Source organism: Perna viridis, chromosome 7 (genome assembly GCF_037379345.1).
Source record: "Perna viridis isolate PV_CMFRI_1.1 ecotype Kerala chromosome 7, ASM3737934v1, whole genome shotgun sequence".
NCBI lineage: Eukaryota > Metazoa > Mollusca > Bivalvia > Mytilida > Mytilidae > Perna > Perna viridis.
In genome coordinates this window covers 48,014,469-48,252,397 of record NC_142451.1, presented here as the reverse complement: position 1 = coordinate 48,252,397, position 237,929 = coordinate 48,014,469, and the positions used below count along the sequence as shown (strand labels likewise).

Below are 237,929 nucleotides of genomic sequence, written 5' to 3'. Positions count from 1 at the left end.
TGTTTCTAGAAAAGCCAGAGGACGCTTCTCCTACCGGTGCACCTGGTCCATGCTCCCAGTTTTTTAGTGGAGTCCGAGTTGCTTATTTACTTTAGTTACTTTGTATGTATGATTTTAGTTACTTTATGTTCTTTGTCGTGTATGTCTGTTTTCCATGTCTGGTCTTTGTCCCTGGATTACATTCGTTTGATTACCGCTATAACCTTGGTTACCTTGATTACTCTTTCACAATGTATTCATGTTTATAATCAGATTCTGAGTCGACGTTTGCTTACAAATGATGGATTTCCGAATCAAAATTTCAAATCCGAATCCGAATTTTCTTTTGTAATCAAACACGCTCTAAATGTCACCATGTATATGTAACACATGAGAGGGCGTATATCCGCTTAACGTGTAGTCAAATGTATTCATTATTTATGAATAAAATAATTATGTGTTTAAACATGATTCCGCGTGAAAAATCTTTATCATTTATTACATGTAAAGGGTTTAAACAGGGGTGTTATTGATAAAATGAATTTATTTTTTTTCATCTTTCCAATATAAAGTAGATCTTACAATAAAGTTCACTAGTGTCAATGTTTTTTTTTTAAATTGGGGCTCGTAGTCAAAATATATTTTTTTCATTAACTTTGTAATGTTCAGTCAATTAGAAAGACACCCGCCTAAGTGGTAGTGGACAGGGGAACGAGAACTTGGGAATTAGGGAGCGTGAACCGGGAGTGATGGGGAACTCACATCATTAAAGAATATTTATTTGATCTTTCAGATATGCTAGAGAGTTCATTGCATCCCGAGAAAAAATACGTCGTTGGTTTAGGATGTGTAATGAACCTCTAACTATATAATTACATTAAATAAAAACAATTGCACCACCATATCATCTGGTACATAGAAAGTGTTCTAACCCACTGTTTTGGGTTTAAGATGTAAGATCAAGCATAAATGATCTTGGTAAACATCTATGTACAAGAAAAACTTTAGTTTAAAAAAAGAAATTAAAACTAGCTAATTACAATCTACTGAAGACAATCAACTATTACATATAAATGATGAGCATCAAAATAAAATAATTTCTTTTGTTTTGTCAGAAATGATACATGAAATTTTATAAATCTAACAGTGGCAGGGATAAGGGAACGCTACTCATTCAGAGGTCAAATGCCAATGGAAATGTTAAAAGTAGATTTGAGGTAGGAATACTCTATGTGTGCATTAACTTGTTATGATGAACTAATAAATTAATAAACTAAGAATTGGAGATGCATGTAATGACCACAGTAATAATATGTATCATTCTACCATTGTCCTCCTTACACATTTCAATGTCAGGACAATTACCTGAAAATAAATGTATGTTTCCATGAAAAAGAAAGACTGGGATCGACATTGGGGGTTGTGACTTAAATCATTTGGAATAACTGGCCCCAAAAATTGCCCCACTGTTCAGAGTTCAACCTCGTATTCAGTGACAGATCCAGGACCCCCCCCCCCCTTTTAGAAAAAAATTGTGCGTGTTAAATCATGAAAAACGCTTACTTTGTGATCCTCATCAGCGATCCTCTCAAGAATTTTCTTTGGGCCCCATCTTTCCCTAAAAACTCAGGATTCACCGTTGACCTTGTGAAGCATTTAATTAATATGATTAGATACCTGTCTCAGATACACTCAATGAACAAAAAAAGAACAAATTTTTATGAAAACTGTGTGATTTGCTATTAAAAATATGTTGTTGTTATATCCGTTTAAGCACATTCGGAGTATCCAAAACTTCAATGTTCTTTTTGTATCTTTTAAGGCACACGAATATTATGTGCTAACAGTAGGCTGTGCTGACCGGCTTGCATATGTTCCAGAAAATTTTGGTATTGAAGAATTGAGTGATTAACCTAAGCACGGCAAGCTTGGAAAGAATATCAAGGTGATGCATCAAGATAAAAAAAAAGAAATTATTTCATGAAATTATGGATTGAGATAGTTGACCCACTCGTACAGACATATTCACATGTGGTAGGTTTTATGCATTTGTCCAAATGATAATGATAGTAATAATTTTGACTTGATATGATTGAGACCTGTGCAGGTCCGGGTGTCAATAGAATAGGCCTGCAGCAGCGCTAATCTTGTCGTAAAAGGCGACTAAATAGTGCTCAGAAACCTAGCCGGGGGCTCGGCGCTCTGCCCACAGAGCAACTGGGATGTGTGCCCCAGGTGGTGGAATGGGGTACCCCTGGCGTGTTACATGCTGGGGTTGTCAGTCTATAATATGAAAAACCTGACCGCAAACCATAGTGGTGCACCGTGTTGGGAAAGATGCCACGTTCCTCGCACGTTAAAGAACCATGCTGTGGTATTCCATAGGAGTAGGAACCTTTGAGTTCCGCCACAGGAGGCTAAATTGCCCGACTGTACCCATCCCTTCCTTTTATCTTGTGGCAATCAAAATTTGTCGACCCTATTATTCTTGTGTCCCATCCCTTTTTTCATTTCATCATCATCATTTTCATGTTCATTTCTTCATACCTTTCATGTTCATCGCCTGAATATAACTGAAATATTTCTGCTTGGGCGTTAAACCCCAACAATCAATCAATCAATGATATCATTGAGATATTGATGCATGTGAATTATTCTACACCAGACTACGAACTATCAAATGAAAGTCAACTGTTGACAAAAACCGTCTGTCAAGGTTCTTGGCATTAAACAGGCACAAATTAATGTAGCTTTACCAATTGTGACATGATGAACCTTTTAATTCATATATGCCTATTTTAATGTTTTATCGTTTGATTATTACACACATGAAATATCTCTACACATTTTTCTTTTTATTTTAATACCAGCTGTCAGGGATAAAATGAGATCTGTTTCAGTGTTTGAACAGTCAACATATGCCAGGTCTTAGGGGAGTCCAAGTAGCTGATTTTTTTTTGTTGTTGTTGGTTTCTATGTGTGTGTAATTTTGGTTATTTTATGTTCTCTGATGGAAGTGTCTGTTGTCTATGTCTCTAGTCCATATCGCTGGTTTTTGTCTCTTTATGGCTCCCTTGATTTCCATACATAAAATTGATGGCATATAACATGTCACTTAATGCTTTTAACTTATTTTTAGGATGCACCTGTAACACTTTGTGTTCAAGTTTAGAATAACAGGTTTATGATCAAATGTAAACTGCAAGATAATATTCATGCCTTTAGCATTCAAATAGGAATTGAAATGTTCATAATTATTGTTAAACCTGAAGAAGCAAAACATGGTGCTAAGATATCTATTAAAACTATGTCTGGTACAATACTAATTACTAAAATTACTCAAATGAAAGAACCAGAGGATGATTTGAACAACTATATAATGCGAGTCATGCAGTGGTACTTTTTAGTTCTCAGCTTTAAAGATACAGTGAGAGAAGGTGATATTTATAGAAATAATGTGAACCTGAAATTTTGTATCTCAATGTTCTTTAGTCATTCCTCACTGTCTAAATAATTTATGGAGAGTGTATTGACTATATTTTGAAAACAGAGGTTTTGTTTTCTGAAAAAAATGGCATTGATGGTGAGATGCTCTTCTTTTGTCAATCCTAAAGGCAAACAAGAAAAAATAAAGCAGCAGACTTACAGAAGGAGAACCAGGTCCTTGTATTGAAGGAGCTTATTAGAGGATTAGGTTCTAATAAAATAGAACGTGCTATTATAAATTTGTCACAAGCTGTTCCTGTTATTGCGAATATTGTCAACAACTTTGACAATATAGTAAATGTTAAAAACAAACATTCATGCCATAAAAAATCTTTTGAAGAAGATGTTATAATTATATTGGGAGAACTGATCAAATTAAACCTATCTACTGTAATTGATGGTAGACAATTTACCAACTTCAAAGGCATCAGCAAAAGCCCGTTTACATTTGCTAAAGCAAACTTTGAAAGTGCAGTTATGACAAATGTTGAAAGGCTGAAAAGAGGCATACCTGCCAGGGAACATGAATCTGAATCTGATGAAGACAGTGATTAATCTGATGTTATGGAATTAATAGCATCAAACAGTCAAACTGAATCAATATTATTTTAGAATATTTCCTATATTTGTTTTAGTTGAATTAAACCTGTTAGTAACTTAGTGTACGATTAAGTACATGTGTATAAACAAATTCTTGTCAAAACAGTATAAAAACAGGATATTCAACTTCCAAGTTAAGCAAGGCATAGTTTAATTATTGGCAAAATATACAATTTCATACACATATACACGTAGCAACACATAAGAGTATGGCGGTACAAAATCAGTGTCTGTGATGATCCATCAGAGTTTTAGTGGTCACAATGGTTCAGTCTTTAATAGTACAAGTACTTCAAATTAAATAGTGGTTGAAAAAGGAAGTGATATAAATCAAAAAAGACAATGATTAATTTCTTCTATATTTACATATTAAAAAACATTATCATGTCAACTGAGGCTTAATTTTTTCTTCTCTAAATTGGAATTCAAGTTTTGTTTCATAGCTTGTTTGGATATCACTGAAGCTAACTAGTTAGTATTACATGTACTTTTACAAAATGGGCAACATTTGGCCTTAACTCCACAGTACAGCATCTCATTAAAACAACAGTAATTTAACAGTTCTTTTCGGTAACATTTGTTTTCCAGCAAGCAGAAATCCCTCATAGCACTTGACAACCCTTTTTGACTTTTAGAAATATCACTCAAGTTGTAATACATTATGGCCTCTGCTTCTTGACCATTTCGCCCGGCCTTTCCTATTTCCTGCATATACTTTTCTACAATAGTGGGTGGTCTACAATGAATTATTATCTTTATGCATGGAGCATTTAGGCCCATTCCTAGAGCTACGGTGGCTACAACCAATCTTATGTTGGGGTCCTCTTTGACAAGCCTAGACATGATTAATTGTTTCATAGTGTTAGGGTAATCTTTATGATACTGGGCAAATATTCTGTTCTGTGGATGGGATCACCAACAAACTGCACATCTTTCAATTCATGAGCTAAATATTGATGAAAGTATCCAAGGCATACCAAACTTTCAACATTCATAATTATTAGTGGAAAACTAGATAGCTTCTCTTTCCTCTCGCTACTAACAGACGTTATTAGATCATCATATTTCTCAAATTTTCTAATATTAAGGAGTCTTTTTTCTCACTTTGTATATAAATATTTGCTCTGTCTTGGTAAGCCCAAATTTGTATATAAATATTTGGTCTGTCTTGGTAAGCCCAATTAACACCAGGGTTATTATAATTTGATACTTTTCTTATCCCCTTATTAAGTCCACAGTGGCAGTTGCTGTCAGGGCCAAATGGGCCACACTCTCGAAAACGCAAGACAGCTCACCAACTTTCTTAAAATCAGGCCTAAAATCATCACCCCTACAAAAAGAGTATTTCAATTGAATGTTAATAAAGTATTCTGAAAGGCCATTCAAATTTAAACCTTGGGTCTATTAGGCCATCTTTTTTATTGAACTTTAGATCTGGAATAGTTGTACTTTTAACCTTTTCCATTTCAGACAGAAAAAAAAATTGGCTAGGGATTTTTTTTTCAAACTATGAAGGTGTCATCAATGTGTTTAAGCGTAAAGAAAAGAATTTGAAATACAGATGGGTTTGTTTATTTAATACATGTACATGCAGGGACTGAATTTATATTTTTTTTCCACTAGTTAAATTTAGCAAATAATGAAAATTTACAATCACTAAATATACGTTTCTTGTGTTAATTCTGAACTGGACTTACACATATAATACATATAGAATTTCCGAAGCTAATTTAAGCAAAAAGAAATATTTTTTACAAGCAAAATTGAGTTTAGCAAGTATTTCCACTTAAATTCTATCACTGCCATGCGTAATGAAATAAAATCAGTTTTTCAAGCATCATGGTTTCCTCAGTGAGGATTTGAACCCCAGTCTTCTGCTGTCAAAGCAGACGTATTAACCACTATACTACTGAGGATTTTCAGATATATTCACAAACTAAATCAACCTGCTCAGTTTCTTCATCTTCAGTGTCCTCAAACGTTACTTCCTTACAATTACAAAAGTGTGCTAATGAAAGAGTATGGAGGCAATGTTTAGATTGCAAGGATGGACATGTAACATAGAATAGACAATTTCATCATAGACCAGCTTGATTTTGCATGGACTTGGTCTTTCACTATAATACGACGTAAGACTCATAGTACTAATAAAGCATACGTTTTATTCTAAATAGGGGCCGTGTACACAACACGTTTTAAATCACAGGCTTACCACTTATACTCAAATAACAAGCTTTGATCCCTTGTCGCCTTAATGCCATTACTTGGTCTTGCATCAAGGAACTCAAGGGAGAGACAAGTACAACAATCATCGGAGTAGGGTGGTCGTATCGAATAAATGTAGCGCGTAGACACATATCAAATCCCGTATCACATCCGAGGGATTGAGGTAGAGTGCCCATCAGTTTTTAAGGGTTTTATTGTTTTTTATTTATTGTGTATGTAGATCGTTTAATATGTTCACGTTTAGGCCATTTTTATTTTTGGATTGTGACATATTTGATTCATCCCACTGCTTACTCTTTTGTATTTTTGCTGATATTATCTATATGAAATAATCAATATATAGTGACAGGTATACCGATGTTAATGCTGACCACCTTGTATTACAGGTGTATTCATCATTTAATTGAAAGAAAAAAAGACGTGCAACAAATGCTTATTTTACAAGATTCTAATTTGTTTCATCTAAAATCTCTTTGCGTATGTAAATTTATTTCTTAAAATGTCTGATTCAAACCTACATCGCTGGCTGGGATGTAGCAATCGTTCCGTTTGACTGCCCCCAAAAACGTTCCTGATCTAACTGAATTAAAGCAAAAACGCTAACACTAACCATTGATCACTTTAAGCTATCGACGTACAAGCAGAGTAGTTCGAGTATCAACACAGTTAATTTCATTTTTAGCAAAAGAAATATCCAGTCCAATCACATTTTGTGTATGGTTATACTTTGAAGTAGGAATTATTACTTATTTTTTACGTGTTAAAAAAGCATGGCTTTAAAAGATACATGAAATATCTAAATACACAGTGATTGACACTCTACAGTAGTGGTAAAGCTTAACTTGACCCATATCAGAAAAAAATGTGTTTGTGTGTGGTGAAGTTTTGTCTGATGCATTTAGATTAATTAAACTGTGTTAACAATTTATTCGGACCGACAAGAATTTGCAGTCGTCAAAGTAAGTTTTAATCGGAACTAAATCCTAGAGAGTGTTCCTTGTTAGCTGTTTTATTTATGTACGAACGATTTAATCTCATGGACATAATCACAGTGTATTCGCGTTCTATCACTTTCAGGTTTTTTTGTTTTATTTGGAATAATTAAACTGTTTGCTTTTTAGACCGGTTTTGTCATCAGATAAAGTTTCTTCCTCGATCCTAATTGAGGAAATAAGCGTAATACTTTGGTTTTGTTCTCTGAAATCTTTGACAAATTACAATTTATATACAATGAAATAAAGCTATGGCGAGCTTCACAGACAATTATGTTTAATTATGTAGTTTCTCGATCGGCATTCCAGTGGAAACAAATTGTGGGCCTCTACTTGCTGACCTTTACTCTTATAAGGCTGACTTTATTCCTTATCGGATTCCAAGGAAGGAACATCTTTTGACTAGACCCCTTTGATCTCGTTTTTGCTATATAGATGACATATCATTAAACATCTTTTTGGGGATTTTATACATCGCGTCTTCCTGAAAGAATTTGCAATAAAGGATACTACAGATACTTCGAAGCCAGCATCATATCTTGTCATACACTTAGAGATTGATGGTAAGGAAAAACTATCGACAAAACTATAAAACAAGCACGATGACTTTTCATTCCGTATTGTCAACTTCGCTTTTGATTGTGGCTTCAGAACCTACATTAGTATTGTGGATTGCTTATATTAGATGGTCTCCCCTTCATGCTTAAATCTCTTTCCTTATTTAAGAATTTTTTTTTGCAAAAAAACACTAAAGACCAATGCTTCAAAGGGATATAATGTAAAGGTATTTACAGATAGGATAGCATTACACAATAAACGGGATATAAAAGATTATTCCATCATGTATTTGATCGATCTTACTATATTATTTAAATCCTTTTGAATAAAAACTTAAGGAAACACATTGAATAACACTTTGGCAACGATCATGTGTCAACCAACCTTATATATTTGAATTTTATAATACATTGTATTTAAGGAAAAAATACAGAGTAGCAGGAAGATGAATCAATGAATAAGTAAAAGGCATTACCACCCAATTAACTACAAAACGTTTGAATGGTAACTACCACAAACATAGAAAAAATTCTGCTGGAAATCAAAACAAAACTTGAATATTATTTTTTTCACAAATGTTTTAACTTTCATGTTAAAACTATCAAATGAATTTTCTATATTTATTCAGGATCAAACTACCATGACAAGTGTTCATACGAAGAGCCATTCCTATATACTGAATAAGAAGATAATAGTGACACTGCAGATACATAATAGCATGTCATTTATCTTGCCCTTTATCTCGATATTTACGAAAGAGGAAAGCATTTAGTTACTCTCTATGAGAAACGTGACGTCTTTTAATCCCTATGTTCCTTTGGTACATTCTAACTATTCCTATTTAGTGTATCGACACTTAATCTTTTCATTCAAAATATGTGCTAAATATTGTGACAATTACACGTGAATATTCCAGATAGAATTTTCATTGTGCTGTTGACTTGGTTGACCAGTTTCTTTCAGTGTTCTCTGGCTTTGTCCGTGGATATGCCCCCCCCCCCTCGTTTTTATTTTTGATATTTGTTTCTTTAACTTTTTTATTATCGAATATTTTCTTAACAAGCTTCCTGCAGAAATAGAGTGTAATGGAAATATGGTCTTTTTATATTCTTTACAATAAAGTTTCAAACTCCAAGAATTATTTAAAACTCGAATTTATTTCAATTAAAGTGGCATATCTACCAACAAATATTTACAAGGATTCATCCGCTAGAATCTTAGTGCCCTTGATTACTCCTTTACACATTGAATTAGAACATTTTAAACTAAACCAATTCCTTTCTGAGAAAAAATATGTTTTATAAAAATAAATTTAAAAAAACGTAAATTCAAATAAAATCAATTGAGAATCACCAAGGACAAGCATTTGACCTAATATTTTAGGGAAATATTTATTCTCAATCGGAAAGATCAACTCGAAATAATGACGTCATTAATATTTTATTCACCTATTCGACCATTACCCTCACGATAAAAGTCATACCAGTATGTGGATGGGTTTTGTCGTTAAAACAAGGAAAATAATTAATCATGGCAATTAATTTCACTGCAAATCCCGTAAATAAGAGGTGTGAAAACAGGTAGGATGACAATAATATTATTACAAATTCATTTGATATATTTTAATAAACTTTGCATTTATATCCAATTGTTTGTTTTGTACACTCTTGTTTGTTGGTATTTATAGTTGAATAAAAGACACACATTATCAATTATAGTAATGGATTGAAATCATGCTGCAGTGACTGGGAAGTGCAGGGATCATCACTGTGTTATCGTAAGCTAATTAATATGGAGTTGTTTTAGTGATACTAAGATTAAACATAAATTCTGGAAATCAAAAACTAAATCCACGACAAACTTCGCAAATAAGAAATTTGATTACACAATGTTGATAACACAATAAAACAAGCTTTTTTATGTTTAAACTGGTCTAGAGCTGACATGCCAGTTAAATGCTAGTAACCCTGTTTTGTGCATTTGTGTAACGTATAATCAGTTCTTTTTATTTCTGTTTTAACACGGGACTAAGACCGTTTTGAACTGCGTTTACTTGTGTAATATTTTTCCTCACTGGCCAGACATAAAAAGCGGGAGAGTTGTGATCAAGCCAAAGTACTTTAGCCCGACATATTTTTTGCGTAACTCCAAAGTCAGGATTAATAGCTTCCTATCGTCTTGTTTAGTTCTTTTATGTTGCTGGAGTTTATAAGGACAAGTATTTCGCTGTATTTGTGGATAATAGTGCTTCGGGGTCGGGTGCAGCCTCTCCTGAGGTTTTCCGCGTCGTTCACTGAAAACCCATGGTGGCTCTTTGAACTGACATTGTTTGGAATGGTTGAATAAATAATACAAGACATTGTTGTAAACTTGACTTGCTAGTGTATATATCTGACGTACTACTATTTAATCTAGTTCGGGTCCGAGTTGCTCATTTGCTTTTGTTGCTTTGTGTATTTGATTTTAGTTACTTTACGTTCTTTGTTGTGTATGTCTGTTTTCCATGACTGGTCTTTGTCCCTGGATTGCATTCTTTTGATTACCGCTATAACTTTCTTTCCTTTGATTCTGTTAAAGAGTAATCAAGGGAACCAAGGTTATAGCGGTAATCAAAAGAATGTAATCCAGGGACAAAGACCAGACAAGGAAAACAGACATACACAACAAAGAACATAAAGTAACTAAAATCATACATACAGAGTAAAAAAAGTAAACGAGCAACTCGGACTCCACTAAAAAGTGGGAGCATGGACCATGTGCACCGGTAGGGTAAGCGTCCTCTGCTTTTCTAGAAACATCCGCCGAGTTGCTCATAAAAATCAAGTCCGGTATAGACAAACGAGGAAATGTAAACTATGACCCGTTGAATAAATCAGTTTCCATGGTGCTGATGGATACATCATAAGGATCCACGAGTTCATGATGACGACCATAAAACTTCTGTAGTGATGACGTCAATCTTGTAGCAACATAATCCTGTTCCAGAAGCCTATTTGTTAGAGTTCTAGCGCGATACAAAAAGTCTGTGTAGTTTCGGCAAGCTCTGGCATAACGTATGAGTTGTGATATGAACACTCCATACGCAGGAGCCGAAGGGATGTTGCAACAGATGAAAGGAAAGTTGACACGTCATCACGTTTGTCGATGACAAGCAATTTTATTTATTAGTGTACAAATTTAAATTTATAAATTGTTTAATGGATCAATACATGACACGGATGATAGTTTTCGCACTCATATATATGAACAACGACTGATGATAAAAACTGTACATTTTTCTGATAAAAAACTACTATATTTACAACTAGAATAAAATAAATGTTCAAATCAAGTAGTTTAGGTTACTTAATTGTACAATTGTAATACATGTTCAAACAAACAGCATTCAATCATTTCAAAGGCATAATGTTAGTTGATTAAAAAATCCTCGTAATGATACAAAAATGTACATTGTGACGTGTTTGAAACATAACTTTTTTTCACATTCGAGATTGAAATTATTTTAAAATTTAATCAGCGTTAGCATTTACATTTGCTTTCAATATTTATATTAAAATGAATAGTAGTACAATCTATAAAATGTTCAAACAAACTGAGTCTGGCTGGGTGGCGTTCAGTCCTTGAGCAGTCTTATTCGTTTATTCACTTATTTATCTTTGCTTTTTTTTCTTATTCAATAAAATGTTTTTAAGCTTGTTCGACTGGATATACATCTAATACAGGAGGAATGTGTAAACCATGTAATGAACAAATGTATGGTGAAAAGTGTCGATTTCAGTGCAAATGCAAAGATGGAGAAACGTAAGAACTTTTCCTTACTGTTGTTGCTTTTTACACAACATACACATATCATGAATGTGCTGAAGTTAGTATATTTAATTTGATCGATCTTTTTACATGTATGTACAGCTTTTAATTTTATTCAAATCGAAAAAGAACTTTCTGCAATACCAGCGACGATAATCAAGTTTTAGAACAAAAACGAGAAACAATTTTTATTTCAATATGTCGATATAAATAAGTGTTTAGTTTCCTTACATTCGTCATGTTCCCATATATCCTATGATACGTTTCTCATATTCGATCGTACAAAGAATATCTCTCCTGACTCAAGGCAGAATATTTTTTTTTCAAACTATCGTCTAACATTTTCTCATGCTGATATATGAAACCAATCTCAGCTGAACTATTTTTATCCTAAGTGAACTACTTTGGTTTGACTTTACAAAGCTATCAACATCGGATGACAATCAAAGTAACTGTTTAAATATTTAAAACATGTATCATAGAAAGCACAATGCTTACTTGTAGATGTCATCACATTGATGGATGTAGAGGACAGGTGACTTCGTTTATTTCGATTATCTCCAAAAATCATGACAAAAGCACCAAACAAGGTATAAATTTACTAGTATGCTGTTAATAAAGCTTTTTTGTATTACCGATTAAACAGAAATATGAAGGACTAGAAGAACATTCTGACACAACAAGGATATTGGTGGTGTAGTAAAATACATATGTATCGATCGTTTGTTAATACAAAATTCTATCAATCATATAAATACGCTACCTCTCACTACAATAAATTTGACACATTTTAGTATACATGTATGTATAGTGAGTGAAAAAAACACGACCGACGATTCTGAGGAGAGGAAAGCTGGGCCCAAAAAAATCTGGTACCACACAATGTACAAAAGTATCACAAGTCAAAGGAATTTATAGTAGGAAAAGTAGATTCCCCAAAGAAGGTCATGAAAGGAAAAGATCATGCAAGTCATAAATATCGAAGTTAATCACTTAAATGTTCGTGAAAATTACATAGAAACATAATAGTTTCCTTTGCGTAACTAATCAATCGCGATTTATAATTAGGGAATTTGAATTTACCGCGACTATGAGCGCCATCATGACAGGTATAACTGTGACGTCACGAAATCGGTTTCTAAAGTGAAAGTAAATAGGTAATTGATTATGAAGTCCGAAGAAATCGGAAATTTTGGGATTTTTTCCCGATAATTTCAACCCAAAATAAACAGGAGAAGAGAGAGAGCCACAATATGTAAGCAAATGTCAGACAACATTGACGAACAACGGAATTTACATCCAGAAGACCAGTATGTTTAATATCTACTTCTGAAGAATGTTAAAGAGTAGGCGGTCAACAAACTTTTAGAATATTTTTCTTTTATCATTCGTGCAATCGTAAGCTTGACAAGACAACATGTTCTGGTGGTTTGATAAACAGGGCCGTAGAAATATTTACGGAATATTCTTTGTATACATATTATTTGCAGTACTTGTATCAGTACCAAACCGACATAGTGACGTCATGAACCAATCGGAAGCTATCGGTAAAAATCAATAAAGTCTGCTTATGATCTTCCTTCAGATAGGAGAGTTCTGCAAGATGGCTATCCACATATATTTCAATTTCGAACTTTGCACAGCCTTGAGCATTTTATAAAAGCGCCTTTTGCATTAAAAGTTATTTACTTTTGTTTACGTGGGTATGATTTATCATAAAAGCCTAACTTAATGCAAAGGTGGTCTTTACCTTTTAAAGATGTATGTGTTTCTTCTAAGGCACTTGGGTACTTCTGGTGTAAAACATTAGAGCATTTACGAACAAGAACATATGTTAGTTATAATGATCTATAGTGTATAATGCTACTGTTCGTTCAGCAAACATTAAAATGCTTTTTGGGAGTTGTAATAAAAGATGTAAGCATATTTCATAACGCACATGTACGATTCAGTAATCAAATCGTTCTTTGTATAGTTCATAACAGAATTTAAGAGTTCACAATCATCGTATTTCATGGATACACGTAGCAGAGATAACATCAATTAATGAATGTGAAACATATTTTTATATACATAGACCACTGGTCCATGGCGCTGGACTTTGTGCAGGCGGTGTTGCCAAAGATGTCAGAGCGGTACGACTTCGAGTCCCGCGGAGGGAACGACCAAAAATTTGCACCGCAAATTTGACATATTTTTATATATTTATATATATAAAGTCTAAAGGAATCTGCCAACCGGTAAACTTAATAGGTATCGTTTGTTTGTTTGTTGGGCTTTAAGAGCAGCAATATTTCAGCTATATTCAGACGGTGAAAATGAAATTGATGACAAAATGAACATGAAACGATGAAATGAAAAAGGGATGGGACCCAAGGACAATGGGGTCGACAAACTTTGATTGCCACTGGAAATAGGGAGAGATGGGTAGGGTCGTTAATATGTTAATATACTATAATAAAGCATATAATGAGCAACATTTTCGTCAACTAATAACCTTATTTAGTGCCGTAAACGAACTATTACAGGTTATATGAACCTGCCATTATCAACAGTGCAAACATCAAATGAATTTGGTAACCTTCTTTCATCAACGAACAAGAGTAAGGTCAGACTAACAGGTAAAACTCTTAACACAAGACCATTCATATAATAAACGGTGATAAAATAGTCAAATTACATTGATTGGTCTATATAAACATTTCTAAAAAAAATCATTCATGAATCTATTAAAATGAAATGACAAACCAAAATTTAAGAAAAACACAATGGACAGAATGGATCTCTATTGATAGAAAGAAAAAGTCGTGATATTTTAGGAACGTGACCAAAAAAAATATTCGTTCAATTCTACGTTTTTATTTTACGACGCTCAACGTTAAAACTTCTTCTATATGGTTTTTTTAGTATCACGATTAATTATTAAAGTAATAAGTGCCGTCTACTGTATTATTTAATAAAAAAAAAATATTGTTTTTTTTTGGTTAAATACAACGACTGAACATTTGATAGTAGATAATCAGTTAAGCACGTCTTCGTAAATTTGAATTGAATTTCTAACGTACAATATTTATTTTTGAATCAATATTCTACTATAATTGATAAGGTGCGCGGAAGGCATTGCAATGTGAAATGCGAAAGTAATGAAAATAGCATTACTTTTAAACATATCAGCTGTCTTTTAAATGAATCGATATAGTCATCTTTGTATATTACTAACATCTGGAGACGTTCTCTGTCTTAATTTAAAGCACTAAATTGTTCGTTTCATAAATATCAAATGGAAGTATATTTTTCACAAAGTTTATCAATAAGTTTAAAAATCTAAATCAACAATGCAATACTATATTACAGACAATGAAATGGAAGAATTGTTCCCAGGAGGTACAGTAAACATTTACACGCTGTCTGTTACCTCATTGCTTTTGTTAGTATTCTTGGCTGCTGGTATACATAAATGCAGAAAGTCTAGAAAGGAAAGAGTTCAGGAGGCACGTGAGGTGGACGTTTCAAATGACAGTGGAAGACATCTTGAGGTTTTGAGTGTTCGCACTGATCGCTTCAACGATGAGATGGATCATGGTTATGCTGACATCATTGAAACTAACACAATCGGTGCCGGGATTCAGATGCAAAACTGTTATATAGTTGATAATATTAAAAGACAAGGAAATAGACACGAACCTCAAAGCTGCCGTTCTGTTGATTCGGGTGCAATGGTAGCGACAAGAAGACACAGTACCACAGCACATATTCAATTTCAAAATTGATGTGATTTCTTATGTTGTATTATGTAAACCTGTCCGTATTTGTTGCATAATGCTTCACTTACATCTTATTACTGACGTTGTTTTTCCATTAATTGACTACTAAAGTCTTCGCTTTTATTGTTTAAAATTGTACATTTTTGTGACAATAAATAAATTCTCATATGAAATTTGAATAAGTGGAATAATATTGTTTTTTTCTGAATTTGTATTCTCAATCGACAAAAATATGTGAAATATAATTTTACCTTATGTGCTGTTAAGGCTTTCTAACAGTCGTTGATTCGGGTACCTAATTCGATATGTGTGCAGAATGTTTTTTTTTTTTTTTTTTTTTTAAATTTTTTTTTTTTTTTTTTTTTTTTTTTTTTACTTAACAGTTTGTTATTGGTGAGGAGGCATAATGGATATAACAACAATGCCCTAATGTAAATAGTGTTTGAAAATGATGGTTATTTGTATGTCTTCGTGTCGTTATTTGACGTTTTTAAGTAGTGGTCTCGTTACCGTGGTTTTATCACTATCGTTGTCTGGACCTTGGAGACCATAGGTCAAGGCGTGTTTTAACTCATTTAAAACCTTTTGTGATGTCTAAGTATTTACCATTTTATATAGGTTATATGATGGTGCTTTGTTGCGTTTATAGGTATATGTTCTCTTTTCTAACAATGCCTCAACATAGATTCGGCCTCTACTCTTCCCAACTTCATCGAAATTTGTAAGAATTCTATATTTACAAATTGATTAAACTTATTATCAATTATTGAAAAAGCTACGTCAAATTATTGGAATTCCCATGGGGATTAATCGTTAACCACCTATTGCAGATTTCTTCCTGTACTGTTACAAATCACAAGTTATGGCTTGTTTGCAAAGCAAATTTTGGTTGTTCCCTTGTGACATCTGTGGCAACATCGTGTGCACAAAGTCCACACCATAGACCACTCGGCAAGCTAGGCCATATAATGATATAGCTTTCGCTGGCCTGGTCATTCTTCCTAGTAGGATTATTCTAGGGCTGAAAATTAGTACATGATGTATGGTAATACGGGACAGTTCATACAGGTGTTGTTATGTAGGATAGAGGATCAAATTAATAAATACACGTGACCACAAATCAATATTATACAACTCTATTTGCTACACTGCTCCATCGGATCAAATTGATACAGGAGAGATAATGTAACTATAGAAGAGTTTGAAAAATTCCCAACGATGTCAGAACTGTCAAATTTGCTAAGCAAAGTTTCGGACGTTACCTCCGCGGGACTCTAACTTCGAAGACCAGGTGCTCCGGTAGAGTAAGCGTCCTATGCGTTTCTAGAAACACTCGCCGAGTTGTTCATAGAAAGTAAAGTCCCGCATAAACGAAAAAGGAAAGGAAACTTATAAGAAGTTGAACAAATAGACTATCATGGTGCAAATGAATACGCCGTAACGACTACGAGTTAATGATGACGAAAAATCTTATGTAGAACTTTTCCTACTATCAATTTCTTTGTCCTGTGATACTTTTGTACATTGCGTTTTACCAGATTATTTTGGGCCCAGATTTCCTCTCCTCAGAATCGTCGGTCGTGTTTTCTGTTCACTCACTATACATACATGTATACTAAAATGTGTCAAATTTATTGTAGTTAGAGGTAGCGTATTTATAGATAGATAGAACTTTGTATTAACAAACGATCGATAGATATGTATTTTACTACACCACTAAAGTCCTGGTTGTGTCAGAATGTTCTTCTGGTCAATCATATTTCTATTTAATCAATAATACAAATAAAGATTTATTTACAGCGTGCAGGTAAAGAAGTAGCATATACCTTGTTTGGTGCTTTGATACCCTGAGTTCATCGAAGTAAACGAAGTTATCTTTTCTCTACATCAATCAATATGATGACATCTACAAGTAAGCATTGTGCTTGTTTATGAAAAGTTTCTATGATACATGTTTTTTGAATATTTAAAGACTTACGTTGGTGTCATCCGATCTTAGTAGCTTTGTAAAGTCAAACCAAAGTAATTCACGTAGGAAAATATTATTGTTTTCAGTTCAGCTTTTATTACGATTGTCTTAATATACCGGCAAGTTCGCAAAAAACATGTTATGCATCGATCAAGCAAAGATATTCAATATACAATCAAAAAAGAGAAATGGATCACAGAATATATGGGAAAATGACGAATGTAAGGAAACTAAACAAATGTTCATATCGGTATATTGAAAACTTAATAAGCCTCGCTTTTGTATTAAAACAATATTTTCGTCGCTGTTATTTCAGAAAGTGCTTTCCTGATTTGAAATGAAAAGCTGTACATGTTGTACATATATGTGGAAAATTCGATCAAAATAAATAAATTAATTTAGGCACATTCATGATATGTGTTTTTTTTTGTGTGTATAAGCAGCAACAGTAAAGAAAAGTTATAGCTTTACACAGTCCTCCTGTTTGAGATGTATCTCCAGTTGAACAAACTTAAATGAAATTTTATTCAATAACGAAAACAAACGCAAAAATAAATAAATGAATAAACCAATAACGATTACTCAAGAACTGATTTGAACCTCACCCAAGCAAATGAGACTCAGCTTGTTTAAACATTCTATAGATTACCATATTATTACTTTTGACCACTTCAGTGCCAAGATAAAATTTCAAAACATATCGGTTCAGTGTTAAACGATATATTTTGGATGTGAGCAAATGAAGATTGTGAGTGTTACAATAGTTGAGACGCCTCAAAGCGGCCACTGGGACCGGCGACGTCGGGAAAATGGCGGAATGAGCTAATCAACATTGCTTTCATATTTAATATATTGTACTAAGGCCATATATATAGTACATATTAAGCATGACAATAATAATTTTTATTCTTTATTTTCACAATGTATTCATGTTTATAATCAGATTCTGAGTCGACGTTTGCTTACAAAAGATGGATTTCCGAATCCAAATTCCAAATCCGAATCGGAATTATCTTTTATAATCAAACAAGCTCTAAATGTCACCATGTATATGTAACACATGAGAGGGCGCCTAACGTGTAGTCAAAACTATTCATTTTGTATGAATGAAATAATTATGTGTTTAAACATGATTCCGCGTGAAAAATCTGAATCATTTATTACATGTAAAGGGTTTAAACAGGGGTGTTATTGATAAAAAGAATGTTTTTTTTTTGTTGTTGTTCATCTTCCCAATATAAAATAGATCTAACAATAAAGCTCATTGGTTTCAATGTTTTTTTCTAAAATTGGGGCTCGTAGTCGAACTATTTTTTATGAACTTTGTAATGTTCTGTCAATTAGAAAGACACCCGCCTAAGTGGGGTGGACAGGGGGACGAGAACTTGGGAATTAGAGGGCGTGAACCGGGAGTGATGGGGAACTCACATCGTTAAAGAATATTTATTTGATCTTTCAGATATGTTAGAGAGTTCATTGCATCCCGAGAAAGAATACGTCGTTGGTTCAGGATTCATGACTTGTGTAAAATTTGGTTTAACCAGAGTCTCTGAAATGAAAGCTTTTATTGCAGTGATACTAAATGTGGGCATTATTCGAAAACCAACTATTAACGAATATTGGAACATAACAACGAAATTCCTGTCCGAAACCACTCTGATTAATCTACGACATCAAAGTTCCAGTTTTCGGTAGACATCCTAAATGCACGTTCCCAACGATTTTATACTCCGGCACAAGAAATAAATATTGACGAAAGCTTTATTGGAACGAGAGGCCGACCTCACATGTTGCAATACATACCTACAAAAGCGGCTAAATTCGGAATTAAATTATGGATGTTAGTGGAATCAGTTACTTGTTACATGTTTCACACGATTGTTTACCGGGGTCGACGTTATGATCCTACCCTTGCAGGAACTACCCAAGGCTTTCATGTCGTAAAAAACTTTGCTTCAATCCTCAAACTTAATTGGAAAATTTTATCACGTAGTATGTGACAATATGTTTACGTCCGTGAGTTAAGGTCGTGAACTCCTTAACAATCGTTTATTTTTTACGTGCACTTTAAGGGCTAACAGAGCAATGTCAAACTTGATCAAAAGCGCTGCTTTAAATGAAAATGGGGTCGTCTATGCACGACAAGGATCAACTCTCCTTTGTGCATATAGGCAAGCTGGTAGGCGAAAAACATTGACAACCAAAGAACTTGCAATAAATGACAACAACGGAAAACCGAATGTTATATCCTTTTGAAATAAGAATATTGGTGGAGTAGACCTTGTCAATGCGATGGTCACATATTATTATGATAATAGAAAAACTCTTGAAGTGTGGAAAAAGGTTGTATTTAACCTTATCCAAAAGTTTGTTATTACTGGATACATTCTGTACACAAAAAATCCTCCGACAGGCCGTTTAAAACAAGACTGCAATTTTTGATTAAAGATGTATCGTCGGAATATACGGAAGTAAGAATAGCTAACGATGAAAATAACGACCAACCGCGTAGAAGAAACCGAAGTAGGAGAGTAATGATCCGTAAACTGTGGGACATGTGAGTAATACAATATTGTGTCTGTGAGATTAGAAAAGGTCTGCCGGACATGTGACAGAGGCCTACACAAGAACTGTATTCCGAACCATCTGTTCAATGACTAATAAATGAACTAAAATAATCTTGAGTATATCCAGTCTTGGCTTGATTTATTTGTAATTTGTTTGACAAAAAACTACGTTTTCTGTAAATTAAACTTTCTGTCCAAAAACGTATTGACAAAAATCTAAATACATACATGCACTTAACTCGATGTTTACTTTTGTGATTTTCTTTCCATTTTTTCTCGATATATAATTTACAAAGGTTGATTACGAAATAAAGTCCTCCATTCACGTTCACCTATCCATCTGCGCCAAAGACCCCTTTTACCACACACATTTTAAAGTGAATTTTGTGCGTTACACAATAAACGTTCAGTCAGATGTTCCTGTAAAGGGGTTTGACAAGAGGGGCGTGACCCGGAAATTAGGGACGGATACAACTGGGGAGTACTGTGGGCGGAAACCGGTTATGTAATGAACCTCTAACTATATAAATACATTAGATAAAAAAATTGCACCACCGTATCATCTGGTACATAGAAGTGTTCTGACCTACTGTTTGGGATTAAGATGTAAGATCAAGCATAAATAATCTTTAATGATAAACATCTATGTACAAGAAAAACTAAATTTAAGAAAAAAATTAAAACTAGCTAATTACGATCTACTGAAGACAATCGATTATAACATATAAATCATAAGCATCAAAATAAAATGATTTCTTTTGTTTTGTCAGAAATTATACAAGAAATTTTATAAACCTAACAGTGGCAGGGATAAGGGAAAGCTACAGCACTTGAGGTCAAATGCCAATGGAAATTTAAAAGTAGATTTGACGTAGGAATACTCTATGTGTGCATTAACTTGTGATGATGAACTAATAAATTAATAAACTAAGAATTGGAGATGAATGTAATGACCACTGTAATAATATGTGTCATTCTACCATTGTCCTCTTTACTGATTTCAATGTCAGGGCAATGACTTGAAGATAAATGTATGTTTCTATGAAACAAAAACACTAGGATTGACATTGGAGGTGGTGACTCAAATCATTTGGGATAAGAGGCCCAAAAATTGTTCGGTGGAAGATCCAGCCCCCCCCCCCCCCCCCCACCTTTAGAAAAAAATTGTGTGGGTTTAATCATGAAAAACACTTACTTTGTGATCCTCACCAGCGATCCTCTCAAGTATTTTCTTTGGGCCCCATCTTTCCCTAAAAACTCAGGATTCACTACTGACCTTGTGAAGTATTTAATTAATATGATTAGGTGTCTGTCTCAGATACACTCAATGAACAAAAAAAAATTTCTTATAAAAACTGTGTGATTTGCTATTAAAGAATTGTTGTTGTTTTATCCGTTTAAGCACATTCGGAGTGCTTCAATTTTCTTTTTGTATCTTTTAAGGCACACGAATATTTTGTGTTAACAGTAGGCTGTGCTTATTGGCTTGCATATGTTCCAGAACATATTGGTATGGAAGAATTGAGTGATGAACCTAAGCACGGCAAGCTTGGAAAGAATATCAAAATGATGCATCCAGATAAAAAAAAGAAATTATTTCATGAAATTATGGATTGAGATAGTTGACCCACTCGTACAGATATATTCTCATGTGGTAGGTTTTATTTATTTGTCCAAATGATAATGATGGTAATAATTATAACTTGATTTGATTGAGACCTGTGCAGGTCCTGGTGTCAATAGAATACGCCTGCAGCAGCGCTAAGCTTGTCGTAAAAGGCGACTAAATAGTGCTCAGAAACCTAGCCGGGGGTTCGGCGCTCTGCCCACAGAGCAACTGGGATGTGTACCTCAGGTGGTGGAATTGGGTACCCCTGGCGTATTACACGCCAGGATTGTCAGTCTATAATACGGAAAACCTGACCGCAAACCATAGTGGTGCACCGTATTGGGAAAGATGCCAGGTTCCTCGCATGTTAAAGAACCATGCTGTGGTATTCCATTGGAGTAGAAACCTTTGCGCTCCGCCACAGGAGGCTAAATTGCCCGACTGTACCCATCCCTTCCTTTTATCTTATGGCAATCAAAATTTGTCGACCCTATTATCCTTGTGTCCCATCCCTTTTTCCATTTCATCATCGTCATTTTCATGTCCATTTTTTCATACCTTTCATGTTCATCGTCTGAATATAGCTGAAATATTGCTGCTCGGGCGTTAAACCCCAGCAATCAATCAATCAATCAATGATATCATTGAGATATTGACGAATGTGAATTATTCTACACCAGACTACCATCTATCAAATGAAAGTCAACTGTTGACAAAAAACCATCAGGCAAAGTTCTTGGCATTTAACAGGCACAAATAAATGTAGCTCTACAAATTGTGACATGATGATCCTTTTAATTCATAACATATGCCTATTTTAATGTTTTATCTTTTGATTATTACAAACATGATATATCTCTACACATTTTTTTTATTTTAATACCTGTTGTCAGGGATAAAATGAGTTCTGTTTCAGTGTTTGAACAGTCAACTTGTAGTTACATGTAGGTCTTAGGGGAGTCCAAGTAGCTTTGTTGGTTTCTATGTGTGTGTAATTTTGGTTATTTTATGTTCTCTGATGGAAGTGTCTCTTGTCTATGTCTCTAGTCCATATCGCTGTTTTTTGTCCTTTTATGGTTCACTTGATTTCCATACATAAAATTGATGGCATATAACATGTCACTTAATGCTTTTAACTATTTTTTAGGATGCACCTGTCAAATGTAAACTGCACGATAATATTTATGCCTTTAGCATTCAAATAGGAATTGAAATGTTCATAATTATTGTTAAACCTGAAGAAGCAAAAAATGGTGCTAAGATATCTATAAAAAACTATGTTTGGTACAATACTAATTACTGAAATTACTCAAATGAAAGAACCGGAGGATGATTTGAACAACTATATAATGCAATTCATGCAGTGGTACTTTTAGTTCTCACCTATATTTGTTTTAGTTGAATTAAACCTGTTAGTAACTTAGTGTACGATTAAGTACATGTGTATAAATAAATTCTTGTCAAAACAGTATAAAAACAGGATATTCAACTTCCAAGTTAAGCAAGGCATAGTTTAATTAGCAAAATATACAATTTCATACACATATACACGTAGCAACACATAAGAGTATGGCGGTACAAAATCAGTGTCTGTGATGATCCATCAGAGTTTTAGTGGTCACAATGGTTCAGTCTTTAATAGTACAAGTACTTCAAATTAAATAGTTGGTTGAAAAAGGAAGTGATATAAATCAAAAAAGACAATGATTAATTTCTTCTATATTTACATATTAAAAAACATTATCATGTCAACTGAGGCTTAATTTTTTCTTCTCTAAATTGGAATTCAAGTTTTGTTTCATAGCTTGTTTGGATATCACTGAAGCCAACTAGTTAGTATTACATGTACTTTTACAAAATGGGCAACATTTGGCCTTAATTCCACAATACAACATCTCATTAAAACCAAAGTAATTTAACAGTTCTTTTCGGTAACATTTGTTTTCCAGCAGAAATCCCTCATACCACTTGACAACCCTTTTTGACTTTTAGAAATATCACTCAAGTTGTAATACATTATGGCCTCTGCTTCTTGACCATTTCGCCCGGCCTTTCCTATTTCCTGAATATACTTTTCTACAGTAGTGGGTGATCTACAATGAATTATTATCTTTATGCATGGAGCATTTAGGCCCATTCCTAGAGCTACGGTGGCTGGAACCAATCTTAGTTTGGGGTCCTCTTTGACAAGATCAGACACCATTAATTGTTTCATGTTTCACACTCTCGAAAATGCAAGTCAGCTCAACAACTTTCTTAAAATCAGGCCTAAAATCATCACCCTTAAAAAGAGTATTTCAATTGAATGTTAATTATGTATACTGAAAGGCCATTCAATTTTAAACCTTGGGTCTATTCTTTTTATTGAACTTTAGATCTGGAATAGTTGTACTTTTAACCTTTTCCATTTCAGACAGAAAAAAAAATTGGCAAGGGATTTTTTTTTCAAACTATGAAGGTGTCATCAATGTGTTTAAGCGTAAAGAAAAGCATTTGAAATAGAGATGAATTTGCTTTTGTTTATTTAATACATGTACGTGCAGGGACTGAAATTATATATTTTTTTCCACTAGTTAAATTTAGCAAATAATGAAAATTTACAATCACTAAATATACGTTTCTTGTGTTAATTCTGAACTGGACTTACACATATAATACATATAGAATTTCCGAAGCTAATTTTAGCAAGAAGAAATAGTTTTTACAAGCAAATATTTCCACTTAAATTCTATCACTGTGTAATGAAATAAAATCAGTTTTTCAAGCATCATGGTTTCCTCACTGAGGATTTGAACCCCAGTCTTCGGCTGTCGAAGCAGACGTAATAACCACTATACTACTGAGGATTTTCAGATGTATTCCATGCTAATTTATAACTAAGTGTTGTATTTAGTTACTACACGTGTGATTTGAGACAATTCATACCATATATTTACAAAATTCAGGTCCTCTACATGTTACGATGTATAAAAGTTTGTAACTGTTGTAATTATGTCAATGTTCTTTTCTTCCATTATTACATTGTATAAGCCATTTTTGCTGTTACAAAATATGTCTTAAAAACCCTTTTGTATTTTTTTTTTAATTTTAGGTATGCCAAGGGACTATGTCAAAACAAGCATACATATATCTAAGTTGCAATACAAACCATCCTGAAGCCATGTGCACTTCATCTACTACAACAGCACAGACATTATCTTGATAAGTCTTGCTGCGTAGTAAATGACCAAACTTCTTCCTTGAAAATGTTTCAGGATGTGCATAGATGATATTAAACTCTCCATTCTCAAGTTGATGGAATGGAACATCACACACTAAATCAACCTGCTCAGTCTCTTCATCTTCAGTGTCCTCAAACGTTACTCCATGACTTCCTTACAATTACAAAAGTGTGCTAATGAAAGAGTTTGGAGGCAATGTTTAGATTGCAAGGAATGGACATGTAACATGAGAATAGTGATGTACTGATACCACTGGCAATGCAACTGCAAAATGAGTGGTTCATGGTAAAATGCATGTGTATGCTTTGGCAGAAAAAAAAAACGATACCCGAGATTCTAATATGATGTTGTTACAAACTAGAATTGTTAGGTACATGTACATGTATGCAAAACTTTATACATGTATACCATTATATATTATAGTAAGTTTTGACTGGTTTGATTTGGTTTTTGACACATTCAAACTTCAATAGTGCTACAATAACCCAAAAAACTAAAACATAAAAAATATGGCAGGTAGGGTTAATAGAAACATTAATAATTAAAAAATAACAAGATAGTTTTTTTAGCCATTAGCATGAACTTTAAAGCCAATGCAGGGGCACAGAAAATAAAACTAGTATAGAATAGTGGTGCACTAATGATAGTGCAGCTGCATGTTTAATAATGGTTTGGCATATAATTTAAAGACTGGACCATTTTCTAGTGCAAACAGAATTTTAATTAGCCATTCTTTGACATTTGTAAAAAAAAAGGCTTTCATATGAATGGGAGATTTACTGCTGGAATGTTTTCAAACTTAATCATGCATTACATGTATGTACTATGTATACAGTTCGTCTGCAGCTTAGTAGTTTGTTTGTTTGTTTTGTTTGTTGGGGTTTAACGCCCGAGCAGCAATATTTCAGCTATATTCAGACGATGAAAATGAAATTGATGACACAATAAACATGAAATGATGATGAAACAGGGATGGGACACAAGGACAATGGGGTCGACAAATTTTGATTGCCACTGGAAATAGGGAGAGGTGGGTAGGGTCGGGCAATTTAGCCTCCTGTGGCGGAGCCCTATGGTTCCTACTCCGGAGAATACCACAGTAGGGTTCTTTAACGTGCGAGGAACATGGCATCTTTCCCAAAACGGTGCACCACTATGGTTTGCGGTCAGGTTTTCCGTATTATAGCCTGACAACCCAAGCATGTAACACGCCAGAGGTACCCCATTCAACCACCTGGGGCACACATCCCAGTTGCTCTGTGGGCAGAGCGCCCTAGCTCCCGGCTAGGTTTCTGAGCACTATTTAGTCGTCTTTTACGACAAGCTTAGCGCTGCTGCAGCCCTATTCCTTTAACACCCGGACCTGCACGAGGCTCAGCTTAGTAAACAGTCATCAATGAATGTGAAGTTAGAAACTGTCATGGATAGATTAGATATATAATGTACATGTACAGGTGAAAGGTTTCTTTTTTTTTAAAGTGTGTAAATTTGAAGAACACTATTCAACATCTTATTGAAATTACGTGAACATAGATAAGTAGTTATGTCAAATGTTGAAGAGAACCACTATGAAAACATGCACTTAAGTTTAACACAAGAAGTGGTGATTTAAAGTTTCTAACAAAGTAGTATACATTGTATGTGTACAAATGTAGGAGATGGACATTTTTGTCATCATAGACTCATTATAATACATTATGCCAGAGCTTGCCAAAACTACACAGACTTTTTGTATTGAGACAATTTCATCATAGACCAGCTTGATTTTGCATGGAATTGGTCTTTCACTATAATAAGACTTAAGACTCATGGTACAAATAAAACATACGTTTTATTCTAAATAGGGGCTATGTAAACAACACGTTTTAAATCACAGGCTTACTACTTATACTCAAACAACAAACTTTGATCCCATGTCGCCTTAATGGCATTACTTGGTCTTGCATCAGGAACTCAAGGGAGAGACAAGTACAACAATCATCGGAGTAGGGCTGTTTTATCGAATAAATGTAGCGCGTAGACACATATCAAATCCCGTATCACATCCGAGGGATTGAGGTAGAGTAGCGGAGTCACCCGAGGTTTGCCGATTTTATAAACCTTTGGAACCGATGACGGCTAATTTATCATGCCATGTTCATCAATGACGTCTTATAGATACACATTTGTGTTAGATGAAGGTGATGTTATAACATTGGTATTAAGTTGGTGTTCACGTCGAGTCTTTTTTTTAATTCTTGGTGACCTTTCTTCTTAGATAACTAAATACAAAACCGATGCAACCCAAAAAGAGGACTACTGATAACACAAACATAATTTATATACCACTGAACAGCTTGTCGCCTACAATTACAAAGACAAGAACCAGACAATGGCGCATTAGATAAGTAATTTTTCGGTTGGTCTGTATTAAAGAATAACTATCATTTCTTCTGAGAAAAAAAATGAATATACTATTTATTATACCATATTGCTCCTTTTGTTTTTTATTCAAATTGTGTTTGTTTCAGCAAACCAATACATCGCCACGTCAGTAAAATTTTACATAAAAAAATTAGTTTGTTAAAATAAAATTGGATTGTCCTTCCGTTAATGCAAACAGAACATAAAATAAACAATGCAGGAACAGAAATGTATACTATAATTTAGATATTTATATAGCAAGCTACTGACTGATAAGAATCTTCTTAATAAGCATACACTTTTTTATTACTAAAATACAATAAAAGGAAATGAATTCTAGAAAACAATCCTAAAATACCTGTAATAGTAAGTACTCATCAGCTTCGTAAGAATAAGTCGTGGATATATCATTAACATTACTTTAACAATTATTACGAAAAGAAAACTATAAATGCACTTAATCCTTGCTAGATTATACTCATTTGTAATATTGGGGTGCCGCTGGCGAAGTATGACATACTTACCACTCGGAAGCCCACGTTGTCATCCCCTTTTTTGTGTGAGTTTATATTGCTAGTGTTTTATGTTTTGTGTGGCCATCAGGTTTTAAGGTTTTTATTTCTTTATTTATTGTGTATGTAGATCGTATAATACGTTCACGTTTAGGCCATTTTTTTTTTCGAATTGTGACATATTTGATTCATCCCACTCTAATTCTTGTATTTTTGCTGATATTATCTATATGAAATAATCAATATATAGTGACAGGTATACCGATGTTAATGATGACCACCTTGTATTACAGGTGTATTCATCATTTAATTGAAAGAAAAAGATCGTGCAACAAATGCTTATTTTACAAGATTCTTATTTGTTTCATCTAAAACCTCTTTGCGTATGTAGATTTATTTCTTAAAGTGTTTGATTCAAACATACATTGCTGGCTGTGATGTAGCAATTGTTCCGTTTGACTGCCCCCAAGACGTTCCTGATCTAACTGAATTAAAGCAAAAACGCTAACACTAACCATTGATCACTTTAAGCTGTCGACGTACAAGCAGAGTAGTTCGAGCATCAGTACAGTTAATTTCATTTTTAGTAAACGAAATATCTAGTCCAATCACATTTGTTGTATGGTACTTTGAAGTAGATATTATTACTTTTTTACGTGTTAAAAAAGCATGGCTTTAAAAGATACATGAGATATCTAAATACACAGTGATTGACACTCTACAGTAGTGGTAAAGCTTAACCTGCCCCATATCAGAAAAAATGTGTTTGCGTGTGGTGAAGTTTTGTCTGATGCATTTAGATTAGTAAAACTATGTTAACAATTTATTCGGACCGATAAGAACTTGCAGTCGTCAAATGCAAGTTTTAATCGGAACTAAATCCTAGAGAGTGTTCCTTGTTAGCTGTTTTATTTATGTACGAACGATTAAATCTGATGGACATATTCACAGTGTATTCACATTCTATCACTTTCAGGTTTTTTGTTTTATTTGGAATAATTAAACTGTGTGCTTTTTAGACCGGTTTTGTTATCAGATAAAGCTTCCTCGATGCTAATTGAGGAAATAAGTGTAATACTTTTGTTTTGGTCTCTGAAATCTTTGACAAATTACAATTTATATACCATGAAATAAAGCTATGGCGAGCCTCACAGACAATTATGTTTAATTATGTAGTTTCTCGATCGGCATTCCAGTGGAAACAGATTGTGGGCCTCTATTTGCTGACCTTTAATCTTATGAGGCTGACTTTATTCCTTACCTGATTCAAAGGAAGGAACATCATCATTAGACTAGATCCCTTTGATCTCGTTTTTGCTATATAGATGACATATCGTTAAACATCTTCTTTTTGGTGATTTTATACATCGCGTCTTCCTGAAAGAATTTGCAATAAAGTATACTACAGACACTTTGAAGCCATCATCATATCTTGTCATACACTTAGAGATTGATGGTAAGGAAAAACTATCGACAAAACTATAAAACAAGCACGATGACTTTTCATTCCGTATTGTCGACTTCACTTTTATCTGTGACTTCAGCACCTGCATTAACATTGTGAATTGCTTATATTATATGGTCTCCCCTTCATGCTTAAATCTGCTTCCTTATTTAAGACATTTGCACAAAAAAAACACTAAAGACCAATGCTTCAAAGAGGTATAATTTAAAGGTATTTACAGATAGGATAGCACTACACAATAAACAGGATATAAAAGATTATTTCATCATGTACTTGATCAATCTTACTATATTATTTAAATCCTTTTGAATAAAAACTTAAAGAAACACATTAAATAACACTCTGGCAACGATCACGTGACAACCAACCTTGGAATTTTATAATACATTGTACTTAAGGTAGCAGGAAGATGAATCAATGAATAAGTTAAAGGCATTACCACACAATTAACTACAAAACGTTTGAATGGTAACTACCACAAACATAGAAAAAATCTGCTGAAAATCGAAACAAAACTTGAATATTATTTTCTTCACAAATGTTTCGTGTTAAAAATATGAAAATGAATTTTCTATATTTATTCAGGATCAAACTACCATGACAAGTGTTCATACCAAGAGCCATTCATATATACTGAATAAGAACATAATAGTGACACTGCAGATACATGATAGCATGCCATTTATCTTGCCCTTTATCTCGATATTTACGAAAGAGGAAAGCATTTAGTTACTCTCAATGAGAAACGTGACGTCTTTTAATCCCTATGTTCCTTTGGTACATTCTAACTATTTTTATTTAGTATATCGACACTTATTCTTTTCATTCAAAATCTGTGCTAAATATTGTGACAATTACACGTGAATATTCCAGATAGAATTTTGATTGTGCTGTTGAATTGGTTGACTTGTTTCTGTCAGTGTTCTCTGGTTTTGTCCGTGGATATGCCCCTCGTTTTTATTTTTGATATTTATTTATTAACTTTTTTATTATCGAATATTTTCTTAACAAGCTTCTTGTACAAATAAAGTGAAATGGAAATGTGGTCTTTTTATATTCTTTACAATAAAGTTTCAAACTGGCATATCTACCTACAAGTATTTACAAGGATTCATCCGCTAGAATCTTAGTGCCCTTGATTACTCTTTTACAAATCGAATTAGAACATTTTAAACTAAACAATTCCGTTCTAAGAAAAAAATATGCTTTATAAAAATAAATTTAATAAAACGTAAATTCAAATAAAATCAATTGAGAATTACCAAGGACAAGCATTTGACCTAATATTTTAGGGAAATATTTATTCTCAATCGGAAAGATCAACTCGAAATAATGACGTCATTAATATTTTATTCACCTATTCGACCATTACCCTCACGATAAAAGTCCTACCAGTATGTGGATGGGTTTTGTCGTTAAAACAAGGAAAATAATTAATCATGGCAATTAATTTCACTGCTAAACCCGTAAATAAGAGGTGTAAAAACAGGTAGGATGACAATAATATTATTACAAAATCATTTGATATATTTTAATAAACTTTGCATTTATATCCAATTGTTTGTTTTGTACACTCTTGTTTGTTGGTATTTATAGTTGAATAAAAGACACACATTATCAATTATAGTAATGGATTGAAATCATGCTGCAGTGACTGGGAAGTGCAGGGATCATCACTGTGTTATCGTAAGCTAATTAATATGGAGTTGTTTTAGTGATACTAAGATTAAACATAAATTCTGAGACATCAAAAACTAAATCCACGACAAACTTCGCAAATAAGAAAATTGATTACACAATGTTGATAACACAATAAAACAAACTTTTTTATGTTTAAACTGGTCTAGAGCTGACATGCCAGTTAAATGCTAGTAACCCTGTTTTGTGCATTTGTGTAACGTATAATCAGTTCTTTTTATTTCTGTTTTAACACGGAACTAAGACCGTTTTGAACTGCGTTTACTTGTGTAATATTTTTCCTCACTAGCCAGACATACAAAGAAGGAGAGTTGTGTTCAAGCCAAAGTACTTTAACGCGCCATATTTTTTGCGTAACTCCAAAGTCAGGATTAATAGCTTCCTATCGTCTTGTTTAGTTCTTTTATGTTGCTGGAATTTATAAGGACAAGTAAGCATTTCGCTGTATTTGTGTATAATGTTGTTTCGGGGTCCGGTGCACCCTCTCCTGAGGTTTTCCTCGTCGTTCACTGAAAACCCATGGTGGCTTTGAACTGACATTGTTTGGAATGGTTGAATAAATAATACAAGACATTGTTGTAAACTTGACTTGCTATTGTATATATCTGACGTACTACTGTTTAATCTAGTTCGGGTCCGAGTTGCTCATTTGCTCTTGTTGCTTTGTGTATATGATTTTAGTTACTTTACGTTCTTTGTTGTGTATGTCTGTTTTCCATGACTGGTCTTTGTCCCTGGATTGCATTCTTTTGATTACTGCTATAACTTTCTTTCCTTTGATTCTGTTAAAGAATAATCAAGGGAACCAAGGTTATAGCGGTAATCAAAAGAATGTAATCCAGGGACAAAGACCAGACAAGGAAAACAGATATACACGACAAAGAACATAAAGTAAATATAATCATACATACAAAGTAACAAAAGTAAACGAGCAACTCGGACTCCACTAAAAAGTGGAAGCATGGACCATGTGCACCGGTAGGGTAAGCGTCCTCTGCTTTTCCAGAAACACCCGCCGAGTTGCTCATAAAAATCAAGTCCGGGGTAGACAAACGAGGAAGGGTAAACCCGTTGAATAAATCAGTTTTCATGGTGCTGATGGATACATCATAACGATCCACGAGTTCATGATGACGACCATAAAACTTTGTAGTGATGACGTCAATCTTATAGCAACATAACCCTGTTCCAGAAGCCTATTTGTTAGAGTTCTAGCGCGATACAAAAACGTCTGTGTAGTTTCGGCAAGCTCTGGTATATCGTACGAATTGTGATATGAACACTCCATACGCAGGAGCCGAAGGGATGTTGCCACAGATGAAAGGAAAGTTGACAATTCTGAATGAAAAGTCATCACGTTTGTCGATGACAAGCAATTTTATTTATTAGTGTACAAATTTAAATTTATAAATTGTTTAATGGACCAATACATGACACGGATGATAGTTTTCGCAATTATATATCAACAAAGACTGATGATAAAAACTGTACATTTTTCTGATAAAAAACTACTATATTTCGAACTAGAATAAAATAAATGTTCAAATCAAGTATTTTAGGTTACTTAATTGTACAATTGTAATAGATGTTCAAACAAACAGCATTCAATCATTTCAAAGGCATAATGTTAGTTGATTAAAAACATCCTCGTAATGATACAAAAATGTACATTATGACGTGTTTGAAACATAACTTTTTTTCACATTCAAGATTGAAATTATTTTAAAGTTTTATCAGCGTTAGCATTTACATTTGCTTTCAATATTTATATTAAAATGAATAGTAATATAATCTATAAAATGTTTAAACAACCTGAGTCTGGCTGGGTGGCGTTCAGTCCTTGAGCAGTCTTATTCGTTTATTCATTTATTTATCTTTGCTTTTCTTATTCAATAAAATGTTTTCAAGCTTGTTCGACTGGATATACATCTGAAGCAGGAGGAATTTGTCAACCATGTATCGATCAAATGTATGGTGAAAAATGTCACTTTCAGTGCAAATGCAAAGATGGAGAAACGTAAGAACGTTTCCTTACTGTTGCTGCTTTTTACACAACATACACATATCATGAATGTGCTGAAGTTAGTATATTTAATTTGATCGATCTTTTTACATGTATGTACATCTTTTAATTTTATTCAAATCGAAAAAGAACTTTCTGAAATACCAACGACGATAATCAAGTTTTAGAACAAAAACGAGGAACAATTTTTATTTCAATATGCCGAGATGAATAAGTGTTTAGTTTCCTTATATTCGTCATGTTCCCATATATCCTATGATACGTTTCTCATATTCGATCGCACAAATAATATCTTTCCTGGCCCAATGCAGAATTTTTTCAAACTATCGTCTAACATTTTCTCATGCTGATATATGAAATCAATCTAAGCTGAACTATTTTTCCTAAGTGGACTACTTTGGTTTGACTTTACAAAGCTATCAACATCGGATGACAATCGAAGTAACTGTTTAAATATTAAGGTATAGATTTACCAGTATGATGTAAATAAAGCTTTTTTTGTATTACTGATTAAATAGAAATATGAAGGACTAGAAGAACATTAGAAGTCATAAATAGCAAAGCTTATCACTTAAATGTTCGTGAAAATTACATAGAAACAAAATAGTTTCCTTTGAACTAATTAATCGCGATTTATAATTAGGGAATCGAATTTACCGCGACTATGGGCGCCACCATGACAGGTTTAGCTGTGACGTCACGAAGTCGGTTTGTAAAGTGAAAGTAGATAGGTAATTGATTATGATGTCCGAAGAAATCGAAAATTTTGTGATTTTTTCCCTATAATTTCAACCCAAAATAAACAGGAGAAGAGAGAGAGGCACAACATGTAAGCAAATGTCAGACAACATTGACGAACAACGGAATTTACATCCAGAAGACCAGTATGTTTAATATCTACTTCTGAAGAATGTTAAAGAGTAGGGGGTCAACACACTTTTAGAATATTTCTCTTTTATCATTCGTGCAATCGTAAGCTTGACAAGACAACATGTTCTGGTGGTTTGATAAACAGGACCGTAGAAATATTTACGGAATATTCTTTGTATACATATTATTTGCAGTACTTGTATCAGTACCAAACCGCCATAGTGATGTCACGAGCCAATCGGAAGCTATCGGTAAAAATCAATAAAGTCTGCTTATGATCTTCCTTCAGATAGGAGAGTTCTGCAAGATGGCTATCCACATATATTTCAAAGATTTCGAACTTTGCACAGCCGTGAGCATTTTAAAAGCGCATTTTGAATTAAAAATTATTTATTTTTGTTTACGTGCCTAGGATTTATCATAAAAGAATAACTTCATGCAAAGTGGTCTTTCCCTTTAAAGATGTGTATGTTTCTTCTAAGGCACTTTGGTACTTCTGGTGTAAAACATTTATGGACAAGAATATATGTTAGTTATAATGATCTATAGTGTATAATGCTACTGTTTGTTCAGCAAACTTTAAAATGCTTTTTCCGAGTTGTAATAAAAGATGTAAGCAGATTTCATAACGCACATGTATGATTCAGAAATCAAATCGTTCTTCGTATGGTTGAAAACGAAATGTAAGTTCACAATCATCGTATTTCACGGATACACGTAGCAAGAATAACATCAATTAATGAATCCGAAACATATATATATATATATATGGTCTAGGGTGCTGGACTTAGTGCAGGCGGTGTTGCCATAGATGTCACAGCGGTACGAGTTCGAGTCCCGCGGAGGGAACGACAAAAATTTGCTTCGCAAATTTGACAGTTCTAACATCGTTGGGAATTTGTCAGACCCTTCTATAAGTTTACGTTATCTTCCCTGTATCAATTTGATCCGATGGAGCAGTGTAGAGAATAGAGTCGTCACATTCTGAGACGTTGTATATATATATATATTTTTTAAATCGCCTAAATAATAGTCAACAATCACTCTTACTGGGTGATGGATCGTTCAGAACGATGCGAAACATAACAATAAATTAAATAAACGTCCACATATTTTTAACATCACAAGAAGATTGTAAACTTTAAATTGAATATTTCGGATAACTGATATCTTTCTTCAGCATTAAAATCCATACAACTATATGAGCATAAAACTCACAAAGTTTAAGATCAAAACAGATTCAGAAGCTGAATCGCGTACGCTGTGGGTATGCCCGCTTTTAGTAAACATTATTTCAGTATTAGCACTTATTTTTAATTCAGTTATATCAGAATTAACGTTTGGTCAGGCAAATGGAACAATGACAACAATCCAGGCAGCGAAGCCCGAATCAGGTTTGAATTTAACACTTTAAGATGTATAACTAGATAAGGTAAGATGTTTTAGATTGACCAGATCGGTGTCTTGTATATGAAGCTATTTTAATGCGTTCTATTTCTTTCAATAATAGTACCAATATTCTTGTAATAGATAGTGGACAGTATAAATGATCGATCGTCTCTCACAATATCTTTTATAGTTGGCTTATATATATGGCTAGGATTTGGTGCCATTTCACGTTTTCTGATCATAACAATCCTTGACCTTATATCAATACACATCATATATCCACGTCTAACTCTTTTAAAAGTAGCCAAGTAAAATATCAAATATACTTTTTCACATTTCATTTCGTTTTCGTCTGTTTATCAAACAAAAATAAGTTTTTTGCTATTTGAGAAGCCCTTACCAGTCAGTAGCTTGGTATAGAAATTTGAAAACAAAATACATTGTACATGTCCTTTTAAAACCGAGGTGCTCATTTGCTTTTGTTACTTTGTATGTATGATTTTAGTTATTCTATGTTCTTTGTTGTGTGTGCCTGTTTTCCATGTCTGGTCTTCGTCTCTGGATTACATTCTTTTGATTACCGCTATAACCTTGGTTCCCTTAATTACTCTTGCAGATTTTGTTTTTGTTTTTTTGTTTTTGTTTTTGTTTTTGTTTGTTTGTTTGTTTGTTTGTTTGAAATAATGATGACAAATCTGCATCACTTAATCGCTTAAACTATATAATTATTCTTAAAATGCAAATTTTCATAATTTTATAATCTGATCGAAATTCTACCGAAACTGTCTGTTTTTTTTATTGTAGATCTGATACCCGGAGGCGTTATCACGATTTATATCTTACCAGTATTCTTCCTTCTTCTGTTAGTGTTTCTTGTCACCGCTGCTTACAAATATTACCGTTGTACAAAGTCGACAAAGAAACACACAGAGAACAAAACCGACCCATTCCCAAGTAATCACCGCCTAAATACTACAGAAAGAAGCAATAACCACTATAACCACACGTGGGATGAATGGGGACGACTAAACACAGCAATGTGATTCGACAGATAGGGATCGCCAAGGAAGACATGATCTTGGAAATTATCCCGACTCCGCTTTTGATGTCATTCAGTGACGCTATTGTAGACTAATTAACTCTGTATTGTATGAGTAAAGAGCATTGAATAAATGAGTGAATTACAGGTTTTCTACATTGACCATGTGTTTTTGTAAGATATTTGTTATTTTTATCTTTTTTAATATTAAAATGGTTTTGCGTCCCACAATTTTTCGATTACTCTCTAAGCATTACATATACAACTAATGCTCTGATTTAGTGAAAGCATTAGACAAAACAATAAAAAAAATGTCGATAATATAAGTATCAACGAAAGAAGAGGTGATTAAGGGAACCACGATTCTAGCGAAAATCAAAAGAATATATTCCAGGGACAAAGACCAGACAGTGAAAACAGAAAAACGCAACAAAGAACATAAAGTAATAAAATAATGCATACAAATTAACAAAAGAAAATAAGCCACTCGGACTCCACTGAAAACTGGGAGCATAGACCAGCAGCACCGGTAGGGTTAGCGTCCTCTGCTTTTTTAGAAACACCCATCGAGTTGCTCATAAAAAGTAAATTCCGGGGTAGACGACAGAGAAAAGGAAAACTATGACTACGATTTTAGTTACTTTATGTTCTTTGTTGTGTATCTTTGTTCTCTATGTCTGGTCTTTGTCCCTGTATTACATACTTTTGAATACCGCTATAACCTTGGTTCCCTTGATTACTCTTTCCTAAATAAATCATACATGAAAGTAAAATTGTAAGTCTACATATGTTGTCCATGAATTATTCAAATATCATAAATCAATAAATAGTGTCTATGTAGCGTCCTCGCTCATGTGTGGGATGGCGTTGGACCGATCCCATACCAAGTGATACGACTAAAATTGGTAGTCAATGCTTCTTATGCTTAGTAAGCCATATGGCAGAGAAGGAATAAAGGCCTCAGTCAATATTGCGAGTCTGAGTGTGTAGGGGTAACATGTTTGGATACAGGATGTTTGTATGTGAGCTAGCATAATATTAATCATTGCTTAATGAGTTGGACCAGTACAAAGCATGGTATCTTCTATTAAGACTTTCTCACTCTAAATTAAAATGCATGAAATATCTAATACCAAACTCATTCAATAGTAATGTTCTTCAGCTAACTTTTTATTGAATGAACTCGATGAAGTTACCTTGTTAGTTTATCAGTTAAGATGATTAGAAAGAATACAGGGAAAAGTATAGTTTAAAAATCATCAGTAATCAAATCGATCTTTGTATAGTTCATAACAGAATGTAAGAGTTCACAATCATCGTATTTCATGGATACACATAGCCGAGAAAACATCAATTAATGAATGTGAAACATATTTTTATATTCATAGACCACTGGTCTAGGGTGCTGGACTTTGTGCAGGCGGTGTTGCCAAATATGCCACAGCGGTACGAGTTCGAATCCCGCGAATTTGACAGTTCTAACATCGTTGGGAATTTTTCAGACCTTAATATAATATAATATATATTTTGCATGCAAATTTGACTGTTCTAACATCGTTGGGAATTTTTCAGACCTTAATATACATATAAATAACTGTCAAAGTTGTCACATTCTGAGACGTTTGTATAATATTGATGTGTTGTGCCATGCATCATTAATTTCTATCCTACATAATAACATCTAAATGAACTGTCTCGTACTACCATACATTGTGTACTAAGTTACAGCCCTAGATTAATCCTACGAGGATGAATGACCCGGTCAGCGAAAGCTATATTTTTATATAGCCTAGCTGGCCGAGTGGTCTAGGGCGCTGGCATTTGTGCAGGCGGTGTTGCCATAGATGTCACAGCGGTACGAGTTCGAGTCTCGCGGAGGGAACGACCAAAATTTGCATCGCAAATTTGATATATATTTATATATATAAAGTCTAAAGGAATCTGCCAAACGGTAAACTTAATAGGTATCGTTTGTTCGTTTGTTGGGCTTTAAGAGCAGCAATATTTCAGCTATATTCAGACGATGAAAATGAAACTGATGACAAAATGAACATGAACATTATCAACAGTGCAAACATCAAATGAATTAGGTAACCTTCTTTCATCAACGAACAAGAGTAAGGTCAGACTAACAGGTAAAACTCTTAACACAAGACCATTCATATATTAAACGGGGATAAAATAGTCAAATTACATTGATTGGTCTATATGAAAATTTCTAAAAAAATCATTCATGAATCTATTAAAATGAAATGACAAACTAAAATTTAAGAAAAACGCAATGGACTGAATGGATCTCTATTGATTTAAAGAAAAAGTCGTGATATTTTAGTAACGTGACCAAAAAAAATATTCGTTCACTTCTACGTATTTATTTTACGACGCTTAACGTTAAAACTTCTTCTATATGGTGTTTTTAGTATTAATTATAAAAGTAATAAGTGCCGTCTACTGTATTATTTGATGAAAAAAATTGTTGGTTCTTTTTGGTTAAATACGACGACTGAACATTTGATAGTAGATAATCAGTTAAGCACGTCTTCGTAAATTTAATTTGAATTTCTAACGTACAACATTTATTTTTGAATCAATATTCTACTATAATTGATAAGGTGCGCGGAAGGCATTGCAGTGTGAAATGCGAAAGTAATGAAAATAGCATTACTTTTAAACATATCAGCTGTCTTTTAAATGAATCGATATAGTCATCTTTGTATATCACTAACATCTGAAGACGTTCTCTGTCTTAATTTAAAGCACTAAATTGTTCGTTTCATAAATATCAAATGGAAGGATATTTTTCACAAAGTTTATCAATAGGTTTAAAAATCTAAATCAACAATTCAACACTATATTACAGACAATGAAATGGAAGAATCGTTCCCAGGAGGTACAGTAAACATTTACACGCTGTCGGTTGCCTCATTGCTTTTGTTAGTATTCTTGGCTGCTGGTATACATAAATGCAGAAAGTCTAGAAAGGTAAGAGTTCAGGAGGCAAGTGAGGTGGACGTTTCAAATGACAGTGGAAGACATCTTGAGGTTTTGAGTGTTCGCTTCAACGATGAGATGGATCATGGTTATGCTGACATCATTGAAACTAACACAATTGGTGCCGGGATTCAGATGCAAAACTGTTATATAGTTGATAATATTAAAAGACAAGGAAATAGACACGAACCTCAAAGCTGCCGTTCTGTTGATTCGGGTGCAATGGTAGCGACAAGAAGACACAGTACCACAGCACATATTCAATTTCAAAATTGATGTGATTTCTTATGTTGTATTATGTAAACCTGTCCGTATTTGTTGCATAATGCTTCACTTGCATCTTATTACTGACGTTGTTTTTCCATTAATTGACTACTTAAGTCTTCGCTTCTATTGTCTAAAATTGTACATTTTTGTGACAATAAATTAAATTTTCATATAAAATTTGAATAAGTGGAATAATATTGTTTTTTTTCTAAATTCATATTTTCAATCGACAAAAATATGTAAAATATAATTTTACCTTATGTGCTGTTTAGGCTTTCTAACAGTCGTTGATTCGGATACCCAATTCGATATGTGTGCAGTGATGAAGGCGTGTTTTAACACTCAGTTAAAACCTTTGGTGGTGTCTAAGTATTTACCATTTTTATATGGGTTTTATGATGGTGCTTTATTGCGTTTAAAGGTATATGTTCCCTTTTCTGACAATGCCTCAACACAGATTTTGCCTCTACTCTTCCCAACTTCATCGAAATTTGTAAGTATTCTATATTTACAAATTGATTAAACTTATTATCAATTATTGAAAAAGCTACATGAAATTATTGGAATTCCCATGGGGACGAATTGTTAACCACCTATTGCAGTTTTCTATCTGTACTGTTACAAATCACAAGTTATGGCTAGTTTGCAAAGTAAATTTTTGGTTGTTCCCTTCTAGGGACTTGAACTCGTACCACTGTGACATCTGCGGCAACATAGCGTGCACAAAGTCCACACCATAGACCACTCGGCCAGCTAGGCCATATAATAATATAACTTTCGCTGGACTGGTCATTCTTCTTAGTAGGATTAATCTAGGGCTGTAACTTAGTACATGATGTATGGTAAAACGGGAAAGTTCATACAGGTGTTGTTATGTAGGATATAGGATCAAATTAGTGATACACGTTACAACAAATCAATATTATACAACGTCACAGAATGTGACGACTCTATTCGCTACACTGCTCCATCGGATCAAATTGATACAGGGGAGATAATGTCAGAATAGAAGGGTTTGAAAAATTCCCAATGATGTCAGAACTGTCAAATTTGCAAAGCAGAGTTTCGGACGTTACCTCCGCGGGACTCTAACTTCAAAGACCAGGTGCTCCGGTAGAGTAAGCGTCCTATGCGTCCCTAGAAACACTCGCCGAGTTGTTCATAGAAAGTAAAGTCCCGCGTAAACGAAAAAGGAAAGGAAACTTATAAGAAGTTGAACAAATAGATTATCATGGTGCAAATGAATACGCCGTAACGACCACGAATTGATGATGACCAAAAACCTTATGTAGAAATTACTACTATAAATTCCTTTGACCTGTGATACTTTTGTACATTGTGTGGTACCAGATTATTTTGGGCCAAGATTTCCTCTCCTCAAAATAGTCGGTCGTTTTTTTCACTCACTATATATATACTAAAATATGTCAAATTTATTGTAGTGAGAGGTAGCGTATTTATATGATTGATGGAGACATTTTGTAGATGTTTTGTATTAAATATTTAAAGCGCTTTAAAATAACTACAAATAAAATCGAGACGTAAAACCACTTAAAATGGTTCTATAAATAGTTGTTAGATCAATTTCTGCAAAGGTTCTGCAAAGATTAGATCTCTAAAGATATAAACAGAAATGCATATTTCTGGCTGATAAACATCAATTATCAAATTTCGTCATATCGCCAACACGAAATTCCAAGATTTTTATGTGAAATCGCTTCAAAATTCCTAAATTAATCAGATTGTACAACTCTTCGTTATTTGCCCCCTGTTGCAAACTATGCGCAATAATAATGGACATTTATATGTTTAATATTCATACTTACATGTTTTTAATTATTGAGTATAATTGCATATTAATGACCTTTTATTGTATGATTTGTTTACAAACTTCAATGAATGATATAGAATATTGCTAGGCGTCCTTTGTTTATCATTAGAAATAATTGGCAGTTTCTGGAAATTACCAGTAACTAAAACAAGAACACTGGTCATTGTTTTTAGTTATTTATATGATTGATTGAATGATTGTTGGGGTTTAACGCCCGAGCAGCAATATTTCAGCTATATTCAGGTGATGAACATGACAAGGATGATAAAAGTATCATCACATGATGATGAAATGTGCGAGGAACGTGTATCTTTCCCAACACGGTACACCACTATGGTTTGCGGTCAGGTTTTCCGTATTATAGCCTGACAATCCCAGCATGTAACACGCCAGGGGTATCCCATTCCACCATCTGGGGCACACAACCCAGTTGCTCTGTGGGCAGAGCGCCCTAGCCCCCGCTGCTGCAGGCCTACTCTTTTGACACTCGGACCTGCACGGGGTTATTGAAAGAAAGTAGTTGAACCAGAATGATTGAGATATGGTAAATTTATCTAGACTTAGAACTTTCTATTTATTTGGAATACAAGGAAGTGTTTTTAGCTAAACTTGGTTCAGTTAATAAGATTGATATGTCTTATGTGTGTTATCTGTTTATTCTAATGTGGTATTGAAGTAGCTGTTTGTACATATTGTAAATAAGTTTACAGTGCAAGTAACTTTGGAAACAGATTTCCGTGTTAGTCTGAATTCGACACACCCCTTTTGCGGACATATCAGTGCATGGACTTTGGTTTCCTACATATTTTCATTTTCAATAAAATATAGCGTCTTATACAGAAACAAATTAATGATTAGAGTAGATTTCTCCAATCAAAATAATTACGTATAATTGAGGAGAATTTCAGTACGAGTTCCGGTGAGTGCTTGGAAAACCATAATTTAACTATTCAGATTGGAAAAATCTAATAATCCACAATCCATAATTCAAGCAAACAACCAAATATAACGAGAATAGGTTTAGAGAATATGTCAAAGAGACTACAACGAGGAAACCCTCATACCACAGGGCAGGCTAGCCCCAAAACATGATTAAACACTGGTACAGCAAAAGAGTTGCCCTTGTATACTCTATAAAAACAAAAACGTAACAAAGCAACCAGAGACCATAAATTTTTGACTAGGGACAGGCGCAAAATGTGGCGAGGTTAAAGCATTCTTGGGTGATCACAGCACTCCATTAAAATCTGGCCACTGTAAAAAAAATTACAAAAATGAAATCAATTTACTTTGCACACTAATTTTAGGACTGGCTATTCCAACATGAAAAGATCAAAAGATGCTTTTTATAATAAAAAAAAAGGCGTTGTTACAATAATTACTCAATTTAAGATTTACAGATAAAGGTTCAAAATATTTAACGTTTATTGATATGATGTTTTGCATCACTGTACGGAGCACCGAAATAGCATGTTGAGACAAAACATACATATTTTTCATTATTCACAAGATAGGACACTCACCTATTGACATACGTACCTTAAGACCCTGTATTATATTTTATTTGTATTTTCATTCTCATTTCATTGAGTTATTACACCTAATACATATAATAAAAAACGCTCCTTGTAGTTACTTGCGTCGTTCAGTTGAAGATAAATTGATTCAAAGTCGACGATGACGATGATCAAATTTCTTAACAGGGGAACATATCACTTATCCCTTACTCCGTGCAGGCCCGGGTGTTAAAAGAATAGGCCTGCAGCAGCGCTAAGCTTGTCGTATAAGGCGACTAAATAGTGCTCAGAAACCTAGCCAGGGGCTAGGCGCTCTGCCCAAAGAGCAACTGGGATGTGTGCCCCAGGTGGTGGAATGGGGTACCCCTGGCGTGTTACATGCTGGGGTTGTCAGGCTATAATACGGAAAACCTGACCGCAAACCATAGTGGTGCACCGTGTTGGGAAAGATGCCACGTTCCTCGCACGTTAAAGAACCCTGCTGTGGTATTCGATAGGAGTAGGAACATTTGCGCTCCGCCACAGGAGGCTAAATTGCCCGACCTTACCCATCCCCTCTTTTTCCAGTGGCAATCAAAATTTGTGGACCTTATTATCCTTGTGACCCATCCTTTTTTTTCATTTCATGTTCATTTAATCATCCATTTCATGTTCATTGTCTGAATATAGCTGAAATATTGCTGCTCGGACGTTAAACCCCAACAAACAAACAAACACACATGTTCATTTTATCATCAATTTCATGTTCATCGTCTGAATATAGCTGAAATATTGCTGCTCGGACGTTAAACCCCAACAAACAAACAAACAAACTAATGTCAATGTTGATTTTTAATGTGCCTTTGTATCGTGATTTGACTCTGGTTTATTTTGAAAGAGTATTATCGTTCTGTTACCATTAACTATACGACAAACGCAATTATTTTCCATGCCGAATTGTCAACTTTCCTTCATCTGTTGCAACATTCATTCCCCACCTGCGTGTGAAGTTTTCATATCACAACTCGTGGGTCATGCAAGAGCTTGCCGTAACTACGCTTTCAATAAGTTGTACAGAATCTAAATACTCCATTAAATAGGAAGAAATAATCGACCTTGTACAATGTAACCAACTTGCACATATACTTCTTATATTATTAATTAAGTTTTGTATTTCGTTGTTATCGAATTGTCAATGATTAAAAGAGCACATAGTTTTGTAAAATGATTGCAAATTGTTCATTACCTACCTACAAATGCCCAGTGTGCCCTATGGCAAGGCTCGAACCGATTCCACCCAATATTATTCTGTCCAAAGCAATTTTTAAAATTTCTTCTCAGGTTTTGCCAGTGTTCTTTATTTCCATATTCATAGTTCTTTTTCTGGTTTACATGGGTCCACCTTTACATATAATGTGAAAGCCAGATGTATGTTGCTGTCTTTAATTCCAGTTGTCATGCAAGTAAGAACAAGACTGATTAGACATTGCTTTTAATAATCTAGTTTTTGCTTTTTCGCTGCTGATGTTGCTTGATTTTGGTAAGCTAATGAAATGAAGTTCAGGCCATTTGTAGTCTTTTTGTTTCTGTTGTTTTTTTTTTCTGATGTGGCTGTCTAGAAATGCAAAGCCATCAGTTCCCTCTAAACATTCGATATCTAGCCTTATGATTAGAGATATGGTACTACTGTCAAGGAATAGAAGTTCCACCATAATATTTATTCCAACGACAATTCATTATAGAACAAAAATTCCAATTGAAAAACATTTGATGTAATATACTGCATAGTCTTAGTTTTCTCTTGTTGATGTTAAGGCCAATCTTCTTTGCAATATACGGAATGAAAATTCATTGCTTTTGTCGTATGGTGTGGTCAGTTGCTTTTCTTTCCCATCAATATTTAAGTGTAGGTCAAGATATGATTGATTGATTGATTGATTGTTGGGGTTTAACGTCCGAGCAGCAATATTTCAGCTATATTCAGACGATGAACATGAAAAAGATGACAAAATGAACATGAAATGATGATGGAATGAAAAAAAGGATGGGACACAAGGATAATAGGGTCGAAAAATTTTGATTGCCAGTAGAAAAAGGGGGATGCGTAAGGTCGAGCAATCTAGCCTCCTGTGGCGGAGCGCAAAGGTTTCTTCTCTTATCGAACACCACAGCATGGTTCTTTAACGGACGAGGAACGTGGCATCTTTCCCAACACGGTGCATCACTATGGTTTGCGGTCAGGTTTTCCGTATAATAACCTGACAACCCCAGCATGTAGCACGCCAGGGGTACCCCATTCCACCACCTGGGGCACACAAACCAGTTGCTCTGTGGGCAGAGCACCTAGGCCCTGGCTAGATTTCTTAGCACTATTTAGTCGCCTTTTGCGACAAGCTGAGGCCCCGCGCAGGTCGCAATGTTTAGCAAAGCTTGTGAATGAAAAAAACATTGTAAATACACTTTAGGAGCTATAATGTTCTAGATAACGCTAACAACAAAATAACCGAACACAAATCCAACGTATACCCAAGATAAGTCCAAAACAAAGATGGAAAAGTAGATATTACACCATAGAAGCAGCTTGGATCGCAATGGTCCTGTTTTGGTACAGGCATTTCGAATTTGTACAGCGCGCTAAACCTCCTGCTGCCATTGCGGCGTGAATATTATAGTGGTGATTAAATAGCATTTGCATGCTATTGCATTATAACCGGTAAACCAGCGGTTATATAAGCACAAGAACAAGAAAACTCATAACTCATTATTTTAGAAGAACCCAAGTATTTTTCAACCAGGGACTGATATCTAAAATTGAATTTGGTAACAAATATTTTAAACGCAATTTCCTCATACTCCTATTCAGGAGTCTGTTTTGCAGATATATATGGCACTCAAGTAAATCAGAATGATTAGTACGTACTCTAGCGAATCAAATCAATTGTGCAATATCAACACCATATGCATACGATAAAGGTTCATTTTTGCACAGGCAATGAAATTGTATGAAATTAAAACTTACGTAGTCTTTTTCATCATAAATCTGATTGCGGAGAAGACCTCTGTTGTCAAATTTAAGATGCCCCGTGCAGGTCCGGGTGTTAAAAGAATAGGCCTGCAGCAGCGCTACGCTTGTCGTATAAGGCGAACAAATATTGCTCAGAAACCTAGCCAGGGCTAGGCGCTCTGCCCACAGAGCAACTGGGATGTGTGCTCCAGGTGGTGGAATGGGGTATCCCTGGCATATTACATGCTAGGGTTGTCAGGCTATAACATGGAAAACCTGATCGCAAACCATAGTGGTGCACTGTGTTGGGAAAGATGTCACGTTCCTCGCACGTTAAAGAACCCTGCTGTGGTATTCGATAGGAGTAGGAACCTTTGCGCTCCGCCACAGAAGGCTAAATTGCAGGACCCTGCCCATCCCTCCCTTTTCCTAGTGACGATCAAAATTTTTCGACCCTATTATCCTTGTGTCCCATCCTTTTTTTCATTTCATGTTCATTTTATCATCCATTTCATGTTCATCGGCTGAAATATTACTGCGCGGACGTTAAACCCCAACAATCAATCAATCAAATTCAAGATAAAGGTCCAAAGATGCTGAACAAGCAGTTTCTGTAGTTTCCTTCATCTGGAGCTCAGATGGATATGTTGAAAAAGAAATTAAGAGAACCGACATTCTAGATAAGATCAGAATGCAGTCCAGGGATAAAAAAGGCAGGGAAACATTCAGTTGTAAAGGAACATACATTAACTAAAGTAGCACATTCAAAGCAAATGTTTTAATTGAGGAAGCAGATCTTAGCATGAAGGGGAGACCATCTAATACAAGCAATCCACAATAATTAATGTGTGTTTTTCAAAGGCATTACCACCACACAGAATTATTTTTCTCACTCAAGTTATTCCAACTTCTCATCATGCGTTGTAAGTAACAAAACACTCAATAAAATAGGTGCAGATATCAGAAGACTTCAAGTTTCGATAAAAGATGATAAATATCACTACAAAAACACACAATAATAGGGAATCAATTTCTACCACGTGGCCCTCAATCTTGAGTCTGATAGGAATAGTACTTAAAACTGAAAAAAAACATGCTACTGAGAGATATATTGCCGACAAAATCATAGGCGATTGAAGACGTAAAAGTAAGAAGCACCGATCTACTTTCAAAATGAATAAAACAACTACGCATATAGGGAAAATTGTGATCATGAATTTAACCCGAAAATGAAGATTCGTTTCGTAGGAAGTGGTGAAATAGTTACTACGATAATTTAAAACAAGCTTAATAGATTGATATAAGTTTTTTTTATTTGATTTTGCCATCAGATACCATACCAATCAAGAAATTTTAAAAGGGACAATATTTATCAATTATGTTTACACCATTAATGAATAATTTGCATGTTGTCTTTTGATACAAAAAGCGTGTTCAATTTTGTTGATTCCTTATCTTTCTGGTGTATTTGACTTTTCTCGGAGTTTCACCCTCCATTATGAGAACAGATGATTGTTTATCGGCAACTACTTTTTTCCATTGTTCATACCGCCTGATATTGACTATCTCGTTTTATTGCCATGCAAACAAACATCAAAACATCCGCAATGTCCACATGTACGTCAAATCGAATGCTCTGAACATTTAATCAGAAGGGTTGTCAGTTAAGCTCACAAGAGAGCTGTTGATATGAAATCTGTCCTCCTCTTGAAATTCTGTTGCTGTTGGCACAGAAGCATACCGAAAACATCGGTATTTCAATAACATATATGATAGTAAATTTTGAAAATTGATAATATTTCGGCAAACTTTGTGTGTGTATATGTGGTAAAAAGGGGTATCTTAATCCATTCAAGTCTGCTCGGACCGACAATCTATTGTAATTAACATTAATACGGTTTCACACACGTGCGGCACATAAGGACATGCTTACCATCACGCAGCATCATATGCTGCTGCCATGATGACGTGGTTCATATTTTATTTTTTGTTGTTATGTGTACTCTCTTGTTTTCCTAATATTCATTTTCAAATGTAAATATTCGTTACTCTGTTGTCTACTTTTTGTTATTTGTATGTCTTCATCTCATGTGAAATTGTTGGTTATGTCCTTGGATTCTCATGTGACTGAATTGCGCTTCTGTTTTTATGTTTCGTAAGTTTTTGCAAGTCTTCTTTTTCATGTAAATTAAATAATTGATCTGAAGGTAAATGTGTAAAAGTTAATTGTAAAACAATTAACCCTGATCATTGAAGTTTGAAAATTAAAACCAATTGCTTTCTGGACAAATTATGTTGTCATCCAAAAGAATTATTTAGAAAAATAAAATTATAGACAAGGCATTCAGACTGACAATTACATGTTCAATATGACGAAGAATATTATTCAATCTTTGGTTTGTCTTTTTTTTTACTATGGGTCTTGCTGGTTTTTCCTTTGTCATTTATTTTCCGTTTAACTAGCTTTCTTGCGGCCTATAAAAAGGTGTACTGTTTCTTGAAAATCGTTAGTACATCTGTTAACTGTTAAGAACCAAAACAGATCGAATGATAGATCTTATTTATAATAGTATAATAGTATAAAGAAGGTTCAACAGCCTGGAAGATTAATAAAAATGATCTGAACAAAACAACATAGAATGTTGATAAAAACAGAATCCAGGGGCACTTTTATATCTCAACAATTAGATGTAACTGTGCGATGTAAGAGCTGATGCTTGGTAAACGGTGTTTATATTTTTTAAATGCTTCGATTTGGTTATTATCAGGGTACGTATGATACATAGTAAAAGTATAAAGTTAATCCATCTTAGATTATTCAAAGAAAACTTCTTACGGACAGAGAATCAACATCCACCTTCGTCAAATTATCGTATAGCTGCATAACATACATGACGCCACGTAACAGTCCACCGAAAAATAGTTCCGAAATGAAACTGGGCAGTGCTAATAACACATACATATTTAGGTTAGGAACACTGAAAATAAAACAAATACTAATACCTTACACTTCAGCAAACTAGCGATAAACAGATTGTTTGAGAAACTCCCTCTCGTTGAAAACATATGAAACAACCTGATAGTACATTAGTTGCTTATGTTGGTGTTCCTAATTTTTGGAGTTCATATTGCTAATGCTTTAGTTGTTTTTGTGTTGTCATGCCTTGACATTTTTCATGCATCCTGTTGGGGTTTATGTCTCATTTCAAAGACATTTCAAAGATAAGTAATTTGGGTAATCTAAAATTATCTGATGTTGTTAACATGTTGATGGATTTAACCGTTTCTGTTGAATCGTCAGCTGCAACAGATGATATTTTGCCTATGGATTTGGTCATACAAGATGACAAGAAGAGTAAAAGAATTAATCAAATCAAAGTGAAATTTTAATTCAGAAGATCAGAAGGAGGAACCGTGAGTTGTATCTGAATTAAAGCTGATTGAAAGAAAAGTAACGGCACAGAATATCTACATAGAGAGAAATTTTATTTGTTCAATAGATAACCAGTTTCATCCCTCGAATGCACCGTCAGAAAATACAAAAGAAGAAAGTACAGAAGCCACTGGAGAAAGTATTATCAACGACATTCAACATCAAATAATAGATTTTAGTTTTGACTCGTTATAGATTTTTAATTTAATAGTAACATGATAGAAAATTTACTCATTATGCAACAAAGAAAACATTTGTACATAACATCTTTCTCTTTTTATGAAAGAGTTATCAAGGGAATCCAGATAATGGCAGTAATCAAAAGAATGTAATCCAGGGGCAAAGACCAGACATAGAAAACAGACATACACAACAAAGAACATAAAGTAACTAAAATCATACATACAAAGTAACAAAAGCAAATGAGCAACTCGGATTCCACTAAAAACTGGGAGCATGGGTCAGGTGCACCGGTAGGGTAAGCGTCATCTGCTTATCTAGAAACTTCCGCCGAGTTGCTCATAAAAAGTCAAGTCCGGTGTAGACAAACGAGGAAAGAAAAACTATGACCCGTTGAATAAATCAGTTTTCATGGTGCAGATGGATACACCATAACCATCCACGAGTTCATGATGACGACCATGAAAAAATGCAACATGTTCTGTAAGGGCGAATCAAACATGTAACATTTCTGTCTGATAACTGATAATTATAGGAGTTATACACATTTATAAGGTTAATCTTATTTTTAATTTTAAAAATGCCTAGTTCAATCCGTTATTATGCAAATAGTGAAAAGGGTATATAAATGTACCCTTGTCTGTTAGTATGTTAGTCTGTCTGTACATACATCTCATTTTAGTTTCACCTGGTAAAGTATTGCAACTTTACATATGGATTGGTCTTTGGTATTTCAACGGAGCTCACTATTTACTTGGTTTTATTGACCTACATTTTGTTTGAGCTAAGCGACTCGGTTAAGATTTTGTGTAAGAGTCTCTAACTTAGGTTGAGTTTGTTGTATTAAAGTTAAGTAGGTCTTCGATAGGACAAGGGGGTTTACTATTGCTTATGTCACATCGATTTGCATTCTTCACGGGAGTAACATTTTGTATTAAGGTCATCAACATTTGTTAAATCCTTATGTTATTGATCAGGGCAATTGTGTCTTATAAACAGATTTACTGGTTAATAATTATAGCACAATAAGCAATACATTAAAATCTGAAGAAGTGAGTAGACCAATAATCTTTAGTGGTATCGAAGGGGTAGAGCCAAGAATGGTCTCATTTGGTCCTATTTTTCAACTTCCGTAGAAACAAACCGAACAACAGTATGACGATTTTAAATTTAATACTTTTTAGGAAGAATCTTTCTTGGCGATTTTCATGGAAAAATGTTAAATTCGAGCTTTTTTTCATTTTTTTGTTTATAATGACATTAGCCACATGCTGCCATCTACAAAAGACTGTTTACAAATTTTCGAATTGGTAAGTTAAATAGTATAACACCAAATTATTTTGGGTTTTAGGGATGTGATCAAAGTTATTTCAAACAAAGAACTGTTAAGAATAAATGGAATATGTGTTCGAATGCTTGAATTGACAAATGGTTTCTTTTTAGATGTCTTGTTGACATTAGATATATAATATTTGCAAAAGATCATGTTATTTATTTCAAGTTGTGACTACACAAGAGTTTTACATAAAAAACACATGGTACATAGAACTGGTCTAGGGATTTTTGATCCATGAAAAAACATGACTGTTATTCCTAAAAATTGCTGAAAAGATCCTTATTATAAGTACTACCAAGTCTGCAGGTAATCAAAAGTATTGGAAGACTCTTGGTAGAGATATTGCCCTTCAAAGGTGAAAATGATTTTTTTACAATTTTCAGCCAATATTTTGAAAGAAACTTTCAATTGCTGAAATAATCATTACTCGAGATCAAAGTTGTCGGACAACTCCTTGTTTGAGTTATTAACCTTGAAAGACAAACGTTTAACGAGGTGAGCAATTTAGGCTCCTGGGAGCCTCTTGTCTTTTTCTTGTGGTAAATTAAAAATGTTTTGTCAATATAAAGAAATACTTTGTACATTTGTTTTATATAGAAGAAAAAAAAACATCAAATGTTTAATTTTGTTCACAGTTGTATTGTAAATGGAGTTACAAGCTCGAAAATAGGTCTGATCCTATCTGTGAAGAAAAGTGATGAAAAAATAGCCCAGGTGTTTTGGTGGCACTTTGTGTCTAAACAAATAAATAATTGTGCGATGTAAGTAACAGTTTATTTATAAAAATCATGATACATATGATACATATTAAGATAATGTTAAGTTAAGCCTTTTAAGATGATTTAAAATGAAATACGGGCAGTGCAAAGATAATACACATTTTTTGGTTGAAATATTTTGCAGCTATAATTTAACATTTTTTCACAGTACTATTTAGCAAATCTCTGTAGGAATGTTTAAAATGCCATTCGGATAATAACTTTCTTTAGTATTTTATATAATTTCTCTTGGTAATAGGTACCCAGACGTATCAGTGTCAATATTTCTATTACTTTTACTGTCGGAAGATGAAGACAATTGTCTTCTTTGGTCATTTGATATGAGTTCCCCAATGATCTTAGTGTTTATTGCCATATCTCTTACGAGATACCCGTTTTCGTCTAATTCAATGATTTCACTGCTATCTGGGCTATTCAGCTTATCTCTGTTTTGAAGATTTACTTCATGTGGATCCTCTAGCCTCTCCAAGATTACCATGCGTTGTTCGTCAATGACGTCATAAGTATTAACATCTGTGTAAGATGATGTAAGTGTCTCACAATTGTGATTAATTCGGTGTTGACGGCGAGTTATTTGTTTATTTTTTGTGATCTTTCTTCTCAGATGACATAATATAAAACTTGCGCAACTCAAAAAGAGGACTACTGATAGCACATAATTCATTACCATACTTCTGAATATCTTATTGTCTACAATTACAATACACAAGTATGTTTACATGGACGCATTATACAAGAAATATGTTGCATGTCCCGTGTTTTGTATTATTTCTTCTGAGAAAAATATTATTCTATTACATAAAATATCCTTTTGCTATTCTTGTTTTCTTCTCTTTTTTATTTTTCTTCCAGTCAATTTATTGTTCTTGTAAAATATAATGATAACAATTGGCATGTCAAGCGTAAGATTGCAATATACCATTTATGCTAATCACTCACAATTACATAATAAGGGATTGCCATATAGGTATCGTCATTGCAAAAAAGACGGAAATGCACAGTACACAAAGGATATTCCGATTGATAAAGAGCTACACGATTGGCTATAATGTTTGTTTTGCCAATTAGAATGCAAATTGTGTCATCATATCTATAAATTTATCTTGATGACTATTACTATGACACGAAAGCTTGACGCCAAATCATAGCCACTTAAGATATTGAGACAGTATACTGACCACTTGTTGACCCGCAAATTCAGAATTTAATTGAAAGAACAAGAACGCATTACAAATGCTTAATATTCTAGACATCATCTCGAATATCCTAGAGTATAATTATGATTCTCTAAAATGTTTAAATCGAACCTAATTCGGGCCTAGCTAATTGGGATGTAGTTATTATACAATCTGTCTGACCAAAGGCTGCTTCTGCAATAAAACGTTGTTCATTTTAACTGCACTATTTGTTGTGTTATTTGTTAAACAAAACTTGTATGTAGGTATTTTAGTCATCTTTTGTTTTTTTAACTTATACCACATGATCTGTAAGGTGACATAAAGACTCGTAGCCGTGCGTGATATCACACAGTATGTTAAACATTACCTGCCTCCGTACCCGTGGGAACGTTTGTGTCTGTTTGTGGTAAAATTTTGCTCTACCCTCTATATTTTTCTTATGTCATTTGATTTTTTTTTGTACATATACATTTTATAAGGACTGGTTAAAATTAAACGTTGCGTACAAGTCATACTCCATGTTAAAAGCGGCAGCGTTCAGTTATGGCTGTTTTATTTATATTCGACTGACTATACTCGGCGTCACATAAATAACATACTTTTAAAATTTGAATAAAAATATTTTCTACGACTTTATTAACACCTACCGTCGTTTGAATTGTCTTAAATGACTTGCTCATTCGTTTAGCCAAATGGCTTCTCCCTAAACGAGTCGCTTATTAGCTTGTGCGTAACAAATCCTTACGGGAAAATCCCATACTAATATCCGCCATGTTGATTTCTACGGGACGATTTGTTTACAAACGAAATTCGTAAGTTCCCGTCGAACTCCGGTGACAATCGTCTGCTTGATCAACTTCTCGGTATTGTACGTTGTTGGCGTAAAATAAATCCGAGATATCCGAAATAACGCCGAAATGCATTCTGGGTTCTTCGGTTTTTGGACAAACCATTTAAACGTAAACAACATCTCCTAGCAACCCGATCACTGTAAACATGGCCGACTTTTTACAATGTAAATATTGGCACCACGAATTAAAATCTAACCGGAATTTAACGATTCAATGTTTAGGGAGAAGCTAAACGAATGAGCAAGTCATTTAAGGTTACAGACCACCAATTCAACCAATGAGCATTTGGAACGTACGCAAAAATAGTCCTACGCAGAAATTACCCCTGTTCCTCATAGTGCTGTGAAAAAAGTTCTCATCTTATTTTAAAAAATTAAACAGTTTCTGAAAGGAAAAACATTTCTGTACATTTTATAGGTGCATTTTGCTTCTTGTGATGTGAAGCCTAATCTCCATAATGATTTTTAAATATACCCCTGTCTTGTGAAAACACTGGGATTTCCTATACTATTTATTTACCCTTCACTTCCGGTGACCAGTACTGCACTGCAAGTCTGCTAACCCCACGTGCCATTCTGAGGATTGTGAGCTGACATATGTAGAATCATGCTGATATATAGTCCTCTGCAGGTTAAAGATAAGGTAAAGTCCAGAGAAGCCATTGAATATTGTGAAATTAGCATAGAAGCCTATGGAAAGTGGAATTAGTGGTTTTTAGCCTTGAGACAATTTAAACGACGGTAGGTGTCAATAAAGTCGTAGAAAATATTTTATTCAAATTTTAACAGTATGTTATTTATGTGACGCCGAGTATAGATTTTGAACACATATTACTGGTATCTCGGCTTTTTTGTTTCTTCATTATTGTACATGTTTTATTTAAAATAATTTAATTAGGTCTTCTTTTTTGGGGGCAGTTTTGCATTTTGATATAGACTTACTCGAAGTCAATAGGACTATTCGTTGTTTGCTTAATAGTAATACATAGATAAAAGGAAGTGACAAACCATTCTGTCGGCTGATATACGACTTTGTAGATGTTGACTTTGTGTTGTTTATGCAGCCCATTATATGATGACACCTAAACGTAAATACAACATGTTTTTTCGTAGACATTTATCACAATTGCATGTCATGAAACAGGTTACCATGAAGTCTTCCAGCAAGTTCAACTATTTTCAAATTAATTGTGTCTATAACTGGTATTAACAATAAAATATATTAGTATTTTGACATAATAGTTGCTGACAATTATATATGATAATATTTTTAAAGCTTATCACTTAATTTGGTTTTTCCATTCATGAAAATATATTCTTTGATTTTAACAAAACCAAGATAGGTCTTACCTTTGATGAGCTTTGCATAAACAATAATGTCTACATTTGTCACCGTATCTGTTTGTATCACACGATGTACAATTACTCTTTACTCTAGAGGTGTATCCTATTGCACAAGCTGTAAAAACTAGAAATAACGTAAGCAAGTTCACAAAGAAAATACCTCCGCTTTATTTTGATTTTTGAATAGTAAATGAAAAAAAAAAACAGTTATATAAAATAAGTTATACTCCCCCCTTTAGAATCCCCTGACAATTATTATATTGTTCTTTCCTGTTTACAGATAGAAATAAAATAAAACAAGATTTGGTCAAAGTCCCCTTAGCTATTCTAAAGATGTTGCACTCACGAGGTTTGAACATCAAAACATTTATATTTGATTGTCTCTCTTTAAAGTAGTCCAAAAATATATATACAGTCCTCAGTTAATGTATATCTTTATCAGATGCCCAATCTTCTAACAAAATATCATTAAAATCCCTTGAGCGGGAAAATGGTGCTTACAAGAATAAAAGAAATTCAGAAAGTCGATCGAACGGGCGGTTTTTACTATATGCCTCATACCATACCTATGTTACCAGGGATTTCCATTATACATTTAAAACGCTTATTAACGAAATAAATTAAGCAATATAAAGTTTTATTTCATTGAGTACAGTCTTGGGTTTTAAAACGTATTTATTAAAGCATCAAGTTTGTTACGGATATCGGTTATCAATTAGATTTTGTTGTTTAAAGAGCGAAAATCTAGGCAGCACACAACAGGAAATAACCAAAATAAAACATACAAATAAATAAAAGTAACTGACAAACCCTGACTCCACTAAACCCAGGTAATCGGTTTTGTACGCGTCCTATGCTTTTCTATAACAATTGCCGAGTTAAATTTCATGTTCGGGTTGGATGGAAAAAAACTATAACATAGTGAACAAAGCATGGTGTATATAGATACGCTATTACGATCCACAAGTTCATGATGACGACATTTTAGCAGTGATGACGTGATGACTTGAAAACAGGTAAAAGGGATTAATACTAGAACATGTACAAAGTATCTCAAGATAAGAAAAAATAGGACATCACATACAAAACAAATAACTAGCAATGTAAGCAAAAACAAATCGTGATTTCGGATGTTCCGGAAGGGTAAACCACAGTCTAGCAGCAGTTATTTTGCACCTCAATTCTCCCATGACAGGGTATGGTAAAAATCTCCCCCAATAGAGCAACTCCATGTGCGATTTATGCCGAGGCGATATTTTGTTTTAATTCTGCAAATGTGTATGGTATTAACGATATGTCAATGCCAGAAAATCATATACAATGACAAATTAAACTGGGAAGACAGAAATAACACTTAAGAACTTCTAAACTGTCTTGTGCTGAAAGGTTGATCTTGAATTTTATATTCGTATATTAATGAACATATGAAAATAAACATTCGCCGAATTGTTCTATTAAACTCGAAAGAGCAAACAACGAAAAAGTAAACCATTCTGTTTACATATTTGAGATTGTCTTACTTTGAAAATCATCGTTCATGCTGTCGAGAGTTAAAGAGTAATCAAGGGAACCAAGGTTAAACTTTTGGAGTTATTATTATTCAAAGGTTATCATATTCCTATAAAGCGGAAACGGATAAAAGGATGTAGCTAAACGATGTTCTTTTTTCGGATCAGATCAGTTATAAAGGCACCTATAATATATAGTCTCATAAATGTAAAGGAATAGACCAGCAAGTAGAGGAGAACAACTTGGAATACCGGCCGTTTGTTGAAAGACGCGTTCAGAACCCTGGACAGGAATGTTGTCGATAAAAAATTCTCAGCATTTTGAAAACATCATCTTCTGTATATTTGGAATATTATTTGGAATTATGTTTTACAAAGTTGGACGAATCTCTACCAAGAACTATATATTTGTGTCTTGGTGTACTGTCTTGTTTGGAGTAATAACGATGTATATTGTTTTTTTTTTTAGTCTGGATTTAAATGCGTATGGGAATAAGAAATATAAAGAGTTCTAAAATCATACGTTTTAATGCTATTATCTTCTGATGAAAATCTTGAATTGAGGATTTCCAGAAGATTTTTCAAATTTTTCGGGGTCCACATTGAATTAATAACACTATTGGAGTAACAATCGTTGTGTAGGACCATCTTTGGCAGCATAGAATATCGAAGTTAAAAGTTTTGAAAGAGGTTTAGTGGTACATTTTGCAGATCCAGTTATGTAGCATTTTGTGTGTGGATTATTGTGAAGTTTAGGAATCCTGTATATAGAGTACATAGACGGTAAATAACAATATCGTATTTGGTAGAGAGACAAAAAGAAGATAGAACAGATTTAATGTTTTCCACTATCTCTTTTTTTAGAGTGTAGTGGCAGTATAAGTCATACTACTGCTCTTCATTTCTACATCTACTTCTGATAGTAAACATTAGATGTTATACGTTTTGCAGACAAAACAATGTTACAACATAACTTTAAAGATATAATTCCAATTGATGGGGCGTGGGTCACAGTACTTCATTGTGTTTGATTATGCATAAATTTATCGTAACGACGTGACCGGAAGGACTATATTTGAATGGAGATTTTTTGCAAGAACAATCAGGTGGTTTAGCCTTGAAGTCCTCAATCTCGAGGTTCTGCAATAGCCCTTTATAATCGAAAATTTTAGATACAATAGGTGGAGGAAAGGAATATGAAATAATTATAAATCCATATATTAAAATGACCCATTTTCAAGTATGATATTAAAAGAAAATTATTGTTTTATTGCCTTCTACAATTCATAATAGCGGTATCCAATGTGGTATTGATATTCATTTTCCAACGGCATTAAACACTGGCGAAATTAAATTATACATGATGAATGATTAATCTTAAAACATAAATCTAGAATATACACAATTTCAGCATGAAATATGTCCCGTTTGTCAATTCCGTCCATATCCACATTATATTTTTGAACATTATTTTTCCTCAATGGTGACGTCTGGTTTTTAATATATATTTCTATCATTTCCCCGATATAAAAAACAGAATTGCATTGGAACAATATTGTCTTTTTCCATATCACCTAGATTTGGTGCCCCGTGCAGGTCCGGGTGTCAAAAGAATAGGCCTGCAGCAGCGCTAAGCTTGTCGTGAAAGGCGACTAAATAGTGCTCAGAAACCTAGCCGGGGGCTAGGCGCTCTGCCCACAGAGCAACTGGGATGTGTGCCCAAGGTGGTGGAATGGGGTACCCCTGGCGTGTTACATGCTGGGGTTGTCAGGCTATAATACGGAAAACCTGACCGCAAACCATAGTAGTGCACCGTGTTGGGAAAAATGCCACGTTCCTCGCACGTTAAAGAACCCTGCTGTGGCATTCGATAGGAGTAGGAACCTTTGCGCTCCGCCACAGGAGGCTAAATTGCCCGACCTTACCCATCCCTCCCTTTTGCTAGTGGCAATCAAAATGTGTCGACCCTACTGTCCTTGTGTCACATCCCTTTTTTCATTTCATCATCATTTCATGTTCATTTTATCATCCGTTTCATGTTCATCGTCTGAATATAGCTGAAATATTGCTGCTCGGACGTTAAACCCCAACAATCAATCAATCAACCTAGATTTGGATATTACCATATCGCATCTTCTCAAACGACACTTGCCATGCTGTGCTTTCAACCAAACCTATCCTATTATTTTTAGTAGCATTCCAGAAGCTCCGGAGTATTCTATCTGTCTCTCTATTGGTAAGCATTCCTACAAGTTGTAGATACTGAGGAATATTTCGATTTTTCTAGATAAAAACTCTGAAATTACTGACACATCAACTTATATAAATGGGATATGGCTATGTATTAATTTCATTATTTTAAAGTTATACGACAATTATCATATCATTACTGACAGACAGTTATTTTCATTATAAAAAATAATCAGGACCACCATCACTAAAAAATTTGTGACAAAAGATTTTTTGTTTCTGATGTCGTTAACACGTTTATCAAAAATTCTCCTATTCTATCAGTTTAACTCTTTCGACTTTTTACGTTATCCGTTTTCGGTGTCTATCAAATGACAGTAGTATCTTTAAGTAAATTCAGTGAAACCTTTTTTTAACCGATACCCTTTTGTACATTTTCAACATTTTTTTTTGGTCTAGACATGTGTTCGGTTTAACAAGATTCAAAATACATTTATTTTGATAAGAACGCTTAAGAAAATGACTACGTTTTGTGATTTTCAAGTTAAAAATATTTCACCGCAGATTGTAGCAGCAAACTTTGTATTCACTTCGACTACTGCATTATTGTATTTATTTATCTTACAAATGTATGAACGATGACATAAACACACAAATGTATGAAAGACAACATAACATAATAAGTATGCAACAAGTGTTGTAACATTTAATTTCATTTGGTTGCATTATGAAATTTGGGTTGTCTTTTTCACGATTGACTGCACCGATTCCTTACTGGTGCGCAGAGATGTAATTTTTATTATGTCTATTCTCGGCATAGTCACACCAAAGACTTTAAGATAAGTAGTCAAGTTTTTCCGTTCTAACCGAGTCGGTGGTCTAAGGGTAGCGTGTTTGCTTCGAGTGCAAAAGGTCAAGGGGCGTTCTCGGCAGAGTCACATCAAAGACTGATATATTAGTAGTTACTCATTTTTGTAAAGTACGCGGAATATAAAGGGATAGAATAACGACTGTTTGGCTCAAAATCAGAATAATGTGTCCAAGTGGGGTGACATGTCGACATGTTAACATGAGACGTTAAATCAGAGGCAATCAATTAATCCATCTATCATTGTTCTTGTCGTTTAAATTATGTTTTAAAAACCTATTTTTATATCAAAACGCATTTAAGAGTAATCAAGGGAATCAAAGATATAGCGGTAATCAAAAAAATGTAATCCAGGGACAAAGACTAGACATGAAAAACATACATACACATCAAAGAACATAAAGTAACTAAAATCATACATACAAAGTAATAAAAGCAAATGAACAACTCGGACTCCACTAAAAATTGGGAGCATGGTCCAGCGTCCTCTGCTTTTCTAGAAACACCTGCCGAGCTGCTCATAAAAAGTCAAGTTCGGGGTAGACAAACGAGGAAGGGAAAACTATGACCCGTTGAATAAATCAGTTTTCACGATGCAGATGGATACACCATAACGATCCACGAGTTCATGATGACGACCATAAAACTTCTGTAGTGACGACTTCAATCTTGTAGCAACATAACTCTGTTCCAGAAGCCTATTTGTTAGAGTATTTGTGAGAGATTTGGCGCGATACGAAAGGTCTGCGTAGTTTCGGCAAGCTCTGGCATAACGTATGAGTTGTGATATGAACACTCCATACGCGGGTTCCGAAAGGATGTTGCCACAGATGAAAGGAAAGTTGACAATTTTGAATGAAAAGTCATCACGTTTGTCGTAAAGTTTGGTCAATAGTTTTCCTTTACCATCGATTTCTAAGCGTAGGTCAAGATATGAGTCTGACTTCACAGAGTATGTAGTATCCTTTATCTCAAGTTCTTTTGGGTAGATTCGATGCACCAAATCCCCGAAATTAGGATTGTTTAAAGATAATACGTCACCTATATAGCTGAAACTATGATTGAAGGATTCAGCCAAACGATATTCTTTCTTTCTGATCAGATCAGATATAAAGTCAGCCTCATAAGAGTGAATGAATAGGTCAGCAAATATAGGAGCACAATTTGTTCCCATTGGAATGCCGACCGTTTGTTTAAAAACACCTCCACCACACTGGACAAATGTGTTGTCGATTAAACAATTCCAACATTTTGTAAACATATTTCTCTGTATATTTGGAATATGATTTGGAATTACTTGTTACAAAGTATGAGGAATCTCTACCAAGAATTATATATTTGCATCTAGGTGAAAAATCATAGGTTTTAATGCTATAATATTCAGATAATAGTCTTGAACTGATTATCTCCGAAAGATCTTTCGAATTTTTCAGGATCCACATTGAATTAATACCACTACTGGAGTAACAAGTGTTGTGGTAGGACTGCAGACCCTCTTTGACTGGTGTGAGTATAGAAGTTAGACGTAATAAGCTAGAATAAAAAGCCATATTATTCGTTGTGTTTGTTAAAACTATACATCTTATTTGTGGTTTGTTTGTGTTTGTATAAGTCTTATCTGGATAAAAATATTGTATTATTCATTAGCAATACAAAGTTATAAAAGAGTAACCAGTATCAGAAATTGATTAGAAATTAGGATAAAGTAATATTAGCTTAGAGACAGTCTCAGTAAATAACTTGCCTATAATGCATTTTTAGGAAAATGTTATTTTGAGAGATACTTGATTTTGAGTTTGAATTCAATGTCGTTTCACATTGTATTTCAAGTTACCTAGAGTTTATGTAAGACTCCCTGAAACGAATCTAGAAATCATTAACTATATTATCTCGTTTCAGAGAATAATTAAAATCATGGAATATTTCTGTGTTGCCACTAAATCAAAGTCATCACTACAAAAATACTATTGTCCTCATCAAACATTCGTTTCTCGTTTCGTGGATCCATTTGCACCGCGCAATAGTTTTCGTGTCTTTCTACGTCTACATTGGGCGTTACACTATATGTGCAACTCATGTGTTAAGAAATCTAAGGATGCTTACGCATCCATGCATCTAGTCCATGCTTCCACTTTTTAGTGGAGACAGGTTTCTTATTTACTGTCGTTTCTTTGTAAGTGTTATTTTGGTTACACCATATTCTTAGTTGTGTTTGTCTAATTTCCTTGTGTAGTCCCTGAACTTGGATTATGTTCTTTTCGAATGCCGGTTATTTCCTTACACAATATTCATCTTTAATACTGTAAAAATTGAAGTAATGTGGACATATGAAATTCATTAGACAGATATTTCATATGTGGTTAATGTCGTGCATAAAGTGTAGCATGGCGAAAGAATAGAACATGTCTAAGGTAATTGTGACTCTGGATATAAGTATTACACACATATATATCGTATGGTGAAGAGGGTGTCGACGGTATTAGTGATTTAGACATTTCAAAAGTTCAAAACCACCAAAAAATATAGGAAATTTAAAGATGTTCATGTCATTACATTCATAGTTTAAAATAGACCATTTCAAAGCAGTCTTCGGCATGACATGGATGGTGTCCTTACTATATACGTATGACTTTTTGTATATTGTAAATTCTACATTGAATATTGCTCTTAAACTTTTAAATCTTTTTGTGTGTAGATATTTTCTTTAAGACCGATACAACTTTAAAGCATCGTTTGAAACCCTTAATTCCCATCACCAAGAATAAAATCGAATTGAAAATATTGATTCCAAACCCTTTATATTGGGTTCTTTATCTAGATCCACTTATCAGGACAATTGTATTTTCCCGCGTTTCGAAAAGTATAGCGTGAAAATAATGTATTGTCGGTATGCATATATTAGTATTCGGTGTTTCCGATATTTTCTATTGACAATCAGGTTTGGTACGTTTACGTTATGGTAGGGTGTGTTTGATAAGTATTTCACTTTCTAGCCGTCGCTCAAACCAGCAGGATGGACACCAACATTCAAAGAGCAATTCAACACGAAGTTCAGAATGCTGTGCTTTCTACTCAAGATAGCTTGTTAGACAACATGACAATACTCATGGATACAAGCTTAGAGGGATTCAGAAGAAATATTCACGAAAATAAGAAGACGCTCTCGGAAACACAGATAGCGAAAATCGATGAGACCATGAATGAGACGTATAAATTTCGAAAAACGTGGCAATGAAGAACAGTAAAAGCACAACCAGAAGGTGTTCGTTCAAATGAGGGATGCGCATTCAGAACTAGCCAGAGCTGATGAATTTACACCAGAAAAGATAGACAGTGCAAAGAGAAAGATTTACGAAGGTATGGAAATTGTAAAAGAGTAATCAAGGGAACCAAGGTTATAGCGGTAATCAAAAGAATGTAATCCAGGGACAAAGACCAGACATGGACAACAGACATACACAACAAAGTAACTAAAATCATACATACAAAGTAACAAAAGTTAATGAGCAACACGGACTCCACCACAAACTGGGAGCATGGACCAGGTGCACCGGTTGGGTAAGCGTCCTCTGCTTTTCTAGAAACACCTGCCGAGTTGTTCATAAAAAGTCAAGTCCGGGGTAGACAAACGAGGAGGAGAAAACTATGACCCGTTGAATAAATCAGTTTTCATGATGCAGATGGATACACCATAACGATCCACGAGTTCATGATGACGACCGACGACCATAAAACTTCTGTAGTGATGACTTCAACCTTGTAGCAACATAACTCTGTTCCATAAGCCTATTTGTTAGAGTTCTAGCGCGATACAAAAAGTTTGCGTAGTTTCGGCAAGCTCTGGCATTATAACGTCTGAATTGTGATATGAACACTCTTATACGCAGGAGCCGAAGGGATGTTGCCACAGATGAAAGGAAAGTTGACAATTCTGAATGAAAAGTTATCATGTTTGTCGTGAAGTGTGGTCAGTAGTTTTCCTTTACCATCGATTTCTAAGCGTAGGTCAAGATATGGGGCTGACTTCACAGAGTCTGCTGTATCCTTTATCTCAAGTTCTTTTGGGTAGATGCGATGTATCAAATCCCCGAAATTAGGATTGTTTAAAGATAATACGTCACCTATATAGCTGAAACTGAGATTGAAGGATCTAGCCAAACGATATTCTTTCTTTCTGATCAGATCAGATATAAAGTCAGCCTCATAAGAGTGAATGAATAGGTCAGCAAGTAAAGGAGCACAATTTGTTCCCATTGGAATGCCGACCGTTTGTTTAAAAACACGTCCACCACACTGGACAAATATGTTGTCGATTAAAAATTCCAGCATTTTGTAAACATCTTTCTCTGTATATTTGGAAGATGATTTGGAATTATTTCTTACAAAGTATGAGGAATCTCTACCAAGAACTATATATTTGTGTCTAGGTGTATCGTCCTTTTTTGGAAAAACAATGATGTATAATGTTTTTAAGTCTGGATTTTAACTGAGTATGGGAAATAGAAGTATACAGTGTTTAATGCTATTATATTTAGATAATAGTCTTGAACTGATTGTCTCCGAAAGATCTTTCGAATTTTTCAGGATCCACATTGAATTAATGCCATTACGGCAGTAACAAGTGTTGTGGTAGGACTGCAGACCCTCTTTGACAGTTGTGAGTATAGGAGTTAAAAGTTTTGAAAGAGGTTTGATGATGCATTTTATTTTGCAGATCCAGCTATGAAACGTTGTTTGTATGGATTCTTGTGAAGTTTAGGAATCCAGTACATAGACGGTAAATCACAATCATCGTCCTTGGGAGAGAGACCAAAACAGGATAGCACAGATTTATGGTTTTCCACATTCTCTTCTTTGGAGAGAGTGGTAGCAGTGTAGGTCTTATCACTGCTATTATTTTCTACGGCTACCTCTGATAATAAACATTGGATATAAAACGTTTTGAAGACAAAAACAATGTTGTTTTGGGCTTTGTCTGCTGGTACGACAACATAAAACTGATGTAGCCTTGGCACTCATTGACCTACTTAAAACTTTCATTCGTTTCAAAATTAAAGACCTCACGAGGAATATAGATAATACCTATATTTTTAAATGTGTCCTTTCAAATCACCATTACTGATTGACATAAAACAAACAAGATATCTTAATTGAGTTCATTCAATCAAAAGTTAAGTAAAGAATATTACCATTGAATGAGTTTGATATTAGATATTTCGTGCATTTTAATTTAGAGCGAGAAAGTTTTAATTGAAGATGACATGCTTTATACTGGTCCAAATCATTTATAGTAAGCTATCTCACAGAAACCCGTATCCAAACATGTTACCCCGTCCCAACTCGGAATCACCATACTGATTGAGGCCACGTGTCGCTCCTCTGCCATATGGCTTATGCTTAGCACAGGACGAATTTACTACCACTTGTAGTCTTATGTATGACTTGGTCTGGGACCGACATTAAATATCACTGAAGAGATACCACTGCAAAGACGTCGGAATTAGAACTAAGATAGGGCTAAGATTTATCTTTATTCCATAAAAGACACAAAAATCTTGAAACGTTAGTTGGAACGATAATCTATGGGAGGTACATTTCCAAAATGATACAAGTGTCTATAGAGGAAATGCTGACACATTTTGTTGCGATAAGCTGTTAAATATATCCCCTTCCTAACGTCAGTTTGATTTAAATCAATATATATGTAAGATGTAGAAACCATTCATACTGAAAAAGTCCCAAATGCGGAACGCACTTTAAGTGGAGTATATATTTCACTTCACTCATCTGATCTTTTGCTACTACAAACGTTGCATATTTTCCATAATGCATGTGATGTGGTGTCGTGATATGCATGAATTCTGGAAATATCCTGATTACTAATACACATATCTATCCACGTCCGCTTAATGGATTCCTTTGTTAATGTACATGGGTTAAAGTTTGTTTAATTTGTTTGTTTCTGATTTGACAAATAACCTCCATCTCCATATATATATATATATATTTACTAGAGTCTACACTTTACGAGCAGCACGGTTCGTGTTGTTTACTTTTATGTACGTATGTATTATCGCTACTTCTGTGATTGTAGTGTCAAATACTTTTTAAAATATCAGAACATTAGCTGTTATGTAATGCTAAGAGAGTAATCGAAAAATTCTTCTTTTTTATTTAAGATAACTGAATTAGACGTAAAGAAATAGATTTACACCTGATTTTGTCTTGCGATTAAAGTTCCTCGAAGTTAATGGTATTTTTGTCTTGATTAATTCTACATTATTACATTAACAAAACGTGAAGTGACCAACCATTCTGTGTGCTGATATAAGATTGAGTAGAAGTTGACATCGTGCTGTTTATGCAGCCCATTATCTGATGCCACTTTAATACATGTTTTTATGAATAAGAAAATGTGATTTTGTTCGAAGAAATATTTGATAAATGAATGTCATGAAGAAATTAAATCTAACGTTTTCAAGACAATTTCAATCAAATAAATTGTTTTCTTTCTCTTATTGGCATTAACAATCAGATGCTTTATACACTGACATAGTTCAAATTAATATATAATGATATCATCATAACAAAAGAAAGCAGGTAACCACCTTCATGGCATATTATGGCCTTTTGCAGATAACTTACACTTTATGAGTAGTTTCATTTTGTAAATTTCTTTACACTTCTCACTTTTTACACACACACACAAATTATTTTGCTTCCCTTATACTTCAAATATTCTTGTCAATGTTGTTATGTGTATGTATCAAGATAACTTGAATTGTAAGCTATGAGTAATGTTTTATAGCAGAATTATATTCCACATCCCATTACATCTGTGCATACATATATGCATTCAATATGCATATGCTTAAAATTCAGTATTGAACAAAATCAAGAGTAACTGGTGTTACAGGATAGGTACCTAATTCAAGTCAAAGGCAAAGTGTCTTCGGATTTAATATTAAAATCAAAGCGCTAATATGAACCAAAATTAAGTCGGATTACCATCTAGCTGTTATGGAGAAGTTGCATTAATGATGATTACTTAAAATATTTATATTGGATTATCCCCCTTTAGAGTACTCCAAAAATATCTAGATCCCTTAATTAATATACATCTATATATGATGTCAAACATTCCTACAAAATGTCATCAGAATCCCTTGAGCGATTTGGGACCGTTATTCTTACAAAAAAATATTCTTTAAGACGAGTAAGACGAACGAACAGATGGACATACAGTTTTATTTCGTTATACCCTTATTTTTTCCTGTGATATCAAAAATACATTTACACACAAATAGTAACATTCAATCTCCTCCAGCATGTTATTGTCTGTAAAAAATAAATTTGCTTTTTCCAAATATTGCTGAACAAACGCTGATTTTCTATACAAAAAAAACATAAACAACTGACAGTTAAACTGCCAGGACAGGAATAAAATGTTCATGCTTTAAAATTCGTCATTCCATTTTTTTCCACCGTCATTATAACATGTCTGGCAACTACGTATTGTCAGTATCCAAATAAATCAAGACCGGCAATTGTCATAAAAAAGTCAAGTGTATATTAATTAGAAACAATCAAATTAGCTTAACATTGAATTATTATCTTTAACTGTATACTTTGAAGCTTAAAATCAGTTATGAAGACAAGTTACCATCTTGTCCACCAACTAGTAGCACGCGGTTGTCTTGTAAAAAGCAGTAGGAACATGTGTGATTGATGTTCACTTCTTTTTATATCCCGATTGAAAATTTGGAGGTATATAATGATCACGCTGTCTGCCCATTTTGAAATGAATAAGCGAGATTTACATATAGCTCTTTTAAATTTCTAGTTTCAAAGGAGGTTCGCTTGTTTTAGTTCTTGTTTGTTTGTTTTTTGTTTTGTATTTGGTTTTTTTGTTTTTTTTTTATATTTAATTTTTGATCTTTTACATTTTTTGTGTTTACATTGTAAGTGTTGTTTGTTAAGTGTATTAGGGGTTTTGGTGTCCCCGGTCTTTTCTAAGCTTCGTCAATTCTCTTCTTTATATATCTAAATCCTTCGCCTCAGTCAATAACTCCATATGTAAATAAAGTGTCCACAACAACAAAAATCGCATATTATACGAAATTCAGGAACTATAAAACAAAATTACCGAACTTATAATCACAAATTGGAGGGACACATCAAATAATTCATGAACTGGCAAAGTCAAGAATAAACCAGAAATATGAAAATAACCTCTATTTTCTCGAGTTTGCACAGTCATTTCAAAATGCAATAGTGGGTTGAACCAGGATTTATGACTAGCAAATTCTCCCCGCTTTCATAGTGGCCATATTAGTTCTAGTGTAGTTTTATGACTCTTCAGTTTCTTTATTATATTAATTTCCAATTTTTAAGAGTAAATCTAATTGAAAAACTTAATTCTGAACTCATCTAAAATGTTTTTTTATCACCTAAAGTTCTCCGTAACCATTTAAGAAACGTCATTTTCAATGAGAAAACCACTAAGAAAAAATCGTATATTTATATAAAAAAATATCGCACTTTTATTATACTCGTTTCGATGTTTCATGGAAACATATTTCTGTGATCAGGTGGTCAGTCTATTGTTATTAATACAAGCTAAATGGCATTAAATCCAAACTCTGGATAATGTTCAAAATTTCGTCTCCCGTGACGATCCAAGTTATCGGATGGTGGGTCTTGACTTGTTTCGTTGGGATTTTCGTAGCTTCTATTATTGAAAGTGTAAGGATAACCATTTCCACGTTTCTTTGTCGAAATATTACAGCAATAACATCTGAAAATAGCCGCTACGATAAACACCAAAACAATAAGTGAAGGAACTGCTAACATATATATTATGATGGCACCTCCATGCTGAACTACAAAGAAGAGAAAAATATGATAATGTTATGTATACATTTCCTGAACTATTCAACCAATAAGAAACTAATTCTGATTACATGATCTGTTGCAGGGATGGATTCGGGACTTGAATTTAGAGAAGTCGATTGTTCCACAACAGAGTGCTGCGAAACATTTGAGAGCAATTCTTGACTGTTTTCTCAATAATGAAAACCCATTCACTAGTACAAAAATGCCAGTCATGAATATGGCAAATTTCGGTATGCTGTACACGTGTTACAAGTATTAACTTATCACCATCAGCATCGTGACCAAACGCTTGGGTACTTCAAGATCCAAAAATGAATACATTGGACATAAAAAGAACATAAAGCCAAATATATTAACATAAATTCAGCACCGATAATACAAAAGAAAATACTGTTGTTCATATAGACTTTGCTAGCTTACTGTGCTACTTGAATCGGTATGTGGAGTTGAATGTTCTTATCCGAACGTTTATGCTACTTATTTAAAGGTGAAGCAAACTGTGTCATAAAACAAAATAAATATAACAATAAATGTGTACACTGTACATATAAGTTAATTGAAAAACGTGCTTCTGAATAAAGGGTATGAACCTTAGGAAACGATATAAGAGTATATAAGGAAATCAAGATTCTAACAAAAATCAAATGAATGCTATCCAGTGAGAACGAAAATTGACACAAACAATAAAGAATATGAAATGACCAAAATAATACGTACAAAAAAAAACAAAAGTAAATGAGTAAAATCGGACTTCACTTAAAACTGGAAACATGGAAAAGGTGCACCGGTAGGGGAAGCATCCTTATATTTCAAAGAATCAACAACAGGGATTCACGAATTATGACATGAGAACTATGACAAAGTGAACAAATCAGTTATCATGGTGCAGATTGATACACCGAGTATATGATGACGAAAAATTCTGTAGTGAGATTTTCAATCTTGTAGCAACACAACCCGGTACAAAAGTCTAATTCTTTTCTTTTGGATTAGATCAATTGTAAAGTCAGCCTCATAAGGGTGATGGAATAGGTCAGCGAGAAAGGAAACACAATTTATTCCAGTTAGAATACCTCCACCACACTTGACAAATACTTTGTCGATAAAACAATTCAGCATTTTGAAAACATCTTCTTGCGTATATTTGGATGATGATTTAGAATCGGTTTTTTACGAAGTATGAGGAATTTGTAGCAAGATATATGTACCTGTAATTAGATGTACCGTCGTTGGTTTCTAGAATATTACAATGTATAATGTTTTTCTTTCAGTATAATACTTACAACTTAATAAAAACGCACACTAACTTAATTGAAACTGCAATAGAATAGATGCGTTAGGTAAGACGGTCACTCTCGACTTAGGATAAAGACAATTTGTTGAAAGAGGTTGGGTGGTGCAATTTGCAGATCCAGCTATGAAGCGTTATTTGTATAAATTTCTGTTGACTTTTTGGACTTCACAATCACTGTCTTTAGTAGAGAGGTGGATAGCACGGATTAATGTGTTTCCACTGTCTCTATTTTGGAGAGTGTGGTTGCAGTATACTAGTAGATCATATTACTGCTATCTCCGATAATAAGCATTGGAGCTAATTCGTTTTGCAGGCAAGACAAAGCCAATGTTGTTTTTAGGATTTGTCTGCTGGTACAGCAACGTATTTGTCATGTATAGTAGACACTGTTTTTGCTACATCGCGGTCTTTGAAAACTCATGTAGCATTGATACTCATTGATCTACTAAAAATTCTAATAAGTTTCAAAAATGAAGACCTCACAGCTTCTACCCACTCTGACAGTGAATAAATGTCTTCCTGTTCTCGTTTGATCCATTTTCTTTCATGATACTCCACAGCATACATAAGAATTTTAAGTTTTAATTCCAATTTATGGAGCGTGCTTTACGGTACTTTAAACCTATCGAAAGGACCTTTCGGAGAAATTTGTTTTCCAAGGGCTGGGAGGGTCCTCCGTGCAACCACCCCCCCCCCGACCCCACTTATCAACTTCATGGTGATTTTTAGTGCCTTCATACCTCCCATAATCGAATCAATTTGTCGCCATATTTGAGACGTTTTATTAAAAAATAACTTCTTGAGTCGAAATTGACTTTTCACGGAAAATTCGAAAATCCCATTTTTTTGGCATTTTTCGATAAATTCTGACAACGAAAACTGCCAAAATTAATCATAAGAAGCCCAGAAGTCTAAATTGTGATAATGCTAAATAGAAAATACCAAATAAGCCATTTTTTACTGAAGCATAAATACTCTAGGGGTTTTGATATTGAAAAATATGTCAATTTAAGCAATTTTTCGGCGGGTAGGGTTATATTTTTTTCATTGTTTATCCCTAAACCCTAAATGCACATGTAACCGCAACTTTCTTGGTACCATTGTAAAGCCAAGACATACTATAAGGAATCTGAGTAGAATTTGTAATTCATTTTTGGAATCTACTGTGTATACCGCCAACAAATCTACCAGAACAACAGTTTTGGCTTTGTTTGGATTACAAAGACTACAGACCTTTTATTTGTAATCAAAAAGTAATTGAACGAATTAAAATTCGTTTTATATTTATCAAAGTGTGTTCTTTGTTGAAAGAAAAATCATGATCAAAGGAATTAGATTAAGAAGTTAATCAAACTAACAAAGTCTAATGATAATGACAAGATACAGAAAATAGATACAAACAGCGAAGAACATGAAATAGCTATAAAGTAAACAAAATAGAATTGCTCAGAATACCATTGTTCGGTTTCACTGGAAATGGTGTAGAAAACGTCTCATTCCACTCGGTTTGATTTGGTGTGACTGTAAAAAAATCATTTGAAATGAGGCAAATAAGTTAAGTACGCGAAGTAACATGTTAAGCCCACCATATTCATTAGAAAGTGCTGTAGCTTCCAACTACCTGGTTTTTGCAATGATATTGCTTTTTGTTGTGTTGGCCATTCCTTTTGACTATTGTATAGAGATAATCAGTTCATTAATTTTGTAATTACCCTTTATCTAGAACTGTCCTCAATAGGTTAAGCTCCAGTGTAATGATTTGATGACATCGTGGTTGGACTTATCGCATTATTTTAAAGGAATTTGTGTGTAGGCTTGGTGTCATTGCAATTTGCGATATACACTCAAATAACACCAATGTTCTGACTGGTAGAATCACAAACCTTGATGGATTGATGTTGATATGTTCTCGTTAATGCAACCAATGACATGGTGACATCTGTAACGAAATATATATCTTTCCGTCAATCTTTAATATTTCTTGATGACCCATTTGCCAGTTTGTGGTCATTAGTCTTCGTTTTGTGGTTTTTGGCTGAACCCCACAAAAGAAAGTACTGTATAACAGGACAAACTGGTACTCCTGATTTCATTTTGCATAACAGAAGTTATTCAAGTATTAGTGCCAATTTTCGTGGTTTTCATGGGTAGGACAAACCGCCTCATTTGGTTTCAAACGGAAAGATTTTTTTCATTGATTTGTAGGTTGCATATGTTTAAACCATGTACCCATCTACACCATGAAAACTATTTTGTTCAACATGTCATCGTTTTCCCTACCTCCTTTGTCTACATTGGACTTGACTCTTTATGAGCAACTCGGTGGGTGTTTCTAGAAAAGCAGAGGACGCTAACCCTACCTGTTCGCCTGATCCATGATCACAGTTTTTAGTGGAATCTGAGTTGCTCATTTACTATTGTTACTTTGTATGTATTATTGTGGTTATTTTATGTTCTTTGTTGTCTTTGTCTGTTTTCCATTTCTAGTCGTTGTCCCTGGATTACATTCTTTTTATTTCTGCTAAAATCTTTGTTCCCTTGGTTACCAACAAAAAACCAACAAATAAGTGAGTTATTCCAAATCCACGAAAATTGTTATCCACGAATTAAAGTATCTTCTCAGTACTCGAAAACCTTCGTATTGAGACCGTTTTAAGAATGTTTTTTTCAGTTTTTGAGAGAATAGTTTAATAAGTTTAATAAAGTTAGGCATATTAGTGTAGGAGAAAACTATACTTATCTATGATACTTATTTTTTAAATGATAAATTTACGTTAAACATTGAAGAACTTTGTGTTATACAATAATCACAATCATCCGAATGGTTTTAAGAGATACAGACAAAAAAAAATCGAACATTGATAAAATGCTCTGGAATGTCTAAAAATGTTTGTATAGAGTTACTTCCCTTTGAGTGGTTTAACTAAAACCCATAAATTAAGACTAATATCCCCAAACTGGCAAATCAGATATTAAGATATCAAACAAAGCTATGTCATTCATCTTATGTTTCTATATTTCACCATGTTTTCGTGTTTTTAATTCTGCTTTTGTTGCAAATTTTGGGAGTTCATATTGCTGATGCTTTAGTTGTGTGTGTGATCTCATGCCTTGGGTTGACATTTTTCATTCTGTTGGTGTTGTTGTCTCTCCGCCATATCCATTTTTTTTACATTTCTTCTTCAGTTTTCATATGACATTATATTCCATTATGTCCGCTACATTATGTATTTAGATCGTGTCTGTTTCCTGTGTTAAAGTTTGGTCATGTGCTTGGATTCTGATGTCTATCAATTGTCATTTTTTAACACTTTTGTTTTGTAACCGATATTTTTTACCTGTTTCATTGGTCTTGATTTGAAATAATTATGAATACTCCTTGGTTTTACTTTAGCTAATGAGAAGACCATCAGTATGACCCGATGTTTTCTCAAACTTCTCTTTTTATTGGTGCCATTTAAAAAACTTCAACGACAAGGAATTCACATTACATATGTCACGACCTTTTACGATCAAACTCCTCTTCCTTCTGTGTTATATTTATTCACGAGGGAGTTTTGTTATCTTTTCTCTGTGTGTCCTTTATTATTATTTGTTTGTATTTTGTTGCTCGTTCGTTGAGTGAAGTCATTTTGGATACATTTTTTGATCAAAGCATATACTTCCATCTATCGTTCCAACCTTTTTGATTAAATGTGTACGTTATGTTGTAAAAACTTTACCTTTGGTATATCATGCAGTTACATTGAGAACGACATCTGTCACCAAACATACTCATAGAACACGGTCTGCACTTTGAGCCACTTTCAGAAGTGTATCCACGTGAACATGCTACAGAGAAAGAAACACAATTCGTAAACAATAAGCAGAAAAGAAAACGGAAAATATCATATCAATATAACAAACCTTGGCAGTGGAACCCCTATTCATGTTGTACAGCATAATTTATCTATTAATCCAGATATGATTCTTATGTAAATACAATTAAAGTCAAAGAAAATAATAAACTTCATTAACATTTTTTATTGTTATTGATTTACGGCCTTCAGTAAAAAAATGCTCCGAACTAGAAAAGGAGTTTTATCGAAATGAAAGAAATTTAAATTATTTAATATATAATGTAAATCGTGCCTTATAAAAATGACATTTTTAATAATATTTTCTTTTCAAAAGTTACGAAAAGAAAACGTGTTCCTAATGGTTCTTGTGTAAATGCTTTGGCATTTAAAATTTAACTGCACCTTTATAACTTACGGAAACAAACAGAACTAACACGCTGAAAATCCGAACAACAGGTCGGTGTTCCATCGCTACTGTATAAATATAAACAGAAATAAACAAATAGAACTAACACGCTGAAAGTCCGAGCAAAGGGCCGCTGTTCCATAGTCACTGTATAAATATAAACATAAATAAACAACCAAACAGATCTAACATGTTGAACGTCCGAACAAAAGGCTCAATCGCCATTGTATAAATGTAAAAAAAAAACCAAGAAGTTTCTCCACGGCAAAAATTCTGGGTTCAACTTAAAGTTTCCTTCCTTTTGAAACTGTTAATAGTATATTTCAATAAATGTATTAAAGTATTAAAGTTCCTTAAACCAGAACTGCTTAGAAAAATGTTTTAAATATATTTTGAAGTATAAAACTGAAATCATCATAAGTGCATGGACACATACAACAGAACGCTACCAAACGTTAGCGTACAATTTAATTTCAGTGTAACTAGTTCAAATGTAATATTACCGCCAAGACTTCAGGGACAACGACAAAGACGAAAAAGCTTTGATATACAATTAGGGGGTTACTGAATGACAAACCTGTAATTAAACCCTTTTTAGCGTATATATTACACGAGCAAACACGTGGAACATACACTTCTACTTATGACGATATTCCCAAAATAAATATTAATGAATGAAAACCATAACACAGATGCTTTATATGCCGTTTTCTTATGCTTTGATCAATACTCTTACCTTTTACAATTCAATCCCTGGTTCAACGTGCGATTTATAAACATAATTGAACAAAAAGTAAAATTATATATGGAAAAGATATAATTTCTATAATTTCTCATGCATATGGTATAGATGTAAAGTACATAAATGATGCAGTGTTTCCTTTGAATGAATATGCCATTGGTCGAACTAATAATCGTCCGTGTAGAATACGCAATAAAGCAAGAGTGTGGCGGTTCCGTCCTTATAGACATCGGAATGAAAATACTTGGTTTGTCAATTGATTACATCCGGGGGAATATAACACCATGCTATTATTTCCTTGAATTAAATAATTAGAAAATAAATGCATAAAGAATAGTGAATGATGAATGTGAATCTTTTTCAGCCAGTAAACAAGACCTGCTTTACAAAGACTGGGTGAGTTTACGCAGTGTACATAAATTAGATTTATGCATCTCAATTTATTCGACATAGCCCCAATCTTATTACCTTTTAACCCTATATATTGTGTTCATAGGTTTGTTCTTTGTTTCCTTTACGTATTTACCAGACTGTTTTAACCGCTTACCGTATAAATTTCTCTTGTCTGGAGAATGATTATCAATATTTTGTTAAATTTGTTTTCATGGTAGTAGTAGTCTGAAAAATAAAACAAAAATGCACATAAAAGGCATATCAGAAGTTATCGAACAACAAGTACAACGTTAACTACCAGGCTTTTATATTTAGTGGATACATTAAATTACAGAGCTTATGCTTGTTGTGCTGACTTCGAAGAGAGAAATGGACAATGTTATCGTAAGTATTTTAACAAATTACAACATTTGTGAGAAAATAAGCAAAATGTATGTTCAACGTGATATTCAGTCAGAGATATTATGGTTACTTTGCTTGTCTTGATAATTGTTATGGATATCAAACATTTACTGGTAGTGCACAAAGACTTACATCATCATGTTTCTTGTATACTACTATTATTTTGATCTTCCTTTGTATTTGATTTTAATGATGCTGATAAGAGGTTATTCCTTGAAACACGTATACAGCACATCGAAATTTACAATATCTAAAACTGGTATGTTTTGTATTGTAACAGTAATCAACGAAACCAAGATTCTAGCGGAAATCAAAAGAATGTAATCCAGGGACAAAGACCAGCCGTGCAGAACAGACAAAAACGACAAAGAACATAAAGTATCTTAAATAATACATAAAAGTAAAAATAATAAATGTGCAACTCGGACTTAGAAGTCTAGCGCGATAAAAAAAAATTTCTGCGTAGTTATGGCAAGCTCTGGTATAACGTATGAGTTGTGATATGAAAACTACATACGCGTGTGCTGACGGAATGTTGCCACAAATGAAAGGACAATTCTGAATGAAAAGTTTTCAAGTTTGTCGTTAAGTTTGGTTAATAGTTATCCTTTGTCATCGATCTCTAAGTGCAGATCAAAATATGAGGCTGACTTCGATGTCTAATCCTGGTGAAAAAGTTGAATCTATTGATATATCAGTCAGATCAATCGGATATTCGTTGCCACTACAATCAGTGCTAACCAATATTCAACTTATGTTTTTAAAACATAAATATAACAGATTCCTAGATAAATAAAACTAATGCTTAATTAATTCCCCTTGTTTTGTTGACGACTCCCACTATGACTAAATTGTTTATACTTTTAATAAATTATTGATGTTTTCATCTTTAGTCTTCAGTTTTAATTTTGGTTTCACTTTTCATAATGACTGTCATCTGGGAACTAAGCATTTCCATCAGAAATACCTGTTCAAAGTCAAGACCATTGCGATTGTTTCCAACTTTTGACTATATATTGCCATTTATTTCATGGACTATATAATTTTAAGTTTTGAGTGTATCAATTTCGTCATTTTGTGATTACCCCTTTTTTTACATCAGTTGTTAGGAGTAATTGAGGTTAAAACTCTGTAAATTTTTACTTTGTATAACATTATTGTCTATGTCAGTTATGCGTTTACTGGACTACATACGACATTTATTATATCTTGGGTACATATATTCTCTCTAGGCTGTGCCTCTGGGTTTACTACAGATTTTGGAAAGATATGTGCACCTTGTAAAAAGAACACGTTTGGAGATAAATGTCGCGGTGATTGTAAATGTTCGGAAAATCAACTGTAAGTTACTAAGATAGGTGCACCAACCAGTAGACTCTCTTTTTCATTTAAAGAGATTAGAGCGATAAAGGGAATATCAATGTCATTTACCTTATCCGCTTAAAGAACTATAGAAATATTAAGAACAATATTTTATTTCATTGATAGGACTAGGATTTATCTTGTTGTTGGTAAAATCAGGGTTTTTCTTTTCTGTTATCAACGTGCCTTTGTAATTCAGTTTTTGTTAAATTGTTGTTGTTCTTTCGACGTTGAATTTTGTTTAAACGATTGTTCCTCTGAATTGTACTTGTAACTGACAGATGTCACCATATACATGGCTGTATTGACGTTACTACCTACCGAATCCAAACGTTGTCTTCAAGCTACTATACAAGTTACGCACAGTCAACTGAATCATTCAAACTCACTACAGAAAATACCTTCATTAGGCACTCATCGGAAAGAGGTAACATATTTCAAGAAATTTAAGTAACCAGTTTTTTTTTTTAAGTGGGCAATATCATGCCATGATCACAATATTTCCATTAATTCTAGAGTCAAATCTTAAATAAAACGTACTCGAAGAGCTGTTAAAAACAAGTCGTATGAAACAGTAATCATGTTGATAATGGAAAAATGAAACACCTTAACAAAAATACAAAAACAAATTCATAGTTCAGATCTTTAATAAAACAAGTATAAAAATCAATATATATATCTGTTCCGTTTAAGAACCAGTTGACAAATAAAAAAAACGCAAAAGTCTTAACTTCTTGTCATTGACATATATTTACAATAATTGAACTTGTGCTGGACTTTGTTTTATTTTTCACTCTATAGTAAGTTGTTTTATATTACATTTATTATAATAAAACATCATACATTGTAGTGTCTACAATAGCAACGACTTCGAGTCAAGAAAATCTACAAACTTCTATAAATACTGTGTTGACCAAATCTAATGGTAAATATTACTTATTCAAGAGAACACTGTACATATAAATACATAGTAATGCGAACTATTTAGGAACCTTTCGTCTTTAACAGGACTAAAATGCGGGTTATTTTTTTCCTATAAAGTGTGTCCTCTGTCAAAAACCTCGAAAGATCGTAATGATGTCTAAAAATATTGTGAACCAAGCTCAAACAAAACCCTTATATTAAATTTTTAGGCGGACAATAACTATATTCTCTTTTGCATGTTTACATTTAAAATGAGTTTTCCATCAATCAAAAAATCCCCGAGCGGCTTTCCACCTAAAAGAAACATGGAAAGACAAACGGACAGACAAACAGAAAATCACACATAGAGATATACAGGGGATTCTTATATAACCTCTTTTACTGTTTTGATAGTCTATGATAAAATAAAACAACACCTTAGTAATACAAGCTCAAGCTTCCAATGAATAAAAAAAAAAAGAATAGTGATAGACGATACTTTCTTTTTTCATCTTATACATCATTACAGAACACTAATTCTATCCATAATTAAGTCAAGTCAAGTCTAAGATAAATCTATCAAAACAGATACTACATCACCGGAACACACTGTACCACAATGGTCCTGACTTGGTACAGGCATTTCAAATGAAATGGTTGATTCAATCTAGATTTCACAGCGCGCTAAACCTCCGTCTTCCATTGCAGCGTGAATAAACCTGTGGTGATTAAATAGCATTTGCATGCTATTACGTTATAATCAGTAAATCAGCTGTCACATCGGCCCAAAGAACTATTTACCAAAATCAATAATTACTCACAAACAAACTTTATCACTTCAAATTTTGAAACTTATTTCATTAATTTAACCTTAAAACACCGTTATGTATTTGTCTTCAGTTGGGAAAAGTCATAAAGTAAATGAGGGCACATACTAATTTGACTTTGTTTGCTATAGGATCACAGAAATTTACAAAACTAATGTCATGTACCAGTTTAACTGTCTTGAGATCTGAAATTATGTCATTGATATTTACAACACTGGACCATTTTCGAAGAAATAAGAAAAGAATAACGACAATATATTATGTTTACAGATAACCTCAACCAAGTGAATATGGTGGCTTATTACGCTTTTTCGGGAATAGTACTTGTCCTTCTGGTATGTTTGGGAATCGTGTTTTACAAATACAAAATGTCAGTAAAGAAAAGAGTTACAATCATCCAGGGACAAAATGTAGGTCTTAATATGACACAAGAAAATGTTGTCAACTCAGACACCAGTGATCGAGATTATGAAGTCGTGGATGAAAGAACCATGGTGAATCTTCAACTTCAAGATGTACCAAACAATGATTATTTAGAGGTTATAAGCAGTTCTCCAAGCTCGAGGAGTGACCAAAGCAACAAAACAAATAAGACTAGTTATCTCCAATCCGGTACGTGTGCTTACAATTCAAAATCCTATCAAGTCGATGTTCATATTGGCAATGATGAGTCAACCGAAAATACCGAAAAGTTCTACAACTCGTATCAGAAACTCATTAAGACAAACTATTCAAGTAATCCGTATAATGTTTTAAACACAATTAACCTTAATGTTCTTGGACATTCACATCTTGGTCATGCTAAGTTAAGCATAAAGGATAGCTCTTACTTGTCCAGATCTTGTGGACATGATGACTCTCTAAAGTATGTAGGAAAAGTTCAAGGTGGGAAAAGGTCCAAATCACTTGACTTTAGTCGTATTGATAATAGTAATTAGTAGACTGTTAATTTATTTGTTATGCTAAAAATAAATGGTACAATGTATTAATTGATTAAATTTTCCGAATTTCAATCTTCCATTCTTCAAATTCGTGATCCATACCTTGCATTGCCCGGGATGCATAGTTATCTTTTATAAGCAATTTTTGCTGGGTCCGGAATGACAAGAAAACACTTCTTTAAACCTTTCTCTAAATGGTTTTGGTACAACTGAAAGCATGGCATTTTTTATTTTTTTTATCATCTTAATGAGAAAAACAAACCAACGAAATATTTAGTGAAGATTTTTTGTTTACCCGTTGATCTGCAGCATAAACCTTTTTACTTGGGAAATCCGGAACTGCATTGAAATTTTGTCTGAAAAGTTGTTGGCCTAAAAAAAATCATATTCTAGCTTAATTTCTCATTTTAGAAAATTTAAGCAATGTGTGCTCTAGAAGTCGACTTTTACGTTAAATCCCCCCCCAAAAAAAGGAGAAGAAATTAATAAATTTTTTTTTCAAAATTAGAAAGATCGTCTGATAGTAACCAACCGACTTAGTGACGTCATGAGCTAATCGTAAGCTATCGGTACTTTCGATTCTATGTTTAAAAATTTCGAATTAGGCAAAGCCTTTTACATTTTACAAAACGTCATTGAACTACATAATATTTATTTTTGTTTGCGTGAGTGCATTTCTTTTAATAAGAACCCAACGTAATGCAAAGCGGTCTTTTGATTCCTTTAAGAACTATATAATAATCAATAACAAAGCGTATTTACAAATACTACTACAAGGGCATAACAAATGCTTGTAACGGATATCATTTCATTTTTTGTAGTGCAGGATTTGTTTTCTAATATGAATGGATGCTTATGTTGTAGGTCCTTGTTTGGTCATTAAATTTAACAAATCATTTATATGTATTTGAGTATTAAAGAATTTTAGAATATACACAACTTAAGATGGTTCATGAAACCCAGTAAATTCATTGCAGGACAATAGATTTGGCTGTCACAATTTAAGCTAGTGTCTAATTATACTCTCCTGAAGGGAACGTAAATGGTTATATTATCAACAGTATACTTATGGCTAGAGAAATCATCAATATGATGATTTGTGCATGTAAAATCGGGAGCTTAAAAACAGCATCGTGTCAGTTTCATTTTTGTACACTTCGTAAATGCAAATGAGAATCAAACCTAATTTCCACGTTGTAGGAAGAATTTTGAAAATATTTCAATCATATTTCTTACTGACAATATTATCTTAATTAGAAGTCGCTGGTATGTTTCAATTGGCTCAAATACGTCCGGTGTTTTCATCACTAGTAGTTACCCAATGTGCTGAATTTCGTCGCTACATGCTTCCATCTATCAATAAAAGGTGAACAATAGTTACGCAGCTCAAGTTCTCTCCTTTTTCTTTTCAACAATCATTCATTTCCTTATTTTTATATAGGTCGCACACGTTGGGTATAATCGCAATCGACTCGGGAGGGGTCAGATATCTCATTTCAACATTTATTTCCTTATTCGCCATTTTAGATCACACGAGTTTGAAATGGTCGCAATCGACTCGGGAAGGATCAGAGATCTCATTTAAACATTCATTTCCTTATTCACCATTTTAGGTCGCACAGAGTTGGGAATAGTCGCAATTGAATCAAGCGGAGTCAGAAATCTCATTTCAACATTCAATTTCTTATTCGCCATTTTTAGTCGCACAGAGTGAGGAACGGTCGTACACTGTAATCGACTCGGGAGAGGTCAGAGATCTCATTTCAACATTCATCTCCTTATTCGTCATTTAAGGTCGCACAGAGTTGGGAATGGTCATAATCGACTCGGGAGGGGTCAGAAATGTCATTTCAACATTCATACCCCTATTCATCAATAAGGTCGCACAGTTGGGAATGGTCGTAATCGACTCGGGAGGGGTCAGGGATCACATTTCAAAATCCATTTCCTTATTCGCCATATAAGGTAGCACAGAGTTTGTAATAATTGCAATTGACACGGGGAGGGTGAGAATCAGAGATCTTATTTCAACATTCATTTCCGTATTTGTCATTTACGGTAACACAGATTTGGGAATAACTGCATTCAACTCGGAAGGGATCAGATTTCCATTTCAACATTCATTTCTATGATTCGCCAGTTAAGGTCGCAAGTAATTGTGAATGGTCGTAATCGCCTCGGGAGGGGTCAGAATTCTCATTTCAACATTCATTTTCTTATACATCATTTAAGGTCGCACAGAATTGGGAATTGTCGTAATCGACTCGGGAGAGGTCACACATCTCATTCCAACATTCATACCCTTATTCGTCATTAATGGTCACACAGAGGTTGGAATTGTGCAATTAATACGGGGAGGGTGAGTATCTGAGATCTCATTTCAACATTCATATCCTTAATTCGCAATTTAAAGTAGCACAGAGTTTGGAATGGTTGCAATTGACACGGCGGGGGTGGGGGTGGGATAGAGATATCATTTAAACATTTATTTCCTTATTCGCCATTTAAGATAGCACGAAGTTATGAATGGTTGCAATTGACACGGCGAGGGAGGAGGGGTCAGGGATCACATTTCAAAATTCATTTCCTCATTCGCCATCTTAGGTCGTAAGTATTGGCAATGGTGGCCAATTTCGACAAACTTTTTCGACCCATTTTATCTTTGTGTCCCATCCAGTTTTACATTTCATCAATATTTCATGTTCATTGTGTCGTCCATTTAATGTTCATTGTCAGAATATAGCTGAAAAATTGCTGCTCGGGCGTTAAACCCCAACAGTAAATCAATGAATCTGACCCATCTCCCCCCCCCACCCCACCCCCGAATCGAATGCGACCATTTCTAACTCCGTGCGATTTATTATAAAAGAAAACAACATCATAATAAATTATTTACCGCAATATCAAACATAAGACGTACCTATACTCGGCGTCACATAAATAACATACGGTTAAAATTTGAATAAAAATATTTTCTACGACTTTATTGACACCTACCGTCGTTTAAATTGTCTTAAATGACTTGCTCATTCGTTTAGCCAAACGGCTTCTCCCTAAACAAGTCGCTTATTAGCTTAATCATGCGTAACAAATCCTTACGGGGAAATCCTATACTAATATCCGCCATGTTGGTTTCTACGGGACGAATTGTTTACAACGGAAGTTCGTAAGTTCCCGTAGATCTCCGGTGACAATCGTATTAATTCCCGCCATTTTGTATGTAAACAAAAGCTGATATGCTGGACACTTTTACACAATGCTGTTCTGGTTTTAAGTAGTTAGACATGTCAGTTTACATTGTTTCTGTGCATCATTTACGATTTAAGGCAATTTTAAACTGGATTTAAAGTAAGACAGCCAGGACTCCTGGGTTCAGACATTTTTCTTTTGTTACCAACTCACATGCAACGTATTTTTGTCGGATTTAAAACATTGTGATCGAGTTATTACTCGATCATTAAGCACGAGAGCCGGAGAGTTTACAGTTTACAGTGCGGAATTTGTATATGACACATGGCATTCCTTGCAAAAGCTTCCACGATAGAAAAAAAATATATAAAAACATGTTTACATGTGACAGGGACAATAAATGTATATACAATGTGCATGTACATACATGTACAATACTGATAGCAATATAGAGTCCCTGAATACTTCATAACAATCCTTATCAGGGCACTTTGAATTTGTAGGGACACAGGCACTTTGAGGGATTTTAATCTTAAGGAGACGTTGAGTAATCTCTCGCATTATTGTCATTATCACTGTATTGTATTGTGTAATGAATTCACAACTGAAAAGGTCATGGAAATGTAAATTTATTACACAGTAATCTTCCTTGGATTGGACTATATAGAAGTACAAAATGTACACCATCTCGGTACACAGGTGTATTCCCAACAGCAACTCTATTCAAGTTAGTTAATATGTGTTTGATTCAATATAGAACTGTCGAGATATACCAAAACTCACTGCAACAGTCTGTCCATATTTTCTTTTCACCTGTGTACTTTTTAACCAAGTTTCTAACTATATTGTGATAAATCAGAATGCTTTTAAGTACTTTGATAATTCGGTAAATAGAACTTTTTGTGTTGTAAGAAACCAGATCTTGGACTTGTATGTAATTACTTCTGTCAGTATGAATTCTAAATTCACTACTATGTGCTGTAGAGAATTGATGTGTATTAAATGGTACATTGTTAATGCATACATGTATAATTTTGCAACTCCATTAAACACAATATTGACAAATATTTGACTCCACATTTTCTACAAGTACATATAATAGTAAAATATGGCCACATTATTCTGTCAGCTTAAGTCTACAAATTAACATTTCTGAATGTTTGATTTAATTATACCAGTCCTTGACAAAGTAATACTTGTTATTCTTGTGCGGTTGTGACTGTCCTTGACTCATTTTGTTGTTGTTATTTAGATAGGAAATATGTATTACACATTTCACAATTTCAAGTTTTCAAATATATGTGTTCAACAGACAAAAACAATTGCAGAAAGATCAGTTTTGTTTTTCTTTGGAGAGGAGGGTAGAGACATTTTGTTGGGTACAAACAAGTAGGTTGAGAAAAAGGGTTTACATGCAATTTTAGTATGAGGCTTACTAAAATTCACCTGAGTTTTGTACACATCTAATTCATTATTTTATTCGCGGACACCTTGCAAATTTTCAATCAAAGAGTCAAGACATGGAGAGAAAAAAATAGTATATTATAAGTTTCACAACATGTAACAACTATAATATAATTTAACAATTCCAATATCAGCATGATAAGGTTCATGTACAAGTTCATTCCAATAACAATATTAAGTAATTGTGCATTGTAAACAAATCAAATTCAATGCTATCATACAAATGTATATATTAATCCTCTAGTAAATATAAAATCTATATCAACTGTAGTACCTTAAACTATCAAGGAATCAAACAACATTGTAAACATTAGGGTTATCAATATATTCAATGAAACATGATAGTATATATAATAAATTTAAATTATAACAAATAACACGATTTCAATTATTAACAGGAAAAGTTATCACAGATGTTGAAATTGTATCACAGATTTTGCTTTTATCACAATTCAATCTTATGTGCAAGATGGGCTAATGTATTCATCAAACCAACTGTCCAAAAATCTTCCCTTTTCAAGCAGTAGCCGAAGATTAGACAAATGTGTGCTGAGGAAAATCATGTTGAGTTGTACACAAATCAAAAGTTGCAAGCATGTCCACTCTACAAGAGCCTTTGAGGTTTAATAACACATGTCATACATACATGTACATGTAAAAAAAGTTTTAATTCATGATTATCTTAGTGCCAAATTATTACTGTTATTTTCAAGCAATAAATAGAATAAAAAATTGCTATTTTTAGATTGCTTAAGATATGAAAATAAGTATTTTGATCAATTGATAAATTAAATCTAAATAATCTTGTACATTTACAAAACATGGTTATTGAATTTAAGAAAGATATTATTGTTCCATATCTTCTGGTGGCAAAATCAGTGGTTGACTGAGGTCCCGGTGGTTAAGAATGGAGAAGCACCGAAGACATACATTCCTTGCAAGGGCAGGTTTTGTGCTACATCTGTTATGCACCCACCGATCACACATATCACAATGAAACCAGTCAATGTGTTTGTCCTTCCGAATGGACTTAGGTGGCTCGGCATTGCCACAGGTGTTGCACAAAACCTCACCAGCTGGATCAATGAAATCAGAGATATCGTCTAGGTCATCGTCATTTTCTAAGTCATCGCCCTCCCCCTCTGAAACACAGTAAGGAATAGTCCTCTGGCTGTCATCAGTGTCAGAATCGTCCGTAACAGTAAAAGCCACGCGTGGCACGTCCTCATCTCTGAGTCCATCCATCTGCCAGAGCTTTTCCTCATACTCCCTTATCACGTGACTCTCATATCTGTCCCAGGTCTGACCATCAAAATGGGACTTGGCCTCCTTGAAAAGCTTTATACAATCTGATTTTTTGCAGGTAGTATTTCTACTAGCTACAAAGCCTTTCAAGTTAGACCAAACCATTTCGATTGGATTGAGCTCACAATGATAAGGAGGTAATCTTAAAACCTCATGGCCATGAGCTGATGCAATGCCGTCAATCACATACTTTGGACGAGGCTTGTTTTGACTTACAAGATCACTTAACTCAGCCTTGTTCATTTTCTTATCGTAACGGACATTGTTCTTTTCCAGCCATGCCGAGATGTCTGACTTTTTGGCACTTTTTGTTGGCACCCTAAATTCAGGATCCAAGTGGCTGTGATACGGAGCATTGTCCATTACGACCACAGACTGAGGGGGCAATCTTGGGAGGAGGGTGTCTTTGAACCACTCTGTAAAGTGCTCCTTATTCATCTCGTCATGATAATCCTGACTATTGGTTTTAGATTCAAAGTTCAGACCACACCCAGGGATGAGGCCTTGACCTTTGTAACCAGCATCAAGTATTATCAATCTGGTACCTTTCCCCGTAGGTATTTTACGAGAACTGCCTTTACAGTGTGGCTCAAAAACTGACATAGAGGTACTGGGAACATCCAGCCAATCTCCCTTGATCACATGATTTGTATTCAGCCAAGACTCATCCAAGTATACGATATTGCGGCCTTGTTGCCTAAACTTACGTATCTTGCGAAGGTATGTATGACGCCACTGCACAATGTCAGGACGCTCTGTAATGAATCTCCGTTCAGATGCATTCTTGTAGAACCTGACAAAGAAAATAAAATTTTGATAAGTACATGTATAACTTGCCATGATTAAACATTGAAAAATTTTTACATCTGTGCAAAACCTTGCCCAAAAAAGAATGAGAAAATAAAAGCCTTGAACCCCCCCTTTTTATTTTTAAAAAAGATCAAGAACTACAAATCTTGCAAAGTACTATTTCATATACAGATTTTATCTTTGGATCATGCATTATGATCAACTAAATGACAAACTTGGTTATATGATTTTTATAAACCTATCAGAATTAAAATCAAATATCTGGTTTGTATTTATAGATGCACTACATGTACTTTTTTACAGCTAATGTGTCAGTATGTTACTGTCTTATTGTAAACATAAGTAGTGTATAAAATTACCGGAAACCCAGTTGTTTCACTGTTCTTGCCACAGTAGATACTGAAACAACAATATCTTTCTCTTTCAAGGCTTGCTGTAGTGCGGGCATGGTCGTTGCAGTCAGGGTGATTTCTTTTATACCCCATAACTTTATTTGCAGGGGGTATAATAACTTAAATATTCCTTGCTAGATCGAGGCAATATTGTACTATATAAACATTAATTTCCAACTATGTATGAATCACATAAACTTTCTAAATTTGAAATTGACCTGTGTCGTTATTACCTGTTGCTCTAGAAATACGACTAACAGGGCTTTTAATACACCATGCTCTTTTTAATCTTTGTTCCATTTGAAAAAACTTCAACATATTTTTCACAATATCCAAAACCTGAAAAATATAATTTACGTTAGTTTAAATAACGATTTGCTCCATAAAATACCTGAGTACAGTATTGCACTTCAAAAAAAACTTCTTTCTATATTAAAAAAAATATAAATACATTGTACATGTACATGTACTTCATTTTTGTAGGGATTGAAATGCTTTGCAGGGCACAGCTTGACACAACCACAAAGTTCAAACATTGAATAATTAAGTCAAGTATGAATTCTATATATTCAGGCTTAATATAATTCATAAAAATTGGGTAACCCATCTCAAAATCTAGCAGGTATAGGCGACTGTGCAATTGCAATTTTTTATCCCTTAAGGTACATATTTGACCAGATTCAAAATGACACCTTTCAACCCCATATTCTAAAACTGTTTCATGAGACAGAATACATGAAATCAATCCTTAAGAGAAATACCAATTTATATTTGATTTAACATGTTTTTTCATGTCCATTTGTAAAAAAAAATGTTATTAATGTTTTTATTTCATACATGTATATGTTGTAACTGGGTCATAACCATATTTCTTTTGTGACTGTTGCCAATAAAGTATTTGTATTTAATGGGGGTGGGGCTAGGAACAGATTTCAAAGAAAAAGTCAGGATTGAAGTAGCAAGAAAAACAACAGGCTCCCAGGAGCATCAATTGCTCACCTGACCAAATTTTTGCCTGTCCAACCCTTCTGTTCTTTTTTTAGTAATTATGTGAATGTTTTTTAACAATCAAAAATTCAAATAGTAATTTTGTTTAGGATACCCTAAAAAACAAAAATACAAACTTTTTTTGAATTCTGTATTGTATCTTTTAAGGAAAAGATTTTTCAAAAAAAAATATAAAACAACAGCAAAAATGTCTAAAAAAAGTCAATAACTCCAATACGGGTCAACATATTTTCACCAAGATTTTATAACAGATAGTTACCAAAAAAAGTAGAAAAAGTTTTCAAAGTCCACTCCTCCCATAAATTTCAAATTGTTGTTCCCTTAGTGGTGTAGCATCTTCTCTGGCCTTTTATTCCCAATATAGGTCAATTCACCACCCCTATAGGACATGATATAGTAATTAAAGAATAATAATTATAAATCCTGGCCTTCCCTTGGCTTTTCAAAAAGGTATGAATAAGAAGTACATTTTATACATCTTAGTTTATAAAAGAGGGCAGTAAGGATAAAATTTGAAATGAAAAAGCAGAATTTAAGTTTGCAAGAAATAAGGAGGTAGTATCTATCATTGTCTTACTATATCTTGTATATATGTTTGTATTCATATTTTTTAGAGCAAGACATATAGTTTTCTACAAAAAAAAAAAAGACAAGATAGAAAATTCGATCTTGGCCAAATTTGAATTGAATTGTTACTACATGTATGTGGATAAATCAAACTGCACTATGTGAAACCTCTCTTCAAGGATTTATATGGGTTTCTTTGATTAAAATATGAAATGATTGTTTCTATATTCACCACATAGAGTAAAGATTGAAATGTTCATTATAGACCCACAGTTTGAGGTTTTTATTATGTATGTTACACATGTATAATGAAGATATTTGGTGGTGAAATTTGACTGTTAGTGAGAAATTCAAACATGTTTATGACGTTGCAAGAAATTTATATTTAGACTTTTGTATTTCTGTGGATTGTTGCTTTACAAATTAACCATGGTTGATCAAGAAAAATGGTGTATGTTGGCTGACCTGGGGTGGGAGTTGAGTGATTTTCACCATTTTTAGTTAACATGACTTTTCTAGTATAAGGGGTCTGACATTTAAGAATTAGAATTAAAATTGAAACTAGGTACAGTTTATATTAATATCCATTGGAAATTTTATTATGCAAAGAAGAAACATAAAATGAGTGGCTACACTCTATCATTACGGGAGTATGTAAAGTTATAATAACTAATATAAGAACTCATATTCCAAACAAAAAGAAAGTGCCTGGCTCAATATTTGACATGAGCAGCATTTATGATATAGGGCATGCTTATCAGATTCTCTTTTAAACCTATGCTTGCTCTTAATTTATTATCTATCTGATGATTGGACAAAACATAAAGGTTAGTTATTAGAATGATATTTGCAAGCTAAGATTCAATCACTGCATAGCATTATGAGTTACAGGTATGTATCAATACTTACTTAATGGGTTATGGGGTGATCATTTGCTTCTGAGGGCGCTTGCGAATTTTGTGGACACAGAATATTTATTCTTGAAATTTTGCAGGTCATTTTCTGCCATATTGTGCAATGAATTATTTAATACCTTTTCTGTATATGAACTAACTTGACTGAGGTCATAAAATATATTTATTTTCAGCATAGGAGGTTTTAGGCCAGAATATTTATTTCCATCTAAGGGCCATAATTTTCATTTCCAAAAACTGCACCCCCCCCCAACTCAGAATAAAATAAAAAACTGCACCCCCCCCCCCAACTCAGAATAAAATAGTTTTCTCCTTACTGTACTAGAAGTTGTACTTTATAGATTTAGTGACATGATACATACATGATAATGAAATATCATTTTCAGGCTATACAATGTGTTGTAACTTGTTTGAAAAGATTTCATACAGGTCTGTCTTTTAAAATATGACAAGTTCTGCAATGTGTGTACTTGTATTGTCAATATTTAACAGTCTTATTTAAAAAGGGGGGAATTTGCATATTGATTTGATATTAATGCCTGTGATTCTTAAGACCAAGTTGTCTGATAAGGCTCTCTGTTTTGATTCATTGACATTGTTTTGATTTGTGCTTGATTTGGAAACGCTGTATTGCCAGTCACTCTGTTACCGGAATATCATCAATATTGTATTAATTTGGAGATTCTCTACCTCAAAATTTCTCCTCCTATTAACCATTTTCTCACACTATGATATTCTTCTCAGTTTGGATAATAAAAACTGGAGTTCGTCTGCTTGATCAACTTCTCGGCATTGTACGTTGTTTGCGTAGACTAAATCCGAAATTTCCGAACTAACGCCGAAATGTATTCTGGGTTCTTCGGTTTTTGGACAAACCATTTAAACGTAAACAACATCTCCTAGCAATCCGATCACTGTAAACATGGCCGACTTTTTACAATGTAAATATTGGCACCGAAAATTAAAATCGGACATGAATTTAACGATTCAATGTTTAGGGAGAAGCCGTTTGGCTAAACGAATGAGCAAGTCATTTGAGACAATTTAAACGACGGTAGGTGTCAATAAAGTCGTTGAAAATATTTTTATTCAAATTTTAACCGTATGTTATTTATGTGACGCCGAGTATAATTTTCAGACGAAACCAAACCAGTTCGGCTTCCGAAAACGTTACTCGACTTTAGATTGTCATTTGTTCGAGATTTGACATTATGTCAAGGAATGCTCTACTTCATGTCTTAATCCAATAGAAATGGTAATATTTACAATATTGGTTGTAATATGTATCTTAATATAAAGTCATGTATATCATTCGAGGGAGAATTAATCACGTGTCAATCTGACGCTTAGACAAAGTGAAAATCATGTCCTTTCGTTATTTCTGAAAGATTTAGAAGATTAATCTAAATAGATTGACCAATACAAGCGCAGAAATCGAATATAAACTCGATTATCCAATTACAAATTCTTCATTATCTTCTATGCAGATGATACCGTGATGTTGGCAGAAAACTCGACAAACCTGTAATGACTTCACTTAAAACAAACAAATAAAAACAAAAACAATCAAACAAATAGACACAAAAAAATAACAACAAAAACGCAAAACAATACCAAAAAACAAAGAATGTCATTTCTCAAAAGGGCGACAACTGTTAAATCAGAGATTCTGTTATATTAATAAAAAAGGCAAAGGATATCACTGCTGAGAGTCTAGAGCTCTACAACTGTAAGCTTTGAAGCTAGGCAAAAGCACATTATAAAAAAAAAGTAAAATGAGAGAGCCAAAATAATAATCTCCAAATGTGAAGTCTTGGGCTTCCTAAACCAAAACACTAAATTATAAATAAAATGTTTAGTAAACTTTAGAAAAAATTGCAAATTCACTATACCTGTAAATATATTGCTTCGGCACTATAGCGTCAGCTAGGTTAGGCTATCTGGCAGTTAATGAAATATAGAATGCCCAATCGAGCTATGCCTGGGTGCGCATAATTCACTAAAATAATTTCGCGCCAAGCGTGCAATGTTAGTAAGTGATATGCATACGACAATATAAAAAGTCGGTAATACGTCATGATGGGTATGATGTATGATATGATAATACGTAATGAAAATTAAACATAAGGTGACATTTGCCCCTCAAAAATAAAAATTAAGTCCCCTGAATTCACGATTACATCAAGGAAACAAAATAAAAATTTCTAAGCATTTACACATATCGTGGTTTTTAAATGACCTGACCGAGCAGCAGCAAAATCGGAAATTGGATGTACTCCATCAATCAAACGTGAATATACATAACGTGTTTTCTGCCCATTTTTTCTTATGAACATACGAGTGTAAGAATGGAGATACGAAACTGTATTTCCAATTCTTATAAATGATATAAGAATTTACTTCATGGAGTATGGAATTAAACTTCTCTAGCATCAGAGAATGTTCTTCCTCATGCTTTAGATAAGCAGTTTCTCGAATATTTTTCCTATGGTTATTCCACTTTAGAAAACTTGTACCGAAAACAACTTTACATCCTATATCTCTCATCCGTGTCTCAACTTCAGAAACACTATACTTAATATGTAACACATGATCTTTCTCTAAGTCAAGATTCGATTCCTCATATTGCTTCGCACGATCACGATTTAAAGTACATACATCTGGAATCCCAGCAAGAAAATAAACTATTCTAGGATGAACTCTATATTTAAATCGCTGAAGTCGCAAAGCTTATTTTAAGTTCCACCAGGGACAACCTTGAACTGCGTACACTTTACCTGCTTCATGTCACGACCACGACTTGATGTGAAAATGTAAGAATTAGCATACATACCTGTAATTAAAAAGAAATAGTTTCCATATTGACTGTACAAACGAGTTTAACACTAAACCATTCTGATTGACGACATCATATACTCAGGTAAGCATACATTTGTTATGAAACAAAAATGTTCATATATATATATATATATATATATATATAATAAACGTCTCAGAATAGTGCTCAGAAACATAGCCGGCGGCTAGGCGCTCTGCCCACAGAGCAACTGGGATGTGTGCCCCAGGTGGTGGAATGGGGTACCCCTGGCGTGTTACATGCTGGGCTTGTCAGGCTATAACACGGCAAACCTGACCGCAAACCATAGTGGTGCACCGTGTTGGGAAAGATGCCATATCCCTTGCACGTTAAAGAACCCTGCTGTGGTATTCGATAGGAGTAGGAACCTTTGCGCTCCGCCACAGGAGGTATCCATCCCTCCCTTCTTCTAGTGGCTATCTAAATTTGTCGACCCTATTATCCCTATGTTCCATCCGTTTTTTTCATTTCATCATCATGCATGTTCATTTTATCATCCATTTCATGTTCATTGTCTGAATATAGCTGAAATATTGCTGCTCGGATGGTAAACCCCAACAATCAATCAATCACTCAGAATGTGACGACTCTATTCGCTACACTGCTCCATCGGATCAAATTGATACAGGGAAGATATGTAAACGTATAGAAAGGTCTGAAAAATTCCCAACGATGTTAGAACTGTCAAATTTGCGATGCAAATTTTTAGTCGTTCCCTCCGCTGGACTCGAACTCGTACCGCTGACATCTATGGCAACACCGCCTGCACAATGTCCAGCGCCCTAGACCACTCGGCCAGCTAGGCTATATAAAAATATAGCTTTCGCTATTACTTTAAAAGCAATTTAATTTAAGTTTAAGTTTATTCAAATTTAATTTTGCGTTTTGAACTAGGATATAATCTGGGAAATTAATTGTCAAAATAAATTTGGTTTAAATGAAAAGTAAATTAGAAATTTTCCACTGCATTTTAATGTACTTAAAATGTTCACTTCATTTCAAATTAAATGCACCATTTCATGCAGTGATATTAACCAGGGGATATCATAGGGAAAGGGGAAGGAAACAGAGAAACATGCTGCAAGAAAATGGCGATTATTTCCTCTCGGAAAAGCTTTGGGTTCTTTAAAAATGCCCGATAAATATATAAAGTAACGCTGTGTTCTCGCTAACGAGATGTTCATTTCATTGGCTGTAAACTTAGCCGAAACATAACGAATATTGTAATTAGCCACGTGCATAACAGCTTTTTTTAAGGTTAAACCTCTAGATTCGGAATCCTTTATATAATGATTTACAAATAATATTCAAACCGTAGACATTTATTTGAAAATTTAAACATACCAAGTACATACATCCAGGGGGTCATTTTTTTCTGTAAGTGGAAAAGGGGGTTCAGTTGTTTTACAACTTCAAAGAGGGGGGTCATTTTTTTGCACATGGATTTCAAGGGGGATCAAAATTTTAAGTTAAGCAGAGCATTACACCAGTCAAATTAAAACATATTTTACCACCATTAACATTTTATTTCATTGTCACATGCATGATCTCTGGTAAAATCAAGTTCACATATCAACATAACCATCAGGACCTAAAACATTTACAGTTATTAAATCAAATTGGTCCGACTTATCTGCTGACGATTCAATTTCCTTACCAATATCTTGAATCTCAAGAGTTGTGTCTGATTCTGCTTGATTTTGATAAGACTTTTCCAAAGTATCAAGTTTTGGAATTGAAGACTTGAATTTTTTATTGTAAGAATTCTTTAACATCTCAACTGCTTTTGCTTCAAAGAGTAATGAAGGGAACTACGGTTATAACGGTAATAAGAAGAATGTTATCCAGGGACAAAGGCCAGACATGGAAAACAGACGTACAAAGAACATGAAATTTTGTTAAAATAAAATATACAAATTAACAAAAGCAAATGAGCAACTACGACTCCACTATAAACTTGGAGCATGGACCAGGTGCGCCAGTAGGGTAAGCGTCCTCTGCTTTTCTAGATACACCCCGTTGTTCATAAAAAGACAAGTCCGGGGTAGACGAAAGAGGAAAGGAAAACCATAAAACGTTGAACAATTCAGTTCTCATGGCGCAGATGGATACACCATAGCGATCCACGATTTCAGGATGACGACCATAACATAAAACTTCTTTAGGGATGACTTCAATCTTGTAGCAACACAGCCTTGTTCCAGAAGTTTATTTGTTAGAATTCTAGCGCGATACAAAAACTCTGCGTAGTTTCGACAAGCTCTGGCATAATGTAGTAGTTGTTACATGTATACGAAAACTCCATACGCATGTTTAATAGAGGGGGTATCACATTTAAAAAAAATGTTTTTACGGGGGATAAGAGAATATCATGGGGGGTCAAGAAAATTTTATATGATTTCAAAATGACCAGTCCCCCCTCCCAGGTAAATAATGATACATTCCTATATCCATTTGAATCGTAAGGGGAAAAAGGGGGCTATATAGTCAAATTTTGTGTCCCGGATCTTTTTATGTAATATTCAAACCAGAACCTTTTTTTCGCCTATTGCATCTTTGTATTTATATAAAATCATATATCATTGTCCTGCCTTTCTATTTCAAATGTGATCCTAGCCCCGACCCCACTAATAAAAATCAACATGGTTACTCGGAGGCGTATTCTGGTGGGGGAGTGCGCCCCCTAAAATTTGCAAAGCATGGGTTGTCATGGGTAGATTTAGGCGGTTTCAAGTTGAAACTTAAAATTTCTCGCTAATTTTACCACAAAAGATATCAACATTGAACCCACTCTATAATGTTTCAAAAATTTAACCTCAAAATTTGTGTCACCTTGCTCCGCTCGGCAGAATTTTTACTGTGCGCCCCTATCTAAAATCCTGGATCCGTCCCTGTTACTCCTACAACGTAAGAGGTTGGAATTCCGTTCCTCTATACCCTAGGATGGCACCAAGTCAGAAAATAGCTTGCCAGACAACCTTTAGCATTGCTGGAGTATAATATGGTTTGCTACCTAAGCATTGTATTGTTTTTTTATTTATTTCTATATTGCTTTAATGGAGAATATTAAAATAGTTTCAAAACAGGCAACTTGTTTCATGCTAGACGGTTAAAGCAAAATATGATGAAAGCTATTTACAGATTAGTGAACAGGGACGGCTCCAGACACTTTGAAAAGGAGGGGTGCAAGCCAAAGTGATGGTGATGCTAACACATTATTTTCCATGTTTTGTCAATTTTACACATGAAAATGACTAATTTTCTGGTAAAAAAGAGATGTGCCAACCCCCTCTGATCAATGAACAGGTATTACATGCACAGTTGACTAATAATTATCATTCGACAAGATGTCCTATTAAACAGGTGCATCATGAGCTTATGGTATGATTATCTCTCTTAACTTGTGAACAAAAAAAAATCACAATTTACCAGTCTTGTAGAGTTTATACAAGGAAACCATGAATTCAGATCAATTCAATGTAAATTATAGGTACAAGTACATGGCATGATTATGATTAGCTCAAAATTCAACAATAAATCTCTTCTTTTTCAAAATGTTTAATGTCTGTGAATGTTTATATTTTATTCTATTTACCCATGGAACTTGTTTTTTTTTCATTGATTGGTTGTGGTTTCAATGCATACTGCAATAATTTCTTGCATTTCAGGACAAGAATGTTTTACTGTATGAAATGATCCTGCTTTATACTACTCTACTATTATGACATTTTGAGGCGGTTTCATAGTGCTACCTCACAGAATCAAGTTGCTTAGCCAAATAGTTGTTACACAAAATTACTTGTTCGAGAAGTAGTGAAAGATTTAGCACTCACTGGTCATAAGTAGAAAAACTTAAATACATGTACCATTTATGTTTGCCAATGAGATAGTCATTCAAAAAACAAAGCAAGTAACGATTAAGCTTCTACAAGTGAAATCACCACATGGATATCAATAATGGGCAAACCACATACCATTAAGCAATCTATAAAAAGGCCCAAAAATAAATAAAGTAAAACTATTTACAAAAGACCATAACCAACCTAATCTACAGAAAACAATGAAGTAATTTTTTAGCTCAGTTGATAGAGTTACAGCTTGCAGTGCAAGGGATTCTAGGTTGTATTCCAGGATGGTACTGTCAAGAAGTATACATGGCTGTTATTGTATACATGTATGAAAGTGACTTTTACTTTTGAAGCACAACACATTTAAACCTTGTACATATGAATAAGAAATATGATTTTAAAAATATTTATTTTCAAACTTCAGCTTCATATCAGCTTTCATTACAGTGCAAGCAGAGATTTGAACAGCATTGAAGATCATCTAAATTATACATGTATGAATTCTTTTCAGTCATATATATGCCAAGGATGACCTGGAAGTATAAAAATCAGTAATAAATATACATAATACTCATATTCAAAGTTATTGTGATTCATGAATCCTGTATTGAAGTAGACCTCTATTTAAGTAAACCCTACATTATATGGATCATTGGATGTTTTTTTTTCTTCAAACAAACCATCCCATTATGCTAAAATATTATGTCTATGTTACAACCTTCATTTAAGTGTCATGGGAACTGTAGTGCTACATTTTAAGTGATAAACACATATGGGATCTATCTACATTACACATGTTGAAATAATACAAATACATTTCTAAAATAAATTGACTAATGAGAGTTTCTACTGAACAATCAAAAGACTTTGAAAGTGGGGATCCAAGCTAATAATTTCCTCATTTTTGCAAAAATTTTCCACATTACTTCCAACATTTCCCAACAAAAGAGGTGGGTCCTACCTTTGGAACACCCCAAATCAATATTAATTTTTTTTTTTTTTTTAAAAGGCATAAAAATATTGTATACTGAACCTCAAATACCTACACAATCTATTATCATACTTCATTTGAAGAGAGCTTCCTGTTATGTATGATTTGTCTGGTAACTTGTATCATTGGTAGGTGAACATGACCGCTGCATCCAAAATTTTCTGGAAAATATCAAAAAATATTTCCTTTTAATATGGAAAGAGATACTGAAAATCAACTACATGGATAGACTTTTATCATACTGTGATGACTATGGTATAATTGTACATGTTCATGACAACATACTGTGCAAAAGAAATCTGATGACTGATAAAACTAGTTCATTATCCTTAGTTACTGATATACAATGTAAGTCAACAGCTTGTATTTATGGATCTATTAAAAAAGTAAAAAAAAATAGCACGATAAACTTCTTAAAAAATTGAAAATTGTGTCATATACAAGGTCATACAAATGTATATGTTAACGTTTAGATTAATTTCCAAATCATATAATTCATGTGGTTTTCTTCAAGTTATGTATGAAATGTTCTCATATGACTTACATGTACAATACCAAGGAACATTAAATATTGTTTTTGATTGCTATTGGTCAACTATTCAGCAGTACTTGTTTCACTGGAGTTTCCTTGACCTTGTACGTGAATTTATTTTTGTTCTCAAAAATGAAATATGGGGTACTGTATACACAAATAACAGATTCTTGTAAGGTTTCGTTTGTGTTACCCTCATCATGTTCAACAAGTTTGTATCATAGACTGTCTCATTTAAATGAAAATCAACAGTCATTGACTCAACGACAACTCTTCATGTCTTTATAAAAATGTTTGTATGGACTATGGAACATGTATACAGTAGTCAGTACACATGTAAGGCTTAAGAAAGTTTCTTGTGTACCATATCTCCTGTAATTTATACTGCACACATTTACTTAGACTACAGCACATGATTTAGACAAATTATAATTAACAAATACATGGTATATGATAAACACTAACGTTATTTATCATAGTTCTTCATTATTGTAACTGTGTTCGAGCAAAATAAAATATTTGTATTTTCATCATGGCGGCACTGTAAACATTAATGAATGCATATCATTAATGTTCGTTCGTTTTGCTAATCAATTTTTTGATATATAAAAATATAAAAACAAGAAAATATAACAAACAATTGAAATAAAAACAAACTGTCATGTTCGAAATGAAAAAATATACTCAAATAAAACATTAATTTAGCGACAAATACGCCGAAGTTCATAAGCAAGCTGCTGATAAAAAAACACAATGGAGAAAATTTTAAATAGTTCGGTGTTTTTTGTAGAAGGTTTGGAATTATCTCAAACTACGATTTTCAGGTTCATTTGTATTCACCTTAATGTGTCACTTACTTTTTGGTGGAATATATGTCCATATGTGAGTACACGAAACTCAAATTCAGACGACCCCCCCAATGTGACAGCATGGTTTTCACAAAATACTGTTCGGAAGTCTGATTTTAGTTCAAAAGTCACGTAAAAGTCCGAGAATTCCGAACTCCTGTTTCCACCGGCTGTAATAAACGAAAAAACAGCCATGTCCCGGAAGTAACAAAAAATGACTGTCCTTACGGAGAAAATTCATCATTTCCTTCAATCAAATAAATAAAAAAATATAGGTTAAGATTACGTTTCAGTAAAAATAAATTAATAATTTCTGATTGTTTTCAGGTCTTTACCTTTTTTTATCTTATTTAAAGAAGTGAATGTGATGTTGCAAAAAACTTCCGGAAACATGGATGTACCTACATGTACCTCTATGGCAAGCCAAAATGGACAAAAATGCCTATTTATAAATATCTATAAATATTTGTAATTCAATTATAATTCATATATTAATATTTATAATTCATTTATAAATATTTATAATGATGATATTTAATGAAGTTATTTATAAATATTTATAATTCATTTATAGATATTTATTATTCCTTCTTTATATTTATAAATCTTTTATAAATATTTATAATTGAATTATAAATATTTATACATCCAAGACAATTATAAATATTTATAATTGAATTATAAATATTTATAAATCCAAGAAAATTATAAATATTTATAATTCATTTATAAATATTTATAAAAAGGCATTTTTGTCAACTTTGGATTGAATTATAAATATTTATAATTGATTTATTAATCTCTATAATGCATTTATTAATATTTATAATTCATTTATTAATATTTATAATTCATTTATAAATATTTATAATTGCCATATTTATTAATATTTACAATTCAATGATAAATATTAATAAATGATTTATAAATATTTATAATTGAATTATAAATATGCATTTTTGTCCATTTTGGCTTGCCATATATCTCCGCTATTCCACTGTAACGGTTGCTGTTGTCAACAACCTAACCCGCCTTGGAAAAAATATAACTACCATTGTATTATTCAAATCGAAGCATAGCTTTTCTAAGATAGGAAAGGCAATTATTTTCTTGTTTGTATCTGTCAGTTGCGTCTGCATTTTGTTTACGTCACATGATATGTGTGTAAAATATTCCCACCATTCGTGGAGAATTATTATATTTCCGGTATCTGTACAAATAGATCTTACCGACTAAAACTGAAAAGGATGTTGCTAGAGACGCTTTTGATAAAAATTGTAAAGTATGGCGCAGTGTTACATAGCTATCGACTATTTAAAAGGCGAAGGATCGAAAAGAGGAATGGTGTTGGAATTTTTGGGGAAAAATATTTCATAGTAACTCGTTTCAAGCAGTTAAAAATTAGCTCCTTGTTCACTCATCGAAAAAAAATCCCCATTATTTAACAAAACAGATTTTCAAATAAAATATTGATTTCGCTTGCCTTTGAAATTTAAATAGAAATATTGCACTTGCGAAAAAAAAAAATTTCGTCCGACCCCCCACCTTTTTTCATTTTTGTAATGTTTTTATTATTTTGACGAATCTCACACAGACAGTACACGTGTGGTAAAGCTCTCGGTGCTCGCTGATTTAGGCAATGCCTACTCCATATTATGACTTTATTAACTACTATAGAAATGCTCTTATTTGATTTTTACTATATGCTCCCTACCATTTAAAAAATAAAGACCATCCATGTAACTGACAGACAACACACTGTTAATCTAAAACAAACATAGAGTCCAGAATTTTATCAAGCTAACCTATATAAAGTGAAATGGCCAATCCTTAACATGACATAGCAAGTTTAACACATCCATGCAAGTACACCTTCAAGGAAGAAGCATTGTAATATGTATATGACTTGTCTTACGGCAATCCATTGTGGAATTTGTCCCCCATTTAGATTTTAGTAACACATGTTAATGGATATTTATCAACATGTGCATAATTCAATTTTTCTAGACGATGCAAACACGTTCAAGACAAAACGTATGTATGTTCAAATTTGCTCTTCGGGCAACACCAGTCTGCCTCCATACTTGCCCCTCGGGCAATACCAGTCTGTGTCCACACTCATTATATTTAAAATAAACGGACAGAAATGAAATTTTCAAGAAATAAAAAGGCAGGTTTTTTATTGTCCTAATATTTTCTGTTACTATCGTTTCTTTTCTATATTAAATAAGTAGCAAAAAATAAAAAGCATGATAGAAAATTTTATCCTAACCCCCTAAAAATTAAACGATTACTACCTTAGTGTATATAAACCAGTAACCCGCTGTGTAACAATAATTTTGTTTGTAATAATTGTTACCTCGCTTTTTACTCCATAATGCCATCTAACAATATTAAGCGCAAATAAAGCTTGTAACTCTCTCCTGATCCTTATTTTGAATGTCGGAAAATCAAAAGTCATTTTGTTTGTCTGTCTGGTAAAGAAATCATGGCCCTGTGTATTTGTCTAATGAAATGAAATGAAATGATAAGAACAGTCCAATATATCTAACAATGTTTATTCAAGACTGCCTTCTCTATCATGAAAGAAATATATACATAAATGTCCCTACGTTTATTCGATTTTGCAAAGTTTATATGCAAAATATATGTTACGCATTTTCGTGCGTATAAAATCCTGTTGCTCGAGTTTCTTGTATATATTTTGAAATTTCCAACATCTCGTTCGTATTCAGTTTCACATTTCTGAACATAGCCCAAATAAAATTGTAAACAATGACCCGTAGTTACCAAAAGAATTACTTTGCCAGTATAAACGGTTCATGAATTGCATGAATGTACAAGTAAATTTTCAACGGTTATGTGTCATAGCTGTGCTCAATAGCTTACTTGTAGTTTAAGTATTTGTCATGACAGTTCTAATTTAACATTGGTACCAAGCGGTCCTGCCGTGCATGAAATGGACTGAGTCTAAACAAAATTTAGACACTTTTATCACTCATGCCAACAACGCTCATCCATCAATCAAATTCGCCCATGAAATTTATTACTCTAAAATCACATTTTTCGATACTACACGTGTGTACGAGACGGTGAAATGTCAATGGATCTTCACAGCAAACCAACTGATAGTCACTAATACTTGTCTCCCAATAGCTGTCATCCAAAACATTATACTAAAAGCATACCATACAGCCAGGCACATCGAATTCGGCGCATTTGCTCATCTGACGATACCATCAACAAACGTCTAGATGAACTCCGTGGTCAGTTGTTATCGCGTAGGTACAAATCAGAAGACGTAGATCGGAAATTTGAACGTGCTAACAACATCAGCCGTAATGATCCCCTCGAATAAAAACCCAAGAAAAAGAACAAAAGGGTTCCTTTTGTGCTTATTTAGCATCCAGCCTTTGGGAAACTCTCGCAGCTACTTCATACGAATTGAGAAGCCATTCAAAAACATCCTAAGCTCTCCAAACTCTTTCCTGGGGCACCGGTTCTGGCATTCCGTAGACCTAGGAATCTACGAGATGCCCTTGTAAGAGCATAGATTTCATCTCAGCCGAAACGGGTTAGTATCAACCATGTGTAGATAAAAGATGTACGTACATGCAAGACCTGTACCCAGATACTGCACGCACAAACGTTTAAAAACTACTGCACTGGAAAGAAATTTGTCATTTTTTGCAACCTGACTTGCAAACCGAAAACACCATATACCTTTTCCAGTGCCCATGTGGTATGCAGTACGTTGAGGAAACAGAATAACATTTCAACAGGCGCATGAAGGGTCATCGCAGTGACTACAAATGTAAATATTCAATGTAAATTTTACCATCATTTGGTGATGTTCAACATATTTAGACATTTAATTTTTTGTTATGTTCCGCGTCATTTTTATAACGATCATCACCCCGTAAAAGTGATTGTTGACTTTTATGTAGACGATTATATATATATATTCGAAATATTCAATTTAAATTTTACCATCTTCTGGTGATGTTAAACATATTTAGACGTTTATTTTACCATCTTCTGGTGATGTTAAACATATTTAGACGTTTATTTATAAACGTCTGAATATGTTTAACATCACCAGAAGATGGTAAAATTTAAATTGAATAGTCTATATAAACGTCTAAATATGTTTAACATCACCAGAAGATGGTAAAATTTAAATTGAATATTTCGGATAACAGATATCCTTCCTCAGCATAAAACCCATATAACTATACGAGCATAAAACTCACAAAACTTAACAAGCAGAAAACTCACAAAGTTCAAGATCAAAACAGATCCAGAAGCTGAATAGCGTGCGCTGTAGGTGATTGTACCTTTATCAAAGGCTCACATAAGCAACTGATTAGGAGCCTGAATGAAAATAACAAAGAGGGTCTTTTATTAAAGTTACAATTAACTGTGGAAGACAATTTAAAAAAATAAAAAGTTCAAATATAGTAGTACGGCGTATTGATGTATAGCAAGTAGTGCTGTACCAGCCTTAGATCCAAGACCTGAAAAAATGAATTATTTTTTCTCGTTAATTCCATCTGGAGAGGTTGTTTGCAATTTTTTCACCCAAAAGCTTTCCCGAGATACTCGTTTACATTTTGACCAGTTTTTATTATGTTCTATGATCGTCACAACAATGTTGATGAGATCCTCCTGGGTGTGTCCGGCAGATCTAAGATGGCGACTCAGAGGGAGGTCTGGTTTGCATTTGTAGTCACTGCGATGACCATTCATACGCCTGTTGAAAGGTTGTTCTGTTTCGCCAATGTACTGCATACCACATCGGCACTGGAGAAGGTATATGGTATTTTCGGTTTTGCAAGTTACGTCGCAAAAAATGGCAAATTCCTTTCCCGTGCAGTAGCTTTTAAAAGTTTTGGTGTGCAGCATCTGGGTACAGGTCTTACATCTCTTATCTCCACATGGTCGACACTGACCCGTTGTATTTTGTTTAGACTGAGATGAAATCTCTGCCCTTACTATGGCATCTTTTAGGCTCCTCGGTCTACGGAATGCCAGGACCGGGGCCCCCGGAAAGAGCTTGGAGAGCTTGGGATGTTTTTGAATGTCTTTCCAATTCGAATGCAGTAACTGCGAGAGTTTCCCAAAGGCTGGATGGTACGTAAGTACAAAAGGGACCCTTTTGTTCTTTTTCTTAGGTTTGTACTCGAGGAGATCTTTACGGCTGACTTTGTTAGCACGTTCAAATCCCCGATCTATATCTGTTGATTTATAGCCACGCGATAACAAATGACCACGGAGTTCATCTAGACGTTTGTTGGTGGTATCGTCAGAAGAACAAATACGCCAAATTCGAAGTGCCTGACTGTATGGGATGCTTTTAGTACAATGTTTTGGATGACAACTATTGGGAGATAAGTATTGGTTTGCTGTGAAGATCCATGGACATTTCCCCGTCTTTTACAAACGTAGTAGTATCGAAAAATGTTATTTTAGTGTCAGAAATTTCATGGATGAATTTGATTGATGGATGAACATTATTGGCATGTGTGATAAAATTGTCTAAATTGTGTTTAGACTCAGTCCATTTCATGTCAACATCATCGATGAATCGAAACCAAGAGAAGGGTTTCGATAAAGATGTTGAGATTATTTGATTTTCTAATTTACCCATGTAGATGTTAGCATACGAATAGCATATATATATAAAGAACAAAGGACTTCACATTTGAGACTCTGTCTGTCGAACCATTATAAATTACTATTATACATTTAGAGAATAATTTATTTGTATACATCAATATATTTATTCTGTATGTGCGATAATAGTCTGTATTCTTTCAATCATTTACACTTTCTTATTGTAACCGTTTTATTTTCATGTTCTTTCTGCACAATGCTGTTTAAGGGACTGCAAATCCTACATCAGTCTATGAATGGTTCTGAAAAAAATTCGGCTAAGGTCCGTCTCATGATGCTGAACGATATTATCCTCTGCCAGAATTTCGCTACAGGCCACAGTTTTTGAGTTATTTGCAAAAATCTGCCTTCTGACCCCTATGTTCTATTTTCACTAACGGCGGCCATGTTTTTTTCACGAATCAAAAATCCTAAGAGTCATTTTGTGTGGGATACCTTAAGGAACAAATCATGGAATTATGTGCAATGGTTTTTGAGAAAATTTTCAAATTTCTTCATGGAAAAAATGCCCCAAAAAACTGTTTTAGGGGCAGTAACTTCTACATCAGTTGACGAACCGTTTTGAAAATTTCGGCTTAGATCCGTATCATGATCTCATGATGCTGAACAGTATTATCCTCTGCCAGAAATTTGCTTAAGGCAACGGTTTTGGGTTATTTGCAAAAAACTGCCTTCTTTCCTCTTATATTTTTAGTAACGGCGGCCATGTTTTTTTATATGAATTTAAAAGGCAACTATATGTAGCAGGTTATTTTCAAATGTGCACCACGGGCATTGGGTTTTTTTTTCTCAAATAGACCGAAAAACTATAACAGCCATTCCTTATAATTTAAATGTATTAATCAAACTTCAAGTGGTAAATCATTAAAAATGGTTGACGTCACAGGCACTTCAATACTTCCCTTTGATATGAGGTGCCACTTGGATTCTGAAACCCCACCCTAGTAATAATTTATCTATATGTGTTTGGGCCTGAACCAACTATTGTTATTGTGTTGGAGCCAATAAAAAATATTTGTATTTGCATATATGTGATTAGGTATCTTATTCTGACAACATATATTAAAATATTTTCAAAAGAAAAATATATGAATAGGGTGGGGTTACAGAATCCGAGCGGCACCTCTTATCAAAGAAGTATAAGAGTGTACCCACCGCCCCCTCCCGATCCGAGTGTTTTCCCAGTGGGCATGCTATCACTTTGAACGATTGAAACATTTAAAATTTGTAATTCAATTAATTATTTCAATTACCAGTTGAGAACATATGTAATTATAGTTGCCTATGTCATACTAACACACAATAAGCGTAGTTGGTAAACACAAGTATAAATATTTATATGTAAAAAAAAAATAATATATAAATGGTCTCAAGATTGGCTAGTGAAATTCAATCCACAAAAAACTGAAACAATGATTGTGTCTCGTAAAGTAAATAAACCTATTCACTCTTCACTAGAAATGAACGGTCTAAAACTCTATGACGAAACTTAAGAGACACAAATTACTATATTTTCATAAAATGGTCAACAATACAGTCCCACAATATCTTGTTAATTTAGTGCCCAACTGTGTCGGTAGTAGACACGAGCATAATACTCGACAGACGGACCATATATTAAATATAAACACTAGAACCAGTCTTTATGCGGGCTATTTCCTACCATCATCTACCAAACTCTGGAATTCGCTTCAACCTGAGATAAGGACATGTAATTCAATTTCATCATTTAACTTTAAATATCTTTTATTATTTACACTTCACTACTTATTGTTTAATCATAATGATTATAAATTATGACATTTAATACTATATATTTGTCCTACGAAACAATCAGAGCATGCTGTCATACTTGTGTTTACTTTTTGTATGTTTATCTTTATGGGAATCAGATTTATAAAAGCTTTGAGCTTGTTTCTGAATCCTAATTGTTAATTTATGTAAATATATTATATATTTTGTATATTTTCATGAATAAATATTGTTTACATTAAAAGATTAAATATAGATTTTTATATGGAGTAAGCAATTCACTTCCTTTATCCGCCATTGTTGGAAAGTTAATTACTGAAATGGTATTGTCAACAAAAGGTGGGTGAAAAAAACTTACAATAGCGATTGGATACTCGGGCGGGGTTTCAAATAATACAGAAACTCGGGGGGTGGGGAGCACGATCTATTTTTAAGGTGATAAGACATGCCCCTGGAATAGGTATCATTTTCCACCTTGCAAATATGTGAATAGGTGGGGGACACAAACATAATTGTATGTTACGTCAATAAAGTTTACATTACGAATTATATGGATAGTAAAAACAACCTTGTCTTATCACCTGCTGTAATTATTTTCGTATTTGTAGAATAAATGCATGCTGTAAATAATGATAATAATGATCAAACATTAATTCAGATGTGATCACAATGTTTTACCAATCTAGTAATCAGAATGTATTGAAGAGTAAAACTTCGACCAAAAGAAAATGAAATATAAATAAAACAGGTACAGAATTCAACCATTTCTAGATTTTTATCATTTACTTTGTTAAACCCCCCTTTTGAAAATTCTATTTATATATTCTTCAAGAAATATTTGTTTAAAAAAATAGGAAAGCATACCACACAATTTTCCTTATTCAAGGAAAAAAATACTACATTCAATATGTTTTTATATATATTAATTTCTCAAACCATCTAATGAGGAATCCAAAAATAACTTTCCTATTTTTAGAAACACTTCTCTAGAATTAACTATTTTTTCATTCGATAAATTCGAAACGTTCCGAACGTAACTAAGTTACGACGTCTGTGGGTAAGTCGCTGAGGTGATGGTAGGTAAGAAAAGCCTGACACAATTACATCATATATATTTGTATGTCTTGGCATGATATTTAAGTAGCACTCCAGCTAAGGATCATGCAAAATGTGATTCATAGGTAAAAAGCCTACATATTTTTATTTTTGATATTTTGTTTGAAATGTCATAGTAAACAGAAATTAGCATGTGGATTTTCATATAACCTGTGCTCTTAGGAGATAAAAATTATATAGAACGCACTGTAGATTTCAAAATTTAGGGAAGATAACTCTGTAAATGACGCTGAAATACAATAGAATCTACTGGATTTCCAATGTCGATTATCTCCTAAGAGCAGGCAGATTTGAATGAATAATTACACATTTCATAGTATAGATCCATAAAACAACTTAATTACAAAAATAAATATATATTATGATAGCCTTTTTTGGGGTGTATCACATTTTTCAGATTTTGCATGACTCTTACAAAGACAGCTTCTTAATATTTTATATGAATTTGTCATCACCTGACTGAATCACATAAATGCCCATCACTCGAGTTGTGAACGACAAATTTCATGATTTAATCGACGCGTAACACCTCCCAACTCTCTACATGACGTTGGATTTCTTCAAAATAATATAAGAAATACGTTTCCGTCCGTAATGTATAAAGAGTAAGTAAAAATATGAATTGTCCAGGAAGCTACAGATATCATTGATTATTTTTTTGAAAAACGATAATTACATTACATTTGTATTTGCAGATTTTACAGGTCTATTGATCAGGTTTTTATGTAGTACATGTAGTTTATACCCTAATACAGAAGTCTTAAAGCTATCCACAACCATTCTATAGCTAAGCTAGTCAAGAAATATTTTAACATTAACCCTTTGAGTGCTAAAGCTTTTCATTTAATTTGCCAATGAAAAATTTGGAGATTCAAATTCAACTGTCCTGCTTATGACGTCATCAATAACCTTACGTCACAAGGAAGGGCACAACGGCGGGGTGATCGAACGCAGAAAGAAATAGACATTAAATATTCATCACTTCGGTGTTTTCGAATATATTTTATACTGTCAAGTTATCAACATAGTACATATACGCATTGACGTACTTACGTACATAAAAATGTACCCAAAAATAGGAAAGTGAAAAAAAAACAAAACAAAAAACAAAAACAAAAACAAAAAAAAACGTAAAAATTATATAATTAGACATTTCACTTGTCGATTTTCTAAACATATCTTATTTACCACATTTTCAATACTTAAAGCCATAGTTAGCACGCAGAAAGATTTAACAAGCCGCTGTATTTATAATGATATTTATTTGAAATAGATATAATAAGCTATTAAAATGTCTAAGAAGAAGTTGAATTTCATATCCATTCTCCTTAAATAAGTAGTTAAAAAAAAACCAAACAGAAGTAAAAACGTTCGTACGTTAAAGATAAACAACCTAATTATTTGAATTCGACCTACTTTTATTTTTATGACAAATGCTATGAGAGAATTTACTCATTACTTTCATTTATCCAAACTAATGGGACTATGCATAAAATGACACCTTCTGCATTCCAAAGCTCGAAAAATAGAAGCAGTTTCTTTTTCTTTCTATATGATGTAGCTTGCTATTTTGTGTTTGGTTAAATTGTCTGTTTGTGTTAGCAATTATAAATTAAAGTTAATAATCTACATTGACAAAGTCACTTGTATTGATTTTATATTTTATTTCGTATTAGCGGGAGGGGATGAATCTTGCATAGTACAATTCTCTCAGAATCTCGTTTTTGATCTTGAACTTTATGAATTAAGCTTATTATGAAAGGAATCCTCAAAAAAATTCGTAAAACCTCAATAAATAAATAAATTACATTCGTGTCAATAACCTATTTTTCCTAATTTGTGAATACTGGGCGCTAGTACATGTGAGAAGATTAATTTTCATAATCTCATAATCATATGTTCAGCTGACAAAATGTTCCGTGCAATTGATGTCAACTCTGAGTAAAATCGTTGTGCAATATTTGCAATTTTATCAATAATAAATACATTTACATAACTTATCGTTAAAATTATCTGTTTGTATAAAGTATAAAAAATGTAGTTAAAAATTTATCATTTATATGTTTTTTTTTTCTGTTTTGCTTTTTTTTTGTTATTTCTTTTACAAGTTTTTCGATTTTTTCCCTGTACGAAATATATGAAGAGCAGGTTGATATAAGGAGATTGCAGAAAAGGTAAAAACAAAGAGAAGTAAATAATATGTGAATATTTGATCAATAAATAACGACGGATACAAATAAGAACAAATCTTGCGAGGAATTATTTTGGTTCTGTTTTAATATATACAGTTTACCCTGTGAAACACCCCGCACATCATCACGTTCAGACCTGTGACGTCAATGACATTATTGCTGAACGATCGACTTATTGAATGTGTAGACAACAGTTGCTAAGCATATATATAGGCTCTTGGCAAAATACGGGGGTATGAAAAGCCTATTTATAGGCTCATTGGGATAGTAAGGGTTAAAGAGTTCTCGTCCTTCTAAGAGACTGCCAGTTTTATTCAATTTTCAACTGGGTGTAGGAAAAAATGGAAAAAAATTATTAAATTTGTTTTTATAATCGATAGTTGGAAGCACGAACGAATTGAAAGCAGTTTTTTTCTGATTGCATGTAGACTAACATCATATCGGTAGAATTTCAAGATAATCGTATATTTGTGGTATCAACGGAAAAAATCTACATGATAGTCAAAACATTTCAGCGAAGTACTAAACAAAACCGCACCTCCTCGTAGTGGCCAACGCATTTATGCGTTGCTATTGGCAGAAAATAATCATGTCTAACCATCGCAGATCAGCGTGATCATAACTGCACTTCGGCGTACTACCATCGTACCTCCGCGTCCCATCGCGGTTCCGAGTCTTACATATATACATGAATATGTATTATGTGTTTTGTACTTGTCCTGTATTGTAACTTGTTGTAATCCTATTATCTGGATTTTATACCAATAAATAATTTAAATTTGTACATAAGATAAGGTCTCTTTATTCTGACATCATATATAAAATAGTCAATATTTCAAAAGCAAAATATATTAATAGAGTGGGGTTACAGAATACCACCGGCAGCCCCTTTCAATGAAGTATTCGAGTGCCCCCTTCAGTACGAGTATAGAAGCTTTAGATGCCTCGTTATTGCATTGGCTTTAAGATATTTTAACACCCTTTTCCTTATCAATTTAGATGATGTAGTTGGCATGTAAAGCGATTAAAATGTGCTTTACAATTATTTTGTACATAAAGAGTTCTGATCAGTTGTTACGAATTATGGTGAACTGTACGGCGCTTTAACTTGTATGTATACAATAAGCGTGTAATATCAGTGTGTGCATGAGCAAGGGCGTAGCGCCTAGAACGGCAGGTACTGCTACGGCAGTTCCAATACTTTTCGTTTGTACGGCATGCAGTCCAGAGCATTTCTAATATGGAGTAGACAATGCGTATATTAGCGAGCATCGTGAGCTGTACCATACATGGACCGTCTGCGCAAGACTCGTAATACTAAAAGCAGTAAGCGATATCAAATTTATTTGAAAATCTGCTTTGTTATATAATGGGGGAAGTGTTTTAATTTTCGATGAATGAGTAAAAAATTGTTTCCTTTTCTAAAATTTGGAACATTTTTTTAAAGACCCCAGCCACCAGCTCCCAAACAGTTTATTAACATTTTAATCAACAAGATCATTCAATCCTCTCTATGAAAGTTCGTATTTTAGAAATAATTTACCATCCTACGAACAGTCCCGTTCTAAGTAAAAACTATCGTAGGGAAGGAGGAGTACTGGATACGCAGACTAGGTACTGCAAAACCTTATACGGATGCACTAACAACATCAAAAGTATAGGAAACCTTTCAAGCCAATATAACAATAGCATAAATGTGAATTTATATGACAAAACTCCAAGACGGGAAAGGAGTCATGGCCATCGCCACTATACGTCACCTAAGTTACATGATGTCTCAACAGATGGTCTCCTTCCTTTCATACAAAAACCTCTTGGACTTCATTACATTAGAACCAAACTCTATTCTATGCCTCTCACTCTACTACACTCCCTTTACAAAACAAGTCTAGACACTCCTGTTTCTGACCCTACCTCATCATTATAGAGACTTGTTGTCATCATTCTAGATATTGGTTTCCACAGACTCTTTAAACCAGTTTGTATGAAAAGTCAAGATGAAAAAAAACCGATCATTTCTTCCACTACCGTTTGTCAACAAAGGTATAGATGCAATTAATTTGGCTAACATTCCACATCACAAAAATGTTACCAACAAAATTCCCCCATATTTCAAAGACAAATCCATACCAATTATATCCTATTAATTCCTATACTTCACCCATTGCATCCAAAATTTTCAATAGAAAAGGCTATTGCAGAACCTCGAGATTGAGGACTTATAAGCTGAACCACCTGACTGTTCTTGCAAAAGCTCTCCATTCAAATATGGTCCTTCCGGTCACGTCGTTACGGGAGATTTGTCCATCATCGAAAACGAATCTCTGCGTAATATCCTTTCTAAAGGTCCCAAGTACCGTGAACCGCGCCCCATAAATTGGAATTGCAACTTTAAAGTTCTTATGTATGCCGTGGAGGACTACGCAAGAAAATGGACAAAACGAGAACAAGACATTGATTCTCTGTCAGAGTGATTAAAGGCCGCGAGGTCTTTAATTTTGATACGAATGAAAGTTTTAGGTAGGCCAATGAGTGCCAATGCTACATCAGTTTTCAAAGACCCCAATATAGCAAAAATATTGCCTATTATACATGAAAAATATTTTGTCGTACCAGCAGACAAAGCCCAAAACAACATTGTTTTTGTTTTCAAAACGTTTTACATCCAATGTTTATTATCAGAGGTAGACGTAGAAAATAATAGCAGCAATAAGACTCGTACTGCTACCAGACTGTCCAAAGAAGAAATTGTGGAAGAGTAATCAAGGGAACCAAGGTTATAGCGGTAATCAAAAGAATGCAATCCAGTGACAAAGACCAGACATGGAAAACAGACACACAAAACAAAGAACATAAAGCAACCAAAATCATACATACAAAGCAACAAACGTAAATGAGCAACTCGGACTCCACTAAAAACTGGGAGCAGGACGTGTTTTTCAACAAATGGTCGGCATTCCAATGGGAACGCATTATGCTCCTCCACTTGATTATGCTCCTCCACTTGCTGACCTATTCCTTCACTCTTATGAGGCTGGCATTATAGCTGATCTGATCCAAAAGAAATAATATCGTTTAGCTAGATCCTTTAATCTCAGTTTTCACTATATAGATGACGTATTATCTTTAAACAAGACTAATGTGAGGATTTGATACATCGTATTTACTCCAAAGAACTTGAGATAAAGGATACTACCGACACTGTAAAGTCAGCCTGATATCTTGACCTACACTTAGAAATCGATGGTAAAGGAAAACTATTGACAAAACTTTACGACAAACGTTATGACTTTTCATTCAAAATTGTCAACTTTCCTTTCATCTGTGGCAACATCGCTTCAGCACCTGCGATTGAGTGTTCATATCACAACTCATACCTTATGCCAGAGCTTGCCGAAACTACGCAATCTTTTTGTATCGCGCTAGAACTCTGACAAATAGGCTTCTGGAACAGGGTTATGTTGCTACAAGATTGAAGTCATTACTACAAAAGTTTTGTGGTCGTCATCATGAACTCGTGGATCGTTACGGTGTATCCATCTGCGCCAAGAAAACTGATTTGTTCAACGTGTCATTGTTTTCCTTTTCTCTTTTGTATACCCAGGACTTGACTTTTTATGATCAACTCGGCGAGTGTTTCTAGAAAAGCAGAGAACGCTTACTCTACCGGTGCACCTGGTCCATGCTCCAAGCTTTTAGAGTCCGAGTTGCTCATTTGCCTTTGTTACTTTGTATGTATTGTTGTGTTTATTTTATGTCCTTTGTTGTGTTTGTCTGTTTCCCATGTCTGGCCTTTGTCCTGGGATTACATTCTTTTGATTTCCGCTAGCATCTTTGTTCCCTTGATTACTCGTTTATTTTGCATGTAAATAATAAACATTTACTACACTGGGAACATTACTCACTGCTATCCGTATATAATGCTGCATCTGTAATATGCACATCTACTACACTACATGTGTTAAGATCTTTTAATTTATCTGCAATTTTGCAAACTGTACATTTGGTGCAGTACACAAGCGTTCTATCCTCTACATAAGAGGTGTCTAGAAATCCTCGATTGTAGACTCTTCCATTGTTTTGTCCGGTAGTTTTTCCCTGATTGGTACAGTGCTAGTGAAACATAAACACTTGAAATAGTCATATTTTAACTATGGCATATACCATGGAATAGAAGTGTCTCTGTGGTCTTGTGATTGGAATGCAAGTAGCTTCTGTCGGTATTGGCACAAGTCAATGGACTTATCAGTTTGATCTCCACTGTTCATTTACCTCCACCATTAGAATTAGGAACACGTTTATTATATTTTATGCAAGATTTACAGCTATGACGTTCTGCTTCATTTTATATTTAAGGACAACATAATAGCTGAGCAGTATGGAGCAGATTTGCTGTATAATGTTTGTCTACCTATCGTTTATTATGGTATGTTATGATGCTTATGAAAGAACGAATTCAATAGCTATCGTCCACTGCGGTTTAACTAACGGTATTAACAGAAGTTGCTGTCAACTGAAAATGGCTGCGGAAAATAACTATTAAACGATGTGCATATAGATAAAGGCAGGTCCGGTAGATGACATGACATAGTAAATTGTATCCAGTAATTAAGGTTCCAACTCATTTCGATGTTAGGGAGATGTACCAAAGGAAATTAGGATCTTTATTTAACCTTTATGATTTGTTTAGAAATATTTTGTGTGAGAAATTCCATTGCATGCTCACAGGATGTGACACATCAATTTATTTTATTTCTTGTGATAAATATAAGGATGATAGAAATATATATTTTATTCGACCGCAAAAAATTGCGATCGTGTATTGGTATGCATGTACTAGTTTGTATTGTCATCATCGGAAGACTCGATCTTGGTTTTCATGCAATAACTTGAATATTAGTTTGCTGATCTTTATGAAACTTTATAGCGAGAAAAGGGAGATCAGTATTGATTTTTGGTTTATGCCATCAACCTTTGTGGAATTAGATCCTAAACAAGAGACACCAAAAACAAATATTTCACTGAATTTAACTGTAAAACTCCATAAGAATTAAGTTATTACTTGATGCATATAAATGCCTATGATATGGCACCATTTTATTCCATACCACAAAGGACAGACTGGACTTGCCTTTGGGGGAGGCTTTGATCCGTTTAGGAATTGGGTCCCGGAGAGACCAGAAGGAAGCATTTTCTTATCTTCCGACAAAAAGCTTGATGTATGTAAATGAATCTCTTGTCATCACAACCCCTGTCAAATACCGATTTGATCTTCACAAAACTTTGTATGTGGTAAGGACACAAAATATAGTTGCGCATTTTACCAGGTAAGTGTGATCGCTTAGATATTGTAGGATATATACGCCCTTGCACTTAGTGTCCTAAAATACTCTACTGTAATATCCTTTTCAGTGAAACGCCTGACATCATTAAGTCAAAAGTGGCCCAAATGTTTTACTTCAGTTGATGAGAATCTCAATTGCAAACCGGCCTCCGCGTGCGCGTTCTTTCATTTTACATAACAGTAGTAGTCAGGTCCTGCTTGCCACTGGTAAATTTTGCATTATTGTTATTTTTTACATTAAAAAATGATTTACTCTTATGTAAAAATGACGTTTATGTTGTATGACCCTCTTACTTTAACTATCAATCTCTTTTCCGGTATGTATGCAACCCTCATGATTCCCCTTACGGCCATTGCGTTTATTAGTATCGAGATGTTGACCCTTTAGAGTAATCAAAGTAACCAAGATTCTAGCGGAAATCAAGTAACAAAGACCAGACATGGAAAACATACACACACAACAAAAAACATAAATTAACCAAAACAATACATACAAAGTAAGAAAAGTAAGCACACTGGACTCCACTAAAAATTGGGAGCATGTATCAGATGCACCGGACGGATATGTGTTCTCTGCCTTTCTAGAAACACCCGTCGAGTTGCTCATAAAAAGAAACTCCCTTATTACCTTCATTGTGTGTTGTTTGATTTAGTATATGTCTCATTAACTTTAAAAAATAACATACCATCTGTATCTATTGGTGTTTGCAATCCAATTAAAGTCTAAAAACTTCTTAATAATTGGAAGTTTTTTTAAATGCATATATAGATTACTATATAATATAAGGGTCTGAAAACTTCTAACGATGTTAGAGCTGCCAGATTTTCAAAACAATATTTTTTTGGTGTTCCCTCTGCGGGACTCCAACATGTAGCGCTATGACATCTACGGCACCACCGCAAGCCGTAAATCGAACACCATTGGCCATCCGGCCAGCCAGGTTATACAAAATATAGCATTCGCAATATAGTTGATTCCTCCTTGTATATTCAATCTAGGTTTGTTACTGTAATTTAGCTCACAATGTATGGTAGTACCGGATATCCCATCTACGTGCTGTTATGTAGGGTGCGGGATAAAGTTAACAACATAAACGATACATGTCACATCTAATAAATATCATATATACATTACTTGCTCGAAATCAGATAGCTCTACTATGCTTCTTCATTAAATGTTTTCTCCTTTTTAGAGCCTCTGGAGAGCAACGATAACATATGACTTGAAATGCCCCGAAAACAAAGAATGGGAATTGAGAGCAACAAGTAAATGTAAAGGCACTGACGCATACTTTTGTCTTTATAACAATGTACGATATCACTATAAGGAGGGCTGTGAAGGACCAAAAGCAGAAGGCAAAGGTAGATACTTAATGTATAATATATTTTTCAATATTTATGTTATCACATGCCGGAGTTTCAGGGTCTTTTTTTTAAATTTTCTCGGAATATTTGCATATTAAGATAAAGTTGAAAACTGTTTTGAGTACATGTGCACATAATTGAGCAAACTTATGTCATTTCATGAATATGCATGAACAATTGATATAAAACTGATAATAAAGGAATCAGTTAACTGTATACTGGATAGATGAACACAATGTGAGCTATTGCTGTTGGATGCGTACGTTTTGCATTTTAATGTGCCAATAAATGACAAGCGAAACTTGTCACATACTTCACTCGATGATAACGAAATTTTGTTGTATAAAAAAGCAGAGGTAATTGTAGTTATATTATATAAATTTAATCTATTGACCAAACTAAAATTGCCAACTGGACAAAATTAAATTTACTTAGTACTTTTCTTAGTAAATTTTGTTACCACTACATGTGTATATTTAATTAATGATTTTAGGTAATAAAAAGGTCTTTGTTAAGGACTTTTCCAGGGCACGCTGTGACGAAGAGCGTTTTCAACCTTTTAAATTTTCAACAACAGAGGCCAGTAAATGTGTATATGAGAAGTCATTTTGCAATGATTTTGGACAGATAGTTTCTTCTAATGGATCTTGGTTGGATGATCGAACCTGCACCTGTGATACTTATAATGGATTTGATTATGTGGCAAACAAATCAGGGGATCAAATTTGCCTTCCTGTAAAAGAGGACTGTTCTTGTTTTTATCCAGGAAAATTCGTTGATATTATAGGTATGAGCTTTAAAACTAGCTTGATTTCATTTTCATTAGAGTTCTTTTCTTAATCTTCTTTTCAGTGAACAAGCAGTAGTCTTACAGGCTTAAAACTATTTTACATAATTATTTATGCATATACTTTTATTTTTGTTCTACAAAATTCTTTTCTTTGGACAAAAACAGTTCTATTCTAATCTAATTTACAGAAAAGACAGCTATGAACAAGTCACAGATGGAGAAGTATGTATAATTCATAGAAATATTGATAACAGTCATTCTAATGAGAAATATTAACAAGTTTAAAAACTAAAATAATGCATACAAAGTAATAAAGTAATGAAAGTTAATGCTGAGCAAGTCGGACTTAACTAAAAACTGGGAACATGGACCAGGTGCACCGGTAGGGTAAGCGTCCTCAGCTTTTCTAGGAACACACGAGTTGTTCATAAGCAGTCAAGTCCGGGGTAGACAATAGAGGAAAGGAAAGCTACATATGTATGACACGTTGAACAAATTAGTTTTCACGGTGCAAATGGATACACCTTCAACGACCGACGAGCCCATGATGACGAAAATGAATGTTTCTGGCACTTAATTTCTAAAGTTCAAGTCTTTACCCCAAAAGTAATACAAGTCTAACCATTGTGGTATTGAATATTGTAGAATAAAAAAAATAAACACTATAAAGGTTTTACTGGCGTTGTATGGATGAATTTTATGAAATGCTTAATGCCGCTTTTAGGCCCTTTATTCTAAAACGATTGAATCTATAACCCCAAAACAATACCTACCTTTCTTTCTTGGGCCGAAACCTCTAAAAATCGACCACCTAATACTCAAGTTATGGCACAAAAACCAAGTTGCTCATTTACTTTAATTACTTTAATTACTCTTATATTTTGTATGTATTATTTTAGTTATTTTATGTTATTTGTTGTGTTTGTCTGTTTTCCATGACTGGTCTTCGTCCCTGGATTACATTCTTTTGATTTACGCTAGTTTTCGTCAATTTTGAATCAACTTATATTCATTTGAACGACGTAAGTGACTACAAGGCGCGTTTAGATTTTATATATTAGGTGTAATAAATCAAATAAACCAAAAATAAAAAAAAAATAAAAAAATTTGTATCACGTCTCTTTTAAACCTGAAGTGAAATTGTTACCGCTTCCCAATCTTGAATCTAATTGGATTATGTTAAAGAAATCATTTTTCCACACTGACAAAAAGTTAATGTAGTTGTTTTCATGATCCTGTTTTGACTCCAAGGGCGATGTACAATTAAATGGCACAGGAGGGAAAGAAAGACTGAATAGGAAGAAAGACTAAATATATGTGACGGTGATAGCTCATTTACAGAACAATCCTTTTAGTACAAAAAGTCAGGACTTTCATTCCTTTAATCTTGATGTAAATGATAAAACTAAATCTACCATGCAGCTGTTAAACTTGAATAAAAAATACACATGATTAACGTTACAAAAAAAATTGGCAAACATCATAATATGAGTAAATAGATGTTTAAACCTTTAGTGTTGTGTCCCTATTTATCCCAATTATTTAGGGTTCAACTTCTGTGGGCGTGTGAAGCTCCGCTCTGCGAAGTATTGCATTTTGTGAATGAATCTAAAAATTGGTTTCCGGTACCTAATTTCCATTTTGTAGCTCATCTGGTAAAGGTCAGTCTCAGTGGATAGAAAATACCAGTTACAAAGAACCTAAAACAGGGCAACTGTCCTTTTTCTGGAAAGGGAATATAGGTAAGAGACCCTCATTAGTAAGGTATGAATTTCAACCTTTAGAAATTCAATTAATAACGCACAATGTTTGAAATATGATTATAGCACTTACCATAGTCTATACTTAACTAATATTAAGAATGGTATTATCGGAAAGGTTACTTCACTTTCAAAAATTACGAATATGGAGGGATAAGATTTCACTGAAACGAGCTAGACTCAAATCTATACGTGTGTAATGTTTGTGTATTGTCGAGTACTCAGTTGACGAGTTATACTTCTCTGAAATGTCTTTCACCCATATTTAAACGCTTGGTACCAGTTTGTGGCTCTGTTATTTAGTATAAATTCTATTTGTTTCATCAAAAGGATTTTTTTGCAAGAGTAATCAAGGGAACCAAGGTTATAGCGGTAATCAAAAGAATGTTTGCAAACTTCAATGTTAACGTTTCCAAAAGATATCTCAAACAATATAAAATCTCAATAATTAGTTTATAGTCGTTTTTACAATTCTTAAATATAAGCCACATGCTTCAACCATGTAAATATTTCACCAAACGTAGTTTGAAACAATTTGCTTTTTTATGAAAGATATTTACATGTATGCTGTCCTGTGTGTTGTGCAGTTTAATAGCCTTTCGCATTTTATAGCATTTGAATGACCCAGCTTTCTTTAAATCGGTGTAAGAGTTTTAAATTTCTTTAATGATTATAGCATAGTCCTTATGATTGTATAACTTCTTTTCACAGTTATATCGAATAAACGGAATTGTATGATATTTGTTGGAGTTGTGACTGTACTTGTCATTCGTAAGTTATAACTCATTGTTTCGGATATTTCGCTGATAATCTTGACTTTTTTAAACTGTTTTATTAATTGTGTTTCAAAACATTCAACATATTTAACAGTACTGTTATATGTGTAAAGTTAAAACAAGGGAACCAGGTTTCGAACGGTAGTCAAACTAATATAGTCCAGGAATAACGACTAGACAGTAGAAAGAGACTCACGAAAAGAAGAAATGAAATAACTAAAAATACACGTGCAAAGAACCAAAAGTAAATGAGAGAGTAATCAATGGAACCAAGGTTATAGCGGTAATCAAAAGAATGTAGTCCAGGGACAAAGACCAGACATGGAAAACAGACATACACAACAAAGAACATAAAGTAACTAAAAGCATACATACAAAGTAACAAAAGCAAATGAGCAACTCGGACTCCACTACAAACTGGGAGCATGGACCAGGTGCACCAGTAGGGTAAGTGTCCTCTGCTTTATCCCGACTCCACTAAAACTGGAGCATAGACCAGGTGCACCAATAGGATAAGCATGCGTTTTGTATGTTCACAATGTATAATAGTTGTAGTTCTTATACATATACATTTTATACTTTTTAAACATTTTCCATGACAAACATATTTGATTTAAAAAAAAACAAAAAAAAACAGTGGTGAGGTTCTGTCATAGAATGACACGGGTATCACAATGAGATTAGCGTATCTCAGTTGTATACAACAGTATAAGTAGCAAATTATTCACCAGAGTAAATACAGTTATTCAAGTAATTTATGGTATCTTAATTTTAGTGGTAGCAATCGTATTTCTGGTACCCACCCAAATACCAATTTGTCCAGCTGTTAGGGATTTTGTCTATCAAAATGAAGGTAAGAAATAAGAATTGCTATCAGAAGTCAAAATTTAAAGTATTCGTTTTACCATAATGTATGAGTATATGTATTCTTATAGTAACATGTGTTGAATGTTGTAAATATTCTAGTAAGGTTCATTGATGTAAAGTGTACGTGAAACAACGTTCTTCAAGCTTTAAAATCTTTCAGTAAAAAAGGGAAATGGCGAATTCATGGGTACAGCATTAAACTTAAGTTTTGTGTGAGTAGGGTCGAGTTTTTAAAGGGATTGACTAGTATGTGCTTGATTTTGATAAACATTGGTTTTGAATGTTTTCCTTTTAAGTAGATGTCGATTTAAATTCCTTCTCAATTTGTGACTATTTTTTATCGTTTGTTCACTGATTTATGGAAATGAATCAATATAAAATTTTATCTGTTCATGTATTTTAGCCTTTGCAAGATACTGGGGGTGTTCTTTTTCCCTTATAATTAAGGGGTATATTTCAGTTTTATTTGGGTGTTTGTTTGGTGTTTAAAATCTAACAGTGTCTTAAGATACCCTTCTTGTGCCTTTAAAACGTTTTTTTAAGCAATTTCGCAGCAAGTATGCCTTATATACAGCATTTACTTTACAAAAAGTCACATTATAAACAATGTTCTAATATAATTTAGAAATGTGCTTGAGTGTGAGTGAATAACAAAATGATATCACATTAACTCAAAATCAATTTATACGACTTCGAAAAAAATATCAGAAAGTTCAATTCCACAAAAATCATACTGTGTTTGTTTATGAACATAATCAAAAGAATTAAGGAGAGATAGGGATAAAAAAAACCCCAAAGTATTCTGGTTTCTGTGTAACTTAATCTCTGGGCAATTTTGTACCACCTTGCAGACATGGGATGATCTTAATGGTTTTTAATTGATTACATTTGTAAGTAATCGAATGTACTTTATTTTCGATTTCTTATAATCAAAAGTACAAACCGATTACAGGATGGGTGAAGTGATTTCTTTACAATTACTTTTACAGTGTGTAAATAAAGACCAGTTAGGTTTGTCCTGATATTCAGTAGCATGAAAAAGTCCAAATCTTAATTTTTTTATTACCCATCTGTGTTTTTTCTATAGATATTTAAATCATTGCTTTAAACCATTATTTTCTATCTAATGAAAATACTACGTTTGAAAATGTGGGAATTTAAATTTTATTCGGCTAATCTGTAATCTTGTTATTAAACATATATGTACATGTGTAAGTCCTCAAGCCGAAGGAAGAAAATCCACACAAAAGTGTAAACATATCAATATTAAACTGCGGGAATTGTTCATTAAGGTTTTGGATATGAAACTTTAAGCATGTCTAAATCTTGAAAAAGCCATTTTAAAAACCAGCAGATTTTGTGAATAGTGGAAGGTTAAGGTAAAATGTGAAGACTACAAAACATTTATAACAGGAAAGTCCAGACTACGCGTCTATTGTTAATGTTAATTTACATAAGACGAAATTCAATACTGCTTACATACCACGTAGTCTATGACTAGACAAAGTGAATCATAAAAACCGTGTACGTTTTGATTTTGTGTTTTGTCGGGAAGTTACATCATTGTTTCTAGACCATTACCGGATCCTTCTCGCTAGCAATATGATAGATGCCGCAGAACATGCTTACTCTTCCAGAGCACCTGAGTTAAATGCTAGTACTTGAGTGTTTTGTGTGACGTCTTGTTTTCCTTATCTTCAGTTTTCATTATAATATTTTTTGTTCGCTCTTAATCCTCTTTGTTTCCTGTTTTCATGTTCAGTTCATGTTTAGAGATTTTGACGTATTTGAATTTCGCTTCGGTATTTTTACACTTACACTTGCAAACTGGGGGTATATAGCGATAATTTTTGTCGGTATTTGATATTACACTTTATTCAGGGAATTTTTTTTTCAATATATACCCTGGTGGAAAAATAAACAACCATTTACAAGCAGCAGACAAATACCTATCGAAAAAAATAAGGCTGGTTATTTTCTTTATTTCAGGTATCTTTTCAAAAGAAGAACTGAACTATCTGATCTTAGTTTATATAATATATCGAGTTGCATGCCCTGTTGTTAGGATAGTATTTAACTCCAAACTGAATGAACAAACACTAGCAGAGCAGCTTAATCGTAATAAGAAACGGATGAAAAACAGATTATCGATTACATTTTGTCCAGAACAAAACAATTTATTGTGGCCTTCCATTCAAGGTAAGCCGAGAGAGGGTATTTCAAAAAAATATCAAGACATTAATGATATGAAATGACCAACTTTTCCTGTATAATTGAAATGCTTTTAAGATTTTATTTAAAAAATGAAATGCTTACATACATTTATTTATTGTACATGTAACTAAGGAACATAAACAACTAGCATATGCTTGAGGGCACATGCTACGATTTGAAACATTATTTACGGGGCAAATATGCGATAACTTATCCCGTTTGTGACCTATTACACAGAATTATTCCAAGGAATATACCGATCACAGAGCCGTACTTGGTCTTTCTAGTTAACTAATGTTGACAAAACAATATTAATTTGTTAAATCGAAACTTTGAAGACTAAATTTGGTATTTTTTCATTATATAGGAGAATTACATTCATCAGTATCATCAAGCAAATTTGACATAAGACTTATGATATGTCTTCTGAACTCGCTTACATCTTTGAATATACCTGATCGTCAGCCTTTTGAAACAGACAGAAGTATTAGTGAAATGCTAGCTAGAATAAAATTCACAAGGAATGTTGTAACAATGTCTGTTGATGGTACAGTGTCCGACAAAGAGTTTGAACAAAGCTGTATACATACTTTTCAGGTATAAAGACAGTCATTATCGGCAAAAATAAGTTCATATCAATAACGCCAAAATTCTTTTACGGTCACCTTGTTACGTTGTGAGAAAAGATACGTGTCATGTCTTAGATAAAGAAGTAAGCTGCTCTTCACTACAATCAGTATTCAAAGTTTAATATTTGTTGACAAGAATCTATAAATATTTTTATACCCCCGCGACAAACGGTCGGGGCATATTAATTTACCCCTGCCCGTCGTGCCGTCTGTTTATCCATTTGTCCGTCCGTACGGATTACAGTTGTTGAACAACATCTAAAATATTTTACAGGATATTTCTAATGAAGGTATGCAGGGTCAAAGGAGTTATTTTGATTTTCATGAAATATTACGGAAATTAGTGATAATTAGACTTTGTCTTTTTTATCAGTAATTGGGCTATGTGGCTTGTCCGGCTTTCTCACCCTGGAGTTTTTGAACTACATCTTTGATATTTTTTGCAGGATGTTTCTACACATAATGATGGTGTGTAAGGTCATAGGATTTTAATTTTCACGGAATGTTATGAAAATTGGTGATAGTTACAATAAGTCATTTTACTCATAAATATATGGATCATCGCTTGTACAGCTGTCCCCTCGTACAGTTTTTGAACTACATCTAAAATATTTTCAGGATATTTTTACACATGATGAAGTTGTGTGTAGGGCCAAAAGATTTTAATTTTCGTGAAATAGTACGGAAATTGGTGATAGTTACATTAAGTCAGAAATTTATGAATCATGACTTGTCCGGCTATCTTCAAGTACATTTGTTTAACTATATCTAAAATATCGTCCATCAGCCCTCTTTTTCTCATCGCAACTAGTCAGACACTACCGAACAGATATTAATGACACTACATTGCCAGAATACAATATGTAGATATGCATATATTTAGGAAATTCTGATCCTCAAATTGATCCCCAAAGTTTTTGAGTTACAGTACTGGTACAGTTTGTCATTTCAAGTCTTGGAAGGATTGAGCTGAACCAAAAGATCATGACTATTACAAGTATTGGAAGGATTTCCGAATCCGCAAACCATGTCTTCATACAAAAATGTACATGTTATTGATTTGGCAAATCTAGCGATCGGGGGCATCAATAGTGTCTTACAGGCACATTTGATTTACAAAACAAGTCACTTTAAAGAAATGACGCGTGGGCTTCTGTGACAAACAGGTCTTCTGGTTTTATTTTGTAATTATATTGTTCATATTCCTTCTATTCGTAATTATGAAGATTCTTATCGTGTATGCAAAAAGCAATTTGCCTGGACATTGAAAGCAATTGAGCAGAGTGTAAGGGGAGCATTGAATTTTAAAACAAAGCAGTTATTTCTACTATCAAAGTCAATCGAATGATCATTTCGTTTGACCTTAATTTTAGATTGATTCATGTAAACCGTAAAAAAATACAAATACAAAACTAAAATTACATTGACTAATGATATGCTGATTCAAATACATTTTTAATTAAATGTTATGTACATATTCTAAACATCCCGCTTCCGTCTACATGAACAAAAAAGCTGTGTCAGCAAAGTAGAATAATCCCTTTAAAAAAGACAAATTTTAGAACCTGAATATATTAGATGGAAAACAGATGATTTATCAATAGTTTTTTTTACAACAGGCAATATATGAACTGATACCCCCTCATTTTGAACACATTGATGAGAATAGTGAGAATTATTCACAAGTAATAGGTAAGTGAAGAATTAGAAATGGCTCTATGTGCATTAAATAGGTATCTTGATACTTTTTTTTTATAGTTTGATACTGCAAACTATTTTAGAAATATTGTATTTAATACAATTTTTTGGAAGTTAATCAAAGGTATAATTGTACGACCGCAAATTGTTTGCGGTCGTATATTGGTATGACGCTGTGTTAGTCCTTACCACCGTTGTCATCGTCCGCAGACACTTGGTTTTCTTGCCATAACTTAAGTATAATTGGTTGATGTTTATAGAATTTTATAACACAGTTGCGAACTACAAAAAAAGATTGGTTTTGATTTTGGGGGTAATAGCTCCAACCGTTTTAGAACTAAGGGTAAAAAAGGAACTGAAACAAGCATTTCATAGACTTCTATATAACTTCTGTGAATGCTAAGGACTGTCGATAATGATATTGTTTTACAATATTCTATACCTTAATGGTCAGACTGATGTCCAAGAAATAACTTAAGTATTATCTATAAAGGTCATTCCCGCACAGTAGGAAGACCTTACTGTATTTTTTGTATCGTTATTATTTTTCTACCGTAATTTCTTAAAATGGATTTGGCAAGGAGAGTATGCGACACATTGTTACGACACTTTGTGTTACATATTTATATCACTAGAACTATGCGTTACAGACTTGCGGGGGATATGACGTTTTAACGCACCCTGGGTTATCTCCCCTAACGCAGATTTAACGTTCTTGCATCTTTAGTAAAAAAAACTTGTGTAGATAGAGAAGGGCAAAATGTTTGTCTTGTACTTGGCCAACAAAAATGTCCCTTCGGTCAAAGCGATCAAACTTAACTTTTTTAAAGGTGAGTTATTTATATTTAACCGAAATCAGTGTCCGTTATTTTTTTATTTTGAAAACGTACAAACCGTAGAAACATAAGACTTTCACCATTCACCTTAGGTAACGTATGATGTTTCCCAAAGTGTATCACTCGATGACCTACGGTGACCTTGACAAGTTACATTGAGCATTGTTATTCAAATTCTTCGAAAACTGTAATTGATGGAACTAAGGTTAAAGTTATTTGATAATAAACGGTTTTTGGCAATTTCCGCAAATGTGGTAATTGATAGATAACTAGAAAGTATACTCTATCTGCTTCCAGTCAATATTTAGACTTTTCTGGATCGTTTGATATGTCATTATGTATGCTCATCTTGAAAATGGCGATTTTGGGGACTTTGTGGAAAAAACACCAATTTATTTCGTAAAAAGTTCAAATAACGGTATCGAAAATTTGAAATTGCGTGCCTTTTGTTATTTCCTTGAACAAAGTAGAAACTTAGAATTAAAATTTTACTTCGTCGGCTATCTTTTTTTAGAAAGTACAATGTACTTATCATCATTATTATTCTCCTGTAAATTCTTAAAATTGATTTGGCGAGGAAAATATGCGACACATTGTAACGGTGTTCAAACTATAGATCTACATCATTAAGACTATCCGATACGGACTTGCGGATTATTCACTCTTTAACGGGCTTTCAGTTATCTCCCCATACATTTGCGTTTAATATTTTAAGCAATAATTTTGTACCATTATTGAATTTTAAATTGTTCGCACCCTTATAGTCTGCAACAATATGTCATTTTTGAGAAATTAGACTTAAATTGAAATATATGCAATACAACCATCAACATAATACTGAAATTGACACTTTTTACATTCTTTTACAATAATTTTAGACTAATAGGTACATTAAAAGTGTTCAAGCACATACACTTTGCAAAAATATATCATTTTGAAGATTTTCAACTGAAATATGAGTTGCAACCACCAACCGGATAGAAATATTGCCATTTTTAATATTTCCAATAATAATTTTGGGCCATTATTGAAATTGAAATTGTTCGCATCCTTACAATTTGCAGAAATATGACATTTTTTTTAGAAATTGGACTGAAATTAATATGTCACAGCCACACACATGATGCTTATTTTGACAATTTTAACTTTTTAAACAATAATATAAGGCTATTATTAAGGTCTTTCCCCACATGGGGAGGACCTTACTGTAACTCTTTTGATTATTATTATCTATTATTATCTTTTTCCGTAACTTCTTAAAACGGATTTGGCAAGAAGAGTATGCGTCACATTGTTAAGACACTTCAGACTGTAAATCTAAATCACTAGGACTATGCGTTACGGACTTGTGGGGAAATAACATGTAAACACACCTTGAGTTATCTCCCCTAACACTGATTTGTCATTCTTGTATCTACATGTATAGGAAAAACCTATATAGATGGAGACAATCTGAAAAGTGCATCATGTTTGTATGGTACTTGGCCAACAAAAATGTCCCGTCGGTCAAAGCGGTCAAACTATTCCTTGTCTGTGTTATTAAAGTTTGCCTAGTAGAGTGTTACAAATGATTAAAGGTATTTAATTGGCCATTAACTTTAAGTGGTTCCTATTGGCAATGTGATGAGAAGGTATAACTCGTGACCGAATTACCACTTTTGTCTTAAATCCAAGAAAATACCATTTGCGTGAGATTATACCATGAAATTCACATGTTTTTCCTTATTTATACTACAGTTAGATGAGTGAAGCTTTCTAAATATTTCAAAATTCTTGAAAATTTTATTTAAATTAAGTAGTATGATCGAGTCTGCTTCTTGGTGGGTGGTGCGTGTATCACTTTTGGTTGGTTATAAACACCTCTTTTTGATATCTTTCCTGTTTAAAAAAGGACTGCTTTACCATAATTAATGCAGTTTTATAAAATTGATGATAAGAGATTTTTTATGTGCATCATTATAGTTTCGTGGTCAAAGCGTCGTAACTCCAAATGTTATTACAACGTTTTTTTTTATTTGTGATTATTGATTACCTCCTTTTGAAATTTTCTCTCTTCTATGACAAAATCTTTATCAACCGTAGTAAATACATTGTTCTTAACAGAATCAAAGCAAAATGTATCTGATTATGAAAATAACACTTAAAGATTAATTTAAATTTATTTAAAAGTATTTCAATCCTTTTACACCTTAACACTAAAAATGAATGTTTTTTTTTTACTAGTGGTAAGTTTATTTAATCTGTTCGGATGGACGATGCCATTGTTCCTCTCAATCAAATAATTAGTTTCAAGTTTTCAAGTTTTATCAATAGTTTTTTCTTTTACATTTGAAATTGAATTTGTTTCCATTTTTAAGAATTATTGTAGAAATTAAATTAATTCACAATTTATATATGTTTTTATAGTTTTAGGAATATTTTGTATGATTATTTCTCATGTAAACAAAGCAAATATCGCATGATTTCGGTAATTCTCGGATTCGGCGGCGAGATTCTAAAATCAATATTGATTGCACAAATTTTTTGCATCCTACAGTCGGGAAACCAGTGACACAGGAGAGTTCTTTCTAAAGTCCCAAGTCACGTGATTTCAAGTCCGAAATCGACGTCATTTTCATCGTTTCAATGGTATGATTAAAAACCGTAATTTCACCTACTTCTCGTGTTTCAAAAAATAATCAATGGTATCTGTATCTTCCTGGATAATTAATATTTTACTTACTCTTTTTACATTACAAACGGAACTTATTTCTGATATTATTTTGAAGAAATCCAACGTCATGTAGAGAGTTGGGAGGTGTTTCAATTAAATCACGAAACGTGTCGTTCACAAATAGAATGAGGGGCATTTATGTGGTTAATGTGATGAAAAATTCATATAAAATATTAAATAACCACATGAGAAGAGATACAAATCTATAGGATGCAATTGTGTCAGGCTTTTCTGATCTACCTTCACGTCATTGACTTGTCCGTAGACGTCATAACTTAGGAACGTTTCGGACTTATCGAATGAAATAATAGTTAATTATAGAGAAGTGTTTCTAAAAATAGGAAAGCTTTTTTTGGATTCCACGTTAGATGGTCTGAGAAATTAATAATTTTTTTTGTAATTATCAAGGTCAAAATAGTCAAGATCATTTATTAATGAATGGAGAGTAGGGAATTTTCAACAATAAAATAGAATGTTAAAGAGTTGTAGGTCTAGAAAATGTTTTCTTAATTTACACCTCTTCTAGTTAATTAACCAGAGAAGAAATACAATAAGCAGTGCATTTTCAAACAGCAACAAACACTTTATTTATCCACAGACACCGAGGGAAATTTCCATCACATTATAGCCAAAAATTCAAACTGTAATAGGTCTTAGTAGTATTCAATCATTTATACTGATACTAATTAGAAACTTAACCCCCCTTTCTCTCATTTATAATATGCATAGGCTTTGATTGCTGTATGAATACAGGATTGGAAAAATGAAAGCACCAGTGGTATATAGCAAGAACTTTCTGTATATGTAAAAATGTATTAAGTAATTAATTCAGCAGTGTGATTTATAAATCTTGCTCCATAAATCAAATTGTCACACGGAAGCCTGTGGTCTGTATTTACTATAATATTTACACATACTTGTAAATCACACAAGATCATTACTGAACAGCATGGAAGTGACAGATGTGTATTATTTCTGCCAGATACTTAAAACATATTGAATGTAGTATTTTCTTTGGATGAGGAAAATGGTGTGGTTTGCTTTCCGAAATTTTTAAACAAATGTTTCTTTAAGAATATAATATAATTTTCAAAGTGGAGGTTTAACAAAGTAAATGATAAAAATTTAGAAATGGTTGAATCCTGTACCTGTTATATTTATATTTATTTTCTTTTGGTGGGTGTTTTTGTCTACAATACATTCTGATTACTAGATTGGTAAAAAATTCTAATCTCTTCATCTGCATCTATGATTCTGCTTTTAGATGTTGTGATATTTTAGTAGAGGAATGAAATTGATTGATATTTGTGTGTGTGCGTGTGTGTGTGTGTGTGTGTGTGTGTGTGTGAGAGAGAGAGGGGGAGAGTATATGTGTGTGAAAATCATATTTTTGCTTCCACCTGCTTTGCTGTTTTTATTTATTATTTTGATTTTATCCAGGGACTAGTTTGTATACATTAGTATACTCTTTATTTACTTTACACATTTTTCAAATAAAAAAAACATATCATGCTTTGTGTGGGGCTAGTCAAAATATACATAGCTGGTGGACTCAAACTTCTAAAGTATTGCGACACCTTAGACCTTATGCAGAGGTTTCAATCCAGAATTAAATCCCCAGCATAGTGAGGGAAGGAATTTTCCGAGGGTAGAATTTGAGAAAAAGCTATATTTTATGCAAAATAAAACAAGTCCCCCACTTTATAATCTACGGAGGGGAGTATACGCCCTGCACGCCTTTCCTTGGATCCCCCGTCCCAAATCTATACAGGTAAATGCTAACATACAATGAACATTTACTATTAAATGACTTCATCATGCATTGCCATCATCTGCGTTTCAGCGCAAATTTACTTAGCTCTGATTGAAAACCTGTGTGACAAGTAAGGCAGTGAATCCGGCAAAATTTCAGAATTTTGTTTACGGCAGATTCGAAATAAATAATATATTAGAAACAAATAAAGAAAATGCATAATAATTTACTTTATAAATGAAAAATACATTCAATTAAACTACACCAGTATCTCCTCTGCCTCATCATCAGCCGGTAATGGCGTCCTGGACTAGGGTTAAGGTCTCAGTCTTGTATTGTTTGCCCCATAGGCTTCTTATAGTATACCTTAAATTTTAAAAAATAGACAAGGAGTTTCAATCTTACTTTTAACCATGTTTTGCAATTGAGGAAATGTCAAAAAACAATTTTAGGTCCATTTTAGAAAAAAAAAGGCACGAACTTTGGTACACCAGGACAGGTCAAACTAAAAATAGACTTTTTCTACTTTCACTTCTATTTTGAGAACATAAAATAGACCCCTTTTCTGAAGCATTATTTTTCATGAAAATACTGTCTTTCTTCAAAAACAAGTTTTTTGTGTCATAGCTTGATATTTACCCTGTACTTTTGGTGAAAAATGATATTCATTTGCCAAGAAACAAAAACAGGAAAAGGCAAAAAGGAAGGGCACTATATTTTTTAGCCTCCATGTTTTGACGTACACCCGCTCAGGAATATGTAATACAAGACTGATATCTCAAAACAAATGTCTATTTTTGTAACATGGGAATCGAGTGACGGTTTTATTTAGGTATCATTCGAAAGGGAAATGTCTTAATACATCATTGGTCAATTATTTCACAAATAACCAATGGGATTTGATTGTGTCAGGTATTTATAGGCCCTGGAAATTCCCGCCATATTTTGGTACCGAAAGTGAAAGCAATGCAACACTCTGAATTCAACATTAGTATTTTATGAACGACCAAAATCTAAAGGTTCAAATTTTGTTTTCACATGAAAAAAATCATTCCCTTTCACTTTTTCTTCTTTAAACTCTCGGATCAACTAAATTTATTCAAATTAGTACGATTTTCTCGAAGTACCCGATGTAAAAAACCGTACATAATGCTTAACGATTTTCACACCCTCTGATGGAATTTTCATTGTCTTTCCTTGGACGAAAAACATTTAGAGTAACGGGCGGAGGTATATAATTGGTCGCTGGCTTTCCGGCTACTAATGCATTCTGTGTGTTTGATAAAACATCTACTTTACTTTTTTCTATTCGGAATGGTGAATAGATATTGGACAATAGGAACTAAGTCGATGCAATTGGGGATAGAGCAATGGGGGAATGAGGGATGGGCTATGGGGAATGTGGCAATGGGTTATAGGGCAAGTGGGAAGTTTATTCTTTACAGGGACTGTACTTAATGTTGATGTATGTTTTTAGCTCACTTGGCCAAAGGCCATGTGAGCTTTTGCCATCACTTGGCGTCCGTCGTCCGTCCGTCCGTCGTCCGTCGTCCGTCCGTAAACTTTTACATTTCAATCTTCTTCTCTGAAACCACAGGGCCAAATAAAACCAAACTTGACACAAATGTTCACTGGTATGAGGGGATGAAAGTTTGTGATTTTGGTGCCGATCGGAAATTCAAGATGGCCGCCACCGAGGATCTTAGTTTAACATTGGACCCTATGGGAGAAACATGTAAAAATCTTCTTCTCGGAAACCACTTGACCAAATTAAACAAAACTTGACACAAATGTTCACTGATATGAGCGAATGAAAGTTTGTGATTTTGGTGCCAATCGGAAATTCAAAATGGCCGCCACCGAGGATCTTAGTTTAACATTGGACCCTATGGGATAAACATGTAAACATCTTCTTCTCGGAAACCACTTGACCAAATTAAACAAAACTTGACACTATTAAATGTTCACTGATATGAGGGGATGAAAGTTTGTGATTTTGGTGGCGATCAGAAATTCAAGATGGCCGCCACCGAGGATCTTAGTTTAACATTGGACCCTATGGGAAAAACATGTAAAAATCTTCTTCTCGGAAACCGCTTGACCAAATTAAACAAAACTTGACACAAATGTTCACTTTTATGAAGGGATGTAAGTTTGTGATTTTGGTGCCGATCGGAAATTCAAAATGGCCGCCACCGAGGATCTTACTTTAACATTGGACCCTATGAGAAAAACATGTAAAAATCTTTTTCTCGGAAACCGCTTGACCAAATGAAACAAAACTGGAAACAAATGATCGTTGGCATGAGCAGATGAAAGCTTGTGATTCTTTTGCCATTTCAAAATGGCTGCCACTGTGGATCTTAACTTAACCAAAGTTTCCGCTCGAGAAAATATACATCTAGAGGTCGCCACATGATCTTCAACAAGTGGGAAATTTCCTCCATGTAGCAAGCTCTAAATTGCCCCAATAAAAACAAAGTGGATAAATCAGTGAACACAATACTGAGGGGGGGGGGGCTGGAGGGGGTCTGATCCCGGAATCCCGACTTTATTTTTTCTAAATCCCGAAATCCCGAACAACAAAGGAACTTAAAAACTGCTAAAATCCCGATTCCCGGTGGATTTATTTCCCGAAATCCCGGGCTTAATTCTCAGAAATCCCGAAATCCTGAGCTTAAAAACCTCTGATCCCAGCATCCCGAAAAAGGTCCGGCCCTTCCTCAATACTATATCAGTTTATCATTTATGGTAAGAAACTAAAATGTTTTAAAAAAAGACAACTACATGCCAGTGACTATATTTCCTGCCTTGGGACAGGCGCAAACAATATGCAGCGGGGTTAAACTAGTTTTGTTGGATCCAAACCCTCCCCCTCTATACGGTCAAAGGCTAAAATAAATACAAAGTTAGACACACAGTAAAAATCAACCTGAAATACATCCAATTCATTAGAAAAGTACCTCAACAATTATTAACAATAACATAGAAGACAAACAAATGAGGTATAAACAATGAATGCTCGCAGTTACTGAAAGCAAGCTCAGGACACAAATAAGGATGACAAATCTTCAAGCCTCCCAACACAAAAAATATCAGTTACAAAACTTCCAAAGGATTTAGAACTGCAACATCATAGACTATGTTGGTCTAGCAAGAAGTTGTGCAATGACTAAAATGCTAAAATATGAATGATTAAGTTATAATGTAATGATCTAATAAGAGTATCAATATTTTTTCCTACAAAGACAAGATTTAATGATCTGACAACAATGTCGAATTTATATCCTTTATGAATCAGTCTATTTAAATAATTCTTAAGATTTGATGGACATTGTTTGCATTTATGTGCCTTGTAAACTATATTTCCTTACAAAACTGGATGTGAAATGCCTAGTTTAATAAGATTAGTTTTTTAGCAAAGTAATCATATTGGAGGCTAAGAAACGCTGTGTTTTGCAGAAATTTCATGGATTCCGCAAAACAATGGCAATTTCTGCATTTTTAAAGGCCTGGTTCCGGAGTTTAGTATGTTGGGGTTGCAAACTATGCATTATGTCCCCTTTCCAACCTGTCCCGTGCAATAATTCCTGTTTACCAATGCTTTAAATTGCAAGAAAATCTTCATCTAAGGAAAATTCCTTGTAAATTTACGCAAAATTATATGAAATATTTAGCAAGTAATTAAACCAGGTGAGCGATACAGGCTCACGTGAGCCTCTGGTTACTTGTTTCTCTTGATTTCACTTATATTTAGCTCTCTTGGCCAAAGGTCATGCGAGCTGTTGCCATCATTTGGCGTCCGTCGTCGTTGTCGTTAACAATTTAAAAAATCTTCCTGAAAACTACTGAGCGATATTATATGAAACTCTGCACTGAGGTTTCTTAGGGTATCTTGCACAAAAGCTTTGTTTAGATTTATGATCCATCTGAAAATATAGCGTTATTAAAAATAGAATATAGTGGTCAGACAATGTTTTTTCTCCAAAACCGTTAGTTTAAGACAAATTCTTACTTAGGATAAAAGTGTTTAGCATGATGAGATCTATGTGTTGTCAAATTTACGTTTCAATCAATGCAGGTCTCACTAACCACTTCTGATGTTTCAATTACTTAACATGTTAAACATCTTTTAGTTGCATACCATTGCGAAGCTTGGACAATAAGACTTCCAAAATCTTAATTCTAACGGTACGATGACCGTACAAATTCTTCACAAAATTTACTTGAATGAATAATACAGAAACTCCACATTTTTACCTTTTCTGCTAACTAACAACATGGAGGCAAATTACTCACACATGTAAACAGTATTCATACACTTTTGTAGTAAATTACAAATATGATACTAAATACTCACAAATAATGCACTTACAATACAAAGATCGATGTTCAATGTGTTGTTGGTACCACATAGGGCCATTTGACCCAGAAGTGGTTAGTGAGACTTAGATTATTGCCTTTTTTGACATTTTGTTGCTCTTTTTAAAATTATTTCTTTCGAAAATCTTCTCCTCTGACACTACTTGACCCATTGAAACCAAACCTCCCATACATGTTTCTTCGGGTATGGTATCCTGCATAGAACGAATTTTTGATCCGTCGATAAACATGACCGTCATTACTAAAAATAGAAATAGGACCAGACAGTAGGTTTTCGCATAACTCCACAATCGTTAAGTTTAGCCAAATTTTTACTAGATAAAAGTATTCAACATGATGAGATCTTTCAAAAATCTCCTCTGACACTTCTTGTATGAATGGTCCTTTGGATATCCTGCATAGAACTGATGTGGGGGTTTTTAATCCGGCAAAAACATGGCCGCTATTACAAAAAAAAATAGAACATAGAGTCTTTACTACAAGGTTACAACAAAAAAAGTTAGTGGTTGTTATTCATATTGAGGGGCGTTACAAAATGCTGCAAAGGTCAGACTAGGACTGATTTTTGTGGTTTTGTCTTGAACTGTTTAGGAGTTGGAGTCTTGAAAGGACCAAACCATGTATTGTACTTGTTTTTTTTTAGTTAAACAATCGCAGGATTTAAAAGTGTATTGATTGCTGACTTTATAGCTGGTCTGATCATTAAGAAAAAATATCGTTTGGCTAGATCCTTAAATCTCAGTTTCCGCTATATAGATGACGTATTATCTTTAAACAATCCTAATTTTGAGGATTTGATACGTCGCATCTACTCCAAAGAACTTGAGATAAAGGATACTACAGACACTGTAAAATCAGCCTCATATCTTGACCTACACTTAGAAATCGATAGTAAAGGAAAACTATTTACCAAACTTTACGACAAACGTGATGACTTTTCATTAAGAATTGTCAACATTCCTTTCATCTGTGGCAACATCTATTCCACATCTCTTCAGCACCTGCGTATGGAGTGTTCATATCACAACTCGTACGTTATGCCAGAGCTTGTCGAGACTACGCAGACTTTTTGTATCGCGCTAGAATTCTAACAAATAGGCTTCTGAAACAGGGTTATGTTGCTACAAGATTGAAGTCATTACTACAAAAGTTTTATGGTCGTCATCATGAACTCGTGGATCGTTACGGAGTATCCATCTGCGCCATGAAAATGACATCTACCAATAGCCAAACAACGAACATTCAAACAACTTATGTCATCACACGGTCTTTAGTGATGAGGAAAACCTATACAAAAAAGTATTGTCATGGTTTAATTTCTTTAAGGGGTGATTATCATATCCATAAATGATTTTTGGACCAAATCAGCAGGAAGTTAATATTTCGTTGATTCTGAGCAATAAATGAAGTAAAAATGTATGAAATTGTACTATTTGTGTTCCCATACCACACAATGTTGGGTTGTTTTAGGTACAGATAAGATTGTGGCTTATGAAGGGTTTAAAAGTAATCGGAAACAAGTATTGCGTTAACTTTGCTAAATTGCATATTTCTTTTGTTTTACTGCAAATTATTTAGCTTTGACCATTTTTATTCTAGTCAGAATCTTCAAAACCTTTAATCGCGATGGGAGTAATAACAATATCAAGTTTGAATACTCTGTTCCTACTTTACATTGTAGACATTTTCTTTGCAATTCAAATGAAGCGTTAAAATGGCTTCTTGTTTATTCAGTGTATAAGTAACCTCACATAAAAAAAATAATAGTAAGACGTAAAATGGAAAGAAATGATACCCAAAACTAACAGGAATTGTAGACTATCTTTGGGTTGAAGCCTCCCATAAATACTTAAATGTTAGTTTTGTCTGGTATTTGTAGGTTGCTTATCAAATTATTTGAGAATGGACAAGAAAACTGTGAAAAGTTTCAATCGACTAGTAATGGTAAACACTGTGGAGTCTTTAAAAAAAGTAATAACCGAATTTTGTGTATCTAATGGCAAATCAATAACTGAAATTTTGGAAACTGAAAGGCACAATCTTTGCCATAAAAGGAAGAAACAACTTTCTTGTTGTGAATGCAATTTAAGTACTTATAAGAAACATATTTCGGAAACGCATTGGAAGCGACTTTTTACAGACAACAACCAGTGTACTTGCCAAGTTCCAAATGAATGTTCAAAGCGTTTCATAGCAAATTCATGTCTAAGCATTGATAGTTGTGATATTTCACTATTAAAGTGCTTAGTATTCAATGTACCCCGTCTATCAAAATATGCATTATCAAGAATGTGCAGAAATGATTTTAAAAGTTTTTTGAAATTATACAAGCACCAACTTTACCATGCCTTTGTGGATGAAAAATGCTGTAAATGTCAAGACAATTATCTAAGAAGTTCAAAGAGTTTTCATTCATTGAAAGACTGGAACTTTCTTTTTGAAAAAGTAAGAAACCTGAATATTTTTTCTTCCTGCAATGGCAACTGTTGCTGTTTATTTAAACCGAAGGCAAACATCGATATAGACTCGCTTGAAGATGAAGATGACTTGTTATATAAACTAATGAGGATAGCCGAACCTGTTAGCATATGGAAAGATACTGAAACAGTGACGGTCGAAGACTATTTAGGATTCAGAAATACAATCGATAAAGCAACTAAAAATATAATGGAAGTTGTTGAAAACACACAGTTAATGGATGAAAGGGAAAAAGAAAAGTTGACGGACTCTTTACGTTGGGCTAATAGCCATACTTTAAACAGCGTAAGTTTTTCATGCTTACTACTGTTCTTGCCATTCATCATTTCTTCATATTATAAAGACAATTTCACACACACACACACACCCATATACATGGTTTTCTAAGGTTAATGAAGTTGGTTCCTTCTTAATTACTCTTTATTAATCTGTTTGCTACTTATTCGCTTCTTCTTTGTACCTGTAAAAATTTTGATTTGACAATCTCTTTTCAATTTCCCAAAGTTTATAACCATATTAAAGAGGTATTTCAATCTTTAGATCAAATTATGCAATATTAACAACTTTGATATAGTTTTAGGTAGGGTAAGGGCAGGTCGGTTTGGTTTAAGTCTGCGAATAAACATACGTGAACCTGCCAACCTACACTTAATCTCTGTCGAGTTTACGCTTTATTAACTGCAGTTTTTTTTTTCTATATAAGAAAAAATATCTAGTTTATTTTAACATAAGATCATACTTGGCAGACAATAACAGCGCCACTTATAAATAAATGCCAATTGTATACTGGATCATACTAGCAATTTTAAATACCTTCTGAAAGAAATTCATTAAAATGACTATTTTATCAACGAAAGCTTTTTTAAGATAATTTTATCAATCATACTGTGACTAACCTATACTTTTGTAATGATGAAGAGCTGCAATAAAGTGGTTACGCATTAGATTCAAGTTCTACATGTATGTCCATTTTTGAACATCCATGCAGTAATAGTAAAAACAAGAAATGTAAAGTATGTCGTCATGTTCTTTGTGGAAGTAAGAAATAAAAACAAATAATAGTTTCTGGTGATCGTTCTTACAATTTGTGGTGAAGGTTTGTTTTTAATTAATTTAGAACCTTGAAAAGAAACTTACACTTACACAAAAAAGATGTAAAAAATAATTTTAAACTCTGTATCTGTTCTGCAGGGAAAAAAGGAGAAAGGTCTTGTTGAGGTGTTTAATATGTTATACAATTCAAGTACCGATAAACCAAGTGACCACAGTAAGTATATGTATACATCATTGTGGAATATTGTTAAAAATCTGTTGCTTGTTTATTCAAAATGTCAGTTACCTCCCTTCCATTTTCAATTATCTTGAAAATTTCCTATATCTTCAAAAGTACAGGACATTTTTCAAAAGTTATAATTACATTAGTTATAGGAAATGATATTCCGCTTAATTTAATATGATTTTAAAATTTATTTGGAGTAATATTGAACATTTATTGCTTTTCATGAAACATTTTACTTCATAAGATGTCATAAATATAGAAACACATGCCCTTAATCACCTCTAAAGGGTCATAGAATGCTGCGGTTCTGCTAGAGTAATGAAATATTTCGACTATAAAGATAAAAAAGCGATGTAAAATTTCGTTTACACATCATTCTTGTATTATAGAAATTGTGTACTAAAGAAAATGAGGGAAATTTTCAACTTAAGCTATTCATTTGAGGCTTAATCACTTCTATTAAAAAAAATTCATGTATATGTTTCCACAAAGCATTTGGTCAACTGAGATAGGTCTTTTAATACAATATGGGTGTCATGCATATAAACTGCAGTAAAACTTTATTTTCAAAAGTTGGAAGGTATGCCATAAGAATACAAACATGCAAGAAAAGCAAAAAATATTTCTGACTTAATGGAAACTTAATTCTTAAAAAAAATCCAATATTCCACTTTGGTTGAAAAAAAAAAACAAGTTAAAGTGCGCCACTCTATTTTCAAATCCTAGCTAGGTCACTGTTGTTTCTGACCATAACGTTAGTTTTACAGTCACGACATTCTTTGTCAAAATAGTGGTTTCCTTTCGTTGACTTGATCCTTATCAAAAATAAAGAGAAAGTGTTAATGTTGATCAAGACATCTTTTAGTTTCTGAACAACATTAATGACATTTTGTCCCCAAACGCGACACATGGATTTAGAAATATAATTGTTCTTGCGTCCGTGTATCCATGCATGGGACCGTCATACCTTATAAACGCCCTTGCCCATAAATACCTCTTATTTATTATGACAGAGTTTATGCCAAATATTTCTACTGTGTATCTGCGACCGTATCAAGCCTTGCTATTGGAAAACATTTATAACTAAATTCAAAATTTACATTTCGAGTAATGGACCTTTATTCATAAAAAGTGAGATAATACCACAATTCCATATCATATATTTGAATCGATGCATACTGTCTGGACGTGATCCAATAGGGCAGTGCGCTTAATCACCTTTTATCGGTAACAAATATTCATTTGAAATATAAACTCAAACTTATCGAGTATCAATGGCCCAGGTATTTACTCACTTTAAATAAATGAGATGAACTGCACTGTCTTTATTTAAGAAAACATCCTACCTGTCACTTCATCTGAAGTTGAAATTTCAAATTTAAATTTTCATTCGATAGCCTGCCAAATGGTACAGATTTTGTGTTGTATAAAAATATATTGATATATATGTTTGGCTTATTAACGTAACCTCAAATGACTTCCATTAATATTCAATGAGCTCAGATTTGTTTGTCATTGTTTCTGTCTTCTGTGTACTAGACACTAAAGAGGGATAACTTGCTGGATTCTTCTAAAAATATAAACATGAAATCACTTGGTGCACTTCGACAATGGTTCCAAAGATTTGACATACATAGCAACTCGGCGGGTGTTTCTAGAAAAGAAGAGAACGCTTACCCTACCGTTGCACCTGGTCCATTCTCACAGTTTTTAGTGGAGTCCGACTTGCTCATCTGCTTTTGTTACTTTGTATGTATGATTTTAGTTAAATTATGTTATCTGTTGTGTATGTCTGTTTTCCATGTCTGGTTTTTGTCCCTGGATTACATTCTTTTGATTACCGCTATAACCTTGGTTCCCTTGATTACTCTTATAATGCTATTGTTTTGTGTTTGTCTTTTTATACTTATTATTTATGGTATGAATAGCTGGGATCGGATCGGTAAAAAAAAATAACAGTTTAGAGTATAAACAAGTATAAGATCTGCCCTCTCAATCTGTACTAATTCAAAATCTCTTTTCATGAAACGCTCTGCCAAATGATCTTGGTGATGATGCGTAATTTTCTTTTATTGTTCCATGAAAAAAGAAGAACAACGAGTAATAGACAGATGTCTGCTTTTCAGCCTTACATCCGGATTTGGGTAAGTATCCCCCCCCCCCCAAATTAAAAAAAAATATGAACCTTATGTACGCAAATTTTTTATTGCACGTAGATCATCATATTCAAATATCGGATTTAGAATTGTGTAAAGCCGCAGCTGTAAATGAAATTACTTTTTCTAGCTATTCATTTATAGAAAAACTTATTCAAATATTAGATTTATATATTCACATTTGATGTGATTGTTTGAAATCATATAATGTAATCTATCTAACTTAAATGCATTGTGCAACTTATTAAAAAATGTTTAGCCTGGCAGGTCACTAATCATTGATTCAAGAGTAATCAAAGGAACCAAGGTTATAGCGGTAATCAAAAGAACGTAATCCAGGGACAAAGACCAGACATTGAAAACAGACATACACAACAAAGAACGTAAAGTAACTAAAATCATACATACAAAGTAACAAAATTAAATGAGCAACTCGGACTCCACTAAAAACTGGGAGCATGGACCAGGTGCACCGATAGGGTAAGCGCCCTCTGCTGACATCACAGTGTCTGTAGTATCCTTTTTCTCAAGTTCTTTTGGGTAGATGCGATGTATTAAATACCTGAAGTTAGGATTGTTTAAAGATAATACGTCATCTATATAGCGGAAACTGAGATTAAAGGATCTAGCTAAACTATATTCTTTCTTTCAGATCAGATCAAAATTTTAATCCATATTAATGATGGTCAGTTCTAACATTACAAAATAAACCTAAGTCATAAACTCAATTTGAAAGCGATATGAATGAATATAATATTGATTAAGCAGCATATTGTGTTTTACTAAACAGTTGGTTATGTTTCATACGCATTGTTCTTTATTTGCTTAACCTAATAATTTTGCATTCGAAAAATAATCGACAGTCATAAAATAGTATTATGGTGTCGTCGTTGAGTCTTCGTTGTTGTCATCGCTGTAGACATTAGGTTTATGGACATTGACTTGAGTATAAGTATAAATGATCTCTTTTAAATTGGACCATTATTTTGTTTACCATAAAGATAGGTAACGACTGTTTTTCTTTTTTTCCTCTTTGGGGGGGTGGAACTTGTAGCGTTAACAATTTAGATGTCAGAAAGCCTGTTCCATATTTCCGGCAATGACGTGTGTCTTTAAAGATTTTTGATCTCGATTAAATGTTACGGGAAGATTGGGCGGCATCGTGTTTCGATGTGAATGAAGAAAGATGTCTATGGCTGGATGCTTGTAAATGAAAAAATATATCTTTCCTAAATATTTTAAATGATGCACGCTAGAATTTTCACTCAGTAAAATGACCTACAGGTATACTTTTTACCAAAAATTCTAGGTATTCTTTGATGATCATAATAATTGTTGACAGGTCCATATTGTCTTACAAAATTAAATATGTAGGTTTTTTTGACATATGAAATTATTCACTGATTTCATCATGTCAAATGAAAGTATTGTCGAAGTCGGAATTATAAAGTTTTTGAACACTTTTTGATTGGATTGGTATAAGCTTCAATGTAGTGTCCACCTTGCCCCAGTCATTCTGGGTTGGACACTGCATTTATATCTGTCTGCGCCCTGCTAAGCTGTTTTGGTTTTGCTTAAAGATTTGGTGATTGAGAAGTAATACGCTCCTAAGATCTTAAATATTTTATCATCAACTGGGTTCAAAATATTTATGGCCAGGGTGGTCTAGGACGTTAAAAAACCTCAGTTGGTCATGAATATCCGGTGTGTGCTTGTAAAATAGGGAGCTTAAAAATAGCATCATGGCATCTTCATTCTTGTATACTCGGTAAATGCAATTTAGAACCACTTCAATCTAAATATACAAATCTAAAATACAAATCGAATCTTAGCTTTTTCCAAGATAGGGATGGTCAAAACGTTGCAGCCAAATGTTTACGAAAATGACGTAATCAGCTTATCAATATCGGACAATTCGACTCCAAGACTCCAAGAACCATGACTACCCACAGTTCCTAACCAAAGCCGGACAATAGGAAAATGCATAACAACAATACAAACCATGTATCATAACAAATTTTACCATTTTTGAAGTTAATAATAACAGTACTGATAAAAATTATGAAAGGAATGGTGTTTGAATTCATATGTTTCTTCGGGAGCGTTTAAGATTTCACCTTCATTATATTATGCATCACTGTTGATGTTATTTTGTATTATTGAGTAACACGTCATTAAATTTACTGCAGCACTTTACCCTATATATTAAAGCATATTAATAAATACATATTATAGTCGTGTTGAATTTTCTATATTTGTTAGCCAATTAAAGATTAAAAAGGATGAGGGTACATACGCACTGTAGAGCCTGCTAGAAAAAATAAAATTATCTCCCTTTAATAAACTCAAAATTGTTCCATTTTTTATATTAAAACACTTTATATCATCTTCATTTTAAACGAAAGCAAAAGAGAAAATTTATTTTGTTTAAAAAAGAAATAAACAAAGTAATATGCATGTTCAATTAGCATATGTTGAATAAAGTAAAAAACAATTACACCTTAGTGATATGTTTTATGCAATTTGTTAGACATATGTAGGTTACAGACCTCCCATTCAACCAATGAGCATTTGGAACGCACGCAAAAATAGTCCTACTCAGAAATTACCCCTGTTCCTCATAGTGCTGTGAAAAAAGTTCTCATCTTATTTAAAAAATTTAAACAGTATCTGAAAGGAAAAACATTTCTGTACATTTTATAGGTGCACTTTGCTTCTTGTGATGTGAAGCCTAATCTCCACAATGATTTCTAAATATACCCCTATCTTGTGAAAACACTGGGATTTCCCATGCTATTTATAGACACTTGACTTCCGGTGACCAGTACTGCACTGCAAGTCTGCTAACTCCACATGCCATTCTGAGGATTGTGAGCTGACATATGTAGAATCATGCTGATATATAGTCCTCTGCAGGTTACAGTTAAGGTAAAGTCCAAAGAAGCCATTGAATATTGTGAAATTTGCATAGAAGCCTATGGGAAGTGGAATTAGTAATTTCTAGCCATAAGCTAAAGCCATGGCAAAATGAAAAGTTTCTTGGAATAGCTTTAAACTACTTGAAGATCTTGTAAACTTTGCTATGAGAGGAATACACTACAAAAATCCTGCATAATATGCATTTTTTTAAGTTATAGGTCCAAATTATGTAAATTGGTCTTTTTGGCTGATTTTTATGTCTTATTTTGTGAAAAGTGTAGAAAATTTAGTAAAAATATCAAATATTAAACTTTGAGGGCTATGTTTACCTAAATATGGTGGTAATCAGCACTTGAAATCAAGTTTTGTGTAAATTTGAGCAAAAATTTGGTTAGAAATGAGGAAAAACTCACTTTCATTACTGCTGTTAAGGACATATAAGCATTTCCCTATGGCAACATGGAAAATCCATTTTTGAGTACTTTTTTTTGCTTTAGGTGCCCTTTACTGGACATGTTTTAATGTGAAAACACTGTATTTACAAATTTAAAGCCAAAGATATCACCTTTTATGAAAATTTAAAGATTTAGGGTTTTTGACATGTGTTCAAGAAAAAGGGGGAGGCATGTCAGACATTAATTTTTAAAAATAGACCAATTTTTCAGAAAATGATTACTTTTAAAGGCTATCTCTTTATTAATATTGTTAAAAAACAAGTCATGATTGATTATTTTTATTTGAAAAGTCAGAAAAATTTCTTTGCAAATCTTTAATGCATTTAAGTATGGTAGAATATTGTCACTTTTTTGCTCGCACAACTTGGTTACCCTATATTTAAAAATCAGATATTTTAAAAAGTGCTTGTCACATTTCACTGAAACTGCAAATGCATTCAGTATGTGTATAGGAAGATACTTGTATAGTTATTTATTTTTTCTAAGACAGAAAGTGACCCTTTAGGTTACAGACCACCAATTCAACCAATGAGCATTTGGAACGCACACAAAAATAGTCCTACTCAGAAATTACCCCTGTTCCTCATATTGCTGTGAAAAAAGTTCTCATCTTATTTAAAAAATTTAAACAGTTTCTGAAAGGAAAAACATTTCTGTACATTTTATAGGTGCACTTTGCTTCTTGTGATGTGAAGCCTAATCTCCACAATGATTTCTAAATATACCCCTATCTTGTGAAAACTTTGGGATTTCCCATGCTATTTATAGACACTTGACTTCCAGTGACCAGTACTGCACTGCAAGTCTGCTAACTCCACATGCCATTCTGAGGATTGTGAGCTGACATATGTAGAATCATGCTGATATATAGTCCTCTGCAGGTTACAGTTAAGGTAAAGTCCAAAGAAGCCATTGAATATTGTGAAATTTGCATAGAAGCCTATGGGAAGTGGAATTAGTAATTTCTAGCCTTAAGCTAAAGCCATGGCAAAATGAAAAGTTTCTTGGAATAGCTTTAAACTACTTGAAGATCTTGTAAACTTTGCTATGAGAGGAATACACTACAAAAATCCTGCATAATATGCATTTTTTTAAGTTATAGATCCAAATTATGTAAATTGGTCTTTTTGGCTGATTTTTATGTCTTATTTTGTGAAAAGTGTAGAAAATTTAGTAAAAATATCAAATATTAAACTTTGAGGGCTATGTTTACCTAAATATGGTGGTAATCAGCACTTGAAATCAAGTTTTGTGTAAATTTGAGCAAAAATTTGGTTAGAAATGAGGAAAAACTCACTTTCATTACTGCTGTTAAGGACATATAAGCATTTCCCTATGGCAACATGGAAAATCCATTTTTGAGTACATTTTTTTGCTTTATGTACCCTTTATTGGACATGTTTTAATGTGAAAACACTGTATTTACAAATTTAAAGCCAAAGATATCACCTTTTATGAAAATTTAAAGATTTAGGGTTTTTGACATGTGTTCAAGAAAAAGGGGGAGGCATGTCAGACATTAATTTTTAAAAATAGACCAATTTTTCAGAAAATGATTACTTTTAAAGGCTATCTCTTTATTAATATTGTTAAAAAACAAGTCATGATTGATTATTTTTATTTGAAAAGTCAGAAAAATTTCTTTGCAAATCTTTAATGCATTTAAGTATGGTAGAATATTGTCACTTTTTTGCTCGCACAACTTGGTTACCCTATATTTAAAAATCAGATATTTTAAAAAGTGCTTGTCACATTTCACTGAAACTGCAAATGCATTCAGTATGTGTATAGGAAGATACTTGTATAGTTATTTATTTTTTCTAAGACAGAAGGTGACCCTTTAGGTTACAGACCACCAATTCAACCAATGAGCATTGGAATGCACACAAAAATAGTCCTACTCAGAAATTACCCCTGTTGCTCATATTGCTGTGAAAAAAGTTCTCATCTTATTTAAAAAATTTAAACAGTTTCTGAAAGGAAAAACATTTCTGTACATTTTATAGGTGCACTTTGCTTCTTGTGATGTGAAGCCTAATCTCCACAATGATTTCTAAATATACCCCTATCTTGTGAAAACACTTGGATTTCCCATGCTATTTATAGACACTTGACTTCCAGTGACCAGTACTGCACTGCAAGTCTGCTAACCCCACATGCCATTCTGAGGATTGTGAGCTGACATATGTAGAATCATGCTGATATATAGTCCTCTGCAGGTTACAGTTAAGGTAAAGTCCAAAGAAGCCATTGAATATTGTGAAATTTGCATAGAAGGCTATGGGAAGTGGAATTAGTAATTTCTAGCCTTAAGCTAAAGCCATGGCAAAATGAAAAGTTTCTTGGAATAGCTTTAAACTACTTGAAGATCTTGTAAACTTTGCTATGAGAGGAATACACTACAAAAATCCTGCATAATATGCATTTTTTTTTTAAGTTATAGATCCAAATTATGTAAATTGGTCTTTTTGGCTGATTTTTATGTCTTATTTTGTGAAAAGTGTAGAAAATTTAGTAAAAATATCAAATATTAAACTTTGAGGGCTATGTTTACCTAAATATGGTGGTAATCAGCACTTGAAATCAAGTTTTGTGTAAATTTGAGCAAAAATTTGGTTAGAAATGAGGAAAAACTCACTTTTATTACTGCTGTTAAGGACATATAAGCATTTCCCTATGGCAACATGGAAAATCCATTTTTGAGTACTTTTTTTTGCTTTAGGTGCCCTTTACTGGACATGTTTTAATGTGAAAACACTATTTACAAATTTAAAGCCAAAGATATCACCTTTTATAAAAATTTGAAGATTTAAGGTTTTTTGACATGTGTTCAAGAAAAAGGGGGAGGCATGTCAGACATTAATTTTTAAAAATAGACCAATTTTTCAGAAAATGATTACTTTTAAAGGCTATCTCTTTATTAATATTGTTAAAAAACAAGTCATGATTGATTATTTTTATTTGAAAAGTCAGAAAAATTTCTTTGCAAATCTTTAATGCATTTAAGTATGGTAGAATATTGTCACTTTTTTGCTCGCACAACTTGGTTACCCTATATTTAAAAATCAGATATTTTAAAAAGTGCTTGTCACATTTCACTGAAACTGCAAATGCATTCAGTATGTGTATAGGAAGATACTTGTATAGTTATTTATTTTTTCTAAGACAGAAGGTGACCCTTTAGGTTACAGACCACCAATTCAACCAATGAGCATTTGGAATGCACACAAAAATAGTCCTACTCAGAAATTACCTCTGTTCCTCATATTGCTGTGAAAAAAGTCTCATCTTATTTAAAAAATTTAAACAGTTTCTGAAAGGAAAAACATTTCTGTACATTTTATAGGTGCACTTTGCTTCTTGTGATGTGAAGCCTAATCTCCACAATGATTTCTAAATATACCCCTATCTTGTGAAAACACTGGGATTTCCCATGCTATTTATAGACACTTGACTTCCAGTGACCAGTACTGCACTGCAAGTCTGCTAACTCCACATGCCATTCTGAGGATTGTGAGCTGACATATGTAGAATCATGCTGATATATAGTCCTCTGCAGGTTACAGTTAAGGTAAAGTCCAAAGAAGCCATTGAATATTGTGAAATTTGCATAGAAGCCTATGGGAAGTGGAATTAGTAATTTCTAGCCTTAAGCTAAAGCCATGGCAAAATGAAAAGTTTCTTGGAATAGCTTTAAACTACTTGAAGATCTTGTAAACTTTGCTATGAGAGGAATACACTACAAAAATCCTGCATAATATGCATTTTTTTAAGTTATAGATCCAAATTATGTAAATTGGTCTTTTTGGCTGATTTTTATGTCTTATTTTGTGAAAAGTGTAGAAAATTTAGTAAAAATATCAAATATTAAACTTTGAGGGCTATGTTTACCTAAATATGGTGGTAATCAGCACTTGAAATCAAGTTTTGTGTAAATTTGAACAAAAATTTGGTTAGAAATGAGGAAAAACTCACTTTCATTACTGCTGTTAAGGACATATAAGCATTTCCCTATGGCAACATGGAAAATCCATTTTTGAGTACTTTTTTTTGCTTTAGGTGCCCTTTATTGGACATGTTTTAATGTGAAAACACTGTATTTACAAATTTAAAGCCAAAGATATCACCTTTTATGACAATTTAAAGATTTAGGGTTTTTGACATGTGTTCAAGAAAAAGGGGGAGGCATGTCAGACATTAATTTTTAAAAATAGACCAATTTTTCAGAAAATGATTACTTTTAAAGGCTATCTCTTTATTAATATTGTTAAAAAACAAGTCATGATTGATTATTTTTATTTGAAAAGTCAGAAAAATTTCTTTGCAAATCTTTAATGCATTTAAGTATGGTAGAATATTGTCACTTTTTTGCTCGCACAACTTGGTTACCCTATATTTAAAAATCAGATATTTTAAAAAGTGCTTGTCACATTTCACTGAAACTGCAAATGCATTCAGTATGTGTATAGGAAGATACTTGTATAGTTATTTATTTTTTCTAAGACAGAAAGTGACCCTTTAGGTTACAGACCACCAATTCAACCAATGAGCATTTGGAATGCATACAAAAATAGTCCTACTCAGAAATTACCCCTGTTCCTCATATTGCTGTGAAAAAAGTTCTCATCTTATTTAAAAAATTTAAACAGTTTCTGAAAGGAAAAACATTTCTGTACATTTTATAGGTGCACTTTGCTTCTTGTGATGTGAAGCCTAATCTCCACAATGATTTCTAAATATACCCCTATCTTGTGAAAACACTTGGATTTCCCATGCTATTTATAGACACTTGACTTCCAGTGACCAGTACTGCACTGCAAGTCTGCTAACCCCACATGCCATTCTGAGGATTGTGAGCTGACATATGTAGAATCATGCTGATATATAGTCCTCTGCAGGTTACAGTTAAGGTAAAGTCCAAAGAAGCCATTGAATATTGTGAAATTTGCATAGAAGGCTATGGGAAGTGGAATTAGTAATTTCTAGCCTTAAGCTAAAGCCATGGCAAAATGAAAAGTTTCTTGGAATAGCTTTAAACTACTTGAAGATCTTGTAAACTTTGCTATGAGAGGAATACACTACAAAAATCCTGCATAATATGCATTTTTTTTTAAGTTATAGATCCAAATTATGTAAATTGGTCTTTTTGGCTGATTTTTATGTCTTATTTTGTGAAAAGTGTAGAAAATTTAGTAAAAATATCAAATATTAAACTTTGAGGGCTATGTTTACCTAAATATGGTGGTAATCAGCACTTGAAATCAAGTTTTGTGTAAATTTGAGCAAACATTTGGTTAGAAATGAGGAAAAACTCACTTTCATTACTGCTGTTAAGGACATATAAGCATTTCCCTATGGCAACATGGAAAATCCATTTTTGAGTACTTTTTTTTGCTTTAGGTGCCCTTTACTGGACATGTTTTAATGTGAAAACACTATTTACAAATTTAAAGCCAAAGATATCACCTTTTATAAAAATTTGAAGATTTAAGGTTTCTTGACATGTGATCAGGAAAAAGGGGGAGGCATGTCAGACATTAATTTTTAAAAATAGACCAATTTTTTCAGAAAATGATTACTTTTAAAGGCTATCTCTTTATTAACATTGTTAAAAAACAAGTCATGATTGATTATTTTTATTTGAAAAGTCAGAAAAATTTCTTTGCAAATCTAATGCATTTAAGTATGGTAGAATATTGTCACTTTTTTGCTCGCACAACTTGGATACCCTATATTTAAAAATCAAATATTTTAAAAAGTGCTTGTCACATTTCACTGAAACTGTGCAAATGCATTCAGTATGTGTATAGGAAGATACTTGTATAGTTATTTATTTTTTCTAAGACAGAAAGTGACCCTTTAGGTTACAGACCACCAATTCAACCAATGAGCATTTGGAACGCACGCAAAAATAGTCCTACTCAGAAATTACCCCTGTTCCTCATACTGCTGTGAAAAAAGTTCTCATCTTATTTAAAAAATTTAAACAGTTTCTGAAAGGAAAAACATTTCTGTACATTTTATAGGTGCACTTTGCTTCTTGTGATGTGAAGCCTAATCTCCACAATGATTTCTAAATATACCCCTATCTTGTGAAAACACTGGGATTTCCCATGCTATTTATAGACACTTGACTTCCAGTGACCAGTACTGCACTGCAAGTCTGCTAACCCCACATGCCATTCTGGGGATTGTGAGCTGTCATATGTAGAATCATGCTGATATATAGTCCTCTGCAGGTTACAGTTAAGGTAAAGTCCAGAGAAGCCATTGAATATTGTGAAATTTGCATAGAAGCTTATGGGATGTGGAATTAGTGGTTTCTAGCCTGTAGTAACAAGATTTGGAGGTAAATCTGGTCAAAGAGGCATACAAGAATAATTTATTTCTCTTCTCTTAAATGTCAATCTGTTGTGGTGTGTTTTTGTCAATTATATATACTATATCGCCATATCATACATGTAGTATTTATACTTTACAGTTTTGCGTTCTATAATCATCCAGAAAAATGTTGTATGTATTTTTTTTTTTTGGTTTGGAAGCTACAAATTAAGGCGGTATATATATTAATTCATCTTCAGTGCCCGATGTAACAATTCGTTAGGTCGTTTCGAATTGGTGCAGTCGCGCACTTAGCCCTGTAACTTCTACATTTTATAAAGCTTAAGGCAGTTAATCATTTTCTGTTTCCCGATCTGTAAAATATCGTTTAACTTGAATCAAACTTGTATAAAATTTAAAAAAAAAATAAAATCATTGAGTCTCATAGTATGTTACGCTGAAAACAGAATCATCACATCGGGATGGGGCAAATATACAAATCATGTGTTACTGTTTCTCCTCAACTACATAATAACACTGCATGAGTGGCTATTTACATCTTCATAACCACTTAAAAGTCAATAATGATTCTCGTGGTTAACTACAGACAGACAGACAGACAGACAGACGGATCCCTGAGCAAAGTGTTAAAAGTTTTCTGAGTACAATAGCGAAAAAATTATAAGCACGTACATGCACAAATCATTGTTGATAAACTTATCAATACTTTTAGTTAAATCAATAATTTCTATAATATTTGCGAAGTTTTAAAATATATAAATGAGGAAAATAAAAATGAAACATTATTTTATTAGAATTGATGATTACGAATAATTGTAAATTAATGTGGGAAAGTTTGAAAAAAAATGCATCTATATAGGTAATTAACCTCCCGCTATCGGCCGTTCTCGGCTTGAGCCTCTCAAAATTTTATCATACATTCTTCAACGTTCTTGTCCGTCTCCTGGTGGGAGCTTAAGTTCTGTCGCTTTCAAGATTTTCGCTATTCATCAGTCAAAATAATGGGTATGAAACTTGGAAGGTAAGAGGCCCAGAGGTGACGCACTTCAATTTTGGATAAAAATAACAGGGGTTTCCTTTTGTAGGGTTCCCAAGATTAACATCAATGCAAACTGTATCTCCGCTAAAATACATGAAAGCTTGGCATATCTTAAAATTCAGGTTCGAAAACTTGTTTCAATAAATGTCATGTGGATATTCATACCACTAAACCTCAGATGGTTCACGGTCAGACCATGCTTATTTAACCTGAAACGTACATGTATAAGGCATTGTCGCACTCCATCAAATCCACCACCCGGACGCGCCTGTTTTTGTTTGTTTGTTTTTTTTAAGCGGCTGATAACGAAATTTTGGAGACATGGATTAAATACAAACGTAACACAGGATGCAGCTGACTAAAATAAAAGACTACTTCGTTCACATAAAATATAGACGCTAAAATCTACATTAAATATTCGAAAAACCGACAAAAAGCTGAACTGCAGACAACAATTAGCATGAAAGGACCGCTTGGCACAAATATTATATAAGACCTGTTGTAACAAATACTAAAACTACATGTCGGCTATTAAGCACAGGTATTTACACATAAACATGAAGAATTTACATGTACATCCATGCTCCTCCTGAGCGGAGCATCATGAGCATCATAGTACTTCCTCAGGTAACAGCTTTGATATAAAAACAAGTATTTTAAGTGTACATGTTTTTTGGCGTATGTGTAAGTGTACACTAAATACGAAAGAAATCTTGGAATATTTACTTTATATACATGAAACTTAAGCAACAGGATTTTATACACACAAAATTGCGTACAATTGACCAGCATTTTGCATATATTTAATGTGCAATATCGAATACATGTAAGGGCATGTTTGATATGTGTGCATTATAACTGCATATGTATTGAAGATTTTCCCCGGATAAAGAAAGCAGTTTTGAGAGAATTTTGTTATATAGAACTGCGATTAATCATTGCAATAGATAAATACTCAGAGCCTGGATTTTTTACAGGCAAACAATGCAAATGGCTTTTAATTTTTCTACTTTCAAAATATAAACAGAAGCAATTGAGAAGCTTTATTCGCTTATATATTACAACAGTGTTTCCAACTTTGCCCGATCGCATGAGGAAATAAAATGCGTTGCAGTATTTATTACAAACAAAATTATCTTTAGACAGCGTGTTACAGGTTTCTATACACTAATGCTTATATGAGCTTATTTAAAGCATTTCATTTTTGTACTTAGTTCCAGGCAAAAGTAAATCATAATGTAGAACAATCTTTTATGGAGGAGATTTATACGGATATTACAGCAAAAAGATATTCAAAACTATTGGAATCAAATATTAAATCCATAGATAAAATCGCACGTAAAGGACAGTAACGCGGTTCAAAGTATATACATGTAAGTGCATTCACGTACATGCATGCATGTTCATAGCAGTGGCTATATCAAAATCGACGTCTGCTCAAAGATTATTTTAGACTTTTTTCATTCTTTGGCATAAAGGTAAGATGACAGTTCTTAATTAATATATCTACTCCACTTGCTACAGTGTAATTAGAATAGCCAGGTGCTTAATCATGTGACGGTTTGCTAGGTCACATGGCACATGTACAGGTAAAGTTGGACAGTCATTTTTGAAGCGATTTTAAGCGTGATTTTCGAAGGTTTTTTCTTAAATGCACATAGAGATCCAGCGTTAACCAACAAATCCTTTTTCCTGTAGAAAGACTATATAAATGCACACTTTCAGGTTCAATTTTTTTTGGTTAACGCTGGATCTCACTATAAAATAAGTGGCAGAAGTGTGAAAAAAAAATGCTATTTTATTTACAGAATAGCCTTCCAGGCGAATTTTGTGCATTCGTTTCTGTATTGTTACTCTTTAAATCACAAACTGAATGCATAAAATTTAAAATTTACAATATGTATTAGATTATTATTTAATTTTCTTCCGAATTGATGACATTTTTTTATCAATTATTTCAGTAGTCAGAACAAGGCCTTATGAACCCTCATCCTTCAGTTTTTGTTGACTTTTATCTTCGAACCTCTTGTATTTTCCCCTATATGTATACTAACATGCTATAGTATAGTGGACGAGATGATTCCTGCTTTATCTGAACACTAATTCACAATAATCAATGACATATTACTGCGTACTCTTTGCAAATGGTAATCGTTTGGACACGCATGTTTTTTTGTTTGTTTGTGTGTGTGTGTGTGTGTGTAATAGTGTTGCAAAATAGTAAAATTATTCACAATCCTCAACAGCATTTTTCACGTTCAACCTGCATCACTTAATATTCGTCAACTTTATTCTCAGGTTTCTCACTCGCAAAACAGTGCTACCGATAATTACTTCCACACTGGTCCGAATCTTATACTGTGTTAAACATTTTTATCTTCAGTTTTAATTTTATTTGTATCAAGCTTGAATGTTGTGTATTTACTATCTGATTTATGCGGTCTTCTTAAGAGACTAGACATCTTGCAACGAATTTTAATAATCATTTCCTTTAATTTGTAGACCATTGCTAGACATTACATATGAAGAAAACAATTTCCTATTAATATTTTATTTACTACAACAAGTGGTCTGTCCGGCTGTGAGGGCTGAGTTTGATAGACATTTAAATCTACACTGTAAATCGGATGTGCTGAATAAAGTTTTAAATGATATACAGGATGAGGAACACAAAAACTATATTCGAATCGGTAATGATAGGGCTAGGAGAAGATCTAGGTCGAAGGTAACAAATCAAATACCGGAGAACCTTAATGAAAATGAACGTGAAAAAACGATTATGAAATACAAACCAGAAGGAAGGCCTTTGTATTTATCAAAAATACATCGAGATCGGTTGTTTCCAGATAATGGTACGTTTAATAATCACTCTATAAGATGAATACAATTGTGTTTTTTTTTTATAAATTAATGTTTTAAATTCACATTTAAATTTAAACTTGCTTATGCATAAACCCATTATTTTTAATTAAAATACGTAATTTTTAATGTATATATTCAATTGTAACCGATAAATCAGGTCTTTTGTGATCACGTTTGTTTTTAAAAAGCAAACGCAATGGCACATTGTGAAATATCAAACCACGTATTGCTGATTGTGTGCCTAAAGCCTCTCTAGGAGTTCTCTATGCATTGTGTAAGATTAAAGGTTTCGAGACGTTTTTTTTCTTTTGTTATTGTATATGTTTTTTGTGTCTGTGGGTGTGTATGTCATAAGTTTATTTACGCCTACCGGACAAAAGATACATTTATGAAGTGTTTTGGATTTTTGAGCTTTTTAAGGTCATGGTATTTCAAAAGTTCGCCTGTATCATTGTATATACATGTATATTGAGGAAAAAATGTGAGAAGAAAATAATTATTTATTCTATTACACGTATTAGAACTTAATTAGCTACCTGATTGATTGGTTCTCTTTGAACAAACCAGGTTATTTCATTTATCCTAGTTTGGTAATGTAGCCTCTTAAACGTCGATTAAAACAATACCATACAAATAAGGTTTTGATCAAGAACCAATTTTAATATTCACGGGAGTTTATACTGCTAGTGCTTTGGGTGTTTTGTTGTCGTTGTTGTCGTTATTTTGTTTTAGCTTGTTTTCCAAATTTTTTGTTATACCCAGTTGTGGGGATGTACAGGAATCATCCCGTCTGTCCGTCTGTATGCCCATCTGTCCATTCTTTGTCTGTCAGACAAGCTCCTCCTAAACCGCTAGAGGTATTTTGATGAAATTTATTAGAAGTTTAGACATCAAATGTAGATGTCATGAAAAAATGTTATAAATGTCGGAGGACTCTATGGGAGATAGTCCAACGTAGGAGTTTTACATGTTTTAAAAAAACTTGGTTAGCGAAAATTATCTTAGGCCGCTTCAGGAGTGATGATAAAAATTGTAGAGGAAGATTGGGCATCATATTAAGATTTCTCATATTTTGTGAAGTACGATTCCAAATCATTTTCGAATATACCGAAAAAGACGGGTTTTTTTATCAAAAGGCTGGATTTTTTTATTGACAACATATTTTTCCAGGGTAATAGATGCATTTTCAACAAACGGTCTTCATTCCAATGGGAACAAATTAGAATTTTCTACTCGCTGCCAAATTCCTTCACTCGTATGATGTTGACTGTATAGCTGATCTGATCCAAAGGAAAGAGCATCGTTCAACCAGGTCCTTTGATCTCAGTTTCAGCTATATAGATGACGTATTATCGTTAAATAATTCTAGTTTGGGGGATTTTATACACCGCATCTACCCCCAAAGAACTTGAAATAAAGGATACTAAAGACGCTTTGAAGTCAGCCTCATATCTTGACCTACACTTAGAGTGCGATCGATAGGAAAAACTACTAACAAAAACTATACGAAAAAACGCGATGACTTTCACTCTGTACTGTCTTTTATCTGTGACAACATCCCTCCAACACCTGCATATGCAGTTTTTATATTGCAACTCATACGTCATGCCAGAGCTTGCCGAAACTATGCAGACTTTTTCTACCGCGCTAGACTTCTTACAATTAGACATCTGGACAGAGTTATGTTGCTACAAGATTAAGGTCATCACTAGAAAAGTTTAATGCTCATTATCAAGTCGTAGATCGTTATGGTGTATCCCTCTGTACTATGAGAACCGATGTGTTCAAAGTGTCATAGTTTTCTTTTCATCTTTCGTCTATCCCGGACTTTACTTTTCATAATCAACTCTAAGAAACTCGCGGTGTTTCTAGAAAAGCACAGGACGCTTAGTCTACCGGTACATCTAGTCCATGCTCCCAGTTTTTAGTGGAGTTGCTCATTTACTTTGGGTTTTTTGTACGTATTATTATTATTTTTTTTAAGTTCTTTGTTATGTGTGTGTGTCTGTTTTCCCTTTCTGGTCTCTGGGTTGTGTTATTTTGATTTCTGCTAGAATCCTGGTTCTCTTTATTACTCGTTAAACATGTGACCTCGTTTTCAATATATTTAGATGTTTAATATGCTCATTTTACAATGGATTTCTAAGGATGGTACCTTAACGTTTTTAAAACATTTTATCTGATAGGGTAGCAAAAATGCCAGAAGCAAAAAATCAAAATCTCTCATATTTTATTACTTGATAGAATTTAATTCTAAATCAACTAATGGAATGAATTCAATATTGAACAGTATTTAAGTAAAGAGCTGCAATTCAACATTAATTATTGTTTTTAGTTGAAATACTCTCTACTTTTGTTTTCAGATGTAATATTTGTAGGCGATCGGAAAAATATCAAATGGTTGTGAATTCTAGTTTAAAAGATCATAGGGCCACTATCCTTGATAATGGTCGTATGATAATCCTTGTCCGCTTTAGTTATTTGACCATTTTCATTCTGGTCAAAATCTACCGTGTCAGATATTGCATTGAAATCTAAATTCAAAGGTGCATTAGCTTGAATGGTTTTTCCATATTTGCCCCACCTGTTCACGTTATAAACGAAGCAAAACAAAAACCAAAAAAAAAAAAAGAACATTAAGTGTCATGTCTTACTTACGCTTTTACATTTCAGGTGAAATATCCTCACAGAATATGGATCTTAAGCTGATGATTTTGATTTTAAGAAGAATTATTGATAAAAATAAAACGACAGAAGACTCTGAAAAGAACAGTCATGTTTTGGAGCATTTGAAACGAATTGATTCTGTTAGAAGTAGAATGACACAGAGTAGTAGTGGCACCATTGCAAAAACAGAATTTTTGAAAATGCACAATATTCTTTACATGGTAAAAATATCCATTTCTAATTTCATAAAAAAGGATTAACTGTCATACAAAGGTTCTTTGGTATCAATGCCCAAACACGGATGTTTTAATAATGTTCCTATTTGAATACAATTTCTCTTCATTTTCAAAAATTAAATGTTGTTTAGTTTTGATGTAAAAAGTTATTGCTTTTCCCGTACGAAGTTTACTTCTTTTCGTCATAAAATTCTCAGCAACTCTTCAATTGAGTGTTGTGAAAATTAAAATGCCGCGTTATCTTTATCTTGATTAGTTGACTCTTGATTAAGCGTTTTGATTTGGTCGCATATGAACTTTGTGTGTGCCGGAAAGGATTTCTAGTGTTTTGTTTTTTTTAATTAGGCGAAACAATCGAAGGTACCATTCATACGTCTTTATCTTAGTGGGTTTAGGAATGTGATATATTTTCTGCTTTGTCATTTTTTTTAACAGCCTCCTGTTTATCAGAAGAATTTTGAGTCTAATTTTTTGAGTTTTGTAAACTTTTGCAAATCTCAGCATAACTTGATATGAGGTTCAAAGCTTTATTTTGGTATTACCGTGTGCAAGCTTCATTTTGATGGATTGTATTGTATATAGGCTCTCTCACACATTAACTTTTAACGATTTTGCTGCATATTTGGGAGGGTTTCGCTCATTGTCAGTGACATTATTGGGGTGTTATTTGTGTTTAGTTTTGATGGGAAATCTTTGAAATTCTATTTGGAACACCAGTATAATTCAGTTTATTTTGTTTGTCATCGTGGCTAAATGCTTATTTTCATTTCTGTTTATTGTTTCGTTGCATAAAAGGAAGTCGAGGCACACGATTCATATAAACACATTTTTTCTAGTTTATGTCTATGCACAATGTGAATCAATTGCTTAATCCTATATCTTACATATATTTCTGATCGTTAATTAATTGATAAATTTAACATTTTGAATGGTGCCAGTTCAATAATATGTTGGTTTTGTTTGTGATTATTAATTACGTAGCTTAAAAACCAAAAGGGGTAAAAAATAAACATTTTTTCTCAATTCAATTTTAAGTATACGTTTTTATCTTATTGAAAATTTAAAGTTCGTTCACTATTTTTATTATGGTCAGACATTTAATTATAATTCAAATTCAGAGGTATATCAAATTTGAATGTTGTTTTCAGTTTGTCCCAAGTGTTAACAATTCAACATTTGCGGTCATATTAAGATGCGTCCTACAACACATGTAATTTATATATACTTATGAATTACGCGATGTTCTCAAGCGATCGAAAAATTCACAAAATTTGATCAGTCCAATAATTCATCGTATTTTAGCTCACCTGACCATAGGCCATGTCCTGAGTTATTGCCATCACTAGGCGTCCGTCGTCGTCTTCGTCGTTGTCGTCCGTCGTCGTGGTCGAACCATTATTGGTATGAATGTTCCTTAAGGTGTTGTGCAAAGAACTGATGTGGAGATTTTGATCCATGGAAAAACATGAACGCCGTTACTAAAAATAGAATGTAGAGGTCAGACAGAAGATTTTTTGCATATATCTCCAAAACCGTTAGGTTTAGCCAAATTTTGACATCGGTTAAAGTGTTCAGCATAATGAGATCTATGTCTGGTCAAATTTGTGTTTTGATCTGTAATGCCATGTTGGAGTTACTGCATTTTTCGTCGTTTTTTTTCCCTGTTTTTAATGTTATTTCTTTAAAAGATCTCTTCTCTGAAATTACTTGACCAATCATCATTATTTTCTATTGTAGGCAGTGAATGGATTAGAAGGAAATCATTACAATCACTATTTTGAAATCACTAGAGACATAAAAAACGTGTTCGGTAAGATAATTTTTGCTTAAGCATTCATTAAATCAAATTAAATTTTATACTAGGTGTGTTGCTTCAGTTAAGGGAAGATTTATTCAGCAAATTTTTTTTAATGTAACACTTATCAGCATATGGTATTCAACTGATTTTGATTGACCAATAGAAAATAAAGGAATTAAAACTGCAAAACATAACCGATCAAATCAAATTTTATTTTTCACATAAGTATATCATATGGCTGTACCGAAATTTACAATATTCATCTAATTGATATGTTCATACTGACAAATGTGAATCGGGGGAAATATGATCAGAATGGTGCTATTGCTACTGAAAGATCAAGTTAAAAGTTCACCATTAAAGGAAAATGGCCGAATAAAGCGCTTAATCTTTAATCTGTCTAGGGACATTTACCTACAAAATACAAACTGATATCTACAAGATTTTCTGGTGAAATGGGAACGTTCATTGATTTTTTTTAATTTGTTAGATTGATGAAAAAGTCAATACTCCTGTATTGACGGTGTTCAGACATATGGGTTTCAAAATGTTAGATGTTTATTAGGTTAGCCAACTTTACAATGTGTTGCTTAAAGTGGTTCCTGAAACCCCCCAAAAAGTTTCTTTCTTTTTTTCTTTTTTTTTTTTTGTTTCTTCAAAATGAATTAGCCTTACACATTGCTGTTGTAAGCACCACTGATATATAGTTCTAACAAGATACACTTCTCCTTCTTTTCTCTACAACTTCACTTATTTGAGTACACCAATACTATAACTGGTTTAGAATATAATCATCTCATTATTAATAAGCGAGAATAGTAATCTTCTAGAACGATAGAATTAAAATGTATATGTTCATTATTAAAAAGTAAAACAGTTTTAAGGATAGATTTATATATACAGTGACGAAAAGGTAAAATAAATGACGCATTCTGTCTGCTGGACATCACACATATCACAATAAAAACTAGTTGCAAATAAGCCAGTGCAAGCCGATACATAAAAAAACAGCATAAGTTCAATCTATCTTCTGTCAACGAAACTTAGTCTCGAAATACTTTCTTTATTATCATATAACTGTTCTTGTTATTTTTTTTTTATTTTAATTTCAGATAAATCATGCCACCAGAAGACCTAGACGAAATAATTTTTAGGAATTATCTATTTTTAAACTATTGAATTAAGTGGACCTTACAATGATTGTTATATCTAAATATGATTTCAGAGAAATGCATTTCTCATGTTTTATCTTTTGAATTATCTATGATATGATTACAATATAAATGATGCAAAAAAGTTAAAAATATATTCACATTGTTTATTTAAAATCAGACCAATTCAGCATAAAACTTTTTATGACTATTTTCAAAGAGAAAATTCCATAATAAAAACGGGCTATAGACCCAGCTATCTGAAATCACACGTCTATTACAAAGGTCATTGCATTAGCCTTCTTTCATCGTGTAGGTGGCTAGTTTTCCATTTTTGTTTTGTAGCAATTTTCTGTGCATAGATTCGTTTTACCTATTTGTTTTAGCTTACTACCTGATATACCTATTTAATCCGACTCTTTATCGTATATCACTATTACACATTTTTGTGGTATTCAATTCGTCGATATTTATGCTTGTTTATATGCAGATTAGATGTGTTATTTTCGAATTTTCTTTGGATGGATACAGTTTTATGTTTTATGTTTATATATTTTCAATATGAAAATAATACATCATTGCAGTATTTAATTATATTTCATGTATTTACTTCTGTATATGCCCTTAATGTTAATTTTATTTTTAAAATTATAGAATCTTTCTTCATGAATAGCAACGCATTTTGCTCTGTATCAAATGATGATATACAGCTGTTCATTCTCAAAGATTTCCCCGAATTCTATGAATCCTTGTACTTATTCAACGAGGTCATCAGTAAAAAAATTAGAAAGTGTTCCCAAAGTTGTACCATCGACAGTCGTCCGTAGCTATTTTGTGTCGGGACATACATATCAAAAGGCACCATAACACAAAATGATGGCGGGATTGATTTTGGTAGACTTTTTTTAACTTAAGTAATGAAAAGTAAGAATCAAGCGTTTTCATGATGCCCGGACAACAACCACTTTAAACGTGTACAACAAGGTGTCATACAACAACAGAAATTCTAGTATTGTTTTTTTTTTAAGTTACGAATTGAGCTGGTTTAGTATTGCCTTAAAGACTAGCACACTGGTTGATATGTAAATATTGGAGGTTAAGGTCATAGTTGTTTTCAGGTACTCAAACATAAGCTTTGGTCCATAAGATCACAGTGATTTGAAGTAGTAATAGTATTATCTTAGTAGGACACATTGGTATAATGTAGGGCAAAAAAAACCCATAGAAAACAAAAACAAACCTTACTTTTGGGGGATATTTCAACATAGTATTGATCTTTCCACTATATCTAAAATTACTTTCTATCAAGAAGGTCCAGTTACTTTTAAAGTAATCAATTAAATTACATTTAAATTTCCATACATTGACAAAAGAATCGCGAACAATGGAACATTTCAAATACGTCAAAATCCAAATATATGGCCAGAATGTGAAAACAAGAAACGAAAAAAACAATCAACTTACAAAGTGTAGCGAACCATATGAATGATAGCATACAAAAACCAAAGAAAACAATGCGTTGCACGCAAAAACACCAACGCAATAGGAACTTCCACAAAAATCCAGGAGTGATAGCAAGTGCTCCGGGGGAGTAAATGTGTCCTGCTCCGACAGAGGCGGCTTATATTGCAAGTAATGACTGATTGAGTTTAATTGATGATTATGATGGTAAACTAATCACAATGACATATATTACAATGAATGTTGTCTTTCATAAATCAATATGGGCTTTTAAAAGTTTTTACAAACTTTTTCAGTAAAATATTCTTTGTATTTTATTCCTAATTTTTTATATGCAATTGATTTCACGTAATTGCATATCTGTTAATTGAATATTTTTTTGGATAAATAATATTTGTATAACCTTAGGCCGAAAATTAAAATTCCTCTAAATTGCATTTTTTTTTATCAAAATCAGCACAAAAATGTACTTAAATTGTTAAAACAACAATATACACTTTATGAAATCCTGAAAATCCTAAAAATGAATCTGATGTAAATACAGTTAAACTTTGTTAACATTGAGTATTTTACTTTAAAAATAATTTCTGTTTATTATGCGATTGACAGAAATCTACTGTATTATAAAATTGATGAAGAAAAAACTTTTATACAGACCATTTCTATATATAATTCTTAAATAATTGTTGAAAGACACAATTGGAGATTTATTTCCTTCGTAATCAAAATGTAATTAAAAAAAGTAATCATAATTTGGTAAAGTATTTGATTAAATCAAATTACTTGTAATCATATTTTGGGATGATTCATTACAATGATTGAATAAAAAAATGTAATCGTTTACAACTGATTTTATAGTTACAATTACCCAATCTCCTATTTTTTTTATATTACGGAACTGATCTTGAAAATAAGCTGTCATACACTACTGACCGGCGGGATAAATATGGCAGTTGTGAAATATCTTACTGGTGTCTTCTTTTTGTAAAATCATAATCCTTAAAGTATCCTTAATAATTATTTATTTCAGAAATTTGTTCGGAGACACTCTTTTCGCTTTTAGGCATCTTTGAAATAATGATGAATTATTAGCAGTTTTGCTGATGTAGTTTCATTAGGCTGTTAAAGAGTAATCAAGGGAACCAAGGTTATAGCGGTAATCAAAAGAATGTAATCCAGGGACAAAGACCAGACATGGAAAACAGACATACACAACAAAGAACATAAAGTAACTAAAATCATACATACAAAGTAACAAAAGCAAATGAGCAACCCGGACTCCACCAAAAACCGGGAGCATGGACCAGGTTCACCGGTAGGGTAAGCGTCCTCTGCTTTTCTAGAAACACCCGCCGAGTTGCCCATAAAAAAGTCAAGTTCGGGGTAGACAAACGAGGAAATGTAAACTATGACCCGTTGAATAAATCAGTTTTCATGGTGCTGATGGATACATCATAACGATCCACGAGTTAATGATGACCATAAAACTTCTGTAGTGATGACTTCAATCTTGTAACAACATAACCCTGTTAAAACTATGCATAGCCTGAAGGGTTATGGTATACGGCAAAACACCTAATATTCATAGTTACAAAAATTATCACTATAACACTTGCTTCTAAATATACAGGATAAGAGTCACACTGTTCGTACTATATATATATTTAGAAAGGTCTGAAAAATTCCCAGCGATTTTAGAACTGTCAGATTTGCGATGCAAATTTTTGGTCGTTCCCTCCGTGGGACTCGACCTCGAACCGCTGTGTCATCTATGGCAACACCGCCTGCACAGCGGTAGTACAGTATATAATATATATAGTGTACTACAGTTTGAATGGATAAAAATGGCGTTTATAAAAACCACACAAGTGGCAGACATAACTATCACAAAACAAGATGTGCAGCAAGTTTGCGTAGTTTAACAAGTATAATATTCCCTTTTTTTATACCATCAGTTATGTACTTCCTAAAACGAAGGCCATTGAAATCTCTGTATATCTGGAAGTGATCAAAACTTTTGATACGATTCTCATTTGTGTAATACAAAAAGTCAGGTAGCCAAGATTCTAGCAATAATCAAAAGAACGCAACCAAAACACAAAGACCAGACAAAGATAACAGACACACACAACAAAGATAATATAACAACCAAAATAATATGTACAATGAAACCAAACAAAGAAGTTAATGGGCAACTCGTACTTCATATTATTTCTGATATAGCTGTCTTTTTTTCTATTTTTAGCTGAATAGCTATGATTCCGATTGTACAGATTAGTTGAATATAAACGTTTTCAGTTGATTCATATACAATGATGAACATTTTGCCTAATAGATAGCGCAATTTATTTTCACAAAAGAACTATAAATTTTATGGGAAAAGAAAATAATAGTCACATGTGCACTTGTGGGAAAATCGTATGTCCTTATACCATCAATTCACATTGTTTGAGATAAGTAATCTTTTCCGCTATATTTTCAATATTCATACTGTCGCCCTGTTCATTCGACTTTTTATTTCCTCCTACATTGATCAGGGCAATCATTAATTTTCCATCTAAATCATTATGGCAGTTGACTTATCTCGACAGGAAAACAAAACATGTGAAGCCAGAAATGACAGGTAGGCTGAATAAAAAAAATCATTTTTGTGTGCACTTGTGTTTATCGTTTCAGTTGCATAAATTGGCCTCTTTCGTAATAATGACGTGGCTTTCCATTCAATTCGTTCTTTAGACGTGGTGCCATAGCTGAAGATTTTCGCTAAGCGTCTGAAACAGAGCTTCATTCAAGGGAGACTAAGATAAAATCAGTAATATATCTGTAGCAGATTTTTTTCTTATAAATTAAGGAGATACACAAATACGCGGTACTTGGCAAAGATGCCTTATGTTTTAAAAAAAATTCCAAATAATCTTCTTACATTTACTGAAAATGTTGAAAAAATGTTGGAACTTTTAATCAACAATATGCTTTTCAAATGTGCCTTCAATGATGGATTGGGGGGTTTCATACATCTCATCTACCTCAAAGAACATGAGATGAACAATGCTACAGACACAATGACGTCAGCCTCATATCTTTACCTACTCTAAGTGGCCGATTTAAAATGGAAACTAGCGATTGAAGTATACAACAATCGCCATAAATTCTTGTTTTGTATTGTAAATTTTCCTTTCATCCTATCAGCACCCGCGTATGGAGTTTTCATCTCACTACTAATACTTTATGCCAGAGCTTGCTTAAACAACTTCTTACTATCGAGTTCTGGAATAGGGTTATTTTTTGTTACAAGATTAAAGTAATCACTTTTTTATAGTCACTATGAACTCGTGGTGTATCCATTAGCACCATGGAAACCAGTTTGTTCACAGCGTCTTAGTTTTCATTTCATTATTCTCCTACCCATGAGGTGGAAATTTATAAGTAAAAGGTTGTTTTTGTTTCTATGCGAGTGTTATTTTCGTTATTTCATGTTCATTTTTTGCATGTGCCCATTATATTTTGTCTGATTGTTGTCCCAGGATTGTTTTCTTGTTAATCCTTCTTTCCTAGATTTCCCTTTCTATGCGATTAAGATAGTTAGAGCACCTTCAAAATATACTTAAAGGATAAATATACTTTAAGAGATGTTTCCCGTTTTATTTTAGAGGTATTGTTGTTCCTGTATGCTGTTCTGACTTCGAGGAAAGGAATAACGGTTGTTATCGTAAGATACAGCGCGAGAAGCGCTGCAGTATTCATAAATTATATTCGCTAGATATTTTATGTCTTAAGTAGCAGTATGTATAAATAAAAAAATCAGACAGGAGGTGATTTATGCATGTCAGTAAACCACCGAGTTCAGTGTTATTTGTAATTTAGAACCAGTTACATACTACATAACCACTCTTAGTTTTTGTGATGTTGTACTTCTGTGATAAAAAATACAATTGGAAACAGTGGATAACCAAAATATAATCACTCATGACAAGAACGTATTTATTTGCCGCGCGCAATAAGCTCCGTACAATCGTTAAATCTAGGCGCTCTTCGGCACTCGTCACCAGAGAGTCGTGCGTAATAATTTCTACTATCGGCGGTAGTTCATCTCTACATTTATCAAACTATGCATTTTCGATGAACCAGTATTCAATAGAGTTCAAAGATTAATCTTTACATAATCATGTTTATTACATTTGTCCCACCTAAATGCTAAAAAGAATGTAATATGGGTATAGTGAAGCTACTTATAAACATTTCCCCAATACCGTAAACAAAAAATGGTAACTATATTTGTCAGTTGTATATACAGATGTATATTATAAGTATGGAGACAAATATATATGGCATTTAAAGACTATTGCATTCGACGCTTTACGAAATTGAAAAAAAAGATCAATTCCTAGCTTAGAATAACATGGCTTTCATTCTTTCAGATTTTAAAATATTTTTTATTGAAATATTTGTTTTACAAATTAAAGCGAAAAGTATAAATAAACAATGGTCGAAAATAGAAATAAAATTTTAGTGAAATGAAATATCATTTATATTCTTGTCCAAGGTGATATATATAGTAAAAGTAAGGGTTTTGATGTATATATCGTTAAAAAGGGGCATGTAAATTTGAACATTGGGAAAGGGTTCAAATCATTGTTCTGAAGTTGTATGTTTGCCGAACAGTTGGTGATGATCTTTTCAAAACGTTTTTTCTTTGGTGCTAATCTATCCACTTGGCCCGCCATAACAATTGCACTATCACCGATGTCATTATAAAGGTTTCCTAGAACTTTTAAGGTTGTTTCCCTGGATATACAACAGGATTTGGAGAGAAATGTCAACCGTGCGCTTCGGATACATATGGACAAAACTGTGCAGAAGACTGCAATTGTTCTCCCACACAAACGTAAGAAAAGTATCAAAAAGTAGAATATGTCAATTGCATGAAATTACCAAACACGTTAAATAAAGAATATACTAGTATTCATTTACTGAAATGAGGACTGTTGTTTTTTTTTTAATATCATAGACAAGATAATTTCAAACCTTTTCCTACCAAATCAACAACATTGCCACCAAATAGCGCTGAGATTTTTTTGTTTGTTTGTTTTTCCTGTTTGTTGAATTTTTATTCTTTCAAATGTTGATCCAAATAACCCCATTATCTTTACACATAGATGTAATCACATTTATGGATGCACGGAAGCGACTACACTTAAAGAATTGGAAAGTTCCCAAGCCAAAGTGATTTTTTCTACAAGTAAGGAATAATTAAGAAGTCCATTTCTTGTTATTATATAAAGTCTACTTTCTAATCTTTTGTAAGGCACCGCCCATTTTTATCCTGAGGGAGGACCTGGGATTTGATGTTAGATAAAAAATTTTCCGCACATGGGCAAATTTTTTACATATATTTCAGCCCCAACTGCTATCACTATTTTTACTTGAAAATCAGCTTTGTAATACAGAATCATTATTTTCATTTACTTTGAATGAGTATGAACATTTGGATTTTTTTTTCAGAAAGACTCCCCTCGCTAATAAAAAGGGCGGTGCCGAAAGTTTATTAATTAATCAATTGATTATAGCAACACTGAACTGCATTATACATAAACTCATATACGTTCTGTATATTGGTGAAAATATTATTGTCTTGAAATGTTTTACAGACCAGCCAATCTTTACTGATGTTATAACGACGCGTAGGACTGATACTGTGCAACATGCAGGTACTCATATCTTAATTTGTAAACAACACTATATCGTGGCCTTCCTCACCAAGTTCTATGCATTTTCCTCTTTTAAACGAAGTTACAAATGACCATAAGTTTAACAAAATTCCCTGCGAGAACTGTAGTTAAGTTATCGTAGTTTTGTGCATATAGGGATAAAGTATCTTCATGAAATGTTGCCGTAATCATAATTTGTTGCTGCTATCAATTGGTATGAAATACCCTTCGTCATTAGTCGACTTTCTTTTTGAAAAGTCATTGACACTAAAACGAAGAGAAATCCTTAGATAACAAAAAAAACGGGAAGATACCCACACATATACACAAAGGGGAATAAAAAGACACAACAAGAGAACTTAAAAGTAAATAAAACGAACTGCGTGGAGACCTTTGAACCAAGGGTTGAACACCGGAATAGTGAGCATTTTTGCTCCTTGTGGGACAGCGGTGTGCTGCTCGTAAAAGTCAAATTAAGATTAAGAACATCTGTGACATAAGAAAGATTTGCCATATTTGGGAGCAGACACTACACATCGTTCAATCAGGTCCTGATGACAACCGTACCGTACAAACCGGGCAACATATCCTCGTCTCAGTCTATCTTTCGCGGAAGTCGCTGAGCCAATTATAGGAAATAGTTTCAAAGATATAAATTTCAAGAAAAGCGAAAAAATGTATTTGACAGTAGGAAAATCAAAGCCGTTGCGTAATTATTCAGAGTTAAGTTGAAATTGAACCACTTTGTTCGTCTAAAAAATGTGAATATGATTTTTTTTTTATTCTTAAACAGAGCTTAAGTTGGATAGAAACATAATCATCTATTACACATTAACTGTAACAGTATTTGTTCTCATTTGTTGTGTGGGAATACTTTTCTTCAAGTACCGAAATGCAGTAAAGAAAAGAAAAGCCATAATGCAAGAGCGCAGTATTAATCATACGAATCAATCGGACAGACGATCCGCCATCGATGATCAAGACTATGATGTCGTTGACGAAAGAGCTATGGTGGATATAATAGTACCAGCTGGGACAAGAAATGAATACATGGAAGTTGTCAGTGGTTCAAATAGTATTGCCAGTAGTAAAAGCAATTACTCCAATTTATCGGGATATCTTCGACCTGCTGTTCATGCCCAGGAGCACATAGGTACATTTCCATACAAGGAAAGCAAAGATACATCAATGGGAAATTTAAAAACTGAAGTAATGACCTCTCTCAGTTCGTACGAATGCCTTGCCAATCGCTTTAGAAATGATGGAAACACTTATAATGCATTATCACCAGTGGTCCACAATGATCCGCAAAAAAACCAATATGCAAAATTATACAAAATCATAAGGTCTCGTTCATGTGAATTCATTACTCACCCTACTAAAAATAAAAAAACGTGTATAGCGTTAAAAACTGTTACACGTTCAATGTCTCTAGATTTGTTTCCAAGAAATGATTTATAAAATAAACTTATTCATTTTCATTTGATTCTTTTATATTGCCTACAGAATAAAACTTGTTACATTTTTGTTAACTTTCTTTCAAAGATAGAAATAATGTAAGAGGTAGGAAATGTGGTATAAAGTGATGTAACGTGATGTTACAATAACACAGTTTACCAAAACAAACACACAGGAACTGCAGAAAAAAATAGCAACCACTAACAATCTATACGGAACTATATACCTGGAACCACATGCATTAGTACGATAAGAGTCCTCAGTTTTTTTTGTTTTTTGTTTTTTGTTTTTATTTGTTTTCTTTTTTTTTGGAAAACATCCAACCAGTTGCTCAAAGAGGGTAAAATGCAGAATAAAAGAATGGGAAATTACAACAAATATATTATCATGGTGGAGATGGTCATATCATGATCAAAATAACACAATATTCTCAACCACAATAATCTTTGTCGTGTGGCAACATAACCTTTAGCATGGTTCAAAAATCTTGTAACTAAGCAGTCTTAACTGCTACCCTGACGCAAAAATTTATGTGAATCAACTAGAAATCGTTTTTTTTTTCTTAAATGTTTGATGAGTAAAAGGTAACTTCGAGCAAGAAGTGATAAACTAGGTGAATATGATATAAAATTACATGTCATAAAATTATAGAAAGTTTCATAATCAAAAGCTTCAAATGCCGTGACAGGGTGTTGTTTTATTGTTGATGGGCAAGTTATAACTAGACAATTCTCTTACAGTATTAAAATAAAGCTTTATTTTACAAGTTCTACAATTTTTATCACATAAATAACAAATAAAAAGCCTAGTACAATAAATAACAGGTTCTATGTATAATTATAGGTATTGCAGCATGTTTATTTTTGGCTTCTCTACTATAGACAAAGACCAGACACATATGAATATACCACTATTGTCTATTGATTGATAGTTTTACCTCCCCACATTTTACAGGATAAATAAACAATTATGTGAGCCAGCTGTTCTTTACAAATTAACTTCTGGTTTTTTTCCTTTCCATTTTCCTCCTATTTTTGTGTCAGATACACAAGAAAATATGTAATTATAGTCTTCTTTTTTAGCTTTTGAGTCACATTTTTTTATCCATATGAAAAAAGACAGATTAAATGCTTCATCCTGTGACAGATTAAATGCTTCATCCTGTGACAATTCTTGTATCCCCATTTAAAGTGGTTAAGAGTCCTATTTCAAAAGACAACAGCAAAACTGAATGAACATTGTCTTAAATCAAAACTGGATTCTTTCACCTTTTGATATTTTGGTCCTGCAGAGAAAGATATTTCACATAAAAATAGGAGATGTGGTAAGTTTGGCAATGAGAAAGTCATCCACAAAAAGCCAAGCAATAAATGATCAAACACAATGCTTTTAACATAAAAATTGACTATCTGAACTATCCAAAAGATGTAATTATTTGTGCTGTCAATGTGAAGTGAATATTTAAGTGGTCCAGAATCAAGCAATAATTTCTGCCAATGTACATACATGTACTTCATTGAATCTTTGTATGTATGAACTATTTACATACATGTACTTCATTGAATCTTTGTATGTATGAACTATTTACATACATGTACTTCATTGAATCTTTGTATGTATGAACTATTTAGGGCTTAACAGAGTATGTTTGATATTAATACAATTCTAAGATTTATATATAGACAGCTTCCAGAGACAAAAACAACAAGCTTAGTGCTGCTGCAGGCCTGTTCTTTTAACACCTGGACCTGTACAGGGCCTAAGCTTATATATAGACAGCTTCCAGAGACAAAAACATTCCACATAACAATGCTAACAGAAAACTTATTGAATTATAGAAAGAAGGGAGATGAGGAGTTCTGTTGTTAAGTGTAAGTTTTTGTAAGAATCAAGCAAAATGAAAAAAAAAAATCAGAAACATGCGTGTCAAAAACCCACCAATCTGACGACACAAATTTGGTCAAGGATGCTTTCTCTATTTGAAAAGACCATTATTTGATATCTGCATCTCTGGATTTGCTCAAAAAAATTTCAATAGAATATTAGAAAAATGAGGTTTTTGACAGAGTTATCTACCCTTGATAAATTCATGGTTAGTGCATTTTAATGAAGTATTATTTAATTTATCCAAATGATATGGATTATTTTGATTTCCTTGATTCTGATGGTGCAAATAGTCAAATCTAACTTTCTAAATGGTGGGTTTTTCATACAATGTTTCAACCACTGCCTGATTCATAGATAGAATGACACTTAACAGTCAAAATAGGCTACAAACCAATACTGAAGCATGGCATGTAATTTATAGAAGCCATATAATTCATTGATATGACTGGAAGATGTCTGTAAACACTAATCAGTTATAACTCTTTAGTACAGAAAACAAATACACACACTAAAATAAGATAATGTCTACATAGATAATATTGAAAAAGAAGTCTTCCTAAAGAAATGGAATTCTCTTATCTGAACAAAAAATTGACAGTTGTTAAAAAAAATAACGATTTTCCATTTAAGAACCTGCTTCTTTTACACTTATACACCAAACAATGGCCCCCTTGAGGTAAACATTTGTGGTATTGCAAACCAATAAAGAACTATAACAAAATTACCAAACTGATTTATAGGCGAACTCTAGGCAATAATCAAATTAACAAAAATCCATATAGCAAATAGCTAGTTGTTCCAAAAACTGGATTCCTCACCGGGGTACAGCATGAAAAAAGTTATGATAAATATTAGCAAATTCAAACCATAAATATGGCATTTTTCATTATATCAGCAAAAACTTTCAAAATCGTATAATTTTGAAAGAATGGTATAAATTCAATGTATGAAGTTTTCAAAATACTTTCAATTTACTCAAATTACTGATAAAATTCTAAAATTTCAAAAAAAGATATTCCAACAGATTAATTTTATGAGCCATTGACAGTTATGAAGATATATTCAACTTTAACAAATTCATTGCAATACAAACATTTTTAAAATAAAAAAAAAACATATATAAATAAGGTGGGTTATAACAACAATTCCTTTGGTAACCCTTAACCCAATAAAGCCATTGGTGACCATAATTAATTAACATGAATACCGGAAAACATTACGTTAAAACACTACAACAGTTCCAATACCATGACAGATGAGCTAAAATACATCATCAACTTTGTTCATATCTTTGTTCAAAAATTAAATACTTGAAGGTCAATTTAAACTCAGACTGTCTAGATCAAGGAAAATAAAACATGACCTTGGCCCCTCAATAAATTTAATTTTCTAACATAAAATTTGTGAGCAAACCTGTATGAATTACATACAGAAAAACAATTGAACACATTATCGTTGGATAGAAGATAAAAAACAATGAAACCTTTTTGATCATGATCACTGTTGTAAATAAGGGAATAGATACATGTACTTTAAAACATTCAGTTTTCTTAAGGAGGTAGACCTAAGGTAAGGAACGCAACTCCTACAAATCACAGAAACATTTGTACTCAATCACATTTAAGCATCAAAGTGGCTTGACTGATTTCATTATGTTTCAAATGGAAGCTTGTTAGGCTTTGGAGAAATTACTATGATGTTAACATATCACTGATTTCAAGAGTTATATCCCTTACCCTAGGTCTACTCCTTAAACATAACAATGAAAAGTACATGAATTGAACCTGATTTTTTTTAACAAACTTATAAATTGTAAGTTACCCATATATTGCAGTATCACAGTATAATACATTATGAAACAAGAGATCATATTTACTATATTGAACATTACATGCATAATTTGTATCATATGCTATTTCGACCTAAGACCCTGATTACACCCCCAAGACTACTGGCCCATGGATTGATACCTCATATGATACAGATTTTGGCATATTCATTATATCAAATATTTTAACTATACATCAAGTGTGCTCTGAGAAGGGGTGTAATATAGGGTATGTGATATAATAAACAATGTATGGTTTAAACAATCATTTGTAGTGCATATACAAAAAATTTATTTTTAATGTAACTATATGATAAAATAATTTACCACCTACAACTAGTTCTTACTTATGAAGACAAATAAGGGGTAATGACATAACTTAGGACTTAAGGCCTTCAGTTAAATGGGGTCAAACATTTATATAACACTTACTGCCTAAGGATATCATATGCTATCCCCATGTTGTGCCTGAAACTCTATAGCAATAACTAGAGGCTCAAAAGTGCCTGACTCACTCACCTGGATAATTTGAAATCATGTGGTCATATCATTTGATCATTTATACAAAACAGAGTCCTTTAAACATACATCAATCCTGTCATCCGCTAAACCACATTGGCCACTTATAGGTAGAGATATAGGCCAAAATATTTGTCCATATGGTAACTTTAATTGGCCACAGCCACCTGAGCCACAAAAAGTGAATTGTTTGTAGGAGGCATTGAGGTCATTAAATCTATCAAGTTTAAAACCACTGACACCTGTGGTTACAGATCTAAAGAAGTTGAACTTTGAAAATTGGCCATTCAGAAATTTAAATAGCATCTGGTCACCATCTTGTTTAATCAAGCAGAACCAAATATGTTAACATGTTAAGTTGTCCCTTTCATTATTTCTGCCATGTTTGGTCAACACTGTCGGAGTTGAAACAGATATAGGCCAAAATGTGTTTCCCATAGGGTTTTAATCACAAATTCGAGTGACTGCAGTCACCTACAGGAGCCACCTGAGCAAAACAGAGAGTGGATCATTTGTAGAGGGCATTAAGGTTATCAAACCTATCAAGTTTCAAAACATTGGCACCTGTGGTTTCAGAGAAGATATTCTTAGAAAATTGGTCACTCAGAAGCTTAAATGCAACCAAAAGTGCATGTTTTGTGGAAGTTCTTGCATATATATTTCTGGCAAGTTCGGTTAAAATTGAACACAAGGTTTTCATGTAGTGGAATAAAATGTGAAAACTTAATGGAAAACAGACGATGGACACGAAGTGAAGTCATAAGCTCACTGTGACCTTTGATCCAGGTGAGCTAAAAATAGGAAACAAATGAAAACAGAAGGGAGCTCTATACGTATTGGCTAAGGACAAATATACTACCTGTTTTTTTTGTTAAAATTGATCAATTTATTTGTTTTGCTAAAGTACAATTTACAATGTAATGGACAGAAATATACCATATCCTGTTTGTTAAAAGATTGGCATATGAAAATTTGTAAGAACATCTTTGAACACATTGAGTAATGTGCTTCCAACTCATGTTATTGAACTTTTGGTCTAAATAAGCATATCAGACCTGAACATACGTGAATAAAAAGTCTGAATAATCACCTACATGTAAATGTGTACAGACCTAAAACATCTGGAACCAGGCGAGACTTTGTACCTAACAATTCCATGTAAACTTTAACCCCTGAATATTTTATCATACTCTCATGTAAATATTTTTGGCCTTAAATATAAAACATTGGATTTCAACAACAATGGTACATATATATAACAATTAAACACACCAAATAATATTAGTAACATAATAAAATTCTTCTGTAAATAAATATTACGGTTTTTTATACAATCGACATTGCACCATTTTCTATAAAATAATACAAAATATACTCCATAGATATTAACACATATTAAAGAGTAGCACTTGTATGATGGGATAGAAACAGCAACATTTTACTCTTTAACAGTAATCTCACTTGATAAAACAGGTTTTTGTTTTTTTATCAGTAATCTGTACTTTTTTCTTTGATCATGTTGACAGATATTATTTATGTCTCCTACATGACATTAAAAAATATCAATCAAAACATTGAGAGTGATCATGATGTGATCAGATCTTCTTTAGAGTTTTGATTCAAAATGAAGTCACTCATCAGAATTTTGTAGTTCCATGCACTACTACATTTTTTGCTCAAAGTACATTAAAATGACCAAAATGCAAATATCAGATTACTGATAAACAAAAAAATAATTACATTCGATTTTGATACTGACCATCTCAACTGATTCTCACGTGCTTGACAAGTTGTTCCATATGATATTGTCAGTATCAAAATAGAAAGTATTTATTCAGACAGATCATAACAGAGTGCTTCAGTAGGAAAGCAGCTGAATGTTTTCATTAGTTAGGAAAAAAATCTTAGAAAGCCATCAAGGATTTCAACACAAATAACAATTCTCAATACTATGAATAGATCAAAGATTTTCAAAGAAGCCTGTGTAACATCAATGTCACAGGGTTAACAGCTATATCTGGAAATTCTTCCCAAAACTGATACAGAGTATTCAGTTTCAGGGTTCTAAAAATTAAAATAAAAATTCAGTGAGAAGTAACTCCGTTATTTAAACTGACTTTGATCTTTGTCAGACTATTATTTGGGCAAGTAAATGGAGCTTCTACAAATAAAAGCAACATGAAGTTTGAAATATATACCCTTGTACAAAAATTAAATATAGGAGAGCACCTAAAATCACTTGAAATGTATGATAAATCTATATAAGGCCTCAGGCAAATTTAAAATCAATCCATCTATTGGACAACTGCAACTTAACAGACTCAATGGCAGATGGACAAGATGATTCCAGTTAACCATCTTTAGCTGAGTTGGGGTATAAAAAATATTGATTTGCAAAACACATTTAAGGTTAGAGAAACTGATGTTTTTTCCTAATCATAAAAAAATCAATACCTAGTTGATGGTTTTAAACACATCTAGAATTATTCCTCCATGTCAATTTCACTAATAAGGAGACTGACAATCAATTAATACTAGATCTATTACAAATTTTGATTCTTTGGGTAAAAAAACATATCTGACCTAAAACTCAATTAAACATTGAGGTACATTTTAACAAAATAGTTTGTATACTCTACTTTTAATATATATTTTTTAAATTGGCTTAAAAAAAACAACTTGTGACCTTTCAACAAATAAACATCATCAAATACTACAAAAGCATGGAATTATTTTACGTACAGTTTTTGCCCTTCAAAATCTAAACAATAATGTCAAAATCTTAAAGGTAAACAATACAAACACGATTACACATCAAATCAATAGCTTTACACACACATCTGTTACAAAGTACATTAGTACTGGGCCAAAACTTATAGTTTTAGTCATGTTGTATGCAAAAAGCTTGATATGCAATTGTTTAAAGCTCTAACATAACTCACAAAAGAGGTAAGTTGAAGTGACTTGACATTTATCCTAATTTGTGGAATGCAGAGTTATCTCCCATTTGTAAGAGTTGTCTTTCATTAAAGGAGAAATCTTGTATTTAATGAACAGGACTAACCTACCTTTACTTTGTGTGGGAGCCGGAAAATTTTGGAATTTGTCAAATTCAGATACAGGTTAAATGATTTTTAATCCATGGCTGTATATTGGAAACAAAACTTTTTTTTAAGCAATGACACTTGACACAAAAATCAGCCAAAAATAGATAAATCACAGAAAATGCCAATAACATGTACTTTGCTAAGCCAAAAGAATTCTCTTTATATGTTGAATACAGTATTATCAAATTCCAAATAGACGGTTAAATACAAAATGGTCATTATAGGATTTTTCTCATCTATTTGTAAGTTTGTTGAAACTTAATTTTACCAAATTGCATCCCATAATTTTCATAGCCTTAAATAACATTTAATTTATCTATCATTTAATTGATATTGAAACACACTATGAAGGTGATATATTAGACCCCTAAATGAGCCTTGTTAGCTCTACCACATTGTGAACAACAAGGAAGTGAGATCATATTTGATGTGATTATAATCTAGCTTGTCTATTATATATAAAAAAACTAAAGTATACGTGTGTACATTTGCACAAAAACGAAGTGAATATAAAGAAATATATATGTAGCAAAATCATAAATTACAAATAGCAACAAAAAAATCAACAAGAAAAAAACATATGTATGTTGGTGTAAATTCAGAAATTACTGCAAGAATCAACTAGAAACAAACAGTGAGCAAAGGTTACTTTAAGATACCCACAGCCCCTCCCACTCCCTACTGAAGTAACCAAATATAAACGAATCATCAAAAAAGAATTAGATGTTGCTTTACTGAATTCTGTGATATGGTATACATACATGTATATAAAACCTTTGTCAAAATATCAAGTAGCTGAGAAAACTGTCATGAAAAGTTGTAGACAGATGAACAGACAGACAGACACCACGACCACTACATACTGCCCATACAACCAGAGGTTTAACAATATTAATTAAATGGTGAGCCATTTATAAATGTTTAAATAGTTTGATGGTACTTTCTTATCATTATTTTCATTAAAGTGTAATACATTCATCATACATGTACATATATCTTTCCACAATAAGCACTAGATCTTATTTTCTTATTTTAACAACAACTATAAGTATCAAAACCATATCAATGGTGCAAAAAAAAATAATCAAGAAATAGATACCAGTGTTTCAAAAACAAAATCCCAACTTGATCAGTGTAAAGAAAACATGTAAATGTTTCTGACCAATTTAATAATAAGTGGTTGGTCACTGCAATAATTTCCATATTTACTATGGTTCAGCAGTACAAGCTAACAAGATGAAGGCAAAAGTTCTACAAAAATAAATAGAAATATAAAAAAACACTAGCCTTAACAGTTTACAATAAAGTGATATCAGCTTTTCTTTTTTTGGAACCATGATGATAGTTTGGCAGTATACCCAAATATTATGACCGTATTCAACACCATCACAGCAACCAATATTCCATGACTGTTTCCAAGGAATCCTAACTTTGGTGCCTCAGGTAATATGCCACGGCGTATTCGCATATCGTGAAGCGTAGCTTGCATTTGGTCTAAAGTCCCTAGAATGGTGCTGACGTGGAATAACTGATGGCTGTGACCCACAATATCAAAACATCCAGGATTAAGTCGTTCAGGGAGATGGGTTGCATACAAAAATGCTGCAGTGATCACAAAAATGAATTGACGAGCATGTTCAAATTGGGACTCCAACTGACATTCATCAGGTTCACAGAAAATGAGGCGATACACAATAGGAACAATGTCATAGATATATGGCACAGCAAAAGCACTGAGGCGTAACACTTGTCGAAAAAATGAAAGTTTCATGAAGCGTGTCTGACAAGAGGTAATTGTACAGAGCAGGTTAAATATAACAGCGCCAAAGACATAATAATCACCAAACCAGGTATTTACAAGTCCTTGTGGGAAGGAATAGGCTCTGTATGCAATAGCAACACCGGTACTAAACAAAGATAATGATCCATAGTCCATGAAGAAACAGACATGCCTGGCATAATCTGACATAACATTGAATGTATGGGCCATGGCAGATGTCAAGGGTAAAATGATACAAGCAAACATGTAGCACAATAACGGCCATGTGTAGGAATCATGTCGGAAATCCAAAGTGTCAGAAAGTCCTTTCATTACCCAAAGGAAATACATTGATGGTAAGAAATGAGTCCAAAAATTTAAGGTTTCATTTGTAGCGTCGAAAACCGAGAGTATACATTGTTTAAAACTGCTCTTTGGATGGCGGTACCCACTCATGATAAAGTGTTCATGGAAATGTTCGGGTACCTGGTGGACTTTATAAGTTGGCCCGCCCAGTCTGAAAGACGCCATCTTCCTAAAACAAAAAAAGAACAAATATAAAATGTTAATATTAATTAATTACCACATGTGTATATAACAATAATAAGTCGTTGTAAGTGTACTTCTTAAAACAAGGAAGTACTTAAGTAGTGGGTAAAACACAGTCAAGATTAAACTACAGTTGTTCAATCAGTAAAAATTACCATTTATCTAGTACATGTACTACATTTTGTATTGGTTATTGGTAATTAACTGATTATTGATTGTAAATGGTCGAACTGTATACTGGGATAAGAATGGATTACAATTAAGCATTACATTGTTAAAGAATAGTATAAACATTTCATTTTATTTTTATACATTTTTGTACACCAGCAGACACTGGTCGTAAGGGCAGGTACCATGTGTACAGTGAAATCTATCTAAACCCTTCTAGACTTAATTGTTGTTTTGGTTTAGACAGGTAAATAAACTTTAGACAGGTTTTTAGATTTTTCAGGGTTTGGTTTAAAGAGGATACACTGTACTTTCACTTACATCTAATTAAAACTAAATCCAATTTAAAATGATGAAAACTGTTCTGGTTTATGTACTGCGTGTTTAAGACGGAAAACACTGACCAGAAGTTAATTAAATAACAAATCAAAATCGATTAATCATTTCACTATCAAATGATTCAAGAATCGTAGTAATCATTAGAATCTACTCATACTGATGCAGTCCAAATGCATTGACCAAATATTTACCAGTCATACATATGATTTCCACTGACTGAATACTTTAATTACATACATTCATATCCACAGATATAGAGATTTTTTTACACCTTAAACCCCACAAAATGCCCTGAGACATAGTTATTTTTTTTATTTTTATTTTTGCCACATTCTTGCAAAGACTTGCACTTCAATATGTGAGAATTTTTGTGGTCAGTATAAATAAAACTGAAGGGTACTTAAAATGCATTAACAATGAATGGCATATAAACTTCAATTGATATTAAATAGTTTCAACAAAAATATCTTATAATGATATTTCTCAATGAAGCCAAAGAAAAGATTTATCAATTTCTTTAAGTTGAGCTTTATCATAATATCTCACTGAAGTTATGATTTCATCACAGAATCTATACACTTTAAAAATGTTTATCTCCGGTACTTCACAAGTCATTCCCTACAAAGCTTCATGTCTATAATAGATAGCCATTTAATCATCTGTTTGATGCATATCATCAATTTAAGTTGTAAATCATTTGTGAAAGTTTAACAGTTTTAACAGCCATTTGTGCTGCCTTCAATCTTGAAAAGGATTTCATTATTTTACAATTACTTACAAATTTTGCTGATTAATATTTCTCAGCATTTAAAATGGTAATAGAATAAGAAAGATAAGACATTTTTCAATGTGTAAATAGAGTTTGTGTATACATAAGTTTATTTGCTTTTCTCTGCTTTCTTGACACATATCATTTTTCCATTCTCACTGTCTTTGATGTGTGTCAAACTGACCTTGAGACCTGTCTCACTGTCACTGATATGTGTCAAACTGTCCTTGAGACCTGTCTCACTGTCATTGATAAGTGTCAAACTGTCCTAGAGACCTGTCTTATTGTCTTACAGATGTGTCAAACTGTCCTTGAGACCTGTCACACTGTCACTAAGGTGGACCAAACTGTCCTTGAGACCTGTCTCACTGTCAATAAGATGGATCAAACTGTCATAAGATTTGTCCTATTATCATTGAGTTTAAACTCACTGTCACTTTGATAGCTCAAACTGTCCTCTTGTCATCGAGTTTAGACTCACTGTCACTAAAATGCATCAAACAGTCCTATTGTCATCGAGTTTAGACTCACTATCACTTGGATTTATCAAACTGTCCTAAGATCTGTCCTATTGTCGTTGAATTCAGACTTACTGTCACTTAGATGGATCAAACTGTCCTAAAATCTGTCTTATTGTCATTGAGGTAAGATTCATTGTCATTCAGATGGATCAAAATGTCTGAAAATGTGTCCTATTGTCATTGAATTTAGACTCACTGTCACTAAGATGAATCAAACTATCCTAAGACCTGTTCTCTTGTCATTGAATTATGACTCACTGTCACTAAGATGGAACAAACTGACCTAAGATAGGATATGTCTTACTGTCATTTGATCCTGGGTTGTTTGTAAAATTTTGTTTAAGTTGGTTGATAGACAATAGACAATACCCTCCTTTTTATCATCTGAAAATTATTACTGGTGTTTAATAAATAAGTTGATATTTGGTATTTCCCTATACTTTTATTTGAAGCACACTACCAGTAGGAATTATAATTTATTATATAGATAGCATTGTTTTGCTGAATGTTCCCATGAAAAAATTTTCCATAATTCACACTGTGAAATAAATTTGGTAATTTCGCTCTCACACTTTCTCCCGCTAAAATGTCACAACATGATTATCAATCCGCCGTTCACAAAATTTTTAAATTTATGTTGAAAACAGCAGTGAATAATGAAGGAAATATATACAATAAATAGGATAATCAGCGGGTTCTCGTCCATAACCAAAATATGATCACTCGTGAATAACCAAAATATGATCATTCGTGAATAACCAAAATATGATCATTCATGAATAACCAAAATATGATCATTCCTGCCAAGGACGCATTAAGATTTAACTCTAGGTGTTCATCAAACATCGTGATCATATTTCATATCACTCTTTCCAATTAATTACCCTATTAATATCACATTTATGTGGTTATGGTGGCATATTATGATCAAATATACCCAATTCATACTTATTACTAACAGCCAACACGTAAAATTAGCTAACATTTTCTTATGATTGGCTAAGAATGCTTTTTTTATTAAGATTCAAGCATTAAATTGATGAAACAATATTGATCTCATTTTCATTCATCAATTTACAGCATAGTTTTATTCATGCCAATCTAATACGAACTTCCAAGTTCTATCAATGAATTCAGTTTGTGAATGGAATTCTTATTGATTTTTGCTCAGATAAATAATTGGAAACTGGAAATAGCCACAAATTGTCACAGAGATGTGATTACCTTTATGGACTTAATTAAAAGCATTGGAACTGCTATTTGCCATAGAATATCATGACATGCCCATTAAAGCATGACACTTCTTTCTATTTTTAGAACACTACAGTTCTATTGCCAATATTCAGAGAAAGAGAGAAATGGAGTTAACTTCTTATTTCTAGAATAAACGGACGACATACATATTTATTTCTTAACTCAGGTTTTGAAGGGCACAAAAGAACAAATTTTACTAAACAATGGCAATGAGATATACCTTGAAAGTACTTTTGTTTGTGGGGTACCAATTTTCGTGGTTTTCATGGGTAGGCCAAACCACATAATTTGCTTCCCAACAAAAAGGAGACGTCCATAGATGTGTTGACTGAAAACCTCAATACCATGAAATCAAGAATCCTTAAAATTGTGTTTCTTCCACAAAAACTGGTATCCACGAATTAAAGTACTTTCAAAGTAATCCAATTGACTTCTATAGGATTGTGAAAAAAAATCCTTCAATTATTCAAACGGAAAACCCTAAGGAATCCAAAAAAAAGTCATTTGAACAGAAAGTAGAATGGAGTGCAGTTAGATCTTACATGCAGTGACTAAATGGAACAATTGATGAGCTAATTTTAATTAGACTGAAAACAGACCCTTTTGTGGTGAGTTGGTGAGCATGCTCAATATACACTACCACAAGGAAGGGCTTGGGGAGAACAAACAAATTTTCCTCACAGAAGTGTTTACTGGGCATGCTCTAGCCCACTGTTAGCACAAAAAGGGTCTATCCTTTAAAAATCTTATTTTTTCCAAAATCCATAAAAAATTGACTAACTCATTTTCCATATCATACGAACTTGTGAAACATTTACCAAAAACTTTCATGTAGAAATAAAAAGTTTCCCATTACCCCATATGCAAAATTTTCAATTAGAATGTAAATTATAAATTTTTGTAACAATTTTTTTTTTTAGTCTCCACAACTCGCTAGAAGTCCTAGATAAATTACACACCAATGTGGGATCTTTTGAATCTGTTCAGAGTTCTATTTTTTCTACTTCACACACTACACTTCCACATAATCTCATAAATTCACATATCTTATCAAATGGTCATTCAATAAATTGGGATGGAAATACATTCATTCGAATTGTTTTAAATCATATTTTAGTTATGAAAAACATAAAAAACTACATTAACTAAAATTCTTTTGATATGCTTACAGCATTCAAATTCCTGTTAGACAACATTTTCATAGGCTTTGGCAAAACCCTTTACCGTCAATTAATTGGAATTCCAATGGAGATCAATTGTGTACTACTTATTGCCGACCTCTTTCTGTACTGCTACGAATCAGAATTTATGGCTAGAATAAAAAAGACCCTTGTCACCATCATATGGTGTTATATATTACAATTGGTTTGATTTGCTCATATTTGTAACAATGTTCCGAATTTTAATGAAATGAATCTATATATAACCAAGAAATTACTATATCAGGGTTTTCAATATCACAAACTCAAAATAACATTCACAAAATTTTTCAACCGATACAAGGAATTCATTCTCAAATACAGATTTAAATTCATTATATAGACATGGTAGTTTATATATATATAGCTGCCCCCTCCCCAACTAGATTTCAGATATGGGGATTGAAAATGTTAATTAAATACAAAAATTAACTACCAGACAAATCAAAAGAAAATATAGCTTACATTTTTACCTGTCCAAAGTTAATAAACCAAAGTCTGAACAGTTCAAACACCTATAGAATAACATGGGATAGGAATAAGAATACCCATGTATAAAGGTAATACAAAAATAATAATTTAAACTCAATAAGCCTTGAAAGGCAGTCTTTAAATTCTTTAGAAAACATGTTCACATATATATATTTTAACAAGTCATTTCCATTTTGATTGAAAATTGATAGCTTCACCATATACATACTATTACTTATGATACAAGCTTTTAAGTAAAACTCTAGATAAGAATCATGCATATAATCCATATGTCATACACCCCCCAAAAAAGGCTATATATTTTTGTTATTAAGTTGGTTTTTTTGGGTCTTTATGACGAAACGTATCATCATTCATCCCAATCTGTCTGCTCTCAGGAGATAATGTGGTTCAGTATCATTTTTATAGGTACCTCCCTTAATGTTGAATTCTTTATAATTTTATCTCCTAGGAACAGGGGCTATTTGAAAAGCCACATGTTAATTTCTGTTTAAAATAACATTTTAAACAAAATATCAAAATCAAGAGGCTGCCAGGAGCCTGAATCACTCACATGGTTAATGTTTGTCTTTCAATGGCAACAAATTTAACAAGAAGTTGTCTAACAATTTTGACTCAAGAACACTTTGGTAGGACTAATCACCAGGATCATTTCAGCAATTGAAAGTTTCTTTCTATCTAACATAATTTTCAAGATACATCACATCATGCTGAACACTTTTACCCTATGTCAGAATTTGGCTAAACCTAACAGTTTTGGAGATATATGCGAAAAACGACTGTCTGACTCTTATATTCTATTTGAACTAACAGTGGCTATTTTTTGGACAGATTAATAATCTAAACACAATTTTTGTGCATGATACCCTATGGAACATCTGTGCAAAGTTTCATATAATTCCCCGCAGTAATTTCAAAGAAGATTTTTGAAAAATTGTTAACAGATGACGACGACAATGACAATGACAGATGCCAAGTGATGGCAATAGCTCACATGGCCTTTCCAACCTAGATTCACATTTTGCATGATTTTTAGCTTGAGTGCTACTTAAATGTATAACCAACAGATTGTAAACTTGTTTGATAAGTACACTATGAGGAACAAGGTTTTCACAAAAGTGGAAAGTTTACGACAAATAAATAAAATAAAATGCTTCACAGGGAGTAGTTTGATATGACTGCAGTGGTCAAACCATGAACAGTTAGGGCAAGTCAAGCTTGATACAGCTATAAATTTTGCTTGTAACTAAATATTTGACAGAGGAAAATATTTAGACCAGAATTCTCCAATAAGGACAACCACAAAAGTTAATCCCAACCTTCCTTTGGAGGTATGACACCTTTGGTACATTTTCATAGAGATCTATTTACTTTCACCACTCAAGTTATTATCTGAATATCAGGAAAATGCTTGTTTCTGGTTACTATTATGACTGTTGTTAAACATAAAGGACATGCCTGCTTTGGCAAATGGCAACATCATTGAACAATGATTTGAGGCAGTTTGTGTAATATATTCATATTGGGAAATACAGAAAAAAATCAAAAGGGAGTTTACATAAATAAAAATAAACTACTCAACAAAGTTTCATGAAATTTCAAATTACTGTGCAAATATAAGAAATCCCTCCACCCCCTTTTTAGTCCAATAACTCAAAAATAAAATATCAGAAATGTATAAAAATCAATGGGAGTTCACATCAAATTCAACTAAACAATTCACCAAAGTTTCAGAAAAATAGGTGCAATCATTATTGAGTTATAGTTTGAAAACTGTGCAATCTCCCCTTTTTATGAATTAAGTCCCGTAACCTTAAATTGTAAAATCACAAATTTTCAAAAAAATAAAAGAGAGTTTTCTTCAGTACAAAGAAACAATTCACCAAATTTTCATTGAAATTACTGCAAGGGTTTTTGAATTATTGTACAAAACAGAAAATCACCCCATTTTTGTACAAATAAAGTCACATAATTCAGAAACCAAAAATTGAAAATTTATCAAAATTGATAGGAAGCTCACATCAATCATAAGAAAAAAATAATCAAAGTTTCAGAAAAATTGGTGGCAACATTTTTGAGTCATAGTATGAAGTGTGAATGACAAACAGATGAATGCACATACTAAGGTATACCATATTGACATGTTTTTACAGATAAGTGTATAAATACCAGAAAAGAGGGAAATTTTTTACATGCTTAAAAAAATTAAATATCATGGGCAGATTTTACAGTACACTACAGGTAAAACATTAAGTCGAACATGTTGTAATACAAGATATACCCCCGCTCATACCAGATGTTGATGTCAAAATTGCTTAAAAAGTATGCCCTATCTATATAAGGCATCAAACCAAATTTCCTACAAATCCATCCATTGGGAGCTGAGATCTCTGTAATAAAAATTTTCAATATTATTCCATATAGAATGGCAAAGTCCCATGAAACTGGAAGTTAATATCAGGGGCCATAATGCCTGGTAAGGCAGGTACCACTGGAGCAGTGCCAATAATTTTTGTTGGTATGAAATGCAGTACTTAAAATTCTTGTCAAAATTTAAAAAAAAGAAAAAAAAACAGGGTATTTTACTTTGTAACTAATTGAAACAAATTCAAGCATATGTGTTGTTACCCCTCGTACCAATCGAGACTAGGGTGCTACGCCTTTGACAGCATTCAAAATCACATACAACGTATATGTATGCCTTTTCTATTTGAAGTTTGAAATTAATTCATGCATTGGGAGACAAGATAATTGCAAAACAAAAAAACAGACAAGGTGATATCAATATTTTTTTGAGTGGAGGTATAATTAATTGTATGATTATTTAATGTTTGTTAATTGACTATTTTGTGGTGAAAGTCAACACTTAAGTGTCACTAAAACAGAAATCAAAGGGTTTTAGACAAAAAGACAGTTATGACTGAAATAATGAATTGCATCATTTACTTCTAAAGGTTAGATGAATATATATTCACATGTTATGTTACAGGGTAGCTGGGACACTGTTTTATCAACTGTAAACATTTTAAGTACAGTTTCGTCTAAGAATCAGGCAAAATGTGACTAAGGTGTGACACATGAAGATAAAAACACAGACATTTGATAACCTCCAGAAATAACTATCAAGGTGTTCAGATATTCAGTTGAAATGCACTATGGAAAAATGACGGGAAAATTTTTCAGCACTTTTTCCCTATATAACAGTAAAAAATATCGATGTAACAGCTGCTTCAGGACAAATTTGAATAGCCTTTAAGTCATTTTCTAAATGTCTTGAATAAAAAGACCAAATTGAGAATTATGATGTGCCACCCATTGCCTGATTCTTACACAGAATGGTACTTAAATCATGTAAACAGAGATACTACAAACATGACTCAAGTTTAAAGTTATCTATTTTTTTTATGATAAAACAGATAAAATGGCCTTAGTATGAACAATAAGATTAAAGCATTTAAATCAAGGAAGCCCAAAGTCATTTTAAAGATGCATACTTGACTAATGATTAATACTGGTTATAATTTCAGCAAACTGGTTAACTGTATAAAGTTTTTATTTAGAAATGAAACAACACAAACACATGCAAGTAATAAAATAAACAGATCATTATCAATATGGTGACATGTATTATTTTAAAAATGAACCATTAAACAAATATCTATATTTATATAACAGATTTTATGCTTGACAGTGACTCATTAAGCCTGTGAGTCAACTTACCTTTAAAGTTTTTAACACTATTATGTCTGTGTGACATTTTACAAAACAAAAAAAAACAAAAAAAAACAAGTCTGTGGCAAAAAATTCTATTCTATTATCCAATGAACTTTTTCCAAGAAGTTAGCAAAATTTTACTGAATTTCCATCTGCCTGAATTGATTATTACTAGATTAATTTAGTACGGTAATTTTTAATTTAAAAAAAATATGAAAATATGATTTGGGGCAAAGTATCAGAAAGTGCACAATGAATAAGTACTGTACTGTACAGTGTACTTTCACAGATGCACAAGAAAGATCTTGAGGATATTCTGTCCTGCGAAAATGACAACTCAAACATGTGCCCCTTACTTAAGAAATATGGATGGCGATGGATTGGGCTGAGGAAACCAACTAACAACATCATCAGAGTGCCTCTGAGATGGACCCCAGAAGGTAAACAGAAACAGGATGGCCCACAGAACACCTGAAAGTGAACCGTTAGGCAGAAACTAAGATGAGAGAATGACCTGGAGTAAGATGGGATAGAGAAGATGGAAAAAGGCTAGTCTTTGCTCTATGTGCCTCTATTTCAACAAAGACTAGGTAGGTAGGTATAGTGTACACACATAGCAGTTAAAACAAATCAAATACATGTACTATACTTATCAAGACCAACATTTTTCAGTACATTTGTAATCTTGCAATTTCTTTATGAACTTAAATTAATACTGTATCATGACCATTCAAAGCCTGATTCTGGCCTGAATCTTCCCTGCATTTCATACTTTCTTCAATAATATTTAAAAATGTATCACCTACATAATGATTACATATACCTGATATTATCTATGCCTACCTGATCATATCAAGAAAATATTTTCTTCATGTGTATAAACTTACCTTTGTGCAGGGAGGAGGCTTGTACAGCCTTTGGGATTTTTAAACCATCACCTATAAATAACAAAAGTTTAATAACCAACATTGCCTCTATATAACAAGATAAATAGCTTACTTTTATATTATTGGTAATATTTAAGTAGTTTAATTGATCAGTATATGTGATTATATATCTTTTGTTCATAAAGTTTTGGTTTGTTTTGTTTTTAAGTTACATAGTATAGTGAAAACCTTCCATAAAATAAAGTAGCAACTCTTTACTGTACTGAAAACTTTATCATTTCATAAAAACAAAAACAAAAAAACAAAAAAAAAACTGGGATTTGGTTTTCTAAGAGTGTTCTGCAATTTTTTGAAAATTTTCAACGCTCCCTTTCTACTAGCCAAAAGAAAAGTGGAACAACAAAAGGAACATATTTCCCTTACTAAATGTTCACTTACCATGGGTAACAGTAAATGAAAATTATAGAACACTATTTTTATCCCATATTGATCTGTAATCACATATAATGAGAACTTGATGAAATTTTTATGAAGCCAGACCCTGCAAACTAACCAGCCCAAGAGAAAACAAATTGTCTTGAGTCTTCTAAAGCATTTTTCCCCAATCAGCTAAGATAACAGTCAGCATGGCGAAAGAAAATTAAACATGTCCAACATAAATAAAAAGGATGATGGCAAGGGCATATATGTTACCGCTAATAATGATTTTAAAATAAACTTTGAGCAAAACCCTTAAAGTCCATTCACTTTTTATCTAAAATAAAAGCCACAATTAAGGGCTGAAATTATCATCCCTGCATCAAATACAGTATTACAAATCAATAGACTTTCTAGATTTCCCTAAGTCATGAACTAGTGCAAAAATGTTCCTAATTATAATTATCATGCATAAATTTATACACCTAGAAAAATGACTTAGGTCTGTATGTTGTATAAGCTTCTGTAAAGTTCTCTTAAGTCTTCCTTTTTATCAGAAAACTAGATAGGTGAAGCCTTACAAATCATTCAGATAGAAAAACAAAATAGGCGTTGCACACTGGACATCTAATAAAGAAATGTGAAAGTTGACTATTTAAAATTCCATTCACGTGATTAAAACTTTTTCAGAATATTTGTGGATTGCAACTTGAAATGGGAAGGCAGTTTGTGTAAAAGGATTGTTATATTATTATATAAAACATGATTTATAAGGATTGTTGCAATTTTTTTTTTATAAATATTACTTATTCAAATATTGAACACTTTTGAGAGAAAAAATAAGAAAAAATAAAAATAATTATTTTATAATATTGAACATTTTTTTTACAGTTTAACTTTCGAAACACTCAGCAGTACCTTGTTTTTTTTTGTCCCATCTAAGTACTTGAAATTTTTAATACTTTTTTTCTTATTTTTTAAGGCAATAACATTCTTATGGCGGTATTCCATTGTGTTTTATGATGCAGTTTGTCAGACATATAAACACTAAAGCAACCAGATTAGATTGTAGTTTTGTATTTAATTTGGACAAATACTCCTCCCCTAAAGTTTGCCAAATTGGAAGAAAAAAAAATAGTAATAAAAGAGAGGTTATTTTGAAAAGGTTAGTATTGGGAAAAAATAGAAACAGTGCTGAATTTCTCCTGTAGTCCTGAACTTTACCAAGTTTAAATTGAAATCAATGGTCCATTTCAGGAAAACCAAAAGACCTCAATAAAGTGTTAGTGAAAAGTTTTAAAGGTCCAGGACCCAGGTAAATGAAACTTTAAAGGTCCTATGTCAAAAATTAAGAGTGCTAGACCTCAGATCACCACAAATTTAATCATGAGGATATACATTCATTTAAGATTAAATATTAAGTCTGTCCTAACTGGCTTTTATAAAAAGCTGTATTGAACTTTGATTGTCTCTTTTAATCACAAATAGGTTTCAAGTTTATAAGCCTGGAGATTTATTTTCAATTTCTATAATTTCTCTCAATAAATGTCAATGGGTATGCATAAACTAATGGTCATCTGAATGTTTAGACTGTCACTCAGGGTTACTTTATAATATCTAAACAGAAAATAAGAAAACAAGAAATGAATATTTACTTTTTATAAGTTACTTGTTCTATTGTCAGTACATGTAAGTCTTGCACCAAAATTAACGATGACTTGTCCTTAAATGTGACAGATAAGGAATTAATGATGTACTTGTCCTAATATTGTAGACTTGACCAGAAAAATAACAATCTCTGAAACGATATAAAGAGTACCAGGAGTGGATCCAGGATTTTAGATTAGGGGGGCGCACAGTTAAAATTTCACAGAACAAATTTTTGAGGTTAAATTTTTTAATCTTCTTCCAGAGTGGGCGCAATGTAGATATCTTTTGTGGTAAATTAGCAAGAAATTAAAGTTTCAACCTAAAAATGCCTAAATCTACCCCTGACAACCCATGCTTTGCAAATTTTAGGGGGGGGGGGGGCACCTGGGTACAGTCATGACAGTACAGTGTCAGTGATCCATCTAGAAATTCAGAATTGGCACAACCCTGGAAGAGATTGCATTAAAATGTTCACAAAGGGAGATTTTCTCAGGGGTGAAGTTACTGTTTGTTGTAACACTACATTATGAATCTTGAGGTCTAGCAGCTTTACTGCTTGGGATTAAAGTTTTGATAATAGCCAATTTATAATGATTCTGTGAGTTGCATTTAGAGGGCCATTCTTTAACATTCTTTATAGTAAACAAAATCAGATTTCAATGGAATGTTTTCGACTGGAATGTGATAAAGGTGCATATTTATAATGAATCATTCTAAGGCTATATACAAGTAAAAATCATACATATGTGTGCTAAACCACAAAAGTTTGAAATCCTATCTCCTGTAAAATGCTGTATGTAGCTCAAAATAAGAGTTCTACATGTATAACAAAAGAATGTTAGTGACATCCTATATATGTAAATCCTCTGTCAAAATAGGAGTAACTCAAAAGAACGTACTTCAGAAGTGGCGTATGTAGTTTGGATGTGATTGTTTGAACTTTTAACACAGACCCACAACATCAATCCTTTCATTCAAAATTCTCAATGACTATATAGCCCGAAACAAGAAAGGTACACATCATTTCACTAGCCCAAATCAATTTTTACTACCCCGGGCTTTTGGCTAGTGGCTAAAGGCGAGCACTGCATCATGTGTTTCACAACTTCATATATGGTTATAGGGGGTCTCTCATATTTCTTTGGATTGGGACATCAGCGATATAACAACATAACATTGCATATCAATGAAGTTGAATAAACTCTGAGGTAAATGAAGCAAAATCTCCAGGCAGATGATTTCAAAGTTTCAAACACCCAATTTTTTAACAGAAAGTTTAATTTTAAATTGTTAATATGTATGGAAATTATCATGGTCTAGAAGGAAGATCACATTTTGCTGAACCAGTTAACACTGTTTTTTAAATATTTTTTTTATGTATTTTCATACAATGTACCAAGTATCGTTCAAAATGAAGGTTTTTAAAGATAATTGTACACTGCATAAATAAGTACATAAGGTAATCTGTAGAAAATATTTAGATTTAGCCTATTAGTAAATTTAGATAATTTTAATTTTCATAATTTAGATCTATCAACTTGCACAAATGATTGTAGGCATCTGCTGCTTCAGAAGCAAATTTGCTCTCATTGTTTTGTTCCTATTATTTCTGTAATCTTTCAATCTGACGAAAGTTTCACTTGTTTAAAAATTTTCAGCTTTAATACGCTGCAAAAGCATTTTGATTGACCCTTTTGGGTATTTCTATCAATCAGCCTTCCATGATGTTGAAATCTACGCGCTGGATTGTTGAAAATGGTTTCAAAAGTATGGCCTATTTCGTATGATTCGACCAATAAAATTGACCCTGAGGAAGTATGATTGAAAAGAATATGTCAACATTTGGTTAGGCATCTAAAAATAAATAAAACCAAAGAAACAAAGTAGGGATCAATTAACTTGTCTGCCAACAATCCTTGTATAAAAATTTAGTACACGGATTGTATATAAGGATTGTAAAAGGATTGTTATATGTATTATTATGTAAAACATGATTTATAAAGATTGTTGCAATTTTTTTATAAATATTACTTATTCAAATATTGAACACTTTTGAGAGAAAAAATAAGATTTTTTTTTGGTAATATGGAACATTTTTTTCCAAATTATGAAATTAGTCTAAGCTTGGTGTGTGTTTTGATAAAAACTTAATTAACCTCTTTGAACTTTGTAATTCTTAATCTTAATATGCATGCCATATTGGCTTTAATTAAAAAAAAACTATGAATTGAACAACTTACACAGATTTACAGACTCGGACAGACACTTAAAGCACCAGCCTGGGCAGCAGACTTTACCTAAGACATCAACAACTCCACCATACCGTCAAGTACCAATGCCAAGACACTTGCTGTAACACTTTGGAGACAACATTCAAAAGACTACAACCCAACACAGGCCACACAGAAACCATTCACAGAACCTGGGGCCGGACACACAGTCAACAGAAAAAGGACTTCTACTGCGAGAGGGGTTGAACATTTTTTGGGAAAACCAGAGCCCTGATTTTTTCATCTTTTGTAAACTAAGCCCAAACAATGTTGTGTCGAGTCCCAATCGATATAAATGCAATTTTGTTATCTGATATCCTTATGTATAATTCTATGTTTGCAGGGAAGAAGACAGTGTCAATTGATTCCGTCTCCACGTCTGATGCCTTGTCATCAGCTTTTCATTTCTGCATTTTTTTAACCATGAAATTGTAATTGAGCAATAATATTTTCCTCAAAAGTTTATCAACGAAATTTGATCTTTATCATTCCAGAGCTTGATTAATAAAATTTGTAGTATGTCAAAAAATGCTTCTGATCAAGCGCAGGTGTGATTCAGACATGAGAATGACTAATCAATAGATCGATCTAGTGAATACCCATTCTGAAAATAAAGTTATAACTATTTATAGGTCAGGGAATAGATCGAGAAACATGGTCCAAATAATGACAACAAAACCTTTCAAAAAAAAGTTTTTTAATTTTTTAAGATTTGCCATGCAAGACGGACTTATTTCATTGAAAAACGGCAAGTCTTGAGGTGCAATTTTTTTAGTCCCGGGCGTCGGGCTTTAGGAATTTTCAACCCCTATGAGACCCAATACACATACAGAAAAAGAATGACTACAACCACCAGACATGACAACACAGCCACTATACAGAAGACATTCCAGACACAGCAGCAGATAAAGACGATTCTTACCATGACCAAACAACAACTGCGGACAGAAATTACAGAAAACAGAGACACCATTGACAAATTTAAGGACCACGGATCGAAGGAGACCAAGACCATAGACCAGACAAGACTGACCCTTCTTACATCACCTGTATACAGACAGTTTTAATTATCTATGAAAACTTTGATATGCTTAAATTGTTATGTTACTGTTTTGCTTTTTGTCAGTGCTATTGTAATTTTCCATTTCATATATATGTCTGAAAAATAAATATTAAATTATATTAGTTTTATGTTACAATCCTAAAATAATATTAAGAAATACTCTCTTAGTCGGTATATTTATAGCATTTTGAAAAATTCAACAATCCCTATACATGATTTTTATACAAGGATTGTTGCCAATGATTGAATGTTGGCAGACAAGTTAATTGATCCCAAAGTAGCCATGGCCCGTGATCTTGACTTGCCCTGGGCAGATTTCACTTATATCGGGCAAGCGAACTACCAATTATTTTACACCCGGTGACAGGAACTTTTTCCTGACAATTATCAATAACTTTCACATATATATTACAAAATAACCGGCCTACATGTGCCTTCGCCGGTGATCAAAATTTATAACAGGAGCAGTCATTTTTCTTTAATTTATGAGTAAATGATTAATTGTTTACTGAAGCAATTTATGGAATAAAGAAGAGATTATATACCTATCAAAGCCCAACCAAATTAAATGCTAGAACATTGTATTATTTCCTCAAAAAACGTCTGCAATCTAGCACTCCTCGTTTTTTGACAACCGGAAATAGAAAACTGTGATTTGGCCTTGACCTTTGTAAAACGCGCCAGATTTGACATTTCAAAAAGGTAAACAAACTACTGTATGAAGCTCTGAAATACGGATTCATTATTGGGAGTTTCTCCCATTGAAAGTACAGTACGTATTGATAAGATATTAAGCTCCTTGTTGCTCCTTCCATAATTAAATATTATGGAGTATTTTAAATGTTCTAAAAATTTCATGAGATATGGAAAAAGAAAAATTTCATACCTGGTAATGAAAATAATATATTTTTTTCTTATATGTGTTGTTTGACCTGTTTTTATTGTCACCATACCAGTGAAAACAGAATACCACAGCAGTGTTGACAATAAAACAGGGTAATTTTCAAATAAACGGGGGACCAATAGGAGAGTTCTTCTGGATGTCATAATTTACCTGTAATTTGGTTTTAGACTAAATTTAGTTGGCAAAAAATCCATTGAGTGGCATGGGGCATCGACTTTAAATCATCATAGCTTTTTTGTTTTTTAAGATGATTGAAAAATTCCTTTGGTTCCCTAAACTGCCAATAAAACTCTTTTTATCCATGGTATTTTTAAATATTCAGTAATTAGGCTATATGAGCATGAAATTTTAAAGACAATTTTATATGGAAATAGAGGTTTACATATAAATATCGTTTCAAATTTATTCTGCAAGTAAAACATGATAAATTCACATACAAAATATGAATTCTTTTATGTGAATGAAACATTTTACAGAACCAAAATCAGATGTAAAATAACAAAGCTATAAAGTTTTGAAAATTGGGATTCTAATCATGAAATTGTTAATTGTTTATTTAGTTGTTTATTTGACACTTAATGATATGCAAATTAGTGAATGAGACATCATTAATGAGATTAGCGAACTCTCCTATATAGCAGTATGACAGGAGGTCATTTTTAGATAACAGGAGATTTAACCAACAAATAAGTTGTCTCAGGTTCATATGTATACACTTTACAGTTTCATTTTGAGGTGAGAGGCATACACCTCTAAGTACAGGGTTTTAGCTAGGATTTTTAGGGCTTTAGTCACTTTCGCATAGAGCACAAACAACATATTATGAGCAGCAGAATTTTGTAAATAGTCAGTAGTATCATAAACTAAAGACATAAACACTCTTAATATATTCATTTTAAGTTTACAGATACAGGCATAATAATAAATACAATAAATATTACTACAAAATAACTATTATTTTTTATAAGAAAACGTGTTACTTAATAAAATAAAATACTTACTATTAGAAAAATAGTAAAATGACATTTTTTTTTACATCTTGACAAAGCTTTGATGCATTCAGTCTAAAAATATGTACTATTTGACATAAGCTACTATTATGGTATGACATGACACTCAACTAGTAAGAAAAAATCCTCCTGTCCTTTGCCAAACACCGCACCTCAAAAGCCCTCTTCAACCTAAAACTCTTCAAATCAGAAGGATAGAGACAGATCTTTAGAAGAGAATTGATTGATGAAACCTTGAGCCTGTTCCTATAATATAGTACCTACTAAATCCCGTCTCAGTCACCAGAAGATAACACAGAAACTAGTCAGATAGAAAGGAGATTGGCCACATTGGCATAGTAAACTGTAGAATGTTGCACTCTGTAAGCGGTTGCTGCTTGATATCTTACTGCTGGGTGGTAATTTTTTAGTGACCTTTGTCCCCAGATCATGAGTAGAATTGAAGACGTTCGTAATCATTGTGATGTCATTTCAAGAAGAAAAGAGAATCGTAAAATAAACATTTAATGTAGATTAATACTTTCTAACTGTCCGTAATTGAAATCCATGAGATGACCAGTCACACATCAGAGACATTGTTTTTGTGTGCATTTAAATTTCTAAAAATAGATAGCTATATATATGTTGCAAGGTTTGTGAAGGTTTTTTTTATATGGGAGTAAAATCGGTCGGTATCCATTAAAGATCGAAATCGTTTAACACGACTAATCCTTAAAATAAGGATATATATAAGTTATATTTTAAACATACTTAAAAGCAGAAATGTCTCGCGTCAACTCGAGGCTTTTTTCGGCGGTCGAAAACGATCGGCTGAAGTTGAGTGAGAACCCTGATTATCTTTGGTGGTCCTCATAATCAAACGATTGATGAATTGTTGTTATTTTCAAGGATTATTTTTGATGCACATATCAGGGATGCCAGACTAACAACAATAAAATGTATTTCACACCTGGTTGACTAGGTAATTACCAAGCTTGGGGTCATAAACTTGTCAGAGTGTAAGGCCAGGTGAAATTATGTAACTTTCAATTGACAGTTTTTAACATTTTTATTTAAGGTAATGAAAATTTATCTGAAATACTTTTTGAATGGATTTTTTATACACTTTTCAAATTTTTAGGTGATGAAAACGATCTTAAACATTTTCGTCATTTATGAAATTCTTTCGTAAATGGCAAAAATGACAAACGCTAGCTAAATCACTATCTAAGTAGGTATTGATTATTTATTATGGCATTCTGTTGATTCAAATTGTCATTCACTGATTCATTTTTAAGTTGCAGCACCACTTAAAATCTATCTGCCATTATGAAGATCATATCCTACCCAGAGCCACAGACATTCAGGTTTCCACATTACTCAAAATTCTCCAAATTCACTGGTCGTTCCATTTGTTTCTAGTTAGTCGGCTCAGCTGTAATCTATTGGGTACCACCAGCAGGATCAGGGAAAACAATGGTGTCCCCTGGGGCACCCCTGCAGTTTCGCAAAGTTATTTTGACCAAGAAAGCATTCATTTCTCCTGTTATTGTCAAGGCTTTAAATAACAAAAATTTGTCCAGACTTGGAACCAAAAAAAAATCTGGAAATTCAGAGATCGACCTACGGAATACTATGCGCACGTAGAATCAACATGCCATGCTTTTTGTGTGCCATACATAAAATATTAGTGCCAATGGCGCATGGGCGTGGTCTTGAATGAACACAGCCACAGAACTGACAGGCATGTCTGGTAAAAATGCCTTTGGTCCTGAATTGTTTTAATTGTTGATTTTTTCAAAAATTGTAGATCAATGTATTTCGAGTATTTTTACAATGAATTGTAATTTAGAAATTTAATTCAATAAAGTTGTAGGAAAACTTCTTTACCAGTTGATTTTTCTTTAGTTTTTTAACAATTTTTTGTTGAATTGGGCCTTGTTCTTCTTTCCTTAATGGCAGATATGACATTATGCAGAAATATACATTTTGTAGGCCGCAAGGACAACAGTTCCAAGATTGTACCTGTAGTTTTCTCATTTTACAGATGCAGAACACAAGAGAAGAACTTTTAAAGGTTGTAGGACAGGGAGATTTGCAAAGTTTTGTATCATTTTTAAAGAAAGTAAGTATAGATTTGATGTTGGGTAATTAAATAAAGAAGAAGAAAAATCCATATTAAAGTTTCCAAAATACTGAAAAATTTCCTCTGTGGAAACTACTGTAGATATAGATGAGCACCCCCCTTTAAAGGCCAATGTGGATCTTTCAACACTTTTGTACAGCTAGCCATATAGAGATTTACTGTTCTTTCTGAACCATGTAACACTGAGATTTACTGTCAAGTCCTTTCTGAACCATCCAACACTGAGATTTACTGTCAAGTCCTTTCTGAACCATGTAACACTGAGATTTACTGTCCTTTCTGAACCATGTAACACTGAGATTTACTGTCAAGTCCTTTCTGAACCATGTAACACTGAGATTGACTGTCAAGTCTTTTCTGAACCATCCAACACTGAGATTTACTGTCAAGTCCTTTCTGAACCATGTAACACTGAGATTTACTGTCCTTTCTGAACCATATAACACTGAGATTTACTGTCAAGTCCTTTCTGAACCATGTAACACTGAGATTGACTGTCAAGTCTTTTCTGAACCATGTAACACTGAGATTTACTGTCAAGTCCTTTCTGAACCATGTAACACTGACATTTACTGTCAAGTCCTTTCTCAACCATGTAACACTGACATTTTTCTTTGATATTGGTAATATAGAGTATGAAACTGTCAATGGATATCACAGATTACAAATGTGTGCAGTTGCCTAATGATAAAAATATAAAGAACCGTCAACCAAAATTTCAATTTCTCCACTCTTTACAGTGGAATCTCTCATGTCCTCCTCTTTGACTCAACCAAAGTAAAAACTGAGATAAAATTGCTCCATATCAATAATTTAAAATATTTTTGTCTGTCCATTACTGAAGTGTTCTTTAACAGCTAGAACCAATTATTGTTATTTGGTATTTTTTAAATGGTGACTCCACTGTGGAGAGCAGAGAAGTTAAAATATGTGTTTAAAGTAGGATGTGTACATGTACATGTGAGAAAATCAACATGAACTCAAAAACATTTTAATCACTGATAAACTATATGTACATCTGAAATATTCTTATTTTCATGTCACAGAGTAAGTCAGATGGCCATGATCTACAGGAAGTTTTAAGCTGCTGTAGTAAACCTCAGCTAGATAACTTATGGGAGGATACACAACAAAAATGTGCCACGACATTCATGAGTCTAGAGATAGGTGATGATGAACAGATGCAGGAGGTATTACATGAACTTATTATACGGAATGTTAGTGTTCTCCCCAGCAACATCTACAAAAAATTGTTCAAAACATGGGTCCTGTTGGGCCTGTCTGGTTCAAGAAGTTTACATGTAAAGACTGCCCAAAAGCTTTCTTGCTTAAATTTGCTCTTTTGGCTTTCAACCAAAGTATGTTTCTTGTACAGCATTTTACATTGAACTAAAAAGCAACAAATGTATTTAGAAGAAGCAGTAGGACAATAAAGAATCAGCCTTATTAAGAAATCTCTAACTCATTACGTTTATACATTTTATGATCTTCATTCAACTAAACTGAATTCTTGTTGAGCTACAATTTTGATTTTGGTCTGACTTTGTTCATGCACCTGACCAACAAAAATGGTAAAATTACATTAATTTAAAGGTATTCACAGCTTTTTTTATGTCATATTCTAAGACCATGACTGAAGTTACCAAGGTCACCATAGAATTTATGAATATTCTCACACTTAGTTCTTGTGCTGCCAGACACAAAAATTGTATTTTTTTATCATGTCATTAGCATGAAATGCCCATTATTATGATTTTAACATGTCCATCATGGCAACCATTTTATACTAGAAACTTTTAGTTACAAGTAGTTAAATATTAATTGTTAGATATGTCGTTACAGGAACTGGACAAGATATTAGAAGTTTTAGAAGGAGTTGTAAGCCTAGCCTCAGCCACCATTAGTCAAGAGGAGATCCATGTTCCTGTTTCTCTGTACTCTACTGCTCTAGTTCTTAATGGTAAAACTTGATTGTGTTTCCTAAAGATTAAAAACTTTAATAGATATGTTAGTTTGAAGTCTCTGTCCTGTAAAGATAAAGTGTCAGTTTATTCCGTCCCTTTTGTTGCACATACCATGTTGTAATGCTGGTTGTCTGGCTAGCTTTCTTTTCCTATGTTGTACTGTAGCTGAAGAAAATTGAGGGATTTTAAACATGAATTAATATATCTTGTTGAGTTTTTTTTTTTTTTTTTGGTTTTTCATTGAAATCCTATTATTATAGTTATTGTCTTTTAAAACATAGTGGAAGCCTATGCTCAGTTATCCTCAACCTATTTATTCAAATATTTCCTCAGGTTTAATGATGCCATTACCCGAGAAAGCTGACAAGTTGAAGAACATGATGGCTCACTTGTTTGAAGACTGGTGGCAGAAAGAACTCCATGGCGGGGATGAGTTGATGTTGAATACTCTGACATACCTCTTACAGAGAAGTCTATATACTCAGAAAGTTAGTTAAATGCCTGTTTGTAAAATTGTAATTTGTCTTTTAATAACCCAATATTGCAGAATGATTTCATGTTGGAAATGTAGAGTATTCTGTCTAATCAGTTTTATTAGAGGTTTTTGTTGTATCTTAAAGTCTTTGCAGTCTAAATTTCAGACAACAAGCCCCTACCCTTAATCTGAAAAGAATTTTATACAGGATACATTGGCTTGGAAACAAAATTTCTGCTAGCCCGCAACAATTTTTACTAGCATGGGCTGGTTTGCTGGCCCTAATTCCCAAGACTATCTTATTTTAAAGGTCTGAAGTTCCACAAGTTAGTCAAAGTAACATGTAATGAAACTTAAATTGGGTAGAAATACATTAGCACTACATCCACATGCATCATTTTGTTCTTAAAACAGGATACAGACATACCAAATAGAAAAAATTAAGGTTTTACATGTCCGTCTGCTTGGTTTCTTCTTTGCATTCTTCTATGTATTTTGAATATTAATAAGTGTACATTTTCTCATTTCTTACTTTTATCACATTTTCTTTCAATAAGTTTCTAGAATAAAGTTCTCTGACTCGTAAACTACTATGAATTGATCAAAAGTGTAATATCTGCCATGAGATGTAACACCACAACCAACCAATCAATCAATCTGTTGACAGCTATGGACTTTTTGCCAGTAATTATGTTCTCTGTCATCTTGGTTATTGTCAACCTAAGCAAACCTTCAAAAATTAAAAACTGGATAAATTAAATCTTATTCAGTCACTACATTGTACATATATGTCTTACTAACAGTGTATCAAGTAAATGTACACCCCTGTGGATTACCTGTTTATTTTTTATCTAGACATGGGTTTTCTTAATGTCTTTTTTAAACCTCAGATGATTGATGTAAAAAGAGTCTGGACAGTCCATGAAGCTCTTAGTGAAGTAAATATGGCGAATGAAAGCAGTGAAAATCTGAAGAATTTGCTGAAACAGTGTACATATAACGTTGCATTTCTGAAATGTCCAGAGGTAATGCATTAATTTGTTCTGTCGAAGTTACCTGACCATGAAGACATATGAAACAGGAATGGCTTTCCTAAAAAAAAAACCTTGAGGTTGTTTTCCAACCCTTTATACCGAATAAAAAAATATGTCCCAACAAGAAAATGTCTTTTCTAGAGTAAATAAAACAAATTAAGAAACCAATGAGATATCCCTGTCAGACTAAATTATATAATTCCAGTATTATTTTTTTTTTAATCTTGCAATAGTGGGTGGTATCCCTGCCTTCTGCGCAGGGTTCAATTCTACGTTGAATCAAACCAATGACTTTATAATTGGTAGTCACTGCCTCTCCACCAAGCATGCTGTATCTAAGGGGATAGAGGGACAACTGGTTGGCTCAGTATCAGATATTGTGTCCAGGTCAGGTAGCACACCATCCTGTAATCTGTTGTTTCTATGAGCCAGCACATTAAGAATTCGGTTCAGCAGAGTATGTTTGTTTAGTTAATTGTTCTCATCCTGAAATGCAAAACAATCTGCCATAAGAAATTAAACCATAATCAATCTATCATTATGTTGTTTTTTTTTTTATATCAGATAGAATACAGCTTATATTTATATGTACTGTTTACATTTTGTTACAGGGCTGTAAATTTTTGTCCTATATTTTGACCCTAGAGGTTGCGCTTACCAAGAGACTTCATACCACAATTAAGAACCATCTACCAACAGTTTCAAGGTTTGTTGTAAACATAACATCTGAGTTGAAATTCTCATTAAAACAAAATTAATGGTTCTAGGGAAAATTTTCTCAAATAAAACCATCATGAATTTTAACAGGTTTAAAATCCACCTTCAGAATAATGATAAACAAAAATATAGTAATTATGCTTGTCTAAACTAAAATTCTTTGGACTCAGAGTTTGGTTGACAAGTTTTGTTGAATGTTTTGTTAAAAACTATTTCTTCAAGTGTCAGAGAGAAAAATTTCTTATTTTCCCCACAGAATAGGTATCATTAGGTAGTTATTTTTCAACATATTCAGTGTAATGTATCTATACTCATAAAGTGTCTTTAAGTATTGGTTTTGTGTTTAACTGAAATGGAATAAAAATTTGTGCCTTTTGAGATATTTTTAGATATCATGTATGTCTATTGAGATATTTTTAGATATCATGTCTATTGAGTTATTTTTAGATATCATGTCTATTGAGTTATTTTTAGATATCATGTCTATTGAGTTACTTTCTATTATGCTGTTTTTTCCAGATCATTCTTATCAAAGTATGGAGATATTTACTTTAGAGCCTGGCAAAACTCTACAGGAGAAGTTTTGGATGTAAGTCTATATCTTATTATCAATAAATTTCAAAATTAAAGAAAAAGAATTGTACATTGTAAAGCTAAGTTGCCTGAAAATTTTGTGTTGCCAAAGAGGAATAGAGCACAATCATGGTTTTTTTTAGGGCTATGAAAAAAAGATTAATATAAAGGGATATTTGCCTCATAAATGGTCTAAGAACCAAGAAATATATTTTGAATGTCCTGATGGCTATTAAATAAGACAAAACTGCATGTATGTCAGGATATTATTTTTTTCATCTTAATGCACAGTAGAGTTCTAAGAGAATTACATAGAAACCTGTGTAAACCAAACAACTTACATAGAAACCTGTGTAAACCAAACAACTTACATAGAAACCTGTATAAACCAAACAACTTACATAGAAACCTGTGTAAACCAAACAACTTCTAGACTTAAGTACTTCTCTGTCTAAGAATTGGGCAAAATGGATATAGGGCGTGGCACATGAAAGGAAAGAAGGCAGAGATTTTATTGCATTAACCAATTAATTATACCTGATTACCACCAGAAATAACCATCAAAGTGTTTGTAAAATTTGCCTTATTAATATATTGATAGGACAAATTCAGTTAAAATGCACTATGGAAAAATGGCAGGAACAATTTCTTGCAATCTTTCCTTATATAAGCGATCAAAAAATATCTACGTAAATAGCTTTTTGGTTGTTTTCTAGATGTACTGAATATATTAAGACTAAAATGACTAAATATGGGAAAATGATGTGCCTCCCATAGCCTGATTCTTACACAGAATGATACTTAATATTGGTTTGGTTTATGCAGGTGTTCAGTTTAGAAGGTTGACTGTTTTGATAAATCTTCCTCTGATCTTAACTTGGTCTTTATTTCTTCCACAGTGTATTAGTTATAGTGGCTTACAATATTTGCATTTAAAAATAAAGAATCAAAATTTATAATACTTTCATTTAGGAAAGGTCTGAGAACAACAAAAAATAGTTTTGAATGGCCTAGGGTTTATATACATGTAACACTATAAAATGTTTTATAGAAACTAGAGACTGGCTGTATTCAGGACCTGATGTTTAATGCTGTACACACAAGGAAACCATTGTGTCAAAGTCTGAGAAAGGTACTGATATATACATATGTCTCTTAAAATACTTCATACATTGTACATGGAGTTAGAATGAAGAACGTGAAGTGTCTTTGTCTAATACTGTAGATACATGTTCATAATTTTTCGGGGTTCATCATAATTTTTTAAAATCAAAACTGTTTTTATTGAGTGTAATTTTCTTTGGTTTAACATAGAGAAAATGTTATTAAAATGATAGTTAATTTCTCATTAGGGTATGAATGTTGTTGATAATTTTTATCCATTAAATGAATTAAGTTTATTTTAAAAAAAATCTGTTTTTACAGTACTCATTGGCTGTAATAGAAAATATTGAATTTTTTTAGTCTTTTTTCCATAATACATAGTTAAATACAGGGGTAAAAGGTATTGAAATCTTGTATTGAAAGTGAGGCAAAGAAATGGCAGGTGGTCAGTGTTCACTTAGATACCTTGTTGAAATACTTGACAAATTAATTTGCTTTCTCACAGCTGAATAAGGCATCAAAATCAAACTATCTTTTAATGACCAAGATTTGAACCAAATTATGTGTCTATTAAAATACATTGCATATGTATAATTGATGATTAACTCTTTGTACAGCACAGCCCTTATATTTTTTCTTGCAGATTTTATCCTGTATACATAAACACAAGAAGCAGAAAGGAGTAGAGGACATGTTGTTACGACTGTATGGTCCTATATTATGGCGATCATTAAAGGTATTCATTAACTAATCCAGTTATGATGGAACATTTTGATGAAGTATTAAAGATTAAACCATTCATTCAGTGTTCTAGCATTTTTTTCAAAATTTTGGGTTTCCACTGGGTAACTCTAAATGTAGGTTAACTATCTAACACTTATAATTAGCTTTCCCAACTTAACAAATTATATCCAAAATTCAAGTGTTCTACTTGCCAAAGGGAAATTAGAACTTAATAAACAACATTCTCACACCAAAATTTGCCCGAGGTGACGGGAAAGTGGTTTGCTAGAACACTAATCCATCAGTAACTAGTACATTAAATCAAGAATGCTTCAATGAATTAAAACAATAATTTGGTAGAATATTTTACTAGATATTATACCTACATTCAACAGTGGGGTGATTTATTGACATTACTTTGTTCATCAGTCATTCTTTCTTTCTTTCTGACATTCTGTCCTTCACTACTATCTTGACTCCCAATGGATAGATCAATTTTGAATTTGACATGTCACTTTGTATACATGTAGATAGGATAACCTAGGTTTACCTTCTAAAATTTTAAAGTGGGAGATCTCCCTCTCGAAATGTTCTCAAAGCGGGAGATCTTCCTCTAGAAATGTTCTCAAAGCAGGAGATTTAACATGTTTCTGTTTTCGTGAAATGAACTGGAGTAATTTATTACGATTCAAATAAGACAGGAGAAAATTCTGTGAATGGAGCAAACCTCCTGCTTTGGCACTGTATGTAACATATGTTGACTTTCTTATGGAATATAGGGCAAGTTAACACCTATAAGCATACCTTGTGACAAATTGACTCATTTGTAGTGTTGGAAAGATTTAGGGGGAAACTAACTTGAAATTTTATACATATAAATTAGATCTTTCAAGTGTTACATTTATTATACCATTACTTGCATAGTGGGGGGTGTATATAGTGATAGGGGTGTCAGTCTGTCCATTCATACTTCCTTCATTCCTTCCTTCTGTTATGCAGAGAGGCCCCATCTCTTATTCGTTACTCCACCAATACCACTGAATGGAATTGAATTAAACTGTCTTGGAAACTTTATTACATGTTCCCATTGTGCACCTCTTATTTTAGATTTTTATCCAATTCAAGATAAAGGTCAAAAGATGCATGACGGGGTATCAAGTTAGTGAGCATTGCTTACAGTTTTTGATATGACTGTAATGTTCAAATCTCGAAAGAGTAAATTAAAAATATGATGCTGTGTACCATTTGCAATTATTTAAAAAGGCAGAAAATGCTGCTTTATTGAAAGTACAAAGCAAAAAGCACCAAGACAGAGATAGGTTAATCAATTTTTATTCCTTCACAGGTAGCCAGTCCATTGGTTAGAGTGAATGCTGTAGCTATTCTAATGGACATCTTCCCATTACAAGACCCAGAATCTAAAAATGAAGAAACAGACAACCTAATGCAGAAACAGTTTGACATTTTACAGGTACAAATGTATTTTAAAAAAAACATTTACGAAAACCATGATGCTGAACAGTTACATGTACTACATTCTGAAAAAAAATCTTCAGTTTCTGTAACTTCATGGTATTCAAGAAACTTCAATTAGAATTAGAAGACTAACAAGTATTTTATTAACATATTCCTGTAAAAATAAGATTATTAAGTTTTTTTTAACCCCCCTCTATAGGAAAGATGGGTATACTGTTTTACCTGTGTCCTAACCCATTTGTAACATATTTCTCTGCAACAACTTGTTACAGCCATTTTATATTTTGTTACAATCTTTATATAGGTGTGCCATGTCTTGGGATTTGATTTTGGCTTACAACAACTTCCTGCTTAAAGACTTTAACTTTCAATTGACATTATTCTATAGTTGGAGGTGTGGGGGTATCACTACTAAGTGGACATTGGCTCGCATATGTTTTGATGTTCTTTTACTTTAATCAGGATTTTACTAGAAGACCCTGTACCAATGGTAAGGATCACAGCTGTAGCTCATGTCAGATTTTTGTAAAGACTTGAGTGGTCTATAAATATATTTCTGTGAATGTAAAACATATTTTGTTTTTAGACTCTACTAGAAGATCCTGTACCTATGGTACGGAGTACTGCTGTAGCTGGTGTATTCAGGATTCTATCGACGTACTGGGAGATGATACCAGCAGATGTCATACAGTCCCTGATTTCTAAGATTATACTGGAACTTGTCTGGGATGCTTCTTCTGCAGATGTCAGGGAGAATGTGATCAAAGTTTGTACTGAGGAATTTTTAGTCTGTCGTTTGCTTTTGTTTTTTTTTAACAATTTCTACTTCATAGATTTGTTAAAATTTTCAGCAATATCTTTAGCACTGTGAGATTTATATAAAAAAAAAATAATCAATTTAAGTTGATTAATTTAAAATGATGTTTGGCTTTCCATTTGTTAGTAAAGTTAAATTTGAAAATAGAAGGAAAGGTGAGACAATGCTGCAAAGCTTCACATCTAAACAAATAATTGACAGAATAGCCAGAAGAATCCATTTAGTATATACCCAATTTCCTAGTTTAGTTAAATATAGCTTAAAAAGGTTTGTTCTCTTTTTAGGGTTTAATACTTCTCCTTGACAACCCACTTTGTCATCCAGTGTTGAAACCCATTTTACCAGAGCTGAAAAATTTTGTCCATGACTCAGCTGAAAAAGTCAGGATAGCTATGTTGGATATGTTACTAAAGGTCAAAGGTCTTAGATCAATTAGGGTAAGTCAAAGGTTCTTGACCTTGAAGTTATATGATTGGCACAATGTTAAAGACACATACAGACAAAAATTTATAGTGAAATCAATGTTACTGTGTGGTTTATGCTTTAAAAACCTGTCTTCAAAATACTAAACAAAATATCATTATGTAGTCAATTCTATGTAAAATTAACCTGTACCTGTGACTATTAATTTGCTGTACATCTATATGAGTATTGAAAAATAGCAAATATGGGATATGGTATTTTATATCTGAATGTAAAAGTGAGGGGGCTGATGTTGTTGTATTGTGATTCCCCTTTGTACAGACGACTATGAATGAACTATTATTTGGAGTTACTAGTTTTCATGACTTTTTGTGTGTCTATCAAATCATTTATACCACTTCACATGCTTAAAGAGGTGTAAAATTTTCATAGGAAACTTTTGGTGCTCAATGAAATCCATAAGCTAATGACATTTTCACAAAGTATGAAACTTCAGAATAAAACATGATCACCAAGAAGCAAACATGTACATGTTAATTACAAAAAATAAAAAAAGAAATTAAGTAAATTACAATCACAATAATTCAAGTTGTGTTATGACAGTATTAAATTTCTGCAAAGTTGAAAAATATGAATTACAATTTTGACAAAAGTGACAAAAATCACAGAACTAAACGCATTAACTTCTGAAAAAACAGTATGGATATGTCCCTCATTTGATACCCCTATTCATCAAGTGGATGATATATTAGAATCACCTAGTTTGTCCATCAGTCTATTTAAAGATTTAATAGTAAATTGATATATATAGGGCTACACATGTATGATAAAATTTCTCATGAATCATTTCATTTTGAATTAATTTGACAGTTCTGGAACATAGTCCCTGTGGAGCACCTGTTAGCGAGACTGGAGATAGATACGCCACCTATCTGTAGAAGGATTATGAAACTTTTGTTCTCCAGCTTTGTCCCAACAGATAAACCGGCTGACATACAGATACAGAGATGTGTCACATTGATACAGACTAACATTGGAGCAGCTAGACAGTTCTACAGTAAAGCTCATAACTATATGAATGTGCAGGACACAGGTGAGGCTAAAATAATGAGGTTTTTTTTATGAAACCTAGGGATTCAAATTAGTAGTGATCTTATGTCCTGGTCCTTCAGTCCTTTTCACTGACACTTTATTTAGAAATTTTCAAGTAGATCATTGGTTTCAAATATGGAAAAGTCCAGGACCATCCACTCTCAACCGTAAATTTAAGCCCCTGCTTGGCATACAATTTGTAGCTTCCATTTACAGGTTGATTTTGTTACTTCTTCCTTAATTATATGCATGTAAGTTGAGTGCTTATTTTCCTTAGTTGGTTAAACTTCCACTTACTGTGCTAAGGAACTTTGGGATTTCAGCGTGCAATGTTACGATTTTTGGTGAGTGCAGCCTGCTGTTCTATATATTCTTCCTCGGTGTCATACAAAATGAGACTGGAAGACAAGTTTTACTGTACAAAAGATTTTGTTTTTGTATTGCATTCTTATAATAATGATCGATAGATTACACTCCATGCCAGTTAATTATTTTTAAAAGATTGTAGTCAATACTGGGCAAAGGGGAACAACCCAAAGAAATATTGCAACTCTGAAAATTCATTAATTGGTATTTGTCATTAAATTTTTAGTGGGCTACGTTACACTGCTCTGTAGATGTATTCTTCAATGTATGAAGGCTGAGATAAAGAAGAATGGCCTGAAGGACAGTAATATTGACGAGAGTGCTGACAGTGACGAAGATCGTGATCAAAGTCAGGTAAGAAACAACATACATAACCTAGTAATACATGTACATGTAGTCAAGTGTGCTAATCTTTATTTGCACATACACACACATCTATAAAGCAAAATAAAGTACTAACAAAATTAATACATACCATTTTGATAAAGAGTTTGTAAAAGTTTAAAATAACCTCTCAGGATGTGTAAGATAAGTTTAAGCCATTGACTTAAAATAGGATCCTTCATACATATTGTGTTCATCCCTTCAGTATTTTATATGAACTTTCTTTGATTTAGCCATTTTGTGAATTTCTTGTTGTAGCCAGTCAACTGGTACAACATTTTGATAACCAAAAGTCTGAAATATGAGCAAGAGGTAGCATTATTGATTAAATTTATATATCTTATTATAACTTGCCCATAGTCACTTAAATCTACGAAATTCACTTGGGAAATGGCAAACTCTACATGTTTTAGACATTGCATAGTAATCATTCATTTTTTAATATAAAAAAACTTTTCACATTTTTCTTCATGAAATTCTGTCTTTTCACAGGTTGAAGTGTCTGAAGATGAACTTTCAATACACAACACAACACTAATGACAGGAATTCTAGAGACTATTGTGTTATTGTGGAACTCAATATCTTCTGAGTTAGATAAGGTATGAAATAAAATCTTTCTCTGCAAAACACTGATTATCCTGTTTCTCCAGTCAAGCCAGTCTGGAATATGAATTGCCAAAAAATAAGAAAACAATCAGGAAACAGAATTGTGATCAGGTGACTTGTGTTTCCATGGAAGAGCGTCTTTAAAGTTTAAGGGTAAAAAAGAAACTATACCGACTGCGTCAGAAAAACAACAGATGGTAATGTTTTTGCAGAAAAACATATCAAGAATAATTTGAGATCAGGATTTATCCTGTTCCTTAAATTCTTCTGGTGGGAAATTTTAATTTTTAACTTTTTGGTAGGACTATGCATTGCATTAGAGCTAAGATAAGGAAGACTTTGATATTATTTGCTGATCAAATGTTCCCATTCTGAAATGTCTGCCATAGGACATTTACCCATAATCACTCTATATATGACATGATAGGAGATGATATTTGGCAAAAAGAAAGCTCGTACATAATAAAAATTACAACAAAAACCACTCGTTATTTTACAGTATTTCTTGAAATGAAATTTAGATGAGTACACACATGCAAAATTGTTTCACATGAATTTCACAAAATTTTCTCCAGAATCAAGTAAAAAAAATTGTGATTAAATTCATATGAAATTTGGGTGAGTCATGTGAATTTACATTTAGTTTATGTTGAATGAATTTCACATTAAAGTCATGTAAATTTCATGTGAGATTAACATTAAAACTTGTTAAGATTGATTCACATGATTTTGCATGAACAATAAAATACCTGTGTAGAGGGTTACTTGACAAATGATTGAAAAGGTGATAAGACAACTACTATAGAAGCCTAACATCATGTATTTCTTCAGAATATTATGTTATTTTGTATTATAGGCATGTAACAAGGAGTTATTATTAGGACTACAGCAGAAATTTATGATGGCATTGCCAGAAATGTTCAAAGCATTCAATGTAAGTAAAGAACATTGTGTGTGTTTCTGTTATTTTTTGTCAATATTAATGGAGTTTTCTGTAGGGTTTTATCCTTTAACGTTTGATATTATTGATCTGTTACTGTGTCATTTAATTATACAGAGCTTAATGTATTTGAAGCTTTACATGTGATTAGATATAAACTATTTACTAGCAATGCAAGTCTAAATTTCCAGGCACAGATAATTTAATGTACAACAAAGGTGTAAATTTTCAAATGAAAAAAAATTCAATTGTTTAGCAATCAGTAAACTGCACAGGAACAATTGTTGTTTTAATTTAAAGTTAAAATCCCACTGAAAATTTCCACTGAAAACTTGAATGTTCTAATGAAATATTTGAATTTAAAACTTACAAACTAATGCCTGTGAATTAAAGGATTACCAGTGTTACTGTGCATTGCATCTTTTGATAAGAAACTGAATTTATATTGAAAAAAGGTATGTTACCTAGATAAACACGATGTTTGACCTTATTTAACAGGACCCCCACATTATGACAGCACTTATCATGTTGGCAGGAAACCTTCCTTCTAAATCTGTTCCTAGTGTCAGGTCAGTTTTAATACGGTGTTGACATTAATGTCAGAATACTTTTAACATTTGTTTTATAGTTAATACAAAGTTATTATTTGCAGTGCTCTATCATAATTTGTTACAAGAATTTGTCATTTTGTCTTTTCCACAGTAGAGATACACACACACACACAATACTGTTAAGTAGGTAAATAACAACTTCCTGGTTCACTTTGTGTCCCGCCACTAGAGTATAGACTCTGCTATACAGGATGTGAAAAATTCACAGGACATGAGCACCACTCATTACAAATCTGCAAAGCTGTTAACGATGAACTGTAGTAATTTGCATAAAGGAATGGGGTTTAGAACTGAGTGTGGCAGAGATTTTAACCTTTGAAATAGTAATTATGCCCTCTGCATAGGAAGATTGGAATTTCACCTCTGACTGGTAACAGGAAATGAGAATTCTAGAACCCTGTATATGTTATGTACATTATTTATCTGATTATATAATTAAAAAGTACAATACTGAAACAAAATTAAGTTTGATTACTTTTGCTGCAACATCATAAACCAGTGTTAAGTTTAAAATGCTTTTTCTTTTTGTTTGCAGTCGAAGCTGTTTGTCTAAGCTGCGCAACTTAGGAGAAAACAACAGAACAGAGGATTATGGGTGTTTTTTGGAAGCCATGTGTAACTGGGGTAAAATTGGAGATGTGTTTGAAATGGTGGATGAGTGGATTAAAGCCTCCATGCCTAAAACTGCAAGAAATATCTTGGCTTCCTATGCTTCAGTAAGTTTAATGTTTACAAGATTTCACAAATTAGACATTTAATAACCTTTCTTTAAATAATGGCTATGAATATACAGTAAATTTTAGTTTTTATGAGATTATGACCTGATTACATCAAATAAGATGTAAAATGTTTATATTACAGACTGTAAAGAGAACTACGAGAAAGAGTGTTGGATTTGTTGACCCACAATCGCCACGTCCCCAGCTTGGTCTAGAATATATCTCTTACTTGATACAACATGGGACGTGTCAGGCTATTATACTATCTAACCATAGAGACAATGTTGTGGAGTTGATAGCTACACTACAGGATGTAAGGGTGAGTTTTAGAATATAAATTAGGGTACATATCTTTGGTTAATACATTAAAATTGTTTTATTACAGGGATAAAAATTAGCAGTTGCCCAGTAGCTCATTGCTACTAGATTTTGAGCTGGGCTACCAAACTTTTAGGTAAAATTTAGTTGAACATATAGCAATATTAAAAAATAGTATGTGCTGGGCTACCAGCTTGTATTTCTTAATCTTTACCCCAGTATTATAGTGGGAGGTGTATAGTGAACACGATGTTTGTCTGTCCACACCTTTTTTATTGCTGTACTCTATGCTTCTATGTACTACAACCACTTGATACATGTATTTTGTCTGAAGCTTTATACATGTAGGTACACCATATTGTGTGTTTTGATTTAAGATTGAAGCAGCATCAACCTCATGTTTGATAGCTTTGTTTATATTTTGACCATACAGTTTCTGGGTTGGGGGTTGGGAAAGTGTTGGTATTTTTTATCAACCTTTGCTCACAGTTTTTGACATTTTGTGTATATTTTCATCACGTTTTTTTACAATTTCATATAAATTGAAGGTTTAATACTGTAAAGTCTTAGCATGGTTCTTGTGAAATTCACTGTCTTGGTTTACTCTACTGAAAACAGATTGATGTATTCTACATCTATATCTGTCATATATATATATATCCTTTGCTCACAGTTATCATAACCCACTACACAAAGTGGCAAGGTATTATGTGACACCCTCCAAATAGTTTTGTGCCTGTCTGTCTCTGCACTGATGGTTTCCAGATGTAAAAGACATTTTCAAACTTTGTATTTAGCTATTGAGTATCATTGTCATAAAATACTGTTCAAGTTGGAATTTTATTGATCAGATTATTTACACACGTAGTTATAGCCATTATAAGTTATTTTTACCCCAATAATATATTTTTTTGTAACATGACAGTGTATCATTTAATGTTCCATTAGATGCCTTATTTTTCATTGTTCTCTATTCCTGTTTTCAGAAGTGTATAGAAGGAAGAATGACCAACAGAATACCTACAGAGGGAGATGATTTCTCAGATGACCTTCTTGTTGAGTGTTTTACCATGTATCTTAAACTGGTCATCCTTCTCCATGATGATGTTAGTATTTTATCCTCCAACTGCAAACTGCATTTAAAAAAATTACATAATTAACAATTATTTACGTAAATAATGGAATTATTTTTATACTCATAGTCATTTTCATAATACTGTAAATTCAGAAACTATTGTGTGCATTAAAAAAATACAGGGATGTGATTTTTCCACAGACTTGTGGATTTCTCCTTTATAAATCTGTTTTTTGCTGTTACTATTTTCTATTTTACTGTTTATTTACTTCTGATTTTGCCAATAAGTTTCAGGAAAATACAGTATTAATCAGCATCAATTTAATAAGTTCCCAAAATATACACAATGGCACTTCAGTGTTATAAAAGGAACAAGATATCAAAAAGATATCTGAAACATGGATAGAATTGTTTTCATATTTTTCATAAGTTTAGGTTTATTTTTTGCATTGTGTAAGATAAAATCATACAAACCTTTTTTTCTTCACATTTCAGGGTGACAACAATGCTATTCCTAAGATAGACCAGGTAATAGCTTGGGCTGATGCCCACCTTCTCTCTATATTAGAATCACGGGAAAACCAGTCTAGGCCTCAAACTCCTGGATCCAGTCTGGGTATGAATGCAGCTAATACCACACAGTCACAGAATGTCACACAAGGAGTTTTAGGAAGGACCTTGTATAATGTTCCGGACTCTACAATGATGTGGTCTGGTAGTGGGTCACGGAAACGCTCCATCGGCAAGGCCACTACCCATGCTATTAACTTAGCATCAAATGCTGCACAGGTAAACACCAAAAATAATTTTAATCTATTTCACTGGATATCATTTTTATACCACTATCTCCTGACTACAATGATGTGGTCAGGTAGTGGGTCACCAAAACTCTCCATTGGCAAAGCTACAATGTACTGCCCATGCTATTAACTTAGCATCAAATGCTGTACAGTTGTATACGATAAAAATGTTACTATTCCACCAGATATCATTACAATACCACTTTCCTCTGACCCAATCTCTTCTATAACTGCCACCTGATGTGAAAAACTTTACAAGGCATTAATACTACTCATTAAAATTCTTCTAAGCTGTTTCTGTTGTACAGTACTAAGTAGCAAGAACAAGGTGTGGCAGATGTGTTAAAGCTTTGAAAAAGCGATTATACATTCTGCACAGGTAAATGCTACTGACTTTACTGTTCTGGGGCTGGGTTGTGGGTCATGGAATCCTTCCAATGGTTAGGCTAATGCTCATTCTATGAACTTTTGAACAAGTGTGTTTTCAAAAGCTTGCTTGTCTGAGAAATTTTAGTTTTAGTATTCTTGTTTTTGCTTTATATGAATCATTATTATACTCCCATTCAATGAGTGGGAGGAATATTGGGAATCAATATCTTGTCTTTCTGTCTGTTTTTTCAGCTCCCAATGGATGCAATGGATGCATTGATATCAAGTTTGGTTTGTTCTTTTATATAGATAGGATGTATGTTGTAAGTAATTTTGGTTGCTAGCAGAAATCTACTTTCTGTAGGACTGGACGAATTTATTTCAGATGTGAAATATTGAAATTAATTACACAAGGAACATTAAAAAATTCACTGCTATCTATGATTTGTTAACATATTACATTGTCTTTTGTAGAATCTTTTGAATGTATGTAGTAATGTTTTCCTGATTGGGATTGCTGATGGAGATTTTGCAGTCCAAGTATCAAATTTCTGTACGGAGTGTTTACAAGCAGGTATAATTATTTTTTTCTATTTTTTTTTATACCCTTGCAGTCAGTTATACAAAAATTATTATGTTTAAAATTGATCCTAAGTTTTGATGTTTCAGTGTTATCTCTCATTGTTCTCCCAAAATTATTGTTCTCTCAAACAATTTGATCAATTTTGCACATTTTGAAATCAAATCAACAGCTGTTTCATGATATTTGAGAATGTATTGATCCTCATGTTGATAAATTTGTTTGTCATTACATATACATTTAAATTACATCAGCTCAATCCATCTTTTACACATTGCTGTTGATTATGAAATATAGGTCAAATACAGAAGTGTACCTTCAGCCCAACAATTTCAGTTTACATGTATCAAGATGCCTGAGCTGTCTTTGGTATATACATTTATAAGGACATCCACACTTTCTTTGGCACATATCCCAATTATGGAACTTACTATGGAGCCAGCATTGACATAATTTTAGTTTGCAACAATAAACTGACTTGTATTTTCTCTGCATCCCCACCCCAAAATAATATAAGGCTAAAAAAAATGCTGGGTTCTCAGGCACTAACACATCTTTAAAAACCCTCCAGCATCTTCAATTTTTATTACGGTAAAATGCAGAAATTTTATATCCGTTCTGGAAATTTTCATATCCAGTCAGGAATCGACTTTTAATTAGTTACTGAGTCATCTGCAGAAAAGTAAAAAGTATGATGCAAATTAGGCTGTTATTTAACATTGATCATTAAAAACGAAACTTTGTCTTGTGGCAGAGAGATGGCTTTTATTTGTAGTCACATCTCATATTCCAGTAAAGTTTTAATGCCATGGAGTATTTTATTTAACTTCTCAACATCCTGTGCATTTACAGAATTGTTCAATTTGATGAAATTTCTTGAAAAAAAATGGAAAAGCTTCCCTCCCTTATCAATTTTTTCAAAAAGTGGCCTGAGAACCTAGGCATTTTTTTTTGTATAGCCTAAATAAAAAATTAAAGGTAAATATTTATATAAGATGGTATAAGAAATAAATGTCATTACAGTACAAGCCTTGGGTAATGACTCCCCATGTGGACTCATCAGGCCTGATTTTCGTCTTCTTTAAAATTGAATTCTGCTTTTCATATCTTGTTTTACTGCACAATTTTTTTAACCTATGTTTACTTATAATTTCAGCAATTTCCACTTTTTTATTGGCTTTTTTAAAGTCACGTCAGACTCCTCCAGTGTCATGAGCTTCAAACACAAATGTATGACATATTATGGGTGTAAAATTTTGAGAATTTTTTTAAGCAAAAAGGTATTAAAAAAATTTGACCAATTATGATATTGGCAGATTCTAAGTGGTGCACTAAGTACTTAAGCTCACAGTAAATATTTTACGGAATTTATTTTGGCATTATCAGACATGGTGCTAATTAAGGAGTATTTTAGCAGCTGCTAAAATATGTCGAAATTAGCAGATAAAATATGCCTAAATTAGCAGCTAAAATATGTCGAAATTAGCACCCCGCGAAAATGACCTACTTTGTGGTACTATATTTATCACTTCAGATTTTTGTCCTTCAGATTCTTCATTTAAACTGATACCAGAGATAATGAGATGTTTCTATCAAGTGACTGAGTTTATCTTGCTAAGTCATCACTCCACTGATACCAATGGTAATAGTCACCATGGTAACCTTATTCCTAGCTTTGTTGGTAAAGCTTTAGTTTCCTTGGCAACACATGTCAACAAGAAAAAAGAACATGGAGTCAAGGTATCTTAATTTTAATTAAGAAAAAAAAACATAATAGCGAAATAATCATGAAAGGTGTTCCTTGTTGTAAATACATGTATATAAGGTGAAATACACAATGTATGAAAAGCTTTAAGATCAAGGAGAAATTTGATAAGTTTTGAAGATCAAGGCTTGTTAGTACAGAGCTTATTAGGGTTTAATGTGATAATTTGGTGCATTCTGTCAGATATAATCATTTTAAGATGATTTATTCAATACAATAAATGATAACATTAACATTAACATTGAAATGATAATTGTTATGCCTTAGGAAAATGCCATCAAGTTTATATTGTTTTGTATTTAAAACTAAAATCTTTAATAAGAAACCGACTATTCATCATCAAGAAAACCCCATGGAGATGATCATGGCATAGGTATCAGACTAATGACTACTTTCTACTTATGCTACTTTGTATTTTTTTTTTGTATTTGCATTACTTTGTATATAAGTATGATAAAATGCTCAATTACTTAAAAGCAAAAAAAGAGAAATTATATTAACTAGTTAATTTGGTTCCTTTAATCCAAATTTGTTTTGTCTTCCATTCTATTTGTGTGACCTTTGTTCTTTCTTTAAGGTGCTGAACTCAATCAAAGTATCTGTATCAGAGATATTGGCTTCAGTATATAGAAGTCCTGTGGTAGATCATATGATTATTAAAGAACTTAGTGCCACACTTGTAGCAGCTGTCTTGGCTGAACTGTCAACCTACAGCAGAAATGTAAGTAGTCAGAGGAAGGTGAAAGGTTAAGGGTTAAGAGATCAAATGGCTGTCTTGGTTGAACTCTCAACCTACAGCAGACATGTAAGTAGTCAGAAGGTTGAAGGTTAAGAGTCAAGAGGTCAAATGACTCTTGACTGAGCTCTCAACTTACAGCAGAAATGTAAGCTAATTGAGGAATCAGATCTGAATTATGAAAATGCTTTGAGTATCAATTTCTGGATCGTAACTGAAAAGATTGTAATGCACCACAGGACTGTTACCCCCCATAAAAACCGTAATTTTTTTTCTAGATCATTTTAAAAGCATATTAGATTCATGTAAGAAACCACATGGAAACCAAATTTTACATATGTTTACAAACAAACCTTGTAACTTCTTGGATGATTCCGATGACATCCATTTAATTTACCGCTGATTCAAGTCAGGTGATTGTTGTTGTGGACGCCACACCTTCCTTGTAAATAGATCGTTTTTTTAGGAAGAATTGCTATGGCCAATACATTGAGCTTTGTTTTAAAGCTTCGTTTTAACAGAACACAGTGTAGGTAGAGGGTAATCAATGGAACCAAGGTTATAGCGGTAACATGGGACCAGTTTAGACAGGTTCTGGACTTTAACATTGGAACAGATTAGACAGATACTTGGTTTACAAATGTTCAAAGTACATTTGAACAAAACAAGACTTAAAAAGTGTCTGATTTTGACAGGTTTTGGGACTTTTTTTCAAGGTTCAGTTACGACAGCTTTCACTGTATTTGAAAACAATATGTCACAATTATTTTACACAAAATTATTGATTATCATGTCCATTCTTTCTTTCAGATGGATCTTGATGAAGTTGGAAACAACTTTTCTGCATTACCCCCAATGTCTGCCTGGATGTGTGATATTGTGTACAGGAAGTCTTTTATTTCAAGGTAACTGGGTTACTTCTTGTGTACACTCCAATGTATGGATTAATTTTAAAATTTGGTATTTTGTTTAACTTAGATATAGGGCATAAATTGAAAGTGATTTTTGTTGCTGTTTTATATGAGCTTGGTATAACTAGTATGACAGCACATTTTTTTAATTGTATGTCTTTTTTTGAAATAATTTATTGCAACTTTAAATACACATGTATAAAATATTTGATATTGCATGACAAATTTTGGTTTAAAAGATTTTTTTCTTTTGATCAAGTTATGTGTCAATAAGATACTGTTAAATAATCACAAAATCATTAAACATTCAAGTGTAAGTGTTTTAAAGAATGTCAACTGACATAATTCACCTGACATTGCATTTCATGAAACTTAAAATTAATTTGTTTTTTCTTCATTTTATTTGCAGGAACTTTCTGACAGAACTTTGTAGCTGTGTAGAATCTGGAGCAGTCACTGATATCCACAATCTGCATGCAGCCTCCCATCTCCTGGCTACAGTTGTTAAATGTAAGGGAAATAAATTGATATTATTGGACCACAAAAACACCATTATTTCCCCCCACCCCCCAATTACAATGTTGATGATGGTATATAGTGATGATAGAGGTGTCTGTTCATCCTTCTTAACATTACACAGGGGGATCCATGTCTTGTCTATTACTCCTCCTATACTAATGAATGGAATTTAATGAAACTTTCACAGGATCTCTATTACATGTTCCCATTGTGTACTTCTATTATATATTTTGATTAGATACAATCTTAGAGCTTTGCATATGCTATAGAATAACATGGACTTTGTCATTTGTGAATATATATTGGGGATGTGGGGATGTGGTGGGACCCATTTTTTTATCCCTTTCTCCTATACCACTGAATGGAATTGAAAATTTCACAGAATCTTTTTTACTTGTTTGCATCATGCTATTTTAAATTTTGTCAGAATCAATATGGAGGTCAATAGAAGCATGTTAAAAAAACAAGTTACTGAGCTCACAGTTTTTCTATAGTTTCCTAGCTTCATGTTTACATGGAAATATTTTGTCTTCCTTCATCAGTGTTAATAATGGAAGAAAATTCTATAAACAGAGAAAATTACTTTAAAATGCTACAGAATATTAACTACATATGTTTTCAGTATTGGTTTAAAAAAAATACAACTCTGTCCATATATATTGTTGTCCATACTTGTGGGGTTTTTTTTGTATTAATTGGAAAACATTCTGAAAAACTTGGTTGATGAGTCATTACTCTTTGTTTGATATCTTGTGTTTTTTTATTATTTGGTTGTTATATATTATACTTCTTAGGTGGCAATGTGATATGTACTATAGTCGGCGTCACATAAATAACATACTGTTAAAATTTGAATAAAAATATTTTCTACGACTTTATTGACACCAACCGTCGTTTAAATTGTCTTAAATGACTTGCTCATTCGTTTAGCCAAACGGCTTCACCCTAAACATTGAATCGTTAAATTACGGTCAGATTTTAATTCTAGGTGCCAATATTTACATTTTAAAAAGTCGGCCATGTTTACAGTGATCGGGTTCCTAGGAGATGTTGTTTACGTTTAAATGGTTTGTCCAAAAACCGAAGAACCCAGAATGCACTTCGGCGTTATTCGGATATCTCGGATTTATTTTACACGAACAACGTAAAATAACGAGAAGTTGATCAAGCAGACGATTGTCACCGGAGTTCGACGGGAACTTACGAACTTCGTTTGTAAACAAATCGTCCCGTAAAAACCAACATGGCGGATATTAGTATGGGATTTTCCCGTAAGGATTTGTTACGCATGATTTAAGCTAATAAGCGACTTGTTTTTGAGAAGCTGTTTGGCTAAACGAATGAGCAAGTCATTTAAGACAATTTAAACGACGGTTGGTGTCAATAAAGTCGTAGAAAATATTTTTATTCAAATTTTAACAGTATGTTATTTATGTGACGCCGAGTATAGTGGAGTTAAGAGGCAATGTGATACGTAAATTACCATTGTAAATGGTGGTTGTGTGATTATGATACACAGTCAATAAAACCTGCTTGTTTAAAAAAAAATGTTCTACTGAGTCATTCCACTAATAAATATAAAAATACCAATGATATAGATATTGCATATTCCAGTACAGTGAATTCATCTGACTAACACATTCTTCTGAAAAATTTACTGTACTTATGGTTTCGACAGAATATGGTGCCTTATCATCAAGTACCATACAAAATAATGAAAAATAAAAAGAGTTATTACAGAAGTGTTTTCCTTTACAGATTCTCCAAATTATGAACAAATTTTGACTGTATAGAGTATCTATGGTATTAAATCTCTTCATAGAAACTATGCTAAAAATCTCAAAATTCATGATTTTTACAAATAATTTTTGTAAACACTCCACTGTGTAAAGGAGGGAAGGAAGGAAGGATGGACACCCCTATCACTATTAACCCCTGCTTAGAAAGGGGGTGATTAATTGAATAGTAATGTGGTATTCAACTTTCGCCTGTTATGAAACCTTTAAATTTGTGCAAATTACATATTTTATTTTACATTTGTATATAATGCTTTATGGGGAAACTTGACATTTCTCAGCTAAAATTATTCCTCCCTGCCCTTTACTTTTATTCTGAAGTTGGCATATTTAAGGTGTTAGAAGTATCCATATGTAATAAAAAGTATCTTAATATAGCCGAACAGTGGGAATTATTTTACCTTTTCTTTAAACTACTAGTGAATTCTTAAACACAACTAAAATTGAGCCATACTACACCCATACTACACCCATACTTCAGTATTGTTACTTTACCACTAGATTGTCTAAGATTAATAGGATAATTAAATGGAAAGAGTGAATTACCAAAATATGATCACGAGGGCCAAGGAATGCAGAGATTTAACAAGTGTGTGCTGACTTGTCAAGTTCTGTGCATGAGTTATCTTAATGCGTTCTGGCACAAGTGATTATATTTAAGTTATTTGCTAATAACCAATTAACTATCCTATTCATTATATAGATTTCCTCCCTTGTTTTTGCTATTTTCAACATTAAGTTCAGATTTGTAAATGACAGATTGATATACACATTGTGATGTTTTGTGACGTTTTGGTGGGAAAAAGTCTGAGGGGGAAATTATCAAATTTATTTTACAATGTGAATTAGCGAAAACTTTTACACTGGGAACATTTGGTAAATCACGTAAATCACTGCTATCTTTATGATAAAATGCTTTTAACCTCATGTCACTACAGGCAAGCCAACATTATCTGGAACAAAAGATTGCTGGACCAACATCCACAAACAATTACATAAACTGAAGCATCAAGAACCAGACCAGCTTGAAGGGGGTCCAGAAGAGTAAGTCCTTGGACTGTCATGGGGGGAAGGGGTAGAATTTATACTCTTCGGTGGCTTCGGAAGGGGGCCCTATAATTAAGTCATAGTCTGCAAATTTGCTTTGTACATTTTTTTTTAAACAGTCAGCCTACGAGTTGGGCATTCCATCTACCATAAATACTGTACTAATGTTCTTTATAAATAAGATTATTATTGCAAAAATAAGCTATTGTTACAGACAGATTTGCCAGACAATTATGAACAGTTGTAAGTTTTTGTATACTTTCTTAACAACCTATAATCTTTGTATATTTATGGTAATACCAACAATAGTACTATTTAAGGTTTGAAAAATAATTAATTAATTCAAAACAGTTAAATTTAATTCTATTATGCTCTTTTTAGAAAGATGATAATTTGTTTATTGATTTGGTTTATTTTATTTGATCAGGTTTAATGTTTCCTAAATTTTCCCTTCTTTAGTAGGGTGGGAGTTGTATAGAAATCATTGTGGTTGGTTTTGTTGTGGGTAAGGATACTTAAATTTTCCCTTCTTTAGTAGGGTGGGAGTTGTATAGAAATCATTGTTGTCGCTTTTGTTGTGGGTAAGGATACTTAAATTTTCCCTTCTTTAGTAGGGTGGGAGTTGTATAGAATTAATTGTTGTCGGTTTTGTTGTGGGTAAGGATACCTAAATTTTCCCTTCTTTAGTAGGGTGGGAGTTGTATAGAAATCATTGTTGTCGCTTTTGTTATAGGTAAGGATACTTAAATTTTCCCTTCTTTAGTAGGGTGGGAGTTGTATAGAATTCATTGTTGTCGGTTTTGTTGTGGGTAAGGATACCTAAATTTTCCCTTCGTAAGTAGGGTGGGAGTTGTATAGAAATCATTGTTGTCGGTTTTGTTGTGGGTAAGGATACCTAAATTTTCCCTTCGTAAGTAGGGTGGGAATTGTATAGAATTGTATAGAAATCACTGTTGTCGGTTTTTTTGTGGGTAAGGATACCTGAAAGTCAATATTTTCATAAATGTTTGATGTACAAACGTTACAATGGCTTCCTAAAACCATAGTTGAAATCTGTTGTTAGTTGTGTAAGGAAATTGACAATTCGAGCTTTAAGCCACTTTAATGAATACAAAAGTACCAACTATATACCAGTAGATATTGCAAATTTTAGTATGCTAAACATATGAATTCTTCTGACTAATAGAAAAAGATATAGTGAAACACAACAAATGCACCATCGTATAACCTTTATATAAATAGTAAATACAGAAAACACCAAGTGTAAACACACCTTCAAGTAAGCTAAGAATAAGGCCCTGACAACAAAATCCATGATAACAGAACGATGACACTCCTTCAAAACAAAATCCATGGTAACAGAACGATGACACTCCTTCAAAACAAAATCCATGGTAACAGAACGATGACACTCCTTCAAAACAAAATCCATGGTAACAGAACGATGACACTCCTTCAAAACAAAATCCATGGTAACAGAACGATGACACTCCTTCAAAACAAAATAAACAATCAAATGATGTCACGACATTAATGAACAACATTATTAACATTAAGACATTTGTCTCAGAAATTTACTTGGATTTTCGACTGAAAATTGTGCCTTATTACATCATGACCTTGTATAATACAAATAAAAAACAAAAAAAGATGTATTCTTAAGATTCTGTAAAGTACAATTTTGACTGTAAATGGTGTCTATGAATTGTAAATCTCTTCTTAGCAACTGTTTTGAAAATCCCAAAATTCATGATTTTACAGATAATTTTCAAACGGTCAAAATTACAGCTAGTCAAAATAGAATAAACAACTCTAAAGTTGTCTCCATTGTTTGTTCTGTTTCTGGCTATGAAGTGGGTGTGTAGCACAAACATAACTATTTAATGATATTTTGTCTCCTTTGTATTCACCTTTGCCTACAGACTGCATTTTAAAGGAAAGGAACTTCACCAAAGGACAAAGGTATTAAATTTGATGGCTAAAAAGGCTGTATCATTTAACACATACAAAATGTTACTACTTTTCTTTTTTAGAGATGGTTTGAAGCAGTTGGAACTGAAGCTGGCATTAGTTTGTGGTGGGAGACCTGAATATTAATTGTATGTGTTATAGCTGGTGTTAAAGTAACTGGCTCAAACCCCCCAAAAAATATCAACTTCATGTAGAAATTATTATTGAGTTATTGACAGTTCTTGAGAACCTTAAAGGCAATATTTTTTATTGTTTGTTTTGTGTAAACCCATTATTACAGAAAAGATATGTTTAAATAAAACATTAAATTATTTATATGTACATCTATTTTAAAAAGAGCATAACTTTATATTATGTCAGACTTATACAAGTTGGTTTATTTTGTGTCGTTGGTAAAGTTTGAATTTGATATATCCAACCCACTCACTGGTTTGAAGGGTTTACTATATCTATCATTTTTTTTTTTTCCATTTGCCTCGAGAAAACTCAAATAAACATTTTGCCCTTTTCTCAGCTTCCCTCATGCAGACTTATTTGTATAAAAAAAAACTGAGAAATGAATTTTTACGAATTAAAAAAATGTGAAGCCATTATTTTTAAGTATTTATATCTAATTTATGTTTGCATTATAAATTGTTTTTGCTGTTATCTACCATTTTGTCTCTCCTCAGTTTCCAGTCTTATAAGATAAGGCCTTTATTTATTATATATTATCTCCATGGTCTTGTAGTAGTGGCTTTCCTTGAGTGTCCATATCTTACTTTGAAATTGAGATATACAGCTGTTTATCCAAGCACTCAAAACAAAACTTACCTAACCATCAATGATGTAAGTAGATTTGGCTTATAGTAAATAGGTGTATGAACCCAGAATCTTTTTTTTTCTCTTTGTACAGAGAGACTGTAATAGACATGATTTGTTTCCAATTTGAATTGGAAATCCAATTTTTTAAATATCAATTTTACTCCTTTGCTTCTTTTTTAACTCGATATTTACTTCCGATTTGGTCAATTACATGTACCAATTTTTTTATGTATTTTTGCTATAAATATAAATTTATTAAGCAATGTCTGATGGATTTTTCTGCACCTTGAATCACTTCTACCATCAAGTGCCTTAAGTTTATATTGATTTGTAAACACACCATTTACCATTGTAGCACATGTGCCATCCCCCTCTCATGTTTTCTTTAGAAGGAAAGTTGGTTTGTAATTAACTGAAATAGTATGAATGAACAAATTGGCAAATAGTTCATGATGCTGAGGGTCGTATGGCAGTAAATGGACCAGTTGGTTGCCTTAAAGAATTATATGGACCAAAGTGTAGGGGACGACCAACCAGTCCTTATATTGCCACTTGACTCGTAGTAGCATGAAGCAATGACTACAAACCAACAACCTCCCACACTTGAAGCAAGCACGCTACCATGAGACAGACATGTAGGATTCCCAAAATGGACTATGCAAGCATAACTTAATGAAAATAAAAATAATCCTTTTAATTTTACATACCTGTTAATCTTTGTAGTATTATCACAAATTATACTTCTGGGGTTCTTTTGATGAATTTTGGCAAATTTCATGTCAGAATTTATCGAAAAATGGGATTTTCGATTTTTCGGTCGAAAGTCACATGAATTCGACTCTACAAGTTATTACTCGACTACAATGTCTCAAATTTGGTACCATTCGATAGATAACAGGGTGTCAAGTTCCTATAAAGTCCTACATTTTTCTATAAATTTGAAAGTCCCTATATTTTCCCTATAATTCATTAAAATCCCTATAAAACCCTATATATTCAAAAAAAATCTGTGACATTTTTCCGTAATGATAAAAAACACTGATATATAAAGCCGGTATGAATCATTAATATTCAATGTATCTCTTTAGTATTCTATATGTAAATAAGATGCTCATATACATGTATTAAATAGCTATTTCTGGGGAAGTACCTTCTAGGTATGATATTCTATCTGGTGTACTCATGACAGCAAAATTTAAGCCATATTTATTGATCATCATATACTCATGTTAGTAGAAAGACTTTACAAAGAGATATATCGTCTTTGATTTGGCATATCCTTGTTGAAAAGTTAGTATTTAAGTCATAGAATCCTTTTGAAGAATTTAACTTTATCTTTATGAATGGCTTGCTTTTAAGATTTTAAAGTGGGAAATAACAAATTTATGTCAATATTTAACATGCTATAGATTGTAATATATATTTTTTTAATTTATAAGCATTTTGACTTTGGGTGTATGGTTGAATGAATACTTGTATACTAGTTATTTCATATTTTCATATACCTACATATTGATTCCTGAAGGATCAGAAGGCTGTGCAATGGACATGAGAATAAAAAAATCTGCTCTGCAAGTCCTCAAACTTTGATCATTCTGGAATCAACATCAAAATATAAACTTGAAATGAGAAAGTGTGAAAAAAGACAATAATCCAACCAGAAACGAAAAAAAGGATTTTGACTAACTAGCCTTGTACAGGCGGATGTTTATATGGTTCAGCACTATAGGCCAAAAAGCAAAAATGTGTGATTAGGTTTCATACTTCTGAAAATTAGTGTCCATTGTTATGAAAATCTTTGCATTGATTTTTTCCCCTGATTTCTATACAGGGAATAATTTGTTTTTAACGGAGTGTAACCAAGAAGGTCGCTAAAACCTTAGGGAGGGCATTGTAAAGCACAAAAATGGGGAAGGTAGGTCCTGAAAACACATAGAATTTACAACTACTGGAGAGAAGTAGTTGACTTGAAAGATGATGATGGCAAAATTAAGTACAAACTGTTGAAGAAAGTAATTAAAACAGCTCTGCTATTGCCTCATGGAAATGCAGATGTTGAAAGGAGTTTGTCAGTGAATATTAATGTGGTCACTGATGATAGGACTGCTTTCAGAGCAAGCCATTAATGACATACGAATGGTGAAGGATCCAGTTGCATTTTATGATCCTCATCATATACAGCCAAATAACATAACTTTCACAAAGGAATTCATCAAAGCTTTGAAAACTGCACTTGCTTGTTACCAAGCAAGGCTTGAAGAAAAAAGAAACAAAAAAGAACTGGAATTATCCAAAGCAAGGGAGAAAAGGGAAAATGAAGAAAGATTCAAGAGAAAACCAGAGGTACAAACTAGCATCTACCAAAAAAATTGAACAAAGAGAGCTAGAACTGTCAGAAAGAGAAGCACAAGTTAAGATATAAATGTAGATGCAGGCAATGCCCTCCTTAAAGAAGGAAAAATGAAACGAGAAAAGATAATGAAAGGAAAGGACATAGATAGGTCATCTCTTCAGGTTGCCCAAATGATTGATACAGGTGCAATCAAATCAGAAAAAGCCTTAAAGGAGCTGGAAAAAATCAGAGAGAAACAAAAGGTGTTGGAGTAGGAGTAAAGCTCAGTGTTTCGAAAGGTGATGTCTCTTGGAGAAAAAGATGACACAATGCAAGCAAAGCATGGTACAAAATATCATGAACACTGTCGTCTATCAAGTTAAAAAAAGCAGGAAGACAAGGAAAGCAGTTCAAAAAGCAAGGGTGAGAAAGAGTGAAACAACTGCAGCACATGAAGAAGATAGAAACAAACACATTAATGGCATTTTCATGTACTCATTAGTCATTTTGAATATTTGTTTCTTTAATTTTAATTTGATGTAAAGAGTAACTTTATAATGGCTTAATGTAAATTAGGAAAAATAATAAATAGGAGTAAAGGAAATGGAGGAGGAGGAGGCCATAATACATGTACTTAGAACTGAGGGTTATATATAGATTTTGTATCAGAAATATAAGAGCTGGACAGGTAACTAATCAAAGTTAAATACTTATTAGTTTACAATGTATATATATTATTCCAGTTTTTGTTAAATACCAAATTTGCTAGGTTTCTAGGCTGAAACAATAGACTTTCAACAAATCCTTCAATAAAAACTCCCTATAATATATAAAATATATCCCTGTAGATTTATTTAAAAATCCCTATATTTGCCCTATAAATTGAAAAAAAAATCCCGATAATCCTATATTTTTTAGGCTGAAAGTGGCTTGACACCCTGAGATAATTTAATTTTCTTCATACTTAAATCCCGAAATACTAATTTTCAAAAAAGGATTTTCCAAAAATGTTAAAAATATTACCCCTACCCCTAAAAAACGTGTCTCAGTATCAATCAAAATTCTCACTCACAGCATACTGACATTGTAGAACTCATATTTTAGGCATTCATAATTTAGATAATGATGTACCCAACATATCTGATCAATTCAGGCTCTTAGATTTTCCTTTTGGTGTGACAATTACTATAAAATCAGAAAAAGGGGAATTCTCAGAATTTCAGAATTTTCTTCTATATCACCCAATAGTATCTTTTTTTCAGAATACCGTAGTTTAAATAAGCTTTTGTACGATACGGTACATTAATATAGTGTCTTAGCTTCAGATTGAGCCCAAGTAATAAATATTTGAACTTTTGCAAGCCAAGTTAGGTGGAAAATTGCCACCCCTACCCATGATAAAAAATACCTCAGCATGAACTAAAATGTTAATTTTTGGCATATAAACGGTGTACAATAGACATATTGGGTAGTATTGTTTTAATTATCGATGTATTCAACATATCTTCTCATTTCAGGCTCTTTTTTTCAGTTTCTATGAGACAATATTGAGTTATTCATAAAAGGGAATTTTCTGAATTTCATATTTTCTTCAATTTCACCTATAATTGGTAATTTCTTTCAAATAATGTACGTCAAACATGCTTTTGTACATTCAAATACAATTATATATTGTCTTAGCTTTGTAACGAGCCCAAGTAATAAATAATATGTACCGCATTAAACAAAAGCTTGTTTAAACTATAGTAATCTAAAAAAAAAAAGACAGTATCAGGTGACATAAAAGAAAATTCTGGAAATTCCCCTTTTTTCCGATTTTATAGTAATTGTTACGCTGAAAGCAAAATATAAGCGCCTTAATTAATCAGATATATGGGAATATCATTATCTTAATTATGAATACCTAAAATATGAGTTTTACGGTGTCGGTATGATTTGAATGAGAATTCTGTTTGATACTGAGACCAGTTTTCTAGGGGTAATATTTTAAACATTTTTGGAAAACCCTTTTTTGAAAACGGTGGCTGTTTTTCGTGGTTTGTTTATGTAGCAAATTTAGTAGAAGTCCGCCTAAGAATCATGCAGTGGGTGATTTATCTATATAGCCTACTATAGATGAAATCACTGAAGTGAAGCCGAAATATTTTAGAAACAATTTAAACGATGCCGAGGTTGCGATTGATGGTAATGAGATGTTTGGCCCCAATCTACAAAACTACATAGGGAGGGTGTGGCACTTTATATAAAGGATAGTTTACAGGCTAACCCAATATAATTCAAAAGCGAATTTAGCGAGGCCGTAGGGATGAGTACAATATTAGCTGGAGGTGACGAACTACTAATTTGTTGTGAAGTAGTAGAAGTGGTGGTGAGACTGATGAAAATAATGAGTACTTATTAAAACTTTTATCTTATATAAGTGGAGCAAACTAATGCCACATGCTAATCATAGGCGATTTTAATTTCGAGGAGATGAATTGGAATACTTGTTATACACCATCATCAGAGACTGCTTTAGACTTGAAGTTCATTGAAAAAATGCGTGATTGTTACCTTTTTCAGCGTATTATGAAACAGATGAGGTCTAGAATTGACCAAGAGCTGCGTATCCTCGACCTAGTCCTATCGAACGAAGAAAGCATGGTCTCAGACATTTAACGAAAGTTAAAACTTCCTACCTTGACCTATGATAGAGACCTATAAAGTTATGATCGGCATATACGACCAAGCCCTACCACCCCTATTACAATTCAATGATAGTGGTACAACATTTCCTGAAATATTATGGCTGTTAAGGTCTTTACCAACAAAATAGCGATTAGTATTATAGCTCGCCAATATTTACATATACATTATCATAACATTATTAATATCAGTTGTGAATTGTCAAATGATTATTACATAAATCGCAGAGCATTTAATTATCATATGTGACACATTCTTATATATTTTATATCTCACTCGATGGAATATGCCCAAAACAGTTGAACCCGTTACTGTCCACATCCATCAAGATTATTTGTGCAGATAATTTCGAACAAAATGAATTATTCAAGAGTTTCCACGCCTACAGGTTTGAGAAAAAATTATATATGAAAATCTGCGAATTTCTATGTAAATAGATCATACAGACCTTTTCCAGTAAGTAGAAAGAAATTTAAAAGTTTCCAAATGATTTTGATCCTTACAAAGAACGGCTCTTAAGACGCCACTTTAAAATGAAATTCACCACTGAAGAAAGATGAATGAAGTAACAATTCCCCTGAGAACAACATCTTTTCGTTCAATAAAGTTCAGTGAATACTTGTTTCTACTGTAACGTAAACCAACTATTGTTTCGTCTGTTCTGAAGTATTATATTTGTAGGTATACATTGTAGGATATACAAGGGAGAAACAGTGATCGTGCGTTTCTTGTTTATAAACAACCTGAAAACGGTATCTCTTCCTTATTCATTGTAGAAGTTATCTCCCTTTTATTTTTATCAAACATTTTTATTTCGAGAACCGCAAGTTGTAGAGACGGGACCTTCATCAATGATCTTTGGTCCATGTGACATTTCATTTGCATCCAAGATCAAAGGTCACATAGTGGTAGTTTTAACATTTAATTTGACACGGCCCTGTTACGTCATCTTTCAAGATAGCATGACAAACTTTGTACCATCCATCGACCTCTTTTAGGAGCTCATGAAGAAATTCTTCATCCATTGTAGAAGTTATTTCCCGTTTATCAGCGCCTTATCAACATGGTCAACATGTCCCCCGAACTCATTTTTCAGGATATTATTATCATACTTGGTGAACATGTAGATGTTATGCTTTATTTGAAAAATGACCCTGCTAAAGACTTCATTATCATCTTTAAGAGCTATGTCCCCTTAAATCAATTTCATTCAATCCATCATATCTTGAAAACCATAATAGATAGAATCAATCTAAAAACTGTTTCATGTACACAAGATGACGAGCTAATGAATAAATATAAACATATATTTTATTATCAAACCATACAGGAGTTATATTCCTTGAAATATCATACCTATGTTTTTTAAATTTATATTTCGAGAACCGGAAGTTGCAGAAACATGGGACCTTCATCTTTGGTCTATGTGACCTTTCATTTGCATCCTAGGTCAAAGGTCATAGATTGCTAGAAAGCTTTCTCACTGCAAACTACAGGCCTTAATATTAAGAAAACGATAAGAGATAAGTGCATACATACAGCGTATGAAATGACATCTCGATAAGCCCTTCATTTTAAGACCAAGTTTACATCTGTCATACCGTCTGTTAAAAAGTTATGACAATTCAAATGTTTTGCAGAATCCGGTTTGTGACTTTGACATAAATGTATGACCTTGACCTTGTAAGTTTTATCAAGGTCAGATAATTTTAAGATGTATGGTGGTAGTTTCATATCTCTACGACTTCCAGTTCTGGAGTTTGTTATTGCGTTATATTTTAATAAGCGTTGGGCTCAAAATGAGGTCCCAAATTTCCCAAATTGTTTGGTAGTTTTGTTGCATATGTTCTGTAAATTATCATACAGTTTTCAGATTTGAGATATCTTGTCTAGTTTGGGATCCATTGAAATTTTAAGTTGTAAGAGCGGGGATATATAATTTTAAATTCTCAACAGACACACAAATGGTCATTCCACCGAATAAAAGATCTGCGCACAACTGTTTGACAAAATACCCAGGACCAATATAAAAAACTAACGATACAACAACTTAAAATTTCATATTTTCCAATCGTTTTATATATTTCATCAATACCTATTTATAGATTTGATATTGCATCATTTTTTTCAACTTCGTCGAAGGGGGTCGTGTGATATATCATTTTGAAGGTCTAAATGAGCACATTAAAAAAAATCAGAGTTTCAACCATTATAAGTCACACATGTTCAAAGGGTAGTGTCATTAAGTCCAAAAATTAAAAGTTTTTAGAGGGTAAGGTTGTTGCATATCAAATGAAAGGTCTTAAAGCGTACGTCCGAAATATCGATGCTTTGTCTCGAAATAAATGAGTTGGATGTGGTCAACGAGTGCAAAACTTAAGTTGTTTAAATAATTAGGTTGTCGCATATCAAATTAAAGGTCATAATGTGTGTACATCTCAATTTTTAATTTTTTATACAGAAAAAAGAACCCAGTTGGGATTAAAAAGTGCAAAATTCTCAAGTTCACAGAAAGTAGGGTTGTTGTATATCTAACGAAAGGTCGTCGAGTTTACATTACAAAAATCATGATGGAAACATTGACATTTGCATTTGACAAGGTCAAGTGCAAATATCAAACTGTTGTAGAAGGTTAGCATTTTATGTATCAAACGAAATGTCTTAATGTGTATAATACAAAGAGAAAGTTTTCAAGGGAAAGACCTTTCAATTGTTTAACAAACAATTGACATACTAGTTTTGAAATTATTTTTTTTTAAATTTACTAGTACCTACTTATTACATGTAACAACACAGTGTTGATGACGCTATTATCATTGTGTTCAACTACAGTCAGTTCTTTTTAGATGCTGGCTGGTTGAATCAGTTGCATACTACCACAGCTTTTAGATAACCTAACACAAGTAACATAGAAGAACGATGTTACTAAGATGTCCACACTGGGTTGTACATTTATATGATAACTCACATGAGGACGATATTAATTGTTCCGCTTTTGGAATATTTTTTTCCATAGTGTAAAAACTAATTTCGCGGAAAATATATTTTGCCCTTCATTGTCCACAGCGAATAAGCAGGAATTAGTACACTGCGAATTTTTTTCATGTTTTATTGAAGAACAAGAGTAAAATCGTTTTGGCTTTGAATTTTAAAATAAAAAAAACGATATTTGGTCTTCATATGTAATGTATAAAGACATAATGCAAGTGAATAATTAGCAAAATAATGTAATTATTAAAACATATATACATGTAACATTTAAATTCAACGGAAGACGTAGTTGTAACAGTATCTCTACTTCAAACGACTGATTAATACATCTATTGACCGCATTGATGAAGATAAATGAAAAGTGTGTAACTTTTATCCTCTGAAAATACTCGGTATTCATTACGATTATAATTCAAATGAGTTGTTTATTGGTGCCAAAGATTTTTTCTCAAATTATCCAGTAACACAATATAGTTCACGTCCTGTAATTATACTAGGCCAAGATTGTGAACGCAAAAATACAATCGAGTTCAGTACAGGAGGAAAGCGATTATTTACATATCCCGTCCGAATTGACACGGATGTAAACAGAACAATTTACGTAGTAGATATGGTTAATGATGAACATCATGGTCGAATTGTAGCCGTTAGAAGAGACAGAAGTTCAAGTACAACGGCTGTGAACATTTTGATACGGAAGACTCTCCATTTGTCCAAGGGATATCGCCATCACCAAATGTAATAATATTGTTATATCGGACAAGGACGCAATACACGACATACAGACAGACGGAGAGTTAATTGGATTACAGAACACCAACGAACAATGCATAACATTTCCCCTTATAATTTGTGTGTCGATAGTGAAGGATTTCTACTGATAGGCTGTAATACGATGGAGAACCAAATGAAGCTAAAATACATAATATGAAATTATTACTTTAACGATTGTTCGGAGATGATTTGTAGACATACATGTGAAGACAGTAATCATGTTTCCCCTTTGATATTTGTTTAATTCAGATGATATTGTCAGTAAAAATTGTACGATTTAGTGATTATGCACTTAATCATCTTATGTTTCTTCAAAATTCCAGATTTTTTTTTATTTTTAACATATAAAAAGCACTAGATTCGGATCAACAAGAGCGCAAAACACTCAAATAAATAAGATGTTAGTCGTAGTCTTTGGAGGGCCATTAGGAGTTATCGGAAAAGATATGAACAATGGAAAATGATTTAATCTTGTTGATTGGCAAAATATTAAACGGGCTTTTGTGAAACAAATCTTTATTCATCTCTACACTGTATACTTTCATTTTCAAATTTCAAAACCTTTCCTTAGAAAGGAGTTTGCCACAACAATAAAAAGCATATAGATTATTAGAAATGAGAACTTTTTAGCAAAATTGAACTACATATTTTAAGGTAAAAATGACGAAATGGGGTTACTAGCACAAAAATCGTGTGGCGCATTGATGTCTTTTTTGTACAAAAGAAAAACCTAAAATATAATGAAGTAAAGTGACGGGCCGTCATTTATTCACTTTTCTACAGAATCGTGATCAATACCTTTTTTTAACGAAAAAAATTGTTACCATTTATGTCAATCGTACCATAAAAGTATTATAATTAACATTCTGTTCGCTTTCAGGCAATTTGTTAAAATTACTACATGAACAGGAATTATTGGTTTGAGAACGTAGCCTTCACATATCCAAATCTATTACAATGTGTTTTGCAGCACAGTGGTTTGCTGTGATCGGTAAATAAAGTATAGTTGAAGATACAGTATCAACACTTTATCAATTTTTCACGTTTCGAAGGTTTAAATTCCACCACTTAACCTTGATTATCAATTTTGAAGATTTCATAACAAACTTATGAAGAAATCAAGCTACATGTATAGTTTGATATCCAATACGATAATATATGTATATAAAGTATGTAAGAGGGGGTAATTTTGTGTAGCAATTACCATGCTAAGAAGTTGAATTTAGTTGTAGATCTTCATACTGAGTTTTGATGTGTGAAATCATAGCATTGATGAATACGGTACATTAGTATCATTTGTTCCATTTTAAGAGAAGGACAGGCAAAACCTTTTACGACTATTCAATTGATCACAACATTCTAAAATCGTCTAAATCACTTTCCGTACATGTACCGGTTGAAGCAGGTGATATCCAAAAAATATAAGCTGAAGGTCTTTCTGCCAAGATCGTAAAGCAGTGTGAAAAATGTCGCAGCCAATATGTATGATTAAGGTTATGAAGTCTCGATATCGGTCAAGTCATGAAATTTAATTAGTATGAAAACAAAACATCAAAGATAAGGAGTCAGGAATAAACAAGTGTATTATTTTGGAAAACAATTATTTTTTGTATAACCATGCATGTCCACAAATTCATGTTACTAGTACATTGTAAATCAGTTTGATTTGCGGATACTTATTTTTTCGATTTAGGACAATTCAAGTTCGATTAAATATTGTGCCTAACACTCTCTCAAATCTATGAGTTACGATTTAAAAAATTCCAAACGCAGGTGCTGAAGGGATGTTGCCACAGATGAACGTTTGTCGTTAAGTCAATAGTTTTTCTTTACCATCGATGTCTAAGTGTAGGTCAAGATATGAGGCTGCCGTCACAGTGTCTGTAGTATCCTTTATCTTAAGTTCTTTGGGGTAGATGCGATGTATCAAATACCCGAAAGAGGATTGTTTAACGATAATACGTCATCTATATAGCAGAAACTGAGAATAAAGGATCTAGCCAAACGGTGTTCTTTCTTTCGAACCAGATCAGCTATAAAGTCAGCCACATAAGAGTGAAGGAGTAGGTCAGCAAGTAGAGGAGCACAATTTGATCCCAATGGAATACCGACCGTTTGTTGAAAAACGCGTCCACCACACTGGCCAATATGTTGTCGATCATAAATTCCAACATTTTGGGAACATCTTTTGTATATTTGGAAGATGATTATAAGAATACATTGTACATGAATCGAGTACATATTTGATTAACATGTATTACATCTTTGATAAAACAAATCGGCTGATCTTTAATAATATTATACTATGCACGAGTACATGGCATAGACCCTTTTGTGGTAAATTAATGAGAATGTTCAATATACACTTCTGCGAGGTAGAGCTTGGATAGAACAAAAGAATTTTCCTCGCGGCTGTGTATATTGAGCATGCATCTACGCATGCTCTTCGACTACCAAAGAGTTAGCACCAAAGTCAATTGATGTTTTAACAATATGATATAACAATTATGAAAAATTCTTATATTGCAAGTGAATGTTCTCTGGTCTCATAATAGACTTATAAATAAGACTAACGAACATTTACTTACAATATAAGATTTATTCATAATTGTTGTATCATATTGTTAAATATATGTCAAATATGTATATATATTTAAATACATGAAGAGTCTGAAAATTCACGCCGATGTTAGAACTGTCAAATTTGCTAAGCCTCGTACCGCTGTGACATTTATGGCAACACCGCCTGCACAAAATCCAGCGCCCTAGACCACTCGGCCAGCTAGTCTATAAAAATATAGCTTTCACTAGCCGGGTCATTCCTCCTCATAAGATTAATCTAGGGCTGTGACTTAGTACATGATGTAAAGTAGTACGGGATATATATATGACATTTATATAACAAACCACAGTTGGTTAAGTGTCTCATTATTTTCAGGTCACTTTTCTGTTCTTGGCATCAAGAAGTAACACAGACCACCAATTCCGTTTAAAACACGAACAACTTTCAATTTTTTCTATTAAGAAATCAAGTTAGGTCCCACTTCTGCTGCTGAAAGACCGTATATCCAAGTGGTAAAGATATATCTGCAATATAAACTTGAAAAATAAAATAGAAAATTCCAATGTTTTACTATTTATTTTGTCTTTATATACTCTGGTTATCAACACCAAATCAGGGCAACCTATTAAACTGATAGTTTAACAACACATATATTTGCCTTTTCTGGCTCGTCTTCATACGTATTGCAACCTATCAGCAGAAATCCTTTACTATTAAAACTAAGACATTCTGGTATATCGATCCCTACGTCCTGGGTGTTTTGTAATCCAATCAACTGTCCGTCTGTCCGTAAAATATGCAAAACATGATTATCCCCGTCCAACACTACTAAATTCTTTGATTGTGATACGGCAATGTCCAATGGACTGAATGCAGAGTTTGATTTATTGAAATATTCATATCCGCTGTATGTAAACTTTAATACCCCTATCATGCTGACGGCTACTATCCGACCGTGCCATTCGTCGTTTATAGAATCAATGACGTAAATGGTACTGTTATCATCTGTGTTTATTCTGGCGGGGTATGTAAATAATCTATGGCCTTCCGGATTAAACTCGATGGTTCTTTTACGTCTATAATGCTGTCCTCCGCATACTATAACAGACCTTTCACTGTTTCGGTTTACTGAATATTTTGGACCGGAATCCCTGACACCGATAAACAACTCGTTCCAATATTTATTGTAATGCATTCCAAGAACTTTCAAAGGAATAAAGTCACGCACCGTTTTTAGTTCATTTTTGGCAGTTAATACCTTTAATTCTGATATGCAGTCAAATCGTGCTGTTATCAGCTCGTTCTTTGAATTCATTGTAAGGTCGAATACCTCTTCATTATAAACACGCACAACCTTAATCGATGAGTTCAATAACTTTCCTTCGACAATTTTCTTGTTGTTGCTATTTAAATAAAATACCTTTTCGTCGTCAGTACAAATTAGTTTATGTACAGCTTCCAAATCTGTCATGTATGAGTTGACGACCGAATTGATCACTTTCGTATTAACATCCTGGCACTGCGATACTTCCAACGATGCAAACATCCCTGAAACATCTTCAGTCTCCGTACAAACGACTTTCATCTTCCCGACGTCTTGGATCTTTACAATATAATGTTTGCGTGCCGACTTTAACCGAAAATGAATACTTGTTTTACATTGCTCACAAAACAGTATCTGACAACCATCACATTGCCATCGAAGATCAGAAGTTCTGTGGCATAATTGGCAGGAGGTCGATGATTGTTTCTTTCTCTTTAAAGACGTCATTACGAAATCTTATTCGGTATCAAAAATTACACATTATATATACTCCTAATACAATTCAATAACTAATGTGTATCTAATCTATGTACGTGTGACCAATATGATATTCAAATCAATACATATTACAGTAAATACCAAATTTAAACTCTGATTATTTTTAGCACATATCGTCATAATCTGAAAATAATAAAAAAAGGGCTGAATGTTTGGTTAAAATACACTTGATTAAACAACCCCTCATCATTGTGTATTTCACAAACAATGGACACAACATAGACACCGAAAATCAATTACTATGTAAGGGGAGTAAACAAGTTAATAGCCGCACAACAAAGCTGCTGCAACGTGTAATTTATATGCAGTATTTATAATACACAGATACTAAAAAATCCTCATAATGAAACACTTTGCCACGTACAGTAAAAATATTTTGAGCGGAAAAAAATAAGTCAGAGCGGTAAAATAACTAAAAACCGTATCGACACCCCTACATAAATGGTGCAAATATCCAGGAGAAATTAATTTCATTATAATTCAGTACTTCAACCGATATTATAACTAATTTCAAAGTCAACAGACCATGACCGCAGGGGCATATGCATAAAACGTATACAGAATTGTGGTATAACAATACAAATGCAACTGCATACCTCGTCTGAATATAGCTGAAATATTGCTGCTCGGACGTTAAACCCCAACAAACAAACAGCAACTGCATACGGAATAGGATTGACCTAGCATATGTGTTTCATATTAGAATGACCTAATTAATGAATATTAACGTGAAATATGAAATTTAGAAGTCAATAGACCGTGATTACGGGACATGTTCACGACATGGGTTAGAGATTTGTGGTATAGTCTTGCTAAAGCAACTGCATATCAAATAAAGTTTACCTAGCATAAGTAGTTAATATCAAACTAGCCTAATTTTAACATGACAATCTTAACGTGGACGCTGACGCCGGAAGTGTAATACCGTAGTCTCATCTTCCAAATATACAAAAGATGTTGTCATCGACAACATATTGGCCAATGTGGTGGACGCGTTTTTCAACAAACGGTCGGTATTCCATTGGGATCAAATTGTGCTCCTCTACTTGCTGACCTATTCCTTCACTCTTATGTGGCTGACTTTATAGCTGATCTGGTTTGAAAAAGAAAAACACGCATAACGTTAAAATTTAAAATGGAATAAGATTAAGATAAAATAAAACAATAAAATGAAACAACCTTTGGAAAAGGAATTTTAACCTTCTTAAATGAAGTTCCGATTATTACGACTTTTTACGATGTTTCAGAAAAATGCCAGTTCAACTTATTTGATGTCCCTCCTCCAGTATTTGGTGACATGTACCTTTTGACCGCCAAATTATTTTGGATCTAATACAGGAGGTGCACAATAGCAATATGTAATAGTTTCTTTGAAGTTCAATCTTGGTGTAGAAGAATTCACGAATAGAGACGAGTACACCTATGCGTAACGGAAGGAAGAATGAGTGGAAGACAAGAAGGACGACTCAATCTACCGTTACTCAAAGTTGAGGTATAATAAATGTACTTGAAAATTTGTCCTTACTTTTCAATTGAATTCATAGCCAGACTTAAGTTGATACTATAATTAGCCAACTATGA

The 237,929-nt window shown here is 33.1% G+C and overlaps 9 protein-coding genes, 1 long non-coding RNA gene and 1 other non-coding gene across 27 annotated transcripts; 5 read left to right on the top strand and 6 right to left on the bottom strand.

Moving 5' to 3' along the window:
- Nucleotides 1-5,909: 5,909 nt before the first annotated feature.
- Trnas-uga (transfer RNA serine (anticodon UGA)) lies at nucleotides 5,910-5,981 on the bottom strand. Its single transcript has one exon. It is a non-coding gene; the product is annotated as a tRNA-Ser (tRNA).
- A 3,309-nt stretch (nucleotides 5,982-9,290) lies between these two features.
- Nucleotides 9,291-39,621, top strand: LOC148613060 (uncharacterized). Of its 6 annotated transcripts, none has more exons than XM_088595071.1 (6): nucleotides 9,291-9,421; nucleotides 9,560-9,618; nucleotides 11,534-11,642; nucleotides 12,153-12,238; nucleotides 14,177-14,269; nucleotides 39,038-39,621. In XM_088595071.1, the coding sequence occupies exons 1-6, from the start codon at nucleotides 9,372-9,374 to the stop codon at nucleotides 39,442-39,444; spliced, it is 804 nt and encodes a 267-aa protein (XP_088451197.1). In that variant the 5' UTR covers nucleotides 9,291-9,371; the 3' UTR covers nucleotides 39,445-39,621. The 6 variants fall into 6 exon arrangements, 5 of the variants coding, with proteins under 5 accessions (XP_088451197.1, XP_088451200.1, XP_088451199.1 ...); XM_088595074.1 differs by lacking the exons at nucleotides 14,177-14,269; nucleotides 39,038-39,621 and adding exons at nucleotides 35,072-35,143; nucleotides 35,943-36,339; XM_088595073.1 differs by lacking the exon at nucleotides 39,038-39,621 and adding an exon at nucleotides 15,003-15,738 and having other exon boundaries at nucleotides 9,529-9,618; nucleotides 11,534-11,706.
- Nucleotides 39,622-67,934: 28,313 nt separating this feature from the next.
- On the bottom strand, nucleotides 67,935-75,097 carry LOC148613059 (uncharacterized). 3 transcript variants are annotated; one of them, XM_088595068.1, is made up of 6 exons: nucleotides 74,603-75,097; nucleotides 73,876-73,934; nucleotides 73,344-73,452; nucleotides 71,505-71,560; nucleotides 71,077-71,142; nucleotides 67,935-68,229 (listed from the first exon to the last, which is right to left on the bottom strand). In XM_088595068.1, exons 1-6 carry the CDS (start codon nucleotides 74,836-74,838, stop codon nucleotides 68,042-68,044), a joined length of 714 nt encoding a protein of 237 aa, XP_088451194.1. In that variant the 5' UTR covers nucleotides 74,839-75,097; the 3' UTR covers nucleotides 67,935-68,041. The 3 variants fall into 3 exon arrangements, with proteins under 3 accessions (XP_088451194.1, XP_088451195.1, XP_088451193.1); XM_088595069.1 differs by having other exon boundaries at nucleotides 67,935-68,314; nucleotides 73,876-74,013; nucleotides 74,603-75,094; XM_088595067.1 differs by having other exon boundaries at nucleotides 67,935-68,314; nucleotides 74,603-75,081.
- LOC148613058 (uncharacterized) lies at nucleotides 74,915-79,508 on the top strand. The gene is made up of 6 exons (XM_088595064.1): nucleotides 74,915-75,004; nucleotides 75,336-75,385; nucleotides 76,636-76,744; nucleotides 77,047-77,192; nucleotides 77,616-77,690; nucleotides 78,766-79,508. The coding sequence occupies exons 1-6, from the start codon at nucleotides 74,949-74,951 to the stop codon at nucleotides 79,431-79,433; spliced, it is 1,104 nt and encodes a 367-aa protein (XP_088451190.1). The 5' UTR covers nucleotides 74,915-74,948; the 3' UTR covers nucleotides 79,434-79,508.
- Nucleotides 79,509-84,146: 4,638 nt separating this feature from the next.
- On the bottom strand, nucleotides 84,147-86,672 carry LOC148613057 (uncharacterized). The gene is made up of 2 exons (XM_088595066.1): nucleotides 86,564-86,672; nucleotides 84,147-86,187 (listed from the first exon to the last, which is right to left on the bottom strand). Exons 1-2 carry the CDS (start codon nucleotides 86,650-86,652, stop codon nucleotides 84,936-84,938), a joined length of 1,341 nt encoding a protein of 446 aa, XP_088451192.1. The 5' UTR covers nucleotides 86,653-86,672; the 3' UTR covers nucleotides 84,147-84,935.
- A 9,511-nt stretch (nucleotides 86,673-96,183) lies between these two features.
- On the bottom strand, nucleotides 96,184-98,329 carry LOC148613056 (uncharacterized). 2 transcript variants are annotated; one of them, XR_015923957.1, is made up of 4 exons: nucleotides 98,171-98,329; nucleotides 97,779-97,854; nucleotides 96,837-96,942; nucleotides 96,184-96,323 (listed from the first exon to the last, which is right to left on the bottom strand). It is a non-coding gene; the product is annotated as an uncharacterized LOC148613056 (long non-coding RNA). The 2 variants fall into 2 exon arrangements; XR_015923956.1 differs by lacking the exon at nucleotides 97,779-97,854 and having other exon boundaries at nucleotides 98,171-98,325.
- Nucleotides 98,330-105,844: 7,515 nt separating this feature from the next.
- Nucleotides 105,845-160,077, top strand: LOC148613055 (uncharacterized). 4 transcript variants are annotated; one of them, XM_088595060.1, is made up of 18 exons: nucleotides 105,845-105,928; nucleotides 113,254-113,323; nucleotides 115,435-115,603; nucleotides 116,100-116,393; nucleotides 116,585-116,618; nucleotides 118,044-118,138; nucleotides 118,868-118,927; nucleotides 119,708-119,785; nucleotides 121,789-121,998; nucleotides 122,381-122,610; nucleotides 124,262-124,334; nucleotides 135,905-136,788; nucleotides 137,695-137,770; nucleotides 139,872-139,926; nucleotides 153,196-153,545; nucleotides 156,229-156,443; nucleotides 158,196-158,268; nucleotides 159,369-160,077. In XM_088595060.1, exons 2-18 carry the CDS (start codon nucleotides 113,276-113,278, stop codon nucleotides 159,392-159,394), a joined length of 2,970 nt encoding a protein of 989 aa, XP_088451186.1. In that variant the 5' UTR covers nucleotides 105,845-105,928; nucleotides 113,254-113,275; the 3' UTR covers nucleotides 159,395-160,077. The 4 variants fall into 4 exon arrangements, with proteins under 4 accessions (XP_088451186.1, XP_088451189.1, XP_088451188.1 ...); XM_088595062.1 differs by lacking the exon at nucleotides 105,845-105,928 and adding an exon at nucleotides 107,401-107,422; XM_088595061.1 differs by lacking the exon at nucleotides 105,845-105,928 and adding an exon at nucleotides 107,435-108,879.
- Nucleotides 160,078-163,348: 3,271 nt separating this feature from the next.
- Nucleotides 163,349-168,057, top strand: LOC148613054 (uncharacterized). 2 transcript variants are annotated; one of them, XM_088595058.1, is made up of 6 exons: nucleotides 163,349-163,491; nucleotides 164,519-164,577; nucleotides 165,645-165,753; nucleotides 166,025-166,107; nucleotides 166,517-166,576; nucleotides 167,370-168,057. In XM_088595058.1, the coding sequence occupies exons 1-6, from the start codon at nucleotides 163,436-163,438 to the stop codon at nucleotides 168,035-168,037; spliced, it is 1,035 nt and encodes a 344-aa protein (XP_088451184.1). In that variant the 5' UTR covers nucleotides 163,349-163,435; the 3' UTR covers nucleotides 168,038-168,057. The 2 variants fall into 2 exon arrangements, with proteins under 2 accessions (XP_088451184.1, XP_088451185.1); XM_088595059.1 differs by lacking the exon at nucleotides 164,519-164,577 and having other exon boundaries at nucleotides 163,412-163,491.
- Nucleotides 168,058-168,771: 714 nt separating this feature from the next.
- Nucleotides 168,772-193,062, bottom strand: LOC148613053 (membrane progestin receptor gamma-like). Of its 4 annotated transcripts, none has more exons than XM_088595056.1 (3): nucleotides 192,977-193,062; nucleotides 187,027-187,078; nucleotides 168,772-177,669 (listed from the first exon to the last, which is right to left on the bottom strand). In XM_088595056.1, the coding sequence occupies exon 3, from the start codon at nucleotides 177,663-177,665 to the stop codon at nucleotides 176,688-176,690; it is 978 nt and encodes a 325-aa protein (XP_088451182.1). In that variant the 5' UTR covers nucleotides 177,666-177,669; nucleotides 187,027-187,078; nucleotides 192,977-193,062; the 3' UTR covers nucleotides 168,772-176,687. The 4 variants fall into 4 exon arrangements, with proteins under 4 accessions (XP_088451182.1, XP_088451183.1, XP_088451180.1 ...); XM_088595057.1 differs by having other exon boundaries at nucleotides 187,027-187,077; nucleotides 192,972-193,058; XM_088595054.1 differs by lacking the exons at nucleotides 187,027-187,078; nucleotides 192,977-193,062 and adding exons at nucleotides 181,904-182,046; nucleotides 182,399-182,450.
- A 17-nt stretch (nucleotides 193,063-193,079) lies between these two features.
- LOC148613052 (condensin-2 complex subunit G2-like) lies at nucleotides 193,080-223,446 on the top strand. 2 transcript variants are annotated; one of them, XM_088595053.1, is made up of 29 exons: nucleotides 193,080-193,128; nucleotides 196,367-196,444; nucleotides 197,512-197,655; nucleotides 198,308-198,425; nucleotides 198,763-198,917; nucleotides 199,795-199,929; nucleotides 200,550-200,644; nucleotides 201,175-201,244; nucleotides 202,280-202,360; nucleotides 202,976-203,068; nucleotides 204,401-204,526; nucleotides 205,118-205,297; nucleotides 205,633-205,785; nucleotides 206,642-206,864; nucleotides 207,456-207,583; nucleotides 208,106-208,213; nucleotides 209,077-209,154; nucleotides 209,659-209,729; nucleotides 210,307-210,487; nucleotides 210,633-210,809; nucleotides 211,795-211,914; nucleotides 212,379-212,672; nucleotides 213,527-213,626; nucleotides 215,182-215,372; nucleotides 215,975-216,118; nucleotides 216,944-217,038; nucleotides 217,454-217,554; nucleotides 220,298-220,403; nucleotides 222,440-223,446. In XM_088595053.1, exons 2-29 carry the CDS (start codon nucleotides 196,367-196,369, stop codon nucleotides 222,501-222,503), a joined length of 3,609 nt encoding a protein of 1,202 aa, XP_088451179.1. In that variant the 5' UTR covers nucleotides 193,080-193,128; the 3' UTR covers nucleotides 222,504-223,446. The 2 variants fall into 2 exon arrangements, with proteins under 2 accessions (XP_088451179.1, XP_088451178.1); XM_088595052.1 differs by having other exon boundaries at nucleotides 193,103-193,198.
- An 11,705-nt stretch (nucleotides 223,447-235,151) lies between these two features.
- LOC148613051 (uncharacterized) lies at nucleotides 235,152-236,111 on the bottom strand. Its single transcript, XM_088595426.1, has one exon. The coding sequence runs from the start codon at nucleotides 236,109-236,111 to the stop codon at nucleotides 235,152-235,154; it is 960 nt and encodes a 319-aa protein (XP_088451552.1).
- Between the last annotated feature and the right edge of the window lie 1,818 nt (nucleotides 236,112-237,929).

Coding starts and splice junctions, on each gene's coding strand:
- LOC148613057 (XM_088595066.1), bottom strand. CDS start 86,652: ATGCCCGCACTACAGCAAGCCTTGAAAGAGAAAGATATTGTTGTTTCA. Junction 86,188..86,563: donor GTGAAACAACTGGGTTTCCG/GTAATTTTATAC, acceptor TTTCTTTGTCAG/GTTCTACAAGAATGCATCTG.
- LOC148613054 (XM_088595058.1), top strand. CDS start 163,436: ATGGCAGTTGACTTATCTCGACAGGAAAACAAAACATGTGAAGCCAGA. Junction 164,578..165,644: donor AAGGAATAACGGTTGTTATC/GTAAGATACAGC, acceptor AGAACTTTTAAG/GTTGTTTCCCTGGATATACA. Junction 166,108..166,516: donor CAAAGTGATTTTTTCTACAA/GTAAGGAATAAT, acceptor AATGTTTTACAG/ACCAGCCAATCTTTACTGAT.
- LOC148613059 (XM_088595067.1), bottom strand. CDS start 74,838: ATGTCTATAAGGACGGAACCGCCACACTCTTGCTTTATTGCGTATTCT. Junction 73,453..73,875: donor TGTTAGTTCTGTTTGTTTCC/GTAAGTTATAAA, acceptor CTTTCTCTGTAG/CATGTTCACGTGGATACACT. Junction 71,561..73,343: donor AACTGCATGATATACCAAAG/GTAAAGTTTTTA, acceptor ATTTCGTTACAG/ATGTCACCATGTCATTGGTT.
- LOC148613051 (XM_088595426.1), bottom strand. CDS start 236,111: ATGAAAGTCGTTTGTACGGAGACTGAAGATGTTTCAGGGATGTTTGCA.
- LOC148613058 (XM_088595064.1), top strand. CDS start 74,949: ATGATGAATGTGAATCTTTTTCAGCCAGTAAACAAGACCTGCTTTACA. Junction 75,005..75,335: donor ACCTGCTTTACAAAGACTGG/GTGAGTTTACGC, acceptor ATTAAATTACAG/AGCTTATGCTTGTTGTGCTG. Junction 76,745..77,046: donor AAATGTTCGGAAAATCAACT/GTAAGTTACTAA, acceptor TGTAACTGACAG/ATGTCACCATATACATGGCT.
- LOC148613055 (XM_088595060.1), top strand. CDS start 113,276: ATGGAGCAGATTTGCTGTATAATGTTTGTCTACCTATCGTTTATTATG. Junction 116,394..116,584: donor AAAATTCGTTGATATTATAG/GTATGAGCTTTA, acceptor TCTAATTTACAG/AAAAGACAGCTATGAACAAG. Junction 122,611..124,261: donor GCTGTATACATACTTTTCAG/GTATAAAGACAG, acceptor TTTTTACAACAG/GCAATATATGAACTGATACC.
- LOC148613060 (XM_088595070.1), top strand. CDS start 9,372: ATGGCAATTAATTTCACTGCAAATCCCGTAAATAAGAGGTGTGAAAAC. Junction 9,422..9,559: donor AATAAGAGGTGTGAAAACAG/GTAGGATGACAA, acceptor TATCAATTATAG/TAATGGATTGAAATCATGCT. Junction 9,619..11,533: donor GGGATCATCACTGTGTTATC/GTAAGCTAATTA, acceptor AATGTTTTTAAG/CTTGTTCGACTGGATATACA.
- LOC148613052 (XM_088595053.1), top strand. CDS start 196,367: ATGCAGAACACAAGAGAAGAACTTTTAAAGGTTGTAGGACAGGGAGAT. Junction 198,918..199,794: donor GAAGTCTATATACTCAGAAA/GTTAGTTAAATG, acceptor TTTAAACCTCAG/ATGATTGATGTAAAAAGAGT. Junction 210,488..210,632: donor TCTTGGCTTCCTATGCTTCA/GTAAGTTTAATG, acceptor TTTATATTACAG/ACTGTAAAGAGAACTACGAG.